Below are 288,358 nucleotides of genomic sequence, written 5' to 3' on the forward strand. Positions count from 1 at the left end.
ACCACAACTCCAACACAAGTTATCATCTTTAAGATTGAGCGAATGCAAGCGAGTAGGAGTCCAATGAAGGAGATTCATCGAGAAATATTTAGATTGCATTAGTGAAGGTGCGATTTTATTACGAAGAGATAGCTTACTAATAAGCTGCCAGGTGTCGGCAGATATATGAGCCGTAACGCCACGATCAAAATGATGCAACCATTTCCGTTGTGTAACAGTTGGGGTAGGTAATAAAGAAGATGATAAGAATTTATAAATTCTGGATGCTACATGTCCAGACCGTATCCATAAATGAAAAAGGGTGATCATGGGGGAAGAAGGATGAAGGCGCACCTTGGCAAGTGCCACTTTAATCTTAAGGAAGGTATAGAAATCCAAGTTCGTTAAAGAGAATTGACTTGCCAAGGAAGAAAAAGGTAACGGTTGGTCATCAGCATCATAAAGATGTTTAACAAGTGAAATCCCTTTGCTAGCCCAATAGGACACCAGAGAAGGATCAATATCGATTTTTAGTTTAGAATTTCGCCAAATAGACGACCATCTAGATTTATGCAATGGAACCGCAACCCGTCTATCAAGCTTACGGACCGCAGCAATAGTATCTAAAATAATGGAACGGGAGAAAAGGATAGAAAGGGTGTTCGTAGTCATAAAAGAAGCGAGCGGTAGAGGGGAGGCAAGAGTTTGTTCTATCAACAGCCAAGATGGAATATGAATAGAGGGGGAAGAAAACCATAAAGCACCTTGAGACGCCAAGAAGGCGACTTGGTACTTCTCCCAATCAGGAAGATTACAGCCACCCATGTCACAGGGTTGACGTAACGATTTATAGGCAATCCTAGCCCGTTTATCATTCCATAAGAATTTAGAAGTGAGAACATCGATTTCATGAAAGAAAGAAGCAGAAAGTTTAACTGGAAGCATAGAGGAAACAAAATTAATAATAGGGGTAATCATCATCTTAAGCGTTTGCAGTCGACCCCACCAAGTAATGTGCTTCGGAGACCAGGTTTCCAAAAGACGCCGTACTTTAAGAATGGTCTGGGATTCATTATAAGAGATTGTAGCAGCTAAGGAAGAACAAAAATAAATACCCAAATATTTCAATTGTTTAGTTTGCCACTTAAAGCCAGCAGAACCCATATGGTGAGAAAAAGAGTATGCATTCAAAGGGAACATCTCAGTTTTATCCCTATTCAAGGTGTAGCCAGAAACCTTTGAAAAGAGAGATATCGTATTAGAAATAGCAGGGATGGCCAATGCAATATCATCAGAGAAAATAAGGACATCATCTGCATAAGCAGCCGTTTTGAAACAATGAGAACCAAAAGAAAAGCCTTTAATATCTGGGTGGAGGTCAATCAATCGAAGAAGAGGGTCAATGGATAATAAAAACAAAAGAGGGGATAAAGGACAACCCTGTCTAGTACCTTGGCGAAGGTTAAAAAAGGATGATGTAGCACCATTAACTCTGATGTTAGCTCTAGGGCGAGAATAAAGAGACATAACCATCTGAATAAAGGAGTCCCCAAGATTATGAGCACATAAAATCGCACGCAGGAAGGGCCAGGAGACCTTATCAAAGGCCTTCTCAGCATCGAGTGCCAATGCAGCAGCTGGAAGTTGAGAACGTTTAGCTGATCCAAGAATGTGACAGAATGTTCGAATATTGTCACGTGCCAACCGACCTTTTACAAATCCTGTTTGCGAGGGATGGATCAGATGAGGAATAAAGGATTCTAATCGTTTAGCTAAAATTTTCGCAAAAATTTTAGCTTCCATATTAAGAAGAGATATGGGACGAAAATCTTTGAGGTCGGAATGATCCTTACCTTCTTTTGGAATCACTACAATTGTAGCATCAGCGGCAGAGCCAGAGACAGAGCCATCCTTAATAAAAGCATCAAAGACGGATTGTAATTTGGGAACAATTACAGGAAGAAAGGTTTTGTAAAATAGAATAGGGTAGCCATCAGGACCTGGGGCTTTCCCCGAACGAGTATCTTTAATTGCGGCAGCAATTTTATCAGAAGAAATAGGGCGATTCAAAGAGGAACTATCTTCCACTGAGATTGATTTTAATGGAATTGTTTTTAAAAAGGCTTGACACTGCTCAAAAGACGCCTGATTAGAGGGAGTATATAATTTATCATAAAAATCACGAAACACCCCAAGAATCTCCTCAGTCTGAAATTTCTTATTACCCAAGTGGTCATTAATAGAAGAGATCCTGGAAGATTTGCAAGAAGATTCCTGAAATTTTAATGTAGCTGCAAGGATCTTGCCAGCTCGATTTTTTAATAATAGTGTCTTAGATTTCTGAGCCTGAAGACCAATATGAGCCCTTCTGGTAACAATAGTATTGTTTGTGTATTTTAAATGTTTAATGGATTGTAGACAGGATTTATCCTTAGATTGACGAAAAAGAGATTCTTGTCTTTTAATCTCCTCAGCCAAATCAGTTAGTTCCTTTCTAAGAGCAGCATTCCTCCTTGACATACATTTAATGACTTGACCCCGGAAAGTACATTTAAAGGAATCCCAAAGCACCTCTGCAGAATCAACTGAGCCTTCATTTTCAAGGAAAAAAGTTTCAATCTCCTTAGAAAATTCACAAACCTGGGAGTCATCATGCAGAATTTCCGTATTTAGTCTCCATGACCTTGATTTTGCCGCGGGAGCAAAGGACAGCAGCGTAAAAGAAATCGCAGCATGATCCGAAATCAAAATAGGATGAATAAGAGGAGAGGAGGAAGCTTGAAGAAGGGAGGAGTGTACCAAAAGGTAGTCAATACGCGAGAAAGTAGAGTGAGGAGAGGAGAAAAAGGAAAAATCACTACGCCAGACATCCTGAAGATGAAGTAGAGAACACATATTAGTCATTTGTTTATGTGACTTCGGAGGACGAAAATGAAAGGCAGAATTTCTATCTAGGATGGGATCCATTGGCAAATTAAAATCTCCACCCACCAGCAAATTACCAGAATGAGGAGTGTCATGCAATTTCTTGGTGACTGTTGTCCAAAATAATGGATCATCCTTATTCGGAGCATAAATATTCATGACAAAAAGATCAATATTACCATCAGACAATTTAGATAACAACCAACGACCCTCCGTATCCTGTTCAGAAGAGACAATAGATAAACCAGACTTTTTAGAAACCAACGTAATGACCCCATTCCTCTTGCCACACGCATCTGAGCAAGCAACATCTGATACCCACTCCTTTTTCAGGAAAAAAGCTTCCTTGGTCGAAACCTTTGTTTCCTGCAACAATACAAGATCCGAGGCAAGAGATTTGCAATAGTCCAAAATTTTCGACCTTTTGACTGGGTGAGATAGACCCTTAACATTAAGGGATAATACATTTAAGCCAGGCATGGAACATGTAGGAGAGAAGACAGAGAAGACCTAGAAGATAATATATGAACAAACAGAAGAGAAGCAATCCTCCAAACACCAAGCAGATACGTTAAAAAGGGGAAGTTTACGAAAGAAGCCCAAGAGAAGAGAAAAAAGAAGATAAAGGAGAAAAAGAGAGGAGAAGATAGAGGAAACAAAGAAAGAAAGAGAAAGGAAAGGAAAAGGGGAAGAAGAGCAAAGAAGTGAGGTCTGAAAAAGACCAAATTCATACTAGGGGGAACGTGAAAAGGGGGATAAAGGAAGCCGTTATGAGGAGAGGTAGATTCAGCAATATCAGCCCCAATAAAAATTAAGGTTTGGAACAGCCAAGTTACAAAAAAAGAATATTGTGAAGAAGCATCAATATAACAACATAGTCAAGCAAAGTATAACAATAGACTATCAAGTGAGTGAAGAGAGAATAAATATATTAAAGAAGCATAAAAGAAAAATGAAAAAATACAATAGAAATATTTAAAAAAAATTAGGCATCTGGTAGAAAAAGTACGTGCTAAGCAGGCGAATTAACAGACAGTAAATCATAATTGACAATAAAAACATTAAGTAAGAACACAAGAAATAGGCAACAGCTAGTAGAAATCCATACAACATGAAAAAACCATAGCATGCAAAAGTTACTATCATTAAGTAGAAAAGAAAGAACCTCATGGAAAAAACAGTGTAATTCAGAACAAAACTATACGTAAGTATATCACCTTCAAAATGTAGAGACTAAAACTAATGTGTAAGGGTGATGAGCGAGAAAAAGAGACAATGGTATAACAGAAAAGAACATCCATTGCAATGAAACAAATATTCTAGAGAAATAGAGAAAGCAATAAGGAGAAGCAACCTAAAACAGTACCTAACCAACTACATATGGGTATATAAGTCTAACAATACGTGAGATAAAAGAGAAGAAACATCTGACAAAGAAGGCAAAACCAGGGATGGAAACAGAGATAATTGAGCACGGGAGAGAAGCAAACAACAATGAAAACATTTAGCAGTGGATTAGGAGCAATAGGAAAAGTATTACAGACTGAGATAAGAACACATGCAATAAAGTCTAGAAAGTCATGAAAAGAGAGTACCAAAGCATGATAAATAAGGAAAGACAAACAAGCCACTCCAGAGAAAGCGAAAACGAAAAAGAGAATACCCAAGGAACAAAAATAAGCTACCATGTGTAGAGCCACAAACAGACAGCACCACAATACTACTATATAGAGAAACAAACAAAACCACCAAACAGATTATAAAAGACAACTAAGTCAATAAATCTGAAAAAAGAGAGAACAAAGGAGGCACAGATAAACACTTCATGTGCCAGAAGCACCAGGATCAAGTGAAGTCGCCATTTGAAGTTCCATTTGCAGTTCCATCTGGTTGTCCAAGAAAGAAGCTAGATCTGCAGGTTCATCAAAAATTCTGGAACGACCTTTGAAGGTAATACGAAATTTCGATGGACCAGAAAAGGAAAAGGGAATGTTCATCTCAGAAAGACGTTTTCGAAGATTAAGAAAGCCCTTCCGCCTTATCACTGTATCTCTGGCGAAGTCTTGAGAGATTGAAATACGATGACCTTCCCAGGAAAGCACTTTAATTTTCCGCATATGGGCAAGAATCTGCTCCGTGTGTTGATGACGCAAAGGTTTAAAAATTACCGCTCTTGGCTGTGTGGCAGATTTAGACCGGAAGGTGGGAACACGATGTGCTCTTTCTAGTTCAAAGTCTCTCTGGAAAGAGATTTGTAGAGTAGAAGGAAGCCATTGGTATAAAAACTCAATCATTGAAGAGGATGTCTTCTCTGCATCTTCCGGCAGACCAAAAATGCGTAGATTAGATCTGCGATTACGATCCTCCTGTTCAGTGAGATCTCTGCGCAATGCCGCCATTGAGCGCTCTAAGTGGGTAAGAGACCGAGATTGCTTCTGCATGTGGTCCTCCGCCCCACTAATATGTGTCTCCGTAGTCGAAACACGAATAGAGAGGGCTTTGAAATCATTCCTGATAGCGGACATCTCCACTTGCAGTAAATCTGTGTTAGTCTTTGTTGACTGCGCAATGTCATGCACCTCATTGAGTCGCGTCAAAATTGCGTCAAGAGTGGTATTGGTGTCTGATTGGGAAAACTCAGGCGTAGGAGACACTTGTTTGAGTCTTTTAAGCGAGGCACCTGAGTCTTTTGAGTCTTTCACAGTTGATGAACGGCCCATATTGGCGGCCATGGAACAACAGACACAGAGAAGAAAAATATAAAACCACTCGAGGAATAGTAGAGGCAGGCAAAAAAGGTCAAAGGAAGTGGCTTCCCCACCAAAAAATAAAAGAGTAGAGCGCACTGAAAGCAGAGAAGTCAGAATAAGCTAAAAGGGCGGACTTATATGACAAGTCTTTGCAGGAATTAGTAGAAGCACCTTCCAGAGACTAGTAGGGTAAAGCAGAGAACCAAAGAGAAGATAAAACGCAGCGCAGTGCTCAAACTGCTGTACCAAGGCAAACCAACACGTAGGCAATCATAAAGAGCCACAAAATAATCAGCCAAGCAGCGCGAAGGAAAAAGTGAGGAAGAAAAAATGAAAAAAGTATCCAAATGTATTCACAAGCACCTGGTATTCCGCTGAACTGGCAAGAAAGTAACCATGACGTTGTTTCTGAGGAGATAAGCCGCCGTCCGTCACAATCAGCTAAGATGGCGGCGGCCCGTAGAGATAACGAGCTCCACCACCGCCTGTCAGAAATCACACCTCCTTATCGAAATTCCGACGGAAATGCTCGCAATCGGCTCTCGGCATGTTCCGATGGCCAGGAGAGCTGTTGCGCTGAACAGGGGCACCTGGAATCGGGTGAAAACCTCCAACGGCCCTCAGTCCCCATGGAGCTCAAGCGCAAGTTGCCATGTCGCAGCGGCGCGCAAGCCACGCCCCCTGACAGATAAGATAACTTCTAATTACAAGATGACTTCTGCTACTGCTAACCCATTGCTGCCAATTTACAACAGCTTGACCAATCTGGGAATCCATGTAGTTTCACTTTAGCAGCATTGCGTGAACTAGCGTATACAAAAGTCTCAAGCCTAGTGGAATTCCCACAAGCTAGAAATTGATCATGAATTTGCCATCATTATACAAATATTCAGTTTCAGACATTGGCATCTTTGTCAGCATGTTTTGGCCAGTATGCTCAGCGGTTTGTGCCAACAGGGTGTTATGTCGCAGAATAAGAGCTGGTAAATACAAACAAGACCGCGCCCGTCTTGCAACACAGTGCTCTCTAGGTATAACATGTCACAGCAACAGTCTTCACTTCTCTCTGTGGTCTAGGCAGACCTAGTGGGAGCAGCGAGGCTAGTGTTACTCCCTCAGTCTGGTCCCATTCAGGGATGAAATATGGAAAGTGGGTGTCTGCATTAAACCAATAGTTTACAAAGGGACACTGGAAATAAATCAGTCTTTTCTCAATTTATGGATATTTCTGAACATCGGCTGAATTTTACAATTTCTCTTATCAAAGATACCACATTGATCTCCAGGTTTTTCACAAACAGTAAAATACTGTCTGCATACATAGACAACAACAATACTCCACTCTTAAAGTATAACACTTTTTGTAAACGTTTTTCTTGAGGTTGGTGAGCTAAAGGGTCCATCGCCTATATAAACAGCAAGGGAGCTATAAACGGGGATCCTTGGCTGGTGCCCCGAGCAATTTGAACAGTGTCAAACGTCAGTCCGTTTGTAGATACTCGGGCTGAGAGTTTCATATATAACAGTCTTGTCAAGGACAACAGACAATTCAGGATAGTAACTAAACAGGTAAATACAGCTGTGAATATTACGGAATTACAATAACCATACAGTGTACTCCACAGGTAAGAGAGTGAACAGGTTCTTGTATATTATAGACTGTTGATGAATGCCAATCTAGTGTTTCGATTTGATCTATAAAGTGTCTCCTAGTCTCATTTCCAGGTCTCTCTTCACGCAGTACCCTCCCTAAAATCCCTTACCCTCGTCTGGCCACTCCAACCTTCTGTTGTTGTTTACATAACAGAATCGGTTCTGCATGAAGGTGACCATATTGAGGATACTACTTCTGAGGAACCTTCAGCTCTGACAACTTGCCATTGCTGATGTTGCTTTTTGGTTTTGTGGGCATGGTGAGGGAGCTTCTGGTATGTTCTTACTGCCATCTTTTCTTTCTGTCGGGATGCACTTGATTTTTCCTTAGTTCAACACACAGTTATGAAGTGATTCTCTTTCCCACAACCCTTGCAGATTTGTACTAGGGCTGGACATTTGCTTACATGGGGAAATGAAAATCCACACCGGAAGAATAGTTTTCTTTTCTTCGTCGACATCAACTTGTGGGCATCTGTATCGTGCTTGCTTTTTATAGTCAACGCTGATTCAGTTTGTGCTGTCCCTACTTCCATGTCAGCAGCTTGTCGTTCTGCTCGTTCCTCCGATCTCGCAGCCATCACCCTTTTCTCTAGACTAAGTGTCTGTCTCAACATATGCCTTCTAAAAGACCCTGAAAGGCAGCCATAGATGATTCTGAAGCACATGGCTTATTCATCTGTGAAGTACCAGAATTTGCAATGCTTGATAAGTGCATCAAGTCTTCCAACAAACTCATCCCTTGTTTCACCAGTCTGTTGTTGTGCTTTGTTGAAAATATGCCTTTCATAATCAACATTCAGCACTGATTTGAACTTGGCTTCCAGCGCATCCTTCACCTTTTGGTATGACGCTGGACCACTATGTGAAACTTTCTTTACAGCTTCTTTCACTCCATTACCTGCAAGGTTTTTAGGTCGAAGCCTAGCGTAAGACTGCGCACATGCGCAGTCTCGCTGGCGAGATTTAGTATCATCAGGAGGGTTCACTAGTGGGCTTTAAGCCCCGCCCCTCTTTCCCATTGGCCAGTGTCACTGTTTATGCTAAACGGTGGCCGGCCATTGGGCAAGAGCTCTGTATGACATACTCTTTTCTCTCTTTCTACTGTCCAACTTGGACTGGCTGCCCTGGCGTAAAAGGTTTGTTATCTTTATGGGGCAAAACAGATGGCCCCAAAAAGAAGATAATAAACTTTTTACGCCAGCAGTAAGTCTGGGCAGCCAGTCCAAATGGGACAGCAGAAAGAGAGAAAATGACGACGTCATGGGATTCACTTGCGGCTCCTTTACTCTTGCTTTTCACGGTTTTATGTTATCCCTTCAATAAAGAACTTGGTGTATGTTTCTCCCTAAAAGGAAATGTTGCAGCTCCCACAATAGACAGTGGTACCAAAACATTGGTCTTGCCGCTGCTGCCAACAGCTGAGAGAATTAGATCGCCTTTCAGAGTCGAATACACGGTTTTCAAGTCCCCAACAGCTTTTCCAAAAAGTTCCCCGAAAACGCTATTCAAACTTGGATTTCAAAATTCTTTGAAGAGTGGAAAACAGAAGGATCGTTCTGGAACCCTGCGCTTCCGCCCACCCGGAGCAGCAGGTAAGAAACACCCGGTGGAAGCGACAGACAGACAGCCATCCGCCAGCCTAGCCCCGCCTGCTGCTCCTCTTGCGCTATCTCGGCTGCTCTGAGCCGCCTGGCACAGACGTCCCGCCGCCTCTGTGCCCTGTGAGAGAAGCCAGGAGCCGTGGGTGAAAGCAACTTCCAGTGAAGCGAGTGAGCGGAGTTGCGCCCGTGGGTAAGTGGACCCTGTGACAGGCAATGTTGTAGGGTAACTGTGTAGGTGGGGGAGGGGCTGGAAAGCTACCTTCTAAGTATTTTGGTGAGACCAGCATTTGGGCCGCTGTGACATCAGCCGGGGAGAGGGTGAGGATGCGCAACATGCTAGGTACCAATTGTCACATTTATGCGGGAGGCGTTCTGAACACTCGCCACTTCACGCAGACTGGGCAGCCTTCTCTGATGTCTGAAGTTTGTGCGGTCTGGTAAGTGCTTTACCATCCCCTAGAGTGCCAGTGGTCATTGTGCGTTAGTGTTTTGTAGACTGTTTACTCTTGCAAAGCTGGGTGAATCACGCTCATGTGTCCGTAATAACATAGTCTGCGCGTTCTAGGCACCTTGCAGATGAACGTCAAAAGTTGGCAAGGACTTTGCCTGACCTGCTTGCAGCGATAGCACTACATTGGCGGAGCCCTGGCCCGGGTATTGGCGAATGTATTTTTTTTTACTTTATTCTAATCTTGAGGCTCCATGATTGTACCCTTGTGCACTTGTTCTGGGTTCGGCTTTGGGACCTTATTTTACACGGTGCCCGGTACGGGCTCGCCAGTTGCTGGGTATTGAGCCTTCTACTTTCCACATATGTCCGAAGTTGCCACTGTTGCTTGGAGATGTGCAGAGCTCAGTTTAGAAATGCACTTTCCGCCCCCCACATTAGGTATTTGCATTTTTAGCACTGCCGTTTTCAGAAACAACTCATCGTGTTTTCTAAAAGAGGGTTTTACTGCATTTGCAAATAATATTTTTCTGCCCCTCTGCGATAGTTATTTTGCCACGATGTTCTTTGTGTGTGCTAAATAAACCATTTACACTAAATAGATACATTTGACTTGTCACTTGTGCGTTACTTCCACTGTTGTTGTTGGGGATCGATGATCTTTCACGGATTGGAAGCTTCGAAGGCATATCTACAAATTAATTATTTTAAGTTTCGGCCACCAATAGATCCGATCTGTTTTTTTCAAGGCGCATGGGTATGTTTGCAAAAGTCAGGCTACGCTTCACATTAGCTGATCGTGGTGAAATCAAATGAGCAGGTTCCCACCCATCCCCAGCCTGTGAATCCTGCTGAAAGTATGCAGTGGCTGAGCTAGCAGAATTGCATACTAAATTTCACTCGCACAAAGAAAAGATCACTTGACGAACCTTGTCTTGTGCTGAGAGACAGGCAGTCAGAATGTAAAGGGTACTTTTGTCTTTGTGGTGGATCCTAATGTATGTTACAGCATTTACCCTCATTTCATTTACTCGTTCTGTGTTTAGGTTATTTCATTTTATCGCGTTACAGGCGTGTTTTTATTTTTGATTCCAACTGCCAGAAAAGTGTTTCCCATTATTACAATCATCTGCAGAGATTCCAACGATATCTCTTGTGTTTAATATTACCATTCCAAAAACGTGTTCAAAGGTGGCCCTATGCTATAAAAAGCTTGTAATTTCTTATCGACATGGGGTTTCCTCTACGCTTTTCCTTACTCCTCTGTTCCAGGGTTTCAAAATATACACTTGTGTACACGAATAAAAAATACTGATTGACTGAATTTAAGAGGCCGCAGACACCACACACATAGTTGTTATGGAAACTAAAATTTGACCCATAACAAAAAGGAAAATCATCAGGTTGCTGTGACTTTACCGTGGAGAAACTGGCTACTTCGGCAGTGTAATAAACATTTTCTCGCCTTTAGAGACGCTGATAGCCAGGAATGTTTTCACCTTTAGGGAAACTGACATAAACTAGAACCCTAAAGTATATTTAATGGATTAATGCCGCCTATCGCTATGGCAACAAGTGTGTCTCCCAGAAAGCAGGGAGGTGTAGATGGTCCCTGCAGACAGAGCAGCAAAGGCTCTGATCGAAAGTCGAGGCGCTCAGACTTATAAACTCTGACATGTTTTTTATATCACACTGCGTACTGCATCTTAGGCATTTCTATGTGCTGCAAATAACAAACAATAATTGCCCAAATGATGGTGCTTATTGTAACAACCTCGAAAGGAGGGAAGGTTGAGCCTTGCTGAGATTTGAACTTGTGACCTCCACAGTACTGCTCGCTGATCATCCTGCTGGCCTCACATCCACCTCTGCTAACGGCGCTCCTTGTTCCTATTTATTATGCACTTGGTTTCGTCCCTCCAATCTGACCTCATATCCATGTAATCCTCCCATTCTATTTCCGCTTGCCTCCCTCTAACTTTCTTTGCTTGGTATCTTTCTTCTTACCACCATTCCCTGCAGTTCCTTTTATTTCACAAAGTGAGTGTGCAGCAAGGATCACTGCAATATAAGGAGTTTAAAAGAAAGTCTGAAAGCCCCCTTGTATCATCCCTTTTTGATGCATTTCCAATAAGTTCCATATATTCTTGTTGAATTATGTAAGCATTTTCCATTTAGGATTAAACAAAATCACAATAATTATTCTTGATCTGCCCACGTAATCCATGACTTGAGCTAAATGAACAACTTGCTTTCCTTCATATCTCTTGGTGAGATATTACAGAGTCAACCCTCCTTTTACCTTGGTAATAATAAGTGTTGGACTTTAATTCCCCAGGCATAGTGAGAAAGCGCCCATATCTGGAACACTTGCAGCACATTTCAAATACAAATATTTCCAGTCGCACAGCACAACGTAATACACTTAAAACTAACTGTACGATAGGTGTTCCACTCTTCTACTTGGGTACTATGATCCCTCTTCTCAAAGAGTTGGCAATTAGATTATATTCAATAGTACTTTTAACAAGCATTTAAAATGCAATAGGTCTCGCCTTTTATTAAGTTAAAGCCATTTGCTTTGCTATACAATACCATTAGCAAAACAAATGGCTTTAACTTAACCAAAGGCGAGACCTGTTGCATTTTCAATGCTTGTTCAAGTATTTGATGATTTTCTTATCCCCTTCCTTCTCTAGTGCATCTATGAAGTAATCAAAAGTTTCAAGCCAAGCCATCCATCTAGCACCAATGTTCTATTTTTTTAACTTGTCAGACCGCGCTGGTGGCTTTAAGAACATGGCTGCATTGTATTTTGCACGCCTTTCTGCCGCAATGATGTGAGCATGTATCTTTCAGATGATCTTGCTGTGCTCAGCGACTCCAACAGCCTCTGCTAGCACCAGCCCTGTGGAAAAACATGTGCAGCAGTAGGTTTCAATTGCCCTTGAATGTGAGTATGCTCACTGGTTCTTGCATCTTGTTGATGTTATGGTTATTTTCTCACATCACAAAAAAACAAAAAAACAAAAAACACGAAGAGTGGAACAGGTCAGGATAGTGGTGTGTGACTACAACAGTAACTGGGGTCCAGCCGGTTGCATCTGCGAACCAGTGCTCCTTGGGAAACAAACAGAGCTAGTACCAATCCCATCAGACCACCCCTTCGGTGGAATATGCATCATGTGGAATTGCTGATCAATCCATATCTTGGCTGGCCATGTAGTGCCAGTTTTTGAAGTGGACATCAGAGGACTAGTCAAGATGTTTGCCATACTGTGGACTAGATAGTGCGCAGTGCTCAAGTGAAAGTGATAAATAAAATGACTACACTGGCTCTGGAAAGGCATGTGTATAACAGTCCGTGTGTCAGGGGATAAAAACGGCGCTAGGTAGTATGACTACCCTCTGGCGCTAGTGAAATACGGTCGACATGTTTCTGCCAAAGGGGAATTTCCCCGGCATTCTTCAGGACCTCGAAATTAAATAGGCTACTGTCGCTGTGACTGCAACAGTCACAAGGGATGATAACTAGCGCAACAGTCACTAGTAAAAGGATACATGTCTACCAGGAACATTCATGGTTAGACGTCCACTAAAGGGAGAGAAACAATTCTTCTTCCTATTAATAAAGACAAACAAAACAAAAAAATGTTAGCCAACAGCACTGAATAACATCCGCAACCCCCTTAATCCAGAAAGCCAGTATAGACCAAACACACCAGCAGAATAATTGACATTCTGCATATGTACAATAAGCATAATAGCTTCATCACTAAGAGGCATTTCCTCGCAGCGATACTCACCCAGCATTATGTGGGTGAAGACCTCACCTCACCCGGCAACCGCTCGGGAGCATGAGGCCCCGCTCTGTGGTGTAGAAAAAGGAACACAATGAGCTCACAGCCCTATAGTGCCCAAGCCAATCGCTCTACACCCAAACCCAACAGACGTGTGATAGGTACCCAGCTGATCTACCAAAGTACACATATAGCAACAAATCCCATGTGTTACATAGGGGATAGCACAGTATAGACATTCAAAAAATGGATATTCAAAAAATGCTTCCAAATCACCCACAGCTGGTGTTTAGACCTATCATGTAGATAGGTTCCCTTATTACAATCAATTAAGTGGCGCTAATTCGTAGTGCCTCAAAAAACGTCCTGTGAATGTGCCCGAACCTATCATTAAGATAAAAGTACTCAATTGGTAAGTATGGTAGCGCTGGTTAAAGAGGACTGATCAAGACTCACATACAAGCCTAAGTGGGCTGACCTGAATGTGGGATACCTCTGATATCAAGGCTCCGTATTGTATTACTATAACCATTCAGTCTCATAGCGCTATTGAGAGGGGTTTATTAAGGTTTCATGTTAAGATCTTAACCCTATGCTGAACTCAATGTAGACCCCTGAGCGATCAAGGCATCAGAGACCTCAGAAAAATAACTTCACCACATCTTTCACAAAGAAAGCCTGTCAGGACTGATCAACTAGTGAAGTATAGCTAGATTACAGCGAGTCCGTAAGGACACTCACCTGTCCGTCGGTGCCTCGGTTAATAAACCAAGCGGAAGTGGAGGCACCCGTAGGTACGCCCTCTGCTCTTAAATAACCGCCAGACGGAAGCGGCATACAGAGCCTTTACCGGAACATAGACTTTTCTATAATAGACGCGAGGTGAGCTGCTACTCCCTTGCGCATGCGCACACTGCGTGGCGCACCGACAGCGGTTATGTTCTTTAAAAACCCAATAAACTCCATTCATGAGGCAAAACAGACAATCGAACCTCCTCTGAAACAATATGGGGAAACGAATCGGTATTATCACAAGCTTAGCCCCAACAGACCTGTAAGTGCAGACGCCAGAGAGACGCTGTTCCCTCGCGCATGCGCACACAGTAAGGAGGCAAACAAAAATACATTGCATTTGTATTGCCGCAGGCAAAAGGCACTCAGGAAATGAGCGCATGAGCAACCTTGCCTTGCTTAGATATAAATAGAAAACGTCTTACGGACTATCTGCTGCTTAGCCAAAGGCACTCTTAGCTAAAATGGAAAACACTGTCACTCATCCTAGGCATTGGGTGAGTGGCAGGAAACCAAACTCACAGTGGACAAGATCAAAATCAGTCACAGACATGCTTAATACAATAAGAGGCAGTCACAGACATGCTTAATACAATAAGAGAACTACCATAGGACAGACAACAATCTCATTATAATTATAACAAGTGGAAAACGTACCGTGTGGTCTCCTCACTTAAGTGTTAAAAGAGGAGTAGATGCTAGTGACTAGGTGACCAGAAGGATCACACACACAAGCAAGTTGGGTGAGCTATTCATGGTGCAAACCAATTGTGTTTGCATCCTTTATACAAAGACCCGCAACTCAAAAGTTGCTCAAAATACTAACAGACAGCAGGATATGTGGAGGGTCAGAGGGAATGTTTAAAACATTCCCTCTGACCCTCCACATATCCTGCTGTCTGTTAGTATTTTCTCACATCGTCTGAATAGACGCTCTATGTTCGTTGCGCAGCATTACAGTCGACACACTCACCGGCAGGATTGGTGGGCGTTTTGAAATATACTCCTCTGCAGGGCCTCCGATTGTTTCCGCTGCAGTGTACGGGATGGAGCAGGGATTTGCCTCCACGTGCTGGTTGCAGACCACTTTCCATCGTTTCTGAACACACACGGTGTGTACAAGAAGTTTGTCGTATCATTGCATACTTTCAGGAGGAGTCGTTCTTACTTTCCACTGGCAATTAATCCCTAACTTGTCGCCAGTTTTAGCATCTTTTCAAGCACTGGCGCATCCAAGTAAATGATGCCACACATGGGAGCGGCAGGTCCAACATCCATTCATTCACACACTGCACATTACGTCATACTGCCCATAACCACACATAACACCTCTTCTCATATAACACAGTTCCCATTCAGAGTCTGCCCAGAACCACAAGGGTCCTGGTGCATACAGAATCAATATTAACCCTGGGCGTAGTTCGCGTAGTAGCGCTACGCGTAGCTATGCGAAGTGCACATCGCACTATGCGAGCTACACATATCTACGTGAACTGCGTAGTGCACTGTGCAAAATGCTGTTCGCACTGATTGCACAGTGCCGGATGCTTGTCCGCACTGTGCAATCAGTGCAAACCGCATCTTGCACAGTGCAAGCGGTCGTTTTCTGCCGCTCGAGTAGATTTCTACTCGAGCGGCAGCTTTCTCAACGCAGACTGGTAGTTTCTCATCGCGAGCATACGCGACCACTCGCAATGAGAAACCTGACCTCCCTGCGTTGAGAATCTCGCCGGGAGGTTTATTTTCCACGCTTGCGATCGGCAACTGCTGATCGCGATCGAGGAAAAAGTCTCGCCGAGATGTCATTTTGCCCGCTCGCGGTCGCCAACTTGACGTTGAGGACCGCGAGCAAGCAAAAAATTACTGCTACCCAATTTGTATAGTGCGAAGTAGCGCAAACTACGTGAGAGTAGCGTAGTGCTTCGCCAATATCAATTGGCTAAAATATGCTAAATTATCCTTCACAGAATTAAAACTCTTAGGCAAAGAAGCTAGGATCCCTCGTATTGCGGTAAATGCGGAAATAACCCTGTAGTGTCCTGGCTATGTGGCCTAGTGCTGACTAACAATGAGACACAGGAGACACTGTTATGGTAGTGGCCAGCTCTTAACTGCCATGCCCAGGGTCCCCCAGGCTATTTATTAACTCTTCTCATGTCGCGCTGGCGTACGCTCAGCCGACACACTTTTGTTACGTTGCTGGGGGTGGGGGTGGTCAACAGGACCACCCCTAACTTTAGAGGAGACGTGGACTCTTCCAGTCTCCCGAACACTACATTCCTCCTTTACCAGGAAAGACATGTCAAAAGAATATAAACATGAGTCCAACTACAGTACAAACAATGTATGGAAAAACAGTTCAGGAAAAACCACGACCTATGGGGCGGGGTGCCAACAGAACAGTCTTACTTGGTGTTTTCCGTCTTAACTGTCCATCGTGCTGCGACTCGATCCGGTGTCGCCGACTAGCCTCAGGATACGTAGTCCTTGAGTTTCTGGGAAGGCTTCGGACACGGTCTCAGGTTGTATCTGCTCTGGCTGTTCCGCAGCGACGGCGTTAGGGACTCTTCCACAGGGATACTGCAGGCAGACGGACTCTCGGCTCTGTTGGGATCTTGAACTTGTGCTGGTGCAGTCCATGGACTGGGGCTTTGACCTTCTGTGGCAGGTTGGCCGGGATTGGACTCTTCGTTGTTGGCATCGGATGGCTCACTGGGAGAGGTTCTCTGTGGCATCTCAGGCATTGTGCCATCACAGTTATCACCAAAAGGGACTCTTTTGAAGAAAGACACATTGCGTGTTACCTTCTCGTGTCCTCTCTGGGCTGTCACCATGGTGCCTTTTACCGCTGTGACCAGCCAGGGGTGAAGCTCGAAGGGTAAGCGGAACTTTCCACCAGGATGGCGGTCCCGTACCAACACTCCATCACCGACAACAATTGGACTCTCCTTAGCATGTCTCTTCACTGATGCCGCTTTGTTGTTCAGATCACGTTGGCGGTCGGACTGGTTCGGGGGGTTGGGTGTTTCCGCCCATGTTGGGTGATGTGGTATGGAGTCAGTCAAGGCCCGACCAAAGCACAGTCGACTCGGGGGAGATGCCGTGGTGCAATGAGGCGTGAGTCGGTACTCACAGAGAAACTGGTACACTGCCTGCTCCAGGGTAACTCCGTCTGCCAGGGCAATTTGTATTGTTTTATTCAAAGTGCGCATCAGCCGCTCTACTTCACCATTGGCTTGCGGCCATCTCGGTGTGATTCTTCGGTGCTTCACTTTATGGGATGCAAGGTAGTCCGTCAGCTCTGCACTGGTAAACAGTGGACCGTTATCTGTCCGGATCTCACCAAAAAGTCCATGAGTTGCCATTAGTTTCTCGAGTTTCGGGATTATTTCTGCTGCTGACGTTGACATGACAAACTCTACTTCGGGATATCAGGAGAAGTCGTCTACCACCACGAACATGTACTTTCCGCCAGGTAGGCTGCCAAAGTCGGCACTCACTCTCTCCAATGGGGAGCTCGGAGCGGGTTCTGTGATGACAGGCGCTGGTTTGTCGGGCAGGCTCGTTGCGAAGCTCACTGGACAGTGTCGAACGACTGCTTCTATCTGTTGATCTAGGCCTGGGAACCAGACTTTGCTGCGGAGTCTATTTTTTGACTTCACAAACCCCTGATGAGCGCCATGTGCAAGAAGAGCCGGTTGTCTAGCTAGGCTCTCCGGCAGGACAAGGCGAGGGCCTCGTAGCAGGCAGCCTTCGGTAGACACAGACAATTTGTGCCGGACTTGGTGGAGGGCTTTCAGGGTTGCTTGAGCTGTCTCCGTTCTCCGAGGTGACGGGTTCTGCAGGAGTCTCCAGTCGTTTGAGTTGACTGCTTGGATGGTGATTTGGAGGCAGTCATCGTCTTTTGTGGCTGCGATGACCTCTTGTAGGGACATCGGCAGGGGCCGGGATTGTTCCACCACTAGCCTCACGTAAGCCTCTGTGGCGGCCGCTTCAGCTGCTTCTGGGAGCGTGGCAGGTCGGGAGTGTCGCGATGAGAAGTCGGCAGGATTCCGGGTGCCAGGTGGGTACTCCACGGTGAGTTGCAACTCCTGAAGTTGCAGGATCCACTTTTCGATTTGTGGAGGAGGGCGAGACGATGAGCCTTGGAACAGTGGAATCAGTGGTTTGTGGTCTGTGATTACGGTGAATGGGTGGCCATACAGGTATATATGAAAGTGGCGGCACCCCCTGATGGAGCAAGGATTTGCACGTAAAGCGACTTGCTTGTAATCATGAACCTCGAATAACCTTAATGAACTAAATCAATCTGTTTGTCTTACTAATTTCCTCTTTATTCTTACATTTTGGGTATCCGAGTGTTGCTTGCTTATGTGTTTACTAATCTTAATACGCTGGCTACTAAGATTGCTGCTGCTACGCGGGAATTTCTTCTGCGCATGCGTCGGTCACACCCATGTCTGAAGCTTGCAGCGATGCTTTTGCTAAACTGTTCGTTCTGCATTAATTCTAATGCTATAGTTATTATAAAGTAATGGGAGTAATATAGGGATTCCTGGTATACAGTGCATTCATCTTTTCTGTGTTCTAAAACTGTTTCCTTTCCATTTCATGGTACTTTACGAAATATGGCCTGATGTTCCCTGCTGTACTCCATTTTGCTTGAAACTGAGTCTGCGCGAGATCCGCAAGCCTCCAGAAGCAGATGACCTTTGAATTTCTGCCACGGAGCTGACTGACTGAGAAGATACTCATGGGAACCTCACCTTGCGAACCCTAGTTGCATACATTGTATTTGTAAAAGGAACATGTATAGTTTTACACCCTCAGAATCTGAAGTTCGAGGGGCGGTCTTTGAAAATGCAAATTATGAGCTTGAGAAAGTCAAATCCTAGGAGGTGTGATGACCTGTCCTTTCTTTTGTCCAATCGAAATTGGGGATCCTTACACTTGCAACATTTGGGGGGTGTAACACTGACCCGAAAACAGTATAACTAGCCTAGGTTTAGCTAGAGAATTTGTCCGACTTGTCCGAATAGCTGACCTGTCACTGACCCAACACACTCAATAGCTGATCGAGAAACAGAGGTGCTGCGGAGCACTCTGTCAGACAGACTCACAGACCCATTCGGGGTTTTTTGAGAACCTTAAGTGCTGGCGAAGTACTTTGCTGGGAAATCGAGCACCCAATCGGGGTTTTGACTGATAGCTGCAAAGAGGGTGTAGCGCAGGCGTTGCAACTGAACTGCGGGTGCTGGTCTCAACTTTGGTGGTCCTAATCTGGTTTTCCTGTCCTGGGTTTCCATTCTGCACCTGCTGGCCTACTTTCGACTGCATTCTTTGGGGTTTCTCCTGTCCTTAACTGACCCGTGGCCAGGGTTGGTCTACACACCGTTCTAGGTAAATATACATCTGTGAGGGAAAACACACTTATGTCCTTTCATTTGCTTCCTGAAACTGCTAAAATCTTACTTGCGCATATTGTTCCTTTTCTTACCCTCCCTGTGCTGACCAATAATAAAGTTCTATATTCTGGTTTGTTTTACTAGCATGTTCCATTTTTCCCCATCCTTTAAGAAAATTCCTGACATATAGTTCTTGAAATATAAATGTTCCTTTTTTCCCTTTACCATCCTTTTTTTTTTTTTTTTAACTTTATTTTTTCAGCAGAATAAACAATACAGTTCCCCCCCAAAATTGGCATCAGAGTATATACAAAAAATACAGGTGTACGCAGTTCACACTCCCAGCACGGCTTCAACAGTTGCAGATAACAGGAGATGCAAGAATCAGATCCACGGGATACAGTGCAAGTATAGAAAATGACAATAGGTAACCTGTGCGCAGTCAACAGGGTAGTACCCCAGCCCCTACCTTCCCTCCCCATCCCCCGCCACCCCTTCCTCAGGTCCCGATTCCTCGGACGAGAACAATGCAGCACTAGTAGCATCGGAGTCGCTATCAGTCGACCCCACAGCACACATCATACGCCATGCAAGCAAGTCCTCCTGTAGCCGCTCATCCCTACGCGAATGTTGCATGTGCGTTTCTTCAGCTAATGTCCATTCCCCCACATCCCGAAGCCATAATGTCATATCTGGCGCCCTTTGTCCCATCCAGGTGATAGCCACCCGCCGTCTAGCTAGCACTAAGAGCAGCTGCAGCATCTTATATGACAGATTCCTCTTCTTAGGTTTGGGGACCAGGGCTAACAAGCAATGGATCGGGGTCAGGTCAAGACGCAGTCCCGTGACCCTCCGGATGTGGGCTACTACCACCCTCCAGAAGTCTCCGACCAGTGGGCACTCCCAAGCTAAATGGAGAAATCCGGCCCCTACTGAACCACACCTAGGACAGGCATCCGATTTATCCGCCGCAATGCGGCGCAGAGCAACCGGGGTCACATAAGTGCGGTGCATGAAATTAAAATGGATCTGTTTGAAACGTGCGTTACACGACACCTTCTTGGTGAGCGTCCCTATCCGCCCCCGCTGTCCCGGGTCCAACGCAACCCCTAAATCTGCCTCCCATGCCGCCCAGGACGGGGACACCGGAGGCGCCGAGTCGCATCTCATCGCTGTATATAAAAGCGTTATCAATCGCCGTCCCTCACCGCATGACAGCAGAATATTCAGAGTATGGGACACCTGGGGCGCCTCAGGGAACTGTGGCCACGTCGCTCTCGCCATGTCCCGCAGGCCTCCATAGTGAAGGTACTGGCCCCCAGTAAGACTAAAGGCCTCCACAGCTCTCTCCAGGGTCACAAAGGACTCGTCCGGATACAAGTCTGCCAATGTGTCGCAGCCGCCCTCACGCCATTCCCGAAACGACATGTGCTCTTCCATTAGTGTGACCGGCGCCAATATCCATATTGGTAGCTCCCTATGAAAAGGGGCCCGTCTCAGCACCTTTTCCACCACTCGCTGCCAGATTCCCGCAGTATGCCGAACAATATACGGAAGGCTGCCATCCGCTCCTCTGCCACGCATCAGAGCCAATTGCAATGCCATCTCATCTGCGCTACCAGCCAGGAGTCGCAATTCCCAATTGTCCGCGCCCGCGAACCAGCGCGCAGCCGGTATAAGTTGGGCCACGTAATAGTATAAATCAAAGCGCGGGTCTTCCAAGCCCCCCTCCTCCCAGCGTCTGACCATCGTACGTAGTGCAACTCTGCTGCGTTTGCCTGCCCAAAGCAGGGAGGTAAGCATCGTATTAAGCTTGTTGAAAATTCGAGGAGGAAGAGGACAGAGGGTATTCTGCAGTATATACAATATTCTAGGCAGCATCACCATCTTTGAGACAGCCAATCGTCCCATGAGATTGAGTGGAAGCGTATTCCAAAAGGATACAGATTGTTGTAGGGAACTAAGCACACGTTCGGCGTTTCGGGCCAGCAATTGTTCATCAGAAACAGCCACCTGGATACCCAAATAGCGGAAGGCCTCCATCTCCCACCGCAGTCCCAGGGGCGGGAAACCCACACTGGGGTCTTCACCGCATCCCGCAAGGGGAAAGATCAGGGATTTCTCAGGATTAAGACGCAGCCCAGAAGCTGCACCAAAGCGTTCCAAGTGGCGTAACAGGATCGGTAGCGACTCCCGTGGGGAGGTCAGGTAGAACACCGCATAAAGTGAAACCAGGTGTACCACATCCCCCACTCGTATACCCCAGGGTGCCATCTCCGCACGTAGCGTCACCGCAAGGGGCTCAATCGCCAGGGCGAAAAGGAGCGGTGACAGGGGAACCCCTGGCGGGGGCCCCTGCCCAACCGCCACTCCTCCGAGCGGGCCGCTCCGAGCCTGACCCTGGCCGTAGGCGCACTGTAAAGGATACGAATCCAAGTGCAGAAGAGGGGCCCCACCCCCGCCAATCGAAGCACCTCTAAGAGGTACCCCCAGCTAACTGTATCGAAGGCTTTAGCCAGGTCTATCGAGACCAGGACCTGAGGATCCTCCCTATCACGCACCTCATGTAGAACGTGGTTCAGGCACCGGAGATTCATGGCGGTGTTGCGGCCCGGAATGAACCCGCACTGATCATGATGAACCAAGCGCGTCATATGTGAAGCCAGCCGGGTGGCCAAGATCTTAGTAAGAATTTTGGCATCGGTATTGATTAAAGTGATCGGCCGGTAGGCCGCAGGATCACAGTCATCCCCACCCGGTTTCAGGAGCATGCAGACCTCACCCTGCTGCATGGTGGGCGGGAGCGCGGCTCTTCCCTTTACCATCCTTAGTCAAATTAAAGTAATTACTCAGAATTTTTAGCGTGTTCCATTTCTTCCCTACCCATTTAGCTGCATGGTGATTTCTAAAATCCTTTAGTACGATTTAAAGTTCTCTTGCCTTACCCACCTTCTAGGGGTACTCAAACTATGATGTTATAGCATGTTCCTTATTTTTTCCCCGTCCCCTAGACAATCCATACTAGGTCTAAAAAACTCTGAAATTTCTTACTAGCATGTTCCCAGTTTTACCTTCCCTTTACATTTCTAAATGGTTGGCATAATCTATTTCCTGCATGGTTACACGATTTTCATGATCTTGGTTATTGATAGTTTACTCACTGTGAATTTCATGCTTTCTGACATTGAAGAAAACTAGATAAAGGTTTTCTAAACTTCTCTAGTCTGTGGTTATTATAAAGAGTGCAAATGTAATGAATGTTATTATTGTATTTTTGGTGACTGCTTATCTTTTACAGCTAGCTCCCTGATCCATTGTGATCTTAGGTACCTGTGACGAGGATTGGTAAGTCAGGTACATTGGAAATAAATAGGAATGAACAAGGGTTGCTGGTAGTAGAGTGTAGGTTACCCGATTAATAAATATGGTAAATTAAATTTATGGGCCCAAGTGTGCATATGGTAAAATTGTTGGTCGGGTGGCCTGCGCGCTCTATCAGTAATTTTTCTGGTAGCAGAGCTATGGTTAGGGACTAGTTAAAGGTAGGTAGGACTAGTTAAGATAGGTAAACTGCTGCTAACTGTGAAAATTATTGCTGCTAAAAGTATTGATCGATCAAATGTAAAATTGTGTTTATTTTTTTAAATTGCTTTGAAATGTTATGAAATGTTTTAAGTTTTTCTCTGATATGCTGCTATATTGATTTATGTACTAATAAACTCGTTAGTAATTGTTACAAGTTTGTCTGGAATCCCCGGGGGCAGAATAGCGGGTGGTGAGGAGAATCCACCTCGCAGTGAGATCAGTGGCTCGAGGAAGTTAGTGCAGATTGGGCAGAACTGGAAGCACTAATTAGGGTTTTCTTTATAAGTGTATGGATAAATGATGGCAAAGAGTTCGCTGTCAAAACTTATATTGTGATATCGCCTAGTAAGGATCACACTGAAGGAGTAGCAGGTCCGTCTAAGCTTGATTGATAGCAAAGGGGTTCACTGGTGAAACTTTTGGCTTAGTATATATCCTGGAATGGATGAGTCGAAGGAGTAGCAGGTTCTCTAATGCTTGTGTGAAGAGTAGGCAGAAGGGATCTACTCGCAGTATATGAAAAGTAAACGGAAGAGATTTACTCGTAGTGAAACAAGTCTTTTCTTTCTAGACACTCGAGTACAGTGGCGAATGTGTTTGCGTTGTAAAATAAACAGAGCACTTGCACTTTAAAGGGTAGAAATCGAAGTCTTCTTTACCTTGTGAAGGAGGGAGTCAGTTGCGGAGCTGCGCTGACGTCACTCAGTGCCGCGCTGGTATTGGTCGAGACAGCGGGCGTGTAGCTGAAATAGCACTGTAAAGGAGGGGTGAGCACAGGAGCGTGGGAACTTGTTTACGAGAAACGGCGCGCACCCATTGGTTGAAATTGGTTGAAATCGCGCATTTGATTGGTTGCAGAAAAATAAAAGACGCATTTGTATTGGAAGTGATTTTGTAAACTAAAGTAATTTGCGAAAAAGTATATGTGGTATTCAACTAACCCAGAGACTAGACCTGATCCAAGATATCTAGGGTTTGCGAGAGATCCTTGGAAAAGCCGTAGATATAACATTATGTACGGAAACAAGAGAAAAATGACATTAGTAGACAAAGTAAAGAATTACTTCAAGAAAGACAAACCTATTAAAACTAGAGAAGGAGTTATCATTCCACCACCTAATACTCCCGCATCATTTATAATGTTCGATAGAGGCTACCATGCTTGCGTATGGTTGGAAAATTGGGTGGAATATACTAAGGATGACGGAATTTTGGCATTTCCGTTAGAAGGTACATTTAATGGCGGGATTCTGTTCACTTTGAGAACCCGAATGAATGATTTGCATCCCAGACCCAGACTGACACAATATGAGGCATTAGAGGAATGGCAAATAGAAGCTTTTGAGCGAGACAGACCCAGAATTGACAAAAGGTTAGCAAACTTTTATCCGAAAGTACAGAAAGAGACCCGAGAAAAAAGAATGAAAGAATGGAGACAGAATATGATGGTAGAAGGACTGTACCCTGTAATAACAGTAGAAGAACCAATGGGAGGGAAACGGACAGAGAAAACAAAGCATTTAATGACCAGTGGCAAACAAAAATTCAATCTTTGGTCGTAGATCGGGAGGGATGACGGTCCTCGCATCCATATCAACAATAGGCAAAATCGAGGCAATGGACTTTCACATTTCTCCACCAAGTGTCATCCAAGTGGTAAAGCTCTCACTTGGGCTAACAATGCAGCCCCAAGAAACAATCATAATCAACACCTATGTTCATCCCAAACAGAAAAATAAGGAGGTAGAAGAGCTGGAGAAAGTTTTAGAAAAAATAAGGGAAGCCAGTCTGACTGATCTATTCTTGACCCTCCAGTAGCCAGCTTCCACTCTAACTTGCACTCCTCGCACCTCGACTACATCTTCGTTTCTCTGAACATGTTTTGTTGGGTTTCTTCCTTCAAAATTGGAGCGAGCGACTTCAGCGACCACCTGCCCCTAGTGGCTAAAATAAGACCCAGCTCGAAACTGAAAATTGCGCCCTTTACTGGCCCAGTTCCAGATGTTAGTTCAAACTTAAAGCGGCTACGGTGTAACTCCGGCAACATTGACTCCATCAGCCTCACCGCGAAAACCCTTTTCTCTCAAATCTCTGGGTTCTCCACCAAGCTGACGGACGTCTGGCAAAACTTCTGCGACGCCATTATGGGGAAAATGATAGGTATGGCGTCCAAAAACCCAGGACAAATAAAGGGGTCTTCAATCGGGAAACACTTAACCATGGACATGAAAGTACAAAAACGAATAATAAATCAAACCTTGAGACTAATGAGAAAGGATCAGGCAAACTGTAGCTTGCAAACAGTTCTCCGGGAAGCTAAAAAACAGCTTAAACGGATGAAATGGGAAAGTCAAAAGCAAAGAAAGGACGATTTTTGGATAAAACTTGTCCACGAGGGGAAGCAGAAAAACAGCTCCAGGTTTTGGCAAATGGTAAAAAGATTGCAGAACCCCAACCATTTAGGGCAAAATTCTCATATATCTGAGGAAGTATGGACAAAATACCTATCATCACACTTCAATGATAATGACGCTATAGGTGTCACGGCAACAATGTCTCCTGGCTTAACACCTCTAAGGCCTGGAAACGAGGCACAACTCAATTACCACGAGATCGCGAGCATACAGGGAACATGGGAGGGTGATGGAATAAGGCCAACGAAATCTGACTATCCAAAAGAGGAAGAAAGTCTAGCACAGGACGCTGAGCAAGAGCGAATGAAAATTATCCCAGCATACATCAGTCGGCAAATAAAAAAAGGGAGACCTAATGGAGCGCCAGGGCCAAATGGAATACCATCTATGCTGTATAAATCAGATGCAGATTTTTGGAGTGCATCTCTGGCCCCAATATTCACCAACATAAGCTCCACTTTGACGCTTCCTGACTCATGGCATGGGTCCGTCATAAGTCCTATTTACAAACATGGGAACAAGAGCCATTCAAATAGTTATCGTCTCATTGCTTTGCTTGACGTTGAAGCAAAATACTTTGCAGGACTTATCCTGGAGGAATTATCATCATGGGCCTCCGAAAATGCCATCATTCCCTTCAATCAAACGGGTTTCTGCAAAGGTCAAGGGACCATCACCAACATCATGGCTCTGTCCCTTGTGATGAGTGCAGCAAAAGCCTTATTCCTTACATTTATTGATTATTCTGCAGCTTTCGATCACGTCGATCGCAACAAACTTTGGCTGCAACTTTACAACTGGGGCATTCCGAAGCGCCTCCTAGATGTTTTAATACTGCTCCACTCCAATACTTGGATTAAAATCAAGCTTGGGGCTGGCACACACGTCTCGAAGCCGATCAGGACGACAAAGGGATTAAAACAGGGTTGCCTTCTAGCGCCCATCCTATTTAATCTCTTTTTAGCGGATCTGCCTGCAGAATTAGAGAAATGCCGTAATCACGCACCCAAGTTAGGGAACATCACTCTCTCAAATCTGTTGTATGCCGACGACCTTGTGTTGATAAGCCACTCCCAAGTAGGCCTACAGCACCTCCTGAACGCAACCTATGCCTTCTCAGCAAAGAACGGCCTTCAAATAAATCTTCATAAGTCAAAATCCATGACGGTCAATTATAGGAAAAAACTGAATCCTTGCTGGTACCTGAATGGAGAAAAACTTGACAGGGTAGCCTCATATAAATATCTGGGTGTCCTCTTGGATTCAGACAACAACTCTAGATCTCAACTCCATTCCATCCGAGGCAAAGCCACAATGACCTACCTGGCATTAAAATCTTTAAAGGCAAAACTCCCTGATCTCACACTAAAACCCTTTCTTGAAATCTTGCGTGCGAAACTACAACCAACTCTCACGTATGGGAGTGAATCACTTCATGGGAAGGATGCCGAACTGCTGGACACGGTCATAGCCAACTCCTATAGGGCCATTTTCAACCTTCCTACATATGTCTCCCCTGCCCAGATTCGTTTGGAATTCGGCATCATCAAACAAACTCTAGAAAGGCGGAGTGCGTATGTAGCAACCTGGCGCAAAATCCGTAATGCCGACTCCCTAAATGCCAACATATGGTCTGAGCTACTACGGCACCGCACGTCGCCGCATAGAGTTTATCTTTTTGAATCAATTGAAGTCCTAGGTTTGTCTGACACCTGGGAAACGTCTACAGACCTCCAGTCCTTTAAAATACTGGCTAAAAAATCAGCATGCATCATCTCTGCGATTGAAGACAAGAAAGTCTTAGCAAACAGAGCGCACGGATGGACAACCCTGGGTGGCTATGGTAAAACACAGCCACAAGCATACCTTAACATCGGGATGAAAATACAAGTCAAAGAAAAGTTCTTAAAACTGCGCCTCGGTGTAATCCCGATATTGCCACACCTTCCCCCCTGGGTGAGACCTCCCGCTTTTCAACAATGTCGCCTGTGCAAGTCTGGCACGGAGGATATTGTCCACGTGATATGTATATGCCCTAGACTGAGGGACCTGAGGCGCAATCTCCTGCTTCCATCTTTTAAGTCACATGCTGTACGGACCTGTAGGCAGGCAGTTATACTATGCTTTACTTCTAGCAACACAAAATGTAACTGCCAGGTCGTGAAGTTCTTTGACTCATTAAAAAAAAGACTTGACATCGTTTGAAGTTCTTCACTAGCACCTGAGGACATCTTTGACCTGCTCACAGCAATGCAGTATTCTTTTTTATCCTAATTACAGTTTGGTTTTTAATGTTGCTACTGGTATTTTATATTTTTTTGTAAAGATTTTAATTAATCATGCACAAATAAAAATATTACCTTACCTTACCAGTGGTGATTCAGACGATGATTATCTAGAGGATTTATTAATGAAAAATCCACCACCTTATAATGAGGAACCAAGATCCCTAAGCACGAGAAACCCATTCCTGAAACCTAATTATGGTGAGGGACCGAGTATGACACATCCAACTGCCCCGAGTTTTAGCCCTCCATTAGTTCCACAAATAGTACATGAAACCTCCATGGACAAAGTACTTCAGGATAGAGAACTAGAGGCTTTAATTAAATAAAGAACAGAATTAATTCAGAAAATCTCCCAACTGAATACCAGTCCTGAAGCTTTGACGATCCCAGTAACTATTGGACCACTTGTTCCTCTGTACGGGGATAAGCAAAGTAGTCCAAAGACTCCAATTATAACCCCATCCGTAGTACAGCCAAGAAAAGAGCCCTTAATAGTAGATGATCAGGCAAGTGAATTTGAATCTGTGACTTCCTTGATGGATTTACCGATAAGGGAGCCAGAAGGGAGCTCACAGAGAAAGAACACTCCTTTTAGTTCAAGAGAAGTTCAGATTGAGTCATCTTCAGGTACTAGAAGTGCTACAGTAGTGACTCCTGAAGAAATTGACAGATGGACCACAGAATTAGAGAAACCGAATCCTCAGCCAAAACCATTAGATATATACAAACTTAGAATAGAATTGGAGGAACTGATGGCTGGGAATGTGGGTTTGGACAGACTGAACACCCTTAGTGAAGAGGAGTTGTTATTCATTTGTAAAAGCCTTACCCGTAATACCAGAGTGTACCATGAGAAATTAATGGACACTGCAGCTAGTATGGGAATAGACATTAGCAGATCTAAAGTGTTGCAAAACCCCTATAGAGCAGAATTCTCAGACAAAGATTTGGAAAACATGAACGTGTCAGGAAAAAAGGTGCAGATCAGAGAATTGTTAAACCTGTTACAAGAATGGGGAGATTTAGAAAAATGGAAAGCCAGGTGGGCCAAGAAAAAGGAAGACAGTAGGTCTAAACAAATGACTTCTGAGTATGTCTTAAAAGAAGCCGAAAAGGTGGAGAAATTATATCCTATGCGAGAAGTGCCAGGTGGAGGATATGTACATGTTCCATGGTCCCGACAGGATATTGTGTCCTTTACGAATGACTTCCCAAAATTACGAGAAAAACCTGTAGACTGGTACAGACAGGTTGAGAGATTTGTGAAAGTTCAAAAATGTCTCCTGAAAGATTTAGATGGTTTCTTTGACATTGTAGTTCCCGTAGATTTATGGACAGAATGTACAATTGCTGTTGATTGGCCCAGTGAAGAATTCCCTAGAGACCCAAAGACAAGGGCTCCTTCAGGGGATGTCATGAAGAAGTACAACCAGGTAATGTTGTATCTGAAAGGAAAAGTGCCTGCAAAAGAAACTGATTGGACCCGAATAGATAGAACTACCCAGAATCGAGATGAAACTGTGCATTCTTACTATGAATGACTGTTACAGGTATTCAAGACATACAGTGTTCTGGATAACATTGAAATGAAGGACATGACCCACTTCATTTATCGATTTGTGCTAGGGTTAAGGCCTGAGATCTCACAGTGGATCAAAGACAATAAAATCTGCTGGCAAGCTAAACCAATTGATGAAGTCCTGAAGTATGCTAAATACTGCGAAGATGAGCTGGCAGATAAACGAAAAGAGTTAAAGGAAAAGGTCATGTGGGTACTGTTATGAAAAAAAAAAAGGTCATGTGGGCACAGGTAAAATTAGCAGAGCACCAGGAACAGCAGTTAAATAAAATGACTAGTAATCAGAATCAGGGCCCTAGGGGTGGAGGAAAACCAAGAGTAAAAATGAGCCGAGAAGAGGCACGAAAGAAGTTTCCCTGTCACGGGTGCGGAAAGATAGGTCATTGGAGAGACGAGTGTAAGGCTGTGCAGAATGGTAATGTGCAAATTAATGATTTAAATCCACAGACGCAGAATGAGACACCGCAGAAGACCCAGCAGCAGGTAAAACAGAATCCGTTGCCTTGTGCACCTAGGCCAAATTAAAGGAGCAAAGCACAACAGAGTGAAGACACTGATGGTTGGGAAGGAAGGGAGGCTAGAAATGCAGCAACTTCGCAATTTCTGTTAAATGACACATTTCTCTGTGATGACACCTACTGACGGTGCCTGAGGGGGGAGGACGAGGAGTGCGTACTTGGCGTCTCCTTGCCGGTGGACCAGTCAGGGCCATACATTGAAGGAAAGGTAGAAGGAAATGACGTCACCTTTCTGTTGGACACTGGTGCTACCCGTTCTACTGTGAAAACAGCAGACGTCCCAAACCTACCCCTCTCGGGAGAAGCGATCCAAGTAGTTGGCGGCTAATTAGTACCCCAGTTACAGAACCTATGGAGATTAAAATTGGGAATTTTAAAGAAATGCATAGATTTGTTGTTTGTGATTCCAGTCCTGTAAACCTTCTAGGACGTAAAATGAACTGCACTATCTTTTGCACACCAAATGGCGTCAAAATCCAGACCCCAGATGAAGATGGAATTTACAAATTAATGTTAGCAGGACCCGACTCTGCAATTCTGTACCACATCAGTAAAATATCTGGGGTACCAGATAGAGAGAGGTATCAGGAAAGTTACCACAGAAAGAATCAGAATAATTCGTAACATGGAATTGCTCAATACCCAGAAAGAAATCAGAATGTTCCTTGGAGTTGTAGGATACTGTAGGCAGTGGATTGTGGGATTTGCAGTCCTAGCAAGACCATTGATAAAGATGACAAAGAAAGGAGCGAAGGATCCAGTGGAGTGGGATGACGAAAGCATGACTGCTTTTGTAAAACTGCGAGAGTGTCTATGTACAGCTCCTGCATTAGGAATGTCTGACTATTCAAAAGATTTTGCACTTTTCTGTGATACACGAGACAATTGTGCACTTTCAGTCCTGACCCAAATTCATGGTCTGACAAGACGTCCAGTGGCATACTTTTCTTCCACATTGGACCCAGTCGCAGCTAGATTACCTGGATGTTTGAAAGCTGTAACTGCAACATGCACGAGTCTTGAACAGAGTGAGTCCATTATACTATACGTATACAGGGAAAAACAGAGAGAGGAAGGAGGGTGGAGGGATAGCTATAATTTTTAACAGACTTTACTCCTGTAAATGGGAGGACCTTAACATACCTAACTGCGAAGCGGGGTATTTTAAACTGTTGTTATCTCCCATCTTCACCCTTTCTGGAATACTCATCTACCGTTCTCCTTGCCCAGCTAGCTCCTGGGCCACGGCCTTTCCTGAGTACATAGCTCCACTACTTCAAAACTCCACCAATTTCTCAATCATTGGTGACCTGAACATACATTTTAATGATCCATCTTGCTCTATTAGTACCAATCTTCTTCAGGACCTTGCAGCTCTCAACATCACTCTACACAACTCTGGCCCCACCCATCTTTTCAAACTTAGAAACCATTACGTGCAAACCGTCCCTACCCATTTTATGGTCAGACCATTATATGGTATCCTTCTCTGTTACTATCGGTTGTTCGTCCAAAATCCCCTCTACCTCTATCGAAGTTAGGCCAACCAGAAACTGGAAAAATCTGGACCCCATGAAACTCAATTCCTGTCTTGATAATACCAGGCCCTTCACTGAAGTCACCAGCATTAAAGTGGAGGCTGCTATTCATAGTTGGCTCACTCAAGCTGCCAACGTATGTTTACCCCAGCGAAAGCAAAAGCACAATCTACACCATCCTCCTGCGCCCTGGTTCACAGACGCGCTAAAAATAGAAAAAACTAAATGTAAAAACCTTGAGCGCAAGTGGCGCATACACTATGATTTAGGCTCCAAGCAAACTTATAAGACCGCCTTAACCAACTATCACCTACTTTGCAAAACTGACAAAAGGGAATATGTAAATATAACCATACTTGAGGCACAAAACCACCCAAAAGCATTCTTTAAGTTTGTACAAGAACTTTTGTGCGCATCTTGTCAGCCCAAAGCGCCCTGTTTAGACGCCTCACAATGTAACTCCCTAGCAGAATTCTTTATCTCCAAAATCGACGCCATCTATACTGACTTTGACAAATCTATTCCCCCTCTCCCCCCCAAAATCACTCGATCTTGCTACTCTCTGTGATCCCGAGGCTTTAGTGGATATACACCCCATACCATCACAACAGAATAGCCTCCCTAAAGCACCTGTTCCGGTGATTTCCCACGAATCTGAAGTCTCAGAGGAGACCTACTTTTCACCCGCACAGCAGATCTGTACTTGGGATCTCCTTAACGGCCCCACACTTCTTGATATCATCAGCAATATCAAATTGGTTCTCCACTGGATCCACTTCCCCCACTAATTCTAAAAACTCTGGACACCCCCTCCCTTAATCTTATCTTGGATTTACTTAACACCTCCCTCAGAGAAGCCAAGGTACCCTCTACATGGAAACATGCAATGATTGTGCCCTTACTAAAAAAGGCCAATGCTGACCCCGATAACCCATCCAATTTCCGCCCCATTTCTCTCCTCCCTGTGTTCTCAAAAATACACAACTCTCCCGGCTTGTTGAATCTAGTAATATTCTTCATCCATCTCAATCAGGCTTCAGGTCCGGCTTCTCGACAGAATCTACTCTGCTGGGGGTCTCAGAAACCATACGATGCCGACTTGAGTGCTGCATTTGACACGGTTTCCCACCCTATCCTTTTTAATGCTCTTAAATCTTCTGGCATCACCGGCTGAGCCCTCAACTGGCTTGTCAGCTTTCTTTCAGACCGTACTTTCCAAGTATTCTCCCCTTCCTCAGCCTCTCAAACCTATAAATCGGCGTATGGTGTCCCCCAGGGCTCCATTTTGAGCCCCTTACTTTTTAACTTGTATGTCAGATCCTTGGCTACGATTGCAGAACAAGCTCGGCTAACCATATACTCATATGCCGATACACAGATTATCTACTCCCTCTCAATGGGTTCTCACTCCACCCCTTCTTCCCTCTGCGTAGGGCTTAGCAACATCGCCACGTGGATGCACGAAAACAAACTAAAGCTGAACGGGGGAAAACAGAGCTCCTTTTGTTTGGCCAGAACACTACTCTGTGGGGGCCCCAACAATGGCCCATGCAAATGGGCACCCCTCCCGCTCCCTCTAAAACAGCACGTAATCTTGGCATCATTTTTGACGACCAACTTTCCATGCAGCACCACGTGGTAAAAACCTCTTCTACTTGCATCACCATCATCAAGTGGCTCAGAAAGATCATTTGGATGTTGCCTCAGGAGACACAGAAAACCGTAGTCCAGGCCTTAATCACCTCTAGACTGGACTACGGAAATATTCTTCTCCTGGGGGCTTGCAAAGAGGTGACCCGCAAACTACAGACAGTCCAGAACATGGCGGTTCGGCTGCTCTGTAAACTCCCCAATACATCCTCCACTTCTAATTCCCTACGTAACTTGCACTTGCTTCGCATCGAAAACCGCACGAAATTCAAGGCTCTCTGCTTCATGCATAGAATCAATGCAGGTCGGGCCCCACCCTACCTTAGTACTTTGGTTCATCAGTACTGTCCAGCCCGTACTCTTCGCTCATTCAATCAGCATAAGTTTCAGGTTCCCAGAGTTAAAAGAGCCAGAATGGGTGGTCGTTCCTTCTCCTGTCTTGCTCCCGTCCTCTGGAACTCCCTTCCCCTATCTCTGTGTACTGAATCTTGCTACCTCAAGTTCCGCAGAGAGGTTAAAACGTGGTTATTTAATCAATAACCCGCCTCCTTATCTTTCAGTTCCACTCCCCCTTAATCTGGTCCTTAGCGCCGGGAAACCTCCGGGTAACTGCGCGCTTTATAAATTTAAATATAATAATAATAATAATTGTGATGGGACATCCAGTAACTGTGTATGTTCCACATTCTGTTATAATTTTGCTGACAAGAACAAAGACTCAGTATCTCACACCAAGTCGGTTGACTAAGTATGAGAGAATCCTTGTAGGTGCAGGAAACGTGACAATTTTCCGATGTAATATTCTGAATCCAGCTACCTTACTGCCCAATTCATTCGCAGCAGAAGTGAGGAAAGAAACTGAATATGATTGCATTGATTTGACCGAGTTTAGTACAAAACCACGCCCAGATATAAAGGAAAATCCTTTAATTAATGAAGATTATGAGCTGTTTGTAGACGGCTCATGCATGAGACATGAGGAAGGTGGCCTAAGCGCTGCCTACTCAGTGTGTACACTAGGTCCAGTAGAAGCATCCTATTTACATTGGGTCAAGTCTGCACAAATAGCTGAATTGGTTGCATTGACAAAAGCCTGCAAATTTGGGAGGAACTCGAAGATAACCATATATACTGATAGCCAATATGGTTATGGGGTTGTGCATGACTTTGGCCAGTTATGGATGCAAAGGGAGTTCCTGACTTCTTCAGGCACCCCTATCAGAAATGGAAAATATGTACAGGATTTGCTGGAATCAATCCAGTTACCAAAAGAATTGGCTGTGGTCAAGTGTGCTGCTCACAAATCCGGCGATGATAAAGTGACAGCAGGTAATCGATATGCTGACCAGTTAGCCCAACATTGTGCAAGATACCGAATAGCAATCAATATAAAGGTTGGGGGAAACGGAAACAGCTGCCAACTTTTGATGCTGGAGGGAGTGAATACATGGGAGGAAGTGAGAGACTTACAGGAAGCAGCAGAGCCACAGGAAAAACATAGGTGGAAATACTTTGGTTGCCAGAGGAGGGTGGAAGATGGTGTCATTGTTTACTTAGATGGTATGCCTGTTTTGCCAGACTGTCTGCTTGCTCCTATGGCTAGGTTGATACATGGAGACACACATTTGGGAAGAGATGCGATGATTCACATGTTCCGCCAGACATGGTTCAATTCGAGATTCAGAAACATAGCAGAGGCACTCTGCCAGAGGTGCCTAGTTTGTCAGCAATTTGACCCAGGAAAGAAAACTGTAGTGTTACCAGGAAGGATTGGAAAGGCAGAAGGCCCTTTTATTAGACTACAACTTGACTTCATTCAGTTGCCCCCTTGTCGAGGAATGAAATACCTACTTGTCATTGTCTGCCTGTTTTCAAAATGGGTGGAAGCTTACCCTGCATGTAGAAATGACAGCATTACAGTAGCCAAATTATTACTTAGGGAACTTATACCTCGTTACGGTTTCCCAGTCACGATTGAATCTGACAGAGGAAGTCATTTCCAAAATGAAATAATAAAACAAATGTGTGAAGCATTCAAAATCACGCAAAAACTGCACTGTGCATATCGCCCAGAGGCTTCTGGAGTGGTAGAACAATTGAATGGCACAATTAAAGCAAGATTGGGAAAAATGTGTAAATACACTCAATTGGAATGGCCTGATGCTTTGCCACTTGTGTTGATGGGACTCAGAAGTATTCCAGACCGGAACACGGGCTTGAGCCCCCATGAGATACTAATGGGAAGAGCAATGCGGCAAGCATGGGTGCCAGGATACAAAGATTGGGAAAAATGTTTGAATACACTCAATTGGAATAGCGTGATGCTTTGCCACTTGTGTTGATGGGACTCAGAATTATTCCAGACCGGAACACGGGCTTGAGCCCCCATGAGATACTATAATGGGAAGAGCAATGCGGCAAGCATGGGTGCCAGGATACAAACTGATAAGCATATCTGACGATTTGGTACTAGAATACTGTAAAGAGCGGGCTGACCAAGTACGTTCTATCTCTCACCAGGTTGGGGGAGACGCTGTCGTCAGGCCAACGACTCCAGCACATGACCTGAATCCAGGTGACTAGGTCGTGATTAAGAAACATACTCGGAAAGGTTGCCTTGCACCAAGGTGGGGAAAGCCACGACAGGTGATCCTAGTAACCACCACAGCTGTGAAGTGTGCAGGAGTACCTCGCTGGATCCATGCCAGCCATACGAAGAAAGTGACTGAACCTGAAGAAACTGAGGCTGAAGGTTGTGCAGCTGAGGGGTCCCAAGATATCGGTCCTGAAGTAGCTGACGAAGAACAACCGAGCTCCAGTCAAGATGATTGGATCCCAATAGTCGATCTAAGTATAGATCCTGTGAGAACAAGAAGACAAATCTATTTAGATAGACAGTGGGACAGTGAGGACGAGACAGGTATAGAAGAAGGTACTCAGATCATCGAAATCCAAATCAAATCTGATTCTGAGGAGGACCAGATAGGGAAAGAACAGGTAATTGACACTCCACCAAGAACACCTGAGCCAGAAGAGGGACAGATAGAAATTAGGGCGGAAGTTCAGGCGGAAGAAAATCAAGAGTTCGAAGAGCTTGAACAGGAACAGATAGTACTAGACAATTGTGTTCAGGAAGAAGAAATCGAGACAGATCAAAGCCAAACTCAGCATACACCTGAACAAGGCCAGTTTAGGGACCAGGCAGAAGAAACCGATGAAAGACCTGGACCTAGTCAAATTCAAATTCAAATTCAAATATACTTTATTCGGCTTTTGAAAAACAAAACCATAAAAGTTCATGATAAAATACAATTTACAATAAAATACATTTTAAATGACCAGCGTACAGTAAGGAAGGGTCCATGACATAAAAAGTTATTTTCCGCTCTATGATTATGGCAGTATCAAAGGGGTTCGTGATTTAAGCACAGGAGTTCGTGATTAGCCTTTGTTATATATCCAGATATTCAGGGGGGAAAGCACGGGATTATGGGATAAAAGTCATGTAAGTCCCATATTGATATTGGGCCGTCTCTTACTCGAGGCGGGCAGGATTTCAAATAAGGTACTATGTTTCGATCCCTGAATCTCACAAGTACCAGGTCCCCCGCAACGTCTTTGGGAAGAGAGCCCAGCCAACCAACCCTTCTAACACTCCTTATTACTCCGTATAAATTGGAAGGCAAGGGTCTATTTTTTGAGAGCCAAAATTTGGTTTTATTGACTAAGTCATATTGTCTCTCAATTTTTCCCGGTGGCAGCGAAGGTACACCCGCAAGGATGCACACATATGGTGCCGCTTCCGGAGGTAAATTGATAGAATTAGCTTTATTTTGACCTACTCTCGATACAGTCAGCTGTGGGAGGGAAACTTTAGTGGGGACTTTAGGTGTTTGTTGCCCTGAAGCAGTAGGGCCAGTGGGTTTTATTTGATGCCTTTTATACTGCACAAGTGGTTTTGAGCCTGGATGTATAGGGGAAGTCTTAGGGCAATTGGTTGTAGGACTATGTTTGCCAACCAGCGGATTTAACATAATGGCTTTCTCTATCTCGGAAAGCCGTTCCCCTAACAGGTTCATTTTTTCTAATAGGGGTGCTATCATAGAAGTAAGCAGTTGTTCGATAATGGGTATTAGTTGGAGTTGGGACGGGGGTGCTATCTCTTCTGGGAAGTCCGCAGACAGAGGGATCGTTGGGGAGTTTGCAGTGGATGGAGATGGGATCAGAGGGGACTCATTGCTTTGTGTATTCGGACAGCAGAATTTATTATCCAAAATGGATGGATCTCGAGGTGTAGCCTTATGTGAGAGTAAACTAACATTTTTGGGCAGAAGGGGAGTATCCAATGAGGCATATGTGGTTTTACAGAGGAGATTCAGCTCGTCTAGCAGGGAGCACGTTTGCCCACTGCTATCTACATAGGTGAAATGGTTCATGGTGGTATAGGGATGTAGGGCCTTGATATGAGAAAGAGTCCACTAATAGGAACACAGGAATCTTACAGGGGGTCGTTACCTACTATATAGTATGCCTACAATGTGGCAACCAAGGGGGGTGGCCCGTCCCGACCTCTTCCGGCCTTTGAGGGCCGTGGAGGGCCCGCCCTTTGCCCGGGCTTCGCCCCGGGCTATGTCCCGCGCGCGTCCCGCGTCGCGGGAAAGGGATCGGAATTAAATCACTACTGGCGAGGGGGCGGGAACGCCGAGGGAAGAGGCAGCAGCTGGGTAGGCAGAAAGCCTGCTGGACCTCGCAGTCCCTCGGCGTCTGCTTCACACAAAGTCCTTTCCCCTTCGAGCACAAACACACAGGGAGAGTGAGCGCTGACAGAGCGCAGGGATCCCACGACGACCTGCCCTCAGTGCCTGGAAGCAGCAGCAGTCCGTGAGCGGCACCCGCGGAGCGGGGGCCGCGATAGGTATTTTAAATGTCCAAGGCGGGGGGCGGGAACGCCGAGGGAAGAGGCAGCAGCTGGGTAGGCAGAGAGCCTGCTGGACCTCGCAGTCCCTCGGCGTCTGCTTCACACAAAGTCCTTTCCCCTTCGAGCACAAACACACAGGGAGAGTGAGCGCTGACAGAGCGCAGGGATCCCACGACGACCTGCCCTCAGTGCCTGGAAGCAGCAGCAGTCCGTGAGCGGCACCCGCGGAGCGGGGGCCGCGATAGGTATTTTAAATGTCCAAGGCGGGGGGCGGGAACGCCGAGGGAAGAGGCAGCAGCTGGGTAGGCAGAGAGCCTGCTGGACCTCGCAGTCCCTCGGCGTCTGCTTCACACAAAGTCCTTTCCCCTTCGAGCACAAACACACAGGGAGAGTGAGCGCTGACAGAGCGCAGGGATCCCACGACGACCTGCCCTCAGTGCCTGGAAGCAGCAGCAGTCCGTGAGCGGCACCCGCGGAGCGGGGGCCGCGATAGGTATTTTAAATGTCCAAGGCGGGGGGCGGGAACGCCGAGGGAAGAGGCAGCAGCTGGGTAGGCAGAGAGCCTGCTGGACCTCGCAGTCCCTCGGCGTCTGCTTCACACAAAGTCCTTTCCCCTTCGAGCACAAACACACAGGGAGAGTGAGCGCTGACAGAGCGCAGGGATCCCACGACGACCTGCCCTCAGTGCCTGGAAGCAGCAGCAGTCCGTGAGCGGCACCCGCGGAGCGGGGGCCGCGATAGGTATTTTAAATGTCCAAGGCGGGGGGCGGGAACGCCGAGGGAAGAGGCAGCAGCTGGGTAGGCAGAGAGCCTGCTGGACCTCGCAGTCCCTCGGCGTCTGCTTCACACAAAGTCCTTTCCCCTTCGAGCACAAACACACAGGGAGAGTGAGCGCTGACAGAGCGCAGGGATCCCACGACGACCTGCCCTCAGTGCCTGGAAGCAGCAGCAGTCCGTGAGCGGCACCCCCCTGGACCTAGTCAGTTAGGGAGAAATACTGAAGACGAACTTGAACCAAATGTGCCAAAACTGAACGACAACAAAAGAACATTTGAAGAAGGCCAAGACACAGTGCCAGTTAAAAGACTCAGAAAAGGTGACTCAGTACCTAGATTTGTAAAAAGACTGAGACTGCGACTAAAGACAATAAACGAAGAACCTGAGCAAATAAATGAAGTGTCAAGTCAAACTGACCCAGTGGTAGTAAAACCTAAGAGAAGAAGTGCTCGTATAAAGAAACTGAATAACAAGTACCAGAGTCCTGAATGGACTTACTTTGTACTTGAAGAATTTGAAAATTTGGAAATAAGTGACGAAAGTGATGAAGAATTGATTACTGACCAGGCCGAAGAAGAAGCGGAACCAACCTGAAAAGTTGCTCGAGTAAGCAAGCTGTGCAGAGTTACAAAGAGGGGTTGAAGCTTCTTTTTAGCCAAAATGTCTGATTCTACTGTGAATGGGAGACCGAGACGAAGTTGTTTAAAAACATGCTGCCAAGTATGTTTATGTAGTGTAGCAATAGTACTGATACTTTGGATAGGACTAACAATAGCTTTTCCTTCTATGATGAGTAAAAACCCGAGTTTGTACCCAAATAATCACTTACCAGAGGATACTGTAGAATCACACACTAGAAATACACCACAAAGAGTAGATGCACTAGACAAGCCACTTAGCCTTAAGCAAACAAAGTTAGATTTAGAAGCACCAGATGAGGAAGGATTACATTACAACAAGATCAAGAACAAAACCCATTTAAATGTTTTCGCAAACCTGTTAGTACATTATGTAGAAGCTATGGAAATAGATGATTGCTATGTCTGCATGAAGCTGCCCACTTCAGTAGCTGAAGGCGTGACTTACCACCACTTGCCCTTAACCTATGGAATTTCCTGTAGTATTCTAAGAAGTTTATTTTATAGAAGAGGACCTTTACAGTATTATTATTCAAACGTTGATGTAACATTTTCTGAACTTCCTGTCCGAAGAAACCTGAACCCTGTACATACAACTAGAGATGTAGCAAAACACATAAGTGATTATTTTCTATATGTAGGTAAAATAAATATAGATGACGCACATAAAGATAACTTAACCTGTTCATTACACGAAAAGGAGAAAAAAAAATCTGAATATGGTAGAGAAAAGAAGAGAAAGTTTCCAAAGAAAAGCAAAAGACAAAAATCAGAAAGTTCCCAAATCGGCAGAAAGCATAGAGAGCACCTCAAATGGTGGAGCTAATGCTGCTATGTTGCTGGATTTTGAAAAGAAAGGGAAACTTTGTCTTCACAGAGAAAGAACCAGTTATTATAACAATATATTCATTGGTTCCAGTGAATGCGAACACAATTACAAGGTAATTGGGGGTTGGGGTTTCAAAGATGGGTCAGAGCCTGTGTTTCCTGGAATCTATTATATATGTGGGAACAAGGCTTATTTCAAATTGCCCGACCATTGGTACGGAAGCTGTTACTTTGGTATTGTCTTTCCAAAGATATACCATGTGGGGAAAATCACTGGAAGCACTGAAAAAACTAATGAGTTAGTACGTACTAAAAGAGAAAGTGTTGGTGAAATAGTAGGTGATATTTTTAGTGCAATGATACCTACAGTGGGAGTGGCTCTGAACACACACAGAATTTGCCAATTATCAACAGTAGTGGATCGGTTATCTACTGACACTGCTGGAGGTTTCCTGATGGTCAATACAGAAATGGTTGCGATCAGATCAATGGTTTTACAAAATCGTCTTGCTCTTGATACATTATTGGCAAAAGAGGGCGGAGTCTGCAGAATGCTGAAAGCGCAATATTGTTGCACTTACATACCTGACAAAAGTGTGGAGATCAAAGGGTATGTGAGGAACATTACAAATTTGGAAACAGAGCTTAAACTACTTGAGGTTGACAGTGCATGGAAGAGACTTATTGATGGTCTCTCTGCTGTAGGTCATTGGTTTTCTAACTTAGGTAAGAGTCTTTTGAGTAAAGTACTGATGCCAATTGCGGGAATATGTATAGCAGTATTCATCATAATAATCTGCTGCAAATGTCGAAAACATCAAAAGAAATACACTGTGAACAAGAGAGGAGTGAAACGAAATGTTGATGAACTTGAGCTAGAAGAATTAAAATAATCAGATTTATAAAAAGGTGAAACATTCTCACCCTAATAAAGAGACTGAGAAAAAGCTGAACCGAATGTTTGAAGAGAATGAACTTGGGAAAATGTGAAAAGTTGGCATCTGGTTCCATTAATTTGTGATGATATAAAATATCATCAAAGAGGGGATTGATGGAGCAAGGATTCGCACGTAAAGGGACTTGCTTGTAATCATGAACCTCGAATAACCTTAATGAACTAAATCAATCTGTTTGTTTTACTAATTTCCCTTTTATTCTTACATTTTGGATATCCGAGTGATGCTTGCTTATGTGTTTATTAATCCTAATACGCTTGCTACTAAGATGGCTGCTGCTACGCGGGAATTTTTTCTGCGCATGCGTCGGTCACACCCATGTGACGTGACGTACTCGCAGTTCTGGTGGGAAACCTTTTGCACTTGCGCAGTAGAGTTAAAATGGCTGCTTTATGTTCTCACATGTCTGAAGCTTGCAGCGATGCTTTTGCTAAACTGTTCGTTCTGCATTAATTCTAATGCTATCGTTTTTTAAAAAAAGAACTTTATTCACAGCTGTTATATCTGCATTTAAACGTACATCATATCCAACATTACAACAGCCGGTTTTTTCCGTTTTCACCCCCATGTATGCCTCCCCGGCATGTCCTAATATCATTCAAGGATTACAACCATGAGGTGCCTAGATCTTGTTATACAAATCTGTCATATCTACCTCGTGGGGAGGCAACATAGCAATTACTGAAACAACCCAACTCCCTCCCGCCTCCCCCCACCCTCTCCCAACCTTGAACTGGTCGTCTCCTGGCTGTCCAGATGTAATAATCTACTTAATGGGAAATTAATTATCAGGTCCCTCCGGTAATTCTAATGCTATAGGTATTATAAAGTAATGGGAGTAATATAGGGATTCCTGGTATACAATGCATTAATCTTTTCTGTGTTCTAAAACTGTTTCCTTTCCATTTCATGGTACTTTATGAAATATGGCCTGATGTTCCCTGCTGTACTCCATTTTGCTTGAAACTGAGTCTCCGCAAGCCTCCAGAAGCAGATGACCTTTGAATTTCTGCCAAGGAGCTGACTGACTGAGAAGATACTCATGGGAACCTCACCTTGCGAACCCTAGTTGCATACATTGTATTTGTAAAAGGAACATGTATAGTTTTACACCCTCAGAATCTGAAGTTCGAGGGGCGGTCTTTGAAAATGCAAATTATGAGCTTGAGAAAGTCAAATCCTAGGAGGTGTGATGACCTGTCCTTTCTTTTGTCCAATCGAAATTGGGGATCCTTACACTTGCAACATTTGGGGGGTGTAACACTGACCCGAAAACAGTATAACTAGCCTAGGTTTAGCTAGAGAATTTGTCCGACTTGTCCGAATAGCTGACCTGTCACTGACCCAACACACTCAATAGCTGATCGAGAAACAGAGGTGCTGCGGAGCACTCTGTCAGACAGACTCACAGACCCATTCGGGGTTTTTTGAGAACCTTAAGTGCTGGCGAAGCACTTTGCTGGGAAATCGAGCACCCAATCGGGGTTTTGACTGATAGCTGCAGAGAGGGTGTAGCGCAGGCGTTGCAACTGAACTGCGGGTGCTGGTCTCAACTTTGGTGATCCTAATCTGGTTTTCCTGTCCTGGGTTTCCATTCTGCACCTGCTGGCCTACTTTCAACTGCATTCTTTGGGGTTTCTCCTGTCCTTAACTGACCCGTGGCCAGGGTTGGTCTACACACCGTTCTAGGTAAATATACATCTGTGAGGGAAAACACACTTATGTCCTTTCATTTGCTTCCTGAAACTGCTAAAATCTTACTTGCGCATATTGTTCCTTTTCTTACCCTCCCTGTGCTGACCAATAATAAAGTTCTATATTTCATTTAAATTCTGTTTAACTTATCCCTTGTTTTTAGTCCTTGTCCTGCCCCTTACCTGCACCATAATTTCTTCTGGAAGACCCACCGCTGTTTAGCGGGTCCGGTTCCGGGGAGGTCGTGGGTGGTGAGTGCCATCTTGGTTTGGGAAGGGATTAGCGACCGCCATCTTGGAGCGTCCCTGTGATCGTTGACGCTGAGAGCAGGCTATTTAAAGCTCGCCTCCCGGCACGCAGCGGTGACGCACAGCGGAAGCGCCTTCCCTGCGCCTGAGTCGTGCCAGAGTCCTGCACGTCTGCGCTCGTCAGCGTCTCGGTGGCGGACGAGGTAGGACTTTGGGCACATCTCCTGCTGCCATCTCGGGGTAGTGCGTGCGCTTTGTCGGCATGCTGTCGTACACATTCTCTGAGCTGACTGCTCTACGCAGACAGTCTTCTATTTGCCACCGTTTCTTCCCGTGCGGTCGCTCCTTCAGGAAGGGTTGCTCTACATGTGGCTGGCGGGTCCCCGCTCCGAAGGACTCTGCCACTGAGCCCCTTCCCACGCGCCATCAATGCACTCTCCTTAACACTAGATCACTTAGCAGACATTCCGTTGACATCTGGAATCTGCTGTTTGGCTCAAAAACATCCTGCCTGTTTTTAACAGAGACCTGGTTGGGAGAGTGCTCCGGCCCGGACCTGGCGACTGCCATTCCTTCCAATTATAATATCTTTAGGAAGGACAGAGTGGGAGGTAGAGGTGGGGGTGTGGCACTGATCGTAGATAAGAGTGTCCCATGTTCTACTTTTGCCTTTGATAACATCACGGGCTGTGTGGCCTTAGGTTTTATCCTTGGGCTCTCTCCCTGTCAAACGTGCACTGGGATCCTTATCTACAGAGCCCCTGGGCCCCTCGGCTCTTTCTTTGACGATCTGCAGACGGCACTTGTAGTGCCGTGCCTCAGATCGGAGCACTGCATCCTGTTGGGAGATCTGAATGTTCATATGGACAATGCAGCGGATCCTGACACAATCAAATTGCTGGATACCGTTGCTCCTTTAGGGCTGATTTCTTATATCACCAGCCCTACTCATTCTAAAGGCCACACTATTGATCAGATTCTCTCGACCAGGATGATTGAGGTGTCCTTGCCGCGTCCTGTTTTATGGTCTGACCATTTTTTTATTGACTTCTGTATTTTTTCTTCTGCTCTGACGGGTTAGAGAATGCTGAAAGATGCGAATCGGCTGGGACGTCCTTTTCATCAAGTCACTGTGGAAATGTTGTCCGATGCTCTCCGTTGTCATCCCTGTCGGCTTTCGGGCAATCTGGAGGAAAAATTAGTTTTGGTCCAGAAGTGGCTGGTAGCCAGATTTGATGAGCTAGCCCCGGGGAAGTTAGCTAAATCTGTGGCCAGACATGCCTCGGCCCCTTGGTTTACTCCTGCTCTCGGGAAAATGCGGCAAGACTGCAAGAAAGCAGAAAGAATGTGGCGGCGCAAGTACGACTCGGAGGACAAAATTAAATATCGGGTTGCAATTAGGCTTTATCATAAGCACATCTCTGACGGAAAAAAAGTTTATCTGGAGCGTAGAATTGATGAGGCGGAAAACAGGAGCAAAGAACTCTTCAGGATTGTAAAGGAGTTCGTCTCCCCCTCCTCTAGTTCGCCCTCTCATTCTCATTCCGAAGTTTGGATTAGCCAGCTCGGGGATTTCTTTATCAATAAAATTAAGTCCATCCAGGACTCCTTTCCTGATGCTGGCCTTCGTGAAACTGTTAGTCAACGAACCACCCTCCTCTCGCCATTAGATGAGAAGAGCCCAGTCCTTGCGAACTTCCCCCCTCTATCCGCCGCTGCCTCCCTTGATTTTCTATCCCGGCTTCAATCTGGGTCGCCGTTGGATCCTTGCCCGGCGAAATGTCTGGGAAGAATAGCGCCTGCTATCAACAGCTTGCTTAATCCGCTGCTTAATCTCTCCCTGTCCATGGGCGAGGTCCCTTTGGCTTGGAAACATGCTCTGATCCTGCCACTACTCAAAAAGCCTACTTTGGATCCTTCTGTCCATGCTAACTATAGGCCGATCTCCCTTCTCCCTGCTCTGGCAAAGGTGATTGAGAAACATGTACAGCTCTCGATTTCCAACTTTATAGAGAGCAACAACATCTTACATGACTCTCAATCGGGCTTCCGTGCTAATTTTAGCATGGAAACAGCTTTGCTCGAGATCACCGATGCCATCAGAGAGTCGCTTGATCTGGGAGGGAAGGCTATTTTAGTTATGCTGGACTTGTCGGCGGCGTTTGACACCGTCCCCCACGTCGGTCTCCTTTCTAGACTCTGGGAGATCGGGTTTCGTGGGACGGTGTGGAACTGGTTTAAATCTTTTCTGACCGGCCGTCGACAAGTGGCCTGGGCACCTCCGTTCTCCGCTGAAATGCCGCCGCTAGAGGTGGGGGTTCCTCAGGGATCTATCCTGAGCCCCACCCTTTTCAATATCTATATGGCTCCGCTGGCGGCGGTCGCAGAGTCCTTTGGTGCCCGGATCATATCCTATGCTGATGACACCCAGCTCCTTTTTACATGTAAGAAGGGAGAGGCTTTTGATGGTGGCTTGATCCGGGAATGCCTGGGTGCAGTCTTTGACTGGTTTCGGCGGCACGGTTTGAAGTGCAACTCCGATAAGTCGGAGCTGCTTTTCTTTGGCTATCCGCCGGATCCCAGCTGGAAGTCCTGGTGGCCCCAGGACATGTTTCCGCCTGATGTGGCCTCAATGAAAGCCAAAAACCTTGGTGTGCAGTGTGATGACGGCCTCTCTTTCAGACCCCAAATTATCGGACTGACGGGGAAATGCTTTGGCATTTTGAAAATGCTACGGAAGTTTCTTCCGCTGCTGTCCCTACAACACAAAAAAATCATTGTGCAGTCTCTAATTGGCTCGCGATTAGACTACGCTAACGCCCTGTATCTCGGGCTGCCGAAATATTTGTTGGCCCGTCTGCAGAGTGTGCAGAATTCGGCCGCAAGAGCCATCTTCGGTCTTCCGCGCAGGGCAAAAGCCTCGGAACTGCTAACGAGATTGCATTGGCTGCCGATCGTAAAAAGAATCACTTTCAAGGTTTTGACCCTGGCTTTTAAGGCCCTTCATGAGATTGGCCCTAAATATATTGGGAAGCGACTGGCCTTCTATGTGCCGAGGAGGTCTCTACGGTCAGCCTTGTTGGCCAAAGCTGTGGTTCCCCCTGTCAAACTTGCTCGGATCGGAGGGCGCTCCTTCCGTCATCTGGCCCCGCGTTGTTGGAATGAGCTACCTGTCTCCTTAAGGAAGGCAAATAATCTCCTTTCTTTTAGAAAGGAGCTGAAAACTTGGCTCTTCTCGGCCTGATTTCTCTTTCGGCCTCCGCGAATAGCCATGTTGTGTTCTCCCCTGCAGTTCTCTTTGCTAAAGCGCCGGGACACCCTTTGGGGTAGCCGTGCGCTATAAGAGACTTAAACATAACATAACATAACATATATTCTGGTTTGTTTTACTAGCATGTTCAATTTTTCCCCATTGTTTAAGAAAATTCCTGACATATAGTTCTTGAAATATAAATGTTCCTTTTTTCTCTTTACCATCCTTAGTCGCATTAAAGTAATTACTCTGAATTATTAGTGTGTTCCATTTTTTCCCTACCCATTTAGCTACATGGTGATTTCTAAAATCCTTTAGTACGATTTAAAGTTCTCTTGCCATTACCCACCTTCTAGGGGTACTCAAACTATGACGTTATAGCATGTTCCTTATTTTTTCCCCGTCCTTTAGACAATCCATACTAGGTCTAAAAAACTCTGAAATTTCTTACTAGCATGTTCCCTGTTTTACCTTTCCTTTACATTTCTAAATGGTTGGCATAATCTATTTCCTGCATGGTTACACGATTTTCATGATCTTGGTTATTGATAGTTTACTCACTGTGAATTTCATGCTTTCTGACATTGAAGAAAACTAGATAAAGGTTTTCAAAACTTCTCGAGTCTGTGGTTATTATAAAGAATGCAAATGTAATAAATGTTATTGTTGTATTTTTGGTGACTGCTTATCTTTTACAGCTAGCTCCCTGATCCATTGTGATCTTAGGTACCTGTGACGAGGATTGGTAAGTCAGGTACATTGGAAATAAATAGGAATGAACAAGGGTTGCTGGTAGTAGAGTGTAGGTTACCCGATTAATAAATATGGTAAATTACATTTATGGGCCCAACTGTGCATATGGTAAAATTGTTGGTCGGGTGACCTGTGTGCTCTATCAGGATCGCAATGGCTTCCTTTTCAATTTGCGAATACCGCTGCTCGGTGGGTGAGGGTCCGGCTTGCTTAGGCGACAGGTGCCCACTCGCCACAGTCTTGTCGTTGCGCCAGAACCGCGCCGAGGCCTTTGGGGCTGGCGTCGACTACTAGCTAGGAGTTGTGTCGTGGGTCAAAGTAGACGAGTGTGGTGTCCGCGGACAGCGCTGCCTTCGTTTGCTTGAATACAGTCTCCTGCTCTAAACCCCAGGTCCAGGGGTGGTGGTCTTGGTGAGGTCACGCCGCAGGCCAGTCAGATCCGATAGGTTCCTGATGAAGCGTCCACAGTACGTGACCATGCCCAAGAAGCTGCGGACACCAGACACAGATGTAGGGGCTGGTGCATCCTGGACATCTTTTACTTTTGTCAGGTCTGGCACGATGCCTTGGTCCGAGAAACGGTATCGAAAGAAGCTGATGTCACGACGTAGGAACACGCACTTTTCTCTGTGCAGGGTCAGGCTACAATTGTGAAAGCGGGCGAATACTGATGTCAGGCGGACGATGTGCTCTTCCAGGGATGGAGCGTGAACCAGGATATCGTCGCTCACGTTGAGCACCCCTTCTAGCCCTTGCAGGACAGTCTTGATGATGTTCTGGAACACCACGGCTGCGCTCGAGATTCCGAAATTGAGGCGTGTGTAGCACCAGAGACCGGCGTGTGGAGAAGGTGGTGATTGAGCGAGATTCCGGGTGCAGAGGGATCTGGTGGTACCCAGAGCGGAGGTCCATCTTCGAGAACCATTTGGACCCTGACAGCTCGCCAATTATGTCATCCACCGTGGGTGTCAAATGGCGCTCTCGCTTGATGGCGAGGTTCGGGACCCGCATGTCCACACAGATGCGGACTGCACCAGGCTGCTTCGGTTTCCTCGCGACCACAATTGGGGACACCCACGGGGTGGGGCAGTGCACTCGCTCGATAAGTCTAGCCGCTTCCAGCAGACGGAGCTCCGCTTCGACCTTGGGGCGGAAGTGGAAGGCGATCCTCCTGTGCCTGAGGGCAATTGGGGATAGCAACTTGTCTATATGCAGCTTGTCGGCCGGTCCTTTGAGGCATCCAATCCCATCAAAGAGGGGCGTGAACTCAGACAGCAGGCGTTCTAGACCATGGGCGATCACGGTGAATGCAAAGTGGATGAGGCAAAGGTCCTGTGCTGTGCGGCAACTGAGTAAGAATCCAGCTCCCTCTTGCGAGACGTAGACTTTGGTCCGCTGATTGATCTGGTCATGAGATAGATTGGCCTGAAAAACACCAAAGATCGGGTGGTCTTGCTTTCTGATTGTGCACATGGGAGCAGCCTGCGGGGAGCTCGAAAGGGCAAGTAGCATGTGTACCACATGCACAGTGGCGGCCTCGTCTTCGTCCATATCGCCGCTTGAGGAGTCATCTGGGAGCGTCTTGAGAGCTCGCACGTGGCGAGGAGTGTCTTGTGGTTGTCGCTTCAGTTTCGAGCGGCAGACTTTGGAAAAATGATTGAGTTTTCCGTATGCACTGCAGGGTTTTCCTTGGGCTGGGCAGACGCCGTCATGTGGGAGGGGGCCGCCACACCATCCGCAGAGACGAGGCTTTGGGCTCTGTTTTGAGCCGTGGGCTGAAGGTCTTCTGGGCCGTTGACGGGAGTCACGGGTTTCGGTGCGGACAGCGCAGACCGGTTCCTCCTTGACGACCGCCGAGGCTTTGGTCTCCATGTGGGCCGCTCTGGCATTGGATTGTTCTTTGGACCCTCCTAAAGTAAGGCTATCCCTCATTGGCATGTTGTGCTCTTGTAGGACACGCTCGCGTAACTTAGTGGAGGCGCAGCCTTGAATGAATTGCGCTCGGATCTCGTCGTCTTCATTAGGATGGGTGCAGGTGCTGGCTAGGTCCTTAAGGCGGGCGTACAACACATCTACGGACTCATCCGGAAGCTGTTTCGTCTGGCGAAGGAGGCGTTCATAATCTGGACTAGCGTAAAGCTCAAAATGCGCGGTGATGGCGTCGCGCATGGAGGCGTAATTTCTCGGGGGCCCAGCCTCGCGGACAGTCTTCGCAATCTTGTAGATCTCTGCGCCACCTAGGTGGAGGAGCATGGGTCACCGTCGCGGGGCCGGGATGTCTGCAGCGTCAAAGAAGGTCTCTAACCTCTCTACCCATGCCTTCCATCGTGCAGCCTGAGAAGATGGTGGTCCGGTGATGGTGAAAGGCTCCAGAGGCGGGATGGATGACATGCCTGCAAGCTGTGGGGGTGGCGCCTTGAGATCACTGACGTGTGCGACCGCAGGGAGTTGTAATCACTCTGTGGCGCGGGGTGCAGCAGCGTGGTTCAGGTGGTGAGAGAGAACTGAAGGAGGCCAGGACAGGCTGCAGGGGTTAGGTGGTTGGGCCCAGCGCTGAGGAGGCGGGGCAGGCGGTGGGAGCAGGCAGCCTGGGAGGCACTCGTGGATCGGCAGGGCTGGGGGTGAGCAAAACCCCAGGAGTATGCAGCCACACTGGGGGCAGCGAGGTAGAGGCAGCAGAGCGTCCGGGCCGACAGAGCAGCACAGCAGGCAGTGGGGGCTCTAGCGTCTGCAGGCCACGTGGGCAGAGACCAGCGGCAGCGTCCTTGGTGGAGCGCGTGCTTGCGGCGCTTAGGCTGAGGCCCTGGAAGGCTCGGGGAGGGCCGGTAGGCGGGGGGCAGCAGGGCTCGAGCACACACCTTACCGGGTCTGCGGTTGTGACGTCAGGAGTCTGCCAATGCTGGGAGCGCTGCAGGCACACGGGGCGGGAGTCCAGGGCACTCTTGCGTGTGCGCGCGCTTGCGATGAACCGGCGGGCACTCCACACAGCAGGCGGGTCTGAGCTGCGGAGGCCCGAGGCAGATCTTCGGCCATCAGCAGGCCGCCAGGATGTTGACGTCTTGGGAGAAGTAGGCCGACATGGCAGGGGCACGGGCCAGGCCGCGGAGGCAGAGCGCCGCAGGGGCGCTCACACCGGGCGTCGCCGCTGGTCACAGTGAGTGAGAGGGGAGGCGGGCAGAAGGCAGCCGCGCCACCCTCGTCGCCAGTGTAGTGTCCTGGCTAGGGGGCCTAGTGCTGACTAACAATGAGACACAGGAGACACTGTTATGGTAGTTGCCAGCTCTTAACTGCCACGCCCAGGGTCCCCCAGGCTATTTATTAACTCTTCTCACATCGCGCTGGGGTAAGCTCAGCCGACACACTTTTGTTACATTGCTGGGGGGGGGGGGGGATGGTCAACAGGATCACCCCTAACTTTAGAGGAGACGTAGACTCTTCCAGTCTCCCGAACACTACAAACCCCTACCTCTTGTGTCGCGCTTGTTAAAGGAGCTACATTACTACCATTCTACACGTGACATTTTCTTTTAAGAATCAATGAAACCAGAAAATTCATATTTTAAAGCAGAACAATCCTAATAATTTCGATTCACACCAGTATTCCTTGAGTACACGCATTTAATTTACCTCCCAGATGTTAAAGAATTTCTCTTTATTTGTTGTAATAGATGTTATGTAGCACTTTCTCCATTCTCGCGATTCATCCTCAACCATTATGTAGTTAAAGCAATAAACAATATAGCATGTCCGCTATATATCTGTATATTAGCAGTGACGGCTGGACAGGAGTGCACCATAATCCTTCTTCTGTGTCTATGATGTAGATATCCCATGAAGTGTTAACGCTGGAGTACGCAGGAAGAAATCAGAAGACGACTAGGTCTCGGACACGTCTCCTTATTCCCGGATGACACAACATACGCGTGAGGTAATCTACTCCCTCGCCTCGACCGTCTCATAATCGTGACGCAACCTCGCATACATATGTTACGCTGCAGCATCTTATTGGCAGTTGAAGAGCCGGCCGGCGACACTGCTTGGGTGGCAGGCTTGTTGTGCCAGACACCATGGGGCGTGCTGGGGGTTGTAGTTCACAAGTCGGACGAATCTACTTTTCATTCCATGGGCGCACAGGCATGAGGAAGGTGAGGCTGAGACTGCAGCTCCCGGCATACCATTCGCCACGAGTCCTGGGAGCAGTGAGTAATAGAGCATGTTTTGCAGCCGGGCTCATGTGTAGTTGCAGCAGGGAGCGGTGTGCGACCGGGAGGAGTGTTTATGTACTTCGGTGTCTGCGTAGCAGGTGAGACGACTGCTCTGCGGGAGGGAGTATCACATTGAACTTCTACTTGTAAGTAAAAGGCAGCTAAAGTTACTTCTTTCGGAGGTTGGCGTAGGCTTTCGATGCCCGGACTGTCGCTTCTGCACATGACAGCCTGAGCCACATAGAAGAAGCGAGTGAGATGTCACGCTGTTTATTGGCAGTAAATTAAGTCATTAGCCAACCTGCTCTTTGTATCCTCCCAAACTGCTGCTAGTTCCCATTACTTCTGGGCAGTCACGTGAGCTCTACGGAGCCCTATTTTAATACTTTGAAGTGCTCACTACTGCGGTAATCCTCCTCGCTAGACTTTAAAGATGGTCGGTCCGAATTTGATTTCACTCTGGGCTCTAAGACGGACGTCTCGCTGCACTCGTCTCCTTGGAGGTCTGGTGATCTCCGTTAACTAGACGAGGGTTTTCCTCAACTCTAGGTGGGTTCACCCCAAATTCTTGTGCGACTTCTAACCTCTGGGGGGAGGTGGAGGAACATCCTGAAAACTGTGGGGGAGGGGGGGGGGTAATTCCTGCATTCTATAAGGTAAATGCTTCCTTAACTCAAGGATGTATGTATATGCTTTCTGAACTTCAAGGCGCACGCCCGGTTCTAGCGGGTTGGCCAGGCCCAACCAAACAACCTTTTATCATCCCAGCCGGCGGAAGAGGCCATGAGGACGGCCAACATATTGTTATGCTTTTTTTTCACTTTGTATACAGTAATTATCAATCTGGGGTAGCGTTGTCACCTTTTCAAAAGAAAATAAAATACCGGCTATTTGTTGTAGTTTTGGTATTGTGGTAAATAGAACTATGAATACAATTGTATGTATACATTTGTACCAGACTTTTCAGTCTGCTTTTTCTATATTTAATAGTCGGGAATATTTGCTGCTCTAGGATCCATGTAAAAGTGTTTTCCATTTTGATTTGCTGTTTGAATTGGGTACAGATAAGGGCTAAAAATTCTTGCTTTAAGCGGTTTCGCTCATTTTTGTACCAGCTGGGGCATTAAAATACAGGTGGTGCGAGTAAAAAATCAGCTACGTGGCAACCCTAGTTCGGTGTAATTAAGGAACCTCTTGAACACATTTTAAAGTGTATTTTTTTATGAATACTGTTCTAAATATTCACTGTAAAGGGGAAAAATACTGACTTTAGGTGATTTTCTCTATTTTTACACTGGCTGAGACATTAAAATATTCATGCCGGAAGAAAACGTCAGTGTAACAACCGTACCTTATGTTGGAGGCAAGCTGCAGCTAAGCGGTGTGGTTGGGGGAGTGGGGACAGGGTGTTACCTGCCAGTGATGCAGCAGATGCAGTGGCGCCGGAGGGCAGAGCTGTGAGCTTGCTTTTGCACCTCAATTATTTAACATAACATGTGGATTTGTAAAATTCACTTTAACCCAAGGGTACCTTGGTACTGAATAACAGATGTTTATTGTTACCCAACTCAATGGCACTAATGTTATTGACCTCCGAAAGATGAAAGGCTGAGTGTACCCACCAGTATTTGAACCTGTGACTATGAGGTCGAACACAGACCCCTACAGTGGACACATTAGTCCACCAGACCTGGCTGTTTGTGTGTGGATTCTGAAGGTGTTTATGTATTTTAGTCTGTGTATGATGCACTCAGTAATATATTGTAGGATGTGGCATACATTATAATATTCCCATAGTGGCAGTGCATGCCTCATTGCATAAGCAACCACAAGGAAATCATAAATATCCGACCATATCTAAGAATAAATGTGGAATTATCCTCTTCAGATGACCACATAATTTTTCATGTAAAACTAAGAAAAACGATTAGTGATCTCCTTTCATATGATGTCAGCACCCTAATACAAGAGGTGTCTAAAACAGACGTTTTTCAACGTTGTGTTATTGTATTACTCATGTTAAATTATGGCTTTTATTATAACTTCAGCTATGTCAATTATTGTGATATTCTAAGGGTTAAGGTCATGTGACATCACTTCATAGGAAGATTGAAGGTCAAAGGTCATATAATGTCACTTCTTGTGATGTCATTAAGGTCAAGGATGTGTGATGTCATTTCCACTACTACTGGCATTTGAGTGAATCGATGTCCATGTGTAACTCTAGGGCTTGTAGTCTACCTTCAGAATTGTTATAAATTGGGGCCGCATTGGCCCACCCAAATGCACCCTTGGCCCACCCAAATAAAAATTCCTAGAACCAGGCCTGTGAAAGGGTGTCTCTACGACTTCTGAAACCCCAGAGTATTTCCCCAAGCAGTTTTCTATTGTTTGGCCTGGGCTGTGGCTTTTTCTCACAATCTTATTTGGTTGCCTTTATTATTGTTACACATATAAGTAATGTTGCTTTACTTTTATCTCAGTTTTCCCCTCAGCAGTGGGATAGCTTTTGTTCAAACGTGAGCACAGTCCAAGTCTAGACCTATTTAGTATTAATCGAGCTTGACGATACATACTGTGGTGTTTTTTGTCTGTAGTCCCTCCCCACTTGGGCTAAGCAGCAAAAGTGGCGTTGGAGTGTTAAAGCTGCGCCGGGATACTAGTTTAAACCCTGCTTCCATTTTAAATGTCCTCTGTGCAGCGGCACTCTGCATGCTAGTCAATAATATAAAAGCTTGTGTGAGCTAGGAATATTTATTTTACACTCTTTTCGGTCTGCAAAAGAACTCCAGAGGCATCAGACTACCATGTAAGTACCGTTCTGAACTATATGACTTACTAAAATCACTTAGACGCTCCCAAAAGAAAACCGTTATTCATAAAAAGTTGACCAAATCTTTGGTGCACCGCTTTTAGTAATATGTTCTTATTAATGGCCTTACATAACTGTTGATGTGTAAAGGAAGGCACAATATTGGTGCTGACATATGGCTAATCTGAAATAACTTCATGTTGAAATACACTTTACTTTAAGTGAATTTCCTGCTACAGGGACAGCATAGGTACATAAAATTGATATCCATAGTTTACGAATAAAAATTGTGCGTTTTTACCTGTTTAAAAGCACTCCATGAATAAAATGACTCTATACACCATGAGTTAAAAAAAAAAAGAATTTCCAACTTCAAAAAGTACACATTTCAAAACTTTATCTGAAGTCCTGGTTACTGTACACTTAATATACCATATTGATGTAACAAAACGTACCAAGTCATTTCTTTGAATTCATACAGCACTGCTCCTCTTCTGTACCTCATTAACAGGCATTTGCAATTAAATAGGTCTCGCATTTGCAAGAGTTTTAGCTATTGGCATTTTAAATGACAATGCCTTTTATTGATCTGATTTGACAACTAACACATCAAAATAAGACATTGTCATTTACCATGCTAATAGCTCGAACTCTTGTAACTGCAAGACCTATTGCATTTCAAAGAAGCAGCATCCATTGCCCCGGGCTACTTGGAAAATGAAAGCCCACATAGCGCGCTGAATGTTGCAGGAAAGCATGTCGTGCCTGCAGTAGGAGAAACCCATGAAAGAAAATAATGCTTACAGACTAAATAAGACATACCATGTAACAACAGAAGTAAAGGGGCCAGTCCTCATGGGAGGTTACAAATTAAGACAAGGCAGTACTAAGGAGGGACTAACAAGCCTATTAATGAATCGGACGCCAGCATTTACGAAAAACAATGACACAAGCCTATAACAATTGTTGGCGGGGCTTCGAGTACATACTCGATTACAGGATGCCTCGCAGAGCAGCGCATGCGCTGCCCAGGCTCGACCTAAAAAAAAATGTATAGGTGGTAGGGCCTTCTCGTTATTAGCTCCAAGTGCAATAGTCTGCGAACACTCAAACACCTAAGGTTTAGAGTGTTCCTTTTTTTTTGTTAAATCGTCTTTATTGGTGTTTTCACAGGTTATACATAATACAATTTGCCAGCTTTATTCTGTAAAACAGTACAGTGACATTTACATGTTTGACATTTGGTGGTGAACTAGGCTGTTCTGCGTGTTGCTGACATAATAAAGAGAACCATATCTGATCTTTTGTACATGTCTACGTATATTGAACACATTTTAATCAGCAACAAAAAAAACACCTGACTGTACATTTCGTTTTACCTCCATGCTTTTACACAAGCAATTTACAATAAACACAAACTTTGCGATCCCAACTAATCCTTATATACTGTGTAATTTGGGTCTCATATGAGCTAGGGTGGTTGCTTGCTTTGTGGTGCTTTACAGGGGCAGCAGGAGCAGTGAAGAGTAGGGTGGGGGGGAAGAGAGAGTGAAGGGGGGGAGGATTGCGTGTCTCGCACTTTTCTCGTACTCGCGAGCCAGAGTAAGATCTCGATTGGTAACAATGGGTGCAAATGGTGATGCTAGGTTTTTAGGCTTCACGTTTCTTAGGCAGCTACGCCTGGCTGCCACCATTAGCAAGTTGCCTTGCTTTTTTTGTATTGGAGTAGTGGAGCCTGATAGCCATTCTATGATAGCTGTACGTCTTAAAGGCTTTGCCAAGCTGGACATCTGTCACCTGGGCGTTTGCCAGATATATATCTATTATATATATAATATATTTTGTTTTCTGTTTCTTCAACTATTGTACTGCTTTGTTGTAACCTTTGTAACTTTTTCCTTTCTTTTGTATTTGATGTCTGCCAGACCATCCTTAATTGTGAAGCGCTCTGATATCCTTCGGGATCATGTTCACGCTATATAAATAAATAAATAAATCTCATTGGCCATTGAAGCTGTGCAGCCCGGTAGTAGTACTCGTAATTAGAAGCCCCTAATCCCCCGTCCGTGAGTGGCAGATACAGTTTACCGAGTGCCACTTGAGACCCCATAAAAGCGCCACTGGAGCATTTCCAGTTCCTTAAATATACTCTGAGGCACCCCGTGTGGGAGAGCAGTAGAGAAGCCTTCGGAGAAGCAGCATTTAGGCAATGGCCACTCTTGCCATAGGGAACAAGGGGAGACCGGCCAGAACAGCAATGTTGCCCTGCTCTGGCTATTGCCTTACCCAAGTTCCCATCTATAATGTCTGCGCTAAAATGGTAAATCTGCATGCCCAGATACTTAAAGGTGTCGAATGCACAGGCCAGTGGGGTCATGGGCATGCCTTGCCTCGATTCGGATTGCTTTCATGGGCGAAAAACTATCGACTTATACCAGTTAACCCAGAGGCCTGCGTGTGGGCATCCAGAAGTGTCATCAGATCCTGCAATGCTGTGCCCTACTCCCCTGAGGTAGACCAGAGCATCATCCGCTTATAGCGAAATTATGTGCCACTACCTATCTGCGTGGAGACCCAGTCCAACACCCGTTGTCGCAGTGGGCATATCAAGGGCTCCATAGTAAATGCCAATAGGATAGGCGACAGAGTGCAGCCCTGTCTAGTGCCTCTCTCGATGACAAACTGTGGGGATATGTCACGACCTGTTCTAACTTGTGCCTGCAGGTTAGTGTAGCGCAAATATTTAAGCCCAATGCCAAATTTACTCAACACTTCTAGCAGATATTGCCATCTCAGGGTGTCAAAAACCTTTTCAATATCTAAGGCTGCCAACCAGGGGGTGTCGGCCTCCGCCTGGGCCCTGTCTAGTAGTCTGAACAGCTGGCACAAGTTTAATCTGGTACTTCTCCCCTGGATAAAGCTGTTTTGATGCTCATGTATCCGAAGGGATGCCATTTCTATTAACCTATTATGCAACACCATCCCTAGTATCTTATAGTCAGCATTAAAAAAGGCAGGGGTCAATATGATGCCATCTGTATCGGATCTCTACCAGGTTTAGGCAGCACTACTAACAGTGCTTCTCTCAGGGATGCTGGGAGCTTCCCTTTGTCATAAACATCTTTGTGAACGTTCAGAACCGGGGCATGATTTTTTCAGAGTAAGTAGAATAGAACTCCGATGGCCAGCCGTCAGTGCCCGGAGACCTACCCGTCGCTAACTGCTTAATGGCGTCTAATATTTCGTCCTCCTTAAAAGGTTCCTCTAGCGAATCGTATTGGGGCTTTGAGACCTGCGGAAGCTGCACTGGTGCTAAGAAGCACTGTACGCAGGGGAGATTGTCAGCTACTGGCACCCTGTATAAAGTTGTGTAATATTTATAGAATGAGTCGGTAATTGCCGCCTGTGTGTTTACTAGCACGCCTTCGCTAATAAATAGCGCTGTGATTGGGGGTTGAGAGGCATCGGTTTTCAAGAGCCATGCTAACATTCTGCCTGCTTTATCGCTTTCTATGTGTTGTCTAGCTAAATAATGTTTGTAGTCCAATGCACAGAGACTGTCTGAAGTTTCCCTATATGCTAGCCACGCCTTTGCCGTACAAAAGGGGGTGGTGATGGACGGAGCATCTGAACCAATCAAACACTCACACCCAGTCAAAAGATCTGGGTTTGATCCATCACCGTTCTTTAGCCCACTCTGCCACCCCAGTTCAGACATGGCTATATGCAAATCAGTCTGACCCTGTGCCTCATGGGAACAGTCCAGCCCGAACTGCCAAGCCATGCCTTCCCTGGACCGAAAACAAGCTTCCGAGTACCGGTTTCTGGCATTACAGCCGTCATCAGCCCGGCTTGCTTGAATCCAGTGGCAAAGTGAGCAAGGGACTCGAGTCTGAGCATACCCAGCCACGCCTTTGCCAGCAGTGGAGTCACCAGAGGGTCTGCGGGCGCCAGGCTTTCACATCTTTGGATTTCCGGCTCATGTCTACATAAGTCGTACGTCAATGCCATGCGTGAGCTGGATGTCGTCTTGATGGAATGTCCCCTAGTGACTATTTTAAAAGCATCCCACTCAAGGCCCCTGTTAGAGGCAGTGTCTGTATTCTCCTGGAAATATGTGGTGATTGTCTGTGATACGTAGTGTCCCTAAGCGCAGCGACAGATCGGCGCCAGGTCGGAATCCTAGCTCTGCAAGCGCCCCATTCGGGCTGCAGCTGCAATGGGTTGTGGTCTGAGTGTCTGTGCTAAATATTCCATTTGCGCTACCCTAGTCAGGGCTTCCATGGAACAGTATATTGCGTGGATCCCCGAATGCAAGTCATGCAGGTTTTGGAAAAGGCGGTCCAATTACAGCTCGCAGAGTACCTAGAGACCAATTCCCTTCTGCATGATTCCCAGTCCGGCTTCCGTACTGGATTCAGTACTGAGACCGCACTGCTAGAAGTTTCGGAGACTGTGCGAGAGTGTGTGGACAAGGGCGAGGAGGCCATGTTGGTCCTCCTCGACCTATCCGCCGCTTTCGATACGGTGTCCCATAAAATTCTTCTTGACCGTATGGAGCAGATTGGATTGAGCGGCGTTGCCCTATCGTGGATGGGTTCCTTCCTCCAAGGACGATCACAGAGGGTTCTTCTCAGACCTTTCAAATCAGAATGTAAACCTCTGGTACGCGGAGTCCCACAGGGCTCAGCGTTAAGTCCTTTGTTCTTTAACGTTTACCTGGCCCCGTTGGCCAAGGTAGTAGAGGCATGCGGAGTCAGAGTGATCTCTTATGCTGATGATACTCAGCTGATATTTTCCTTTAGCGATCACTCTGACTCCAGCCTCTCCAGTTTCCGCCATTGTCTTGGCGAAATCTGTTCTTGGATGTCCATGAACCACTTGCGACTTAACACCGATAAGACGGAGGTTCTGTTTTTTAATCAAAAAATGACCATCCCACCGTCATTATGGTGGCCAACGATTCTTAATCCCCCCCCTACCCCGGTGCATTCTGCTCGCAATCTGGGGTTTATATTTGATGATACGCTATCCTGCAGCTCTCAAATCAATAAGGTTACTTCGGCCTGCTTTGGTAAATTAAAAATGATGAGGAAGATCTTTCCATTTTTGCAAATTGAGGCACGCAGAACTGTCACTCAGGCCTTAATTACCTCCCACCTGGACTATGCCAACAGTTTATATGCGGGGGCCCCTCTATACCAAATTGAACGTCTCCAGGTGGTTCAGAACGCGGCAGCAAGATTGATTGGCAATATCCCTTACAGACACCCTATCTCAGCGTTTCGTAAAGAGCTTCATTGGCTTCCTATAGCCAACCGTATTAAGTTCAAAACGCTTATCCTCGCCTTTCGAGCTTTGAATGGAACTGGTCCAGATTATTTAAGAAAGAGACTGAGATTGTCCCACTCGGTTAGGGATCTTCGTTCCAACAATCTGCGTCTCATGGTTGTGCCAAGATTCCGTCGCACAAGAACGGGTGGCAGAGCTTTTGCTGTTCTTGCAGCCAAACATTGGAACAGTTTACCTATCGATCTTAGATTTGCCCCATCCGAAGCGCTGTTCCGCAGACGCCTGAAGACGTGGCTATTTTCATCTATCTAGATTATTTCTTTTCCCCCTGCTGTCAGTTTTTAGCGCCGGGACACCCCCGTTGGGGGTAGCCGTGCGCTTTATAAAATCCGTAAATAAATAAATAAATAAATAAATGCAACGAGGAGTACTGTGAGTATGTGAGTGATTCAGGGTGCTGACTACGCCATGCATCTTTCAGCTGCATATGATCTGCCATTTAGGGGTCCCCTGATGTCTCTCAGAATGCACCGAGTTTCAATACCTTGTCCAAATTTGCCCTTTTTAATGCCCAGTAGGGAGCAATGCATATCTCCGGGCCTCCACCCAAGGCTGTATTCCAGGCGTTTGGGGGGTGGGATGCACAATGTTGATAGCAGCGAGGCCTTGCTGTGGATGCGGTTGGGCCCTCCTATGTTAAGCCGCTTTCATTCGCTCGCTGCGGGCCACTCGACGCTCATCTGGGGCATGACCCGGCCCCCGGGGGGAGGAGAGTCTCTGGGTGTATGTGCCTCGATCCGGGCCGCTGCCTCCGTTCTCTGCAGGGCCCAAGACGGAGAGTGGGAAGCAAGGCCTCGTTGGGCCCAAGTCCAGCCACCTGCGGGCGCAACTGGGCATTGGCTGTTGAAATCGCCGCAGCAGCGCCTGCGGGTCCGGGTCGCTACTTGCTCACCTCCAATAAGAATGTGCTGCGTCTGCGCTCTCCTCCGATCAACGTTCCCAACCTCGGGGAAGGGGAGGTATCGGTGTCTTCCCCCAGCCGCAGCTGTTATTCGTCTCTGCCTTCCCCACCTTCCGATGGCGTCTGTGGCCCAGTCGCAGTCGAAGGGCTGGGGCCACTGGCAGTCAGAGCTTCCCACCTTGAGCGCCCCACAAGCATTGCCTCCGCTCTGATTCAGAGGGGGGGGGATTAGTATACATGTAGGGAATGTGCTCCCCACCTCTGGACCCCGGATGAGTGGTTCATTTCCCGTATTTTCAGGATGTTTTCATCTGGCCGCGCACAGAGTTCAGTAAAGTGCGTCTGCACTCACCGCCATCTTGGCCACACCCCCCAGGTTTAGAGTGTTACTTGAGACATTTTGTTTCACACAGCTACCTGTATTGCAGCATTATAACTTTTATCCTCTTTCTTCACTTCAAGTGCCAACTTAAAAAAGTCTTTCGGTTTCATGTGCAGCACAGAAAAGACCCAAATTGGTAGAGTAAATGCAGCGTTTTTCATATTCAGCAAATAACCTTTAGTGGCTTTCTGATTGACTAGCTCAAAGAAAATGATTCTGACTGGAAAATACTTTATGTAGTGTTGCGCAAAGCTGTAATTCAGAGCTAGAGTCCCAGGATTTCAACACTTAGTCTGATCTATAGGCTCGCACTACCCTCAAACACACAATGTTATGACATATTAAATGTTGGTTGCTTACAGGTGAACAGTTGCACAGCGGTATATTCTGCTTAAATGGCTGTCATTGTTCTTGGAAGATAGAACATTTCAAGTACAGGAGAATACTACGCTCTCTGAGGTGGTGAACGAATAGCAATTCCACAATTTTGGGGAAATGCATGTGCTCAGCTACTGAAATTAAGCTAGAAAGCTGAAAGCCAGAAAACGCAATCACGGAAATAGGATACCCGATCCACAATTATAGAAGACACTGGTCACTTGTGTATCCGCATCTGTCAAAAGCAAGTAAGACCAGACGATACTTTAGTTCCATCCTAAGAGGTCAAGGACGCTAGCGCGACCGTAGTCTCCCAATCAGAGTATGAAAACGGACCTCTGGAGTGTATAAGTAGCCTTCTAACACAACCGTGGTCACACAATCAGAGTACGCGATAAGATCTCTGGAAAATGTATGTCTCCTCCTATGTTGAAAAGATTACCTGGTCGAAACTAATGACCTCCCAGCATGATAACAGGGGTGAATGAATCCGGGCTTCATTGGGAGACTACGGTCGCGCTAGCGTCCTTGACCTCTTAGGACGGAACTAAAGTATCGTCTGGTCTTACTTGCTTTTGACAGATGCAGATATACAAGTGACCAGTGTCTTCTATAATTGTGGATCGGGTATCCCCTTTCCGTGATTGCGTTTTCTGGCTTTCAGCTTTCTGGCTTACTTTCAGTAGCTGAGCACATGTATTTCCCCAAATTGTGGAATTGCTAATTGTTCACCACGTCCGCGTTTACTACAACTGGCTCTCTGATTTAACTTTAAACAGCAGAGTATATGCCCTGACGAAGTTACGACGAGTAACGAAACGCGTTGGCTGTGTATGGTTATTGGGTAAAATTACCCTAATAAAGAAGAAAAAGTTTTTGGACTAAAAACATCACCTGTGTAATTCCTTAATGAGTGCACCTTCCGTCTTTTGTTGAAAACTTGCTGACCGGATTTGTGCCTAGGGCCAACAGGCACGGGAAGTGTGCTGCACCAAAATTACTTTGGACTATATTAATGTTTTGGTTGTGCTGAAACTCGGTCAGGTTGTCCTGTTCTTTCTATTCGCCTATGTGACCTTCTAGCCCTGGGAAGCCTTAGGGCAGCCATGCGCTTTATAAATCCCATAAATAAATCTTGTGCCCTGACTCTTGGGGAACAAACATGTTGATAGAGATTTTCAGTGAGTATAATTGGTACAGGATTAGTCATTGCCAGTGTTTAATATCCATACGCGCTACACAGGGCTTCGGCTTGATTACTTTTTACACAACACTTTTTTGGTGCTAGCTTCATTAATCTCACATGATAACTGGTGGATCTCATTGGCAAGTCCCAAACAAAACACGAAAGATAATTTACTGAGCCACAAAATATGAAACAAGCATTTGTAATGCAATAGGTCTTGCATTGACACGGGGTTGAGCTATTGGCATTGTCATTGATAATGCCTTTTATTTATCTTTTTTTTTTTTTTTGTGTTCAAAATCTTTTTGGTTTTTAAAACAAATAAAAGGCACTGTCATTTACAAACCCAATAGCTTAAACTTGTGTAAATGCGAGACCTATTGCATTGCAAATGCTTGTTTTTACTTGGCATAGCTGCCATAGAAGGTCCTTTTCCAGCGCCTGCTGCTTCCTTTTTATTATGCCAATAGTGAATTCAACACGGTTATTCGCAATGGGAGGGAGATGCAAATGGGAACACTTTTGTACAGCATTGATGTGGAGAATAAAAAGTAGTCGCCAATTTGCTTACTTCTTCTACAGAGGCTTCCTTTATTTCTTCAGCGCCTCAGATGTTTTTTAATAGAATAAAGAATATTGAACAATGACAATGAGGCTGTTATATACATAGTCATTGCATGGAACGCTGTAGATGAAAGAAGTCATGGTTACAGTCTAGAACATTTAAAACCAATCAATGAAACAGGGAATGAAGCTGTATAACATACATTTCAACAACTACTTTCTGTTCATGACTGCACAAGTTAGATGTGAGGCCACGGTACATTACTGAGGAAATCACCTAGTTGGTGATACCATGATGAGTAAGTCATCAATGCAGTCCAAGGGGCCAGTGGGTGAGGAATGCGTCAGAACCCACTGACATACCTAGCCAAAAGGTGAAGCAACGATCGGGACTCTATAGACTGCGAAGGCCGCAAGGTGTTATCCGTAAACCCTAACTGGGCCCTGTAGCTTCTGGAACCAACCAGTGTCAAAGATTGGGAACTGTACTGTGCTGGGTGCCTCCTAGTACAGCTGTAAGCTGTTCCGAGGCAGCCTTCTTGCACCCTTAGCAGGATGCCCAGACAGAGGTCTCTTCACAGCACTATATAGTGCTTGGATGTCAGTCTCCATGTAAGGCAACACTCTGAGATGTTTAGACGCCAGGCTCTCCATAAGGGTGGTGACCTGGTCAGACTGCAGTTTCCCAGTACTGCTGTGAGGTACTTCAAGGTGCTCGCAGGACAGCCCGCTGCCTACATTTACCAATGTAAACTGCTTGGATGGCAGCCTCCCCATCCAGCTGTTAAACACTTTCACAGAGCAAAGTCCGGGTACCATCAGGGGCGCTCAGAGGATAGCGTTTCAGTTGTGCTATAACTAGATGCTAATACTCGCTGTAAGCCTCTCAGAGGGCAGCCTCCAGTCGAGGCACAAGCTATAAGGTACCGGGAGGGACGGCAGCCCTCGTAGTCTGCCGAACAGATACCCTCAGAAAGCCGCCTGCCTGCCTGTGAGGTAGAGGGCCCATTCTGCAACCGTGCTGTCGGATTTGCACTCTGCTATGTCTTCAAAAAGGGTAAGCACTCGACAAAATTTACAGCATAATACGAGAGCAAAGCTAAATAATTTCAAAACAACCAGTCTCCGGATACCAGCGATGCAGCTTGGATGGAAGAGCAGAGGTCCCTTATGTGACAAATTGCAAGTTGGTGCAAATTCCCAGCTCAAAGCACCACCCTCACTGCTTCTCACAGGCCGATGTGCGATACCCAGTCCAGGGGGGACTCTTCCGAGATGCAGGCCAGGTTACATGAGTTAGCTCTTTATTCGGAAGGCGTGGGGCTTTGGGGGTGGGGGCTGGGAGTGACAGAGGAGGCTCAGGCAAGTGAGCTCATCTGTAGACATGCAACTGCGTCGCCTGTCGGGTCTGTGAAAAATGGGAGCATGACACTCCGAGAAGAAAGCTACCTCGAGGGACAGATGCGTGGCATCCACAACAGTGTTTTAGCATCAAGGGCGTGGGAAAAGAGAGGTGCTGTAAACTATCAAAGGCCGGTGGTACAGTGCATTCAGACCTAGTGCAGAACCTAACGAGCCACAAGGGCGGAGCCTAGAAAACAAAGAGCTGGTGCGTGTGTTCAAAGCCACCAGACTTTTTTGTGTTTACTTTAACTCTGAGCGCGGTGTGGAAGCGGACGCTGCGCTCAGTGTTAAAGCTAAAAAAATATATAAAGAAAGCAAGCGCGGTGTCCATGAAGCGGCGCCGAGCTCAACAGAAATGTAAAATATAAATAAATAAAGGGAGTGTGGTGTCCCTAGCGAGTGCCGTGGTCATTAAAGTAATACATCAAAAACATACAATTTAGAGCGCATATCGCTGCAGCCGCCATTGTTCTCATCAGCGTGTGTCCAGTTTCAAAATAGTGCTCACCCACCACATAAAGCCCACCATGTCAGGCCACAAGTACACCATCCAGTCCGGATGGGGCGGCCGAGAAGGAGACAGGGAGGGAACAAACAAGCCTCACTTCAAATAGAAAGCGAGCGTTTACCATAAAGGATGACGCGTGCCAATAAAAAGGATGGGCAGAGCTTCCTCTGCACTTCCAAAATTTCCTTGATTACGAGAGGCCTCGCAGAGCAAGCAGCGCATGCGCTGCAACGCTAGGCGAGACCTAAAAAGATGTACCCATACAAGTGGTAGATGGTGACCTTTCACACTTTCCTGCACTGAGGGCCTCATTTACAAAGATTTGGTGTAGTGCAGGACCGCAAGTCTTTTTGCTGCGCTGCCCTGTGCCAAATTGAAATGGCAGGAATGCATTGTAACTACAAGATACAGTGCATTCCTGTACTTTCAGCCGGTGCAGAATTTGGTGCTAGCGCCAACACAGACACCCTTGTTCTGCGTTGTTCGCAGGATTGTATTTCTGCAGGAAGGGGCACCTTCCTGCACAAAATCATTCAATGGCGGTGTTGTCCTCATTCTATGTGTGCTGCAGAATGTAGCACACATGAACAGAGGAAAAAACTAGGAGAAATGAAAATATTTCTCCTTGTTACGCCTGCTCTGGGGAGGCGTAATGGTTTGGTGCTGCCCCAGGTTTACGTGACTTTGTAAAGCTGGGGCTATGTCAAAATCCATAGGTGCTGCGTGGGAACACCCACCGCAAAACCCACAGAATGCCTCTTTGACACAGAGTAAAGCATACAATGCTTTGCGCTGCCTTGTCTTACTCCATATCTATGAGGCCATGCAAAACCACATAGGTTGGCTTTGCATTGCCTTATAGATATGACTGAGAGGCCTGCTCCGGTAGCGCAGGCATCTTGTAACTAACCCCCTAAGTTTTACTATCACACTTTGACTCACTCTGTCTCAGTCTGTCTCATTAATTCATGCAGTCTCATTTATTCTACTATTACCCACTCTGTCTCACTCCGTCCCACTCATTCTGAATTACTCAGGCTTTTTGTGGCTCACACACAGTAACACTCCTTTACACTCCGTCATTCTCCCTCACTCTAATTCTCACACACACTCATCCTTACTGTCACTTATTAGCACTAACTCTGACTTACTCCTTTACTGACTATTTCTCACTATAGCTCACACACACAGTCACACAGACATGCTCACAGTGCTGGAATGGCACAGGCACCTTCATGCACCTGCATTAGCAAACAAACAATGTCACTAGCTGCCTCAGTTTGTTGCTGGTCCCGATACGGGTCAGCATTTTATTTTTATTGTACCAAGAGTGAATAATTATTCACTCTTGATATTATAAAAAGGGACCACAAGACAAGTAGGGTGCAGTGTAGCTGTGAACCCATAAAGTAGAGCCGCCACTGGCCCAGGGTCACCCATCGACCAAACCATCTTTTCACTTATCCACCCCATTTCATCCATCCTTTCAATAATTCATTCATCCTTTTGCTTATCCAGCAACCCTTTCGCTCCATCTATACAGGACCTAATGGTATTGTAAGCCAAATACTTAACAACTTTTCAGTATTTACCATACATGTAAGTCAGAGGTAAAATTAGGAATGATAAATAGTTTGATATGGCCGTGCAAAGTAGACCTCACAGAGCGTGCCATTGCTGTAATGAGAAGAACCTGTGACTAGCTGTGGAAACATTTGGAGTTGTACAGTGTAGGCCCCGGTAGAATTGCCTCATTCCACCTTAAATTCAGTCTCCTTTTCTCCCTTCATCTTTTACTCTTATTCCTGTCTTTCTCCGATTTTATTGAAACGTTGATTCCCTCTTGGATCTGCTGGATCGCGCCACCTTTTTCCTTTTTTTCTTTCCTAGTGTACTACCAAGGATGCGTTACTTGTTTGAAGCAACCTTTTCAGAGCTATGTATGTGTAAGATGACTTTTCTCACGCAGTAGGAGTTTGATGGGCAGATGATCTATCTGCCATTCAGCCATGAAAGTAGACCCCTGTCTTCCATCTAGCCAAGGTTTCCAACGTGTCTCATGATCATGTCAACCCTGGGATTGTGTAGTAGTGTGGTGACGTTGGGATAGTATTTGTAAATGTAGCATTAGTACGATCAGGGCTCGACAAATCATAAAAATTTTACTAGACCTGCAAGTCTAGTAACTTGAAAAATCTACTTGACCTAACTGTAATGTACTTGACCTCTGTCTCTGAAAGCGGAGCAAATGTGACAAGATAGCAAGAATTAAAGGCATCTCTATTGAGCATTCATTTTGTGAGCTCTAAAGATGCCTTTAAATCTTGTCTCATTTGCTCCGCTTTCAGAAACAGAGGTAAAAAGTCAGTTTGTCCTACTCGCCAGGAAGGGCGAGTAGGCCCCAAAAGTAGCTCTTTCTGATCAAAACTGTCTTGCCCTAGCGAGCAGACGAGTGGATTTTTCGAGCCCTCATTATTAATTTGAGTCCCTTCACTAGTGGGGGCTGTCAGTTTTCTGTAATCACCAGGCTCCATCCCTGGAATATCGACCGGAAACCTCCATGTTCACTCATCATTCCACTGATAGATATATACACATATATTTGCTGTTCACCTGTTCAGCTGTTTACCTGTTCCAGTAAAAGAATTGTTCGGCCAGATCCTGTGTGGGGGGTGTGTGTGTGTGTGTGTGTGTGTGTGTGTGTGTGTAAAAACACAGTTGATGGACAGAATGTAGAACAATGTCATACATTCACCCCAGTACAAGGATCTGGGCCTAAATCCATCGTTGTTTTGCACTCGACACCACCCTGGGTTAGACACTGGCTATATGCAAATCAGCTCTGACCCTGTGCCTCATGGGAACAGTCCAGTCCGAACTACCAAGCCATGTCTTTCCCAGACCGGAATCAAGCATCCAAGGACCGGTTTCTGGCTATCAGCCTGGATAGCTTGACTCCAGTGGTGTGGAGAGCCTGGGACTCACGTCTGAGCATACCCAGCCCACTCGGGGTGAAAATTGCAAAAAACACAGTTGATGGACAGAATGTAGAACAATGTCATACATTCACCCCAGTACAAGGATCTGGGCCTAAATCCATCGTTGTTTTGCACTCCACACCACCCTGGGTTAGACACTGGCTATATGCAAATCAGCTCTGACTCTGTGCCTCATGGGAACAGTCCAGTCCGAACTACCAAGCCATGTCTTTCCCAGCCTTAGGGTGGTCTTTCCCAAACTTTGTGATTGCTTGCCTCCAATTTTGCTGATCTTGTTTTGCTGGCCTTAAGACTCTGTGAACTTTACCACTGCTAATTAATGCTGAAATGCATGTGCCCTCTCCACTCAACAGGGTTTGATTGGATTATCCACAATTGGCACATTACATTTACTTGTAAGTCCCTAGTAAAGTGCTCTACCTGTACCTAGGGCCTGTAAATTAAATGCTACTAGTGGGCCTACAGCACTAATTGCGCCACCCACTTAAGTAGCCCTTTAAACATGTCTCAGGCCTTCCACTGCATATCCTGTGTGTGCAGTTTGCCCTGCCATGTTGACATGGCATTTAAAACCCTTGCAAAGCTGTAACACTCCACTTTTATGACACGTTACCCCGAACTTAAGCTCTAGGTAGCCCATAGGGCAGAGCGCTGTGTAATTTAAAGATAGGGCATGTACTGATAGTGAAACCTCCCAAATTCATTTTTCACTACTGTAAGGCCTACTCCTCCAAAAAGTTAGCATTGGGGATTCCTTCTTACATCTAATAAGCTGTAATTCCCAATTGGAAGGAGGTAGATCTGTCATGTTTAGTACTTTTGGAATTGTTATGATAACTCTTCTTTAATTGCAAAGTCGAATTTATCATTACAATTAAAAAAATTCCACTTATAGAAAGATGGCATTTTCTTGCTTTTAGCCCTGTGTGCCTGCAGCCTGTCTCCAATACACATCCGGGGCGGATCACACCTGGATTTTGTACATTCCCTCTAGACAGCGACGCACAATGGGAGCTTAGCTGTGACTTGAAAAGCCATCCTGGGAGGATGGGAGGGAGGAGCTGGGAACATCCTCACACCTACGCCTGTATAGGCTGTGTCCTGTCCCCACACAAAGGGCTGCATGTCCCCCTCATTCGGGTCTGAAGCCAGGGCAGGAAGGGAGGACAACTGTGCACTTCAAACCCCTTCTTTGAACTCTCTTCCACTTCGAAGGCACCACTGGCTATAAGAACTGGACTTCTTAAAGTACCACTTCATTACATTTCTGGACCTGTGTAGAATCTGCCCGTCAGAGGGACTGCTCTGCTGGTGAAGGACTGCCACTCTGTTGAGCTGCTGCTCTGGAAGACCTGCTTTCTTGCTGTGCTGACCTGCTGCCCATGTGGCCTCACTGAGTAGGACGGGACCTGTATCGCTTGAACGCAGAATGACTCCAAGAGCTTGCTGGCTTTCCTCCTGATTGAAGTCTCAAGGACATAAAATATTCCAACTATCTTTCCTCTGCTATCTGAAAGTCTGCTATGCCAATTGGTGCCATTCCAGTTCTGGACCCTTGGAAGTGAGCCTAAGATGCTGTTCAAACCCTTCACTGCTGCGGAGAAAGAACCCGAGCAGCATCGCTTTTGCTTAGTTGGCACAGATGCATCTTCGACACTGCACGGATTGGAACCAGGGCATTGCCCCTGTTGCGAGGATCAGAACCAATGCATCATTGCCACTGCCCGGATTGGAGTCCCTGCAACCACCACTATGCGAGGCTCTTCATGTAAAGTTTTCGCATCTCCTTCGACGGCCACATCGATGTCTAAGCTGAAACTTCACATCAGAGCTGGCCCAGCATAGCTGTTGCACTGTCAGAAACACACATCACCCCTTAATGCATGTATTGACATTGCATCTCCCTCTGGCCTCCGCAACCCCTCAGTCGATAGGAGCTTCAACGTTAACGCATCCTAAACCAAGGTACTTTCGATCAGCGGGCCCAACCTGGTCCCTGTAGCCGGCATACATTCCATCTTGGACGGCCTGAATGTTTGGCTTTGGACCGGTCCAGGGTGACCAGATATTACTTGTTGCCGCTTTGTGCTTTTTTTGGCACAATGTTCACGTATTTTAAAAATAAATCTCTTCAGTTCTACTTATTGGATTTCTGTCATTTTAGTTTTGTTTTATTCACTAAATTAGGCTCTGATATCCTAACCAGTTGTGGTATATTTTTGTGTGGTGCTTTCACTGTTTAATGTGTCGCACAAATACTTTACACATTGTCTTCAAGTTAAGCCTCGACTTCTCTGTAACAAACTTCCAGGGGGTGAACACAGGTTAATTTGGGGATTGCTGGTGTATTACCCTGACTAGGATTGTGGTTTTACTGTCTGACTTGGGCTCATTCCCTACTTGACCAACAACCCAATTTCCAACAGTAAGTGTTTAGGTTCTTTCTATTGAGAGATGGTTGTCTGTGGTGCACAGCTTAAATTGAACCTCTTTCTATCGGCAAACTGCCCGGTAAGAAAAGGTTTGTTGTCCAGTTTAGTTTTTGTAAACTGAGGGATGTAAAGTGGTTCTTGATGAAGACTGTGAAGCATGATTCGGGCTATAGGCTTTGAATCTAGGGGAACATATTTGCTTGGAGGAGAGCATTTAGTTGAAAATTAAAACTGCACTTAGCCACAGCTTGTTTTTAAAAAAAAGTTTTGTTCGTATCAGTTTTCTTTCGGCATATGCTGCAGAATAAGTAACTGACAACTAAGGGTATTTTCTGAATTAACTAGTTTAGTTGTACTCATGATGACTTATATAATAACGGTATATAGAAAATACTTGCAGCACAAATCCCCCTCATTGATTTCTGATCTCCTGTTCCTGATCGTCTCATTGGAATTAGAACACCTCAAAAGCGTCTCTGTTTTTTGCAGACCTTGCATGATTGGTGAAGGAGCTGGACTTCCATGATGCAGGGAGAACCTCAGGAGGTATGTGTACACCCAGTACTTTTTTAAGGTACCGCACAGCTGTAATCTAAAGTTATTCACATATTTGTAACTTGTTATAACCTCTTGTGATCAAAATAAATGTTCCAAATATATGTAAGGAACACCCATTAATGCATGTATATTAATATTCATGTCTGCTATGACACTGTATCTTGATAGAGGTAATCAGGAGCACACTGCCTACAAAACCTGAAATTACACCCATCTGAAATTACACAGTGAATATATATAAGGATCCAACCTTTCTGGATATAACAGTTCCCATTTTTCTGTGGCTTATCTGATGCAGGGTTCCGAAGCTGTGAAGAAATTACTGGTATTTTCGATGTTTGTCATCCTATTTTCCACTAAAATGAGGCTGCATCGCTACTTAAGTTGTTGGGCTTTAAACACTATAAGTTGTATTGCAGACCACAGTCCGTTACCGACCTGCTTGCTTGTCTGGCTGTGGGGTTTGGTCACAAACGCAGTGCCTCAGTTTTCAACCCCAGCACACTCGTAAACCAGAAAGCTATTTGGGAGAAGAAATCTAAATTTTACGTGGAGTTTGCCAGTAGGTGGGTGCGGTCGTCCCCATAACATTCATCAAATCATGGTAAAAAATGAGGGAGTTGTAAGGAAATGTAATTTTTGTATTCTGGCTATATCTGTTTATTTGTCCAGAGATTTCCATCCCAGAGCGAAGTGTCAGATCTAGTTAGGAGGCTATGGGGCAAGCAAGGGTTACTGGGCTACAATTGAGGTGGTTAAGGTTGTTTATCACTCCTGACTCTGGTCCTGACCAGCTATGGCACTGCAGACTGAACACTAAATACACAATTTCAGCACTTGACCCTCAGCGGGGTAAGCAATCTAAGAGTTCTCCTGGGGATAGTGTGGGAGGTGGAGACTAAGACCTCTGCACTTACCAATAAGCTCACAATTATTGTCCAATTCAGTGCTTATCTTTTATAAAATAGAAGTACTTTAATGCACCAAAATGAAATCCCACTAAAAGGAATTTCTGAAAGAGGTACTTCAAGGGAAATAGGCAAGAAGTTACCAGTCTTATATTCATCTCCCAGGTAGAGGCTCAGTACATAAGCTGACCTCTGTATCTGTCGCCACTATTCAAGTCCTTCAATGTCGCTGTTGCTCTCAATCCCGCAGTAGACTTTTATAAAGCTAACATAGTTCTAATGTATGGTGAACACAAATTCAGTGATAAGAGTTATCTTGGTGTGTTCAGCAGCGATGTCCCCGGTTTAGGATCTCACTTTGGAGTGCATAAGTGACACCCCTGCCTTTCTCAGATGTTGTTCAGGAGCTCCAGGCAGACTGCAACTGGTCAGGAGTTGCACCTGTGGTCTCCTGTGGGGAAAGGTGGCCTAAAGGCAAAGATTCTTCCCAAACATATTAAGGGGAACCACCCTCCCAAGTTCTGGTAATTCAGAAATTCTTTTCCACTCACCAGCAAGGTTTACACAGGACATTGGGTGTCAAGTACAGTCTTTGGAGGCCAGAGATACAGTCTCTCCTTCTCCTTCATTGGTACAATGCAGCAGTTATGGTCTGTGAGGAACAGGGCCAAGACAGATTTGCATATGGCTGGTTTGCACTGGGTGCGCTAGGGGGAAGAAGAACGATGATGGATTTAACCCAGTTCTAACAGTGACTGGGGGTGAGTGTTTGAAATGTTTCAGCGCTCTGTCCATCATCTTCTAGTGTTTGCTTTGTTCCCCCTAAGTTGGCAGGGTATTCCCAGACGTGGGCCCCTTGCTCCCACTGGATTCAAGCTTGCTTGGCTGATGAGGGGGTGTTACCCCAAAGCCGGTCCCAGGATGCTTGTTTCCGGTCTATTGAGGAACTGGGATGGCAGTTCAGGCTGGACTGTTCCCATGAGGGTCAGGGTCAAGACTGATTTGCATATGGCTGGGTCTGTATTGGGGTTGCGAAGTGAGCAGAACAATGATAGATTTAACCCAGATCTGATAGTGCCCGGGGTGAATGTCTGAAAAGTTACAGTGCTCCGTCCATCATCTTATTGTGTTTTCCTTGTATTTAGGATAAAGGCATAAAGCTCCTCCTACTTTCCGCTCATCTTTTTAATTGGCTTCTGTCTCTGTCCTTTGTAAATGGTGACTTTTCATTGGTCAATAGGCTTAGTAGTCCCTCCTTAGTACTGCCTTTTCTCTGCTTGTAACCTCCTAAGAGGACGGCCCCTGTTACATGTGTTGTTACTCGGTAGGCTTTAATTACAACCTCGGAGCACTATTTTCTTAAATAGCAACACAGGCAGGACACGCTCTCTCTTAATACTTTTTTTAATTAAATTTTTTTATCCAGTGCGCTTTTCTTTTGTTATGTGCTGGTGGAATGCGGCCGCATGCTTTTCCTTATCTGTTTCAGTGCTTTAGCTTACGATTTTGTAAGCTAAAGCATGAGTGCCACGATTGCTTCAAAAGTAAAGAAATAGAAAAACGTTTTTGCTCTATTTTTTTACTTTTAAAGCAATTGCGGCACTCACGCTTTAGCTTTCAACACCCTAAGCTAAAGCTTGGGTGCCGCGATTGCTTACGGTCTCGCATATATGAGAGTTTGAGCTATTGGCATTGTAAATGACAATGCCTTTTATTTATGTGTTTACAAACAGTTATAACACTGACTGCACTAATTTTTCTGCCAGCCCTGCTTGTCGTAAGTAAGGACAATAAGTACAAAGTGCCTGTTTATGCACCGTTTGCAGGTTTTCAAAACACATAAATAAAATGCATTGTCATTTATAACGCTAGTAGCTAAAACTCTTGCAAATGCGAAACCTATTGCATTTCAAATGCTTGTTTTAGGTGTGGTTCAGATCTGTAGTTCTCTCTCCCTACAAACTACTATGCCTTGTTCTAATACAGAAATCTACAGATGACTCTCCTCATATGTAACATACACAATTTAAAAAAAATCATTTCGATCTGAATAAAACTGTTATATAGGTCCTTTTTTTAGGTCTCGTGGCGTTAACCACGCGAAAGCGCGGTCTCGCCAGAGACCTTTTGTCAGCGACACAGCTTCCCAGGAGACAGGAGCTGGCCACGCGCCCGAGAACGATCGTAGCGGGCCGCGCGCGCTCGCCGTGGCCATCTCCGGTCTCCTGGGAAGCGCAAACATACACAGGCACACTTCCCCCCCTGCACGCATGCGCACACACAGAGACACACACACACGAGCGCACATACACGCACGCACACATACAGAGACTCCCCCCCCCCCCCCCCCACCCACACAGAGACACACACAGGAGCGCACATATACGCACACATACAGACACCCCCGCCATCGCACACATACACACACACACACACACACACACACACACGCGCGCACACATACACACACGAGCGCCCCCCCAGCACTCCGGACTTCTGCAGCGTCTGCGGGGCTCTCCCTCGGGCATGGGAGCCCCGCGTCACCACTGCTCCTTTCGCCAGGCACTCTGTGGGCGCGGGCCTCACAAAACGGAAGTCCCGCCCCACGATAGGTTTCGTTTTGGACAGTACGCGCGCACGTCTTGTTTTTCCCCGTCACCACTGCCAGGAATGTACTTTCACTCTGCCTTACGATGCTGGTGCCTGCGACGGCTCGTAGCCACAGTCCATTATATTTTGAAAAATCCACACCCCACAGTGACTACGTGAGAACAAAGGAAGCAGTACATCAAATATGCACACTAGTTTATTGAGCAAGGACAACAACACTGAGGGTCGCTTAACTAGTTTCCCTTGCACAATAAACTGGTGGAACACTGAGCAGCAAATGTAAATGAACCACTGCTCCTCTATACACAGCACATGGGCACTGTTTTGTCCATTAGTGAAGGGTGCGGAGATAAGATAAAAGGCGCTATGTGCTTTTGTTAACAGCGCAGGGAGGAGTGGCCGTGTGCCTCGGTGAGTGCCACGGAAAAGACACTCATCCTCCTGAGTAAGCAACGCAGACAAAGAAGGCGCTGAATGCCTCAGTGAGCACCACAGTGATAAAGGCACCCCTTGCGTTCAGTGAGCATCTGAGCCAGAGAATGCAGCATTGCCCGCAATGAGCAGCACGGCGGACATCCTATGCACTCAGTGAGCTGCCTAGACAGACGTGAGTGTTTCAGTGAGCAGCACAGTGAGGGGAGGCATGCCATTGCGTGCGCCTCAGTGAGCAGCACAGTGAGGGGAGGCAGGCCATTGCGTGCGCCTCAGTGAGCAGCACAGCGAGGATAGGCATGCCATTGCGTGCGCCTCAGTGAGCAGCACAGTGAGGATAGGCATGCCGCCGCGTGGGCCTCAGTGAGCAGCACAGCAAGGGGAGGCTGCGTGCACCTCAGTGAGCAGCACAGTGAGCATAGGCATGCCGCCGCGTGCGCCTCAGTGAGCAGCAGAGCGAGGATAGGCATGGCGCTCCGTGCGCCTCAGTGAGCAGCACAGCGAGGGGAGGCTGCGTGCGCCTCAGTGAGCAGCACAGTGAGGGGAGGCCTCAGTGAGCAGCAGGAGGACCCTGAGAGGCCTTGTGCGCCGTCCCTCATTACTGGTTGCTATTGCGTCCCGTTGCTAAGTTAACAAGTTATTTTTTGGCCTGCACTGCTGGGCAAGCCTCAGGGCAGGACTCGTAACAGCACTTTTTGAAGCTCTTGTGTGATGACTGCATGCTAGACTGAATTTAAAGACAATACCTGACCCTGTCACCCTGCACCCCAGCGACCCCAGCCTGCCAGTGGGGTACCTTATCAATGTGGGATGTGCAACAAAAAGAGCAGGGGTATGAGGGCTGGGGTGGGAGACTGCCCAGAGTGAGATGGGCTGATTACAACAAGCTGTAGAATATACGCCTCCCTGTTCATCGGAAGTGAAATATTTTGATCCAAACATTACCAGCACAGCTATACAATTCAAAAGGCGCGTGCTTTAATTGAAATAAAAGAAAAATGAAAACAAATGAGAGTGATAGTCTGTGGGAGCAGAGGTGATCAAAAAACGTACAATTATTAAAACACATTCCTCTAGAGACAGGGAACAAGACAGATTCTTAGTGTCAACAAACCTTGTAGCATCGTTACTGTGTGAAAATGATGGGACAAGCACTGGTAACAGGCCAGCACCCGCTTTCATCAGAAGCGAGGACTCCAAGCTTTGAAGCAGACCAGCTCTACTTTTTCATTTTAAGTGTTGCCCATCCATGGGTAGGTAGTATGCCAGAACCCCCTGCCCCTTTTAAACCCGAGGCAGTGGCAGCAGGCCAGAGGGTTTTGTCAATATACCCCTGGGATCATTTTCGACATTCATAAACTGAACGCTCCACAGCAAAAATAGGTGCCCTCTACACACACAATCCCACATACACAATCACAACCCAAAACCGTACAACCCCCCACACGCACAACCACAACTCCCCCCACACACACAACCCCCCACACACACAACCCCCCACACACACAACCCCCCACACACACAACCCCCCCACACACACAACCCCCCCACACACACAACCCCACACACACACAACCCCACACACACACAACCCCACACACACACAACCCCCACACAACCCCCCCACACACAACAACCCCCCCACACACAACAACCCCCCCCACACAACCCCCCCACACACACAACACCCCCACACACACAACACCCCCCCACACACACACACACACAACACCCCCCACACACACACACAACCCCCCCCACGCAACCCCCACACACACACAACCCCCACACACACACAACCACCCACACACACAACCCCCCACACACAACGCCCAACACACACAACCCCCTTCACAGAACCCCCCCACACACACAGCTCCCCACACACACAACCCCCCCACACACAACCCCACACACACACACAACCCCACACACAAACCACCCCACACACACACAACCCCCCACACACAACCCCCCAAACACACAACCCCCCCACACACAACCCCCCCACACACACAACCCCCCCACACACACAACCCCCCCACACACACGAACCCCCCCCACACACACGAACCCCCCCCCACACACAGAACCCCCCCCACACACAGAACCCCCCCACACACAGAACCCCCCCCACACACAGAACCCCCCACACACACACACAACCCCCCACACACACACAACCCCCTAAAACACTCAACCCCACACACACACAACCCACACACACAACCCCACACACAACCCACACACACAACCCCCACACACACAACCCCCCCACACACACAAACCCACAATTACACAACCCCACACACACACACCCCCACACACACAAACCCACAACATAACAAAACAAAACATAGCATAACATAGAACATAGCATAACAAAATAAAGCAAAGCATAGCATAACACAACAAAAAATAGCATAAGAAAACATAGCATAGCATAGCATAGCATAACATAACATAACAAAACACAACTAAACATAGCATAACCAAATATAGAATAGCAAAACAAAACATGACATAGCATAACAAAGCACAGCATAACAAAACAAAACATAGCATAGCATAACAAAACACAACAAAACATAGCATAACAAAACATAGCATAACAAAGAATAGCATTTTGCAACAAAACAGAGCATAACATAGCATAACAAAGCATAGCATAGCATAACAAAACACAACAAAACCTAGCATAACAAAACAAAGCATAGCATGGCATATCACAACAAAACACAACAAAGCATAGCATAACAAAACATAGCTTAGCATAACAATACATAGCATAGCATAGCAAAACGTAGCATAGCATAACAAAACATAGCATAACAAAATAAAGCAAAGCATAGAATAACACAACAAAACATAGCATGGCATAACAAAGCATAGCATAGCATAACAAAACATAGCATAACAAAACATAGCATAGCAAAACATAGCATAGCATAACAAAGCACAGAATAACAAAACAAAACCTTGCATAACAATACATAGCATAGCATAACAAAACACAACAAAACATAGCATAGCATAACAAAACATAACAAAACATAGCATAACAAAATACAGCATAGCATAACAAAACATAGCATAGCATAGCAAAACATAGCATAACATAACAAAACACAACAAAACAAAACAGCATAACAAAGCATAGCACATCATAACATAGCATAGCATAACAAAACACAACTGAGCTTAGCATAACATAACAAAACAAAGCATAGCATAACAAAATACAATAAAATATAGCATAGCATAACAAAATACAACAAAACATAGCATAGCAGAACAAAACATAGCATAGTATAACAAAACATGACATAGCATAGCAAAACATAGCATACCATAGTATAACAAATCACACCAAAAAATATCATAGCATAGCATAACTACATATAGCATAACAAAGTATAGCATAGCATAGCAAAACAAAGCATAGCATAATAAAACACAACAAAACAGTATAGCATAATACATATCATAGTGTAGCAAAACACAACAAAGCATAACAAAACAGCATAGCATAGCATAACATAGCATTGCATAGCATAGCATAACAAAACATAGCATAAGAAAACATAACCTAGCAAAACAAAGCATAGCATAATAAAACACATCAAAACAGCATAGCATAACAAAACAAAGCAGAGCATAGCAAAACACAACAAAGCATAGCATAACAAAACACAGCATAGGATAGCATAGCAAAACACAGCATAGCATAACAAACAAAACATGGGATACCAAAACATAGCATAACAAAACAAAGCATAGCATAACAAACCATAGCAAAACAGAACAAAACATAGCATAGCATAGCATAACACAACAAAACATAGCATAACAAAACAGCATAACAAAACACAACACAACAAAACAAAACATAGCATAACAAAACATAGCATAGCATAACAAAACATAGCATAGCATAACAAAACATAGCATAGCATAGCAAAACATAGCATAACAAAACACAAAAAACACAGCGTAGCATAGCAAAACATAGCATAGCATACCAAACACAACAAAACATAGCATAACAACACATAGCGTAACAAAACATAGCATAGCAAAACAAAGCATAGCATAATAAAACACAACACAACAAAACAGCATAGCATAACAAAGCATAGCATAGCAAAACATAGCATAGCATAACAAAACATAGCATAGCAAAACAAACATAGCATAGCATACAGCATCACTCAGCACCACTAAAGCATCACTCGTTCGCCACCACAACATCACTCAGCGCCACCACAGCATCAATCTGTGCAACCATTTAACAACAACTGGTTCAAATATGTTCTCTCAATGTTTCAAGCGTTATTACAAATGTCACAAAAAGATGTTAATATTTCACTTCTGTTATTGGATTTTCGTCACAATAAAATACACACAAAATAATCTTCACAAAAGTTATTTACAAAAGTTAAAGCTATTGCCAATATAAATTACAATAACTTTTATTTAAGTATTAATTATTTAAAAAAATGAAAAGCCATTGTTATTTGTAATATCAATACATGTCACGTAAATACAACACATATTGCATTACAAATGCTATAGGTGTCGCATTTGCGAAAGTTATAACTATTGGCATTGTAAATGACAAAGCTATTTCGCTATTTTCAAAACCACCAAATAAATAACAAATTTGTCATTTACAATACCAATAGCTCAAACTTTCCTAATGCGAGACCTATTGCATTGCAAATGCTAGTGATTTTAGTAATATTGCACATATAGTATACATAAATATAGGGGCTGTCAATCAGCCCATCCATTCTTCTCCGATACACATTTTTGTTTTGGCCACTGCAGACACAACAATGGGGCACAAGATCAGGCCACTTAAGCCATTGGCTTACCTTATTCTGAGAGATAACCTTATTTTTGGGCACATTGTAAGCAAGCATTTGCAATGCAATAGGTCCCGCATTTACGTGAGTTTGAGCTATTGACATTGCACATAACAAAGCCTTTTATTTTTGTTTTTTAAATATAAATGAATGGCATTGTCATTTACAATGCCAATAGCTTAAACTCGTTCTGGAGCTGCTGGTGCCCTGTCTGAGAAGTACCACATAAGCCACAATTGTTCACCCGTGCATAAAAGGAGACACCTCACGGATTCAAGGGTGCAATGAACACGTCGTACAGTTCCCCGCGCTTTTCGTCATTGGAGTGTTCCTCTGTGTGAGGGTAAGCAGGCGAAAGGGGCAGGATATGTGCTAGTTAGGGAATGTTGTATATGAAGGAGTGTGAGTAAGTTGCTGTCGCCTAGTTTGTCAACTGTTGCATCAGTCAGTTTGCTGGATCTCACTACCTAAGATGGGATAAAGCTGCCCCTTTCGCTTGAGTACAGAAGGTAGGGCACCACCCACTACAATGAAATGAGCGGTGCATAAATGGGGCAAGTATTTATATACACTATGCGAGTGGAGGATGCCCTGTTTATATCTATCCTTAGATTCCTCTTTTTAATGCACACATGAATTCCATCCCCCCACTCCATCCACCTCACTCCATCCATCCCCCATCATCCTCCCCCCCACTCCATCCATCCAACCCCTCCACTCCATCCATCCATCCATCCATCCCCCACTCCATCGCTATCATCTTGCAAATCATCTTTATACACCAATACAGACTTTACTAAATATTTAATGCAACACATTGTCATATACAATGCCAATGACTCAAACTTTAATGCTGCAAGACCTATTGCATTGCAAATGCTTGTTTGTTTTTACTGGGGCTGGGCAACTCTGAACATTTTATACAACTTAAGCCATTTCGGGGTGTTGCACTTAAACTATATGTTACTCTTCTGCAGACTGGGTGTTTTCCAGCCACTTACTCTTGGCAGGGAAGTTAGTCCTTCCCATGAAAAGGTATTCATTCCCATCGTGGCAGAACTTATCACCATTTAAGTTTTGGAGTGTATGAGAACCACCATAGAGAGATTCTGTCAGATCGCTTATATTCTCTCCATAATGAGGGATAGGCATTTGCCAAAAGCATACTATTGGTATCAAAGGGCAGATACCTCTGAATGCAGGGGTGCTTCCACCACCTGAATCGCAGCCTCTTTCCTCCATCAAAGAGCCCTGATTTGGGTTCTCTACACCACCCTTATTTTCTCAGGATTTTTTTTGTAAACAAACTTTTATTGATTTTTCAATGTGACATCATAGAAAAAGCAGTCCGAAGGGCACAACAAATGATCGAGCTATTCAATTTAAGTCCAGTACAGCTGTCCCCCCCCCCTCACTCATTTTTAAAAGTCCTCCTTCACTTCTCGTTGTCGAGCCTCCCGGCGGCTTAGCAACAGGTATGTCTCCTCGCTGGACCGCCTCGCCTCCCCGTATCTGGTTGCGTATGATTGTCCCAGAATGCTTCCTATAGTGAACAACCCAGTGGCATTCCTTGTGCAAATGCCACCTGTAAAGAGGATTCAATATAAATGAAAGTGAATTTTAAAGACACATTCTTAGACAACTTATTTTCTCCATTCTTCACGCTCTTATATGGGCATCAGGTTGGTCCTTTCGAATGTTCTTTTGGTCTGCAACACTCTAATAACACATCACAATTGAGACCTATTGCAATATGCAAGTCATGCATTACAATTTGAGATACATTGTCCTCCAAAGGAACGGCAAATTATTCGTACAGTTTAGAATGCAAGTTAACTCTATGTAGTAGAGTCAGCAATGATAATTGTAGATATCTCGCTTTCCTTTGAAAAGGCGATTTTTGTTTATGATGTTGACTTAGATAAATCGGCATGTATCTTTCCAATAAAAAGGGTAATTGGTGAACGGAATTAATCAAACAGTGGCATGAAACAATAACTTTACTCAGTAGTATGCCTCTGCATGGTTTGTTGGAAATCTGTTTAGTAGTTTTAGATGTGTGTTACAAAAATGTCTTAAACAGGCTTCGAAGGGTTAAAAGATAGAACTCAAGGAGCGTTTATGAACCCTGGTGTGCAGACAGTCCGCAATCCCAGATTTCAAGAGTAAACAAAAAGCACTGGTATAGGGGACCATTCTTTTTCACAATCATCTACTTTGGTTTTGCAAATACAAACTGGGGTCTGTGAATACGCACATTCAGATTGGCTTGCTGTGACGGAAAAGTTCTTTGCTGCAATCTTTATTTGACATTTTTTGTGTCCATAAAGGGAGAACATAAAAGGGGACAGGTTGAGCTTTCCCTGGTGGGAAGGGGGGGGGGGGGGGGCAGAAGGGAAACACATTGTTAAATACAAATTTCGAGTCTGTGAATCCAGCTCCAAGGCCCACAAACAAAAATGAAAAATAAAAACAGCCAAACTCCACTACACACTCCCATATCATGTGCGTTGTGGTTGGGCATATAGTCAGCCAGACCATCCTTGCACTTCAAAAGGTTGTTCACAACAATGTTCATCACATGCTGTGGTTGTACCCATGGTCTGGCCGATGTCTGGGCAGTGTGTTCAGCATCTGTTGGGCAGGGCCAAAGGCTGTCTGCAGTACAGGGTTGCATGATACTATAGTAAGAAAATCAATATTGTAACTCGATAATATTGCCCAAAACATATTGACAACCTAATTATTGTGATCCTATGCGTAAACCTGAAAATCATATATATTGACATCAAAAACCTAATTGAAATAAGCCCTAACCAAAAACAAAAATAATGAAAACAACACCAAAGAAACCCCAGCTATTCTGGCTAGATTCAAACTTATAAAACCTGAACATAACTATGAACACTAAAATTCCAAACGCCAACAAATCAACACAACATACATTCAAATGTTCAAAATTACATAAAAGTGATATAATGTGCATAAAATCATTAATAAAATAAATATATATATTACATTTGAAATTAAAACTCTAATTAGGGTTTACCCTAAATGATTAATTAAAAAAGCTACTCTCCAAAGAACCTTAAAAAATGAAACTTAAAAAAGTTAGCAAATAGAAACTCTTTCCCAATTAAAGCACAGTATAAACAGGGCATGAAAATATACAACACAATGTCTCCTGAAAAGCAGCCACTACAAGACGGCGTCAATATGCTGGATTCAAACTCAATTTAAGGAGGTAACTGCACTTTAAAGGACTGCTACATTAAGCTGGCAAAGTAAGTTACGTAACTAATATAACCTTTTTAAAAACTACAAACCAATATAATGATGTAATTATAACAACTACAACTGTAGATTTACATCTTCAAAACACAGGTACCTCTACTGCAAGAAGGCAAAAGCAAGAAAAAGCTAATCTAGCCCTAGACATTTGAAAATCACAAGCAGAATAAAGAAAAACTCAACAGTATTTTAACTCTTGCACGACACTAATGTATAGACCTAATTAAAACTAAATTAAAAATAAGAAACTCAAAATAAAATAGAATAGTAGATAATTAACCAACACTACTAAAACCTCTCTGATTCTCACCAGTCTGCAATAGACACCATGTGTTACAAAAATCAAAAGCATACAGCCCTGCAAAATAGCCATCAGAAAACCCGAGTAAAATTGTCCAGCTGTAACCTAAAAATGAATAAGCTGATATTAAAGCACATTATATATTTTACAGTAATTAATGTATATTTTTTCTTTTCTAAAACACCCACTTTGATTTGAGAGTTGCAATTACAAATGCAGTAAATAATCTTGCAGCTGAGATTACATATTATATTATTATATTACCAATAACACTATGGAAGAGAACTCTATGAATGTAATTTTAATTATTAGTTGGAGTAAATGTTGTAATTTAATTACCTTAAAAAGCATTGCATCTCATGTGCAAAACCCTGTCTTTGTGCATTTTAGTCATTCTTTTTAAGAAGAAAGAACGCAGGTTGTAGACTAGAGGCACCCATGGCTAAACCACGCGTACCTCCACTATGCTGTCTAAACATCGAATGTGTATGAACAATGAATGCCTTTATCAGGCAATTTTGTGGCAAAGGCATGACTGGTAAAGGGATGTATGGTGAAGATCACACCAGAGGTTCAATGCCCTTAGTCCTAAAACACTACCAGAGGCTCCTCGAGTCCTAAAAACAACCCCTACCCCCCCCTGCGCCCTAGAAAACGTCCACGCCCCTGAGCCGAAAAAATTACCTGAGCCCTAAAAAGTACCTCGAACCCTTAAAAATGTACCCGACAACCCTGCCACCAGCTCTTAAAACAACCCTAACCCTTAAAAACGACACCAGCCCCCAAAACCCAGCCCCACTTGCCAGTCCTCTTCATCTCCTGATGCTTCCACTTCCTGTGCCTGCCCATCTAAGCATCTAGAATGTGCACTGCCTTAACCACGCATATGTGTGGTTACGGCATTTGCGTGGTTACTGCAAGCATGGTTCCGCTTGTAGGGATATAGCATGCGTGGCTCAAACTGCGTTGTTAAGGCTGTTTCCCAGGAACACAATTTTGTGGTAAATGTGGGAACTGGGTGAAGAGGAGCAAATCCGTTCATAGAATAAATTACTGGAACATCTCTTCTACAGCAACATTACGATTGCTCAGAGGAGTGAATAGACCCACCCACTGTCCAGGCTAAACAGTCCATTGAATGGAAATTTTCCATTTCCCTACCTGGTTCAAGAAAATAAATACTCAAAATGACTTACAACTTATGTAACCGATTTCTGAGCTGTGGAAATTCAGACAGGTGCTCATTTGGAACACCAAGTATGAAGAGACATTTGGATTCCAAATACAGCAATGAGTGTTCACAAAGCGTAACAAGAATGATGAAGAGTCGAAAACGCAGTATAAGTGAAAAAGCTGGAGATCAAGTAGATCTGATTCCAGAAGAGAGAATTCAATCTTGAGAGCATGATTCCAACCTACGCTTGCTGGATGTCACTGTATTCCAAGCAATAAAAAAGCTGTTAGTGGTGTGGAAAACAACTCTTTAAAATAGGCTCAGGTTTAATGTATAAGCAAATTGAGATACAAAAACAGTTTTTCTTTGTTATATGAGAAACGTGTTATTTTTAGGTCGAGCCTAGCACAGCGTGCATGCGCTGCTCTGCTCGACTTTTTGTAAGGGCTTTTGGAAATCACACCACACGTTCGCGCTTTTACTTTTGCCACATGCTATTGGCCTTTGCGTGCGTCTTTTTAACAAAGACAGCACGCAATTGGCCAAAGGCTTTTTTTTGTCCCACCCAGGTTCACGCCCACGGCCTAATGCTTGCGGTTAAGCGCAGCAGCAGCATATGTTTCATATTATCGTGCCCAGACGCGATAATTGGAAGAGTATGCTGCTGCTCTCACTTGCACACACCAGCAGCTCCCGCATCTCAGGGGCGCCATGTGTTTTAAATTAACGAGCCCAGGCACGTGGGCGATAATTGAAAACACATGGCCTGGTGCTCGCTCTCGTGGACACTACTCGCTGGCTTGTTTTTTTTGTTTTTTTTTGCAGTGCTGGTTTACTTTAATTCGAACGCGGCACCCGATTTAGGGTCACCGCGCTCCGTTTATTATTATTTTTTTTTATATTTAGCAGCACTTGCAGGACCCCAGGACTTGTTGCCAGCTGCCCTCCTTTCGAGCGGGAGGGCACAGCACAACTGATATGTAAGTGCGAGACTCGACTTAAGTATATATGACAATGGAGACCGTCGCGGTGTGTGACTCTATTTAAGTGCATGGTGCAACATAGGCTGCCAGGGTGTAAGATCACATTTCAGTGCAATGCAATAGACAACCGAGGACGTCTAAGTGCGAGACTCAACTAAGTGCATGGGGCAACGGAGTCTGTCCGGGTGTGACACTCTACTTAAGAGCATGCATGGGGCAACGGAGTCCGTCAGGGTGTGAGTTTCCACTCAAGCGTATTGGAATTAGACAACTGACGCAGCCTATGTGTGCGACTTTCTTGTAATCCACGCAGCCAGTTAGACTGTCAGGTTTGTAACTTTCGTCATTTAACACATTTCCTGCTCATTTGGTGAAGCCAGAACTGGAGCTCTAGTCTCTTGGTACTACATACTGCACGTTGATTAGTTAAAGCGATTCGACTGCCTATTCACTCACTCGCCACTTTCACGATTGTTTGGAACCGCTACGTGAGAGGGTTCTGCGGAAGTGCTGTTTGCTGTCTGCCATTCCAGTTTATAAAGCACGTAGGGTGGCCGTACTGTTCGCGTGCCGGGGTGCAGCAAGCGCTAGATGCATGCTCCACCTGGTGTACGTTCCCTGCTGCAGCTGCATGTAAGGACAAAAGCAGGTGATTATGCAGAGGAGGGCACACAAGTGCCAACGTGCCGCAGGTGTTGTTGGTGCCTGGGTGCACATATCCACGTGTGCGAGGGGCGGCCTGCGAGTGAAGAGTTTTCATGCTAGAGAGTTCGAGTGCTGTGATTGGTTGTTGCGTTAATTCCCTGCGCATGTCCTAGGATGTTGCACACCGTGGGGAGGATTTATCACTGTATAAACATAACATTGGAAGTACGCATTGTGTAGCAATGTACTTTGGCATTTGATGGCTGTTTCTGGGCATATAAGTGTTTATCTTACCAAATGAGGCTGCGCTTTGGCTTGTTACAGTAGTACCTGGATAAATGACGGCTGCCCCAGCATATGGTGCTTGTGCTTAAGCATATGATGACTCTACCTGTGCCTGTTGTGGCTGCACCAGGTATATAAATCTATACTACTATTATAAAGAGAGAACACGCACCTTTGAGCCAGGTAAACGCGGGAAACACAGCGCCAATCCACACACCCGATACATTGTAGAAATTGTCAGGGTGTGCAGATGGACATAGGCTATAAAAAAACGAAAAAAAAAACCTTACATTAAAAAATATAACTTTAAAAAAAAAGTAGTGCCCTGGAAGTAGCGCCGGCCGCGACGCTGCTCTGGCCGTGACGTAGCGATGGCTGCGACGTGCGTGATGAGGACGTGCGTGATGAGGACGTGCGTGATGATTAGGAGGAGAGACATGGAGCTGCGGTGTGAAGTGAGGAACGCGGGCATGTCATGGCGAAGAGGAGCGGCAGTGAAGTGAAGATCGCAGCTCAGGTAATTTATTGAAATCGAGGCGGGAGGCCCGGAGGCCCGGAGGCGGGGAGGCGGGCGGCGGGAGCGAGTGTGCACAGAGGGACAGGTGGGAGGGGGACGGGAGGGGGTCGGGGCGGGAGCGGGTGTACTGCCCCCAGCCCCTTTCTGCCCCAGGCAACGCTGGGGCGGGCTGCTAGTAATTAAATATAAACCATGTTACAGGTGTACCTGAGCGCAGGGGGCTTTACTTGGGTATATTACAATTGTATCTTTATGTATTAGCAGGATTGGTTTGGCGCCAACTTGGAGAATCAACTCAGTTATTTAGAATAGCATTTCTGAGCGTAAACTATTCCGTAGAATATTTGCAGCTGCTACTTTGGAGCTTCATCAGTACATTTTATAGAACTTTATAATGGAGCTAGTGATGTTCTTGGACATGTGTGGATATACCTGTGGATATGATGACTGTGGTTGCTATGTGAGAGTGCATGTGGTGTTCCATGTGAGAATCTGGGCATTTGATACTGTAATAAACATGTGAGGCTATGCACAGCACCTTTGTCTGCATCTCTGTGCCTGAGCATTTGAGGCTGGTCCTGTGGGCACGATGGCTGTACCTCAGCATACAAGACTATACCTGGCATATGCCGGTTGTAACTGACCGTGTAAGACTGGCTTACAGTGCAAACATGTGCATAAGCAGTAACACCCTCTGGTGCCATAGGATGGCTGTACCTTTGCATATGGAGCTCTATCTAGTTTTACAAAGTTGGGACTGGGCACATTTTGGTTACCTTTTTGGTGTCCAATCAATGAAGTTATTGAATATTTCGACCTGATATTTCAGGAGTGAAGCCAAATGTATGCATTTAATTTTTCCCGCCGATATGTTTCCTTCATGAGTCCATTTACCGAAAGCTGAAAGTCTAGATTATTTGGAAATTGATGCAGCGATTCAGATATGTAATTTTCTGACACAGGCAATATAATTGGATAGTATCTGCCAAGTGATTGTTACAGGGACACCCTATCTCCTGCTGTATCATTTATAGATGGTCTTATTTCTTATGGTACGGGATTTTCATTTGGAACATAACACTGATGCTCCTTTTCCGTGGTATAGACATTTTCTCTTAATTGCATCTTGTTTCTACCCGGTACACACACTATATTTCGATAGCAAAAAAGGTATGCATGCATCTATAAAAAAAAAATCTTGCTCTGTGCAAAAACTTGATGCACAGAAGGAAAATGTTTGTACCAGAGGAGAACTAGTGTCTACCTCATGCACTGTGTTCCCAGCGGAAAATTCTGCTTGAAAACATTATGCCCGGAAGTATTATACTATGTGGCAGAACAAAAGGCCAGTCGCTATTCCTCTACCAGTTGCTATTAAATCATCCTTATAGGCATTTGTCATGCTCTTTCACAAACTGTACTTCTCCGAGCTCCATATGTACAAATGCACTTCTACCATGAAAGGTGCCTCACATGTCCTGGAGGCCGGGCCCAGTGTTTAGGAGCAATGTGCCCTCCCTGCATCCCCCACCCTGCCCTACTCCCCATTCCTGCTTCCCATCTTGGTACACAAGCCACAGCATTGCCACATAAAATCTATATATAATGAATGGAATGTTAGTATTTCCTTCAATGGGTACATTGTACCCAGAATATTTACAATGATCTGTCCCCCCTCTCCGGCCACTTGGACTGCTAATGATAGGCTTCACCCTCTTTCTCTTGCTACTCTTCCCTCCATCCTTAACTCCAGCCTGGGCTCCTTTCTTCCATCTCTGCCTCCCACTCTGCAGCCCTCAGCCCCAACCACCCCTTATGTCTCACCCAGTCAGCCTTTTTACCTCACAGCCTTTATATTACTGCACATAAAGTATATGCTTGTTAACTACCCACTTACAAGATACCAAAAGCGAGACCTGTTGGCTCTGCCAACGCTTGTTTCACATGCGGAATACACAATTTTGTAGTGATTTTTTTATCATTCGAATTTTGTGGGAAGAAGTGTTAAATGTAGTTTATCAACACAATACCAAACATTCACCTAAAATACATTAAAGGTATGGTTATGGTAAGTTAAGACATGCACATGTTTACCAAGTCTTAGAAATTACTTCAAACCAGTAGAGATAGTGTCTTCAATGGTTACTAAACAAAACCTTAAAACATTGTGCAAACAAGAACTCTCACCACCCTCATGCACTTCTCATTATATGATGAGTGTTGTCATGACAAAGGGCATAATCATTGACCTCACTGGTCACAACACTTCACCTCATGTCATGATTGACAATTCTGCGCACTGTACGATAACGTTAACTAGTTTTATTGCACACGTTGATAGAGAGATTTTAATGTTAGTAAAAGCGTACTCTTTTGTGAAGCAGTGTCTCCTGTTGTTTTAAGCAGGTTTAAGCACTAGTGGGGGTCGAACTTTACCTTCGTAGTACCATTCGGTATTTCTTCCATTGTTGATTTCTTGATTTTTGGGGCAGTGGCTTGAACATTGAATATTGATGGCGCCAAAGAGCTTTCCTTGCAGTGTTTTAGAAAGCTATTCTGACAATGTAAAATAATTACAACCAGAGCATCAGACAGGCTGTTGAATTGAGGAACACACAGACCGACTAGAGAGCAGCTATTCACCAGCAAAAATAGACATGTAAGATCAGCCCTTGTTAAAAGGCGCTAAGTTTATGTATTGTAAATTACATCCATGACCGCTCAGTTTAGGGACAGGCAGACATGTCAATGCCATCGGTCTAACACGGGCTTTGGGAGAGCTCTGCAAAGCGGCTTCATGACCTCTTTCGCATGCCATTAGGCTATTGTTTCTATGAACCCAGTTGCCTCCGTTTTCAATACTTCCACATCTCAGCGCGGGAGTACAGTATTAGTCATTGGGGAATTTCTTGATACAGTATGCATACTGCACTTTGTCTCCTGGCTAAAGAAATCATTTTTTTCTCTGGAAAGCGAAACCATAGAAGTACAGTCGCCTGTGAAATTTGAGTGTGAGCAGAATTACCACAAGGTATCGTACAGCTTGGAAAAGTTAACAGGTGCTTATTTTTTTAGGTCTCGCCTAGGGCTGCAGCGCGACATTCAGTATATACTATAGTATGGAAGATTTCTGGAAGCTCCGCCCATCGTTGTCATTGGCTTGGGTCCTAAATCCTGCCTTCCAATTGGTTTAGGCTTATTAGCCCCTCCTTATGACGAGTATGTTGTCATTTATATCCTTCCACGGCTACTGGCCCCTTTACTCCTAACACTATTTTCTTTCCTGTCCTCCCCCCGCCACCCCGCAATCCGTGTTTTCTCGCCCTACCCCCGCCACCCCTCCTGTTCGTGCCTTTTTGGCCGCCTGTACTTCTGTTTTAAATGCAATAGGTCTCTCGTAAATATGAGTCCTATTGCATTACCAATGCTTGTTTATTTCTTCTTGTAAGCACTATTTTCTGTATACGTCACAACATGCTTACGTTTGCCATGCGCGCTTTCACTTTCTAAGCAGCCGACTCCATGCGGATGATTGTGCCCAGAACAGCTGATGCTTGTTTATTCCCTTTTTATGGTTTACATCTTTTTATTGAATGATATATGAACATACAGAAGTATAGAGCCCTCAGCTCCTCAGTGATCGCATAGTGGAGACAATGAAGTCACGTTGCATAACATTACCATAAGTAAGCAGCATGGAGCGGGCCAAAGTAATAAGCTAAGAGGAGAACAACATGAAACCCTCCCCTCCCGCCACCCCCTACCCACCCCTCCCTCGTCCACCTTAAACTAACAGGGAAAGAAGAAACAAGAGGAAAAGGAGAAAAAGGGAGGGAAAGGGGCAAGGGAAGAGGCTCGGTGTTTAGCGTTGCCGCTTGCGATTTTTCATGGAATCGCTATCTGGAATTTATGTGTCCGGTAGGCGAAGCAGTCTAAGGTACCGTGCACAACTCAACTCCCGGAACTCAGACACCAACAGCATGAGGATGGGCCGCCACAGTTCAGGAAATTCTGACCCTCTACCGGCCAACGCAAGAGTGAGTTTCTCCATACCCAACACCAACCACCATCTCTGGAGCCAGCCAGTATGTGTAGGAAGCTGAGTGGGGCGCCAGTGTATCAAGATATTCTGTAGAGCAGCCCCCTGGGCAATCGCAATCAGTCTACCCCTCTGGGATTTGAGTGGAGATGTCAGTGGATTGGGTAGTCCCAGGAGGATATATGAAGGGAACCGTGGGAGCTGCGTCTCGAGGTGTCGGTCAATCTCGTCAAGGACATGGGACCAGTAGGGCTGCAGACAGGGGCAGCTCCAAAGTATGTGTTCCAGTGTGCCCACCTCCCCCGCACTCCCGCCAACAAAGGCCGCTGTCCCGGGGGTCAAAGCGGTGCAGCTGCTCCGGTGTATAGTACCAATACGTGGCAATCTTTGTCAGAGTCTCCGTGAGTCCCATGTGGTAGGCCAAGTGTCTGGCCCTATGGTATATACCTTCCCATTCCTTGTGGCTTAAGGACCTTCCCAAGCCTCGCCCAACGCGCGCGGCCCGCATTATATGTATATGTGGCATTGGCAAGAAGCATTTTATAAAGATCGGAAATAATTTTCTTATTGGAAGTACGTGTCACTGGCCATTTCTCGTACGGGGTCAGTAGACTCTGTGCTTGCGGTTTGACCTGTGGATGTGAAGCCCAGTGCCGAATTCGAAGGTATGATATACAGTCGGTCTCCAAGAGACCATAGTGTTCCCTGAGTTGGGGGAAGGCAATGATGCCATCTAAATCAAAGAGGTGACCTAGGGACCTACAGGAGGAGGCGCGCCAGGCCTGAAAGGATCTAGTGTCAGTGCCTGGGTGAAAGTCTGGATTGTCGAATATCGGTGTAAGAGGCAACGGGAAAGTGGTCAGCTGGGTAGTGACATTGGTGCGATCCCAGGAATCCATGATGGTACTCGTGATGTATGAGGTGTACAGATTGGGCGGACGGTGTTGCCTACGAAGGAAGGGGATACCTTGTAGTGGTCTGCCCGCCACCGCTTAATCCTGAAACAGCCAGTGTTTCTCTGATTCTAACCGCTGCACTCCACAAGATATCTAAGCTGGGCGGCGTGAAAGTACAGCTGGAGGTCTGGCACTCCCACTCCTCTCTTTTCAGGTGGGAGAATCGCTATCTGGTGTTGGAAACGGGCTTTACGGCCTGCCAAATGAAGCGCTAAAAATCCCTCTAAGTCCATTGGATCTAGCCCAGCGGGGTCCTAAGGGGAAGAGTCTGAAAGAGGTGTAAGATCTGAGGGAGAATAGTCATCTTGGTAGCTGCTATTCTTCCCAGCCAGGACATCATGCAGTGTTTCCATCTGTTCAATTTCGAGTGGATGTGAGTGCGGAGTGTGGCATAGTTGACGGCAATGGTAGTGTGAATGGTAGGGGCTAATTGAATGCCTAAGTAGGGGATCGCGGTGGCGGCCCATTGAATTGGGTGTTCCTCCTGAATGGAAGTGAGAGTGTGCGGGGAAAGGGAGATGTTAAGAGCCATGGATGTGTCCATGTTGATTTTAAAGCCTGATCCACGTGCAAAGCTGTCTAGTTCCATGAAGAGGGAGCGCAAAGATGTGATCGGATCCGACAGGGAAAGGAGGAAGTCGTCGGCGTCTGGACTGATAGAATGCGTGCCCCCCCCCCCCCCCCGCCCCCTCCCAAATTTAATCCCGGTTATGAGTGGCTGCCGTCACACACTAAGCAGAGAAGAGAAGGGGTGATAGGGGGCACCCGCCGATGGGAAATCGAGAAGAGGTGTGACCGTTGACTCGGACCGTTGCCATGGGAGAGCGATAGCAGTTCAGAATCTGGTTACGGAATTTCTCACCGAGCCCGGCCGCCATCAGTACCATCTCCAGATACGGCCAGTGCACCCGGTCAAAGGCCTTTTCTGCATCGATGGCCAGAAGCATGTACTCTTCCTGAGTGCGGGAGGCTTTTCTATTGGATGTAAAATGTGTTTAGTGTTGTCACAGGTCTGCCTCTCTGGGATAAAACCGGCCTGATCTGGCTCAACCAGTCGGGCCATGTATGGCACCAAGCGGGCCGCTAGGATGCTGGTGTACAACTTAATGTCCACATTTAGGAGTAATATAGGCCTGTAGGCACTACACACGGTTTTATCTTTCCCCGGCTTTGGGATGGCGACTATCGCCGCCTCAAGCATTTCTCCTGGAATGGTACCTGCCTGTTCAAATGTGTTGAATAGGCTGTCAGGGCAGGGGCTATTTGGTTGCAAAATGTTTTGTAAAAAACAGCCATGTAACCGTCCGGTCCTGGTGACTTGCCTAATTTGAGACGGGAGAACGCCAAAATCACCTCTTCCTTCTGGATCTCTCTATCTAGGTATTCAGCCTGAGCTTGGTATAGGAAGGCCACCTGCGCTGCAGCACTATATACCGCACTGTGAAGATTTTCTAGCGAATCCCCCTTATATAGGTCTGCATAGAAATCGCAGAATGCTTCAGCCATCTCTGCGTCCTCGGTAATGACTTCACCTATGGCGACCGAATACTCTGAACTCTCTGGCGCTGCCTAACCTCCCGTAGCTTATTCGCCAGGAGACGGCCGCACCTGTCCCCTCCGGTGTAGTAGGAGTGCCGAAGCCGGAGTGTCGCATATTCTGCCCTGTCTTGATCAAAGGCTGCCAATTGCTTCCTTTCCACACATAGCTGCCGCCAGGCCCTGGAGGCGCCCGCTTTCTGATGCAGCTGTTGAAGCTCCTCCACTCTCTGGGTGATCTCCGCTTGCTTACGGCTCCGCTCCCTGTTCTGAGCTGAAGATATAGCTATGAATTCACCACAAACGACTGCCTTTAAAGCCATCCATTGAGTCGCTAAAGAGGTGTCAGGGTTAGCATTCTGGGCGGTGTAATCGGTGATGGCCTTTCGGATTTGATAGACTACTGTCTGGTTGTGCAGCAGAGTGTCGCACCAGCGTCTGAGAGTGCACGGGAAGCGTGGCAGCTGAAAGGTGGCTAGGACTGGGGAGTGATCGGAGTCAGAGGCCGTCAGGATCTCCGCATCTATCAGCAGTGAGGTGGAGCAGAGAAAGTAGTCTAGGCGTGCATATGTTTTGTGAGCACCCGAGTAGAAAGTGTAGCTGCAGGTGCAAGTGGCGCCATAAATCTGAGAGCCCCGGATCACGGAGGCGTGCCTGCCCTGCTGGTGTCAGTACCCCTACCTGTGTCGCTCTTTGACACGAGTGGTCCACCACGTTATCAAAGACAATGTTTAGATCCCCTCCCAGCAATGAGTGTCTATTTGGCGTTGCGGCCTCCTCACTGAGGGCATTGAGGAGAAACGTAATTTGCCCTTCATTAGGAGCGTATACGGAACCCACCACAAAGTACAAACTCCCCAGCGAAAACTGGTATGTGAGTAGGCGACCCTTAATCTCCGCCTCCTTCTGCAAGACCTTACCGGGAAAGGATCGAGAGACCACTATAGCCACCCCTGCCGACTTCGAAGTGTTAGAGGAGAATAATTGCATAGGGAAAGTCTTGGATCTCAATCTGTGGTGGTCCTTCGCGAGAAGGTGGGTCTCCTGGAGAAGGCAGATGTCTGCCTTGGAGTGCTCCAGAAGATGAAGGATGGCCCTGCTTCTAATGGGGTTGTTTAAGCCCCGTACGTTGAGCATGAGGACCTTAATGGGGTCAGTCTGCATCAGGGGACTGTAAGTGGGATGTAGCTTGGCATTAGCAATTAGCCAGTATGTGCAACAGGAAGGAGGGGTACGGGCTCTCAGGCCACAGGGAAGGGCATCCCCAAGGGGCAACTAGGGGAGGTGGACGAGGGAACCCAAACATAAAACCCCCAAAAAGAACTTGAACAAGTAGTAGTCCATAGAGAAAGTCCGTTGTCCCAGGACAACTGGTATCACCGTCAAACGAGGTCCGTGGTACCGTCATCATGGATATCTTCTCCTCCCACCACCCCTCAATGGACAGCAAGGATCCTTAAAGAGGAAGAAGATCAGAACCTCTGCGTGGAGTCCTCACGTGCCAACTGAGTCCTCCCCCGCCAGCGCCTCCGCCACCACAGTCCGAGCCCCCTGCTGGCCGCGGGCAATGTCCGAGGCCGGCGGCCTCCTCGAGCGCCTTCTCCTGCCCTGGCGCTGCCAGCCTGATGGTGAAATATCAGGCCCCGGGCCCGAACCTCCGGCGTGCTCCTCCTCGCTGGGTGGCGTCAGTTCCAACAGCCAGCAGGCCTCCTGCAATGAGCAGATTTGATGTAACCTGCCACCGTGTTGGAATAGCAATCGGAAAGGGTGACCCTACGAGTAGGAAATTCCCAGCCCTCGAAGGTGCTCAGTCACTGGGCGAAATTGCTGGCGTCTTTGCAGCGTGGTCAGAGCCAGATCCTGATAGAGCACGAGAGAGTGTCCCCGGAAGGAAATGGGGTGAGCCGCCCTTGCCTTTGATAGAATGGATTCTTTGGTCTTAAAGGCCTGGTCACACACCAGTATGTCCGCCGGTGGAGCGTTGGGGCCGCGGGGCAGGCCTACTCTGTGCGCCCTGTCTAATATGACGTCTGCCTCAGAGGAGTCACCCAATATGTGCTTGAAGAGACCGGTGGCAAAGGAAAACAGGTCGCGTGTGTCATTCATCACTTTAACTCCTCGGATCCTTATGTTGTGTCAGCGAGAGCGGTTTTCAATGTCCTCCAGGTGCAGCTGCATGTCTATGTGCTGGTCTTGTAACCTAATGTCCTCCTGTTGGAGAGTTGTCATGTCTGAGACAGCAGTGTCGCTCTTCTCCTCCAATGTGGCCATGCGCTCGCCAACATTATCAACATCTCTCAGGATTTCTTTGAGTTCAGTAGCGAATTCAGTTTTCCCTGACTGGATGTCCTCTCAGAGTGTGAGAGAGAGTGACTCCAGAAATTATTTTGTGATGGGTTCATCCCCGGTGTTCCCAGGGCGTCTCTCCGGTCCAGTGACTGGCGCTGCAGAGGCCATCTTGAGGGTAAGCTGCGACTAACTAAAGATGTCTTTGAGGGTTTTCAGCTTCGTACCTCTAGATCTGGACATGCTCCCCAGTACTCTTCAGACAGGTGAGAATGAGATGTGAGTCAGTCAGTGAGAGCCAGTTCCAGTGCTTGGGTGAGGGGGTCCCGACTTGAAGCGAAAGGGAGCAGTTAGCCCGGGGTCAGAGGGCGCTTCCTTTCTAGCTTGCCGTCTCGGTATGGTAAGGGTGCAGGTGCAGGTGGCCCCCAGCAGCTGCACAGCTCCGAGTGCTGGGGACGGATGCGGCCTCGGCTCTGAGGAGGTAAGACGGGCGCCAATTCTACCAAGCGCCGTTGTTGCTGAGCCTCGTCCCGGCTGTTTGGGCCCCCTATGCAGCGGAGCGCAGGGTGAGGTGCTGTCGCAAATCTCCACGGGGGCCTTTCGATGCCGGCACACCGCCCCCAATCCACCAGTCCGTGCAGCAATACAAGGTGCTCTGATCCTGGGCCAGGAGATATTTAAACGCGGCCCGTCAGCTGTAGGCCGCGGTGCTGCCCGCTACTTCTTTTTCTGCCTCCAGTGCAGTTGCCCCTCGCCACGCCACCCCCCTCCACGCAGCCCACCTCCGGCCACGACTCAGGGTCTCATCCAATCCTGGGGTCATGGTTCGCTGGGGACAGAGGTAGGTCCCGGTACAAGTCATATTGCGGCCCAACAGCGACTACATCATCCATGCCGCCTCGTTAGTTGCTAGTCTATGCGGCTCCCAACGAGGTGCGCCCGGGGCAGGGTGCAAGTCTGCGCCTCCCACACCCCCGGCGCGCAGACCCCCGCAGTACCTGCCACGTGGGACCGCATCCGACCCTCTCACGTGGTCTCCGGTCCCCAAGCTCCATCAGGCCCTGAGGCCGCGCAGGGGGTACTTCCACCAACGGCAGAGGGCAGCTTGAGTTAGTGGCGGCGGGTCCAGCAATGCAGCACGAAGAGGCAGCAGCAGGCCCTCGGCGCTTCCCTCCATGCCGCAGGCTCGCATAGAGCCCGGCGGCGTTGCCTGCCTCCGAGATGGACTCCTGAAGAACCGCTGGCCAGGGATCTGCACGGCCTAGTCCGATGGCACGGAGACCAGGCCGCAGGCAGCACTCAACCTGCGCCTAACGGCAGTGGCGTAGACGGTGAGTAGTCTCAGGTTAATTGGCGGCTCTCTGGGTGCCTCGGCAGCCACTGGTATGTCGTCGCCTCTGCAACTACACAAGGCTCCGCCGCCACTCCGGACCCCGCAACCCTTCGGGGTCAATCTCCCAGTCGGCCCCAGGAGCCGGCGAGTCTTCGGGATGCTGGCTGTGCAGCTGAGCCGGGAGAACAGTGGTTCGTGCCGCAAACCACTGTGTTGTCGAGGCCTCCCACACCAGGGACGCCGGGGCCGTCTCCCGGCCGAGTCAAGGGATCGCTCTTTGGTGCTCGCTCGATCCCAATATCGGGCCCAAACTGGGTCCGGGGAGGTCCAGGTGGGGTGCAGTCACTCCTCGAGCGATTTGGCGCCTCGAAAGGCCCGTGCTATGCTATCCTGGGAGGCGGCGGGCAAGAGCTGCAAGAAACATGTCCTATCCCGCCGCCATCTTGGCCACACACCCTGTTTATTCCTTTTTTTAACAACAGGTCGGCATTGCGTTTGCTCGTGGAGTCTTCAGAATGAACAACCAGCGACCAGCAGTCCTTCAGCGCGGCGATTGAGGCTGCAGGCGTGTCACGGCGCTGTAGTTCGCTTTTAAAATCCCTTCAACAGCTGATTACTAGCTGCTGTTTTAATCTTTGAAACTGTTACTTAGCGCTAACGCGCATTTGTATTTTTTGGCTTTTGTATTTTATAAACTATTGGGCTGGGGCTTGTCTTACCTGTTTCCTCTGCTCTGGACCCCGTTCCGCCCCCGGCATTGTGCCGTTTGTGCGGAGGGCCGCAACATCGAGCACCACTTCCTGCCCTACCCCACTTCCGCCCTGCCTCTCCCTCGCGCAGGTCAGCGGTCTAGTGGCTCACTCCCCTTTTTGGATATAATGGCGACCTGGTGGAAGCGCAGCGGACGAGCGCAGCGGGAGCGCAGACTTCGCGCCGAAGTTGCGCCAAAGTCGTGCCCGTCTGCGCCCGTCCGCGGCCGACCGGGGCTGGGGGCATCCCACTCTGCTCAACTGATCAGATATACTCCATCACAGCTCTGCTCCTACTGGACCCCTGGTGCCATTTCTCCCGCTGTATTTAATCGTGTGACTTCCCTTGGTTTGTCTGCCTTGCCCCTTCGTTCTCCTCCAGAGATTGTTACCCAGTTGACACCTTTGCCTTCTACCTTACCCCCGACCCCACCCCCTTCCTTTAACCCCCAAACACTGGTATTTAACATCACGGCTGCCTACTTAACACCCGGTCAGCTGTTCAACATCAGTACGAGCTCTTTAATTATATCGACACGCATGAACCTGATCTCTTGTTTCTAACCGAGACCTGGTTCAGAGCGGACTCCCTGCCCAATGTTCTAGCTGCGTTGCCCCCTTCACATTCTGCCATCCGAGTGAATCGGCCTGAGGGCAAGATGGGCGGAGGAGTAGCTTTGATAGCTCGTGCTGACTTGCACTTTCAGATCCTTCCCTTTCCTACAATCCCTGAAGTTGACTACTTGGTAGCGCGTTCGACCTCATACCAAACCCCCCCTGACCTGTGTCCTTGTCTACCGCCCCCCTCAATTCACTTCATCTTTCATCCCTAGTTTCCAAGATCTCCTGGCCACTCTGGCAATAAATAACTCGTCAGTCTTAGTCCTAGGGGACTTTAATTATTGGCCTAACGACCCTGCCGAATCTTCCTACTCTAAGGATTTCACTGACCTCATGATTAGCCTCAACTTCGTACCTCACATTCACAGCTCCACTCACACCCGTGGTCATGCACTCGACCAAATTCGCCCCCCACCATCCTTCCCTGCCCTTGGTCGGACCACTCTCTCATTTCCTTTTCCCTTGCACTATCCCCTGAGGTTAAGCCCCCGCTCCCCAAGAACATCTGGATCAGGAAATGGGGCAAAACCGACATGCCGTCCCTTTGCTCGTCCCTATCCGAGTCCAGCCCTGACCTCTCAGGCCTTGCAGCCTCAGTCCAATTGGAATCCATCAAAAATTGGCTGACTCAATCGGGCGACGAATTCGCTCCCTTTAGGCGGATTACGGTTAAGCGAGCCCATGCAGCTAATAGGTGGTTCCAATCTGACCTTAAGGTGAAAAAACTAGCTGCACGGAGAGCCGAGAGAGTTTGGAGGAGAACTTATAGCCCTTTACTGAAATCCACATACCATTCTGCCTTACAGACCTATAAAAAAGGCATTCTTGCGGCAAAGACAGAATACTACTCCGGAAAGATTCTAGCGGCAGAGTCCCAATCCAAAGAGATCTTTGCCACTGTCCATGAATTGTCAGCATCCAATAGAGTCACGACAACAGTCCCCCCCTCTCAACATCTCTGCGATTCTCTAAATGAATTTTTCATTGAGAAGATCGCACAGATCAAAATCAATATACCACCCCCTTCGTTAACCTTTGTTAACCCACCTCCTCCCCCTTCTATCTCAAAACTGGTTAGCATTCCCCCACTGACCAAGGACTCACTCCTTCCTCTGCTTCGGCGGGTGAAATCGGGCTACCCCTTGGACTTTGGTCCCGCCCATGTTCTAAGAGAGATCTTCTCGACCTGTCCTACCCCTCCCCTCACGTTCCTCAACGACTCACTAAGCAATGGTGTTGTTCCCTCCTCTCACAAATCAGCAGTCATCATTCCGATCATAAAAAAAACTGGCGCTGATCCCTTGTCCCCAGCTAATTACCGTCCCATCTCCCTCTTGCCCTATTTGGGAAAGGTCTTAGAAACCCACGTTACGAGTACTCTGAGCACTTATGTGGAGGCAAATCATTGCCTCTCCCCTTGCCAGGCGGGCTTCTGACCTCTACACTCCACAGAGAAGGTAGTGATCTCAGTGATGGATGGACTCCGTGAGGGTATTGACCACAACCTTCCGCAAGCCCTTGTTCTCTTGGACCTGTCCGCCGCTTTTGACACGGTGGATCATTCCATTCTTCTCACTCGTGTCAGGGCGGCGGGCATAGAGGGCTCTGCCCTCTCTTGGCTCAATTATTTCTTGTGTGACAGGGCACAGGCCGTTCATCTCGCTGGTTTTACTGCCTCCTCACGAAAGGTGGAGTGTGGTGTCCCTCAGGGCTCATCCTTATCCTCTCTTTTGTTTAATTTATACATTCATCCCCTTATTTTTTCATTGCAGCAGCTCGAGGTCACGGTGTTTAATTACGCCGATGACCTCCAGCTTATTTTTAACCTTTCTCACTCCCCCTCCTCTGTTCAGAATTTTCAAACCGTTATGTTATTCATCCAAGATTGGATGAACTGCAACCACCTTAAACTCAACCCTGACAAGACAGAGCTGGTCTTGACAGGAGGTGGTTGCAGTCCCTGGTCCCCCCTTGTTTTGGCCCCTTTCACTTGGTGCTCCTCCCCTCCCGGTTCCTAAAGTTAAAACCCTTGGGATCTTTCTTAATCCCCAACTATCTGTAAATCCCCAGGTCAGCTCGGTGGTTTCCTCGTGTTTTTTTTCCCTCCGGATAATCAGGAAAATATCCCGCTTCTTTTCCCTCCCGGCACTGAAAATAATTGTGATGGCAATGGTGCTCTCGCGCCTTGATTATGGGAACATAATCTATAACGGCGCACCGGCCTACGCCATACACCGATTGCAGCTAGTGCAAAATCAGGCCGCCCGCCTGATCCACGGGTTGCCCAAATTCCATCGAGCAACCCCACTGCTGAAATCATTGCACTGGCTACCTGTGCGGGAGCGGGCTTTATTTAAATTGGGCTGCCTCACCTTTCAGGCCAGGATGGGCACTGCCCCCGAGTTTATATGCTCAGCCATCAAACCCTACCTGCCGGGCAGAGAACTCCGCTCTACCCACATGGCACTCCTGGTCACACCTCGCTTTAAGAAAAAGAAAGCAGGTGGGGCGAAATTTGCAGTCCTTGCACCTGTCTTCTGGAACTCCCTCCCCATGACACTTAGATCCGCAACCTCCTACTTGGAGTTCTGGATAATGTAAAAACCTTCCTTTTCTCTAGAGCTTTTGTTGACTAAACCTGCCCCTCCTGCTGCTGTTGCTAGTAGTAGCTCCTATAGCGCCATGAAACCGCTGGGTATAAGTGCGCTCAATAAATGCTTTTAAATTCAAATTCAAAAATTCATTGATTTCATGGTACAGTAGATTCGCTCGTTCCACGATGATTTTACAGGCTAGATGCCCGACGGGAGCCCGGATAGTGAGCAGTACAGCATGTGAGATTCCAAGGATATTCCCCCATTTACGGATGGAACGTGTTGCAGTGTGTTCTCAGAAAACCTGCACACTGTAAATCACTGTAGCTTCGTAATTAGCGATTCATATTAGATATGAGGATATACGATACCTCAACATCACTGTTATCTACACTTACAAAGCTGAGAGGGTATGAGTGAGAGGTAAGAAAGAACAAATGCAATAGAATTTTTTATTTAGCTACGTACGGCACCGGGGAGAAATGGCAGGAGGAAGACAGAGCAAGCCGGGACTGGGCGAGTGACAAAATATGGCTGCAAATGGTAGGTGCGTAAAATTCTAAAGATAAAACCATTTATTAAAACAAAATGATATTAAAAATAACAGCGTAAATTAGAATTAACCCTAAATGTGGTAGGAGATTCCCTCCAAAACAGTCTGGCATCAAATAGCTGTAGTGCAGCAATTAACAGCTGCACGTCTGCCCCATCCTCCCCTTAAGTATGTGGAGGCAGAAGGACTCTGGGGAAGACTAGAATGGCTCCCTTCTAAAAATGGGTGCCGTGAAAAGGCAAACCGGAAGTGGAAAAGTCTGAAGCCAGTCCTCCCTCCACTCAGTCAGCCAGGTAGCTGCAGTGGACCAGGTAGAAATGGCCTTCACCTCCGCAACTCACCCTCTCTGCCGGACTTCAGGAAGAAACTCAAGACTTGGAGGTTCAACTGAACCTCCCCCTGGAGCAGTGCTCTCGGCACCTAGATATCCTCATGGGTGATTAGCTTCGTGCTACAAATCCAGATTGATTGATTGATTGATTGCTGATGATCCCTGTGGGATGCCGTAGGAAATGGTCATTTGATCAGACTGGATATCAGACGCAAGAGCTTCTCTTAAATGAAAAGACCGTCTGATTTAGATCTGTGAGTATGAGATGGCAATGTTAAAATATTTTTCAACCTACATGAACGTGGTGCAGGAAAATACGCTGCTGAATTGGTAAGTGTATAGATTTTGATATTTAGAATAATTGCATGAATAAAAATAAATTGCAGAATTCTCAGAGTGTACAGCCCTCATAATAATGGCAAGCTTTTGAAGGAAAACCATTTACTGACAATCTAGTTGGTGTGCTACTTGAAACAACTTCAGTTGTGTATTTGTTTTCTCAATAAATTACTGATCGGTACTGGTGCTTTCCTCACTAATTGAATTGTTTTTAATGAAGTTGTATAGATGTATTCGCTGAAGAGAAACATGGTTGTGTGGCTCGTTGATTACATATATATACAGGCAAGTAAAAAGAATGTGTGTTCTCAACATGGGATGAGCTAGCCCTGTCAGTTTTAACGCAGAAAGGGTAGGCATCCATGCCAGAGGTTTAGACAATACACTGGCTATGTAAATTATTTCACTGTGGATTAATTATATGTAGGTTTTATCATGTATAAATATCCTGAAAATCCAACAGGAATCCAGGGCACAAGTCCTAAAACAAGCATTGAAAATGCAATAGGTCGCGCCTTTGATTAAGTTAAAGCCATTTGCTTTGCTAATGGTATCGTATAGCTAAGCAAATGGCTTTAACTTAATGAAAGGCGAGCCCTATTGCATTTTTAATTCTGGTTTGTTATTGCTTGGGGTATGAAGATTGCGGCCGTAAATCCCGGCTCAACCGCTGTCACGATGTACGATCTTGCTACAGTACACTTTGATCTAAGAACACAGAAAGAAGTCTGTCACCCCGTTCCAATCTGACCTCCGTTTGGCCAGTGCAACCTCACTAATGCCACCTTTCTGGCCTTTTGTCATATGTGTGTAATGTTTGGCTTAGTCGTGTAATCGCGTGCCAGTGTTACACCAGTGTTGTCAAGTGACTGGGCTTGTGTTAAGAGAGTGATCCTCCAACAATCCTGGTTCTCGTTTAACTACTCTAGCACGCTGGACAGGACTTGAAAGTTTTACCTTTTCTGTTACAAACATTAGCCTACAACTCCCATCATGCTTAGTGCTACTGGATGAAAATCGAGGACGGGCTGAAAGTTACATCTGTGTTATGCATTGTTTTATGCCTCACTGGCTGCCTTTCATTTGGTTGGCTTGCTAATGTCTGTGACCTATTCTGGCTGGTAGGTCTCATGCATTTTTTGAGTCGATTACCCCAGGAAAGACATACAAGGTTAAATCTGCATATAAAATATGGCTTCAAAAGTGTATGTCCTTGGATTCCAGCAAAGGGAGCTTATTGAATGCTTTTTGTAACCTGCAAATAGGTACCTTAATTTAACAAGTATATGGATGAAGTAGAATCAGTGATGGCCAGAGTTCTGCATCTTTAGCTAAGGATTGGTACTCTACCTGCGAAATATTTCCTCATAATTCTGACGCTGCTCATGCTAACTCAAAAGATTATGTTAATGTTATTAGTTCCTGAAGTGGGTTGAGGACAAGCTACATTTCCCCCCAGCTGTTTAAGGTATGCTACTCTATGCTCTTTTATCTGAACTATGAATGTGAATTGGCGACTAAGCCATATTTGGCTGCATGCTTCCAATCTGAGACGGGGTCGTAATTACATGGAATTGTTACTAGTTTGGGGTAGTTGATCTTGTCATGTGATTGCCCTCTTATGCAATAAAGCACTTGTGCTTTAGAAGGTAAGTGTCATACAGCAGCCTCACAAATGCGCCACTTTGCTTGGTATGATGCATGACAAATCTATCTCACAGCTTGGTTCATCAGGATTTACAAATAAAATAAAGCAGAAAAAAAAACTATCAGTATATAATTAAAAAATATGTCACAATTGTTGAAAATACGGATTTCAACTTAAATAACCACGCCGAGACTGTAACACTAAACCTTGACTCACCACAAAGCTTTGCTGAAGCCACCCAAAATGATACTATGTGACAGCACCAATGATGGCGTCTCTAATACTAGCATACTGTGACGTTATCAATGAGGTCAGTGAGTGTTGCATTTGTATATTCAACAGTGATATGGTTTCAGTTCTTTGTGTTGTTGGGCTATTAAGCCTCATTGGTATTAGGGGAATGCCCATCGCAATACATGTGGAAGTCAACTCTTAAATGGATTCACACACTCTGGCCTCTCTCAGGCTTTTCACAAAGGTCACAAGGTTTGACTACACTTTTGGACGATGGACTATTGTGTCCAAAGTGATCCATCCAACAATTCCAATAGCCTAGTCTTCCGCTTTCTGAAACAATGTCCACACTGCTTTTTCCACTGCAGGACCCGCCGGAGTTACCGAGCAACTGTTGCTCAGAGTCATTAAGCTGAGTTATGGTTGTCTTTCCCAGATGGGCTGGGTCAGAAGCAGTCGTCTTGTACAGGCAGGCACAGTTCACTCCCAGCTAAAGCCTGCTTCTTCTCTTCAAGAAGGCCAGAGGGGCTGGGTTAGAAGCAGTCGCCTTGTGCCGGCACAGTTCTCTCACAGCTAAAGCCTGCGTCTTCCCTTCAGGAATGCCAGAGGGGCTGGGTCAGAAGCAGTCACCTTGTGCAGGCAGGCACAGTTCACTCCCAGCTAAAGCCTGCGTCTTCCCTTCAGGAAGGCCAGAGGGGCTGGGTCAGAAGCAGTCTCCTTGTGCAGGCAGGCACCGTTCACTCCCAGCTAAAGCCTACGTCTTCCCTTCAGGAAGGCCAGAGGGGCTAGGTTAGAAGTAGTCGCCTTGTGCAGGCACAGTTCACTCCCAGCTAAAGCCTGCATCTTCCCTTCAGGAAGGCCAGAGGGGCTGGGTCAGAAGCAGTCACCTTGTGCAGGCTGCTTCTGGTGAGGGTGTTCCTGGTCGAGCCCCCACAGCGAGTCACTCCTGCCCCCTGCACATCTGCCCAAGCATGGGATGGGGGCCCGGGGACCCTCTTTCCCAGGTGCACGGTGAGGCAGTGGTGCTGACACCCCAGTCTTCACTTCCTCTAGAGCGAACTCCTCTGAGTGATCAGCCCTAAGGGAGTTCCTTTGTCTCTCATTCCAAGCTCTTTATCAGTTTATTATCTGTAATAAGAAAGTAAAAGTGACTGCTCTTGTAATCGACAGTCACAGCTGAGCTGCCGTTTTCAAGCCCTGGCCAGGGCGGCCCCTTGCAAACTCGGGCACTTCCCAGGAGGCTGCAGGATAGGGGGCTTCTTTCAGAGCAGCCCCACCCCCCCAACACAAGACAGCCCCCTGGCTACATTCTAGTCAGAGCTGCCCTTTGTGGAGCTGCTTCGCACAGTGTGCCAGGGCTGAGTTTGGTTCCAGTCTATCCATGCCCCTGGCAGGGATGACTCCGACCTTCTTCTTCTGAAGCTGAATAAATCAACACCATGGACTTGATTCACACATCATTTAGCCATGAGTAAGTATTTCTCGCTTCTGGAAAATCTGTATTAATTCACACCTCAGTCGGAAACCGGACGAAATTACTCACAGAAAAGGTATATTGAGTTCAGCCCCAAGTATATTGCGTAATGCACGGCTCTCTAGAAGCGTCGGAAGGTGCTTCGAGGGAGCAGTGGGCGCTATGTGCACAGTTGGCAGCGGTACACAAACTGGCAATAAGTGAACTGCAAACCCCGCGTCTGTGAGTCGTTGCATGCACCTTACCTCCATATGAGTCATGTTAATGCTAGTGGTCTCATTGACCCGCCTCCCCCCGCGGGCTATCTCATGGTTTATGTCTGCAATACTAAAAATAAGCTCTCGCCAGGCAGCCGCGGTTGTGACGTAGACTTTTCTCTTTTTCTGCTTTCCTTCCGAAGTAAAAGGTTTCTTATCTTTTTACGTTTGAGGAGATATCTCCCTGCGCCTTTGACCCCCTTAAAACCTGCTTAAGAGACATCGCTAACTGGATGGACCTTAACGTCTTGAGACTAAATGCAGGTAAAACAGAAGTGCTTTTTTTTTTAATCGGCCATCTCCATTGAATTTGAACCTTTGGTGGCCGGAAGATCTGAGCCAGCCCCCTACTCCTAAGAACTCAGTCAGAAACCTAGGAGTCCGTTGGGATGATGAACTATCCTTTGAGAATCAGTTCAACACAGTCTTATCTGCTTGCTTTTCCAAGATTAAAACTTTAAAAAAATTCATCAATTATCTGCCATGTGCGAACAGGAAAACAATAGTCCATGCGCTTATTATCTCCCATCTGGACTCCGCCAACGGACTGTATCTAGGATTAACTAAAAGCCTCTGCCATAAACTTCAGACGGTACAAAATGCCGTAGCGCGGTTGATTGGTGGCCTTTCCCGCAGGCAGCACATGTCGCCTTACCTTCGGGAACTACACTGGCTCCCTATGAGCAAACGAATTGATTTCAAAGCCATGATATTAGCCTATCGAACCACCAAGGGCAATGGGTCTCCCCATCTACGAGCTATTCTACGGCCATATTGTAATTTGAGAGCTCTCCGTTCAAACGACAAATTTCTATTGGCTACCCCAAGATTTAAAAAAGCCAGGGCTGGAGGCAAAACCTTTGAGTTATGCGCTGCCCTAAAAATGGAACAAATTGCCTTTGGACCTACGAAGGAGTAATTCGGAACTTAAATTCCGTCGATCCCTGAAAACTTTTCTGTTCTGCCTCTAACCCCTTGCCTGAGAGACCGTCTCCTAATTCAATCAGCGCCGGGACACCCCGTTGGGGTAGCTGTTCGCTTTAAAAATGACACAATAATAACAATAATGGGGCCATGTGTTTGGCCCGATAAAGATAAGAAACCTTTTACTTCAGAGGGAAAGCAGGCGAGGCCATCCAAGTGGGACGGCTGAAAAAGAGAAAAGTCTACATCAGACAAAACTCTTTCCCAATGGGTGGCCACCGTTTAACATAAATGGTGACACCGGCCAATGGGAAAGAGGGGCGTGGCTTACAGCCTGATACACAAAGCTCCTCAAAAACATAAAATCTCACCAGCGAGACTGCGCATGTGCGCAGCCCACGCAGGCGAGACCTAAAAAAAAAAAAGAATAGGGTGGACTAATCAAGTCAGGCAGCATGCAGGTAACATCATAGCGTGTGCCATCATGGAGTGTAATGTCACACATGCCATCATAGGAAGTGGCATCACAACCAATGACCTCACAGGAAGTGACATATCTTAAGACCTCACACCTGTGTTTAGCTATCATGAGTACCTTCGAGTGCATTACAATATTTAACGAATTAGATTTTGCGCCGTATTTGCACCAAAAAAGTGAGACAACCCTGACACAAAATCTGGTCCCGAAATTATACATCTATTTTTTAAAACTCTTCCACAAAGAAAATAACAACAAGGAGAGACATGGCAGTAAATATCTTCTGGTTAATTGGTTGCAAAGCGTGCTATCTAAATAATTCCTTATTTTTACGGTACCGCCTGTAAGTTTTGTGGTTTAGCATTCTTGTATTTTTATTAGTTTAAGTCATTGTATTCTGGTATGTTGTTGAGGATTGTGTTTTTTTTGTACTTTATACATGTGCTTTTATGGTTTTAAAATGTGAACTTGAATAAAGATTGATTGATTGGTTGCAAAGTTTGAATTTTAAAATATCTAATGGTGTTAAGGCACCTGCTGCATAGATCTTTGTGTGCCCAGAAAATCTCTGGTAAATATGATAATGGTAAGATAACTCTGGAGGTGTACCGTATTTTCAATTTAAGAGAAACTTGTTAAATGTAACCATATATCTGATTCCAGAATAACTATACAAACTGTAACCATTTGTATTGATCTCACATAGGCTGCTGCTGAAGCAATGCCATCATCCGAAGATTCCGAAGAGGGACCCAATGATGTTTCAGATATACCACAGAACATATGTAGGTTTTACTGTGTTGTAGAAAAATATTAATAACACAAACTATGTCTAATAGAAATACCTGCATTAGAGTTTACTAGACTCCAAAGCTAATCCTTTCATTTCAGCGAAGACTGTAAAGACAGCCCTTTTAGAAAAGTATTTTATTTAATTTTCTCAAATTACCACAATGTATACTTTATTGTTGACTTACACTAGATACAGGATTACTTGTTTCCTGTTGTGTGCTCAACTCTGCATTTCTAATGATGCCATACATTGTTTTTTTTTACTCCATGTTAGTTTAAAAGCGAAATGCAAATCCACACCTACGCAAGCTTTCAAAATGATTTCAACACATATTTTGCTTTACTTTGTCAAGTACTTTGCTGACTTTGTGTGACAAAGACTATCTCAGAAGTTTACATTTTTATATATGATAGAAGCATGGGGTAACCAAATATCCTGTACTACTATTGGGCCTAACATTTATCTATCCTTATCACTGGGTGTGTACAGTCGAACCTGCTCTCGGAGTAGGAAATGGTCTGATAGACAAAATAGCTTGGCTCCTTATAATATTCAGGGAAATTCTAGAGCAGTGTGAAAAGTCATAAGGAGCTGGGAGAGCACTGCTATAACCTAAAGGTGGAAAGGCAGGCTTGCCACAATGACTTAATCTGGATAGGAACAATGAGGCTGAAGAGTAAATACTTATTATTTCCTGAAATAGGCTTTGATGTTAACATTGTCTGTTGAAGTTTTCTTTTCCATGCCCTGAGCTAACGTTTAGATGGAATGATGTATAATATTTTCTACCTACAGCTAGGGTCTTACAGAAAGAGATCAAAACTATGGAGGTGTTCCAGGTTTGCAGAACACTTACAGTACCCACATCACATTCTTTGAAAAAGCTTACAGAGAAATGGGAAGCAGATGTAGTGGATGGAAGTGGAAATAGGTGCTAGGTTCAGACTAGTTAAGTTCTGATGCCTCCTCAGAAATTACTATGCTCATGTGACATTGTGGACTGTGGAAAAGGATGGCGGGTAACCTACTGAAAGTAACTGTTACTAGGTTCTGTCTATAACTTACTCACAGTTATCAAGGGTTACAGGGTTAATCTCACTTTATAGTGTATCATTCTTATGGCAAAGTTTAATATCTGCTTTATTTCCTTTATGAGCTCCAATATGAGCCACTAGTACAGGCTGCTTGAACTTTAGGTCGGTGGCACTCTCTCTGGTGCCAATAATTGCACAGGAAAGAACTACAGTTTCAGGGTGCAGTAGAAGTCTGTTTGCAGCAGGGAAGAGCAGCATTATACAGGCTGAGGTGCACGGTTGACTACTTAACAGGGAGGTTTAGAGTGGAAAAACCTGTTCAGGCCTCAAATATGCATAACAATCCCCCATAAAAGCTACAGAGAGGACTCTCCTGGCAGAGCTGTGTTCTTTGACTGTGCTGGACCCTGTTTGTCTTCTGCCAAGTGAATGTCCTTGTAATCTGAGCCAAGTAGCGAGAAGCTAGAGCAGTGGTGTTTCTACTGGTATGAGCACAATGAGGAGCAGAGTTTTAGTCCTCTAAAGTCGTAACCAAAGAGACGACTGTGCTCTCCTCCTCTAACACTGTCAAAAAGGCAGCCATCCTGTCGGAGGTTAGAGGCTGATGGTTATGTGACATAAAAGCAGCAAGCGGGGAGAAGCATACAGGGGATGAGGCTATTGGCTAAAGTGGTATCCAAGAGTGATTAACAGCTTGGACTTGAACTGCAGTTTGTGGACCGGTGGGGTGATTTGTCATCTTCCAGAAACCCTGTCATACCAGCAGGGAAGGGTTAAAGGACCACACTCCTGGACATTGTCCAGGGTGTCAGGTGAGAGAAGATGGACTGGCCTGTCACAAGTGCTTTTAGGAGGGATAATGTGATCAGTATAAGCTAAACTTCTCCTTCTGGTGACATTTTAACATTGTTAAATACCCTAAGGAATTTAAGTTCCGGAACCTTGATGACACCTGGGTGGAAGACCACGGTTACTACTTTGCTAGAGGTCTACATTCACCCTAGCCTCCAACACCACAAAGGGACTAATGAAGGAGTTGCTTCTGACTGCGATCTGTAGATCGGCCGGTCTAGGCTTGAAATTGCCTTCCAGAATAGATTACACAAAAGGTGACTATGGTGTAGAATACATTTACTGTGCATGAGTGTAGACTAATTCTGTGAGGACAGTGGTCACAGACCCAGATAATGGAGTTTAGTCTCTTGACGGAAGAACCATCAAATCTGAGGACATTGCAACCCACAAGCAAGAAGCTAATGGGCATGCAACATATTTTTTAAATTGTGTATTAACCTCTATTTTCTTGTTGGAAGTCAGATTTGAGAGCATATCTGAAAAACTTTCAGTGTTAAGCCGATTGGCAGGTGTGTACCTAAAAATCGAACAGACTCTGTCTTGGAATTTCTTGGAAAGCAGAAAGACCCTGCGATTAAACACAAACGAATTCAGTTTATGAATGCCTCCGGACTGCTAGTGAGAGGAAAGCTTGAAGCGTTAGAGGTGGCTAACACTGATCTTGTAGCACCAAAAGATTGATCGTCATGAAATGGTATTGCAGTTGGTTTTTAAGAACAAACATTTACAATGCAATGGTCTCGGCATTATTAAAGGTAGAGCTATTGGCATTGCTCATGACATTTCTTTTTTTTTTTTTTAAATCATAAATAAATGGCATTGTCATTTACATTGCCAATAGCTTAATCGTTAAATAAATGGTATTGTAATTTACAATGCCAACAGCTACACCCCTACACAGAGCCACCCTCACACAGACAGAGCCACCCACACATAGAGCCACCTACAAAAAAAACTATACACACACACACACACACACACACACACTCTGTCTCTGTCTCTGTCTCTGTCTCTGTCTCTGTCTCTGTCTCTGTCTCCCTCTCCCTCTCTTTCTCCTCTCTCACGGATGCCGATGCCACAGGGATCAGCAGAGGTGGAACCCCGATCCTGAGCTGACAGCCGGTGGATGACCTGGCACCTGCTGACTGCGGGGGTAGTGATTAGAGTCCAACCCTGGCCCCGGGACAAGGCTGGGCTCTGTGTGACAGAATATGGGCGGAGTGAGGTAATGACGCCGGACAACCCATAGTGTCAATAAAAATAGAGGAAACATCCCGAACATGTATTTGTGGCAGGAAAAACGTGATTTAACATTTGAATGGCCATCACTACCTTTACGGCCAACCAACAATCTCTTTGTCTAGTCACCTGTGGCATATCTGGAAGGATCCTCTAGCCCAGAACACATAGGGCTTCTCTTAATTTAGATAGCACAATAAATCAGTACCCTAGCCAGCGATGGAATGAAACCATTCCAAAGATACATCCACGTTTTGACAGCACAACGTGCATGCCATAACTAAAAATGCTGGACAGATAAAATACAGCCTCAATCATAATCTCCGAATATTCGGATGCAGGTTTAAAAATCATATATGCGTCCTCAATCACGTAAAAGTTTGTAACAACGTGGAGGGGGCGTGGCTACGCAAGCCACGATGGCGACCGTGTCTTGCTGAGGCTCCGCGATTGGGCTGCCAATATATCAAGCCCTGAGGATCGCCGTGGGCCCCTCCACACAAAACCTGTGACCGGAGCACCCCTGTTCCCCGGAGCGCCGACCACAGTGGTTCTCCAGACACTAGGAGGGGCACATTTCCTCCGTGTTTGCTCCCGCCGGAGGCACACACCAAGACCCAAGATGGCGGCCACGGTCCGGTGACACTGCCTTCCCCGAGACCCCCCCAACACTGCAGTGGAGTGACCGCCGGCGGATTTTCCGGCTCAGACAGCGAGACCAGCGGGGATTAGGCGCTATTGTGTCCCATCGCTGCGACCAACCCCCGGCTTCAGGAACCATCTCGCCACCTCGGAGACTCACCCCTGCTACGTCCCGGTCCTCAGTGGCCGCACCGGGCAATCTGCGGAGCCGGCTAACGTCGCTGCACTCATCGGAGGTAGGCACAGAACGAAGACTGCCAGTGGGACTGAGGCGCCCTCCTCGGCCACCCGACGCCTGTTCCCCAGTGGTGCCTGACTCCAACATGGCGCCCATACTCGTCCGAGCGGGACGACATCCGAGGGGCTCCCAGCAGCACCTCTAGAAGCCCCGGATCACCGCGCGCCTCCCCCACGCTCCTTACACTTGGAGGGTCTGGACGGCCAGCGGGCGGGCCCCGCGACCTGCGCCCCTGCTCCACCACTCCAGTGCGGACGCTTCACCGACTGGGAGCTCGAGACCTGGTGGGCTAGCCCTTGGCCTCCCTACACCTGCTGTGTCCATGCATCCTCTCCTGGCGTGGGTCTGCTCCAGAGGCCCCTCCTCGAACAGCCCGCCGCTCTCTGCCCTCATTGACTCACAGCGCCCCACCTGCCGTCAGCATGGGGAAACCGAAGGGCACACAGGCGACCGCCGTCCCGGAAACGGCCCCCGAGAATATGCCTCACACCCGGACCTGGTCACAAACCCACGCGCCTCAAACGGACCCCACCTTATCGGCAAAGCTGGACCAGGTGCCAGCGGCCATAGAGATGTCCCGACTATCGATGGAGGAACGTTTGGGCACCCTCTCGACGGACATCAGCTTGGTCCGCGACGATCACTGCAAACTGACGGACAGAGTGGCGGAGGGAGAGAAGATACTGACCGACCTACAACCCGCCGTGAAGGCACAAGGGACAGATCTACAGGAGGTCCTACGCCGCGTGGCGGCCCTTGAAGAACGCACGGTCGATTTAGAGGGGCGGTCGAGGCGCTGTAATATCCGCGTCCTGGGCCTCCCGGAGGGAATTGAGAACTCAGACCCCCTGAACTATATGGAGTCATGGACCAGGTCTTTCACCCCCGAAGCAGAACGCTTGGCGTTCTTCTCCATTGAACAAGCCCACAGGGTCCCCGCCCGGGAGCCCCGACCAGGCTTCCCTCCCAGACCGATGTTGGCCAAGTTCCTACACTTCCGTGACCGCGACGCGGTGCTCCGCGCGGCCCGAGCGGCAGGCCCCTTGCAGGTGGAGGACCAACATGTCATGGTGTTCCCAGACTATGCTCGAGGAGTTCAGCAGCAGAGGTCCACATTTCTCGAGGTCAAGAGACGCCTCCGCGCAAACGATGTCCAATACTCCTTGCTGTTCCCAGCCCGCCTCAAGGTCCTACACAAGGGCAGGGCCATCTTTTTCACCACCGCCGAGGACGCGCAAGACTGGTCCGAGCTCCACTGCCCACTACTACCCAAGGCGGGAACCCAACGAGACCAGAACAATCGCTCACGGAGTTCGAAGCACCCCCAAACGAGCCCCTCCAAGAGCCACGGTTCATCCTCTTCGAGATCCCCTGATTTAACGCAGATCATGCAAGAGCGACGAGATGCCCTGAGAGCGGTGATTGAACTGCACTCGTCGCCCCTAGCTCCAGACTTGGAACGCCAGCCACACCTCTTCACCCCGGAGAAAGACAGTGACGGTGATGGCACGATGTCGGGGATAGGTCAGGCCTCCTCTCCCCTGGTCATCACGCAAACGATGGACGCTATTCTGGATGGACGACCAAACACCTCCGAGTGATATGGGACTGGATTGTATCCTCTTTATGTACACCTTACTTACCGAATATGCTCGAACTCTACTTCAGCGCTTTCCTCTGTAGGCTCACGCGCGACATACGTCACTTCTACAACAGCCCGATCAGCACCCAGCCTCGCATACACGTGTGCTGCCACCCCCGCAGTTTCTTGTTGTATTCTCCCCGTAGTGGGACACTAGTTTGGATATGCCGCCCCCAGTGACATATCCCCTGTATTGGGACTGTTTCCCGCCCCTTGTTACCGCAGTTTTCCCTCCTGTCAGTTCCTGTCCCTACCCCTCAACAGCAAGGCATACACTGGCATGCACACGGTTTATAACCTCACATTTCCCCGGGCCTCCTGGGTGCTCTCAGCAGCTTCCACGACCTCTGATTGATGGCAGTTCCACGATCGGACGTTAATGTCCTCACACTAAATGTACGGGGCATCCACACGCCTAGCAAGCGCTATTCTGTCTACTCATACATCAAGCGCAAGATGGCTGGGATTGCTCTCCTGCAGGAGACACACATTAACAGCACCGAACTGGGCAGACTGCAGGCTAAATGGCGCGGAACGTTCTGTGCCACGTCCTACTCTGCATTTGCGCGCGGCGCTTTAATCTGGGTTAGGCCAGACACCCCCTTCCGGGAACTTACGCGGGTGGTGGACAAGGAGGGCAGATATGCTTTACTGGAAGGGCTCTTAGACGGCCAGGGGATCCTCCTGGGTAGCATATACGCCCCTAATTCTGAGCAAGACAAGTTCTGGGATCACCTTACGGGAGTCCTGGCCCAATTCACTGCTATTCCCTGGATCTTAGGAGGCGATTACAACTGCACGCTTGACCCTTCCCTGGACCGATCACACCCTCCCCCTCCGCGCTCCCCAGCCCCCCGACAATCAGAGTTGTTCCGTGCTTGGGCCACACACTGGGCGCTCACCGATGCTTGGCGACACCTACATCCTCATGCCCGCCTTTATTCGTTCCACTCTATCCCTCACAACCTCCGGGTCCGCCTTGACAGGTTTCTATGCTCAGCGCAGATCCTCCCTACGGTCGTCTCTGCGGACTACTTGGGGCGGGTCATCTCAGATCATGACGCTCACTTACTACGACTCACCTGGCACCCCCGCACCCACCAGTCCTTACCTGGCGACTCCCTAGGGAATGTTTGACTGATCAGGTGTTCCGAGACTCGCACACGCGCAGCATACAGGACTACTTCACGCACAACACGAACACGGCTTCTTCGACACTGATAGAGTGGGATGCGTTCAAGGTGGTGGCACGGGGGGAATGCATTAAACAAATCACAGGGGTCCGGCGTACGTTGGAACAGGCACTCACATCCACGGAACAGCGCCTAGCTACACTCACAAAACATGTTGATCCCTCTGAGGAACACGCTGTGCTCACAGCTGAAGCAAAGTCAGCCTACCAGGCTGCCTGTGCCGATCTCAGGAAATATAATTTTAGGGCCTATGCCTCCAGAGTCCATAGAGACAGGGACAAAACGGGTGCGATGCTCGCATGGCTGGCGCGACAAGACACCGACACCAGGCCGATCACGGACATCGTCACCCCGGAGGGCGCGCTTGTGCGCTCCCAAGCGGAGATCCTCCTAGCGTTCCAACGCTATTACACCGTGGTGTACGGCGCTCCGAACTCGCTCTCTCCATCGTCTGTCACCCATTTCCTTGACCCATTGCCACTACCCACGATCTCGGATGCCGACAAACTCGCGCTCGACGCCAAAATAGCGGCTTCAGAAATTACTCAGGCGCTGCGGACCCTATCTCGCAATAAAGCCCTGGGTCTCGACGGCTTCCCGCTAGAATACTATTCGACGTTTTCCCCTCTAGTGATCTCACGCCTGGCGCAGGCCTGGCGCAGGTGTTCGCGACGGCCCTGGATCAGGGTGTGTTACCCCGCTCATTACGGGAATCAGTAATCGTGACCTTTTTAAAGCCACACCGGGACCCACATCTTATGGTCCCGTATCGCCCCATAACTTTACTGTCCGCAGACTGTAAACTTCTCGGGAAGGTCTTGGCAGATAGATACGCCCAGGTCATACGCCCACTGGTCCACCCGGACCAATGCGGCTTTGTCCCGGGGAGAAATACCTCACAGAACATCCGCCGCGTCTTCCATGTTCAGGACCAGGTGCGGGACAGATATCCTCGCTCCGCCTGCCTCATCCTGGACCCTAGAGAAGGCGTTCGACACTCTCCAATGGCCATACCTCTTTTCGGTCCTCCATCGCCTCAATATCGGCCCAGTACTTACGGCGTACGCGCGACTCCTCTATACCGACCTGTCCACACGAGTCCGGATTGGGAGACGCATCTCGGCGGCGTTCGAGGTCCGACGAGGTACGAGGCAGGGGTGCCCCCTCTCCTCTTCGCCCTGGCAGTCGAGCCACTGGAGATCAGGTTACGCCAAGGTGGGCTGGACTGGGGCATCCCACTTGCGGAAGTCACGCACAGCGTCTCTATGTACGTGGACAACCTCCTCATCTATGTCCGGGATATTACGGCCAACCTCACCCCCATATGGACTGTGCTCACCGAATTCGCGGACGCCTCGGGCCTCCGAGTGAATTGGGATAAATGCACGGTATATCCCTTTCACCCGAACCTACCACCCCGCGATACCTGGCTGGGGACGCAAAAGATCTCGTGGTCCACAGATGCCCCCCGATACCTAGGGGTCCGACTTTACCATTCTCCCGCTGACATCTTCGAGGGCAATCACTGCAGGGCGCTCGCGGGCCTCCGACCGACAGTTGCTTTCTGGACCAGGCTCCCACTGGCCCCGATAGGGCGCATTGCCCTGGCTAAAATGGTAATGCTTCCCCGGCTCCTTTATCACTTTACCAACTTGCCGGTGGTCCCGCCCAGGTCCTTCTTTCAGGACCTCAACTCCCTCCTAGGCACCCTAATTTGGGGATCGGGCCGGCACAGGGTAGCCTTGAAAACCCTTCAGCTTCCCACCACCCAGGGGGGCCTCGGAGCCCCATCCTTCGAGTCCTACTTTCTAGCGGCCCAGCTCCAATGGCTATCGTACTGGACAGCAGACCGGTACACACAAGAGGCCAACACCCCAACGGGTAGGATTACGACACCGGAGCTCACCCGTCTTCTCCTCCCGGGCACTAAACCGCGGCGCACTTATCCTCTACAGGTCTCAGTGGCGCGTAAATGTATGCTCCAGGTCCACCGGATATCTCCCAGGACAACCCCATATTCCCCGTTGCTCCCGCTGATCGGCTGGCGCAGGTCAGATTCATACTTCCCAGCCCCCATGCTCGCCGAGTGGACACAGTGCGGCATTACGGACATTGAATCGCTCTTTGAGGAGGGTCGGGTTAAATCTTTCGATCGACTCGTCGCCGAATTCGATCTCCCCCTCGGTCAATTCCTCCGATATCGCCAGCTCCTCGAATGTTTCCGTCCTTACCACAACCTCCAGACCTGGGAACCCGACACGCATCCAGTTGTACACGCAATCCTGCACATGGGTACAGGGCGCCATTTGGTCACCTGTTTATATAAAGCGATACGGGAGCTCTCAAATGCCCCCCTAGTGTCCTTGCGCACTACCTGGGAAGAGGACATTGGGCGCCCGTTACACGACTCGGAGTGGGTCAAGGAGCTCGAAGCCCCAAAACATACATCTAGGAACGCCCGTTTTAAAAACATCCAATATTACATATTACATAGGGCGTACCTGACACCGGCGCGGCTGCAGAAATTTTACCCCACCACTCAATTCCTCTGCCCCAGATGCCACTCCCCAGATGCAGATTTCCGTCACATGTTCTGGAGCTGCCCAGATATCCACCCCCTATGGCGGACGGTACACGACACACTGAAAGACCTCACGGGCCTCACAACCCTAGATACCTGGGAATCCAGCGCGTTGGGCATTTTCCACATTCCGAAACAGCTCCCGGCACACAAGCGCTTTGTATCCCTAGCGTTACTACTAGCGAAAAGATGTATAGCTATGCACTGGCGGTCATCAGAGGGCCCCCCTACAGCAGCATGGACAGGGGCGGTATGTAAATGGGCCACGGCGGAAGAAGACGCCCTGCGGGAGGAGGAAGCTAAAGGCGCCCGTAAACACCCCATCTCTATGGAATGGGCCATGCTAGTGCATCGTTTCCGACAGCTGCTGCGACCCTATGACCCGATCACGCCCACCCCTACAACTACACCCACCCCGGCAGACCCCCCCTCCCCGCGCACATACAGCCCCTGAGCAACGACTAGTGCCGGACGCTGGCGACCCGCAGTCCCACACTTCTACCCTGTTCCCGGGGCAACTGGCCCGATACCAGATCTGATACAACACTCCCGCCCTCTAGCAACCCGGCTCACTGTAAGCACGAGCCTGTGACCCCTCTAACGCCCTACCCCCATCTCTTCTCGATATGCCCGTGCAAACGCCCAGATGCTCCTTCTCCGAGTTCTGTCCCCCCAGATACTTGGCAACACCTCAGTACGGCCTCTGCAGACCCACTCCAATGCTCCCCATGATGTTGATTCACATGCTTGCGCTTTTTCCCTTTCTCCGTTTTCTAGCATATGTGATTACTTACATGGTCTGTACTGCTATGATAACGAAATGCCAATAAAAACGAGTTTAAAAAAAAAAAGTTTGTAACAACGTGTATCCATCTGTCACAAAAATATTGTTCTTTCATTAATGCAAAACGAGTTCAAGTTAAAATAAGACAGAAGGATCGGCAAGGGATAAATAGACATGATCGACTGAGATTTTAAACAGAGGCTTTGTTTTCTGTGTCTCATAAATCGCCTATGCCGCGCCCCCCCCCCCCCCCCAAAAAAAATGTATTTAACGCCCAGGAGTATGAGGTGGCTCTCCCTGCACATCACTGCGCTCCCACTCCCGGCCAATGGCGGGCCCGCCCCCTCCTTTCCTTCGCCCTGCTGACACGCGTTTTTCTTCTCTCTGGATGACACACACCTGCAGTGAGGTCCCGGGGGCACCGCGCAGACCCCTGTGCCTCACGCCTCCTCCTGGTAAGTACAAACTTTAATGTGTGTATTGATTAATAGTCTTTAGAGGGGCCCCCGGGGCGTGGCAGCAGCGTGAAGCCGCAGGGGCTTTTCCTGGTACATGCTTCTTGCATGGTCGGGAGCGTAGCAGTGCCTCGGTGCAGAGCGCATTGGGGGCTGTAAAGCTGTGCCTGGTCTGTGTGCAGCGCGCAGCGGCGCTGGAGAAGTGAATCTGTGGGAGCTTTTCTGGCACGGGGCGGTGTGTCGACCGAGCGGTGTGAATGCACCGACAGAGCGCACTGTACAGACCAGGACTGCCTGGCACTGTACAGACTCAGCTGGGGCAGAGTTAGCTGGCTACAGAGCTTTAGCAGTGTCCCTGGTAAAAAAGGAGCAGTTTGCGAGTGAAGGAGCCTTGCACTGCTCACGGGCACAGCTTACACACGAGCATTGTGAGGCTGCTGAAGTTCCATACACCCCTGTAAGCCTGGAAACGAGGTTAAAAATTAAAGATTCAGTTTAAACAACAAGGGGTGGCTGCATATTCATGGGCGCCGCGGCTCCAACACAAACAGAGTGCAGGAAATGCCAGCAGGCGGCTAATGACTGCACATACCTGAGGCCAGCAGTGGCCGACCTAATCAGCGGGAGGGGGCGGGAACAAACACACGGACAGCGGGAGGGGGGCGGAAAAAGACACGGCGGGGAATGAGACAGCAGCGGCCTACCTCATCGTAAGGAGCAGGAAAATGACGGACGCAAAGCTCCGAGCATTTTCGGATTCGGGGCGTGTTTTGGCGTTCTGAGTGACGGATGACCTCACAGGTGGAAAGATCGCCAAAAACACGCCCCCGAATCCGAAAGAGACGGGGCTTGTTTGGAGTGATGCCTCTCTCCTCCAATGGCTGGCCTCCATTTAGGAAGCCAGCCAATGGAGGAGAGATGGAGGAGAGAGGCGGGTTCAAGCCCCGTAACTCAAAGACATTAAATCTCCGACCGGAGACTGCGCAAGCGCAGCCTTTAGGTCCTCGACCTAAAAAGGGGGAAAATTGCACAGCGATAATGGATGCAGACACGGAGCCCTGGCGTAAACTTGAACTTTGCTTGAAAATAAACACCTCTTGGAGGGAAAGTGCACAGCAGTTCTAGATGCAGGATCACAGGCCTTGAATTTTTGTAACTGCTGCAAAGAGGAGCTGTAACTGTGGGAAGCACACTACTTCATAGGGCACTCATTAAAGTATGGAGTTTGAGCTGGGTAGCAGTTTTAGGCTCTGACTTTTTTTTACCTCCTCACAGCAAGGTTCTGGATGCTAAACTATTGCAGAGCAGGGCAGATTCTGTACTTGCAGGGAGTTCACCTCATGGATTCATCCAGCAGCAGCCAGGATTTGTTTGTGAGGATGTAATAATTTCTAAAAGTGAGATAGCCAATAATTCTGCCCCTGCTCCTCTCCTTCCTCTCTACTCACGTGTTCAGAGCTCCCCAATTAAAGGTGAACACTGTATTTGCTTCAGGAGATAGGTTATTTCCAGTCCTCTTGCAGTTAGACCTAGATACAAATTACCAGTTGGAACGTTGACTCCAAATGTTTGTATAGAATCAGTCCACTTGAAGTGCATTTTTAAGGTGTGACTTCCCAACTCCCACTGTGTATTGCTCTCAGACATTTCATCTTCAGCATTACAAAGCACAGAATGTGGGGCAGGGTCAATTTCTTTTGCCCCAGTTGTGCAATCTTGGCTTTGCCGTTAACATTCTTTTGTATGGATGTTATCCGGTTTAAGCTTAAACAAGTCTTGCACACTATGTTGAGCAACATATCAATGCAAAAAGTCCAAAATACTGATCTGTATGTTTTGCGTGCATGCCTTTCTTAAAAACTACCCAAAAAAGATGGATATACACGGCGATAAAGGCTAGTTACAACTATAGGGATTAGCGCAAAAATCAGGTCCTGAAGAAAGCCGACCGACCAACACAGGCGATTGTAACGGCTGAAACATGTCGACCTCGCATGTATAGGGTCACTACTCCCATATGACATTGCAATGATTTTAGCCTTGCCAATTGATCAACCATTTAAAAAGTAGCAATTTGAATTTCTTCTCACAATTTCTAAAACCACATAGCCAAAGAACTCCACTTACAACCGTGTTGAGCTCGTCCCCCCACACTAGGTGGGCAGGAGGAGGGTCCGATGATGAAGCAAGCCCTAGGTGGTATCGCTGGGTGAGGACCCTAAAATGTATCCCATAATGACGCAGTGATTTTCACCGATTTACCTGGGTCAACAATCCTACACCCGAGGGAGATAGTGGCAAGGCAACATTCTGCCTTGTGGATTGTAATCGGATCCAATAAAATAAGGTGACACTCCTTATGTATTGTTCTTAGTGATAGAACACAGCAGAGGAAATTGTAGAGATGAGATTCCGCCACTGCCCCCGAGCAAAGTGGGTTTTAGAGGTGACCAACATAGATTGCTGAATCTGAACAGACAGCACCTGTGTTTATAGGTTTAAAGCATTCAGAAGCGAAGTTCAGACAATGCACAGAAAAGATGATGCTCAAGGAAAAACTAATTGGCAGATTTAATGTAATGTGAAATGCACTGGTTTGAGTTAATTTGCAAGAAGATGATATTTGCGTCCACTAAGTGGTTAATGATACCCTTTGATAGAATGACAGCAAGTTTTGATCCCATGCCTATAGTTTACATTGGCTGCCATTCTGTGGTACTGAATTCCTTATCAGCATCAAGTGGCCATACTGCAAAGGGGCCTTCTAGATATTTTTTGGGCATAGACTAGACAATTATGAAGGCGGTGGAGTTTCAATCTGGTGGTACTTTGTATAATGAAGCCCAATTGATTCGGTTGTATCAAGTAAGGAAGGAAAATAGGGCAGTAGCTGGTTTGCTAGCAACTGCAAGACATTTTGCCTTCACATTAAGAAGTGAGATTGGGTGGTACAAGTGGCGTTACAATTTCAGTTGGCCTTCCTGTGTATTGGTACCACATTTGCATAGCACATATTAATTGACATGGATCCTTCCACTCTGGTGCCTTCGAATAGCTGTTATAATTGGGGGGCGTTTGACAAACGTTTAAAAGTTCTGTTTGAAGGCTGTTCGGGACATAGGGCCTCGTTACGATGTCGGGCAGAGCAGGTGGCGGTCCGTCCGACATCCAGACCATCGGTCCGACCGCTGCATTGCGATGCTGGCGGTCAGAGCACAGTAGTCGGTGAGAGTGGGGAGAGAAGACCCCGTCTCCGACAGAATTCATGATCCCCTCAGGTCGGCGGTCGTAATCCTATACCTTTAATGGAGGCAGTACCATAGGGATTAGGATGTCCCTTTCTGACGGATTTTTCGTGGCGGTCTGACCGCCATGAAAAGGATGTCTGAAACAAACTTTGGGGGCCCCAAGTAGGGCCCCCATGTACCACTGCTAAGTGGCCCTGGGGACACATGTAGGGCCCGCACAGATCTGTGAACCAGGCACCACATGGTTCCTTGCACACGGTGCATGTATGTGCACAAAGTGCTTTTTTTCTTCTGTGGCTTGTGCTCCTGCCCTATTCCTGGATTGCAGCTTAAGCTGCAGTAGAAAAGAGCAGTTTCTGACTGCCATGCTGTCGGCCTAATCATAATAGGGCGGGTGGGGCTGCCGACTCCTTGTAGGGCAGTGTTCCACCCAATGGCGGTCGGAGGCCTGACCGACTGCCATCATAGTGAGGGCCATAGACTTTCCCCAGTTGCAGCTGGCTCGTGGCTGTCGCTGTTTGTGCTCAGTGTTTATTCTAGTTTATGCCTACCTGCATATGTCACTTAGGTAACGTTCATTCATCCCAAAAAGGTGTCATTAGCTGCCTTGTTGATCTGGGATTTCAAGCTGTACTTTGGCTTATAGTACTTCTAAAATGCGCTTGCTTTCTACTCATCAGCTGTGAACCTGCAGTTTGCTGGATCTTTGTTTCTTGTATACTGAGGAGCTTCCTTACGTCTGATCAGTCATTCTAGCGTCCCACCTTTAAATCCGGATTTGTATACTGTTGTGACCACAAGATGAGACAGGGTGTAGGTTTGAACAGCAAGCTTTATTTGAGTAAACAGCAGGACATCAGCGCGCCCGCCGCCTGCAGTCAGCCGGTGACAACTGACAGCTGGCGTCCAGCGCTCGGCATAGAACCCTCGGCATACCAACATTCCACGCCAGGGAGTGGAATGACATCACAACATACCCCCCTTTCCTCTACACGCAGGTAGGGAATAAAAATGAAAACAATGGGAAGGGAAAGCATGTAAATGTCAGAAGCATAGAACGTAACAACAAATCATCCGACAATGAAGTCCTGTAAATGCTGAGCGGGTCTCCTAGCCCGTAAGGGTCTCTGATAGGGTTGAGCTCTATGAAGATCAGGTGAGTCATCATTTGTGTAAATTGGCCTTTGACCATTGCTCAGGTTATCCCCACCACGGCCTGGTGCCCTCACTCTTACACTTGTGCGAGCACTGTTGAGCAATTGGCGGTCATGAGCCAACATGTACCCAGAACATGAATTCTTGGTAACCCCTTTACTAACCAGGGTCTTAGGAGCGTGGTCTTGTGAGCAGTACTTTGCCACCCTACGTAGGTTCCACTTTTCACCATTTTCTAACACAACATAGAATGGGTGTGCTTCCTTTACCTGGAAGGGTCCTCGAAATTTGCATAAACCTCTTACCCAACGTCTGGAACGGACTTTGACCCAGTCACCAGCATTTATGCTGGACACAATTTTCCCCTTGTCGTGCACTCTACAGGAAGCATGCTCAGGAATGCTCACATCACATCCATCCTCTTTCTTTCCTTCAACCAATTCTCTGATCCACGGAGGCACCATTTTGGAAGCTGGTTTCCTACCTCGTATGGCGACAAAGGGAATAACTCCTGCGGTTGCACTTTCCGTTGTGCGATAGGCCCATACCAATTCGCTCCGAGTCTCCTCAATGTCAAGATTATTGGTTATTGCCAAACTTATCACGCCCTTGATCATACGATTGGCTCTCTCAACAATCCCATTGGATTGCGGGTTGTACAAAGTTGTGAACGTATGTTTAATACCACACTCACTCAGAAATTCTCTCATCTCACCAGAAGTCAGCTGAGTCCCGTTGTCCGTAATAAGGACAGTGGGATGACCCTCCTCTTTGAAAATCATGCACAAAACCTTAATGGTAGCTCGAGTGGTTATTTCGGGGAGTAGGTAGACAATGAGCCACCGAGTATGAACATCCATTACCACTAACCCAAACCTTTTGCTGGGGTGGACACCCGGCATTGGCCTGATAAAATCTAGGCATATGCTGTGCCACACTACACCTGGGTCATGGATGGAATTAGGGATGGATTGGGGTCCCACCTTGAGTCGCTTCTCACTTTCGCAGCACTCACTGCACCTCTCCACCCAATCGACTACCTCGCCATCCATACCAGGCCACCAAAATTCGTTTCTCAACCGTTTCCTTGTAATGGTTTGCCCCAGATGCCCTTCATGCGCCAAGTCAAAGAGTCTTTTGCGGATGTCAAATGGGGGAATTATTTTGTCTCCACGCATGATAACCTGATCAGCAAAAATAGACAATTCGTCAATTACTGCATTAAAAGGTCTAATGCTGATGGGCAAGGTGCTTTTCCTACGTCTACCCTTGGACACGAGATTCATAACATTCTTAAGAATTTCGTCCTTGGACCTAGCTTCCACCCACTCTTTTTCACTGACTGCGCCACTACTCCACTGGATTACATCCTCAACACTAGAGATGGCCCCTTCACTTTCTTTCTTTGATACACCTGTCCTGTCTACATCCTCCCAATTCAAGGAAAGTCGTGACATGCAGTCGGCCTGTACATTGCGCCAACCCGAAATAAACTCTACATCAAAATTTAACTCCTGTAGTCTAGAGGCCAATCTTGCTAGTCTGGCTGACCCCTTTCCTGTCCCACCTGGTGAAAGTATCTTCAACAATGGCTTATGGTCAGTGCGGAGTTTGAATCTACGCCCCCCACACATACATCCTGAAGTACTCCACTCCCCAAGCGGCTGCTAGAGTTTCCTTTTCTAACACTGAGTAACAGCGCTCAGTGGTAGTTAGAGTGCGAGATGCGAACGCCACTGTTTTCTCATTGGTGCCGTCATGCTGCGACAACACAGCTCCAACACCGGTATCGCTTGCATGTACAGTAATAACAGTTTTCCCATCTACATCAAATGGAACCAAAATGCCTGCATTGCATATTTCTTCCTTAATATCACCAAAGCACTTTTCCTGGTCGTCCCCCCCCAACAAAACTTGATCCCTTTTCTCATGAGCACTTTCAGGGGTTCTGTCTTACTTGCAAAGTTCTTCACGAACTTAGAATAGTACTCGATTAGCCCAATAAATGAGCATAGCTGGTCTCTGTTGGTGGGGACTGGTGACATTTTTATGGATGCTAGTAAGTCTCTCTTTGGTTTAACGCCATCTGACGAGATGGAATGCCCCAGATATTCCACCTTGTTTACCAAAAATGTAAATTTTTCCCTGCGCAGTATCAGGCCAGATTCAAGGATTTTTGCAAGGGCATCTTTCAATGCAGAGTTGTGGTCACTCACACTCTCACCAAATACCAAAATGTCATCCTGGAAGTAAATTACATTTTTTACACCTTTGAAAATCTCTGTGACCATTCTCTGGAACACGCTCGCAGCCGCACATAACCCAAAGGGCATCCTCGTGAATTGAAATATGCCCTCATTGGTGATGAAAGCTGTGAGGTGTTTTGATGACTCATGCAAGCGTATCTGATGGTAAGCATGACGAAGGTCAAGTTTAGAAAAGTATTTTGCCCTGTTAAGCATCACCATCAGTTCATTTATGTTGGGCAAGGGAACGGTGTCCGGGATTACATTCTGGTTCAAACTTCTGAGGTCAACACAAAAACGTAATTTACCATCAGCTCGATGTGAAATAACAACCGGGGAAATCCATGATGAGCACTCAATAGGTTCTATCACCCCATTGGCTAGCATCTCATTCAACATTTTCTTCACCTCCCCCCTTACCATGATGGGAACCTTTCTCAGTTTGTGTTGCACTGGGACCGCATTACTTTTCATCTTTATCTTGTGTACATATCCCTCCAGATTGCACAGCTGATCTCTAAAACACCCTTACCTCCTTCCAGGATATCTGCCACTGAGAGATCATCTACCACCATGACCTGTTCAACAGCATGTGGGTCAATTTTGATATGGAGGTCAAACTGGTGATACCATCCTAAGATTGGGGGTCCTGATTCTGCTACATATACCTTACCCCTCACAGATCTTCCTTTAAAAACAATCACAGTTGCCATGTAACCAAGTATGTCCATCTGTTCACCCTGATACCCCCCAGGATTTATATCTTTGGGCATCAGCTTTTTATTAGGCCACTCTTGTTTGAAGATCCTTTTAGGTATGATAGTATATAGTGACCCCGAGTCAACCATCAAGTCAACTTTTTTATCACTAATGACAAACCCTGCATTAGGCCTGTTTTTCCTCCTATCATCTAAGCTATGAGGTTCAGTGAGAAGAACTGCTCCATCCTCCCCATCGCTGCATGGCGAAGGTTCAACACACAAAATCCTATCACGCTTGTAAGAGCATTCATATGTAGTAGACTCATCTGTTAACATTGCCACCTTTCCCTTGTTGGTATCCCTGCACATTCTTTCAAAGTGACCCCTGCGGCCACACCTTCTGCATTCTTTCCCAATGGTCCAACACTGCTTCGAGTCGGATGTGTGGTAAGCACTGCCACACTTTCCACAAACCTTGTTCCCGACTCTACATGGATATGCTCTACCCCTGTAAGCATTCTTCACACTTTTAAACTTGGTAGAGGCAGCTACTTCCCCTTCACAACCCTCTACAACAGATGTTTCACCTTCACAAGACATGTTAAACTTGTTGTCCCTACGATCCATTTATTTCATGCAAGAGTCTGACTCCTCTATTATTTTTGCAATGTCAATTGCATCCTTAAGCGAGGGGTCCTTTGCGGCCCATAAGCGTTCCTGAGTCTTCCTGCTTCTACACTGAACGATAAGTTGGTCTCTGATCATTTCTTCAGTCATAGGGCCGAATTTGCACTTCAAAGAAAGTTCGCAAAGTCTTGTGACAAAGTCATCAATGGACTCTCCAACTCTCTGCGGCTGAGTATAAAATGTGTACCTTCTTAGCGCTACGTTTGTTTCCTTGACAAATCTCAATTTTAATCTTTTCCGTGCCTCCTCAAAGACATCCTGAATGGGTTGACCACGTTCATTATTAGCAACAGGCAACATTTAAATATATGTTGTCCTTCTTTCCCTAAGTTGGTAAGCAGGATTGCCTTTTTCCTGTTGCTAGTGTAGTCCTGTGCATCCAAGGCTTCCAAATAGTTGTCGAACACCTCAATCCACTCATCCCACTCTATGCTTGGATTCCCTGGCTGATTGAGAAAGTGAGGAGGCGCAGACACATCAAGGGCATTTATATCCATATTAACTCAATTGTATACTACCAGCCAATTCAATTGTCTTAATACTAAGCACTGTGATATACAAGGTTCTTTCTTTAGGTAGATGTGTTTCCACAAAATCGTATGACCAGTATATACCATCATGCATCATGAGGTGGCGCCGTTTCCTAATACATACTGTACTACTCTGTTGAAGTGTGCCAACCACACGTGAATGTAAATTCCAGACAGAGCGTGACTTTTCCACCTCACAATTTCTCTCTTCTTTGTGTCCGATATTTAGAATTTGTGGCTCTCCCTCATACCACTCGTATTCTACTAGCGTATTGCTTCCTCGCGCTGTCTTGACACAAATCACGAATTTCTCCTCACATAACAGCTCAGGCCGTTCACGTGTCTGAACAGGCTCAATAAACATTTAATTCCAAGTGTGCGATAGAAGCCTCCTTTATACTTCACAGGACAAGCTATTTCTGTTTATTTTTAATCATTTATGTGCGCGATGACAAGCTTTGAGCATGGCAATCCACAACAACCTCCTGCTCGCCTCACCAGTCGAGCTCTTTGTAATTAATTTACTCAACGCGCGGCAAGTTCACTCACGCTTGGTTGCTCTGTTTATTTTCAATAATCACCAGCGCGAAGCAATGCCTTCTCATAAAGAAATGAGTGCTTCCACAGGCTTGTTTATTTTCGTCATATTAAGCTAAGCCTTATACTGCTCATCACATCAATTATGGAGCTGTAGCGTTCTTTGTTACGATGATGAGAAGACGATTACATTTGCTTCCAAGCCCTCAGCTGCTCGCAGTCACTTTCACACAGTTTGAGACGATGCGCAAATTTCTCCGCAGCACTCCGCTTATCAGCTGTCACTCCGATTGTCAGAGACGTGATCTCACACGGTCTCTTCGCACTTCTACACAACTACCAACGCAGAGGCAATCTCTTACTGTTTTCCTGTTGCGCTTGACTTTCCCTCTTTTGTGTGAAGGCACACTCCCGTTCGCTAGTGAAGGTTTTGTTCCCTTGCCTCTCACGCCTCAATATTTGCTGTATGTCCTGCTGCTTGCTGATTACAGGCTGACCTCGTCGCCAAGAACATGTTGTGACCACAACATGAGACAGGGTGTAGGTTTGAACAGCAAGCTTTATTTGAGTAAACAGCAGGACATCAGCGCGCCTGCAGTCAGCCGGTGACAACTGACAGCTGGCGCTCGGCATAGAACCCTCGGCATACCAACATTCCACGGAAGCGCGTGGAGTGGAATGACGTCACAACATAAACGTTTCCCTATTACCTATGTAATAGTATATCTGCTTCAAAGACTAGCTTTTTATCGTTTTGGAGTTGTTCCAGTTTTCTGGTGTCTGCTGCATTCAGAAGTGACAATTCCTCCCTCTCTGCCAGAATGATTTTCACCTCCAAGTCATCTTGACGTAGCTTCACCTTATTATGTTTTTATTTGCTTCTCTCGCAACTCTGGAATTCTAAAACACTAAAAAGGAAAACCTTTTCAGTTTCCAGGCATCTCACCTCGGTCTCTACATCAGATACTCTTGTGCCTTTAATAATGAGTCTGAAGTATCTCCGGCAATAAGCTCTAGAATGTTAATATAGTAATTCACACTCTTCTGACATGATTAAATAGTCTATCCTGGATAGGATGTGATGTATGCTTGTTTTGTTGCTCAGTCCCGTGGTGTATCTGTCAGACCTCTCGAAGCCCCAGTGCATCAGCAAATTGTGCAATATTCATGGGAGGTATCTCCAACTGACCACTTGAGTAATGAACAACTGTGAATTGTACCCACATATCCCCCCCATACTTCATATTTTCGCAAAGCAGGGTTAAAACAGCCTGCTACACCTGTGCATGTAGTTCCTATCCTCAGATTGAAAAAAAATCAGTGTGAATTACACCATATGTTTTAAAGAAGGAAAATATTTAGCCTCAAGTACCAGTTTTTTATGGGGGGGGCTACGAGGGAGGAGTATTTGGTTTAGTGTTAAATTACTGTCCGTGGTTAGTCAGAGTAGCAAGGATATTTTCTGTCATCCCATATGTGGGCCCTATGTGATTTACGTGCCCTACACATATGTGGAGACGTTGTTGTCTCATTTTACTCAGTGTCCTCTCTTTGCGTATCAGGAGCATGTTTTTCTCCTGTGCCCTTTTTGACTCTCTCAGGCAAGTCAGTTATTTTATCCAGGACCAACCAGTGATCCCTTATTGTCCGCTGATCCAAGCATCTCCGTGTCATGGCGCACATAAAGATGAACTGATATTCCACTCTTTTCCCTGATTGAACATGTGTTTTTCATCGTTGCAGCCAGTGCCATACCTAATGAGGTGTCTTATATCCATCTTTTCCTCCCGTGAGGACTTAGTTCTGTTGGGAACATTATCATGTATTTCAATCCCATGCCACTCAACGTTCTCTTTGTAGCATCAAAATTCTCCTTTTTATGTTGCTGCACAGCTTGGGATGAGTTAGCAAAGAAGAATACCATAGCCTTTTAATTAAAGGTTTGGTCCCGTTTGTTGGGCAAATTGGAGAATGGCATGTCCTTCAGGTTAGAAATTTAGCTGTTAAAGCTCTCCGAGAAACTCTGGATGACGGTGGGTGGCCAGTGATTTAGTGGGCTCTAATGAAGAAAAGGCAGATGGGTCTTTTGGTTTCAGGACTGATTGAATCCAGTGCTCTGAATCCAGTGCTCTGTTAACAATTCTGTGTAGGTTCCATCCTCCTGCTACAAAATGTCTACAAATTGAATGCTGTTCTTTGGCTTCTTTCCCCAGCATTTTCGACTGTAAGTTGAGCTATTGTAACTCTGCAGAAAGAGATTTGGCCATTTCCTGAATTTGTTTTCATCCCAGACACAATTTCCTTTAACCCCTGATTCATTGCCCCTACTCCAAGATTTTTGTGAAGTTTGTATGCAGCAAAATAAGGGTCACATTTATTGAGTCTATATTGTGCTCCAGTTCAGCTCTCCATTTATGAGCCTCTTTTATGACCTCTGTCAGGGTGGACTGTGGTTCTGCAAGGGCCAGGGACCTTGGGCCAGATATTTTTAAGGGAGCGGTATGGTTACTTCTGTGTTTATCGGATAAATGCAAATTTATACAGACTAATGGGTGTCTTTTGTTCCCCTGTCACTTCCTGTTGTGGTGGGTAGATCCAGTCTGGGACTGAAGTATTCACCTAATATTTGTCTTGGGCCTTTAGGGTAAAGAAGTGCATCCATACTGGGAGAGACTGGAGTCTCTTTAACGTTGTATAGCATGTTGCAAGGCCACTGGTTTCTTTGATCCTGCCAGCGGGGGCCCCCATTTTAATACCCACCTTCATGGCATGTAAGTCTTAATGAGTACAGCCGTATCAATGGATCAAATGAAGGTTTGGGTTTAAGAGATACAACATGAGGCTTTCCTAGAGAATGCTACCTATCATCTCTCAGCACACTGCAGTGTTTGGATTACCACACTAGTACTGCACGTCTGTAAACAGCATCTTGAATATACTGTGGCCAGGTTCACCCACCTCATGCCAGGGTGTCTCTTTGCAAGGTTCATTACTCAATGCATTATGGGAGGCCCAAATGACACCAACCTGGCCGGAATCAGTTGGACCCTGTTGCTGCTTCTTCAGTCATTTCCAATATCTTCCGGTTCACCCGTGTGTTGCTGTGCTTCAGCTTTTTATTACTGCTCTCCTCTCCTCTTCTCTTCCTGATCTAGGCCCATGTAGCGAAGCAGCTTATTTCTTACATTGTCCTATTTTTCAGCTTTGAACTTTTGCACATATTTGCATGCAGAACAAGGTTGGATTAGTTTCTCCAAAAATACCTTGTTTACACATCTCGCTTCGCACAAAATTATCACAATGCCTCGAACATCATGTCCTAGGCCACTTTGTACAAATGCCTTCCTATCTTCATCCACGGGGCGACTGGGCTATCTACATATCCGTAACATTGCTAATCCACACGTAGATCGCAAAGCTGCTTTCTATTATAAATAATGAGCATCCCGATAGATTTTTTTTTTTATTAACACTTTATTGAGGCAGGTGTGCAAACCATAGTATCATAGGCAGAAAAACAGAGTAATGGTACAAATTCTGCACTTACGGCAGGTAAGTAGCTCAATTAACAGGTGGATGGGTACAGCAAGCCAATCATCTGGTTTGCACCTTACAGCATGAAAACTGTTACAGTAGAAACATTTTCCAATAAAGCAACTGAAATACAAAGTAAATCATACCCATAAGACAGAAAGCAAAGAAAGAATAAAAAGGGACGACAATAATTATAATCAGACTGCAAGACTAGTACAGTAAATATATCAGAATCACATTTAGCAGCATTTTTGCCAATGCCCTCCGCACTGGGAACGTATACCAGGAGCCATTCCACCCAGGAATGCGTTGGGCCAGCGGCAGTAGTTCATACAGCACCGATGCGTCTGAAAGCGCTGAAAAGTTGGTGTTGTTAGCATGGCGAGAACCATCACCCGCGTCGGCCCGAAGACCCCCACCACCTGGAACCACATCGGGCCCCGGTCTAACAGGACCCAACTCCACATCAAAAAGGCTGTGGTCAACAGTCGCAGAGGCACAGCCAGTGTGGAAACGTGGAAAGTGGGATCCAAGGGCTAGCCCACCCCGGTCGGTGTGTTGGGATGCAAGGATTGGGAGGGAGCCTCTAGTGTCTTCCGTGAAAGGTACTGGCGGTACGGACCCCAAATGTCTGTAGGGCGGGAGGAGGCCGGGAGTTGGTCAGAATACTCCACACTATTTACATTGCAGAATGCCACACTCCTTAGCCAAGCGGCAACTGATGGAGCACGTCTCGAGCACCATAGCAGCGCAATCTCCCTCTTGGCCAGAAGGAAGCAGATCGATGCCAGTTTGCGGAGCGTGCGGGGAAACTTTGACATATATCCCATCAGGGCAATCTCCGGAAATACCGACAGGGACAGACCCAAGATCGCACCCAGTGTGTCGTGTATTTCAACCCAATAAGAATGCAGCTTCGGGCAAGTCCAGGCAAGATGGGCAAAGTCAGCCTGAGGGGCATTGCATTTAGGACAAGTATGGGGACGAGTCGGGTCTATCCTGTGGGCCAACGCGGGGTGTGATAAAGCCGACGAAGGAATTTAAAATGTATAAGTTTGTGCCTGCTGTTCATTGAAACTTCCCTGGTCATGGCACAGCATGCTCCCCACTGGTCGTCAGTTATCTGAATGCCCAGATCTAGCTCCCATGCGGCTCTCACCGCCTCGTCAGACACCGGAAGTGAGGACAGGCAGAGCTTGTAGAGTTTGGACACGACATGTGCCCCTGAAGAGTTTAGGATAATGGACGTGAGTGCCAGAGTGTCATCAGGCGGCAACGGGAAAGTGGGGAATGTAGCCCGCTGCAGTGCCCTTAGTCTTGCAAACACAAAGCATCCCGATAGATTAGTGGAGGAGGCACTTCAGCTGACACCAAGGGTTCCTGCATGCTGAGACGTCACCACGCAGTGGGTCTGACATCTCCGTGAGGGGGTGTCCAGTTGTGACCAAGACAGGCTCCTACATTCCCTCTCAATAGGAAATGGGGTTGGCTCTTCCCTTGGGGGCACTCTTGGCTACACACTTACACACACTCTAGGCACACGCAGAGTAGGGTTTTCATAGTAGGAGAACACCCAATTACTGCATTGTTTAAATGCCTTCATATATACACTGTCTTGGCACCATGATAGAACTGTATCTACCGTTTGCGCTTTTGGTGCTTGTAAATTACTTATCTGCTTCTCTCTACTGATTATCGCAGCACATGTATTCTATGCCAGAATAACGTTGGTTCAATAAATATATTGAAAACGTCCCACTGTGCATTCTGTATTTTTCTCTGAGCACAGGTAAGTACGAATGACTGAGCGAAAGGTTCCGCTCTGTTTCCACGATGCCTGAGGGGTTAGCGTTGTCATGTTCAGTGGTTACCAGAAATAATCCGCTCCCTGGTAAGGTTAGGGGGTCTTACTGTGTCATTGTGAGCTAGCTGGTCTCTAGGCCAACATATCCTGCGAGGGAGTCCGGAATCGGTCTAGGCACCAAGCTCCTAGAGTATGTTGTCCAAACAAACGCACAGATCCTACGGATTAGTAGGAACTACACAACACGCCTACACTCTGCCCCTGGCAAACAAGTTCCAGGCTGTGCAACAGGCACCTTTCGAAGGTGACGAACTGAAAATCCAGGCCATGTCCCTCTTTCGATTATCACTGGTGTTCCGTGATGGCACAGACCCCAGAAATGCATGTCCTCTCTGCCAAGCTCTTTTTGTGTGGTTCTCCCAATCTTATTGCTTGTCAGGTATCTTGAATATACAGCTGGAGGGTGCCCACAAATTTTTCAGCCACAGCCCTCTCCCGGCCCCAGTGACAGTTTCTGCTCATCACTGACCAGAATTTCTAGAGATCAATTGCCAAGCAGGCTGGAGCTCAGAACCATGCTGCCATCATGCTAAACGTTCGTCCAACTCAGCAACCACCCTTCATTGTCCACCCGCCCCCAGTGAATCAGTTTATAGCAGCGCTGACTTTGATCACAGGTCCTTCAGTGACTCTGACTGGTGGTCCGGTGATGACGGGTGGTGCCCAGAGGTGATAGCAACTAACTCACGGCTATCTCATTGAACCATAATCAAGTAACCTCAAGATTTGGTTTAATTTTTACCAGTACTAAACCGCCAAATAAACATCCCTAGAAACAATGCTCATCAGTTCCCTGACTATTGGTCGCTCTCTGGCTTCTTCACTGGAAGGAAACTACTGTCTGGTCACCACCTGCTCAATCTTGATCTCATGTGGCCACAGACTGAGCTTCACCTTGCGAGACACCAGACGCATTCTTGTTGGCATTAACCTTTATAATAATTGTTGTAATACAAGCAAATAATGACAATTGGCTTCTTTCATCCAGGCGTATCCACCAATGTAGCTTTCAGAGGCACTCTGTGCACTTAGTTCGGTGCTGCTCCAAAGAAGGATATTTTCTGATTCTTTTGGTGCTCCGTCGCCTCAACATAATGACCAGTGATCACTAAGCAAAACCCCGTTACCTTGCTATATACAGCCTGTGTTGAAGGACATTTTCAATCTGAGCTCCAAACCTAAAACCAGCTCTTTCCATTTCATCCTCACACTGCTTCTTTTTTACGACCTGTTAGCATCACATTTCAAGAAATGACTGACGAGTAGGTCTTCTAGTCAGCTCCTTTTCCATGATGCTCAGAAATAGCTCCCATATCATGCTACCTTTCTTTAGTGTTTCCTTGTAGTGCATAGGTTGCCTGCTCTATGGCTATGTTCTTCCACAATATGGCTAGCCACATCTCTTTATTGGTTGTCAATAGCTGTGAGCTCAAGCTGCTTTTAGGCAATTTCAATTGCTATGTGTTGTTGTCTACCCCGCTGAGTGCTATGTTAATGCAAATCCGTGTTGAGATTAGTTGCATTTGAGCTTACAATGCCCACTCACCTCCAGAAAATCCCATAATTAAGTGCAACACCCATGTTTATGTAGCATATTGCCTAATTGACCACAGTTATTCTATTTGTTTTGATCTGTTGCTTTCACACTCAGAAAGGTAAAATAACATGTACTTATAATTTTGAATCAAGCGTCTCCATGTTGGATTTACACCATCCAGTCAACCTCATTTCTTCTTTAGTTTTCTAGCCACAGTATTCTCCCATTTGATCTGGAAAGGTTGTCTCTCTTCCCATTATAAATGACTGTGATCGACCCTTTTGTTGCCTGAGGATTTCTGAACCAGGTGCTTTAAGACAAAGAGACTTGTTGGCCTTTGCTTCATGTCTGGGTTAAAATACCAATGCTTATATTACACTCATTCAGATTTAAGTATCCTTAACCCCTTCGACGCTCATGACGAGCTGGGCTCGTCATGAGGTAGCCTCCTCGCACGCTCATGACGAGCCCAGCTCGTCATGTAAAGTGCGCTTTCGCAAAATCCAGCGTACGGGGGGGAATCATGCCGCACGCATGCGGTTAAGTCACTTGCATTCTTGAAAATATTTAATATGACCCTTATTAATAAATATTTAGCAATATATGTCCACTACATCCCTAAAATGCGTTCCCTTTAAGTATAACATTGTTTTTGTGATGGGATATTCATGAAGTTGCATTTTGGTCCTGGAAAATTCAAGAAGGCTTAACCATTTACCTTATTAGCCTTTTAATGTCACAAAGATGAAGCATTGTAGTTTGGCCATAAAGATGTTAATAAACTCCCAAGGGTGCATCATTTTTCAGATCCATTTGAAACTTATTTTCCTATGGTTACACAACGCACTCTAGGGAGTCCAAACAGTTTTAGACTTTTTATATCCACCAGGAATCCTTTTCCCCTCAGGCTTGAGATTTCTTTATTTTGAAGTTTGTTCTTTAGCTAGAGCCTCCATTTCCTGTTTTGTCTGAAACCCATCACAGGTGAAACAAACTAAAAAATGCTGCTCACTTAGTATAGAATAACTATGTGACTTAACAGAGAATCCAGTGGCTTAACATTTACAAACCTATGGGCAATTGTTGTCTTTATCTGTTTCTTTCCCTCGCTTTGAGTTCTCCATTATGCCTGTCTTTCAAGGTACTCTTTATATATTGTGTTGAATTCTAACCAAGCGTTGACATGCATTGAAAGATCTCTCTACCTTCGCTTTTTCTATTGGTTCTCATGCTTTTTTCCACATTGTTAGCTCCTTCTCAGTGTTCCATTTCCATTGAGGTATCTGCAGAGGCATATTCAAAGAATAAGATGAACAAGATTACTACACCTATTTATAAGATTTCAACCATTTTCCTTCCGATTGTCAATAACCAGCGTGATTGATAAATGTGTGGCTTTGTTTGGGATAAGTTGAACTTCATAATATCACACTATTCTAGATTCGCTGCCAATAAAGAGTGCTTCTGATCGGTGCAATGCATAGAGACTACAAAAAGGCTGAAATGTGGGGCTTTGGTTATAATTATTTCTTGTAACAATGGAATGGAACCTGCTATATTGAGAGAATCTTATTTTTTCAATTCTTTCTCTTTTTTTTTTTTTAGCGGATGCAGATGCTTTTAAACTTCTCTGGGGGATGAAAATGAAAAGGAGACAAAAAAAGCCAAACCTTCCAGAAACTGTGACGGAACTAGTCACTGAGGATGGGGGCAAAGTGTACATAGTTGGCACGGCTCACTTTAGTGACAGCAGCAAGAGAGATGTAGTGAAGGTATTGACAGAGCTACACAACCGCATTTTATGTTTAATGTTTCTTTTTTTAGGTGGCAGAAAGTAATATTAAACCAAACCTGAGTTGACTGCTAATTCATTTTTTGAAAAGAAAATAGTAGAATACCTTTTTGTAACTAATGGAAAAGGTGATTAATTACTCCATTCTCCTGCTGGGGAACATTCCATAGATCCACATGCTTTGGCTACTCCTTGTTACCAGAAAAGTATGCATTTTTAAGCATGTATTTTTTGAGATTGTATCTTTAGTAAAACATGTCATTACAGATTCACCGTCCTTGCCCCCTCCATTTAATTCCTCGTCCATTTTCCACAATATAACACAAACAATGTATAAAGTTACAGGGACAAAATAGATAAAATATTGAGAAATGAGCCTTAAATAAATAATGTTCCAGCTTTAGATTGAAAAGGAAAAACAGGGGAGATACCCTACATTCAAGTCCTGGACAGGGTAGGTACATTAAAAAAACACAAACGAGTCCCTATTCAAAATTGATTTTGTACCTAGGGTACTACACAGTGCTGGTGCTCAGAGTGAAATCAGAAATCCATATAATCTTATACTATACAATACTAATAACTCAGTGCAACATAGAATGCTAAAACCAAAGGATATATACAATCAAGGTTAAAAACATTTCATAATAAAAATCACAAGAAAACAGAGTTGTGGACGCTGCGTTTCGGTGCATAGAACATTGTACACCTTCTTCAGAACAGTTTTCTAGAAGCTCTTTAAAAACGTTGCTAGTATTCAATTGTACTAGACTTTTTGACGAAACAAATTTGTGTGGAATTGAACATATTCTACTCATCAAGAACCTTTTGAGGTAAAAATCTTATGGATTTAATAGTGTTCGTTGGAGCCACCGTTATATCAATGATTCAGAAAAGGGGGTGGTGATGAACAGAGTGCCTGAATTAAGCAGACCACTCTTACCCAGTCCAAAGATCATGGCTTGATCCATCACCGTTTTTTAGCTCACTGCACCATCCCAGCTCAGAACTTGGCTATATGCAAATTAGTCTGTTCCTGTCCCAGTGCATGATGGGAACAGGGCAAACCAAACTACCAAGCCAATTCTTATACTGGGAAGGAAACAAGCTTCCGGGGACCGGTTTCTGCCATTTCAGGCGTCGTCGGCCCGGCTTGCTTGAATCCTGATGGTGCAATGAGCAAGTCGACAAAATGATTCGGAAAAGGGGGTGGTGATGAACAGAGTGCCTGAATTAAGCAGACCACTCTTACCCAGTCCAAAGATCAGGGCTTGATCCATCACATATGGTGGCCAAAATGATTCAGAAAATCATTTTGTCCACCATAAGCGTGGAAGGGAGAAGGGTATACTCAGACATGAGTCCCTTGCTCACTGCTCCATCAGGATTCAAGCAAGCCGGGCCGACGACGCCTGGAATGGCAGAAACCGGTCCCCGGAAGCTTGTCTCCTTTCTGGTGAAGAATTGGCTTGGTAGTTTGGTCTGCCCTGTTCCCATGATGCACTGGGCCAGGGACATACTAATTTGCATATAGCCAGGTTCTGAGCTGGGATGGGGCAGTGAGCTAAATAACGGTGATGGATCAAGCCCTGATCTTTAGACTGGGTAAGAGTGGTCTGCTTAATTCAGACACTCTGTTCATCACCACCCCCTTTTCTGAATCATTTTGTCCACCATAAGCGTGGAAGGGTATACTCAGACATGAGTCCCTTGCTCACTGCTCCATCAGGATTCAAGCAAGCCGGGCCGACGACGCCTGGAATGGCAGAAACCGGTCCCCGGAAGCTTGTCTCCTTTCTGGTGAAGAATTGGCTTGGTAGTTTGGTCTGCCCTGTTCCCATGATGCACTGGGCCAGGGACAGACTAATTTGCATATAGCCAGGTTCTGAGCTGGGATGGGGCAGTGAGCTAAATAACGGTGATGGATCAAGCCCTGATCTTTGGACTGGGTAAGAGTGGTCTGCTTAATTCAGACACTCTGTTCATCACCACCCCCTTTTCTGAATCATTTTGTCCACCATAAGCGTGGAAGGGTATACTCAGACATGAGTCCCTTGCTCACTTCTCCATCAGGATTCAAGCAAGCCGGGCCGACGACGCCTGGAATGGCAGAAACCGGTCCCCGGAAGCTTGTCTCCTTTCTGGTGAAGAATTGGCTTGGTAGTTTGGTCTGCCCTGTTCCCATGATGCACTGGGCCAGGGACAGACTAATTTGCATATAGCCAGGTTCTGAGCTGGGATGGGGCAGTGAGCTAAATAACGGTGATGGATCAAGCCCTTATCTTTGGACTGGGTAAGAGTGGTCTGCTTAATTCAGACACTCTGTTGATCACCACCCCCTTTTCTGAATCACCGTTATATCAATGTTCATTAATTGTGCCCAAGCTCAGTAATAAAAATAAACTGTAACAACGAAACAGCCAGATGATGCGGCATGATCGGAAATATAAAATCTGGTCTTTGCCGTTGTTTTGATGAATATATAGCGAATGATCTGTTATGTTTGTTCTGGCACGTCTACAGCCGATAGTTTAAAAACCTTGTGAAATTAGTCCGACCTCCTTGCATCCAGCGAACAGCTTCCGGGTCAACAGCCCAAACAAATGTATTTCTTTTTGGCCGTGTCCTGTAAGGCACATCCCACCAGTGCCTCTTCTATTAAAAAATGCCTTGTGTTTAAATCTGAAAATGTTTGAATAAGTTATTTTCTTTACTCCAAACTGCTTCATTATCTTTTATAGTACATACCACAATTTATTCAGTAAAATCGTAGGCTGTAGTCTAAGTGCTTTTTTGTTTAATAACAGCTTGCATCTTGAAAAAGTTTTACATTGTTGGTAGCCCAAAAAGACTCCCACCTAGTAATTTTCTGTGTTTACATCAATGCATTTAGAGTGTTTACAAAACATTTGCAGAGATATGAATTTTTGTTTTCTATTTGTGATTACATCTTTGTCTGTTTTCCTGTAGACAATCCAGGAGGTACAACCTGATGTTGTGGTGGTCGAGCTTTGCCAGTACAGAGTATCCATGTTAAAGATGGACGAAAAGACTTTACTCAAGGAAGCCAAAGAAATTAACTTTGAAAAACTTCAGCAAGCCATAAAACAGGTATGACATGTTCAAAACCACACTCTCTGGACTTGTTGTTATGTGAGGCCCACCGTGAACATGCTGTGTTTAATAACCAGTGCATCACATGGTATGCTGTGGGAGTTACTGCTACAATATGACTGTGAAACAGATTTGACAGGGTTTTTTTTTAATTTAATTTTTGATTGGGGGGCAAGTTACAAATGAACCCTTCAGATATCTTCATTAGAATATTATTAATACATCATTAGTACAGAAAAAATAAAATAAAAAACTTTCTTTTTTTCCCCTGCCGCTAAGTGAATTTTTATTGTGTCAGTAGTTCTTCATTGTATAATGCTATCATGCTCTTTGTTGGTTTGCTAACAAGAGATTTACCTGTTTCAGACACATTCCCATTTAGATTTTAAAAGTGGACCAATTTTTGCTGAATTTGCCACCTGCACCTATATGAACTACAGACTCGCTTGTCATTTTCATATGGGTGCAATGTTAAATTTGCATGATCTGATAGAGACTTCTAACCACAGGTTTCTTACCTTCGAATATTGTCCTGTTGGCGGACTGGATCTGGAAACTTTGACTAGCAGTACAGCTGCATTCCCCATAGTTGGTGTTGTATGGCTCCATGTTGCTTTGTTGGTGTCATTTGCACCAGAAGTGACGTTTATGGTGCCTATATAAGTGCCACCTCATTCGGCTCCTATGGCATTGTCTACATGCACGATGTCTACATAGACGCTCACCCCAGTGCACTGATGTCAGTTCTTTCTTTCCTCTCAATCAGTACAGGTCTAAAGAGCTATCCCCAGTCACTTTTTGACCTTTTGTCAAAGACTGTTTCAAGACTTTTGTCAAAGATTGTTTCAAGACTTTGTCTCCTGGTGTTAGGATGCCCACCAAAAAGGCATATTTCAAACTGTGTGGTAACTATCACCATCCGATGTCGGTGACGGACCTCCATTTAGTTTGCCTCTGGTGCAATCACGACTCGAGGATTGCTGTGACATGCATCCAAAGGAGCTGAGGTAGTGGTCCCTCAAACTCCTCGCCGACCGACAACCCCCCGCAGCATTCCAGATCTTGGTTGCAAGGAAGGTCCAGAGATTGTTCGTAGAGCCACACCCACTGATTGTCGTACCATTCAAAGTAATCAGGAAACTCAGTAAGTCCTACCAAATGAAGTCCTAGTCTAAGGTCTTCGACTTGACTGCGCAAGTCATAGGAAGAGTCGCTGGGCCGTCTGCACTTGGGGCCTAGCTCTGTGGTGGAGCCTGCTTTGTCTCTGCTCCTTCCTGAGTTTCCATGAGCCGGAATGACCCCGTCCAGCTTAAAGAATTTTGTGGCCATTCACCTTATATTTGGGTGCCCACGGTTCAGGGAGGGTCCCATAATGTTTTCCCCCGTTGGACTTGCCCTCAGTGCCATTTGGGCTTCAGGGATGCACTAACTGATGAAAAAACGTTGCTGAACCCTCTACCTTCCCTGACTCGCGCTCTAATGTTGACACCCATTGGTTGTGTCACCCCATCATCATTCCAGACTCTGACACAGAGGGGACTGGCGTCATCTGGCACCAACTAGGGTCAAACTCCTCATGTTTGAGCCAGTACCTTATTCTTATGACAAGCTGGGATTGAATGGGAACGGTCTGAGGACCCTTATGGTTACTAACCCTTAAAAGGCTCTGAGGAAACTTAGGAGTCTATTAGGATGGCGGGCGGACTGGAGTTCGACGCCACCCTAGCGGTGCTGGGACCGGCCGCCATTGGTGCGGCGGTCCCGCACCTCCAATTAGGATGCGACCGCCACCATGGCGGTCGCATCCTGTATATTTCACATTGTTGCGGGCGGAGCTGTATTTAGCACCCGCCACAATGAAAAAGGGCATGTTGTGCATTTGCATGCATAACGTGACAGGCACCGCATGGAGTCTGCCACTTTGTGCATGCAATTGTCGTGGGGTACCATGGGTAACCCCCAAGTGCAGCCACCCACTCCCCACCCCCCTGGGGGCCTGCAACGGGCCCCAAAGGCATTCTCCGAATGCCTTTCCATGGCGGAGTCTCCGCCATGGAAATGTTATACAAGGGGGGTTGTACCCATATAGTCAGTGGGACCTGGGGGATCAATAGCGTTATATATAGGGGGTCCCAGACCAAGAACACAATTCCTATTTTGAAACACACACTATTTAAATGAATTTAGAAAACACATTAAATGAAGGTGACCAGTGTTTTTAATATTCACTGTACCAATCAAACAGTCAATGTTAAGAAATCAGACGTAAAATATACAAAATTCAATGCGCCCACAATGAGGGAGGGGGGGAGGTGCAGGGAGGGGGATGTATTTCACTGGATTATACATCACTAGTTAACATTCAAAAACAACATAATGCATAGTTCAAAACGTAATTCCACATACATGAAAGGCCGTGGAAAGTGACATATATCATAACAAAAAATTCACTAAGAAGATACTCCTATAATGATTAATATATCAAACTAGGGTTAGGAGTTCCTGGTTGTAGGGTGTAGATGTCTACGTTTCGACCCGGATGGTGTAGGATGGTGGATCCTTACTGCGTGGGTCTTCGTCAGGACGTGGTGGGTGAAGGGGGGGTTGGGGCGTTTAACTCTGCGCAAAAAAATATATATTATTTTCATTAAAACAGACCCCCAGATTGCGCACCGTGTTCACTGGTGTCAACGTGCCATCTGATGTTAGAGGCCAGAAGTCTGCTGGCAGACTTTGGGTGATTTCCCCCCCCCCCACCTTGCACTGTAGAATCTCCATTTTCCCAATGTTAAACTGGAGCTAATTTTCCTTCAACCATTTTGCCATTTCTCGCATACAAGCATGAAAGCTTTCCAGTGAGTCCGCCTGAGCACCATCCAGGGATATCAAAAGCTGCGTGTCGTCGGTGTAGTTCATCACGCTGATGTTATGAGCTATGATAATTCCCAGCAAGGGTTGCATATAAGCATTAAACAAAATGGGACTAATAGACAATCCCTGTGGTACCCCATGTAAAACTTTCATGAATTCAGATTGGTACGGAGGATGGCGATCCGCCCGCCATCCTAATAGACTCCTTAGTGTATGGATATGGCAGATGCCCCAGCCCAATGGACTGGACACCACAAAAAACACTTGCCTGATCTCTCCCCCTACCTTGGTTACGTAAAAGGGTCACTTATTCGCTATGGTGATGAGGAGGGCAGCTGAGGTCTTGAACGTTCAGTTGCCCTCAGTGGCAGTTGAGATGAATGTCTTGACAGAGGTGCTTCAACTGGGAGTTACCCCATCCAAACTACTTCTCCCTTTCATTAAAGCGATCACCGGTGTCCTGCTCGGGGCATGGTCCAATTCCTATACAAGGGCTCCTGTGTACAGGACTATTGCCTGCCTCAATCGCCCCACCCGAATGAACCTCAGTATCTTCAACCAGCACTCTAACCCAGAGAGCTTGGTGGTTCAGGCTTCCACCTCCAAAATAAACCCCAGTACACCCCCTTTGCCCTAGTCAGCAGCTGCAGCCTCCAAACTTTTTTAGTTTGCCCTCCATCTGTCATGGGCATCCAATGGGGTCTGGATATGCCATCACCTGCACCACTGGAGATCAATAACAGTCGTTTCGGTTTTGCAGCTCGTCCAAAGGGGCTACTCCCTCCCCATTGTGACCTCTCCTCCACCCATGCCACACGCCTAAAACTCGCAGGTCGCCATTCCTTCTAGTAGGGAATCATGACACAGCCCACAACTTCAAGGAATGCATAAGAGGTGTAAGTGACTGGATGGCAGAAAATTGCCTTAAACGGAACTAAAATAAAACGGAGGTTCTACTCTTCGCCAGAGACACATCGTTCTGGTCTTCAGAATGGTGGCCCATGGAGCTGTGAGCCCTCCTTCTCCAGTCACCAAGACAATAAATCTGGGAGTCATTAATGACACCTCCTTATCCTTTTCACATCATGCAAAGATGCTCTCCTCGTCAGTCTCTTTCACCTTGAAAATCTTGAGGAAAATTCTTCAATTTATCCCACTGGTATTACAGAAAACAGTGATTACTGTAACGGGATATTGGTTGGAGCAAACAAATCAGTAGTGGCAAAATTGCTTTTACTCCAAAACTCCGCAGCTCGGCTGCTCTTCGGCCTGGCCAAATTTTCATCAGCCTGACAGGCTCTCGATACCTTGCACTGGCTGCCTGTGGTGCAGCAAATTAGGTTTAAGGCGCTTTGCATCGCCTACAAGGCTCTCCATAACGTTGGTCCTGTTTACTTAACAGATCGCTTCCAATGGCATATTCAAGAAAGTACACTCTGGTCTGCCTCTCTGAAGCTCGTGAAAGAACCTAAGCTCTGCCTTCTCAGATGGGGTGGTAAAAGCTTCTCATGTGTCACATCTAGATGTGAAATGAGATGCCAATAGAGTAAAAAAAAAAAAAACTCCCCATATTTACTCACCTTTAATAACTAACTTAAAACCTGGCTTTATACCCAATAACCTCTTGTAAACAACCGGGTGGTTGGTTGGTCTGTGTGTAGAGCTGCAAGAGCCTAGACGTCCTTGGGTAGTAGAGCGCAATATAAATAAATAAATCTATCTATACAGAGTTTGTCGTATCTAAAATAGAATTATTTTCCACTACCTGTTTTGTAACAAAATCCATTTAAATGGTTACTTGCCAGTACCTCAAAAATTGTAAAATGGCCACCAATGTATGGCACCAAACATAATAAAGTACTTAGCAATTAATTTGATCCTAGCTAACATTCTTATGCAAAGAATAATTGGGTTTTTGAAAGACTAGAAACTAAGTAAAACATGAAAAGAAGGCATAATCGGTATTTAATCATGCTCTTTGTTTTTCTTTTCTCCACATACCACAGGATCAGTGAAAGCAATCAAAACACATAATAAAAATGATGGGTGAGAAGAATTATAAGTAGTGTCTTACGAGCCTACAAAGTTATTACAAGGGATCGGTCAATCTCAATAGTTGGTCCTGACGAAGGCTTGAATCCTTTGTGGCAATAAGGGCGAAACATGTTGACCGCATTCGTGTGATGTTGTGGATAATTTACACATCCTAAGAACATCACCACTGTACCTTTTAATCTTTCCCCTATATACTACACCCACATTAAAGTCACTTTCTGAGATACAGGAGGTAATTTTAACCTTTCTTTCCACACAGATCCCACCAGTACTTTCCCTCAAAAGGAGACCGTACTCACCTAGGGAAGCAAGTACCTAGGTGCAAAACCCAGCATCATGGTTTACTGTATATGATTAATTAAAATCTTTACAAATTTCGAAAAAATGAGAATAAAAAATATATCTTTACATACACAAGTAAAAGCATCCCATAATGTTACCACCTTAAGGCTTTTTTTTTTTTTAAATAAAATCCAAACAACATTGATGGTATCCCTAGGTTATTAGCTGAAGTCAGGTGCTGAACCATCGGCATGTAATGTTATATTTGCGTTATAATCCATTTTCTAAATACATCTTTTCCATTACAAATACCATGATGTTGCTTTCAACCTTACAATCAGTGTTTTAAAGACAACAAGCTGGAAAATTAGCCAAACCCAATGATGACACGCCCGATACAACACCATAGATGTGGTCACTTAATATCACCAGTGGCAAATATTGGTTGAGGGTTTTGGGTTGATAACCAATACCTAATGATGCCAGACAGCCCATACGATCACTCCCTTTTAATTTAGACATATAAGACTAGTGAGGGCCAAGTGATCATTCCACATGCTTCCCTCCCCCCCCCATATTGGTTGCTTAGTGTTACTTTGGCAGGCCAGGAGTCCTGCCACCCAGTCGATATATGCCTGTTGTTGGAACAAGTAAATGACATGGTGTATAGATCAACATGTTGGTTCTCTGTCTGCACCCCTTTCTCAAATGTTTCTGTTCATTTTCTCCTTAGCCCAGCAGGACTGTGCTTTGGACATGTTAAAGATTCTCTTTCACCCATTTCTGCAGTTGCCAGATCAGTCATCCCTTTTCAGTTCCCTTATTGCACTTAGGTTCCTGAAAGGTCTCTAACATACGTTCTCACAAGCGCCTTTTATTATACCCCGGTGGGAACTTAGCCTGGTTCTTACATTACTGATGAGCCTGATGAGTGCTCCCTTTGAGCTGCTGCACAATTGCCCTCTCAGACTTCTAACCATCAAAACGGCCTTCCTAGTGGCAATAACATCTGCCTGGAGGTTCAGTGTGTTACAGACACAGTCTGCAAATCCTCCTTACCTTCTACCCAGAAAAACTTGTCTTTCGAACTTGAGCATCCTTCTTACCAAAGGTAGTAACTATTGTCCATGTTGTTCAGTATATCACTCTGCCTACCTTTTACACTCCGCCTCACTCCTCTAAAGTAGAGGAGAGACTATACCTGCTGGAGCCAAAAAGAGGTTTGTTGTGCTACCTTGATCGCCCTTGTGAGTTCCAGGTGAACGATGAACTCTTAGTGGTAGATGTCTGAAAGAAAAAAAGAAAGACGTTAAAGAGGCTAACCGTCTTGTGATGAATAGTGCTCTGCATTAACTTCTGCTACGCATTTGCCAAAAAACAACCCCCTGAGGGTTCGCGTGCTCGCTCTACCAAAAGCAGGGCTGCGACCAGTGCGTTAGACCGTGGAATTCCTGTGCTGGATATTTTTCCGCTAGCAATGTGGGCTTCCTTTGACATGTTTACCAAACACTCCTGTCTGGACAGTCAGGCCACTTTGCCCATTTATTCCTACAGGACTTTTTTGTCTTATCCGTATCGCAGCCCCATATCTTTGGAGGTAGTGCTTGGGTATGTATTCTAAGGTAGGGAATCTACGGCTAGAAGTCTCTATCAGATGAACAAGTTACTTACCTTCGGTAACACCTTCTCTGGTAGAGACTATCGAGGAGCAGATTCCTTACCCACCATCCCATCCTCCCCATTCTGCGAAAGGATTATAGTGTAAAGGATTTATTATTTTAAGGATGCTAGCTTCACACACCAATGGTTGGTGTTTGTCGGGGCTCTGCACTTCTGGCGTGGAAAGTTGCGAAAAGAAACTATCGCCTGCGAGCTGGGTGGTTCCTATATAGGCACCACTCATGTCCCTTCTGACGTAGATGGGGCCAATTGGTGCCTAATGTCGCCCATTCTGGCGTGCAGGAGTACTGCTGGTCAAAAGCTTATTCTAAGGCAACGATAGACTCCGGCTTTACAGAAGGTAAGTAACTTGTTCATTAAGTGATTGGTATTTCAACTAACGTGCAAATAAAAAGTAACTTTGCTGGGTTATTCAGTAAACCTGTGAAATGCCCAGTATAGCCTAGAAGTGCAATTTTGTGGGGCAGTAATCCCCATTTATTGACTTAAATAACCAAAGGTTTCTGACCAGTAAGTATTTAGACTGCCAGGGACATGAAACCACTCACCTTTGTCTTCTCTTTTACTCCTGGGGCAATGGCATGAAGCATCAGCACATACTGTATGGAGCACAACAAAGAAATATAGCATATTTACTTGGAGTGAAACTGCATACAGTTGAAATTTGGCTCCTCAATTTGTTGTAAATTATTGTATTGGTAATTGGACATTGCCAAATGTGTTCATTTATAATCATTAGGGTTCCTTTGACCCATTTCTCTATTATTTACTGAGGATGCTCTGGTAATAACGCTTTGTATTAAAAGAAAAAAATCTACCACATTCCCATGCCTGTTCAGTACTGATTCTGCTCTGTAACCAAGCAATCTAAGATTTCAAGATTTCCCAAAACAAACCCTCCTCTGTGCTGATGGGGCTGAACAGAGGGAGGTTGCACTTCAAGCAGGAAAGGTGATTTTACTTCTTCTCTTGCTTGATATGTGGGGGAATGACTCCACCATGCCCTGAGAGTACTTCTTCATGCCCACCATCTGGAAGCCTCCAGCATGCCACATGCTGTCGGCACCACACCAGCCTCATCTTCCCTGAGAAAAAAAACAAACTCAGTATAATATAAAAGAACATCTTCCAACACCGCTTTAAATATACTGTGTAAGCAGTGCTCATTGGTAGTACTCTCTCTTGGCCATCATAATTTGGGAACTCTTTCTTTATTGTATTACAGTGCTGCATTTGTTTTGTTCATAGCTGTGCTTTTATTTAATTTATTTGTAGTTTATCGTTACAGAAGAAAGTTTCAAACATTGTAGTCAAAATGCTATCATATTTCATTTGTTTTTTTTCTAATCTGTCTCTTTCGTGGTTGTATCAATTTAATTGGCCAAGAAATGTGGTTATGATAATCCCAGATAACAAAATAGAGAGAAAGAGGAGGAAGCCAGAGTGCTTGTTTGTCTCCCTGGTCATAGATGCATATCGGCAAAGAGCATGATCTAACAGCTGCCCTCTAGGAAATCCAATCAGCAGGGTAATTGACATTAAGCCTCCTTGACAGGGAACCCAGTTGTTTTTTTTAGAAAAACCCTCCCCCACCTACCTCGTTGGTGGCATGCTTCATCATGGATTCCCACCCAGGAGAAACCAAGTGCCTCCTCGGTGTGCTTCGACGCCTGATTACAGCGGAGCTGTTTTTTGTTTGTATTTTGTGAATAGTGGATACTGTGAGTGGAAGGTTAAAACTACCTTCAGGGTACCCAATACTTTATTATATGGTCCCTGGGGTACAGTTAAAATAGTTAATTGGATGTGAGTGAGACAATGGTCGCGCACGTCTCCTCCGAATATGTGAAGAGTGAATTTATGTGAGGTGGTCTACGTCTTTCAGCTATAAGTGTAAGATTGAATGGCTATCTTCAGGTCCCGTGGCTCATAGTAATTCCTTGAGGTCACGTTAACTATGCACACATGCTAAGGAGTGCATAGGATTGTAAGGTGTGTGACTTACGGTTTACACAGTCAGAATTTCTGTACTTTGATCATGAGCACTTCTCGTGACCTAGATCCTGGCGGGAGGCAGCGCCTATTGTCACACTTGCATCAAGGTTGGTCGCCTGTGTACGAACAAGTTAGTTCCTCTCTCCTGGGATCTTGGTGAACGATATGATAATCCCAGCACAGATTTTATATTATTAAACTATTTCTGCCCTATAGTTGATGGCGTTATTGCCGAAAATAAAGTAGTTTGAAGTGAGATAAGAAATCTCAACTCTGTGGCCATAACTGAAAATATTTGCCACAAGCAAAATTGGAAGCAAACTGGTCTTTTATTATCTTTTGTAACTTAGTAGAGCAGGAAATGAAGAAACTCCTTCCCTGTTGTTCATTGAATAGTGTTAATACATGTTAAATATTGCTGTTTAAAATCTTGCACTGTTAGATACCAATTTCACAAACTGTCAAAAAGCTCCCAAGAGTCTTATGGCTTCATTTAATCAGGTCAGAACTGATTTCTGCTCTACTCTCTTTAAAACATTTGTGGTGACACAGTTTGGCTCAGTGTGGTTTTTGTGCAGCCCATATCTTAAATCAAACAACAGTTGTGAAATGCTGCACCGTCACCCCTTGGGGTATCTGTGCTCTGAGGATGTGTGTCTCAGTCGAAAAGCCAGGTCTTGAATCTCTTTCTGAAGTCTGCCAGGGATGGTGCTGTTCGGGCGTGGATGGGCAGATCGTTCCAGGTCTTTTGGCGGTGATGTAGAAGAAGGAGCAGCCCCTACTATGGATGTGGGGGGTGTGAGCGAGGGCGAGTAGAGAGGAGCGCAGGTGTCATTCGGTGGTTGCAGTATGATGGTCCTTGATCATTTAGTTTTTTGTAGGTGTTAGTGAGTATTTTGAATTGGCATCTCTTCTGGATGTTTGGGAAGGTCCAGTATGAGTCTGGCTGCTGTGCTTCGTATGGTCTGGAGTATTCCGAGGAGCTGGGTGGAGATGTAGGTGTAGAGAGCGTGGCATAGTTGAGGCGGCTGGTGACGAGGGCCTGGTTTAGGATCTTTCTGGTATTGATTGCGATCCATCTGTAGATTCTGTGGAGCATGGAAGTGAGGACGCAGCAGAAGGAGACTACGCTGACCTGTTTCATGGTCGGTTGACTATCTAGTATGTTCCCTGGTTTGTGTGTATGGTCTGTTGGTGTTGGAGTAGGTCCAAAGTCAGCTGGCCACCAGCTGTGGTCCCAGGAGGAGGTGTTGTTTCCAGAGATCAGTACTTCTGTATTGTCAGAGTTCAGTCTGAGGCAGTTGTGTCTCATCCAGTTAGCTACGTTGGTCATGACGTTGGGGAAGTTGGTTTTGGCATTGGTGGGGTCCTCAGTGAGCAAGATAAGTTGAGTGTCGTCTGCATAGGAGATTATGTTGAGGCCATGAGATCTAACAACATCTGCAAGGGAGGGGTCATGTAGGTATTGTATAAGGTGGGGGTGAGTGATGATCCTTGGGGTACGCCACAGATGATGTTCATTGTTGCGGAGGTGAAGGGAGGCAGCCGGATATTCCTTGTGCGTCCTGTATGGAAGGAGGGTATCTTGCTGCATGCCGATGTTGTAGAATCAATTAATGAGGGTGTGTGGGAGACTGTGTTGAATGCCGTAGAGAGGTCGAGGAGGATCAGGGCCACAGTTTCTCTGCAGTCGAGGAGAGTTCTACGTCGTCTCTTGTAGCAGTCAGCGTGGTCTCAGTGCTGTGGTCGGCATGAAATCCTGATTGTAAGGCATCCAGTAGGTGGTTTTGTTCCAGGTATTCAGTGAGTGTGATGGCTTTCTTGAGTACTTTGGCCGGGTAGGGGAGCAGGGAGATCGGTCGACAATTTTTTAGATTGCTGGGGTCGGCTGAGGGGTCTGAGTTCTGCATGTTTCCGTCTGTCTATGGTGATGGAGATGTTGAGGATGCTGGTGAGTTCCGTGCTGATTGGGTTTGTTTCAAGGTTGAAGACTTGTTGGGGGCAGGGTTCGGTGGGCGCCGCTTAGAGGGATGGAAGACATGATAGCTGTGGTGGTGTGGGTGACGAGTAGAGACCAGGTAGTGATTGTGTGGCTGGTGTTTGCTGGTTGGTTGAGGGCGGGTGAGTTGGAGGTCACAATTGTTGTAGATGGTAACAATCTTGTAGTGGAAGTAGTCTGAGAGGGCGTTACAGGGTTCTTGGGAGGGGTGAATGGTGTTCTCTGTGGCTGACGGGTTGGTAGAGTTCCTTGACTTTTTTGAAGAATACCTTAGTGTGGTTGTCTGCGGTATCGATCTGGACCGCCATGGCAGCTTTCTTGACTTCCTTGATGTATCTGTGGTAGTTTTAAGGGCGGTCTTGTCAGTGGGTCTGTTGGCAGGGTTTTTTGTGACGTGCCATCACTTCTCCAGTTGATAGCAATTACGCTTGGTGGTCCTGAACTCTGGGGTGCACTAGCTGGCTTGTTTTAGGTTTTGTCGGCTTTTGTTAGTTTCAGTAGGGCAACTCTGTCGGCTGTGTCTTCTAAGTTTGGGTGGCCTTGCTCCAGCTGCTGTGGTAAGAGGCGTGACGCTTAGTGATGGTGTGCTGGGTGTCGGAGATTGCGAAGTGTACAGTGGCATGATCAGTCGAGGTGAAAATGGGTCGACTGTGTTTCCGGCCTTGTGCATGAGTTCGGTGACCAGTTGGGTGAAGCTAATGTTGTTTAGGTTCTCCAGGAGGGCGACGGGGTTTGCCTCGTTGGGGTCGTCAATGTGGAACTTGAGGTCACAGAGTAGGACTTAGTGGTAGGATTCGATGACCAGGGAGCGATTATGTTGCAGAAAGTTGGTCGGGTCCTTGTGGTCAGTAGACGAGTGTTTCTTATTGTTGTCTTCGGGTCTGTCTGTAGTTCGAAATTGATGTGTTCCATGAGAGCTGTGGGGGTCGTCATTGATGATTGCGCACCTGATGGTTACCTTGAAGATGATGGTGATGCCTCCCCCTTATTTGTTGGTGCGGTCTTAGTGTATCATCTTGTAGCCATCTGGAGTGGTGATATCCGGGTTCGAGGAGGGGTTGAGCAACATTTCCGTGATGAAGGCAAAGTCAGTAGAGAGGGTGGTGATGGTGTCCCAGATTTCAATGGCATGCTTGCAGAGGGAGTGGGCGTTGAGCCGGATACATTGGAGTAGTTTGTGGTCTTCTGCGCAGGAGTGGTGCAAGATCCTTCGTAGGTTGTGTTACAGGAGAAGTGGAAGTGTCAGCAGGTGAAGGGTCCTTTGGCTGATTGTGGCGATGAAGTGATGCAGATGTTATGGTGCCTAGTGTTCAGCTCCAGGAGTTCCTTGGCATTGTATCGGCAGTAGGGCCAGGGGTCCTGTCACTGGGCGTTGTCAAAGTGCAGACGGGGACAGATAGGCTTGCCTTTGGTGCACTGGTGGGACACCCGCTGTGCGCAGTCGTGCAGTGGCCTCCATCTGTAGTTCTGGTAGGTGTGAGGGACTAGTAGGGAGGCGAAAGAGCAGGGATCGGGAATAGTATGGGAAATTGCGGGAAACCCCTAATTGCGCTGCACAGAGATAAAACTGAATCATATAAAAATGAACCCAACCCAATAAGGTTAAATCTTTCTCAAAGTGCGCTGCACTAATACAAAGATTACAATAAGGGGTTAGAATAGGAGGAGAGGTCAGGCGACGTCGGCAGGTAGCGGTCAACTGGGACCGAACAGACGTCCTTTAGGCAGGGCGCTAGGTGTCAAGTCCATGAGGCTGGATGGCAGGAGTGGCAGGAGAGCGGTGCACAGGAACAGGAGGTCTGAGGCTTGACTTCAGTAACTCCAGAAGAAAATATACACTAAGAAATTGCCGTTTTGTGGGGCAAAAGATACATTCTACTGTCCTTACTTTTTTTTATAATTATTTTTATTTCGTTTTTAAAATAAAACAAAACATCAAACAAAGCATGAATACACATTGCATAGCATTCCACATTGGCCGTGTAGTGCAATTATAAAAACAGAATGTCGTTCACAATTGAATCTGCAAATGGGTTTGAGCGGCCAGGGCGCAGAGCAAAAACGGAAGCATGGTTACAATTCTCATGGTTACACACGGTAGGAACCAACATCACATCTTTCAAAGCTCTTCCCCTGGTCCTTCGAGCAACAGACTCCCACCCTCCGCTTCTCCCTCCACCTCCAGACCATAATATTTTATCCATGGGGCCCATATTTTCCGGATCTTCCTTGGACAGCCCTGGGCTTTGTATGTCACGAATTCCGCAACCATATACAAGTCAAGACTTGCCCTCCATTCGTTAAGAGTAGATATTTGCAGGGCCCCCCCAGTATTTAACTATATTCCATTTGGCTACCACCAACCCCAGGTTGGCTAGAACAAGTTTACGCCGTGGGATATCTACCTCTGTCGGAATACCCAAAAGGAGAAACTTTGGCTCCAGTTATATTTAGACTTCCCCAATAGGCCTGTATCTTGGTACATTCCTATAGGGTATGTATGAACGTCCCATGGACTGTGTGGCAACGAAGACACTCCGGGCTCTCAGCCCTCCCTATTGTATGCAATTTGGCCCCATCAAAATAAGCGCAGTGTAGTATTTTGTACTGGATGAGACTTAACCTTAATTTAATTGCCACTTCAGGTGGATGCATGAGTGGCCTCACAATCTATAACCTCCATTACACTAGTGGCCTGTTCCCATTTTGCTTGGAATGGACCCAGTTTATCGGGCATATTGTTAAGTAATGTTTTGTAGGTGAATGAAATGGCTTTGGCCGGGATTTCCTCCTGGAGCAGACGACCCTCTAATGGGGCGTGTTTGGTAGTGCCGCCCCTTCCAACCCCTCCACGACCCATGCATGTTGCAAACGGAGGTACGCATATGTCTGAGTGTCGTGAGGTTGGCATCTAGTTTGGAGCGTGCTGGAAGAGGCCAACACTCCATGTTCCCGGACATCTCCTATTTTAGAAATACCTATGAGGTCCCATTGCCTAAAACCACTCAATTTTCCAATCTCTTAACCTGGTCCCCTCCCACAGTGGAGTTTCTCTGGTGCATTTTTGGTCCCACTTCATTTGTTGTTCAGCGCTTTACCTTGCCTCCAGCGTCCTCTGGGTCGCTTGGAGCAATTTACTACATCCCTTACCGCCATAAATATAATGAAGATGGGTATGGTCTCTAAACTGCAATCTTTCAAGCCTATATGTCTGGTGATCCCAGATGTGTGGAGCCATTTAATAAGGTGGGCCGCTCTATAGTACGACCTGATATCTGGTAAGGCCAAACCCCCATTATATGGATTCCTCTGTACTTTTGAAAGTGAAATACGTGGATGGGGCCCATCCCATAGGAGTAAGCGCAATTAGCTGTAAATGCCCTTAAACATCGTGTCCGGAATCGTAATGTAGGTCTTTTGCAGTACATAGAGCAACTGCGGGAGCGTTACCATTTTAAACATCATTTTAAACATGGCAGCCCTCCCCATAATGGTTAAGGGAAGCTAAATTGAGTATGCAACAATATTTTTGGGTTATCATACACAAATTAGGTGTGCTGGTTGATAATTTTTTTTGTAATGTAAGGGAAGCCTCCTTCATCTCTTAACGGCCTCTTGAAAATTTAAGAAGACCCACCTAATGTTGCAAAATAGGCTAGTGGCCGCTTCCATAGTGATGTAGAGACCAAGATAAGTAAATCCTTCCATGGACCAACACACGCAGCCAGGGAAACTCCGGTGCTCTACCACCCCTCCTCCCCCCACTGGGTCTAGGGTAGATTTAGTCCAATTGATCCTATATCCCACATGGCGCCTATAGTCCTCAATGATTCGTAGGATTTGAGGGAGCGTCTGTCGGTTTTGTCACAATAAAATGAAATCCGCATATAAAGATATGCCTTCTTCATCTATCAGTCGGGAATTATCTACGCAACCACCCAGCCCAGGGAAAGCTCTGATGACACAGGCCAGGGGTTCCAGGATAAGAGCAAACAACGGGGGGAGAGCGGGCAACCCTGCCTAGTCCCCCGTTGGATCGGCCAGGTCTCGGAAAGAGTTCCATTGACCCTAACCCTGGCCTCTGATGCATTGTATAACCAGGCCACCCATTCCCGGAACCCCGGGCCAAATCCAAATTTCTCTAGAGCGTGTCTCATAAAGGGCCAACATCCATCCAGTTGGCCAGTCATCGTAGATTGTAACGTGTGGCTCGTTTCGGCATGAAGCCAGTCTGGTCTCCTTGTATCAAGGAGGTAATAACGGATAGGAGACGTGTCGCCAGGATAGTGGCCAGGATCTTAGTTTCTTTATTTAATAGCGAGATGGGACGTCTGCTGTCCTTTCTATTCATTTTCCTTTTTATCCGCAAGGGTCACATGTGTATTGTCTGCTTCCAAGATTATTTTTTCAAATACACAGGATGACACTGAAAAGTTAGAATTACTTTATCCTTCTACATCTTCTTTCTTTGGAACAGATTGTTCCATCCTCAGGTGAGAGGAACAAGCAGTGCTGGCTCTTACGTTGAACCAACTTGCAGTAGCCACAGATGTATATGGTGAAGAGCTTGAAGTAGGCTTTCCTGTGAGGCCAAGTTGTATTGGGTGTGCTGGCACCTGGATGAATGGGGTTGGTGTAGTATGTCTTTGGGAGGAATATCATTGCTACCATCCATCTCCTGAGGGTGCCACTCTGCCTACACACAGGAGACAGTAGGCAATAACGAACACTTCATTACATCCTAATGCTCTCTGTAGAGTCTTTTTTTTTCTTGAGCTGTTCCTCCTTTAGGACTGGTTTAGTTAGGCACTTCTTAGCCCTGTTTCTGCTGGTGGCTTCTCTGCTGTAGCTAACATTCCAGTTTTCAATTTTGTATGTGCTATGTAACTGCTAAACTGTGTTCGTACCGAATCGTATTGCCTTTTCTGTCAAAGGTATTTACAGTGGTTGTAGACCACAAAGCTTATTTTTGACTATTATGGGACTGGAATGTTTCATCTAGGATACTACACAGGATCATGATTATTTTTGCATCAGTAGATCAGAAATTAACACGTTTTGCCGATGGAATATAGGCAAGTCTTCCCTCCCTCATTCTAAGATGGGAGCAATGAAATGCCTGTGAGCCACTGAGAGTGCTCTAGGCAGCGGTGATCTTATAACCTGTGCCTTGTTCTCCGGCTTCTACTCTCCACTCGTCACCAGGGATAGCTAGGTCTCTACAAAAAAGGGTGATTCACAACAGCCTTTAAATGGCGACAGGTAACCTTTGTCACAGAGTAGCACCAAACTAATTTACAAGCATCCAGTGGCTGATAACGCAAGTGCTTTCGATAAGGGATGAGAAGAATCAGGTGTCCTTCAGAACCTGTGTAAGAGGTTATGCACAAGAGGACATCGTAGGAGCAGAAAGCTTCTCCAGATAGGTCAATGGCGGTTGAAAGACTACATGCATATTGAGTAACTTGGTTGCAGGCTACCAACAGAAATATTGATCCAACCTCTATGACCGAGCCTGCTTTAAAAAGTGAAGATTCGGAGCACTAACTATCTTCCATCAGCACTAATTCCAAAGTTGAGTTCAGTCCGGTAGCTATCCTGGAGGAATATGTGGTGTTTTGACGCATGCATTTACAACGCATGCCATAACAACGCGGTGCTTACAACGACCGCGTTATTTCGCATAACGTTACAACGCAAGTTGTAACAATGACTTGGTGTTTGGAGGCGCTGGATGTTTGAACAGTATAATTTACTATTCCAACTCCAATCTGTGCGGACACTAGGGAAGGTGTTGGATTTTGAATCCAACACCTTCTGCCCCCCCACGCAAGCAGTTGTTCTGACTTGCGTTGTAACAGTATGCGAAATAACAACGCAGTCGTTTTAAGGACCTTATTGTTATAGCATGCGTTGTAAACGCTGTTTACCATCCTAGAGGCATGAGTAAATGCTAATTATGTCACAGCCTGGTTCGGTTATCCCAGTGCCAAGTTACTCTGGTCTAATACAGTGGCGATTGAGCAGAGTTGAGCCTTTTTAGAACTCTTGCTGGGCTATCCTTTTTTTTTTTTTTTTTTTTTTTAAATGATTTTTATTGATTTTTGTATAAAATCATAGAATACATAAATTTACACTGAGAAAGTTCATCATAACCCCCTAACCCTCCCCCACCCCTTAGTCTGGCAGACTTCTATAAGAAAAGAGAAGATAAAGAAAGAAAAATGTACAATTTGAATACCACATTATGCATCGTTTGGCCCCGTATAATAACTGTGTACTGTGCCCTGAAATCAATCACAAAACTGGCATTTGAAAATAATAAACCAAGCTTCATCAAACTAGACACATGTATAATAATAGCACAGCATAAAAATCTTCAAATAAGAATACAGAGGCCTTTGCCAATTCAAATTCAAATACAAGAGCAGTTACCAATTCCTCTGTCCAGTTACTACTTGGTTTAATAGTTAAACCCCATATATAGACTTCACTAAGAGTGACACCAATAGATCTAGGTTAGGTTTGAAGGAGTTGCCTATTATTATTATTATTATTATTATTGCCTTGATTGTCACACCATTCCTGTAGCGGAGCCCAGATTTTCAGGCCAGCAGTGCGTTTCCTTCTACCTTTCCCTTTATAGATTGCTATTTCAAACTGAAATGCGGCTAGTAATCTGGCGAGCCATTGCTGAAATGAGGGTGCCAGTTCATCTAACCAGACCGATGCAATACACATCCTAAAAACAGCCATTGACATAAATATAAATTCCGCCCCTTGTCGATTCCAGTTTGGGTCAGTCGCTCCTAGAAGCATCATTTCAATAGTCAAAGTGATGGGACTTTTCACAACCGCTGATATAAACCTCTCAATATCGAGTTTCAGTTGGGATAGGCCGTCGCAGGTAGCAAAAATATGTATACAGTCTGCATTCGGAAAGTGGCACCGGGGACAGTATGTTCCTTTACCCGAGCCCCATTTTGCAATTTTGTCAGGAGTATAATATAACATAAAGAGGGTTTTATAAAATTGCGTTTGTAGTTTAGTTGATAGCAAATAAGTTTGTGACATTGCCATTGTACTTTCAATTTCAGCCGGAGGTATACCAATTTTGTTTTCCCATTTCAAGGCTATCTTTCCTATATCATCAGGTGCCGAGTTACTTAATAGGATATATATTTCACTAATGGTGTTAACTTTACTGGACGACAGTGTCTCACATATCTCACATTTAATGCTGATGATTTCACAAAGATTTCTTTTTGTTATGTAGTCCCGTATTTGTAGGTATTGGAAGAAGTCTCTGTTGTTAATTTGATATTTCATTCTTAGTTCCCCAAATGTGTGAAGCCCCGTAGAAGAACAGAGATTGCCGAAGTGTGTAATTCCGGCTGCTTCCCATTTCTTCATACAGCTATGCCTAAAGATAGCGGGCAGATCTAGATTATCTTTAAAAAGTGTATAGTATGAGACTCGCCCAATATCCATTAGTTTTCTTATTTTTTGCAATATTTTAAAAGAATGTATAAGCGGCTTAAATTTTACTTTTTTGTGATAGCTATCGTGTAGATGACGCCATAGGTATCCAGAGTTTTTTTCACCTAACAATAGGTTATAAATAGATGGTTGCACACCCCGTAATGCTACATTCGCTAATTCAATTTGAAGAAGTTCTTGACTGTTAATCAGGGTTGCTGCCCAATAATAGAACCGCAAATTTGGTAAGCCTAAGCCCCCCCGTTCCTTTGGTAAAGTAAGGAATTTTAATGCACGTCTTGGTTGGGAATATGACCAAATACATTTTGAGAAAGTGTGTTCCATTGATTTTAAACAGGAGTCCGGGAATTCTAGGCATATTGCTCTAAATAAATACAGCAATTTAGGGAAAAACGCCATTTTAATGGCGTTTACTCTACCAATCGGGGAAAGGTGCAGGTTATCTAGTCGGTGGAGATCCTTTTGCATTGTCCTTAAAACAGGTTTTACAATGATATCTACCAGATCTTCTAGTTTCGCGGTGATAGAAATCCCCAGATATGTTGCGTTTGGAGTAACTCTGGGGTCAGCAAAAGCCAAATTATCATTAATCACAATTTGGGTTTTACCTTGATTAAGGGCGTATCCGGAAACAGCTCCAAATTTGGTGGCCTCATCAACGATAGCAAGCATAGTTGGTGCTGGATTCTTAGTGACGATTGCTATGTCATCAGCATAGGCTAAAATTTTAGTGGAGAGATCGCGTGATATAATAGGCTCTATCACCAAATTCTTTTCCAATCTTTGTAAAAAGGGATCTAAATAGAGGGCAAATAGCAGTGGCGAGCAGGGGCAGCCTTGTCTCGTTCCTCTAGATATCTTGAACGGTTTGGTAAGATTACCATTGACAGAGACCATAGCGGTCGGGTTGACATATAATTGTTGTATTGCCATATTAAAGCTTGGGGGAATTCCAACTCTTTTCAAAGCTGCCCAAAGGTTTTTCCAGGAGACCATATCAAATGCCTTTTCTGCATCTAAAAGTATGAGGGCCATAGGGTCTCCTGTAATTCGTGACTGATCAAAAAGTGTACTAACTCTATGGACGTGATCAGTGGTAGATCTTCCTGGGACAAAGCCATGTTGGTAATTGGCTATAACTAAATGAATAATTGGGGCCAAGCGATTTGCTAGTAGTTTGGAGTATATTTTAGAATCCGCATTAATCAAGGTAATTGGTCTATATGAGCCTAATTGATCAGGGTTTTTTTTTCCGGAAATATTATAATTTTTGCACTGGACCAAGATTTAGGAGGAGTTCCCCCTCTGAAAATATAACCAAATAGAGTCACCATTATATGTTGCAGTTCGGTTAGGAAAGTTACAAAAAATTCCGACGGTAGACTATCTAAGCCTGTCGCCTTTCCCTTTGGTAAGTTCTTGATTATTAGTTGAATTTCCTCTAAGTTTGGATCATCCGTTAATACCGATTGGTCTGCTTCACCAAAACTTGAGATATTTAGTAGGTCAAGAAACTCATTTATCATATTTTCTATATTATCCTCACTTCCCTCAGTATATAATGAGCTATAAAACTGAAAAAAGGCTTCCTTAATGTCTTCGGGATCAGTAACTACACCTTTTATTGGGTCTGATATCTCCTGAATAGTATTGGTCGTCTCTAGTTGACGCATACGAGCCGCTAGTTGATGACCAACAAGTTCGTTTACCTCATATACCATCTCCCGATTAGCTGTTGCTCTTTTTACCGCTTTAGCTGTAATATCGTCAATAATTACTGCTCTAGCTATTGCGACTTGAGTTTGATTTCTTTCAATTATTTCTGTCCCAGCATGCGCTTTGCTAGCCTCAATTAGACCCTCTTCCGTCTGTTGTTGAGTCTGAGATTTAATGTGAGATAAACGGTTTGATCTTACGGAGTATTGTAAGGTTTCCCCCCGAATCCCTGCCTTTTATGCATCCCAGACCACATCTATTCCTGTACTACCCAGATTCTCCTGTATAAAATTCGGGATCCACTCTCGCATATGTGAGCAGTAGTTAGGGTCATGTAACAGAGTTTTTTTCAAAGGTCCATATTCTTATTCCTTTTTCAGTTGTGCCTATATTCACCATACACATTAAAGGATTGTGATCGGAGAGTATTTTTGTAAGTTTATTAATTTTACTTATAGTTTTTAAAGAGTTAGAAAGGAGAAAAAAAATCTATTCTAGCATACGTGTGATGTGGATATGAGTAGAATGTATATCCAGTGTCGTGAGGAAGTTGTGTGGTGGATTGCCATCCATCTACCAATCCATGCATACAGCAAAGATCTTTTACTGCCCTAAAGACCTTTGGTCTGCGGCCCTTATATACCCAGCGGTCTTTAGACGACCAATCATAAGGCAAATTTAAATTAAAGTCACCACACAGTATAACCGGTAATGGCCAGTGTGCTAGTTCATTAGAGATTTCGTTGATGCTTGAGGGACCATCTTCATTGCTACCATAAAGAGTGCAGATCGTCATTTTCCTCCCTTCAGTATCTTGTCGCACTGTGATTGCCCACCGCCCATTTTTGTCAACTTTGCTTTTCGGGAATGTATGTCCCTGGCCCTTGAACAAAATAGCAACCCCCTTAGTCCTAACACCTTGAGTGGTAGCGCATACAAGCCTAAACCCGAGTGATTTTAAAAGGTGGGTTTGAGCAGCCTCAATATGGGTTTCTTGTAGAGATATTATGTTTGCCCCTATTGATTGAAGCCAGATGGCTACATTTTGACGTTTGTTTGTCGTTCAAGCCACAAATATTAATAGATAACATTTTTAATGAAGACATAGTAAAGTCTTAGGTATCGTTTTCCAGGTTTGTTCAATCATTTTAGCCAGCAGAGAACTTATCTTCTGTAAGTAGCATTTCGCCATGTGGTATCCTTTTTTTAACCCCACCAAAATAATTAATATTAGCCAGACTGCCCCTACTGTCCCTCCCCTTTGAACCCCACCCCTCCCCAATCCCACCCTGTCTAAAGTATTGCCCCCCCTACCACTCATAGAGGCGTCCTGGATCCGAGGGGATCCAGGTGTGGGCGTCTGGGTGGTCAGATCGCCAAAGACCACTCTCACAGCCTCCTATCCTGCCTGTTTGCAAAGAACAAGAATCAAAAAATAACTATCGAGAGCTATATTTCCATACCTATAAGAAAGCATAAATACAAATCTACAGTAACTAAATTGACCCCAAGTCTGGTGTATGCAACAAAAAATATGCTATCGCACATGTTAAGTGGACATAGACAGGTGTGCTATAAAACATAAAGCCGAGTAGCGACCATTAGTATATATTCAGTTAGTAGTATATAGTCTATCAGTTTGTCTTCCTAGCGGCATCTTTTAATTCTTGCAGGTAGCTTTCAGCTTGGATTTCACTGTTGAAGATACGCGTTGTTCCTCTAAAGATTACTTTCAGTCGAGAAGGATTCTGGAGGTAGACTGTCGCACCAATTTTTTCAAAGGGGGTGTAGAGTTGCCGCATTCTCCACCTTCTTTCCACAGTGGGATGTGCGAAGTCTGGTCTGACAAAGAATAGAAATCCGTTATTCTCCCGTTTGCTAGTAGGCCGTGCCAGGTCATAGATGGCCTCACGAAGCAGAAAGTTCCCAAAATAGACCAGGATAGCCCTTGGGTATTTAGAGGATTTCTCTGTGTATTTCCGTTGTGTAAGGGGAAAGCGATGTGCTCGCTGAATTTCCTTGTCCATATCCCAATTTGTTAGTTCCGGTAAGGATTTTTTCAGGAGATTACTTATGTATCCCCTGACGTCATTATTCTCCACAGATTCTGGGATACCCAGAAAGCAGAGATTGTTTCTTCTTGATCGGTTCTCCTGATCCTCAACTTTAAACATTAAGTCTCTAATGATTTTGTCTTGGATTTTATCCTGCTTTTGTAGAGAAGCTACCTCTTTCTCTAAATAATCAGTATGAGTTTCTAGTGAGGCCATCCTTTCTGAAATCTCGGTGCAGGTATTGCCAACTTTTTTGACCGCTCCCTCTAATTTCTGAATAGCTACATGATTGCGTTGACTGTGCTTTTTTATGTCTTTATGAAAAGCTGATATGGTGGTTAAAATATCTCTCAGGGATGGTTCTGCCGTTGTACCTTTTCTAGTAATTTCTCCTTGAGTTAGATTAGTGTCAATCTCATTTGAGTCTTCCCCCATGTGTTGATCTGCATCTTCCTCTTCTGAATTTGAGTGGTCGAAGTTTTTTTCCTTCCCATTAGTTTTACTACTTTGTCCATAACTACTTCCTGGGTCTGAGCTTTCCACAGCAGTTGATTTATTAAGCCGTCTATTCCTTGATCTTCTTTTCACATTTTATTCCCCTTTGGAGTGATGCTTAATCACATTCCTGAGATTTCCTGGGTTCCTCACAGTCAGAGTCTTCATGGGATGATAGAGGGTCATTGTCGTTCATCACATCACTTAACCCACTTGATGTTGAGACACCAGTCTCGTAGATATCTGCATCTGATTCCTCAGTAGGATTTTCGGTTTCAGATTGTAGCAGTTGTTTTCCCCCTTTGTAAGTGTTTTGTACATGGCCTGGAGTTCCAGTTAGGCCAAGATATAGATTATTAGTTTCCAATTTGTTGGCGTAGGTTGCCTTAACACAGGGGGAGTTAGAATTGAATCCTCCCATGTTGCCATTGAGGGCCCCAGGAGCGGACACATTGATTTGTGATGTAGTTGCCTCAAGCCCAGTGTTCTCTAGTGTGTCACAAACAAGATATAGATCTCTTGTGCCATTATCCTCATACCTATGGGTTTGAGCAGAAATCGGATCTTTGTGGATTTTATCACCTCTTTCCTTGGGGATTGGGCTGAAGATAGTAGAGATACTGGGCTGCAGTGCAATTGCATGCTCGCTAGCTTTAGAATTGGCTTTCAGATTTTTGATCGTTTGTAATCTTTTGGCCTTTTTTGCCATCAACTCCACATCATCATTTGAATCGATATCTTTCTCTTTCTCCTTCTCCTTGCGTTTACCTTTCTCTTTATCCCCCGTGACTTTCTTATTCTGATTTTTTTCTTTGTCCCTTTCGTTGGTTTTGTCTTTGTCTCTATTTTTGTCCTTTTCTTTCTCTTTCGCTTTATCTTTTTCCTTATCTAAACCTTTACCTTTGGTTTATCTTTGTCCTTCACGGTTTCTTCATCTCGTGCTTTGTTTTTAGATTCCTTCGCTTTCGCTCCCCGGGTTTCAGGCCCCTTTATTTCAGGTCGTCGATGAGTGTGTTTGTCCATTACATGCATGATTGGGTCCCTTGAAGCTTTGGTTGCATAGTCGTGAAGAGTATCCTCTGCACCCTCTAGTTTTGGCTGATGATGGTTGCTTACAAGGATCCTTTGATCGATCTAGTGAAACATCTGCACCGGTTACATTCTGCTTTTCAGGTTCATTCAGCTCATTCAGTGCCTTGTGAATTTTAGGCTCCCTGGCCTCCTTATGCTCCTTGGGTCCCTTGAGTTCAGTATGTGCGCTCACCAGAGGAAGACCAGCTCTTGTCTCTGTCTTCCATAAACTTCAATTCTGGCTTACCTAAGCGTGAGTCGCCTTGTCCACAAGACTTATGCAGAGCTCTGCACGGTCGTATAGTCGTAGTACTAATGATCGTGTTAGTAATCTTCTTAGTTAGGCCTGTCTTCTGCTCACTCTTCTGCACACTCAGTTGGGTGGATGTTTTATGCCCACGAGGTTTGCCAGTTGAGCAGGTAGTGCCAGCTATAAAGGTTAGATTACCAACCCAACTATTTTCCAAAATAAAAACCTGAATTTTTACTGTAGGTATTTTCATCGGTGCTTCATCCGTGCATCCCCCCCTTAATCCGGCGATAGGGGCACTGTTCACTCTGTATACACTCCTGTATATAGCTAATGTTCTGGATACATCACCCTCAGCAGTTGAAGCATTGGCAAGAGTTTGGCAAGAGTTGTCAGCGCAATACAGAGTAAGCACAGAGTAAGCAGCCCACAGAAACGTAAGTAATCCACAGAGGTTCACCAACTCGCGCTGTAATAATCACAGAGTAAGCACAGAGTAAGCAGTCCAAAGCAGCCCAAAATAAACTTTAGAACACTGTAAGTAGCCCCCATAGGTCTTGCTGTGCGCTGTTCACTGTCTCGCGCTGTTTCACATAGAGTACCACAAAGAGTGTCAAAGAATAGCTGGGCTATCCTGATGTTGTTGTGATTCTAAGGCGGTGTGTCTGATGCATATTCTACCACAGGTTTTCAGCAGCAGTCACAAAAATAATGAATTTAAGGCTCGTCTTGTGAGTAGGGAACTTCAAAAGAAGAGTAAAGCCTTTGAACTTGTAGGTACTGTGCTAAAGTGTTGTGTGGCACCCCTAATGATGGCAGAGGTCATTAGCATTGTATTCCTGCTAAAGGGAACCACAGGTTTAACATTGCCCTTTAACTACCCATGATGATAAACCAGGGGCAATTTATACATACTGTACCAGAGATGCAGCGGAAGTTTGTATACAAGGGCCTTACAGAAGAGGCAGGTTCAGAGATTCTTTTGTGGCCTCATTTGTAATACTGATTGTGCTAGTTCAAACTGAGTGCTGGTGCAGTTCCAAGAAGGCATACCTTAATCTGCATGAGTAATGTGGCCCTAAACAAATGAGGGTTTACCTTTGCACACCTTGCATTATAGACACAGATACATGGGCAAAGAAGCCTTTTTGAGGCGCACTTATTGTCATTACACATAAGGTGGCGCACCTCCAAGGGCGTTCCTTGAAAGGGGGCTTGAGGACAAAGAGACCCACCAAGCATGACCCCTCAGGCTTGTGCAGTTACACTCTGCAGGAAAGCCACTTCATCAACAGTAACTGAATCTGAATGGGTATCATTTATAGATATGCATCTGAATAAAACTCCTAACATGGTTATGAATTCTACTGATTGGGCTATAAACGGAATAGGAGGAGAAAAGAATAATAATTCAATAGAGATAACAGAAAACCAAGTATGTAAATTATTAAAGAATCAAGAGATCCAATGGTGCCCCAGGCCAAAATGGGATTGCCGCTGAGCTGTATAAGGAGAAAGCATCATATGGTCAAGCTAACTAACACCAGTATTTAATTACACTCTCCAATCAAGAACAGTTCCCCAGTCATGGAAGGGATCTATAATTTCTCCTATATATTAAAGTGGGAATTGGTCCCTCCCATCAAATTACCGATTAATTACGCTCCAAGATATTGAAGCCAAACTATTTGCATCGGTTCTACTTAAGGAGTTAACTGATTGGGCCAATGAAAACCATTTAATTCCACCAAACAAATCAGGTTTTATACAATGGCAAGGTACAACAAGAAATGTGTTAACACTGGGAATTTTAATGGAAAGATATAAAACAAAAAAAACAGCCATTATATTTATGTTTTGTTGATTTTAAAGCAGCCTTTGACTGCGTGAATAGGGAGATTTTATGGCGGGAACTAGATTGTTATGGCATTAGCCCAGCCTTTTAAAAGCAATACAACTGTTATATACCGATACTTGGACAAGAGTCCGGCTGGGGAATGGTTCAAAGCTGTCGAGGAAAATGGGAATTTGCCTAGCCTTCGTGCTGGTAAGTTCCAATTCTATTAAGGACTCGGTGGCGAGGATTATGCCTTCTTCCTTTGCTTTATTTGTACAAACAGCAGCAAGAAAAACACAAAACAACTACATTTCCCATGAACACTTGGGAAACAAGAGTCTCAACAATAGTCCTTTGTCACTCTCCGCACTCCGGCAGCTCCCATCATGCACCGCAGCTGCTTCCTCTTCCTTCGCGCGAAGCCCATGCTCCAGCAATTTTACTCGTCCTGTTTGGTACCGTCGTTCCCTGCAAAAAACGCAGTGTCAGATACCGACCATCTACTCCGTTTAACGTAAGGCGCATGGCAAGAGAACAGTGCAAACCAACAGCATACATAGCCAGCATGAAAACTTCATGAATGAGTTACTTACATTCCATACGGGGAGGGTCCACTTCTTCGAAGTCATTGGGGGGGATAATCCTCGCCTCTGAATCCTTAATAGAATTGGAGCTTACCAGCACGAAGGCTAGGCAAATTCTCATTCTATGGCAGGACCGGAGGCTTCGGATTATGCCAGTTCAAAGCTTGAAATAGTACCTCTTGAAAGTGGAATCTGAGGACCAATCGGCCACTCGCATCAGATCCTCCAACCTAGTCCCAAGGGCAAAAGCTTTAGAGGCCATCGCTCCTCTTGCTGAATGAGCGCCAAATTGCTTGGTATCAATCCCCGCCTCCTGCATCACCCAACGCACCCACCTGGCTATTGTTGGGGAAGAAACAGCCTTGTACGGTTTACGTAGGGCAAGGAGAAGTTGTCTTTCGCCCGGAGGGCGAGTGTCTTCAGTCAAATTTTCATACGCACGGAGGCACTGCACTACACAGTTTAGGGGAATCCGGAAAAACTGGGTAGGAAATAACCCTCGAGAGAGACTTCGTCCGCCTACTCACTGTGAATGACACCCCATCTGGGGGAAAAACTCTAGCAGTGATGTCAAGTGCTCGAACGTCTGAAACCCACCTGCAGGATACCAGGCACAACGGCATTGCCAACTTAGCCGTGAGTTCTTTACGAGAAAGAAACCTATTTGGCTGCCAGGGCAAAATCAGAACCCTGTTTACGTCCCAAAGGATGGATTAACGCGGTTCATGAGGCAGCGATAGGCGAATCCCTCTCAGAAGTCTGCACACCAAGGGGTGCTGCCCAATCGGGGAACCTTGCACAAGGTCGTGTCCGGTCGAGATAGCGGAGCGGAAAGTGTTGATTGACCGGTAGGCAAGGCCATCTTCCGCCAAAACCGGTCAAGAAGTTAGGAACGTGAACTACATCTGCCCCCACGAGTTTAAAACTCCGTCGCACACACCAGCGACGCCATCTATGCCAGGCTGATCGGTATCTCCTGGTCGTGCCATCAGCCCATGCTTTGGAGAGCAGGTCTTCTGCCTTTCCCGAAAGCCCTGGGAGCGTCCAGCGACGCCGGATATCCGCCAAGCCATCAGCCTCAGTGATCCCTCCTGGACCAACCGGTGGGTAGTCCCGTCTGGACTGAGCAGAATGTGAGGAGAGTGGAAGAGTAGGATTGGAGAATCCCAAGAAAGTTCCAGTAGAACCGGAAACCAAACTTGAGACCTCCACCACGGAGTGATCAAGACCACCTCCGCCAACTGACGGCGAATTAACGCCGACACTCTCGCTATCATCGAAAACGGAGGAAACGCATACCCCTGTTCGCCCGACCAATCCTGGAGGAAAGCGGCCGTCGCCTCCGCCAACGGATCTGGGCGCCAACTGAAGAACCTCGGGCGCTGATGATCCAGGCGTGACGCAAACAGGTCCACCGAGAAGGGACCCCATGTGCCTGCCAGCCAGGAGAACACCTGAGGTTCCAGCTTCCACATGCTGGCATCCAGCAGGTGCCGGGAGGGCCAATCGGCCACTTCGTTCTGTCGACCCGGCAGGTACTCTGCCGTGACCGACACCTGCCGATCCAGGCAAAAATGCCAAAACTCCCTGGCAAGGTCCGCTAGCATCTTGGATCTGGTCCCCCCCAGATGATTGATATAGCGGACCGCCAACACGTTGTCCATCCGGAGGAGGACACATGACTGAACTCTGTCCTTCGTCCAACATTGGACCGCAAAGGATACGGCCAGCAACTCCAAGCAGTTGATATGTAATGACTGCTCGTGGGCCGACCAGGCGCCCCCCTGTGGAAAACTCTCTGCACCTGGCCCGCCCAGCCAGAACGACTGGCGTCTAACTCGATAACTAAATCGCACGGCCATTCCAGGCCTCCATGTGCGTCAGCCACCACCGCATCTTGTGTCTCACTTCCTCCGACAATGGGATCAGTTGAGAATATGTCAGGCCCTTCCTGAGATGGTACATCTTCAGACGCTGCATGGCTCGGTAGTGAAGAGGGCCTGGGAATATGGGCTGAATCGAAGAGGAAAGAAGACCCACCAAACGCGCCAAGTGGCGCAAAGACGTGAGTGGCTTCGCCAGAGTCTGACGTAACTCGTGTCGGATCTTCGCCATCTTCCTGGCGGGAAGACTCAAAGTGGAAGACACTGAGTCTATGTTGAACCCCAAAAAGGTTGCACACTGTGTGGGGACTAGAAGGGACTTCTTCTCGTTGATAACGAAGCCCAGACCCTGAAGCAGGTTGACCGCCACCTGGAGCTGGGCTGCTAGCCACTTCGGACTCCGGTCCATGAAGAGCATGTCGTCCAGGTACACAATCATTCTGATACCTTGAGCCTGCAAAGCCTCCACCGCCGGGCGCAGCACCTTTGTGAAACACCACGGCGCCGAGGAGATCCCGGAAGGTAGAGTGGTGAACTCGTAAACCTGACCAACCCACTTGAACTGGAGGAAACGACGGTGGGGAGGGAAAATCGGCACCGCCATGTAGGCGTCTTTTAAGTCGAGCCTGACCATTCAATCGGACGGGCGCAAACCATCCCTCAGGAGGTGGATCCCCTCCATTTTGAAATGGCGGTACACCAGCCATTCGTTGATTTCCTTCAAGCTGATGACCGGACTCTGGCCCCCGTCGACCGTGTCGACCAAGAAGAGATTGCTGAGGAAACCCCCGGGGTGTTTTTGCGCGTAACGAATCGCCCCTTTGTGGAGGAGGGCGGACACCTATTCGCACACCAAGCCTGCACCGCGCTGTGAGAAAGTAATGGGACGGGGGTGATGAAGCTGACACGGATGGCCATGAAACCCCAGCTGGAAGCCCTGGACCGTCTGCAGCACCCAAGCATCGCTTATTAGGGAAACCCACGCTGGGAAAAACTGCGCCAAGCGCCCCCCTACCCGCAAACTCTCTGAGGGAAGCACACTCACCTCTTCCAGCACCTTGTTGCTGGCCTCTTTGGCCTCCGCGGCCCCGGAATCGCTGTGCCCGAGTAGGGTAGAAATTGTTGAAGCGGGTGATCTTGAACCAGCCCGCAGCCTGAGCCTTGCCCCCGAAAGGAGCTGTTGCCACGACCGAACGAGCGGCCCCTGCCACGTCCGGCCCTCTCAAAAACCCGAGGGGCAAAAACCTTCTTGATATTGGACTGCGCTCTGTCCAGGGAAGTGAATGTGGTGACAAACTTTCCCGAGTTCTTTGAAGAAGGGGTCCCCGAACAGGCGCCACTGCGCCAACCTCTGAAGAAGCGAGGTCACCCACCTTAGGGTCAATTTTAATCAACAGCGACATCCTCCTCTCAGTAGAGAGGGCTCAATTCGCGTTACCGAGAAAGACAATGTCCCGCTGCGCCCAATTGGACAGGACCTCCGGGGATACGAGATCCCCCGAGACCTTGGCCTCCTCTGCCATGTCCAGAATTTTGGTCATGGGACCCACCGCGTCTAACAGCTTGTCCTGGCAGGTACGCCAGGACCTGTCAATCCCCTTTCTAGGGTCCTTCACTAATTTCGCCAAGAACGTCGCCATCTTCGGGTCGATGTCAGGCGTCATCGCCACCTTACCATCTAAGGTGGGGCGTGGGCACTCCGCCCTGAGGCGGTTGCGGGCGTCCTTGTCCACAGGTTTGCGCAAACGGTTTGCTACATACTGGGCCACCTTATCTCCTGGGACGCAGTCCGAAGACCGGGGGTGAACGATGTCGTCTGGGTCCAACATGTCCGAAGGACCTGCGGAGGAGGTGGCCTGGGACGGGAGCCACGACCTCGAGGAGCAGCTCGCCTCATCCATGTCCGGGGAATCCCTATCATCCTGGGGCTCCGGGGACATAGTGCACGGGGTCGGGGGGAACCTCCACCACGGGTACAGGAATGGGTTGGGACCCCCCATGCGCCATGAAGGCACTTTTAACTCGGGCGAAAGCCTCCGAGTCAATCCCCTCTGCACAAGGCTTCTTAGCTGGAGGGGGTGAGAGTGAAGGCGCAGGGGCCTGGGCCGGGGCCGGCGCAGGAATGAGGGCTGCAAATTTTGCATACGCCTCGTCCAACCGTGCTGTGAGGCGCTGCTCAATTGGTATCATGGCTTGATCCACTGCCCTATAAATCGAATCCTCAACCGCTTGGTAAAAGTCCTCATCCCAAGAGGCGTAACTGAGAGGGTCCTCCTCTGCGTACTGGCCATGTTCCCCCTGCATCATGAGGTAAGTTAGGCTCTGCTAGGGAAAGAGAACTGTGGCACAGCCAATTAACAAGGGCCCTAACGGGCACCAAATTCAAAACTGGGAGGGAGCCCAAACGATATGGGGGCACCAAGTCACACAATTTAAGGGACTAGCCCTGGAAACGCTGCAGCCCTTAATGTCACAGGGCACCACCCGGCAAAGCGTCACCCTGCATAAGCGGACTGGCGCCAATTACAACCCCTCAGGGTGTCAACAGAGATCATAATACAACCCACACAGGGCGTTCAATAAACGGGGGAAACCTATAACTTGCAACCCCACAGGGTGTCAGACTGGGTGGCAAGGGTCAAGACAAACTGCCTGAGGCAAAACACGCTTAAAAAACGCTGCAAAAGCGTCCCCCAGTCGCGCTAGCCAGAGAGAGGAAGCTCGCCCCCTAGTGGTGGAAGGCGCACACCGCGCTTGCACTGGGCACAGGGTCGCGTGAGGAGCGCCGAAAAGCGTCCCGCGATCACCAGGGGACTCTGGAATAAGAAAAATATCAGAGCTTGTCAATATCCAAAACGCTACCCCCACAGTCCCCAAACAAGAGAGAGAGAAAGCCAAAAATCACTTAACTTGCTGCTGAGCAGCGAAGAAAGAGGAAGCAGCTGCGGTGCATGATGGGAGCTGCCGGAGTGCGGAGAGTGACAAAGTACTATTGTTGAGACTCTTTTGTTTCCCAAGTGTTCATGGGAAATGTAGTTGTTTTGTGTTTTTCTTGCTGCTGTTTGTACAAATAGAGCGAAGGAAGAAGTCATAATCTGAAGCCTCCAGTCCTGCCATAGAACTAAAACAACCCAAGGCATAAAGCAAGGGTGTGTTTTAGCCCCATATTTATTCAATCTATTTTTATCAGACTTTACCCTTGCAATGAACAATGAGTTAGCAGACTCACCAAAGCTGACTGAGAAACAAATATCGAATTTATTATATGCTGATGACGTCGTTCTGCTAAGCCAAACAAGGATAGAGCTGCAGCGATTAATTACTAAGGCATCATTGTACTCAATTGAGAACAAAATTACTATAAGCGAAACAAAATCAAAAGTAATGGAAGTCAGTACCAAGAAACAGAAGGACAGTCAGTACAAATGGTACCATCAAAAGCGGGAGATAGAAAAAGTTCAATATTCTAAATATATGCGGATATTGTTTGATGAGAAAGGATCTTTTTCATACCATAAAACGGAGATGAAGAAAAGAGCCAAAAGTCTGCAAGGGGCCTTTCGCCTACTTTATAGCTCCTCGGGAGGTCCAACCTATACCCCATTAATAAAAGCGAAATTGCTCCCGAGCCTTACATATGGAAGTGAAAAACTCAGTGGTTTGGATTCTGCATTATTAAACAATGCTATTACAAATACATTTAAACAACCGTTTCAGTTGCCACTTAATGCATCTCCTACTCAGATGAGGTTGGAATTTGGTTTTTGTAATCAACAATATGCAAGAATGGGTCAGTACGTTAAGACCTGGAGGCTAATTAAAACTAATATCAATAACCCAATGTGTACACTTTTGTGGAAAGAAATGCAACAAAATGAAAAATTGTCCTTCTATAAATATCTGCAAAACGCTCTCCAAGAATTGCAATTGCTGAGATTTCGGAGATGTCTTTAACAGTACAAATTTTTAAGAAATAATTAACAAATCAGTTAAACACTTGTCCCTTTTAAAAGATAATTAACTTTTTATTAAGAGATCCCATGCATGAATGTTAGTCCAGGAATATACAAGTCTTAAGGTTCAACCATACCTAGAAATACCATGGTCTGTACAAACCAAAAACACTTTTATGAAAGCACAATTTGGCAATTTACCAGGCTTGAAGCATGTAGTGCCCTGGTTGAGACCATCTAAGTTGACCACGTGCAGACTATGCAACCTGTGGGACGAAAGTATTTTACATTTTGTTTGTATATGTGCAGTAATGATGGAGGAAAGAAAACGATACTTGAAAAACTGCTTCATTGACAGAGCGGTTCGAACCTGTAGACATGCCGTGGTAGTTTGTTTTAGACCAACGGATATTAAATTGAACGCCAACCTTACAAAATTTGTAATACTTGTAAAAAAGAAGTTGGGTACTTGTGAGTTGCGCACAGGAAATCTAGAAGTCTGAAAAAAATTAAGGACAAAAATGTAGGACTATTGTATGATATTATACATAATGTAAAAAGAAATATCAAGATCTACTTCACCTAAGTAACCGCAACTATTTTTTTTTTGCAGGTAAATACCATTTATTTCTATAACTCAAGACCGAGTTAAGAAAAATGTCCTGTGACTGATGAGTAAATGAATTTGGAGTCTTCCAAACAAATAGGTTTTTTCAGGACTGTTCTTGGCAAATGTAGTCTGCTCTCATTTGTAATATCTGTGACTTAATGGTTTACATCTTATAGTTTTTTTCTATCTCTCTAGAATGGGGTTATGTCTGGATTGATGCAAATGCTGTTGTTGAAGGTCTCAGCCCATATCACAGAGCAACTGGGAATGGCCCCTGGAGGAGAGTTCAGAGAAGCTTTCAAGGAGGTAAGAGACAGTTTCATGGTGTCAGCCTTCCACCTGTATTTTAGGAAAGCTGACTTGGTTGCACAGCTGGTTCTGCTCAGTGAGCCTATGTCTAGCAGGCAGTTTAACATGGGAAGAGACCAGCATAAACTGCAAGTTTAACAAGCATTTGCAATGCAATAGGTCTCGCATTTGTTAAAGTTACAGCTGTTGGTGTTGAAAATTACGTTTTTTACTTTTTAATCTTTTTAGTTGCAGTTCAGTAATTATATTTGCATAGTGCTATTGCCATCGGTATAAAAAAAAAACATAAGTAAAAAACATTGTCATATTTAACTCCAATAGCTCTAACTTTAACCTCTTGGATGCTATGGGAATTCCCCTGCTGTGCTGGGATTTCGTGATCCTCATTGGTTCATGACGAGCTGGGCTCGTCATGAGCGTGCGAGGAGGCTACTGCATGACGAGCCCAGCTCGTCATGAGCGTGGAAGGGGTTAACAAGTTAGAGGGGTTGGCCTAACGGCTAAGGCGCTCGACCTCGGACCTGGGGATCTGGGTTCGAGTCTTGGTAACGACGCCAAAAACCTCCTGTGATTCTGGGCAAATCACTTAATCTCCCCGTGCCTAAAATGAAAGTGTGTCCTCATGTAACATAACTGGTGCTATGTAAAGCGCTCTGATACCTGATTCGGTTCGGGTCTAGTTTGCGCTATATAAAACTCTGCTAAAAAAAAACAAAAAAAAAACAAATGCGAGACCAGACCTATTGCATTGCAAATGCCTCTTTTCCTAGCCTTGCTGCATGGTGCAGTACCATATGTGGCTAAAAGATTCATATAGATTTGCAACCTAAATATCTTATAGGTATTAAAGTGTAAATATAATGTAACTGTATATTTATAAAACACTGCAAAGAAAAGCAATATATAGTGTAACCTAAATGTTTAGTATAATACAGATGATTTTTAGTACTGGGTGTAATAAAGGACAAACCGCCCAAAACCAACATTACTTAGAAGAAAAATAATTATATAGCTAAACTAGAGTAGAAATACATTTTATTTCAGCAAAGAAACAGTATATTGCAGAACGAGGACGAAAAAACGTTGGCAAAAATAAAGGGAGAAAGGTGAAGCTGGGTATTAGTTCGAGGATTGCCTTGGTCTCAACTTCCTGTGATCCTGGGCAAATAAATGAGTTTCCTTATCTGTAAAAAACATATGTTATGGCCTTAACTGCTGCTATTTGAATTCAGTTCACTATGTTTGGGTGAATTTTTGGCTATTAAAGCAGAATAAAAGCAGGTGTTAATTAATTGCTGTGGTGTGCACCAGAAAACCCCGGCTCAAATTGAGCACTAATTTAAAGGCTAAAATTGGTTAAAACAAACGGCATGTTACACAGCTCGAAATATAAAATAAATACCTACTCTGCAGTGTCACGGGTTGCACAAGCAGAACACATGTTGTGCCGCCTAAAACAACAAATGTGGTGTGGCTTAACAGCATGTGTCTTTGGAAAAATCCTGTAATGTATTAGCCTGTATGAAAATGTATTATGTCCTTAAGTGATGTTTAAAAAAAGTGTAATATCTTTGGGTTAAATAAACATTTGCAGCATGGATGGTACAAACATTTTGCAGAAACCTATAGTAAAGTGCAGTTCTGTTTTGAAAGCAGGATGTTAATGTACCTAGCAAGGAAATAAACTAGCCCATTGGCTGAAAGTTCACAACAGACTGAGACCAAACAGCATGTGGTAAAGTACATGTTCTGTTTACTGTCTGGGTGCAAATTAACCTTATAGTAAATATGGCAATGCTGATCATTATTAAAAGGCCTTCCGATGCAAGTGGGAAAGAGGATGCTTAATGGCTCGGGTTTCAAAAACAAAAGAAAGAATGCCATGTGTGCACTGTTGACTTAAAAGGCCATCCAAGCCAACAAAAATAGTGTTGTACATTAAATATGAAAGACAACATTATGTAACCAAAGAGACACAATATTTATTTATTTTGTATGTAAAAATGTATTATAGTATTAAGTAATCTTATTTAAAATTACTTTCAATACTTTTGGGTGATTTTTTCGTTATGAAGTGCTGCGGTGCGCACTGGAAAACCCAGGCTAAAATTAAGGACTTATTTAAATACAGTTAATTTCACTGTGAAATGTGTCCTAGGGAGAGGAGTGTAAAAGAGGGTGGGGGTAGCACAGATGAGAAGGGAAGAGAAGGAGAATGGGAGAAGGAACGTGTGGGGAGAGTGGCTAAGAAGCAGACGAAATAGGAGTAAGCGAGGGCAAGAGTGGGGAGAAATTAGGAAGGCGTGGTAGAGAGAAGGAGAAAATGTTAAAAGGATAAAAGTGTGAAGGGGTAAGAGCAGAAAAGGAGGAAGGCATCAGGTGAGATAGGTAAATGAATGTGTTGTAAAGAAGGTACAGATGTGTGAGTGAAAGGTCATTGTGGAGTGAATGTGGCGAGAGGGAGAAAGGTGACAATTCTATGGTTGGGGATTAAAGTTTAAGTGGACCCAAACATTTTGATTGCTTTGTATGAACATAAATGTATTATGTAATTAAGTGGTGTTATTTAAAATCACTTCAATACCTTTTTTATGATAAGAGTATGTGGTAATTATTAAGGGGGGTTGTGTGCACTGGAAAACTCTGGCTTAAATTAAGCACTAATTTACAGGCTAATATTGTTTACATAAATAACTGTACATACATTTACCCCCAATACACACTAAAGAATTAATTTAAAAAAACTTGGAGTAAAGCAGAGAGGCATTGAGTGGGGTTAAGTAGAGAGTAGAATGGAGTAAAATAGAGTGGAGTGGAGTGGAGTAAAGCAGAGTGGTGTGAAGTAAAATAGAGTGGTATTGAGCGAAGTGGCGTGGAGTAAAGTAAAGCGGAGTGGAGTGGAATAAAGCAGAGTGGCTTGAAGTAGAGCGGAGTGGTATTGGGGTGAGTGGAGTAAGCAGAGTGGTATTGAGTGGCGTGGAGTACAGCAGAGTGGCGTGGAGTAAAGCAGAGTGACGTAAAGCAGAGTGGCGTGGATCATTAGTAGAGTGCAGTAAAGCAGAGTTAAGTAACGCAGAGTAGTGCTCAGTGTAGTGGAGTAAAGCTGAGTGGCGCGGAGTAAAGCAGAGTGGCATAAAGACGCAGTGGCGTGGAGCAAAACACAGTGGCCTAGAGCAGAGTGGCATTGAACGGAGTGGAGTGGAGTAAAGTATTATATTGTAATTGCATTTATATCGCGCATATTACCTCTGACGACACGTTGAAGCGCTTTTTCCGCGAGTAGCACGCTACTCCAGAAGCCATAAACGATAAGTGGTGAATTAGTATAGTGAAATATGAAAGTAGTTTGAGTGGTGGATATGTTAGTCACTTATTTGGATTGAGAAAGGATAGTGGGAGCGATAGAAGAGGAAAAAGGTTTGCATTTATATAGCGCTTGCTACCCATGATGAGGTGTTGAAGCATTTTTTTTCTGTGAGTAGCGCGCTACTGCTGAATTTATAAAGCAGAGTGGCTTGGAGTAAAGCAAAATGGAGTGAAATAAAGTGGAGTGAGTAAAGCAAAGTGGAGTGAAATAGAGTGGAGTGGAGTAAAGTAGAGTTGATTGAAGCAGAGCAGAATGCCTTTGATAGGAGTGGAGTAAATTAGAGTGGCGTGGAGTAAAGTCAAGTGGATTGGAGTAAAGCAGATTTGCTTTGAGCGAAGTGGAGTAAAGCAGGGTAGTGTTGAGAAGAGTGGAGTAAAACGGGGATTGAGCAGAGAGGAGTAAAGGAGAGTAGAGTAAAGGAGAGTGGAGTGCAGTAAAGGAGAGTGGTGTGGAGTAAAGTAGATTGGTGTTGAGTGGAGTTGTGTAAAGCAGAGTGGCGTTGCACAGAGTGTTGAATGAAATGGAGTGGAGTTAAGTAGAGTGGAGTTCGTGGAGTAAAGAAGAGTGCTGTCCATTGTAGAGGAGTAAATTGGCGTGGAGTAAAGCGGAGTGGAGTGTAGTAATAAAGGGGAGTGTAGTGTAGTAAGGCTGAGTGGAGTAAGTAGAGTGGAGTTGAGTGGGTTGAAGTAAGCAGAGTGGAGTTGAGAGGATTGTAGGTAGTGGAGTTGATTGGATTGGAGTAAAGCAGAGTGGTGTGGAGTAGGGGGGGCGTGGCTAGCAGCTGAGCATGCCAGACGCGGGCTAAGTGAGCTCCGTCCGAGAAAACCCCTAAAATACTGACAATTATCCTGATTCTGGCTTAAAATCCCACCTTCGGTACCTCTGAGACACAACGAGGCTGGTGGCGGAGCGGGAGGTCCGTGAGAGCACCCGGGGTCCTACTGCAGAGCGGTTTACCCCCGGAGACGCGGTGAGGCCTAGGACGCGAGGGAAAGCCGCTACCCACGGTACTACTGCATCGGACCGGAAGCGTCTGCCTGACGGCGCGACTGATCGAGTGCAGCCGTGTGTTGTGGGGTAGACGCCGGAGGCCGCCACCGGACCACTACCCACATCCTAACGCTCCTCCTGCTGAGTGGACGGGGCCGCCGGCGGAGGCACCTGCGACCGGCTCCCAGAAAGGCGGAGGAGGGGCCGCGGCGCACGAACGGCCATTGCGAAAGGCGCGAACAGGGCCGCTGAAGGAGAACGGTGGCGCTGGCCGCCCCGGTGCCTTCGCGAGACCTGAGATTGGCGGACGCTACACCGGAGGCCTGCGGAGTCAGCTACAAGACACCAATACAAGGTTAGCTGGAAGTCCGAGGGAGCGGCCCGCTGAACATATCCTGAACACGGCGAATTAGCGGGGGGGACCGGCTCACCCCGTGGACAGGGGCGGAAGGAGGACTCGCGTGGCTGATAAGTAACGCTATGCATATGACCAAACAGAGGGAGGCCCCGTGACAGTCCATACCGGCCCAGTGACCCGGGGAATGCACCGCCGCCGACACCCCAGGTCAGAGTGGACACAGATAGTGGATCCGGGTGGTGAGTGGGGCCCCTAACGGAAGAAGGTGCGCCAGGAAACAGACTGCGGAGGCACGGTACGGCCCGGAGACACACTGATTGCCGCGATATACGGGGGACTATACTGTGTCACGGACCACTAGTGCACACCGCCTGTGCGACGCGGGCGACACTGTGAAGGTGGGTCTAGGGCACATTGTACTGGAACCTCGGGATATTATACTGACAGGGAAGGCAGCGGGGAACAGCAACTGGGACTCGCTATAGATAACATTCAGGTACTACAGTAGCAGCCACGGTCTCGTATTCTCAGGTCCGCAGCAGATCGGGATTGGATCGGGCGAACACATAGTGGATCCCGCTGGTGACGGGCACGCCATTTGAACACACCCACAGCGTGACAGGCCCCTCGTAGAAATAAGACTGCCCTCCACAATAGTCAATTGCCCCCGGAAAGGTCAGTGGTTGACGCCCGGAGGTAGCCCGTGAGGGGAAAAACTGAAGGTCGCAATGGGCCGAAACATACTTCGACAACCGGACCTGGTCACCAATGGAGCGGCGTGATCCACTGGCTCGGACAACCATATAGCATCCACAAACAAGGATATAATCCCTCCGACCGGGTTAAGTGCGCAGGATGCGAAGCTGGACCTTATCCTGACAGAAATAAGAGCCTCTAGGGAGGCACTAGAAGCCAGAATCGACACAATGTAGACGAGCCTCTCCCTACTGAAAGACGACCATAAGAAATTGTCGGAAAAAGTTGCGGAGAATAAAATTGCCCTGACCGAACTCATTCCGCAACAGACGGAACATTCCACACGCCTGGAGGTCTTGGAGAAGCAGCTCAAGGGATTGAGAGACAGAATGGATGATGCGGAGGGACGCTCGCGCCGCAATAACATCCGCATCTTCGGCGTACCGGAGCGAAGCGAAGGGGCCAACCCGACCAAGTTCGTAGAGGACTGGCTGAAGACAATAGTGGACCCTGCGGACCTCACTCAGATGTATAGTGTCGAGAGAGCGCACAGAGTGCCATCGAGACCGCAGAGACTGGGAGCGCCGCCAGGCCCTTAATAGCACGCCTCCTACACTTCAAAGACAGGGACACGATCTTGAAAACAGCGAGAGAGACCGGGGTGATAAAATACGACAACCAAATGATCTCGATCTACCCGGACTTTACACAAGCAGTACAGAAAGCCAGGGCGTCATTCTGGGGAGTGAAACGTACTCTGAGAGAGCGTAACGTGAAATATGCACTATTTTTCCCAGCAAGACTAAAAATTATCCATGGTGGCAAGTCTCATTTTTTCGATGACCCAGAAGAAGCGTCTGAATGGATTGAGGTGGCACTACCAACGCCCAGGTCGAGAAATAATTCCGCGGACACGCGGCAACGAAAGCAGTCCACACATGGGGGCAACACCTCGGCCGAGGATGGGGAGCCGGAGGCGGGATCAGCACAGAATGGGCACACCCCGGCGGATAGAGGTGGGAACTTGGCGGACTTGATGCTGCTTACGACCACTGCACTGGCAGAACACGACATGAACATTGATACGGTGTCGAACAGCCAAGACAGTTCAAGCACGGTAGCATCGGACACGGACGCTAGTCTGCACCGGTCTCCGCGCAAAACAGCGCAGATGGCAGAGGACATGTGAAGGACGGCGGAGCGGAGGCGGAGTGGTGATGTATATGTGACATTGTGAACTGGTATGGAGGGTGGGGAAAAGGAACCAGGGAAAATGTTGCTGATGGGGAAATTCAACGGAGGACCTTGACTGTTAACCGCAGAGAAAAGAGCGGTCGAGCACACGCCCCCTTAGGCGAAGGCATGACTGCATTCAGTTCATACCCCTGTTGGGTAGTATTATTTGGTCCCGACCAGTTGTGGGGTGGGGACCTCAAGGTTGGGGAGTTGCGCACAAGTATGGCACATAACATATACAATTTGCTGACACACGAGAGGCATGGGCAATGTCTGAGGAAAAGGAGATTACAAGTAATGTCATTACCTAACAATTACCAGTTCTGCACCTGGAATGTGAGAGGTTTGGGGTCGATCCACAAAAGGCACAGAGTGAGGGCACAGCTGAACAGGAGACAAACACAGATAGCATATCTACAAGAAACACACCTGAATAGGGCTGAGGGAGACTAGCCCGCAAAGGGAAAGGCCAGCTGTATGCCACAGAATACTCCGCATTCTCGAGGGGGGCGGCGATCTGGATAAGGAATACTGTACCGTTTGCACCAGTGTAAAAACGGGTAGACAGGAATGGGCGTTATGTGTTCGTACGGGGAACGCTGGATGGTACAAGTGTAGTGTTGGGGCAGTATATACGCCCCCAATACAGAACAATCGAGGTTCTTCGAGGCAATTAGCGGTGTACTGTCGGACTGGGTGGGACAACACTGGGTGATAGGAGGGGACTGCAACGCGGTTCTAGACACTGCGCTGGACAGGTCACACCCACCACTGCATGCAACGGATAGTAAGAAGCAAGCAGTAGCGCTGACACAGTGGGCAAGCGGGTGGGAACTGGATGGTGCATGGAGGACCCTACACACAAACAACAGGGAATACACATTTTACTCCCCACCGCACAAGTTACACACCAGGATAGACCGCATATTTTGCTCCAGGTCACTACGAGGGGCGATCACCTCAGTATCACACATGGGAAAGACATTGTCGGACCATAACCCGGTAGAATTGTCTTTACAATGGGGGAGGATACCCACTCCCATCCCGACATGGCGCCTATTGCCGGGTCTTCTGGAAGACGTAGTGTTCAAATCCTCACTGCTAGACGCATGCACAACATACTTCACAGAGAACGAAAACACTGCCAGCAGCAGGCAAATAGAATGGGACGCCTTCAAGGCAACTTTGCGCGGAGTAGCAATAGGCACTAAAGTGGGAATGAAGCGCCTAGTACAGGAGAAGCTGAGAGCAGTGGAGGGAAGCTTAGCGGTACTGGAGGGCGAAGCGGCAGGCACTGACGGTAACCTCACACAGTTGCAGGAGGCTCATATCCAACACGCTGAATTGTTGGAAGAGCTAAGGTTAATAGATTATAGAGAATACACAAATAGGTTACACACGCAGGCTGACAAAGCTGGGGCGCTGCTGGCGCGCATGACACGCAACGCTCCGGACAGTGTCCCTATAACCAAGGTGTATGGCCAGGATGGAGATATAGTGCAGACCCAATTAGATATAAATGAGACGTTCCGGAAATACTATGCAGACCTGTACGGTCCGCACGCGTCACTCTCGGAACCGGAGCTTGAATCCTTCCTGGCTGACATTTGTATTCCCCAACTGACAGATGCACAACAACAGGTTCTCGCTAAACCCATCACCCTGGCGGAAGTTAGGCAGTCCATAAAAGCACTACCGAGGAACAAAGCACCGGGCTCGGATGGGCTACCAGTGGAATTTTATTTAACTTACATTGAGGTCCTGGCCCGCCGCCTTCTTGCGCTCTACAGAGAGGCGATGGAAAGTGGCGAACTACCTGCATCGACGCTCCAGGCACTGATAGTATCATTGTTGAAGCCAGGTAGAGAGGCGCTGTACTTAGAGAATTACAGACCCCTATCGCTCCTAAACACGGATTATAAAATACTAAGCAAAATCTTGGCAACTCGACTGTCACAATATATTCCTGACCTAATACATCCGGACCAGTGCGGATTTGTACCAGGCAGAAGCTCTGCGCTGAACCTGAGGAGACTGAGCCAACTAATGGCCAGAGGGGAGGAAGGGGAGAAAAATGAAGGATGTATATCACTAGACCTTAAGCAGGCCTTCGACTCCCTCAGATGGGATTATATGCTGGCTGTATTGGGCAAATTCTGCGTTCCGCAGGCATACACAAAATGGATCGCTTTACTATATCACAAACCCACAGCACGCGTTAGGACTAATAGATGCATCTCAGCCCAACTTGACATTGCAAAGGGAACGCGACAAGGATGTCCATTATCACCCTTATTATTTATAATAGCCCTGGAACCCCTGATGATAAAAGTCCGCACCATGGTGGATACCATGGGGATAGTCCGACTTAATACCCACCATATCATTTCTGCATATGCAGACGATATCTTGTTATTCCTGCGCAACATGACAGGCCCACTAGAGCCGATATCGGAGGTGTTTGAGGTGTTCAGAGAGATATCCGGCCTCACGATTAACGTGTCCAAGTCCTACGGGTATAATTTTCGCAGGCCCATGATAGCTACATACATACAATTCGCACCCTGCCAATTCCAAATAGCGCCAGTAACATTCAAATACTTAGGTATACAAATTTACAGAGATGCCCAAGATCTATTCGAGGGTATCCTGGGTAGAGCCCTTAATGCGCTAAAACAACAAATACGTTTTTGGAACACTTTACCATTGTCGGTCGCAGGCAGAGTGGCGATCTCAAAAATGGTGGTCCTGCCCAGAATGATATACTACTTCACGAATGTACCTGTGCTAGTGCCCAAGGCCTTCTTTAAGCAACTGAATACACTGATGGCGGAATTGATCTGGGGTACGGGCAGGAGACGTATAAGTTTAGCTAAACTGCAACTGCCAACGTACGGTGGAGGGCTGGGAGTGCCTGATATGATAGCATATGGATACGTTTGCCAACTCCAGTGGCTGGCTTACTGGCTGGCAGGTCGTAACCTGCATGAATTGAACATGTCAGAGGCAGATAGGAGCAGGGGTCACAGACACCGATTGTTGCTCCCCAAGGCGAAAATACCACCGTCGCCCCCCCTGCTTAAGCTTGCAATACAGCAGTGGAGGGCAGCGTTAAGGTACACTGGCAATCGTCAGGCTTATGCACCCACAATACCTCTTCTGGGCATCCCCTTAGGAACCGGAACACTCACAGAACGTAAGCTGAGTTCATGGCACGAGGCTGGGGTGACACAGGTGGGGAACTTCTTCTCGGAGGGTAGACTTCTCGCACATGCAGACTTTATGCAAATACACCAGGCACCGCGGTCGATGTTTCTATTACATGCACAAGTCGTGCACTACATTTCCACACACTGGGCGAGAGATGGCATAGAACCGGAAGCGACGGCCCTACTCACTATGCAATACCTCATGGGATCAGGCAGCCACTTGACGAAGTGGATCGCTAAGGGTATTAGAACAAGCAAAAATATTCCACTGCACTCACTTCGTACACGTTGGGAGGGGGATACAGGCGGGGACATTAGTGATAAGGACTGGACAAGGATACTACAGCTCCCCAAGAAAGTGTCACGAAACCCTAAGTTCAAATTCATTCAACTCATGATCGTACATAGAGCGTACCTAACGCCACACAGAATACAAGCGATGTTCCCCGAGGCGTCCAATCAATGCCCCAGATGTCACCGTGATGACGCGGGTATGCTACACATGTTCTGGGACTGCCCTAGGTTGGGATATTACTGGGCCACAATCCACCACATCCTAGCGGAGGTTGCCCCAGGAAGACCCTATGAGTCTGTACTATACATCATTCTGGGACTGGGACACAAAGAGAAGAAAAGGAGTGTGGCCACTAGATTTGTAGACTAGCACTGTTACTAGCAAAGAGGATGATAGCAATGAAATGGAAGTCGGTGAAACCGCCGAGTGTGGAGTCTTGGAGTAGTGAGGTGGTGAGGTGGGGAAAGGCGGAGGGCCAGGAGCTACAAAGGGAGGAGCGAAGAGGTCTACGCAAACTACCGATTTCCTTAGACTGGAATTCGATGATGTTGGAGTTTGAAAGGAGTGCGGAGATGCACATCCAGTGAATGCCTGTATGGTTGGTGAATGAGCTGGAGAATGGAGGGTACGCGAGGGGATCCACACGTGGGAGGTAGATCGAAAGACGCAGGAGATCAAATACATGTAGTGCAGATTGCAGGCTTGGAACATATAGTATCTTACAGTACCATTGTGCAGAGGAAGTGACCAGACGAATGGACATTATGTCACGGAACATTAAAGAATGGAAATTGCTCGCAAGTAAAACGCCCTATATCACATGGAAGTGCCGGGGGGGGAGGGGGAGTTTAGTTAACGCAAGTTAGAAAAAGAAATACATCAATAGTAATTTTGAGGACACGGAGAGGAGCAACGCTAACGATGAAAAGGGAAAATGGTAATGTTGTTGGTCAGACTGTAATGGCGCCATAAAATATTATGTACCTAAATGGAGAAGACATTTATATATGCATAAATGTGCCCTTGAAATGACAATAAAAATATTTTCAAAAAAAAAGAGTGGTGTGGAGTAAAGCTAAGTGGCGTGTAGTGGAGCAAAGTTGAGGTGCGTGGCGCTGTATATAATGGAGTTGCGCTGTGTAGAATGGAGTGGCATTACATAAAATGGAGTGGCGTTGCATAGTGGTTTGGTGTTGCATTTGGTGTTTCGTTTGGTGTGGTGTTGTGTGAGAGAGGGTGGGTGTAAAACAGATGCGAAGAGGAGGAGAATGGGAGAAGGAGAGCAAGTGTGAAGTGAGAGGCTAAGAGCCAGAATAGGAGTAAGTGAGGATGAGTGTGGGGAGAAATTAGGACAGGAGTGGTAGAGAGAAGGAAAAAATGTTAAAAGGAAAAAAGTGTGTAGGGGTAAGAGCAGAAAAGGAGGAAGGGATCAGGTGAGCTAGGTAAATGATTGTGCTGTAAAGAAGGAACAGAATGTGTAAGAGAGAGGTCATTGTGGAGCGGATGTGGTGTAAGGGAGAAAGGTGTCAAATATGAGGTTCGGGATTAAAGTCCAAGTTTTGCTGTGGCCCCAATATCCTGTGATTCTGGGCAAATATTTTATTTGCTTTGTGTGTACATGAATGTATTATGGATTTAAGTGGTGTTATTTAAAAGCAATTCAATCAGTACTTTTGGATGATTTTTGCATTATAAGACCATGTGTTACTTATTAAGTGCTGTGGTGTGTACAGGAAAACCCCAGCTGAAATTAAGCAGTAGTTTTAAGTCTAAAATTGTTTATATAAATAAGTGATCACACATTTCCACCCAGTACGTAGTTAAAAAAAACAAAAAAACTTGAGGCAGATATACAGTGTGGATGGCAAAAAATACATGCTATACAAAATTTGTTTTAGGTATTAAAGTATAAAAATAATGTAACTGCATATTTATGACCCCATGAAGAACAGCGATATAGTGTAACCTAAATAGTAAATATAACACAGATGACTTTTAGTACTGGGTGTTATAAAAGACAAACCGCATAATCCAGAACACGTACCTTATACAGCACGCTCAAAACCAACATTGCGCAGAGGAAGAAAAAAAAATATATATATATGGCTAAACTAGAGTAGAAATACTTTTTTTTAGCAAAGAAACAGTATATGATAGAACTAGGATAAAAAAACATTGGAGAAATAAAGGGAGAAAGTTGCGGACTTTGAAGCTAGGGATCAAAGTTCAAGTGCCTAGAACTGTACATAGTTAAAAAAAAAAATGCACACCGTCAAATGTCAATTTTTGCCACAATACATTGACACCCAGTACACTGAAAATATCAATTTACAGCATATTTATTACCTATCGCGAACAAAAGCAATATTGTGGAAAATAAAAAATATAACACAGATAACTTTCACTTCTGCATGGTATAGAAGACAAACAGCATATTACATAACACACTTTTCAAAGCACAGTCTAAAATAACTGCGCAAAATAAAGAAAATGTATGAAAACTACAACAGAAATAAGTTTTAATTTAGCAAACAAACAGCATGTTAGCAACAGAAATACATAATTGTGAATAAAATCCTAATTGAGATTTCCTAGAAAAGGAGTCTTTTGAAGAAAAAGAAATAGGAGGGAAATTATGTATATTAAGTATGGTTGCATCATGTTGACTCCAAAGCAGGGAAAGCATAGTATGTACTTTCCATACCTACTTTCTATTCTTGTCTCAGTATAATTGTCAAAGTGCATTGGTGCCTCTAATTGGTGCCACAGAATATTTAAAATGTGAAAGAAAGGTGCCAACGCTTGACAGAAACCAGGCCTTGTTTATGATGCTCATCTGGCAGCACAGTCCTCAATCTCCTCCACCAGGCTCCTATGTGAGGTAGGCCCCATGACCGACTGGAAGGGAGGGGGAGGGGGAGCAGAGAGAGTTGGTAGAGGCGCAGGGTTTGGGGGGAGGGGGGGACAGGAGAGTGAAAGCTAACCAGCGTGGTGCTGTGAAAGGGCGCTGCGCTGATAGAAACTAAGAGCTCATAGAAAGAGCGCATGTTCTTCTTGGATACCAGAGCCAGTCCACAGCTGGGGCAGCTGCGAGGAGCAGGGCAAGCACAGACCGCAGTCGCCCTGCTCTGAGGCCTGGCACTGCTGTGAGGCAGGTTGGAACCTGCTGACTGATTGGGTGGGGGAGAGAGAGCACAGAAAGTGGGACAGAAGAGCTGGGAAATGCACAACCATAGAAGTGAACCCAGCGCAGCGCTGATAAAGTATGTCAACAATTATTAAATCATTGCAGGGTGGGGGGGGGCAGGAGTTGTTAAGTGCGGGGAACAGAGCAGGCGCCCTCCAGACGCTCTGATGAACAGGATACAAATGTTGCGTGTTAATTAGGAAGCAAAAAGTGTGCCTGGAAATGCAGGTAGTAGAATCTTGTTTAAGAAAATAGTGCAGACAGACCGTAAATGAAACTTCCTGATTAACAACACATGTAAAATTGCCTGTCCTCGTAGGAGGTGACAATAGGAGGCAGGGAGGTACTAAGGAGGGACTAAGAAGCCTGTTAACAAATGAAAAGCCAACATTAACATAGGACTGTGACAGCAGCCAATTTAAAAGAAGGGTGGAGAGTGTGTGGAGCTTCAAGTACATACCTCAATACAGCATGTCTCAAAGAGACAGCGCACGTGCTGTCTATCCGAGAACTAAAAATGAGGATTATTATAGCGTAAATTGTATTCCAGGTTTTTGCAGTTGTTGCATACAAGTGGGCACACCACATTGCATTTTATTCTGCCGCTGTCGATAGTAACACTAATTGTCTGTGACATCTTGTGTTCCTAGTCGTATATCACAACCAGCTTCTTTTTAGTATTATAAAATGTGAATGGTTGCTAGCCCTTTTGCAGTGCGTTTCACCCCCTTCTATATTTTTACTCAAACAAGGGAAACCCTGAAATCACTAGGTACCTGCGGTATGTCATAATAAAGGAATAGCGGTCTCTACTAAAGAGTTAAATTGAAAGCTTAAGTCAATACAACAGTGTTCCATAACAAATCATAACCTGCCAAAATCAAAAGAAAAAAAAAATGAATGCCAGTGAGATCAAGCTTGCTCCGTGCTCATATAATGTGATACTCTAATATTAGTATTGCATCAGTTGTGTGTATCATTAAAATCATTGCTAATATGACCTACATGTACATAAACAATCAATAACTCGGTCCATAATAGTGGTCAATAGTGTTTGAGTTTGTTAAGGGTAGGGGACCATTATCAAAACTCTAATAGAAAGGAGCCTGGAAGCTTAATGAAACGGCTTGGGAGCAGGATGTGGATAAAGCACTGTAAAAGTGGTGCTGCATGGTAATTGGATACCAATGCGAGGCGCAAGAAAGCCCGAAAGGAACTATAAGGTGGGTCTGGCTGCTAATGGCACACTTGAAAATATTGTTTCACAATCTCCTAATGGTACCAGTCTCTCTTTATTTTTAGTATACATACTTCTTGATTGTTTTATCTAATGCTGATGGCAGAAAAATCATCCCCAATTATCTGCTATCGTGTATGGTCCTCTACATCATACTGGTCAGAAATTTTAAAGGGCAGTGCTGACCCTCCTTTAAAATTGCTTTGTCTGGAACCTTTCTACATCTAAAACTTTTTAAATGTAAGCCCTTTCCTATATCTGACAGCCAACAAAAATTTGCTGACACCGAATACAGTAAGTTGGTGACTATCAGACTTTAGTATTCTAAACGACTCTAAATAGCTCCTGATGTTCAAACTTCTGCACAGTGGCTTAATCCACTTGCGTCTGGGGGTAGTATATGCTGCGCAGAAGAATAGCAACAGCTCCTGTGGATAAATATATCTCTTTTCTGATAAATGTAAGGCACAATGGCAATGTGGGTGATATCTGGGATGTCAAAGAAAGAAGCTGTATAAACAGTGAATCTGATCATCAATTCGCGTAGTTTATGTAAATATATGCAAACAATTTTTACAAAGCATCTACAATATTACATACAAGAACGAACCTATACTACTGAAGTGAGAAGTAATGGTGTGTATAAAAAACAGGAGGTTTCTAGTTTACATTTGGTTTCATTGCAAAGAGGCGACCTAGTAACATATAAATAATCAATATACAATAGTTGAGAGAGTGTAAGCAACTATTGTGCATGGTCTGTCTCTTTTGACAGCTAAAAAGAGACAGACCATGCACATTAATTGATTCATATATAGAGCCCAAACATCTGGGGCATGTTTCAAAAGGCCCCCGGGAGTTTATCTGGGCCAGGCACCTTTGCTGACTTTAAGCTATCTATAGCTATCTTAGTGTCCTCCAAACTGAATTCAAGGCGTATAATGTGTACTTCTGGCAAGGGCACCTCAGCGAGGACTCGTGGGTCTGGGGCTAATACATCTGGTGCAGCATACAGTGTGGAAAAATGTCTGCACCATGTGCCAGGATCCAAAAAATGATCAGTGGTCACCTTACTCGCTGTTCCCCTGTGCTAATACTTTCCAAAATTTGGATTGGTCTCTGGTTTTTGCGGCTACAATGAGATCACTCCAGCTGGCATCCTCCCAGTCCCTCAGTGCATTCATTCTTACCTTTTTGTAGTTAGATCTTTCAAATCTGATCTGGATTACATCTTTAGATTTTAAAGCCGCAAGGAGTCTGCGTTTGGCGTTGGCACATTCCTTACTAAACCATGGATTTAAGGATTCTAGTCACAATCTTGGTTTATTGGTACTCCTCTGGGTTTTGGTTAACTGTGTTGTTATGATCTCAGACATTTTTGGATGAATTTGGGTGAACTGTATCGTTCCTAGGCGGGACTCTGCGTAGCCCGTTAGTAGCTCGCAGAAGTTGTAATATATGTTAGTGAGAGGCTCAACCTGATCTAATATTGTTGGCCATTTGACAGATCTCCGGTTAATGCTTACTGATGGAAGCCGAATCTTATCTCCAGTTTGTTGGGTATAGTGAATGTTTAGCAAACCAGCTCCCCTCTAGATCTAAACATAATGGGAAATGATCACTTTCACATCTTTTGTCAACCCTACAATCTTGGATTTGGTTCCAATATGCTATGCTTACCATCACAAAATCAATACGGGAGGTGGCATTTCCTCTAGTAAAAGTATTCGAGCACTCCTTACCGGAAGGGAACCGCCCATTACATGCCCTTAACCCTCTTCCAATGGAAAAGTGCAATATTTTAGTGTAAATTTGAGTAGCTGTTAGGAAACTCCGATAACAATTTTACACTCCACACCAAGAAAGTGTTTGATTAGATCTGCAAGGCCTGGTTATATGATATGCCTCAAATTGGTGTTAAGACAGAGTTTATATATTAGAACAATATATCCTAGAGCAAAGGACGCATGCATATTAATTAAAAGGAAACATTTATTTGACAACTTCTTTTTCTTGTTGTCCTGTTTTGGAAAACTCTGTTAATAATTACACCAGTACCTCAAAAGAGCACAGCCCTCGTACTCAATGGTGCAGGTTGTAGTCTGAAATGTTGAGTAGCCCACACCGAGATGCCTTACATTGTAGCCAAAATATTGAGAAAGTAAGTGCATGTAGGGAAGTATAGATTTACTATTCTAAACTCCAGAGCTGCTTACTTTTACATCTATATGTGTATCATCAAAGCACGTGTGGAGCGAAGTACAAGACTTATTTACTTAACTGTCTCTATTTTGGTCCTCAATATTAAGGTATCTTGATATTGCCTACTCGGTATTCCATCCCTACACCTAGACGCATAGGTATATCTATGTCTGGCACACACCTTCTATGTGGAACCCCACACTAATATCAGTGTAGCGTAATATTACAAAGATACATTGTATATAGAGGATTGACTTCCTCATGTCTCTCACCATGAAGTACTCTAACAATCTGTTTGCATCTTCACATCATGAGTAAAGTATATTATTGGACATAGGCAAGATGCACCACATTCAAAACTGAGAAAGCCATGAGGTTGCACTGTTTTCAAACCTGTATACAGTTTATTTATTTAGGACATTTATTTAGGGGATTTATAATGCGCTTGCATCACCCCCGGAGGGGTATCTCAGTTTGAGAGAAACCAACATCAAAGCAGACGAGGTATTTCTTTAAAAAACAAAATACCCACTAATCACTCAAACATATCAAAGAGGTAGAAAAGATATGATAAATGCATATAAGCATTAATTGAGAAGTCAAATTGAAAAATTGAGTCATAAAATATTTCCATACTTGGTATGAATCCAAATGTGAGAGGTATATGCCTTCTTACACAACGGAAGGTTGTTGTATGCTGTATAGTTAGGGGATAAGAGTTCTAACTTGAGCTCCCTTCCTCTCTCCCCCACCCTACCCCCATATCCCATTTTGCATGACCCTTAGCCAGTGAATGTATATGCCTGTGCCCTTATCAACAATGGTGAGCTCTTCGGAACGCTTAAATCTTCTCAACAGTTGGGAAAATTAAGTGCTGCGTCCTCTAAGGGTAGATGTAAAGTCTTCTGGAAGACTAGGCATAGCAACACAGCAAATACTGAGGCGGCTCACCCTGTATAGCTTTGTAGACCATAAGATCTTTCTTGATCTGGAGCATGCAGGATCCGGTGCAGTTCTTGAAGGGCATGGCTAGTGTACGCAAAGGAACAAACTAATCTCAGCTTCTGGGTAACCACTTTCTTCACAAGCTTGAGCCTTGAATCTGAACCATAGCCCACCAAAGAGCCTTTTGTATAGGGCTTTCAGATATCTTCAGTGCTCAGATGGAAGTGACCTATGAACTATTCAGAGCCTGCTGCCATTGTGCTTCAGTCTTAAGATCCAGAACCTACTCTCATCAATTGTCTTGTCTTGGTGAAGCTTTAGACAGATGGAAGTGTGTTTGGTATCCCTGTTTCTGGTTGATATTGTGAGGCGATGGGTTCTGACCGTCAATTCCACCCTGATTTTTTGCTTTTTAACAACCTGGTTTTTAAACTTTTCACTGTGGGTGACCCTCACAATCGGTGTCTCATCCATGCTAAACTCGCTGTAAATGAATTGTGTGTGTTTACCGCTTGTGTCCGCCTTTTAAGTTAAGGCTGCTGCGACTCAACAAGCATAAGGGGCACTTGGCTGGTTACATGTGAACATGTGTGCAAATGTGTGTGCACACGTGTGGGAGACTCAAGTCTTGCCAGCCCGGTAACTGCACACAGGTAGCCTGGCACAGAGGAGAATATGCAGGATTGGATGTTGACCTGGGGTAGGCCTCATAATATTAGTGAATACTCCCAGGGAAAGTCAGTGTGGTTTACGGTCTTGCAGCTAGGGTCTAAGTCTATGCCATGTGGTTTGTTGATCTTGAACCTTTGTCCAAGTAAATAGATTTACCTGATGTGTTTATACGACCCGTTAGAGGCAATTACTCAATGTCATCAAAGGAATTTCCCCCAGCCTTATGTATATGTGTGAATTACTACTTAGTAGTATGTGTGTAATAAATGAAGACTGGACAATTATTTATTGAGCCTTATTGGTGCGTACCAGCGAATGGTCTCACATCACCTCCTTTGAGTAGGCTTTGGACAGATAACTTGAGAGATTCGAGCACTACAATGGGGTGTATGGTTTCAAGTTGAGGTTGAATTTGGACCCAATTCTTGTGCAGGCCACACAACGAATTGCCTGTTTCCTTACAGATACTTTAAAACTGCAGATTCCGTACTTTAGAATATTCCCTAAACCAGACTAGACCCAGAAACTTTTTGCAGCAGTGCTCCTGCATACCACTTGGCTCCATACCACCCCGAAGGTGACTGGCAGAGTCCCATATAATTGCCACCCCTGCATGCATACATCCGTTTCTTACTTTCCACAACTTTCAGCTCCGCACCCATAGGTGTCAGTTTTCCATAGTCTTCTTAAATTGAACGATTTACCCCCCTCCCCCCACCCTCCTCCTAAAACTACAGTGTTCAAACCATGCTACGACTGCAGGAAATTAATGTCTGTAATGGACATTCACGAGGTGTGTCGCTTAGCTTAGGCCACAACTCAGTCGTGCTATAAGTGTGGCCTTGTGCGTCGGAAGGGGATCCAGGACTTGGAGGCAAAACTTTATCGGTGAACACAAGAAGTAGTTGGGATTTTCACTTGTATAACACACTCCAAGTTGCTGGTGTGGACTGTCTCTCTCCTGAGACTTCATCAGAGAGCAGTCAGTTTTGCACTCGGTTCAAATCAAAATCTACACAAAAGCAAAGCAGGATTCAACGGCATCACACTCCTCTGAACCTAGGGAGAGGGCTTGGGGGCATAATGATGTGAGTCGTTCACCCTCAAGGCCTCTAGTCACGGAGCGATCTCTCAACTGGTCCTGATACTTCCTGAGTTTCATGGGCCATCAGCAACACTGGAGAAGTTAGAGGCGCCTTCTGAGGCTGCAGATGTTGGTGTATTTACAGCTCCCTCTGTTTCGCCTTTTGGCCCCAACAATCTACCGGGGCCCCTCTAGTCAGATTATTAATAATAATATTATTTTTAAATCTTTAGAGAGCTGTGTATGCCACCTCCTTTATTTAATATATACATGTAATGATATTGCTCTTTTCAGTTTTCCAAAAAACGTATATCTGTGGTATTACCGTGGAAGGTTATTGTTTAGTTAGTGACCGTAGCGTAAATAAGCACTTCAGTCATTTAAACAAGAGCCTCCAGGAAGAGTTTTCAAACCTTGATGGAAGGGAGGTCGCAACAGTCCACATGTCTTAAGGACGCTCTTTGTACTTTTGAGCTATTTGAGTTTATTTACCCAATGAAATCTCTCGAAGATACATCTCATTTTTCCTTGTTTACCATTTTTTGATCTAGGTGACTTTGAGGTTAAAAAAAAAAATAACCAAAGAAAACATCGACATTGTTTTCCCAGCAAAAGTACTTTGTTAGTCTTTTGCTGAATGCAAATTCGCATTCCGCCGTGAAAAGGCCTACAAGGAAAGATGCGTGGAGGCAGAGATTTATATTTATATATAATTACCATCATCATCATCAAAGACCTTTATTTCGGTCGCTAGGACCATAAAAGTATCCAAAAGACAAGCAATCAGTATAAAAATTTGAACAGGTCATACAGTACAAAAACATCAAATTCTAAAAGTGTTTAGTTTCCAATGTATAAGGAAGGAAGAAAAAAAAGGGGGGGCACATAAGATGAACATAACTGCCAAGGCATATCAATTCAATTAGTGTAGGTATACTCAGTGGACAAGGGATAACAGGAATATTTCAATAAATAATTAAAATTACCAAGTTATGTTAAAAACACATTCAACGTAAAAGCTTTTATAAAAATAGCAAATTATAAGGGCTGTATCCCTGTGTAATAACCACTTGCTACACACTTATGTTGATGATACATGCTAATTGGCAATTTGTGAATGTTTTTCCTTTTCGATAAAGTCCCATCTCCTTCGCCACATTGTATTTAAAAAGGGAGAGACAGCAAAAACAATGGGTTTGGAGGTGTCATACTTTAAAACTCGGAAAGCCTCCCTACAATGCTCAAACCCCAAATTCCGGCAAAGTTGTACTAACCAAAAACGCCTTGCTTTTTGGTATCCTGGGCAAAAGAATAGAACATGCAGTTCTATTTCCTCTTAGCTATTGCATGCAGGGCACCCGTGTTCAGATTGTCCAACCCATTTTGCAGTGAAAGCACGTAGTGGTAAGGTACTGTGTCTGAACTGCACATAAAGTTTCCTTACTATTTGTGGTAAAATATCATCCAGGAAGGTTTCGGGTTTATAATTATCCTTCGCAGTAAAAAAATGGATTGTAAGAGGACCTAGTTTTGGGTTTGACTGAATGGCCTCAAGCTTTTGGGTTCGATAAATCCTTGGTAGCATAGCTCGGGGAACCAAGGGGCTAGTCTCCCCTGGTCTGCTCCACAGAGTTGGTTTGCCTAGCTTTTCACATTTGTGCTTTACATGTGCGAACCAAGGAACCTTTTTCAATAGCCCAGGGTAGCATAGTAGCTCATTAGTTTCTGCCTGGAATGTTGCTAATTCAGGGGTCGCCCCCAATCTTCGCCAGAAGGTTAAGGGTCTAAAAGCAACCTCATCTTGAATCTAGGAGATGCCAAGATCTAGACGCAAGGGGATTAGCGGGGTACTAGCTGGGAGGCCCACAATTTGTCTAAGGAAACTGTTCTCCTTCGCTATTAAGGGAGCGGGAGAACAGTGACCCCAGAGTTCCGCCCCATACAATGTGGCTCCCCTCGCCTGCGCCCTATACGTCTCAATCGCGGGGGCCAATGGGTTTAGTTGATGATTCCCTTGCCATTTTGGCTATGCCACCAGCGATCTGGGCTAGCTAGAGCTTCCCTTTAACTATCTGGGCCACCCACTCCATATCTTCTGTAAGGGTGACGCCCAGATACTCGAACACAGACACCCTTTCTAATGCTATCCCATTTAATTGTGGGTTGGGCCGTGTTTTCTTGGGCGGGTTGACAATCATAAACTTTGTTTTGGTGGTATTGATCACCAAACCCCTATAATTGCAGAATGCGGCAAACCTGTCCAATAGCCTCTGGATACCAATCGTAGTCTTAGACGACAAAAGGGTATCGTCAGCAAACATCAATGCTGCCACCTTGACTTTTGCTAACTATGGGGCATCATTGTCTACGACCTCTGCAAGTAGTGGGATGAGTGCGTTGACAAAGAGGCAGAACAGGGTCGGTGCAAGCACACAGCCCTGTCTCACACCTCTGTCAACTGGGAGCCTGTTGGTGGCATCATGCAGCTTGATAAGCAGGTCAAGTAGGTAAGTTGGAATCCCCATATCTCTTAGGACCCTCCAAAGTTTGGATCTGGGCACCAAATCAAAAGCCGTTTTCAGGTCCACGAATATCAAATAGAGGCTGCCACCTTCTATTGATACCATACCGTCTTCCAAGTAATTAGTTGAAATGTAAACACTTGGTCCACGGTGGAGGTATTTTTCCTGAATCCAGCTTGATAAGGGCTAATGATGTCATTTTCTTCCAGCCAGCCCTGAATCCGTTTTTTGCGTGACATTGATCAAACTGATCGGTCTATAGTTTGCAGGGAGTAATGGTGAGCCCTTTTTAAAGATTGGGACTATTTCTGCCCCAGCCCAGGTGTCGGGAATGGGCATACCGTTCATAATAGCGCTAAATAGCACCCACAAGTAGGGGCCCCAGATAGTTGGTTCCTCCCGAAACAAATCCCCAGGCAATTTGTCTAGACCGGGTGCTTTTACAGCTGGTAGCTTTTTTATGGTTGAAGTAGCCTCACGTAGTGTTATCCCATTGGACACCTCAAATGCCTGTCTGGGAGCTAATACTGGTGGATCCTCTGCACAGCTAATCTCACTACAAAGTGTACCGATGGGTTCTCTTTGTGCGTCCTGTTCCAAGTCAATTGCATACAGTACCTGGAAATGCTCAGTCCACAATTCTGTTGGTAGATTTGGTTCACCCACAAGGTTACCCTCCTTACTACCCATTCTGACTATAGCCCAGAATGTTTTCATGTCTCGGGTCAGCAGGGCGGTTTTAATATCCGTCCATTTGTTTTCTTCCCAGGGCAGTTTAACGCTAGAGACAACTTCTTTATATTCAGCCTTCCTAAGTTTGGTTAGGGACTTATTTTTCCCTTTGATAGCCGCTAGTAGCGCTTGTTTAGCCTTGCGGCAGCTATCATTGAACCACATATGGGCTGACGTTTTATTTTTTTTGGGCGGGTAGTAGGATTTAAAATATCAGCTAAGTTGTCTGTCAGCTGCGTATGAAGTATTGCAACCAAGTGGTTGTCGGTAATTACAGATTTAGTCTACCTGATGCTCACCAGTTGCTCAATTCAGAAACAAACTTTTTTTTAAGGTGTCACTTAAATATATATATATATATATTAGCCCATGTTAGGAATGTTAATATGTGAAAGGTGTCAAGCCAGGTGAACCATTTAGCGTGACAAAACGCAACTCGCTGTATCCGATTTTGCCATGTAAGACGGCAATTTCTGTCTTTTTCGTGGTCAGCCTGGGATCCACTCCAGTGCAGCTGTAAGGATTGTCGTGGGGGGTTATGAGTCTTGAGAAGGAGGTACAGCCAAAACAAACTTGCTGTGCAGTCCTTTGGGTTTATTAGGATAAGTTCGAGGTCAACCAAACAACAAAACAAAAGTCTCGTAGCTCCGACAACAACTGAAAGTCTGCCTGCTTCTCGTCTTTCACTCTGCAGAACTCCCCGGGTCGGGTCCAACGGAAGGTCTTCAGACGTCGTAGACACTCAAGAAAAAAAGGAAAAGAAAGAATACGCCGGGTTACTGGCGTGACCGGTACCAAGTAATGGCAGGAGGGGGGGAAAAGGACGTGAAGGGGATCACCAGGGTCCACAACCGTGCTCTTTCGACCCGTGAAGGTGATGGCGCTTGCACACAGTTACTCCCGTGCCGTGACCACCCCGCCGCCCTCTACCCGTTCCTTCCCTGCGTGAAAAACACTCCCCGTATTTTCGCCCGTACCTTGCGGAGCCACACTTCTCCTGTTGAAGTGTGGCTGGGCGGAGCGTGGTTCCGTTGGCCTCCCGGCTTCTCCTGCGGCGAGCTGGTCTCTGGACCTACTCCTGCCTCTGAGGACGGCAAACCAGCTTCGGTGTCCTCCCGTCTTATGGCGACCTCCTGAGACGCTTCTTCCTCTCTTGCCTCGTTTGCGCCATTCTCCTCCAGACGTCACGTTATCTGCGTCTTCGTCGTCTCCGATTGGATAGATGGGGATGACGTCACTGACGGAGCTCTGTCTTCCGGGTAAGCCCAGGCTGCCTTAAAGGGAGCGTGGGCGTCCTGCACTCGCCGAGGCGGAAAGGAAGAGGGACATTGATCAGTATCCAACTCGTGGCAGGTAGGGACCCCCTGACAGCAGCCCACTCCGGTCATCTTACATAGTGGTGTTTATTTCAATTTCGTTTTCAAACGTGCTTGAAAATGCACTGTGAGAATTAAAGCTCTCAATATGACTATATTTGTGCATCTTGGGGTGTATGGCATTTCAATAAGCCTTGTGTTTCACATTAATGCTTCGGTCTACTATCCTCAGAGGAGAACATAGACCGACATGTCTAAGCCAATCTTCGTTAGGTCTGGCATGACAGCACAACTGTGGCAGTGGCCTATTGTTGCTATTTTTAGGGTTTGATTGCACTGTGCTTGCGAAATCTCTGTAAATAAAACAAGCATTTGCAATGCAATAGATCTCGCATTTACGCAAGTTTAAGCTATTGGCATTGTAAATGACAATGGTAGTGACAAACTCCTAGGCAATGTCAATAAAGCAAATATACACAGTATCTATAACATTAAGAAAACCAAGGAAGACAGAAAAGATATATTCAAACTTGTTACCATTTTAATAATTTCTTCTCATTATCTAAACAATTGATATTTATACAAAGCATTTAAAAAATGAAACACAATATGTAACATCACATTTAATCAATATGTATAAATAAAGGGTTAAAAAGTGGCAATATCTTTATTAACTCAACGTGCGTTTCGGCGTATACAACGCCTTCTTCAGGAAAGCCACACAATTATAGATCCTGTTTCAATGTGATTAGCTCCTAGTGATTAAAACCTGCAACTCCATAGTTGGTGCATGTTCTTGATTCTAATAAATGGCTGATAAAAATGCGGTGCACCAAATGTGCAGCGATGTCTTATTAATTTTAAAATAAACAATATCACAAAAAGGTCGTCTGTCTGGTTATCAAACAAGCCTCGTGTAGGTATATTTGAAAAGCGACCTGGTCCCGCTAAATTTTAAAATCAGTAATATGATATTCTGGAAAGCCTCTTGCGATGGAAGAGATTCAACGAAGAAACTGGAACAAGCGCTAGATAAGCGATAGTGTTCCATAGGAACACTGTCGCAGTCCAGGAGCCCCAGCAGAATTGCAAGAAGTCTATTGTATCCCTGAGGCATCAGAAATCAGGAGGGAAGCGTTCAAGCCCTTGGAGATCACTTTGAGGAAAAGCAGAGTCTAACTCTTCTTCAGCAGAGTCAGAGAACAGCAGGCAGCAGGGCAACACAAGAGAAAAGCAGGCCTTCCAAGTCTGCAGTCTAAAGTGGAGTCCTTTAAGCAGGACAAGAGCATCATGGTTTATGGGAGAAGCACATGCACTTTAGTACTGGTTAGCTGTGGTAAAGTGCTTAGAGTCCTAAGACCCACAAAGTGAATCATCAAAAATAGGCGGTAAAGGGCAAATAATCTGGGGAAAGACCACCCTAAGGATGACCAGTCTACAATCCCTTTGATTCAGCCTTGGTCCTGGGTCATATTGAAAGCAGCTCTGATGCTTCTTGTCCTCCTATTCCGCTGCAACCGTCTCAAGATTTGCAATGGTGGTTGCTCGTTTGAAATTGGTCCATCGGCCGGCTCCTTCTATTCCCTTTCCTACAGCTGATAACAGTGATGGAGTGCCCCTACTTCGCTTGGGAGATGGAGATCAGAGGACTTTGGTCTCCAATGGAAGCGCAGTCATTTTGCCTGCTTGGTCCTGCAAGATTTTTTGTTGATATTTCACTCCACTGACCTGCCACCTTTCGGAGGTACTGCTTTGGTATCTGCGGAATCTGCAGTTGGAAGTATCCACCAGAAGAACAAGTTATTTTCCGTTTGGTAACCTTCTTTCTTGTGGCTAATCTAACTGCAGATCCCTCCCTGTCTTCCCTCCTCCCCATTCTGTGGAGTGCCCTCTCTTTAGCAGCTAAAACGTTCTGAAGTTAGAGATTACCAACAGCTGTTCACACACTGCGTCTTTTGGTGCAGAAGGGAAAATAAGTATCTGACGCCAGTGTGCAGGTCCCTTGTATGAGCTTCCACTCTGTCACTTTGCAGGTGGTATGTAGGTGTTATGGAGCCAATGCGAACTCACACAGCACCACCTAGAAGTGCATAGGAACACTGCTGAAAAATGTTTTCAACTCCAGTCTGGCACATGGAGAACATTCCAAGGTGAAGAATCTGCAGTTATATAGAGATTCCACCCAAAAGAGTGTTACTGAAGGTAAGTAACTTGTATATTAAGTTCATATTAACAGATTTCTATACAATAAAATGGGTGCTTTTCCAGGAAAAGAGATGCACAGAGCCTGTCTTTTCATTTTGTTGCAGAATATTGACAAAGCTGCATCTTATACTGAGGCTTGTGTTCTATAGGGGGAATGTGGCCCTTTTGTGGTGTCTGAGGGTTGAAATAGGCTTTGTGGTTATTTCTATTCACCGTTTGATTATTGATCTGAGATAGAGCCTGAATAGCGTGGACAGTCCAGCGTCTATAAACCCTGCCCCCGTCCGTCCTGGCCCTTGGTGAAGAGGACAAAAGGTGTCCCTGAGTCACCCGAGCATCGCAACGTATCTCTACAACTGTTAGTTTCCTTTGACCAACCTCCTGTCCTGAGCCTGCAGTCCTATTCAGATTTGGCCTCACTCCATTGCTTTTCATTAAGCACCCAATGTTGTGTTGAAACCCTGCACTCGTCCTCCCCTGTGCTGCTGGTGGTGTAGTGTTGGTGCTGCCTTGGGACCTGTCCAGTGTTGGCCTCAACCCCCGGAGACTGGTCCCCCAAGCCACTGCTACTTGTAAGCAGCCCCTGTCCGATTGCCCTAGTTCCAATTGGTCTGTATTGGGCACTCGGCCACCCCTGTGCCGCTGGTGATGTACTGTTGGTGCTGAACTGAGCCATAGTCAGTACTGACCTTACTTAACTTTAGAAGACTGGTCTTGTAAGTCGATGTTGCCTATAAGTAGGTTGAATGTTTTCTTCATCTCATAGGTTAACATTGCTAAGTCAGAAAATTGCACTAAATGTCCATTTTTTACATTAAAAAGTATTTCTATTTCAAAACTTTTTACATAAGACGAAGTTCTGTGGTTCTACAGAATAAATATAGCCACACCGTGTGTACAACAAATGCTTAACAGTAACCTCTGACAAGCCTAACTGCTCGCCCACATTACCACAAAAGAGAGCATTAGTATTATCTACTTTATGCTCTGTAAAGCCTCTGGGATCCACTGGACTGTCTGCACACTATACCTCCTTTTTGGTATAGTATATAGAGAGCCAGCTTCCCACAACCGGCATCAAGTGCCAACAGAATTGAAATTCAGAAGCCTGGAGGGGTGAAGGCAAAAAGTTTTGTGGAAGACCGTACCAAGGACGACCGGTACAACATACCTAATGCCCAAAAATCATTGAGTCCTTTAAGGAACTGGGAGGTCATAAAGGGCACTTCTCTTGCTATTGGTCTATTTAACACTATTCTTCGTGTCAGAATCTTCGTTTATTGTCATTGTTTAATAACAATCACTTTACAAGTTGCATCAGTATGAGTTGCATCCTAGCCTCTAGCATTGGTGGGGTGGAGCCTTTCTTTAGCAATAGCTGTATTGTATACATCCAGAAGTCTAGGCGCCAGTACGTCTTTTGGTACTGTTTGACTGGCGAATGTGGGGCAGCTGTTTTGGCATACCCCATTAGTGAAATTTACCATATAATCCACTCTTGTTTATCATCACGAGGGCTTGAATTAGCTGAAAATGGATATTAAATTCAAAGTTGTTTTGGACAGTGAGTCCCAGTATGTTTTCCCCATTGTACAAAACAGTTTTAAGATGGTGTTGACTGGTTCTGAAAACTAAAGCAGCTCACCTGCCTTAGCTAGTTACTCTGTTCCATATGGGGCTCTTCAGCTTTCCATTACACTTCTCATTTTTCCCTTCCCCTACGATCCACCCACTACCACTCTCATCTCACCTAAGAGGAGGGGAAGTTACGTAGGCTGGACCATCGCAGGGCAGTCCACTTCTACATCCATTGTATGAAGGAATTTAGATCCGAAAATCAACTCTTCGTTGGATATGTGGGTAACAAGAAGGGCAAGGAGATGCAAAAGATGACTGTGATGGTGGATTGTCTTCTGCATTAAGGAAATAACCAGAATTCCAGGCTCATTCCTCCAGAACAAAGGCCTCTACCTTGGCACTGGCCATGGGAGTGCCCAAAGCAGAGATGTGTTGCACGGCGGCATGGGCTTTCCTTTACACATTCGCCAAGCTCTTATTTCATGAATTTGAAATGAGAGTGAATGACCATTTCACTTGTTACATTGCCTAGCATTTACTGGTTTTACCACTCCTTCAGGCTCACCACCTGGAGGGAGTAACTGTTGTGGTATTATTCAAGAGGTGAGGAATCTGCATGAAGAACTATTCATCAGAAGAAAAAGTTACTTATATTTCGTAGCAATATTTCTAACCACTGACTCCACACAAATACCGCCCGTCTCCTTGTTATGAAAGATCATCACAGACCTCTGAAAATTTATAAGGTTCCAATTTCATTTTGCTGCACTGCATATTCATTTTTGAAACGATACCATCCTAATTTCTTCTTCTGAGGACTTGTAAAAAATGTACGAAGAACTACCATCAGGATGCTGTGATGCCACTGATGCCAGATGGAGCTATTGTGAAGTGTTCACAGCAAATCTGGCACCAGGGAATATTTAGAAGTCGAGGAACCTACTGGTAGATGGAGTATCCACCAAAAAGATTTTGACCAAAGGTAAATAACTTTTTTCATTGGAATATGCATATATTAGTGCCCTTTTTGACTCCCTCAACCATAATGGGCTTTTAAGGGTAGGACTTCGCATAGTAGCATATGAGCGTGGTCAAAAGCTATTCATAAGTACATACTGTATATGTGCGAAATGCAACTTGTTGATTCCAGTACACACATACTGTTATCTGTCCAAATTGTAAAAATTTAAATTGTCTCATTTGTAAAAGTAAAAGGATTGAAAGCATATGTCGTGTTTGTTAGAACTCAATTGTGTAAAGAGTAATGGAAATCACTTCTTTAATGTGCATGGAAGTTTTTAATTTATGATCAGATATGTAATTTGTTGTGATTGGTATTGCACTGTATATATGGATCTATCTTAATACATTTGCTTTATTATTATTTTTTGTCGCAGGCTAGTAGAGTGCCTTTCTGTAAATTTCATCTTGGAGATAGACCCATACCCGTCACTTTCAAGAGAGCTATTGCTGCACTTTCTCTATGGCAGAAAGCCAAACTTGCATGGGGTCTCTGCTTCTTATCTGATCCAATCAGGTAAGAAAATCATTTGGCTAGTTTTTTCATGTAAAATATGTTTAATGACATCTATCGTAAGAAGTCAGGAAATTGTGATGCAAAACATTTAGTATTTTTAATTATACGTCACTATTCTAAAATAAAGTACTTAATTTCAGCATTGATACTCTGAAACATATTATTTAGAATGACAGTTCAAGAATATTCTGAAATGTGGGTCGCTGTCCACAGCTAGCAAGAAAAATATGCAAGGAACGAAGAGGACTCTATCTCCCTCTCATTCTAAAAATAGGTAGATATGCATAAAGATCACCATGGAGAGTTCCACGCTCCCCACACATTCCTGAAATGCTCTGTTTTTAGGTCTCGCGACCTATCGATGCGCGCAAGCGCATCGTGCGGAGCGAGAATTCAAGTAGCCAAAATCCTCGTGAAACTAAGGGCTTCTTGCCCTGCGGTTTCCTTTAAGTTCACGTGAACCACGTGACAGCAGCAAGCACGCGCATCAGGCACTCCTCCCACACCTCACGGACATCTGTTCATTTCTCCTGCACAAGGCTCGCAAAAGGCTCTCCTCCCTCCCCACATCAAAGGCATCAATCACCCTCCCACAGGCTTCCCCAGCGCTGCCCCGCCCCCTGCTTCACGGCCAGGCCATCTGTACCCTGCCAGACCTCTCACACCTCCGTCACAGCATGCCTGTGCTCCTTGATTTATTTAGTAACAGTGCCGCTTCCAGACACCTCCCACCTCTGACACAACATGCCCTTAGGCCTTTATTAAATAACAGCGCCGTTTGTTTACAATTTCTCGAAGGTGCACTCTGTTTCAGCGTGCTTGAAGAATATTGGTTCGAAGCGCTCTGAACAAGTAGATAAAGCGCAGCGCTCCTGAAACGGGCAAAGCGCTGAAGGAAAATATGTTAACGTTTCTTCAAATTTAAGTAAAAGCTACAAACTGAAAAACATTTCATAAAGAAACGTAACCCTGAGATCTGCTGCTGTGTTTCTTCATATAACCTTATTTTCAAAAGACGGGCAAAGGAGATGCGATAAACAAATCTCGATACCAAGTATTATGTCATATTCTTAAGCAGACGGGAGAGAGCGCTCTCTTGATTGCTATTATTTTATTGTCCAGGCACGCTATCTCGCTTTTCTGTGTCTCTTTCACTACCATTCAGAAATAACAGCACTGTAACTTTTGTTTCCTCAATACGTCTGATTTGAGCACGTCACTACGAAAGAGGATGTAGCTCAGTGGTAGAACGCATGCTTTGCAAGTATGAGGCCCCGGGTACAATCCCCAGCATCTCCACGTTTTGTTATTTATTTTTAAATATCTGTATTTCCCGAAAATTGATTTCTGTTAAACCACTGTGCCGCTTAATATAAATTAATTCAGTAAACTGTGTTAAAAGCGTCAGTTAGCTCTCATGGAGTGTGAAAGATCACAGCCGCTTTTGTTTCCTCAATACGTCTGATTTGAGCACGTCACTACGGAAGGGGATGTAGCTCAGTGGTAGAACGCATGCTTTACATGTATGAGGCCCCGGGTTCAATCACCAGCATCTCCAACGGATTAAAATTAATGAATTCAGTAAACAGTGTTGTTTGAAATAAATCAATTCAATAAACAGTTTTGAAAACGTGAGTTAGCTCGCAAGCTTACCAATGAAACATGCACGTTGCCAATTCCTCATAACATGTCAAGTACAACATGATGGACTTGTCACGGGATTTAAGGACAGTGAAGACCAGCATTGGCATAGCCAATAGGTCTCGCCTTTGGGACCTTATAAGTGTTTAGCCATGCAACAGCTGATGTTGTTGCACCAATGATAATGTGCTGCATAACTAAATACTTATAAGGTCCCAAAAGCGAGACCTATTGGCTATGCCAATGCTTGTTGAATCTGCGTCCACACAGGGTAGCCTCCAGTTGTTTCATGTCAGACTGGCTGCAAGAACCACATGCGTCCACAGCTTACTTTCTACATTTCAACTCTTCATAGGTTTCAGTCAGGTAGCTTTCTCTATCCTCCAGGTCTATCTTCACGTCACCAATTTAAGTGTAATTGTATATTGTATATATCTGTGTGTGCATATATTTGTTGTTTTCTCATTTTTCAGCACACAATTTCTAGCAATTGGCTATAAAATCATATACTGAGTCTGAAGTATAAGAGTTTCTTTTCTTTGGACTTAATTTTGATATTTCTCATTGAATGTTAGTCTCATCTTGATAGAGGGACGAATTGCACAAATAATTGATACCCTTTCTAAACCTGGCAGAACCACTGTTCATTACCAGGACAGCAGCAGACAAGTGGTCATGTGCAAGGGAAGGAACAATGCAACCCGCGAAGGGATCTACCATCTCGTGCAGCATTAACTTCTGTCTTTTGCTAACCATTTACTGAGTATACTTCCTCAGCCACACTACACTTGCAACATCTCACACATTATCACACAGACAAAAACTGTGGGGATTTCAAGGACCCTGGGTAAGGGAAATTGCAAATATTGTGCAGAGGAGTGCTGGAAGGTACACTTTAGAGGCACCCCTTGGCCACCAGAGCCTCGCGCAATGGACAGGCAGTCAACTTTACAACAGTTACAGCGTGGCACGCCTTGTTGAGCCATGTGAGGACCTCAATCCTATCTCCATGCATTCTTGCATTTATGTTTCATTATTACAAAGGGCCGTCAAAGATCAGCATGCTTGTTTCATCCTCATTTTTTCGCTGCCAACGTTTTGAAAAATTGACCCACTGTATGTAAAGTAAAGTAAAGTCCACATTTGTAAAGCGCACAATCACCCGTAAGGGTCTCTAGGCGCTGGGGGCCGTCGGGAAGATTAAGCGAGCTATTGCCCAGAGTCACATGGTGCTGGGCTAACCTGCCGCCGGAGCCGGGGATCGAACCGTGGTCCCCAGATTCCAGCGTCAGTCGCCCTGGCCGCGGCGCCCTGTAGAGGCCAACTATCCTTCGTCCATCCTCCCTCAACGGAAGAACTGCAAGTCAGAAAGTTACACTTTCTGTGATGAGTCACTGGCAGTGGTACTGAGGTGCAGAGTAGTTCTTTTTAACAGTACAGTCTCTTAGCTGCGATTAGGTTAGTCTACCCTTGTTCCTAAGATGCCCCTTGGGAGTTTCGACAATTGTGCACTGAGAGGATGGTGCAGTTTATTCCATTTGAGGCACTGGCCCCACAAGCCTAGGTTGGTGCATGTAGAGCCAGAGAGATGTCACTTGTCCTGGTGCCTTTCCAGTAGGTGAAAGTACTGACTGAATATTTAAATTCTGATTGATGATAACACTTTTAGCAGAATTTACCTTGATATTTGTGTATTTGAATTATGAACTGTAACTGTGTATGATAAGGAGATAATATTGTCCCTAGTGGGGCTAAGGCCTGGTTGTGAAATGGTAGAATGACGAAGCTAGGAGGATGGTTAATATACAGACTTGATTGCATTTCTTTTGCTAAAGGGTTAATAAATCTACACCATGACTACTGGAGGACTGACTTGATCTCACTTCATTGAACCCTCTTCTGATCTTTCGCTACAAGGTTTTGCTTTCAGTGAGCTAAACCGCTTTTCAGGTAAACATGGGAAAGGTATTCTAATCATGGTATTTTTCCACTAGCTATCATACATATTGGAGGTTCCCTTGTAAATATTTGTAAATATAAAGTCATGATATGAAATAAACTTAGCCCAATTTTAAATCTGAAAGTAGATATGTGCTTACCTTTCTTTCAGTAAAGATGACGTAGAGAAATGCAAACAAAAGGACTTGCTGGAACAGATGATGGCAGAAATGATTGGGGAATTTCCCGACCTCCATCGAACAATCGTTTCTGAGAGAGATGTCTATTTAACCTACATGCTAAGGCAGGCCGCAAAGAAAACAGAACTACCTCGTACTTCAGAAAGTAATAGCAAGTATTGTGATATAAACTTGTTTTCTCTTTTCGATTGCTCAGTACTGTGTAAATAGTTTACGATTTTGTTTTGGTATAGAAATATTTTCTCAATATTTTATCGTAAGGTGACTCGGGTAATACGCGCTGTGATTTTCAGATGATCTACCCCTTGTGGAGTTTGTAAAACATTTTTATAGAAATCATTTCAAAGACAGAAAGAGAGAAAGGCAGTTTCTACACTTGGGGCGATAGCTCTGATCTCTACCATACTTAGAATGATGCAAGTTCTTAAAATGAAAACCTATTGATGATCACCAGGAGTGATAAGAGACGTTATTCACCTTTTGGCACTTGTACAATGTCGATGTTGATGCTAGTGCAAGCAGGTGATCCAAGAAGAATACATTTTCTTTTTGTAGGAGTGTGAGGATCGCTACTTAAAGGCCCAGAGCAGACCAGTCTAGTTGACATAAAATATCATATTCAAATATTTTATAAACTTCTATCCTTACCCATTTTGCCAAAAAGGGGCAATCAGCACACATTCGTACATCAGATGTAGAATGATACCAGAATTATTATTATTATGCCAACATTTGTCTGATTACAAAAGACCTCGTCTTTGAAACATGTAAGGTTTAGGTTTACAGTTGTCATAAGATCTGCTCAAAAATCATATACAGATTCACTTCTTTACAACAGTTAATGGTTACGAGACAATACAAAGTAAATCAACAGCTAAAACATTTTAAAACATGCACCAAGCTTATGAAGTATTTAAACAAGACCTTTCCAAAATGCAATTCTCCAAACATTTCCTTCTGAAGGCTGATGTGTTATTTCTTTTCATTTGACCTAGGCTGCTTCTACGTTTAAGAGAATGAACATCAAGGCTTGTGGTTCCTCTCTCTGGATAAGGATATTTCATGATTTCAATGTCTAGAGAGAGCCCTGCTACGGCTGCGAGAAAAGCTCATTCGTCGTGGCGACGAGGGGGCAGGCTTCTTCAGCCTCTAGTCATCTCTTTGAAGTCAGCCCCCATCTCACGATGGAGGCGGACCATAGTTTCTTCTACTTTTTTCGCCATTCGACAGCTCAACTCTTACACAGCGACCACACAGTGTTCTTCCATCTAATTCTCTCACAGCATCTGCAGCATTTCGTGGATCTTCAAATTCAATAAAAGGAAATCCAGGTGGGTTTTGTGCTACCCACACACTCCGCAGTGGTCCGTAATACCCGAAAGCACGCTCCAACTCAGTCTTGTTTCTGTTGTTCCCAAGGTTCCCAAAATATACTTTACAGTCCAGAGGACAAGAGTCGCCAACCATGACCTCTCTGGAATGCATTCTGCACTCTAGCGACCTTCAACTTCAGCTCTCGTGACCTCTTCTCTTCTGCCTTGTCCCGAAGCCAAAATGGCCTAAGGAGTCCAAACGGTCCTCTGTATTTGCATGAGTCTCGAATGCACAACTGAAGTGAAAACCTTGGACTGAGAAGAAATTCCATTGGAGGACCTTTATCAAAATCAACTGCCAAAGTTCTAGACCATATTCTAGAAACAAGCATTTGCAATGCAATAGGTCTCGCTTCTGCGAGAGTTTGAGCTATTCGCATTGTAAATGACAATGCCTTTTATTTATGTGTTTTGAAAACTTGCAAGAGGTGCGTACACATGCACTCTGTACATATAGCCTTTGCTTACGAGAAGCAAGGCTGGCAATAACTGTGCCTCTTTAACTGCCAGCCTTGCTTCTCGTAAGCAAGGACTATTTGTACAAAGCGCGTGTTTACGCACCGCTTGCAGGTTTTCATAACACATAAATAAAAGGCATAGTCATTTACAATGCCAACCCAGGAAGAGGCCAGTAGGAGCAACGCGGGAGGCAGCGTCAGGTAAGTTTTTAAATGTTTTTATTTATTAATAATAACATGCCTTCCCGCCTCCCCATTGCCCTCTCTGCGCGCTCTCCCACTGCGCTCACCCCACCCGCCCACCACCCTTTTTTAATGGCAGCCGACGCTGGGCAAATCCCTGCACAAATCTACCCTCCCAGCAACCTTCCACACTCCCTCTAGATGCCCTTTCACACCTGCAGCCCAAGGAAATCTACCACCCCACTGTCTCATCTCCACCAGAGCCCTTACCACTCTCAATCAATCAATCAATCAATCAGATCATTTGTATAGCGCACTACTCACCCGGAGGGTCTCATGGCGCTGGGGGGGGAGGGGATCCGCTACTGCTCGAACAGCCAGGTCTTGAGCTGCTTCCTGAAGGCGAGGTGGTCCTGGGTCAGGCGGAGGTGGATCGGAAGGGAGTTCCAAGTCTTGGCGGCCAGGTAGGAGAAGGACCTTCCTCCAGTGGTGGCTCTTCGGATGCGGGGGACGGCGGCGAGGGCGTGGCTGGTCGATCGAAGCTGACGTTTGGGAGCGTAGAAGTTGAGGCGGCTGTTGAGGTATCCTGGTCCTTGGTTGTGTAGGGCTTTGTGTGCGTGGGTGAGGAGCCGGAAGGTGATTCTCTTGTTGACCGGGAGCCAGTGCAGGTCTCTCAGGTGTCCGGAGATGTGGCTGCGGCGGGGGATGTCCAGGATGAGTCGTGCTGAGGTGTTCTGGATCCGCTGGAGTCTTTTCTGGAGTTTGGCGGTGGTTCCGGCGTAGAGGGAGTTGCCGTAGTCCAGACGGCTGGTGACGAGGGCCTGGGTGACCGTCTTCCTGGTCTCGGTGGGGATCCATCGGAAGATCTTGCGTAGCATGCGCAGGATGTTGAAGCACGACGAGGAGACGGCGTTGACTTGTCTGGTCATGGAGAGGGAGGAGTCCAGGATGAAGCCCAGGTTGCGTGCGTGGTCAGTTGGTTTGGGTGCGCTGCCCAGGGTGGGGGGCCACCAGGAGTCGTCCCAGGCGGAGGGTGAGGATCCCAGGATTAGGACTTCCGTCTTGTCTCAGTTCAGTTTCAGGCGGCTGTTCGACATCCATTTGGCTACGTCTGTCATCCCTTCGTGCAGGTTGGCTCTGGCGGTGGCGGGGTCGTTGGTGAGGGAGAGGATCAGCTGGGTGTCGTCGGCGTAGGAGATGATGTTCAGGTTGTGCTGGCGTGCGATGGCTGCGAGGGGGCTCATGTAGACGTTGAAGAGTGTTGGACTGAGCGAGGAGCCTTGAGGGACGCAGCAGATGACTTCGGTGGCTTCCGATCTGAACGGAGGGAGGCGGACTCTCTGTGTCCTTCCGGCGAGGAAGGAGGTGATCCACTCCAGTGCCTTCTCCTGGATTCCGACGTTGCTGAGGCGCTGTACTAGGGTACGGTGGCAGACAGTGTCGAAGGCCGCGGAGAGGTCCAGGAGGATGAGGGCCGCTGTTTCTCCGTTGTCAAGCAGGGCTCGGATGTCATCTGTAGCTGCGATCAAGGCGGTCTCGGTGCTGTGGTTGGCCCGGAAGCCAGACTGCGAGAGGTCGAGGGAGCCGTTCGTCTCGAGGAAGGCGGCCAGTTGCTTGTTGACGGTCTTCTCGATGACTTTAGCCGGGAACGGGAGCAGCGAGATGGGGCGGTAGTTCTTGAGGTCGGTGGGGTCGGCTGATGGTTTCTTGAGTAGAGCGCTCATCTTACCTTCATCCCGACCTCTTACACCAAAAAACAAGCTCATCCTGATGTCCAGCCCAACACTAACACCCAAACCCACCCCAGAACTACCACACCCATCCTTTACAGTCACCTCAACACAAGGTCTCAAACACAATCCTTCGATGTGACCACCTTTCATTCAAACACCCAAACTATCTCGCCAACCCCAAGCTCACACAACCCTTCATTGTGACCACCTTTGAGTCAAACACCCAAACTATCTCAGAAACCCCAAGCTCACACAATCCTTCCATGTGACCACCTTTGAGTCAAGCACCCAAACTATCTCACGAATCCCAAGCTCACACAACCCTTCCATGTGACCACCTTTGAGTCAAACACCCGAACTATCTCACGAACCCCACGCTCACACAACCCTGCCATGTGACCACCTTTGAGTCAAACACCCAAACTGGGTTACTCCCCCACGCCACCACACAGCCCTCCTGAGTCACTGCTGCCGCTAATACTGGTTTGTGCCTGCTTGTTTTTCTTTCTGTGCTCTCTATATTTGCGCCCTTCTGTGCCTCACTTTGCCCGGGTACCCCCGCTCAGTGCCCCCTCCTGCTCAGTTAGCATTGTTGTTTTGTGCCCCTTTGTGCCCACCTTTACCTTCTGTATCCCGCTGTGTGCCCGCTCGTCCCCGTCCACTTTCTTTACCTCTGCGCCCATTTGCCGGCCCGCTCCCGCCTCCCAGCTGCTCCTCCCTCCCTCACATGGCGCCAAAGGTGCACCTAAGGCAAGCCTGTCTGCGCCCGTCTGCACGTGGACCGCGCCCAGCGCCTGGACCCCGCATTCACCACGACGCACACCACCAATACGACTCCAGCACCCTCCACGCACTCAAAGCCGGACGGTCACGCACCTGCTACCTGGCCACCCCGAAGCACACACAAGGACCCTTCTCCTGCCGGAGCTGCAGCTTCACCAGTATCCGGCCCGCTAACCCACCCACCGAAGAACCCAACTTCCTCACATGCATACTGCTCAACACCCGCTCCGCCCGCAAGCACGCCGTCGAACTCTCGGACTTATTCGACACCAACGCCACAGACGTCGCCTTCCTGACGGAGACCTGGCTGACCCCCACCTCGGCACCAGACATTGCCATAGCCATCCCAGAAGGCTACAAGATTACCCGCAAGCTTCACAAGTTGACCTCGCACACCAAAGACTGTATAATCAACACGATGTTAGTGCTTTATAAACATTTGTTTTTTAACACAGATGGAATCCAACTGTTCTCCCAAGAAAATTTCAAGTCAGTTTTCTTCGTTTTATTCTTTCTTTTATTATTCAAAAACTCGCAGATAAAAATAGCCAACGCGTTTCGTCCGAAACCGGACTTCTTCAGGGCTACATTTAAAAAGATACAAAAGTATATATCAGTGTGTGTATAGATACAGGAGTACGTGCACAGATAAATAAATCATACAGTTTAAACTCAAAAAACAATTTACAAAACACCAGACCATTTAAATATGTACAGCATACGAAAAAAAGGACTTGAAAAAATGCATTTAAATTCCAGGGAGAACATACGTTGTTAGCAAAACATTTTGTTGTCCTAAATATAAACCAGTATACTATATACAGAGTGTTATTGGCCTAACCATGTAAGAAAGAATCATAAAAAAGCAGTAACTACTGAATTTTGACTGGAGTACACATTATAATATTTACATAACAGCTCTATAAACATAAATGGTTTTAAATACCTTAACGCAGTGTATTTTTATGCTACACGTCCCATCCGTCTTAGTAGGTGTCTGAACAATAGGTTTCTATAAATAAATATATCCATGTTTTAGAAAGAGTGGTCATATTTAACAACCTATATGTACAGCCAGATATTGATATCTATACGGATTCAAAATAGTTTGAGCGAAAGCATGGTCAATCTCTAAATAATGTGTCTAGTCTGTAGGACTTCATGAGATTGTATTTTTATTTAAAACCAAAAGCCAGTTACATGGAATGCCTAACTAACTAGGGGTTAGAGAGCGTTTATCAGTCATGGTGATACGAAAGTATGCACTTACTATAATTTGTGTAGTTGGCAGATCTAATAATCATCCATTCATTGAGATCCAGTCGAGAAAAAGAAGAATAAAGTATATGCCTAAAAAGAAGAACAGGCAGAATGTTTATACAGAGAAGAGTGAAATATATGGTATAGAACCATAAATAACAAGTATCCATTCGTAAATGGTAATCAGCCGAGTGAAACCTATTTGCATATATCAATATGGATAAAAGAAGAATATTCAACAAATGTCCAAATAGCCCATAATCACTATAGTTAATATTTGAACATTAGAGATTTTGAGCATTTCGCGATAGTATAGAAGTCCAACTAATTTAAAAAAAAGGCATGATAATACTAGTATCTCCAAGATTTGAAAACCAACATCATCGTGTAGAAAGTCAAGAAATACGTGTTAGTTGTAAAACTAACACGCAGTAAAGCTAAATGGGTTTATAAAAACTTATCTCATAGTGCATAGGGCAGATAAATAAATCGATAATGCAAGTCAACAATAAGGACGAAAAGCCCCAACCTGTTACACAGTACGTCACATATTGGATGAAAAAACGACACTAAAACGTGCCCGCCATCTTAGCACGTTTAACCTGTATGGTCAGTCAGCCGGAGTCCTTACACAATAAGTTTTGTAATAGGATTAAGCCCAATTAGAGTGCAAGTTGTCAGATAGTTATAAAGAGTATGTCAAAACAGACAATCTAAGAGCCCCTATAGCATTGTCCTTTGGGACTTACCATATGTTCGGCGTCGTCGTAGCGTATGTATGCGGTCGTCTGGTCTTCCAATGAATAATGAAGGCACATTTTGGAGGGTATATATATCCTCCAAAAGTGTGTAATCAATCAAGAATGCTAATTAGTCAATCGCAAAAGGCGCGCATTCCCTGATGACATAAGGAACAGTGTTAACATAGCCGCCATCTTGGACTGGTCAAAAAGAAGACGAAAAAAGTAATGAAAACCGAATAAGGAAATGTTTTTATAATCTTTTCTCCATAGGGCAAGATTGTTTAGTGGCCGATAGTATGGCTCAAGATTGTTATAATTAAAAAACGAACCAACAAGCTTAAAATGAGGTCTATTTGACGTGAGGACATAAAGAACAGTGCTAAACTGGCCACCATCTTAGACTGGTCAGAAAGAAGACGGAAAAAGTAACGGAAACCGGCTAAAGAAATGTTTTTATACTCTTTTGTCCAAAGGGCAAGATTGTTTAGTGGCCCATAGGATGGCTCAAGATTATTATGATTTAAAAACGAAACAACAAGCTAAAAATAAAGCCTATTAAACAGATATTGCCGAAAATTTTCGCCATTACAAGATGTCTGCTCGTATTCATGTCCTTTCGGACCGCAATGTATTCGCCTTACTGATCGGCAATATCTGTTTAATAGGCTTTATTTTTAGCTTGTTGTTTCGTTTTTAAATCATAATAATCTTGAGCCATCCTATGGGCCACTAAACAATCTTGCCCTTTGGACAAAAGAGTATAAAAACATTTCTTTAGCCGGTTTCCGTTACTTTTTCCGTCTTCTTTCTGACCAGTCTAAGATGGTGGCCAGTTTAGCACTGTTCTTTATGTCCTCACGTCAAATAGACCTCATTTTAAGCTTGTTGGTTCGTTTTTTAATTATAACAATCTTGAGCCATACTATCGGCCACTAAACAATCTTGCCCTATGGAGAAAAGATTATAAAAACATTTCCTTATTCGGTTTTCAGTACTTTTTCGTCTTCTTTTTGACCAGTCCAAGATGGCGGCTATGTTAACACTGTTCCTTATGTCATCAGGGAATGCGCGCCTTTTGCGATTGACTAATTAGCATTCTTGATTGATTAATTACACACTTTTGGAGGATATATATACCCTCCAAAATGTGCCTTCATTATTCATCGGAAGACCAGACGACCGCATACATACGCTACGACGACGCCGAACATATGGTAAGTCCCAAAGGACAATGCTATAGGGGCTCTTAGATTGTCTGTTTTGACATACTCTTTATAACTATCTGACAACTTGCACTCTAATTGGGCTTAATCCTATTACAAAACTTATTGTGTAAGGACTCCGGCTGACTGACCATACAGGTTAAACGTGCTAAGATGGCGGGCACGTTTTAGTGTCGTTTTTTCATCCAATATGTGACGTACTGTGTAACAGGTTGGGGCTTTTCGTCCTTATTGTTGACTTGCATTATCGATTTATTTATCTGCCCTATGCACTATGAGATAAGTTTTTATAAACCCATTTAGCTTTACTGCGTGTTAGTTTTACAACTAACACGTATTTCTTGACTTTCTACACGATGATGTTGGTTTTCAAATCTTGGAGATACTAGTATTATCATGCCTTTTTTTTAAATTAGTTGGACTTTTATACTATCGCGAAATGCTCAAAATCTCTAATGTTCAAATATTAACTATAGTGATTATGGGCTATTTGGACATTTGTTGAATATTCTTCTTTTATCCATATTGATATATGCAAATAGGTTTCACTCGGCTGATTACCATTTACGAATGGATACTTGTTATTGATGGTTCTATACCATATATTTCACTCTTCTCTGTATAAACATTCTGCCTGTTCTTCTTTTTAGGCATATACTTTATTCTTCTTTTTCTCGACTTGATCTCAATGAATGGATGATTATTAGATCTGCCAACTACACAAATTATAGTAAGTGCATACTTTCGTATCACCATGACTGATAAACGCTCTCTAACCCCTAGTTAGTTAGGCATTCCATGTAACTGGCTTTTGGTTTTAAATAAAAATACAATCTCATGAAGTCCTACAGACTAGACACATTATTTAGAGATTGACCATGCTTTCGCTCAAACTATTTTGAATCCGTATAGATATCAATATCTGGCTGTACATATAGGTTCTTAAATATGACCACTCTTTCTAAAACATGGATATATTTATTTATAGAAACCTATTGTTCAGACACCTACTAAGACGGATGGGACGTGTAGCATAAAAATACACTGCGTTAAGGTATTTAAAACCATTTATGTCTATAGAGCTGTTATGTAAATATTATAATGTGTACTCCAGTCAAAATTCAGTAGTTACTGCTTTTTTATGATTCTTTCTTACATGGTTAGGCCAATAACACTCTGTATATAGTATACTGGTTTATATTTAGGACAACAAAATGTTTTGCTAACAACGTATGTTCTCCCTGGAATTTAAATGCATTTTTTCAAGTCCTTTTTTTCGTATGCTGTACATATTTAAATGGTCTGGTGTTTTGTAAATTGTTTTTTGAGTTTAAACTGTATGATTTATTTATCTGTGCACGTACTCCTGTATCTATACACACACTGATATATACTTTTGTATCTTTTTAAATGTAGCCCTGAAGAAGTCCGGTTTCGGACGAAACGCGTTGGCTATTTTTATCTGCGAGTTTTTGAATAATAAAAGAAAGAATAAACGAAGAAAACTGACTTGAAATTTTCTTGGGAGAACAGTTGGATTCCATCTGTGTTAAAAAACAAATGTTTATAAAGCACTAACATCGTGTTGATTATACAGTCTTTGGTGTGCGAGGTCAACTTGTGAAGTTTGATGTACAGAACAAATTCTCATTTGTTCTATGTTGGGATCTAGGGGGTTGTATCCCAGACCATTTGCACCCATATTATAACAACATTAGGAACTTGACCCTCGGTGCGGCCCTTAAAGCCTCAATCCCCTTTTTTCTGCTTTGACAAGATTACCCGCAAGGACTGCACCAAAGGAGCAGGTGGAGGAATTGCCATCGTCCACAGAAACACCCTCAAAATCTCGACAGACGCTGACGACACCCTCAGCACCGCCGAACACCTGCACTTCAAGATCCACACCGACCCCAACACCGCCCTCCGGGGCACCCTCGCCTCCCCCCCCCCCCCCCCCCCCCCCCCCCCCCCTCGGACCCTGACCTCAGTTCAGTGACTCCATCGCCGACTTAATCAGCACACACGCCTTCGCCTACACGGACTACATCCTCCTCGGGGACCTGAACTTCCACCTCGAGAACAACGACTCCAACACTTCCACCCTGATCGACAACCTCTGCCTCAGACAACTCGTCACAACACCCACTCACTCCGCCTCGTCACAACACCCACTCACTCCGCCGGCCACACGCTTGACCCCATCTCTTCAGCATGCTCCCACGTCTCCTTTGACCGCACCACCGAACTCCACTGGACCAACCACCACTGCATCCATTTCACCTTCCGGAAACACACCACCACACCCAGCCGATACCTCGCCACAGCTGGGGCAAGATCATAGAGGACCAGCTAAACACCGCCCTCGCCCAGAGCCCACCCTTAGATTCCACAGGCCCCGACACCACTGCCTGCCACCTCAGACAGTGGATCGACGACTGTGCCAACACCCTTGCCCCGCTCAAGAAACCCCCCAATACCCAGACCAGCAAGAGAGCCAGCTGGTTCACCGAAGACCTCCAGGCCTCCAGGCGAACTTGCCGAAAACTGGAAAGAAACTGGACCCGCGAAAGAACACCAGAAAGCTACACAGCCCACAGGAACGACACCCACCAACACCACCAACTCATCAGATCTGCTAAAAGGACCACCTTCAGAGATCGCATAGACAACAACGCACACAACAGCAAAGAGCTCTTCAGCATTGTGACGGAACTCTCCAACCCCAGTTCCAACACCAACGACATCCCACTGTCACAAGACCTGTGCGACTCACTGTCGACCTTCTATCGCAAGATCGCAGACATCCACGACAGCTTCGACCCCGTCATCACCTCGGCAACCACCGGCACCCCCGCCCCCACGGCCACCACCCGCACCAACCGCGTGCTCGCATGGATCAACGACGACGACATTATCAAGATCATGAACACCGTCCACTCCGGATCCCCAGAAGACCCCTGCCCACACCACATCTTCAACAAAGCCAGCAGCACCATCGCAACCCATCTCCGGAAAACCATCAACATCTCCTTTGAGACAGCGACCTTCCCGGAGAGCTGGAAACACGCAGAGATCAACGCCTTACTCAAGAAACCCAAGGCGGATCCCAAGGACCTAAAGAACTTCCGACCCATCTCCCTGCTCCCTTTCCCGGCGAAGGTAATCGAAAAGGCCGCCAACAAACAACTGACCAGCTTCCTTGAAGAGAACAGCACCCTGGACCCGTCCCAATCCGGATTCCCTAGCATCCACAGCACCGAACCTGCCCTCATCGCCGCCACCGACGACATCAGAATCCTGCTCGACAACGAAGAAAACGCAGCCCTCATTCTCCTGGACCTATCGGCTGCTTTCGACACAGTCTGCCATGACGCCGGAATCCATAGAAAAGGCCCTGGACTGGACCACCTCCTTCCTCACCGGGAGAACCCAGAGCGTCCGCCTTCCCCCCCCCTTCCGCTCCAAAGCCACCAAGATCATCTGCGGCGTACCCCAAGGATCATCCCCCAGCCCAACGTTGTTCAATGTATACATGGCACCACTCGCACACGTCGCCCGACGGCACGACCTAAACATCATCTCCTACACTGACGACACCCAGCTGATCCTCCTGCTCACCAAGGACTCCCAAACTGCCAAAACCAACCTCCGCGAAGGAATGAAGGCCGTCGCCGAATGGATTAGGAACAGCCCTCTGAAGCTGAACTCGGACAAGATGGAGGTCCTCATCCTCGGTTCCACCCCCTCAGCCTGGAAGGACTCCTGGTGGGCAACGGCACTAGGAGCACACCCACCGACCACGCACGAAACCTGGGGGTCATCTTCGACTCCACACTCCATGACAAAGCAGGTCAACGCCGTCTCCTCCTCCTGCTTCAACACCCTCCGCATGCTTCGCAGGAACTTCAAGTGGATCCCCACCACAAATAGAAGGACGGTCACCCAGGCCCTCGTCAGCAGTAGTCTAGACTACGGCAATCCACTCTACGCAGGAGCCCCGGCCAAACTACTGAAACGTCTCCAACACATCCAGAACGCCTCCGTACGCCTGATCCTCAACATCCCGCGCCGCAGCCACATCACGCCTCACCTGAGAGACCTGCATTGACTATTCCCACTACTTTCTGGTTCCCAAGAAGGGCAAAGGGGGCCTACGCCCTATCTTGGACCTGCGGAACGTCAACGGCTTCCTCCAGAAGGAGAAGTTAAAGATGCTGATTTTGGCTCAGGTCTTAGCTGCCCTGGACCCCGGAGACTGGATGGTAGTGTTGGACTTGCAGGACGCTTATTTCCAAATCCCCGTCCTGCCGGCCCACCGGCGTTACCTGCGGTTCACGGTAGGCCACGAGCACTTTCAGTTCACCGTGCTCCCCGTTGGCCTTACCAGCGCCCCACGGGTGTTCACGAAAGTGATGGCGGTGGTCGCAGCTCATCTGCGCAGATTAGGGGTGTCAGTCTTCCCCTATCTCGACGACTGGTTGTTGAAGGCGGGCTCGCCCAGACAGTCGTCAGCCACCTCCAGACTACGGCCGACCTCCTGCACTTGCTGGGGTTTTCCATCAATGTGCCAAAGTCACACCTGTGTCCCTCTCAAAAGCTCCTCTTCATCGGAGCGGTTTTGGATTCGGCGCAGTTTCGGGTTTATCCTCCCGAACAGCGGGTTCGAGATATTCGGGCTCTGATTCCGATCTTTCAGCCTTTATCCCGGGTCTCGGTCAGGTTGACGCTGCGGCTTCTGGGGCTGATGGCCTCCCCTGCATCCTTCTGGTGCATCACGCCAGGTGGCGGATGCGGGCTCTGCAGTGCGACCTGAAGTTTCAGTGGGCGCCCGGCATCAGGGCAACCTGTCCGACCATGTCCTAATCTCGGAGGGCACTGCGAGACAGTTGCAGTGGTGGCTCACGGACCTCGATTGGGTCAGCGGCAGATCCCTCTCCCTACCCCAACCAGAGCACGTAGTTGTGATGGTGCATCCCTCCTGGACCGGGGAGGGCCACATGGGAGAGGCGGAGATCACAGGCCTCTGGTCTCCGGCGGAGTCCCGGTTCCACGTCAATCTTCTGGAACTGCGGGCGATCTGGCTTGCACTGAAGGCATTCCTTCCCTCTGTCCGGGGAAGTGTGGTGCAGGTGTTCACGGACAACACCACCGCCATGTGGTACTGCAACAAACAGGGTGGGGTGGGGTCGTGGACCCTTTGCCAGGAGGCTCTGTGCCTCTGGCAATGGCTGGAACACCAGGGCGTCACCCTGGTTGTTCAACACCTGGCAGGTTCCCTGAACGCCAGGGCGGACGAACTCAGCCGTCGGTGCATGATGGATCACGAATGGCGTCTGTACTTGGACATGGCGCAAGGTCTCTTTCGGCAGTGGGGAGAGCCTTGGTTAGATCTATTCGCCACAGAAGAGAACGCACAATGTCATCAGTTCTGCGCGTTGGCATTTCCAAGGCGGCACTTGCTCGGCGACGCTTTTCGTCGCGAGTGGAGTTGCGGTCTGTAGTACGCCTTTCCGCCTATACCACTTCTGCCCAGAGTGTTGAGAAGATCAGGTGCGACCAGGCCCAAGTCATCCTTGTGGCCCCGGACTGGGCACGAAGATACTGGTATCCCGAGCTACTCAGCATGTCAGTCGATCCCCCGATTCATCTGCCTCTTCAGGAGGACCTTCTGTCGCAGCAGCAGGGGACGGTCCTCCACCCGAACCTGTCCAGTCTCCACCTCCATGCTTGGAGATTGAGCGGCGGCAGTTGAGGCCATTTGACTTGCCTCCTGAAGTCTGTGATGTCCTTCTGGCAGCCAGTTGTCCCTCCACAAAAGCGGTATACGCCTGCAGGTGGGACAGATTTGTGGCATGGTGCACAGCAAAGGCTGTGGATCCCCTTTCTGCCCCTCTTTCAGAGGTTCTCCTCTTTCTTCTTTCACTTGCCCAGCAGGGCTCTGCTCTGGGCAGTATCAAAGGCTACCTCTCTGTCATTTCAGCCTTCTTAAGGCTTCCTGATCAGCCTTCTCTTTTCAAGTCCCCTGTTGTAAATAGATTCTTGAATGGCATCACTCACATGTTTCCTCCTGTTCCTTTTGTGATGCTTCAGTGGGATTTGAACCTTGTTCTAACTTATTTGATGTGCGCTCCCTTTGAGCCACTTCATAATTGTCCTCCCCGTCTTCTTACTCTTGAGACTGCATTCCTGGTACCATCACCTCTGCCTGGAGGGTGAGCGATCTCCAGGCTCTTTCTTCTAAGCCTCCTTTCCTTTCTGTCCATCCGGACAAAGTTGTCTTAAAAACACGTCCCTCTTTCCTGCCCAAAGTTGTTACAGCCTTCCACATCGGGCAGTCCATCACCTTGCCCACCTTCTTTCCGCCTCCGCATTCCTCAAAAGAGGAAGAGAGGCTCCACCGTCTGGACCCAAAACGTGCGCTCTCATTTTATTTGGACCGCACACACCAGTTCCGGGTGGACGACCAGCTCTCTGTTGGTTATGTGGGCGCTAAGAAGGGACGGGCAATGCACAAACACACCATTGCTCGATGGGTCATTAAGGCCTGTTATTCTTTGGCTAAGAAGGAGCCTCCAGTGGGACTGCGTGCCCACTCCGCTCGGGCTACGGCGGCTAGTACTGCCCTGGGTCGGGGAGTCCCCTTGCAGGACATCAGTCAGGCAGCTACGTGGGCCTCGTTGCACACGTTCGCTAGACACTACTGCCTGGACAGCCAAGTCCGGAGAGATGGCTTCTTTGGCCATTCCGTGCTCCAGGACTTTCTGGTGTGATCTTGGTTCGCGGACCCACCACCGGGGTTGGTATTGCTGGGGTATCTATTCTAAGATATGGAATCTAACACTAACCTGTTTATTTCAGATGCACAAGTTACTTACCTTCGGTAACGATATATCTGTAAGAAACAGTAGTTAATGTTAGATTCCTTACTGCCCCACCCATCCTCCCCGTTCTGCGAACCGATATCTAGGGTTAGGGTTCTTCCCTTTGAGGGCCCTAGTTTCATGGCACCAGTGTCGGTTTTTATCATGGCTCTGCGTTTCTGGCGCGGAAAAGCTGTGTATAAGAACTGACGTCAGCGCGCGAAGGCAACGTCTAAGTACTCTGACGACGTCATCACGACGCCGGCGACTGACGCGGAGCCGCGGACGACGCCTACCGACGTGCAAGGGTACTGCTACGCAAAACTTTCCGGATCCAGTCTGATGCCTGGGGATATTCTAAGGTAAGGAATCTAACACTAGCTACTGTTTCTTACAGATATATCGTTCCCGAAGGTAAGTAACTTGTGCTTCAAGGGCAAAACACTCTTTCTTGAGATTGGGGCTCTGGTGGTTGTCAGGCAAAACTGTTTCCATCCCTTTTTGTGTAATGTGTTTGGGGTTATTCCCCATTCATTGGTGGCACCAACCAGGCAATGCACACTTTTAGGCCGTACCCAAGCGCTCCCATTTAACTATTCAGGATTTTAGTCGCAAGTGTCTATGGTGCTGTAGCACCTTTAGCAGCAAGTTCCCCGGGACTCCACAGTTTACGTCTTACCCGCTCTCGTAGGACAGAGGAGTTTGGCAGAGCCGCAGGTGCCCTCTGAGTGAGCACCTGTGATCCTGCTCAGTTCGGGGAAGTCGTGCTGCTCCTGGCCCATGTGGCAGCACCGGCGGTGCAGGCTCTTTCATTTGAGTGGTGCTGCTGGAATCCTCAGTTCGCGGAGCAGCTCCCAGCTTGTGAAGACTTGGTAAGCTGGCTTTACCTACCGGAGGGGGGTGGGGTGGGGTGGAGAATTTCTTTTTTTCGCTCCCTACTGGAGCCAGTCAGGGTGAAACATTGTCCTCTGCAACTTTCAGGTCAGTCAGGTGCAGTTCCCTCCTGGCATGCAGGGTTGCTGCAGTACTTGGACAACATGGATGTAGACTTTCTTGGTGCAGAGACCCATGCCGAGGTGGTCTTGGATCTCAGAGATTCATCATTGACCACTTTACTGGTGCCCCCCTCTAGCATATGGGGTCACTGCAGTGTTGCGGTACGGGTTCCTCCACTGGACCTTGTTCACTCCAGTTCTCTCCTCTTCCTCACAGGGCACACTTGTCTTGTTCACACCTGGATGTCAGCTACAGTGATATGTACATGAAAGGTTAATTCCAGGCCTACAACCCTACTCTTTAAGGTTCTCTTATCAGCCCCATCTCCCTTCCTGAGATGTGTCCAGGCCCCTTACTTGTGATCTATCACTGAATCAAAGAGCAGTTTTTTGAGGTGTAAGAGGTGTCTCTTCCTGTTTTTCTTCCATTGTGTGTCCCACTCAGCTCACAGGAATGCAACAATACACATCTGCTTTGGCTTCCCAAAATGGAAGCTTGGGTACTCTGTGCAATATACCATTGCAGGCACTCTTACTCAGTGTACCATCACAGCACACTTAACTGTTCGGTACAGGTACTTCCATGCATTTCACCCTTACATGTACAAATGGATTCAGCACACACACTCAGTCTGAGTGCACTGCTCGGCACTGGAGCTTTTCTATATTTACACAGGATGTGCTCTTTACAAACAAGCTGCCAGCTCACACACTTACCATGTGCGCGCTGCACAACACTTCATTCTTCTTGTATTGTACTGCACACAAGCAAGCACACATACACCAACACATGCTCTCATTGCGCACAAATACACCAAGCACATGTACTAACCACACACATAGTGCACAGTATTGCTCTATCCCTGTACTGTACCCTTCTCAGGCACACATAGAACCAACGCAAAGTCACTATCCATGCACTTTCAGCACTCCACATCTACAGTATGTAGGACATGGGTGAACTAAGCACACATAGTGGAATTTTAAAGTCAGCCTGTAGGCCTCACTCCAGTGACACATGGTAGAAATGTCCTGTTCACTAGTACTTATCAATACCTGGTTTGCTGCCTTCACTTCTGTTGAAGACGGTAGCTTTCCTCCACTGTGAATGTAATGCTTTCGGCCCCCCTCTCGGTCAAACAAGGCCGCAGTCTGAGACAGGCCTATGCCATGGCGCACACGCATGATTCGTGTTCACCTTTGACAAAAAAATCTGCTGTAATGATCCAGACACAGTATGGTTGGACACTCAGGGCTGGGGTACACGTCTCCAATCATGCAGAGGGCTTTTCCGTCCGTCACATCACTTTATTGTTACAAAAGAAAAGAAAGTAAATGGAAAAAGGACTTGGCCCAAAGTTAATTCTGCTGCAACTGTTACTAGAGATGCACTTTTGTTTATGGCCTTGCCACTGGTTTCAGCATAAGTGGATCGACTAAGAAGGGGCATATCCATCAATTTACCATTTTGCTTTGTAATTATTTCCTTGGAGCTCTAATAAGCATTTAAAAGAACATTGAGAATTCGTCGGTCCAGGTTTTAAGCCAAGACACTTGTGTGTCCCTGGGTGTACTTCGACCACTGCCAGGTCGTAGGACAAATTGTCACAGGTAGTGTTGTGACCAGTTGCACATCCTGTAGTAAATAGAAAATGTTGTAAAACGTGGGCTGCGCTGCAGATATATATGAATTGCCCCCCAAGGTCTAATCTACCGGGATGTTTTGTAAATTCTAGCGCTGTCTTTAATGCATGTAATATTCCCTTAACCATGGTATTACAAATTGTAACTATTTACTGAAACTGAGGCAGAATTTAGTTTTTATCATCTAATTTGATACGGAACGTATACATTCTTCCTTAAAGCACTGTCTCCTTGTTTTTGACAGAAGACCTCTTATCTTGCTTTCGATGTAACATGTATGTGTGTTTTTTTGTAGCTGAACCCCGAAAAAGCATCCCATCCGTTGTTGTGGGTGTGGTTGGAATGGGTCATGTGCCAGGAATTGAAAAGCACTGGAGTGAAGAATTAAACATCCAAGAGATCATGAGGTAATAAGCTCTCGTAAGCATTTGATGCAAACATTTTAATTATCATTGGCATTAGCGCTGGGATGCCCCTGGGTAACCACGCGCTCTACAAATGTTTATTCATTCAATCAATATATGTTTTCCAATTTTGTGCTAAATTGGAAAGGTAAGGCAGTTAAGCATTATTGTCTGCTTGTCTGTGCATTAGCGAACATTAATTGCCCACCTTGAATAAACGGTCAAGCTGAAGATGTGTCTGCATGACCATGACTTTAAATAAGATTACAAACATTTAAACATTAAAAAGGGTAAATCAGAGGCAAGTTATCCCTAAGTCCTGTTTTAGTAGTAGTGATGTTAATAGGTTACTTGTCAATTGCTTTATTACCTTGCTGCTGCCAGGGTGGTTTTATACATTTTATCACTTTATCTCCTTTTAGATATCCTTTATTGCCTGGACATTGTATCAATGCATGATTACTTCAGCTGACTGATTTTATTCGTTTTTTATGTACTGTGCACTTTAATCTTTCTTGTATACTTTTATGACTTGTGCCGAGATAGTTATTTTGTATTGAATTGAAATCCGAGGCGAATCTTACAAAAAATTATATCTCTAAATTTAAAAATAAAAAAGTGAACGAAAGCAATCAGGCTACACAGCTTCAAACAGTGAAAAATACTGCACATATTCCAACAGTAGAATATTGCACTGCCCCTTTTAAGCCAATCAGGCTGACTTTCTAGCCCAAAAGCACAGCTCACACAGCTGAATGTGTGACTCTTTGCAGTTAGGATCCTTGAACACAAGACAGACTTGATGGGTTTCTCCGTGGAAACAGTATGCCTTCACTCTTTATGAAGTGCCCTACGCTCATTTGCGGGGAAAAGAAATCTGAGAAGCATGTACATCTATTGTGTATCCCCAGTCTACTAGACATTTACACGAGAGAGAATTCATTTTGCTGAACAAATTTCAAAGAGGCCATTAAGACTGAAGAAATCTAGATTAGATTAGGGTACTTTCTAGAACCACTCTAGAATCTGCTGATAGTACTCAATCTACTAGAGTCTCCGCCATAGCTCGTTGAGTGCACTTTGGAACACTCCAGCGCCCCTCTCCAAATGCTTGAGGAAAATATCTTATTCCTAACTTTTCTGATTGACGTTGTGGGGCATGAAATGTTACACTGTTACAGACTATATAAAGTCAACAGAGACAGTACAGTCCTTCCTCTTACACTTGGAAAACTCCTCTTGTAATTGCTTTAAAGAGTTCACTTGTGAGTCTAACTACCTTCACTACCATAGTGATTAAGGAGTTTTGGTAATCAAACCAAATGGTTCCTCTAGCCATGTAGCTGGTTCCTTCTTTGGAATTAAGCATGGTCTCATCAAAGCTGATTGATCCATCACATGAACCCATGCACAAGTTCAGTTTAGAGCAGTTTTTGTCAAAGGTTACTGTCATTAATGCACTTCAAATAAATGAGATTCAAGCCCTGTGCTCTAATAAGCCTTACACAAAATTTGAGAGGGGTAATTAATTCTCAATGACACATTCCTCATTAAAGTGATAAAGAATTTACATTTACAACAGAGCATGTATATATCTAAATTTTTCTACCCCATGCCCATCCTCTCCAGCACGCAGGTACTTTGACATGATTGATGTGAAATGGCTGTCTGGTATTATAATAGGAATTCTAAACAATAGTTTAACTGTGGTACGTACTTCATAGGACTAGCAGTTGCCAATCAGCTCGCTGGATTGTATCCTTTAAAATACCTTGTTGCTAAAATGTCAACAAAACAATTTAAGGAAAATCATCCTGCAAGGAGAAAAGCAGCCACCATGGCCCATCTTGGGACATCATTCGTTATATTAGGAGAGGCGAGGCTTCATGGTCATTGTACATATTTCATGGCACTACTGCCTGTACTCTGAATCAACAAAAGTGTCACATATACACCCAGGCGAGTCTAGCTCTTCTGTGAAACTTGTTTTGCTTAGCTGGCTGTTCCACCTTTTACCACTCTTACGTTAGGGTAACTGCCACCAGATATCCAATGTCCAACGATAACTGCAGTTCACACGGAGGGCAAACCCAGAACCAGCTGCAACTTGTATATGGTCAATGAAAAGTCGCATATAAAAGTAGGGGTTGTCCACATACATTTTGTAAAGTTTGGCTCCCTGGCCAAGCTATTATGGCTTGAGGCAGGCGTGAATGGCAATTTGGATCTGAGAGATACAGATACTGTGTCCAGGGTACCTGGTTAGAGATATACCTCATGTTGACTGTCCTCTGGTCCTTTTTTTTTTTGTTGTTTTTTTTTGTTTGTTTTTCTGTTTTTGTTTTTGCAGAGTTTTATATAGCGCAAACTAGACCCGAACCGAATCGGGTATCAGAGCGCTTTACATAGCACCAGTAACGTTACATGAGAACACACATTCATTTTTTGTTAGGCACGGGGAGATTAAGTGATTTGCCCAGAATCACAGGATGTTTGGCGTCGTTACCGAGACTCGAACCCAGTTCCTCCAGGTCCGAGGTCGAACGCCCTAGCCGTTAGGCCAACTCCTCTCCTCTTGTTGTCGGATGCGCTGTCCTGATAGCTGCCATGTAGCTGCCCAGGAGGCTTCCCTCCCTCCTTTTTCTGATTTATTATATTTGATGTCATGGATACTGCAAGTTCGCTGGTGGGGTTTATGTAACTTTTTAGATCCACTGCTCTAAATGGTTTATGACCATCTATTATTTTGTTTATGAAAATCTAATAAAATTATACTTTTTTTAACAAATTAACGTGCTCAAATTCCCTTTAAATGGGTGTATGTCTATGAAAAGAGAGCTGTCAAACGACCTAAAGGAAGTCTGCCACGACTTGGATTCACTGGGTGACAGAGTGAATACCTTGGAGGACCATGAAACAATTAGGGACGAGGAGATATAGTGTCTCTAGCAGGAAGTACTCAGACTTCGAAATCTGGATCTCTAGACTCATATGGAGGACTTGGAAAACTGCTCCCATCGTACTAACATACACATTAGTGGCATTGCGACTGGGGCAGAGGACACGGACATAGAGGCCTTTGTTTCTAATCTCGTTTGCACAATTCTTGGGGAGCCCTCAGACTTTGATATCAAACTGGATTGCACCCATCGGGTGGGCTCCAGCAGTCCAGCACCATCGGCCGATATCCTGACATGTGTCCACGACTTTCCACTGAAGGAGTGCATTCTCCGAATGGCCAGGGACAATCACTCACTACAGTTTAGAGGCCAAAAACCCACCCTGTACCAGGACCTGGCGACGCCCACCCTTAAACGCAAGGCCTTTCGCCCAGTCACCCCCAATCTCTGGGCCTCCGGCATATCCTACTCCTGGGGACACCCATTCAGTCTGATCGTCCAGTTCCAGGGAGAGCCTCGCCAAATACGATCAGTGGATGAAGCTTGCAAGCTCCTGGGGATTGGGACTGTCTCCCCGGATTGGTTGCTGCTAGCTAAGCCGGGCAGGGGTTGCCGGAACGGCCGCATGACAATCAAGCCTTCGTCTCCGGGACTTCATCCAGACCCTGATACTATGGCCAAGGCATGACTGGCGGTTCTGGCGTCACTCACAGAGGAACTTTCAGGCCCCTCGTCGCCATGAGCTGGTCGAAAATGAAAACTCTGACCTGTTTTTCTCTCTTTTCCTCCCTCTTGCTGTGGGTAGGAGGGGCAGGCCCGGGCAGGAGCTGAGGGAACACCAATCACTGGTACCCTCTTTCTGTAGTAGGGGATCTCTGTGTATAGTCATAATCTAGTGAATAGTCCCGCCCATGTGCGTGGACCCCGGAGAAATTAAAAATAATCTCTTAAGGTGTCGAAAAATGCAGAACTGCACAGACACTTAGGAGAGAATTAAAGACAGATAATGCAGCCTATATCCACAGGCTACACTGTCCAGTACTTCAACTAGAAATTCCACCAAAAATCCACAAACAGCAAAGCCTGTCCAGATTTCCCTTGCTTTAACAGCAAAAACCCTCTGGAATGATAGAGAGGAAGACATGGACAGACAAGCCCCATAGGCTGCCATTATGTGGCTCAGAACAGGATACTGTGCCTTTAAGAGAACTTTCCAGAACTTCACAGTATCCCAGAATGCACTGCAGGTCCCTTTTACTTTCAGTTCTGTTTTCCGGCTCCTGCAAGCAGGACCCTGGAGCATTGAGCTCTCCCTTTTCAAGGGTTTATTGGTGATTTTTTCACTTTTTTCAGATTACTTGAGTGCTTTTCTTGAAGTACTTTGCTGTTTCTTCCTGTTTGTCTTTGGATGCACTCTTTAATTGTCAAATATGCCTGCATTATTCGACAAATGCCCGGAGTGCTCCAGGAAGAAGGCCAAGTCTGACCCACACGAGGTGTGTATCATCTGCCGTCCTTCATCCCATGTCCCAGAGGAGTGTGACATCTGCCGGGGTTTCTCTAGCAGGACCCTGAGGGATAGGATGAAGATCAGGCTTCAGGGCCTTGAAGACAGAAGACTGAAGGCACAAGGTGGGTCTGGAGGGGCTTCATCTGCCCATGCTGAGGCCTCTGGGGGGCTCCCCAGGGGCAGGAAGACCAGCAAACGTCCCCATTCTCCGTCGATTGCACCGACCACGACGTCGAGAGGGATGACTGCAGTCTGTTCCCCGTCTCCCCAGGGCTCTGGGTCGAGGCGACATCGACGCTCGGCGTCGAGGGAACTGAACAGACCGCTGTCGAAGTCTCCGGTGACTATTTCGTCGGCGATGTCGTCGAGTATTCGACGTCGAGAGGCCCGGAGTCGGTGCTCGCCGTCGAGGCGACACTGCCGTTCGCCGTCGGCGAAGAGGAGAAGGTCGCCATCGAGGGGATCCTTGATGTCGAGGAGAAGATCGCCGTCGAGGCGTAGAAGGTCGCTGTCGAGACGTAGGAGGTCGCCGTCGAGGCGAAGGCATTGGCCTTCTAGGGATCGGCGTTCGCCGTCGAGGAGACGAAGCTTGCCGTCGAGGGGCCGACGCTCGCCGTCGAGGGGCCAGCGCTCGCCGTCTGGTCGCCGTTCTTCGACGCCGGGAAGACGCAAAAGGAGTTCTGGCGCCAGGAGCCAGTCTGGCAGGCGTCAAGGGCCTATGGAAGGCTCTCCAAAGTCCCAGCCTAGTAAGGAGGGCGGGTCACCGGGCTCGGTGTACTCTGTTGTGTATACCCCTGCTAGGCCGAAGACAGTTACGCCTCCTCCTCCGTTACCGAGAGGTCTTCCTCCGCGGGCTCCCACCCCGCCTCCACTTCCGCCTCCTCCTCAGCCTCAACCGCAACCCCAGTTGCCGGCTGACAAGCCTCCTCCGAGGACAGGTTTGTTACCACGATTTCCGACTCCTCCTAAGGAGACCCCTCGGCCGAGGGCCCCATCCAAGCCAAAGTCTCCCGTCCCGGTGGAACCGGCAGGGCGACCGAAGCCAAGGAAGTCGTGATCCCGCTCCGGACGGAGAGGGAGGTTGCGCAGTCGTCACAGATCCTCTACGAGGTCAAGACTGCGCCACAGAAGGCGCGGATCACGGTCCCGCACGGACTCTTCCAGAACCAGGTCCTACTCCCGACCTTGTCAGACTCCCCGGGGACGAGGGTGTCTCCCGTGGATGACATCAGCACGTTCCTGGATGTTCTCCTGAGGGGTGCAGCAAAATTGGGAATCACGGTGACGGCTCCAACACCTACGACGTCCGTGATTTTTGAGACACTTCACAAGAAGCATTTGTCTCGCCCTCTAATACCGCTCGTGCCAGGATTGGTAGAGCCAGCGGAGGAGCTGTTCCTCACGCCTGCAGTGCCGAAAGCCGCTCCGTTCCGTCTTCTTAAGAAGTACAGGGCTCCGGATTCCGACCCGGCTTTTCTGAGGATTGACCCTGTTCCGGACTCCGTTATAGTGACGGCAGCCAGAAAACAACATTCTACCTCTCCGTCTTCTACCGTGCCTCGGGATAAGGAGAGCCGATGATCGACTCAAATGGCAGGAAGGCCTGTGGTACGGCAGCTACGGCCATGAAGACCGCTAGCGATACGGCTTTGCTGGGGCGGTATGATCGTGCCCTGTGGGAATCCCTCCAGCAGTTCACGGAACTCCTGCCACGAGATAAGAGGGAGGATTTCCTCGAAATCCAGAAGGAAGGGATTCTGGTTTCGAACCAGGTCATCAGAGATTATTTTTGATCGCTCCCGGGTCCACGCACATGGGTGGGACTATTCACTAGATTATGACTATAACAGAGATACCCCTACTACAGAACTGGAGTTACAGGACAGAAACTACTACTTCTTTCTTCTTGGAGCATGACGCTTTGGACATTGACCAACTCCATAATGCTTGTTCAATTGTTTGAGGATCATATTGTTGGGGATTGTTTATGCTCACCTCCTGGGACCCCCACACATTCGTCCCCCTTCATACACAGCTTGACCTCAGCATGACCTCAAACTTAGCCCTGTTGACAAACATAACAACCGCAACACCGAGGGGCTGGTATGAGTCTATGGCTAGCTCTCTTTTCACCACCCTACTTGCAGGACAATGGACCTCCAGATTCCTACCCTGAATGTTAAGGACTTGTACAATTCCCACTAAGAGAAGTACCATTCTGTCCTACTTGGAACACTCTGTAGCTCATATCTGCCTTCTACAGGACACCCACCTCCTTGCCGTGGATGTCTACAGGCTCCGTTCGAGGGCCTTCTCACACCAGTATTTCTCATCTCACACGTCTAAAACAGCAGGAGTGACTATACTCTTTAACTTTTTCAAGGGGATGGTTGGGCCTAGGCAGGCTGAAATTAGAGGTAGGCTTTTGCCTTACTCTGTCACTGTGGGTTCCTGCACCTTTACTCTGGGCTCAGTTTACGCACCTAATGAAGGACAGAAGGCCTTTCTGCGTCGAGCGGTATCTGGGATGGCCGGATCACCGGACCGATGTGTGCTGATGGGAGGGGACTTTAATTTGGTCTTCGACAACCAGCTAGGGCGCTCGGCCCAACGCCATGGGCAATCTGGGGCCCTGTCCTCTGACGGGGCCCGGTGGCTCCAGGATATTGGGCTGGCAGACATCTGGCAAAAACTACACCCTCACACTATAGACTATCCATTTTGTTCTCACGCCCATAAGACATATGCCAGGTTCGACTAATTTGTTGCTTCATGGGGCTTAGCTTCTCTTGCTGCGACTTCGAAGAGCGAGCCCCGCTCGCTCTCCAATCAATGCCGCAGCGACTCTCTGCTTTGTATCCCTCCAACCGACAGTCCCCAACACTCATGGCGGCTGCACAATATTCTACTCCATCGCCCTGCCGTGGTACAGCAAATTACCAAGACACTCTAGGAGTTCTTGGCTTTCAACAACACCCCTGATACAGCCATCACCGCTCTCTGGGAAACGCTAAAGACCGTGGCCGGAGGGGCATCCGTAGCGCATTTCCTCTGCAGACAATAAGATGCGCAGGGACAAGAGGGTTGACCTCATCAGACAGTTTCTTGAACTGGAGCGCATTCACAAGAGAACTGGGGAGCCACGGGTCTGGTGCCAACTTGAAATTGCGCATTTTCAGCTCGTGGGCCAATACCTGGACAGGGTGGAAGACGCTGCTTTGCAATTGCGACATTCTTTTTATGTGGGGGGGTCAAATGTGGACGCCTTCTGGCTAACAGATTGTGAGTACAGCACCAGGCGGCTACTGTCAGTTGGTGATGAACGCGGCCGGATAGGAGTGCAAAGACGACCCACAGATTGTAGAAGCGTTCCGCAAGTCTTTTACGCTGACCTCTACTCAGCACAACAACTTCCTATGGAAGCATTGACGCAATTATCTCCAAATTGTGGGCCACTCTACACTAACTCTGGACCAGGCGGTTGCCCAAGATGGCCCTATTCGCATTGAGGAAGTTATTTCCTCCATAGCCAGTCTTAAACTTCTTAAATTCCACGGCCTGAACAAGTTTTCAGCTATTTTCTTTTACAAAACTACCTGCACTATCATAGCGCCTATACTAAGTAGGCTATTCAAGGTAATAGGGGACTCCTCAGCTATCCCCCTTTTTGATGTTTCTAGCTTCCATTGTGGTGCTTCTGAGGCCCGGCAGGGACAAACGGCATTGTACGTCTTACCAACCAATATCTCTTTTAAATGTGGACCTAAAGCTCTTTACAGGGATACTGGCGTCTAGCCTGGGGTCTCTGCTGCCCAGGTTGGTGGGCCTGGATTAGGCAGATTTTGTTGTGACCTGACAGTGTAGTGACAATGCTAAGAGATCATTGCACCTAATCGATAAAGCCCAACACTAGGATGCAGAACGCACACTGCTGTCTGTCGGCGCTGAAAAAGTATTCAATAGAGTGCACTGGCCATACCTGGCAGCCACCCTCAAACATTTATGGAACAGGGGACTATTTCTACAATTGAATCCTTAGTGGCTACACACAACCAACAGCAGTGGTCCGGTGAATGGGCATTCCTCTGCTCCATTCCTGAGCACGAGGCAGGGATGCCCACTCTCTCCCCTCCTATTTGCTCTGTACATGGAGCTCATGGCGCAGAGAGTGCGGCAAAGCCCCTTGATTATGGGCATCAAGTTCGGTGGGGAGAGACTGTCAGTCTCTACGCAGACGACGTTATCGCAACTTTGGAAGACCCCCAGACCTCAATGCCAGCTTTTCTCTCTGAACTAGTCATTCTCCCGAGCTGCGGCTTCAAAGTTAATGTACATAAATCACAGACCCTAGGAATTTCTCTCCGCACTCACACATGGGATGCCTTACAGCGCTGTTGCCCAGTCCAATGGGCGGCGGACTCGATCTCCTATTTGGGGCTCTGACTCTCAGCCTCGCGTCAAGCCACATTCTCCCTAAATTATAAACACATGCTTCATCAAGTCTGCCAAGACTTACACCGATGGAAGGCCTATGGCCTTTCCCTGGCTGAGCTGCATAGCAGCCCTAAAAATGAATACGCTACCAAAGATGATATACCTATTCCAAATGTTCCCTGTGGAGCCCCCTTCAACAAGAATTTCATTCCTCTGTCTGGGCAGATAAGATGCCTTGAGTCCACATATTTCTGAGCTATAGACCTCCGGGGGGAGGGAAGCCTTGGTGCACCAAATCTCCAATGCTATTATCAAGCCACACAGCATGGACCCCTTTTGGAATGGTCCCTCAGCTAATCAAAAAAACACCAATTTTTCATGGATCGGGCTATAGCCGGGCAGCCTCCATGGAGGATCCCCTTCCACCATTGAACCAAACGCCCCAAAAATCTATACTGACCCCTCATTACGAAATCCACCTTGAAAGCTTGGGACTCGGACTCGACCGAGGAGAGATGTGGACTTACTTCTTTCCCATTACCTTTTACACCCGTAGTAAATACGGCAGGCTTCACCCCGGGTCTCGACACCTATAGGGCTGAGAGGGATGCAGGTCGATCGACAAGCTCTTTGACGGGGTGAGCCCTCTGCCCGTCGAGAGCCTCTGCTCAGATCTATCCCTGCCGGATCTGAACTATACCACTACAACAAAGTGTTACATTAGGTTCTGCACCCCTCAATTTGCCCTAACGCCCAAAGGCACCTTATCCCCTACACAAAATGGCTGCTCTCTAAAACCTCTAACGCCAGACTCATTAACGAGCTGTATTACTTCCTGCGCCCACCGGAGCTGACGTCTAAATCTCCCAGGCAGAAGCGCTGGGAATCAGAACTGGGTGGCATGCTGACTCAGCGGGAATGGGGTGACCTTTTCCACCGCACGCGACACACAGCTCGCAATGTCTCTAGTATTGAAACGGCAACCAAAATCGCCACTTATTGGTACCCCACACCTCCCAGACTGCATAGAGGAAACTTAAAGCCTGACTGCTGGCAAGGTTGTGGCTCTCTAGGCACACTAACTCACTTGTTGAGGGACTGTCCCAAGCTCACGTCCTATTGGGCAAGGGTCCTCGATGACATTGACACCCTCTTCGATACACAGCTGCCTCGCTTCCCGGCATATGTCATTCTTGGCTTACCAAATGCACTTACATTACCACTTAAGTAACGAAGAGGCAGACCGATATGTTCTGCAAGGCTGCGCCTGCAGGAAGACCTATTACCCCACTGGGGTTCGGAACAGGGCCCCATCTATCAAGGATGGCTACACAGATGATGGCATTTGTTAGGCATGGACCGTATGTCCCTCTCATTACTAAACAAGGGGCTCACTTTCCGGATCTTTGGTGCCCGTTTCTTTCCCTGTTGAGCTCGGAGTATCGCAAGCTTACTTGCCCCAAATACCTACACCTTCTACAACTTACGGAGCTTCTTGCCAACCTTGTTTAACGCCACACTGGTGGTCTGATGCTTTTCAGGGGACCAGTAATTTTTTTACTTAGCACGGGTTCTGGCGGGGGATGGGCTAGGGTTTCAGCATGACCATAACAATGCTTCTCTCTATATGCCTTTGACGTCTGCTGATGTTGTTTTGTATACTCAACAAAAAGATTTAAACCTAAATGGGTGAATGGTAAAAAAAAAATGCAAAGGAGTGTTTTTGAAATTTTGCATACACAGCGCCATTCAGCATTTACGCATTGAGTGGAAATTCTGGTGAGAGCTAGGATTCCAAAGGAAGCTACTGTGTTCCTTCTGTACAAAGTTCGTTGCTGAAATGGTAATTACAACATATGATTAATCACCAGTTATTGCTTTTAGCAGGAATATACAGATATCATGAAATTGATGAATTAAGCCACCACCAGCCTCATCTGATTGGATATCTTTCCCACTTAGTAGAGCATCTGAAGACTATTTTATTATACTTGTGGGCACATTTTACTGCCCTAAATGAGCTTATCACTTTCGTAAATATTCTACTGCTCCTTTTACAGATATTGAATTTGCCATTTAATGTCTGAATTTCACACTCGTTGCCAAGGTAAAGGTAGTTCTGAGAAGGGATTCTCAAGTTAAGTCTTTTCACCATTGAAACACAAGCTTCTCTTTTAGTAGAGATGGTACTTTGTAAATATGAGAGTGGGGACAAAGCCTAATGCCATTACCGTATGACCAGAATGCTACTATGATCAACCCTCTACTTGATCAAAAAGGGGCACCTCTCATCTTTCCCCGTCATCCTTGAATCCTAAATATATTTGTTCACAAAATGAATGTTTTCATACTTAAGATGCTTAGCATGCTATTTGGGACTATAGTACAATGAAGATGTAAATACGAAATGTAGGCAGAAAGAAACTGCATCACCTGTAAGCATTTGGGGCTAAAGTCTTGGGTGGAGGAGGATGTGTCCTAATAAACCAGTTGTTTCTTCCTAGGCAGTGATGGTGTTGTATTTTAATTTCTTTCAGTGTGCCACCTCCATCGCTTTCAAGCAAGATTCTTCGATCTGTTGTAAAAGCCACCTTTTTTGGACTTGTGGGATACGGCTGCTACCGTGTCGGTAAAAGGACAGTGCAGTTAGTTCTGTCATTACCAACAACAACACGCTGTCTTCAAAGAATTTCAGAATTCAGACTTTGAAATCTCAACTGAAAGACATCCTGTGTCAGGAAGCAAAAACAGATGAAAGTGACAAAATATAAAGACACCGGACATCTACATTGCCTTTTGCCTAATTGCATTTTGACCCTACATAGAGAACTGATACAAACATTGCCACATGTCCTTTAAGTGAAAATGAGTGCGGCATAACTTCTTTGTCTGCTCTCGGATGTGTTTCTCTTAAGTTTATCTATTTTCGATTTCAGGAGGAATGTGGTCCTATTTGGTCAGTCATACAGAAGGGATCAGACATTTTTATTAACCTTGTGAATTTGTTGACTTTTTTCTGAAGACTATACTACAGAAATACCAAGCTGTGTTATCTGCATAAAAGTGCAGTCACACCCCTGGAAGTGTACAGATATAGTTACACCTAAATAACTTTCATGGTGCCAGGCACCACAAAACCATTTGAAATGTTGTTACCACTTACGTTTTATACCTGAGATGTCGAGTGTAGGATTATATAGGCTAGAAAAATGTTGATTATAATTCCTTGAACAACGTATTTACAGACCTATTGATATAAATGTTTTTCTTTATACAAAGGAAAAATGAAGCCAAATATTTGCTGATACACTGTAATAAATTATCAGTATTTAAAAGGTATTGCAACGTTCGGTAGCAATGTTATGCAATTCCTGTTAAAATGATGGTTTTGTGAGCCTTATATTTAAAGTGTTAATATTTCCAAACCTAAATTAATTCATGCATTTTTAAAGTTTATCATTTTATTTTTTGGCTTTTGTTCTAAAGTATCTATTTAATATAATTGTACATTACACAAAGTTGGGAGTATGAGTCATTAGTAAAAAGCCTGAATAATATTTAGAGCAGCATTTATTTTAAATCTCTCTACTGTGCTTTTCACCTTATTTTTAGTTGTGCAAAATTAGCCTACTTAAGCTGGTGACATTTTAAATGGTTCCAGTCTGGATGAGGATTGTAATATTGAGAACAGTTTACTTGAGTTTTATATGCTAGGATCTTCTATGAAACTACCATTTTATTGGCCTTAACTTCTGTTACAATTATGTCTTGACGTTGTCCATTTTGTGAAGTGCTGGGATTAGTAAATATGATTTGGCAATATCATAAACATGTGATATTATTCTCACCATACTGTACAGAAATTATTATGTGCATACTGCTAGCTTCTGGGATAAATACTTTGCATTCTAAAGTATTTTTTTAACCCAGTTAACAAGTTCATCTCTTAAAGAATATCGGGTTTGCATGATTCTGGGGATTTCCAAGAAACAGTGTGGGTTATTTTCCACGAAAGAAAAGCTTTACATTTTTCTATAATGTAGAAATGTATTTTAGCAACATTTATGGCATTGATGATTTTGGTTCAGACGAGTTTAATACTGCACATACATTGCTTGTAGTTAGACTGCTTTTTGTATATTGGGTTGCATTTTTATTTCCTCAAAGGTATTCAGTCATTCTTTAATACAAACCAAATGTTTTAATGTCTTGTCAGAGATATTTTTACCTTGTACAGTGAAATATTTGCAATTTATATACTGTGCTCCTCAGGTAATTTTGAATCTGCTAGAGCAAAAAATAGAAAGATGCCTTAATTTCACACGTGCGACTAGCAATAAAAAAATATTTTATTTGTTCGATGTATTCAGCTCAGCTGCAGAAGTCTGTTTTTTTTCCGTTTTTTTTTAAATGATAGAGCAAGCAAGTCCTAAAATGTAAATAAAGCTGATATCACTTTCTGTATGTTTGTTTAGGTAGATTTTCTTCAAACCTTTTATTTCTGAATTCAAGACATTGCTTTTGTAGAGTTCTGCATTGTGAGAGACCGTACTAAGATGTAAAACAGTAAACATTCAAATGTTAAACATTGATATTACTCATTTACAACTGCAGTTATAAATTGGATGTGAGTCACACATTTTACAATATCCTCGCCAGCCCTAACTAAAATGATCAGTTCCTCCACAGAGACCGTTATTTCACATTTGAGATTTATATTTTACAGCTTTAGTTTAATGCTTTCATCTTTGCCACCTCAACAGGAATGTTTTTATCAGAGTGACGATCCTGCTTGATGGTACGACCCCCGAGTGGGCAGCACAGGGCACGAGTTGTAAAGTTAATGATTAAATTAATAGTTTAACAAAGTATACCTCCCAGTAATCATTGTCAAAGGATAAAGGGGAATAGAATACATTTCCCCTTGACAGCTGGTAAAGCCTCCAGCTGAGATTACTGTTCAGTAAAATACGGTGTTGCTTTTTCTACAATTTCCCATGCTCTTGTGTATGGTGCCTAACGGGTTAACTGGTACCACCACTCTAATGCCGGTCCAGCAGGACGGTCTTAGTAGCGAGATCTGCTGATCCGTCATTATGTTTCATGGAACTTTGGCAATAGAGATATAACTCTTAACAACATGTATATTCATGTTTCATGACTCAATATTAACTCCTAAATCATTGATTGTTGCAGCACAAAGGAATTTGCTTAACAGCAGGTATCTCCTGATTTCCCTACTAACTTAGGGATGACATCCTGGCACCACCGAGGGCCTCCTTATGTAATCTGCTAACAAGTCTTTCAAAAAGGTGTGTATTATCAGGAATGTTTAAGGACTGCACTGCTGCTCTCTTCCAGTCTTTGCTAGCGGTGTTACAGATGTTTTTCATTATCTTTTAAATGTTGAATGAATGGGTAACTATCTCCACCCAGACTGAATCCTGTGAAGCCTTACTTTACTGTTTTTTCCTGAATCATGTACCTTGGTATTACTTAGTGGTAATTGTTGTCTTCTTTTGAATAATTTTTGGTGAATGTGCCTCTCAAAGATCTTGTTAAACTGTACCTTTGATTTCTTATAAATACTTTATTGTAGCCATTCTCTTTTGAAGCACTTTCATATATTTTGAATTTCTGTAATCAGTATTTATCGTACCATTTCAGACTCTGCTTTAACCAAGTGAACTGGACTATTAAAATGTATTGTTTAGTTTCTTTTTTGGTCACTAATATCCTTCTTATTTAGTGTCTTTCTACATCAACTGACTGGTTGTGTAATAGTGAATTGCTTTAATTACACCAAACGTAGAACCGCAATCCTGTGTCCTTGACTCAATTGCACTAAAAGTTGAAGAGCTAGATTAATGTTCTTGATGATGTCAACATAGGAAATAATCTGTATTTTATATTTACCTTTTATTTGGGCCATTTGTACCAGGAAATTCATGTGTTTGTGCCGAAATATTCCATTGTTTTGTCCTAAGGCAGCATTTCCCCATGACTCATTGGCTTGTCTATAGAATATTACCAGTATCAAAATTGTCATTCTGCTGCTTGTGTCCTTTTGTCCTGCTGCCGGTTGCCTCTCTAATATTCCAATATTGGACCACACTTGTTTTCAAAATTGTGTCTAAATTTTATGTGCATGACACGTAACCAATATTGCCTAATGTACACTGTTCACATACATTCAAGAACATTAGCCAAGGATTGGGGGTTTTGATTTTTCAAAATGAGAGAATTCGTGTTTCCCTTTTTTTATTGAGCAGTGTGAAAGGCTTTGATTTCCAGATCTTAATTATTGGAACCAGAATGAAGGTCTATCGTTAGAATGATCTCTTGATGCTTATAATCATAATTTAGTATTGGAAAAGAAAACATTTAAGTAGTGTTCAATCTACTAATTACATTATCAAAGATGTCACATAATTGCTGTGTCCTTTCAAATTCTCGTAATACCCAACACTTAGAACAACAGAAAAAGCATAAATAACTGGTGCTTAAAAGAGTATTGTTAATTAGTACTTGTGTAGCGGTCTTCTGCAGAAGATTAATATTTACACTGAATCTTCTGAAGCATTGCTTTCTTTCAAAAAGACTTAATGCAGTATGTTTATTCACTTGGCAGCCATTTAACTAATTCCTTGAAGATCCATAGGCCACATTTGCTGCTGAATGTACTGCATCTATGTTGGCAGAATCAAATTGCGTATGTAAAAGGGCACGCTGGTTATTTGCTAAACGGACTCTTGTAAATCGGAAATCTTCATTTGGAAAGTGCTGTAGAATATCTTTTTTTTTTAATTTTATGAATGTTGATTTTAGAAATTACGTGTTACGGAGTTGTTGATGTAATGTTTCATGCAAAATTGAAAAAATTGCTTTTTAAAGAATAATAAACTATGCAACATATTATTCTGGAAAACAAATCTACTGTTCTTTTCAGGCCACATTAGTTCACACTGTGTGCAGATGTGGTGCGAAATATATGAAAGAATGTACCAAACCTATTCATGTGCCTTTGCCACACACTTCGAAGTTCCTCAAGGCTTGATTATCTTTAGACTCTAGTTCAATCACTTATGAAAAGCCCTGCAAAGTTGATCAGTTCCTTCAACTTCATCTTTAGCAACTATGTAGACATCACAGATGACACTAAAACATTAAAATTAACTGTTCCAAAGCATAGCTTCTCACATGCAGTCAATCGAGAAACTATAATCCCACAGATATCTGGCCCATTCTGACCTCCGATTGATCCCTCAAGTCACAAGAAATGCCTTCTGCACTGTATGATTCTCTCCTCACCTAAGGTATTCCATTAAACTACAGATACCATCTCCCTTGTCATAGTACTTAAAAAAAAATATTTATTAGAGTTTGCATACCATACCTTGGGATAAGGACTCCTAGGTATAAGAATGCCAGCCTGGAGGCAGTGTAAAAGTGTCAACGCATTGTAACATAGCATAAGTGCCTGGGGCTGGACGTCAACAGAGATTCACCTTGTTTATTGCGTAACTGATCGCAAGGATATAACATTGTAACCTGTCCTATTATATTATCCCTCCTCCATGTATCTGGCAAACAACACAGAGGTCCACGTGTTCAAGAGAGTGTCTGATGTGTTTGTGACTTCCCCGCTACGTCAGGCCTGTTCGTACTGGTAGGATTCAGAGTTAATGGACTTGGGGATCCCGCTCCCCCCCCCCCCATCTGAAAGGGTTTCTGCCCTTCTGCAGCTGAGTGATGTGTACCCTCTTCCCAATCTCTCTCAGTGATGGTGGCAAGGAGGGATGCCCAATCAGCAGCAATAGGATAGCGGAGTCCTTCTTTTGTTCCACTCTCCACACAGTCTCCTCCACCCGGCCAAACTTTCAACCTCAGTTCTCCATGTGCAGTGCGGGGACCATCTGGGGACTTCAGTGCATGGCCAAGGCTCTCCTGGACTGCACCGGGGCCAATTGTAGGGAATTTGCATCAAATTTGGGTAGCATCGGAGATGGCAGCAGACCCAGGAGGCAGACCTCCAGACCCTACTGATCTGCCCAGTCCAGGGCATGTCCCAGGTCCGACCACCTATCCCCCGCCAGAACCGTTCTGCTCCTGGGCAGGGCCAGGTCATATCATTGTCTTACTCATTAGAAATGCAGGTATCTCTGACTATCAGCACCAGTTATAACATTGAGGCAGTGTTGCGCCAGGTATGTCATGTGTAGGAAGTTGAACTGTGAGTAGCGAATTCAGGTGTTCTGTGACATAGTGTGTACCCTCTACAGAGCTCCGGTACATTCACCATCTCGAAACTCCTGGCCTGCCGCCGCCTCCCACCTGGCCCACAGCCTTGTCATAGCCTGCTGCGACTGAAGTCGAGCACATCTATATAGCCAGAATACTATCTGAAGGCCCTACCCATATACTAGGAGAATATGTAGCACCTTGTGCATCGTCGGTTCACCCTGACCCTGCTGCCATAAAGTGTGAATCGTCTCCACTATTTTGCCATATATAAGGAACTGTGTGGTGGGAAGCCCAGTGTCTTCCACTAGTTCCCCTAGGGCGCGTAATCTACACTTTGCAAAGCAGTCCCCGAACATGTGTATGCCTACAGCAGTCCAGTCACACATTATACGGGTCATGAGTAGGCCCCAGGACAGAGTTGGTAGGCCTACTAGCTGCAGGGCTGGGGAGTAGGGGCACAATTGGCCCGTTATCTTAGTGCGCTTCACCCAACAATATAGTGCAATTCACTGCAGTTTGGGGGTCCAACATCTGGTGGGGTGCACCCCCATGACGAATGGCACTAGCCATCCGCTGTCTTGCTCCGCTCCATAGGTCCCAGGTCTGCTCTGTGACTGTCCGCTAACTAGTGGGCTAGTCACTGTATTTGCACCACTATGTGGTGTAGTTCAAGATTGGGGTCGTCCCTCCCCCACCCTTCCCTGTTGGGCGCTAGACAGTCCCTAGAGGCGCCCTACTGTGACCCCCGTACCTGATCAATTCCCGCATCAGGGGGTCCGGGGAGCAAAACGAACATTGGGGTATCCAGAGGGGGAGGTTACCAAAATAATACAGCAGTTTGGGTAGGATCATTCGAGGTTCCCACGTCAGCCCAGTATTGCGAATCACCAGGGGTGGGGCATCAGTGGTCTGGCTACCTGGGATGACAGGATTTCTGCCAACTGGTACACAAACCTGTTGCCTTTCCCAGGTGTCTCAGCATGGAAACCGCCCCAGGCACCCTAATGCTGGCATCGCGGAAAAACAGGAGCATATCGTCTGCGTATAGCGAGATGTTATGTTCCCTGTTGTGGAGTCGTAAACCCAAGCCCATGCTTGTAGCTGAACAGTGCCAACAAACTGTTCTATAGCCAGTGCAAACAGCAGGGGAGAGAGGGCATTCCTGTCTCGTGCTTGTGTTAATCGCAATGGGATCCAAAATGTTTTGGCCAGTTTTTACCCAAGCTCAATCCCCATTGTGTAGCAGTCTTATCCATTTGGCCTATTTTGGGCTCATGTGGGTCATGACCTCTTGCATGTATCGACATTGTATGGTATTGAAGGCCTTGCGCACATCCACCGATAGTACCACTGCCTTCAGAGGTACCATAATGGAACTGCCAACCTCGGGGGTGCCTGGGTGCCAGCCCATGTTATCTCATGGCCCCCTGATCACTTATAGTAGCCACGATGGAAAGTGGCATGTATAGGGACATGTAAGCATGCAAATGTCCACACTTTAATATAATGCACCATGCCTCCTGGGTCTACACTGGCATCTAATAGAAATAGTGCTTTGACCTTGCCCCACATGATGAGGGCAAGGTAGAATTTGAGCAGTTTGCACTGCTCGTGCAGTCTGCAATGGTAGGACTGCTGCCATCCGTTTTCTTAAGGGTGGCACAATCAGTGATTCAGGCCCTGGTGACTGCTTTAACTACCCGGCCCTGAGTAGCACTTACCCTGGGACTTATAAGGAGTTAAAGTCCTTGCCAATTTGGGTTACCAATCCACAGATATACATTTTAAGGAGAGAGCACTGGCACGGGGGGCTGGTTAGTACACTCCAATGCACTTTCAGAGTCGAAAACCAGCCTCTTGTAGTGTAACGGGCAAAAAAATGGGGGTGACCTACATAAAGCATTTTTTCTTACAGCAAATAATCTAGAACACAGCAGCAAGAGAGCTTCTTCACCACCACCCATGGAAAGGCATCATGTCAGTGCTCCAAGCACTTCATTGGCTCCCTATTGCCAGGCATTTTATCTTCAAGGTACCCTGTATTTTGCTCCGGATTATCCATGCTAGAGGTCCCCTTTCCATTCAAAGGAAATTCAGAAGAGACACACAAGACATGTGGAGCTTGCTGCTATAGTCTAGCACCCCCATTATACATCCCTTTTAAAAAGAGCATTGGTGAAACCTTGTTCACTGTACAAGAACATCTTTGGACCTCACGCCCAGCAAAGACCAGAATTGTGATACCATCTGAAATTCAATAAGGAAGCCAAGACCTGGCTCATTGCACAAAAGCGAAGCTCCAAGATGAACTATACAAGACACTTATTTCAGCAGCCACTGTTGAAAGGCCAACTTCTCCCTGCTGCCCTGGAAAGACCAATTGCATGCTTAGCAGAAAGGTTGGTAACAACAGCCTTGGAGTGGAATTTAAAAGTGTGACAGGATTTTTGGGAACACTGGTAGGATAATGATCTAGATAGGATGGGTCTCCTGTCAGTCATAATGCCTACACTGCGCAGGCAGCCTACCATTTGATCCCTCGCCCGCCGCTCTCAGCATAAAGATGGCCAGACCTACAGAACCTTGTAAGATACTCTTCTGGCAGATTCCAACTAGTGCAAGCTGAGAGTTGCTCTCTGTCCCTCTTGTAGTGCCATATCACTTCCATACCCTTTACTTGCTTCTTTGTAACATGAAGATGAAGAATGTTGGACTTTGCCCTTTCTGCTGGGTTATCACCAGACTTTTTCCTTCACTCCTCCATTTTTGCTGAATTCATTTTTGTTGGCCTTAAGACTGTGCACTTTACCACTGCTGACCAGTGCTAAAGTGCTTGTGCTCTCTCCTAAAAACATGCTAGACATGGCTAATACCCAAGGAGCGCATTTAATTTACCTGTAAGCCTCTAGTTAAGTGGCACTACATGTGCCTACGGCCTGTAAATTAAATCCTCCAAGTAGCCATGCAGCACTGATTGGGCTGCCCATTTAAGAAGCCCTGTAAATATCTCGTGCCGGCCATTGAGGCCTGTGTATGTGTGTGCAGTTTTAAACTACCATTTTGACCTAGCAAAATAAACCTTTTGCCAGGCCCAAACCTTCCTTTTTTAATTCATGTGTCACCTCTAGGGTAGGACTTTGGTAGCCCAAAGGGCAGGGTACAGTGTATTTAAAAGGTAGGACATGTACTTTAAGTTTTACCTGTCTTGGTATTGAAAAACTCTTACATTGTTTTTTTTTTACTCCTGCAAGGTCTATCTCCCCGTAGTATAACATTGGAGTTACTTTATTACTCTTCATAAATGTGATTCCCAAATGGGAATAGGTAACCAGTTCATGTTTGGTGGATCTGGAATCCTAATTTATAATTTTAATTTACAGTGAAGTCGGATTTTAACTTACAATTATGAAAATGCCACTTTTAGAAAGTTTGGATTTTCCTGCCTTAGCAATTTGGTGCCTGCAGCCTTCATGTGGATCACATGTCTGGGAGTAGCTGACAGTTGGGCTTTGTGTATTCCTCCTAGACAGTCGCACACAATGGGGAGCTTAGGTTTTCTGGATAGGCCATCGCTGGCAGGATGGAAGGGAGGAGCTAGGGCCAGCCCAACCTAATCTTGAATAGGCTGTGTTCTGTCTCCACTCAATGAGCTGTAGTTAGTCTGGGGCCAGGAAGCCTGTGCTCTTCAAAGGCATGCCTCTTGCAGCCTCTCCCACTTCAAAGGCGCAACTATTTATAAATACTGGACCTCGTGTGGTAAATAAATAAATAATACCTCTCTTTTTGAATGCATAAATGATTGACAGATAGCTCAATAAATAAGAGTCAAGATTCGAGGTAGTAGGAGTTTTGCAGGTTTAATACAGCATAAAGGACAGGAACAGGACAACCTGCACGGGAACAGAATGGTAAGCCCTGGCAGCGCTGCCGGGGTCAGGATCGGAATCGGCGGAAGGATAACTTTTTAATAACAGTACATGAGCATATATACATAACGCAAACACATAGCATTACATCGCAATAGGCGTAGCAGTGGGTGGAGCAATAGGCGTGACGCGTAGCAGTCGCGAAAGATAAGGGTGAAAGTAGGTGTAACAGAGGCGTATACATAGACATGTGATGCAAACGTAACAGAATATGTCATGAATGGGGCGAAAACATGGAGGGGGCTACCTAAGGAGCCGGGACCTCTGACCTGATGGTGCGCGCAAACTGGCAATGACGTGTTACTAGGAGAAGCTGGGGGCTATGAACTCTGTGCTAGGAGCAGAGACTGAAGTCTGGAGAGTCAGGGCGACATGTACCTAAACAGTATCTAGTATCTGATGTTTAGAGAACATGTTGATATAAACTATAAGTCAGGAGGGGAAAGGCTAATTTGATTCCAAGACTGGAGCATGCATTATTCTACATGTAGTGCGTGATGAAGAATATTAAATGACCATTAAATGCAGTATTTCTCTTACATGGAGACGTAAAGGCTAGACAATGACGGAAACTATTGATGCGATTCAGTAGCTTTAGGAATGCAGAGGAGGAGGGCTGAACTGATAACTGGAATCATAACATACTCTTGGCAGACTCAGAGGCAGAGCAAGGCTGAACCGGGCACTGCGAGGCAGGAAGTAAGTGAAGGGTCGAGGATACAGGTGGGGGCTGTATCGCTCCTCAACGAGGCTTCAGGAGACAGGAGCTGAATCTGGTGTCCGGGCCCTTTTGAGGCCTAGAAACGGGGACTTTACAATGGAATAACGTGCACACTGAGAAACGTGGCAACGTAGCTTTACATAGGCCTGATATTCGTAGTATTCACGAGAACCGGAAACTGGCATACTAGAGGTGGACACAACTATAATTGCGTCTTTAATCGAACATGGGGAATAACATATGCATATTAATCATGCACAGATAACATATGATGGAGGACGCGTAGGGACACAGAACATGGCAAAATTTACTTTTCCACACTCGGACAACAACTCTTCAGTACACTTCTGGATACTGTACTAGGAAGGAAGACGACTGTGCTCCTAAAAGAACTGCCATTCTGCTGAAATGCTGCTCTAAAGGTACTGCTGCCCTACTGTCTGCTGCCCTTTTTCCTGGGGAAGGCGAACTGGACCTGCAACGACATCTTGAAAACAGGACCATAGAGTGAGTCCAAGGGCTAGTCTGCTCATCTCCGATCTGAGCCTCAGGGACATAAAGGGCTCCTCAAACAGCTCCTGGACCCAGCTGCAGCGAGTTCCTGACCCCCCAATGCTGCTCCTCAGGTTCTGGATCCTTGGTGTGGCTCAGTGTGTTTAAATCAAGCGTTTGGGGTCTTCTTGACTGCAAATGGGCCCATTCATACTGAGGATGCCCCACTCGCACCATAAATCAGCTTGAAGCACCGCCAGGCCATCTCTCTGCACTGCACTGCACTATCGACTGCTTGTGTGGGACCACCAAAATAAAGCTCCAGCCTGCTCTCCTGCCACCCCAACAGCCTCCTGTGATGCTCTCCTTGTGGCCCTTTCATAGGCAGACCGGACTCTTGGCACAAAACTTGACCATGTAAACCTTCCGCTGGAATAATCTGGGACTGTACCCGACCTGCTCTCCATCACGGTTGTCCTGAACTTTTGACTTCTACCCAGGCTAGAGCGACTAGATAACCACAGTTGCCGCTTGTGCTTTTAGGTGTTATTTTACACTTTATTCTTTAAAAATGTATGATTTACTGATTGGAGTTTTATTGTTTTGGTCTGGTATTATTTATTACATTTAACTCTGTTTTTCTAACCTGGTGTGGGATCCTTTGTGTGTTTTCACTGTTGTATTGTTTGAAGAGTTGCACAAATACTTTACGCATTGCTTCTAAGTTAAGCATAACTGCTCCGTGCCAAGCTACCAGGAGGTTAAGCACAGGTTCATTTGGAGTTTGCTGATGCCTTACCCTGACCAGGATTATAGTTGCTGCTTGACCAGGGCTCACACCTCACACAACTAGTAACCCAATTTTTTACAAAGACATCCACTACCTTAACTGAATTATAGTGCACTCTTCTTAGATGGTGCATTATAATAATTGGGGGGGGGGGGGGAATAGAGGCTGCTAGACTTTCTAACAACAATCAGTCGTAACATCAACATTTAAGAAAAGACTTGACGAGATCAGTAAAGAAATTACAGAACTAAAGGACATTTATCCAATCAAAAAGAAAAACACTACACAACTTTGGGCAAAAAGTGGAGATAAAACTCCGTATCAGTCCAGGGACCATGCATCATCTAATTCTGAGTGTTGGAGTAGCAATGAAGAACAATGGGGTAGGCGTAGAGGAAGACACGGCAGGTCCTGAGGACAGCCATGGAATGCTAATAGAAACTTCCCTCCACCCCATTTCTACCAACCAACTTTACCACAACTATAGTACTATGAATGGATTAAACCATACACCCTACATCCCCCACCCACCAGCTTCCCATACAATAACAGGCTGCTTTTTTAGGGAGAGGCCAGGGACAACCAAGGGGGAGAAGAAAAACTAATCAGATACAGTGGGAGAACACCCCGCAGAGAGCACACACACACACACACACACACACACACACACACTATGACTAGGAACAATAGCAGGCCCAGCCACAACCACAATCTAGTGATAAACCGTCAGTATGATGGATTAACTACCACTTGAACAACTACTCCTTAACCACTACTTAGTCTAAACAATAACTATGCCTTTACCCAATTAATGTATCTATTTTACAGGTAAGTATAACCCATATAAATATATATATATTACCTACTGGCTGTCGGCAGTAGGTAGTTATAGTTAGGACCTAGTTTCCATAGGAAATCCACAACATTCTATTTGGAATAACTTTTGCGTCGGTGGACGAATCTTCGCGAATTTCTCTAAGAAAATGGCCTGCTCGGTTCCGCTCCTTCCCTGAAAGTTTGGGGGTGATTCGTCAAGTGGGGGCCGAGAAAAAAGGGGTGTCCCAAAACGTGTTTTCCCCATGCAATTTTCCATAGGGACCTTTAGCCAGGGCTACAGCCCGAATGGCTGAACGGAATTACACGAAATTTGGCAGAGAGGTAGAGTTCTGGTCGCAGATTGTGCCTTTTGTTAAATGGTGTAAATCCATTCAGTAGTTCGTGAGAATATTGCAAGTAAAATCATAGCGATATCTAGAGTTGGAGTTCAGTACGCGTACTGAAATCTTCAATTACGAGCGCGAGCTGCATGCTGATTGGCTGTGAACTGTCTGTCAACACTGGAAACCAGGAAGTGTTGGCGGCCATCTTGTGCCTCGCTAGAACCGAGTCACAAGAAAACAGTAAAACAAAGTTGAGAAATAAGGGAAGGGGGTAGGGTAGAGATATTCTGACCCTCTAGGCTTGCTCAGGGGGTCGTACATGGATGTTTAGGCTCTATTTCTTTTTTATTATTTTTTTAAAGAAAAATCGCGGTGTACGCGTACGTAAATACCTACAATTATGAGAAGGAACTGCATGCTGATTGGCTATCAATACTCCAAACCAGGAAGTGTTGGCAGCCATGGTGTTTGTCGGGAGTGCAGAGTCACAAGAAAACAGTAAAACAAAGTTGAGAAATGAGGAAAGGGGGCAGGGTAGAAACATTCTGAGCCTATAGTCTTGGTCAGGGGGTGGTACATGGATCTTTAGGGTCAATTTTTATTTTTTTTAAATAAAAAATGGTGGGGTACTCGTGCAGTACTTGTACGCGGTGGAAAAGGTGAAAAAAAAGTAGAAGTCCGTTTTATTCATTAGGTCCCGAGGGGGTAAATTACGGGGGCAATTTTTCTGCATAATGGGGGCTTGTAAGGTGCCCCGAGCACTGCGGAACGGCACTCATCTGGTTTTATTTTGAAGTATGCGGGGGGGGTTACGGTCCTACTCCCCGCAGTCTCGGGGAGCGGCACCCCTCGGGTCTTTTAAAAAATATATATATATATGTTTTGAGCTCTCTCTCTGTCCCCGTACACGTCGCGGGGAACGCCACCTTTCTGGGGCAGTGATATATAAAATGACCTTCCAGCTCCGGGTATCTGCATTGTCTGGAGTTTTTTTATTAATGTTGGGAGGGTGGGCTTGATAATACGTCCTTGTTAATTCCCATAGAAGCCTATGTTCTGTTGCTAACATGGGGTTCTATGGGAAATGAGGCCGTATTATCAAGTTCATTATCGCCGATTTATCGGCAGTTTCTTGCCAATAAAACGGCGAAAATTTTAACACTGGTCCTTGATAATATGCACCTAAGTTTACTGGTAAAAAAAAGTGCAATGGGCCATATTATCAACAAAAGGAGATACATTATTGACGCTTTTATTGGCAGGAAACTGCAGATAAAGCGGAGATAATGGGCTTGATAATATGTACTTGTGAATAACCATAGCAGCCTAGGTTAGGATCAGAACCTGGGCTGCTATGGGAAGTTACAAGGGCCTGTTATCAAGCACATTATCGCCGCTTTATCGGCAGTATCCTGTCGATAAAAGCGGCGATAATGTATCACCTTTTGTATGTAAAGCTTTCCTTTTTTTTGGTGGAGCAGTTGTACTCTCTGCGCATGCTCAGTGTCGTTTCGAAGTTCACGTTTCTTTCTTCAAGTTCAACAAGCAAACCTTTCTTTATATCAGTTAGTAAATCTGTTGCTTTCTTTTCCCGGTTCGTGTGATTCATCCGGTGCTGTACTTTTGTACAGTATTAATAGTCATATTCTTTATATATTTATTTGAAAGGTAGTGCCGAGGTGCCAAACGTTGATTACGTACTCCGTCCACCGCCATTTTAGTAGTTTCTCACGGTTGTATTTATTATATCAGTTAGTTAGAACTCAGTAGTTTTCAATCCTAGTCTTGAATATCTTACTATAGTATTGCAACATTATTTTTATTGTGGACCGTCATACCCCTCCCCCACAAGATAAAAGAAGTATTTTTTTTTTTTTATTAACTTTTATTAAACAATAAATATAAACGAAACACAATTATAACTATATTAGAACTGGCAAAATATTTTAAACAATGTTATAAAGAAATTGTGAAATGGATTCCAAAAGGTGTCCGATTGGTAATCTGCAAAAGAAAATTGGAGTTTAGAATTATGTAGATGTGAGTAAATGAGCTGAAGCATTACAAGTTGTGGTAACTCTACAGTTTTACGTGTGCAGTGTGACTCGTATATTCCTGTTCTGTTATAGTGCAGTGTTCAAGTGGTGTCTATATGGAAGTGCCTATTGCGTTACTGACGCCCGTTATGGCGACTTATTTCTAATGCATTCCTATGAAGGATTTGTAGATCCAGGCCTCTGTGCTTACCGTTGTATAAACCTTGCGGCCAAACACTGCGGCCATTGGGATGGACAACTTCAGGTGGGCTGATCTTCTACACATCAAAGTAGACAGCAGTGTCTAAGTTTAAGAGAGATAGAGAAATGATGTCACAGAGAGTGAGAGAAAACATTAAAACTGTGTCGCAGAGTCTGAAGTTAAGATTTTTTGTTGAACCAGACGTAGATTTACTAGCTCCTTGCATCACTTTACCCATGTTAAAAGTGACTCAAAAGTGGCGTAATAAGGTTGATGATCTGTTTGACAGACTGTTGTAACCTATCTGTTGTCACTGCTCAGAGGTAATTATAGACTTTACAGAGAAGCTGCTGTACACTACGCACTCTGGGCCATAATATCAAGCCTGGGCGACAAACATTATTGCCACTTTGTCGGCAGGAAAGTGTCGCTAAAGTGGCGATAATGGGTTTGATAATATGCTCTATGGAATTCCAATCGAAGCACATGTCAGATGTCCTTCACATCTAACATGAGCTTTGATTGGAATTCCATAGAGCATATTATCAAACCTATTATTGTCACTTTAGCAGCAGTTTGCTGCCGATAAAGTGGCGATAATTTTGTCGCCAAGGGTTGATGATATGGCCCTCTCTCGTTAAACAAATAAAGCGAACACTACAGTTTTACGAGTGCAGTGTACCTGGTACATTTTACTTGTTATAGTGCCGCGTTCAAGTGGTGTCTATATGGAAGTGCCTACTGCGTTATTGACGCCTGTTATGTCGAATTATTTCTAATGCATTCCTATAAAGGATTTGTAGATCTAGGCCTCTGTGCTTACCGTTGTGTAAACTTTGTGCCAAACACATTAGGAAGTGGAGTTCACAACTTAAGTTGAGCAGATCTTCTACACGTCCAAGCAGACAGCAGTGTCTAAGTTTAAGAGAAATGATGTCACAGAGAGTGAGAGAGAGAGAGAGAGAGAGAGAGAAAACAACATTAAAACTGTGTCACAGAGTCTGGAGTTGAGATTTTTTGTTGAACCATACGTAGATTTACTAGCTCCTTGCATCACTTTACCCATGTTAAAAGTGACTCAAAAGTGGCGTAATAAGGTTGATGATCTGTTTGTCAGACTGTTGTAACCTATCTGTTGTCACTGCTCGGAGGTAATTCTAGATTTTACAGAGAAGCTGCTGTACACTAAGCACTCTGGGCCATAATATCAAGCCTGGGCGACAAAAATTATTGCCAATTTATCGGCAGGAAAGTGTCGCTAAAGTGGCCATAATGGGTTTGATAATATGCTCTATGGAATTCCAATCGAAGCTCATGTCAGATGTCCTTCACATCTAACATGAGCTTTGATTGGAATTCCATAGAGCATATTATCAAACCTATTATGGCCACTTTAGCGGCAGTTTGCTGCCGATAAATTGGCGATAATTTTGTCGCCAAGGGTTGATAATATGGCCCTCTCTCGTTTCACAAATAAAGCTAACACCATAGTTTTACGAGTGCAGTGTACCTGGTACATTTTACTTGTTATAGTGCCGCGTTCAAGTGGTGTCTATATGGAAGTGCCTACTGCGTTACTGACGCCCGTTATGGCGACATATTTCTAATGCATTGCTATGAAGGCTTTGTAGATCGAGGGTGCTGTGCTTACCTTGTATAAAGAGTTCAGCCACCGGAGTTCACCATTCGATTTGAAGTCTGCTTATATGTCAAAGTATATTCAATAAGTTGCAGAGAATTCCATTGCTCTTGCTCGATAGGCCGTGGTTGCTTCTGAACGATGTTTGGTGAAGGAAACAAAAGGACATTTTGATTAGTCATCGTAAACTGAGTTGCGTAACTACTATCAAAAGTGAATTTTAATGTGGGTTCTTAATATTCCGTAGTTAAGACTGTTGCTGCTCCAGCAAACAAAGGAAGATCAATAAGTTAATACAGGCCTGGGACGGCCTCGTGACGCAGAAAACAAAATACTATCATGGACGCACAATTAATAATAATAGAGGCTTAAGCACGTGGCGTAGTACAGAAATACGACACAGAAATGTATGCACGCACAATTTTTAAGATAAGATGTGTATAGGACCTCGTGACTTATAAAGAAATATTTCAATTATGTAAGTACAATTCAAAACCATTGAGGGGTAGGAAAGCCATATGAAGGATAAAAAAATAGCATTATGTATATACAATTTACAGTGGAGGCTGATGTGACGACTTCTCTTACCTTTGCTTCTGTCGTCTTTTGTCGTGTCTTGAAAGGCTGCGGTTTCGCTGAGTCTGGGGTGTTTTCGACAGTCTGTCATCGCAGCGCAGGCAAAAGAGCGCGTGCTCACGTCAGTGACCGCATTATATGGGAACCGCGGGGGCTGCCCACACCAAGGCCAGGGCTGTCATTGGTAGCATTTGTGCGGTCTGCAAGAATGATGGCCCTGGGGGACATGCCATTGAGTAATGTATTGGTTTCCAGGCTAAATGATCGCAAGCATGCTAGGTGGTGGCATGTGGGTAGTATGGGTGGGCGTGCACCGCGCATGTGCAAGTGTGAGTGTGTGCACTAACCATTAACAACAGAGAGAGATGGGGGCGGTGTTATAATGTAGGCAGAGGCAGGCCCAGAACCGGATCTGCAATGAGTCACCACTTCTAATCATTCTCCTTAGCGCGACCTGAGGTCTGATTTGTCACTGAGAGGGTGATCGCACCATAGTTTGTACTGCTTATCATACTCCGCGTGTACCCGCGCATACGGTACGAATATGCTTTGATGTTACGCGTCGCATTAAAGCTTCGGTGTGGCGCCATGTACGGCGTTCTGTACGCAAAAGGGGGCAATGTTTCTACTTGGTTTAAAACATGTATGTATTTAATGTAGATACTAAGGGCAGATATTTGGGGTAACTATGATTTTTTAAAAATACTTTTAATAATCCTATATTACTTTTAAAAAGAATTACACAAATCGCGGTAGAACATCGTGCGTACTCGTATTGACAGAGCTGCGCAAGCGCATCATAAGCGTGCGCAAAGCCATGTGACTTTAAAAGTAGAGATTTGATTGGTTCATCATTTTTCCTATTGCGACTGTTGAAAGTTCCGTCCCATTATAATTATTCAACTTTGACTTTCTAAGAAGAAGCATTTGTTGTGAGAATCTTCTCAAATAGAAGGAAGATCACCATAATAAGAGCAATGGAGTCATCTTCCAGCAGTTCTTCTGAGGGAAATTTCATTCCTGAAGAACGTCCAAAGAAGAGGAAAAAAGCTCTAATTTGGAAGTTTTTCACTTTTCCAGAAGGTCAAAAAAAAGGTTAATGCTGCAAAAGTAACGGGTAAAATTTACCAAACAGCTCTTTCAAGGGGTGATCCATGTAAAAAATACTCCTTTGGCACAGCAAATATGGTGCGACACGTGAAGAACATGCACCCCAAGAACTTTGCTCGAGCTGAAAGACAGAGGTTGCACGAGAACCCACCTGCTGCTACACCAAGCACACCAATTGAGGCAGCATTTTCAGCAAGCAGTCCACACCCACATATTGATTCTGACTTTGCTAAAGTTAAAATTCTTTGCATTTATTGCGATAAACTTTTGTGTTATGGGGTACAGTCTATAGACCTGATGAAACGCAGGATCATTGCTGTCCTCGACATTAGTTCTTTTTTTTTTCCATTCTTTTGTTCCGCTTGGAATTTGTTGAGAAAACACAAAAAAAATACAAAACAAGAAAAACTGTTCTTTTTAGAACTAACTTCACTGGTCAAAGAAAGAACTATTATTTCTATGTTAGTGTGTAAAGGTTTGTCTGAATGAATGTGTAGTTCATAAATGAATGAATGAATATATTACTAGTGTATGGAGAATGTGAAAGTGCAGAGCTATAAGGAAGTGCTACAGCATAAATGTATAAGGTGTTTACCTATAGTATACTGTGGTATGAGCGAAGCACTTGAATGTAACATATGTACATAAATATGTTAGAAGTCTATGCTTCAATTTGTGCTGCTGGTGAAACTGCCTGGGTGAATTTGTATGTGTTAGGGGCGAATTTACAATCCCCTTGTGCCTCTTTTACACAGCCGATGCGTTACTTTTGTGACACAGCGGTAGTGTAAAAGATGTGCCATTGTGTGTGCTATTAACAATGTGACGCATGTGGAGGGTGCATTACATTGTAAATCCCTGCGCCAGAAGAGGCTTTCCTGTGCAGAAGGGGGTGCAGCAACGCCTCCTAAAAGTGACTGAGTAAAATGTATAACATTTCATTCAGTCACTTTTGAGCTTATGCGGTGTCAAAACCTTGCACTTGCTTGAAGCAGGTGTAGGGATTGATACAGCTTTGTGTGCATAGGGCCCCAGAGCATTGCTGGAGTTGTGTTATACTTGCAACCGAAGTCAAGCAATAATTAATCCAAAAATTACTTTGCAATTAAGTTTTGTTATTATTTTATAAAAATATACTCTAAAAAATTAAATACATATAAATATTTATATTAAAAATATAAGAAATTAGTATGAAAAGAAAGACATAATAATTAATACATGTTTAACTTATCATTTACAAAACCTTTGAAATTCACTGAAAAAAACCATAGGTTTCACAAACGTTATAGTTAGGAATTAGCATTTAAAAAAACCTTGCAAATTCATTGAAAAAAACCATAGGTTTCACACACGTTATAGTTGGGAATTAGCATTTAAAAAACCTTGCAAATTCATTGAAAAAACCCTAGTTTTCACACGTTATAGTTAGCTGAACATTTCTCTCATACAAAACCCTTTGAAATTCCTCCGTTATAGTTAGCTCAGCTAACAATAACTTGCGCGACCGCAATGCACTGCTGATGATGTCACATATAACATCACTCATGACATCACTCATGACATCACTCATGACATCACTCATGACATCTCAAATGACATCACTGATGATATCAGCCTTGTGAAAAAATGGCAGACCTCCTTTTGACGTAATATAACCTTTGATACACACCTTCAGAAATAGAAAGTAAAAATTAAAAAAAAATGGAGATACTAATACCACTTACCAACAACCTATTCAGTAATTCCGCTATCTAAATACCCATGCACTCATTCACCAACAGTGCTATATAGTCACTTATACATGTACTCACTCATCATATGTACTCATATACTTATAAATACCGTTACACACCGACACTCATCCATACAGCTACTCATACACATACTCACACATGCAAATAAACGTTCAAACATTCATTTGTTTGCATATACAGCTATACACACACCACTACACTTACTTTTACAGAAACATACACATACTTACTCTCTTAAACAATCGGTGATAGAAACACAATCTTATTTATACTCTTCTGGCAGATTCCAACTAGTGCAAGCTGAGAGTTGCTCTCTGTCCCTCTTGTAGTGCCATATCACTTCCATACCCTTTACTTGCTTCTTTGTAACATGAAGATGAAGAATGTTGGACTTTGCCCTTTCTGCTGGGTTATCACCAGACTTTTTCCTTCACTCCTCCATTTTTGCTGAATTCATTTTTGTTGGCCTTAAGACTGTGCACTTTACCACTGCTGACCAGTGCTAAAGTGCTTGTGCTCTCTCCTAAAAACATGCTAGACATGGCTAATACCCAAGGAGCGCATTTAATTTACCTGTAAGCCTCTAGTTAAGTGGCACTACATGTGCCTACGGCCTGTAAATTAAATCCTCCAAGTAGCCCTGCAGCACTGATTGGGCTGCCCATTTAAGAAGCCCTGTAAATATCTCGGGCCGGCCATTGAGGCCTGTGTATGTGTGTGCAGTTTTAAACTACCATTTTGACCTAGCAAAATAAACCTTTTGCCAGGCCCAAACCTTCCTTTTTTAATTCATGTGTCACCTCTAGGGTAGGACTTTGGTAGCCCAAAGGGCAGGGTACAGTGTATTTAAAAGGTAGGACATGTACTTTAAGTTTTACCTGTCTTGGTATTGAAAAACTCTTACATTGTTTTTTTTACTCCTGCAAGGTCTATCTCCCCGTAGTATAACATTGGAGTTACTTTATTACTTTTCATAAATGTGATTCCCAAATGGGAATAGGTAACCAGTTCATGTTTGGTGGATCTGGAATCCTAATTTATAATTTTAATTTACAGTGAAGTCGGATTTTAACTTACAATTATGAAAATGCCACTTTTAGAAAGTTTGGATTTTCCTGCCTTAGCAATTTGGTGCCTGCAGACTTCATGTGGATCACATGTCTGGGAGTAGCTGACAGTTGGGCTTTGTGTATTCCTCCTAGACAGTCGCACACAATGGGGAGCTTAGGTTTTCTGGATAGGCCATCGCTGGCAGGATGGAAGGGAGGAGCTAGGGCCAGCCCAACCTAATCTTGAATAGGCTGTGTCCTGTCTCCACTCAATGAGCTGTAGTTAGTCTGGGGCCAGGAAGCCTGTGCTCTTCAAAGGCATGCCTCTTGCAGCCTCTCCCACTTCAAAGGCGCAACTGTTTATAAATACTGGACCTCGGACAACAACTCTTCAGTACACTTCTGGATACTGTACTAGGAAGGAAGACGACTGTGCTCCTAAAAGAACTGCCATTCTGCTGAAATGCTGCTCTAAAGGTACTGCTGCCCTACTGTCTGCTGCCCTTTTTCCTGGGGAAGGCGAACTGGACCTGCAACGACATCTTGAAAACAGGACCATAGAGTGAGTCCAAGGGCTAGTCTGCTCATCACCGATCTGAGCCTCAGGGACATAAAGGGCTCCTCAAACAGCTTCTGGACCCAGCTGCAGCGAGTTCCTGACCCCCCAATGGTGCTCCTCAGGTTCTGGATCCTTAGTGTGGCTCAGTGTGTTTAAATCAAGCGTTTGGGGTCTTCTTGACTGCAAATGGGCCCATTCATACTGAGGATGCCCCACTCGCACCATAAATCAGCTTGAAGCACCGCCAGGCCATCTCTCTGCACTGCACTATCGACTGCTTGTGTGGGACCACCAAAATAAAGCTCCAGCCTGCTCTCCTGCCACCCCAACAGCCTCCTGTGATGCTCTCCTTGTGGCCCTTTCATAGGCAGACCGGACTCTTGGCACAAAACTTGACCATGTAAACCTTCCGCTGGAATAATCTGGGACTGTACCCGACCTGCTCTCCATCACGGTTGTCCTGAACTTTTGACTTCTACCCAGGCTAGAGCGACTAGATAACCACAGTTGCCGCTTGTGCTTTTAGGTGTTATTTTACACTTTATTCTTTAAAAATGTACGATTTACTGATTGGAGTTTTATTGTTTTGGTCTGGTATTATTTATTACATTTAACTCTGTTTTTCTAACCTGGTGTGGGATCCTTTGTGTGTTTTCACTGTTGTATTGTTTGAAGAGTTGCACAAATACTTTACGCATTGCTTCTAAGTTAAGCATAACTGCTCCGTGCCAAGCTACCAGGAGGTTAAGCACAGGTTCATTTGGAGTTTGCTGATGCCTTACCCTGACCAGGATTATAGTTGCTGCTTGACCAGGGCTCACACCTCACACAACTAGTAACCCAATTTTTTACAAAGACATCCACTACCTTAACTGAATTATAGTGCACTCTTCTTAGATGGTGCATTATAATAATTGGGGGGGTGGAAATAGAGGCTGCTAGACTTTCTAACAACAATCAGTCGTAACATCAACATTTAAGAAAAGACTTGAAGAGATCAGTAAAGAAATTACAGAACTAAAGGACATTTATCCAATCAAAAAGAAAAACACTACACAACTTTGGGCAAAAAGTGGAGATAAGACTCCGTATCAGTCCAGGGACCATGCATCATCTAATTCTGAGTGTTGGAGTAGCAATGAAGAACAATGGGGTAGGCGTAGAGGGAGACACGGCAGGTCCTGAGGACAGCCATGGAATGCTAATAGAAACTTCCCTCCACCCCATTTCTACCAACCAACTTTACCACAACTATAGTACTATGAATGGATTAAACCATACACCCTACATCCCCCACCCACCAGCTTCCCATACAATAACAGGCTGCTTTTTTAGGGAGAGGCCAGGGACAACCAAGGGGGAGAAGAAAAACTACTCAGATACAGTGGGAGAACACCCCGCAGAGAGTACACACACACACACACACACACACACAGTATGACTAGGAACAATAGCAGGCCCAGCCACAACCACAATCTAGTGATAAACTGTCAGTATGATGGATTAACTACCACTTGAACAACTACTCCTTAACCACTACTTAGTCTAAACAATAACTATGCCTTTACCCAATTAATGTATCTATTTTACAGGTAAGTATAACCCATATAAATATATATATATATTACCTACTGGCTGTCGGCAGTAGGTAGTTATAGTTAGGACCTAGTTTCCATAGGAAATCCACAACATTCTATTTGGAATAACTTTTGCGTCGGTGAACGAATCTTCGCGAATTTCTCTAAGAAAAGGGCCTGCTCGGTTCCACTCCTTCCCTGAAAGTTTGGGGGTGATTCGTCAAGTGGGGGCCGAGAAAAAAGGGGTGTCCCAAAACGTGTTTTCCCCATGCAATTTTCCATAGGGACCTTTAGCCAGGGCTACAGCCCGAATGGCTGAACGGAATTACACGAAATTTGGCAGAGAGGTAGAGTTCTGGTCGCAGATTGTGCTTTTTGTTAAATGGTGTAAATCCATTCAGTAGTTCGGGAGAATATTGCAAGTAAAATCATAGCGATATCTAGAGTTGGAGTTCAGTACGCGTACTGAAATCTTCAATTACGAGCGCGAGCTGCATGCTGATTGGCTGTGAACTGTCTGTCAACACTGGAAACCAGGAAGTGTTGGCGGCCATCTTGTGCCTCGCTAGAACCGAGTCACAAGAAAACAGTAAAACAAAGTTGAGAAATAAGGGAAGGGGGTAGGGTAGAGATATTCTGACCCTCTAGGCTTGCTCAGGGGGTCGTACATGGATGTTTAGGCTCTATTTCTTTTTTATTATTTTTTTAAAGAAAAATCGCGGTGTACGCGTACGTAAATACCTACAATTATGAGAAGGAACTGCATGCTGATTGGCTATCAATACTCCAAACCAGGAAGTGTTGGCAGCCATGGTGTTTGTCGGGAGTGCAGAGTCACAAGAAAATAGTAAAACAAAGTTGAGAAATGAGGAAAGGGGGCAGGGTAGAAACATTCTGAGCCTATATTCTTGGTCAGGGGGTGGTACATGGATCTTTAGGGTCAATTTTTATTTTTTTTAAAATAAAAAATGGTGGGGTACTCGTGCAGTACAATTTTTCTGCATAATGGGGGCTTGTAAGGTGCCCCGAGCACTGCGGTACGGCACTCCTCTGGTTTTATTTTGAAGTATGCGGGGGGGGTTACGGTCCTACTCCCTGCAGTCTCGGGGAGCGGCACCCCTCGGGTCTTTTAAAAAAAATATATATATATGTTTTGAGCTCTCTCTCTGTCCCCGTACACGTCGCGGGGAACGCCACCTTTCTGGGGCAGTGATATGTAAAATGACCTTCCAGCTCCGGGTATCTGCATTGTCTGGAGTTTTTTTATTAATGTTGGGAGGGTGGGCTTGATAATACGTCCTTGTTAATTCCCATAGAAGCCTATGTTCTGTTGCTAACATGGGGTTCTATGGGAAATAACAAGGCCGTATTATCAAGTTCATTATCGCCGATTTATCGGCAGTTTCTTGCCAATAAAACGGCGAAAATTTTAACACTGGTCCTTGATAATATGCACCTAAGTTTACTGGTAAAAAAAAAGTGCAATGGGCCATATTATCAACAAAAGGAGATACATTATTGACGCTTTTATTGGCAGGAAACTGCCGATAAAGCGGAGATAATGGGCTTGATAATATGTACTTGTGAATAACCATAGTAGCCTAGGTTAGGATCAGAACCTGGGCTGCTATGGGAAGTTACAAGGGCCTATTATCAAGCACATTATCGCCGCTTTATCGGCAGTATCCTGTCGATAAAAGCGGCGATAATGTATCACCTTTTGTATGTTAAGCTTTCCTTTTTTTTGGTGGAGCAGTTGTACTCTCTGCGCATGCTCAGTGTCGTTTCGAAGTTCACGTTTCTTTCTTCAAGTTCAACAAGCAAACCTTTCTTTATATCAGTTAGTAAATCTGTTGCTTTCTTTTCCCGGTTCGTGTGATTCATCTGGTGCTGTACTTTTGTACAGTATTAATAGTCATATTCTTTATATATTTATTTGAAAGGTAGTGCCGAGGTGCCAAACGTTGATTACGTACTCCGTCCACCGCCATTTTAGTAGTTTCTCACGGTTGTATTTATTATATCAGTTAGTTAGAACTCAGTAGTTTTCAATCCTAGTCTTGAATATCTTACTATAGTATTGCAACATTATTTTTATTGTGGACCGTCATACCCCTCCCCCACAAGATAAAAGAAGTATTTAGTTTTTTTAATTAACTTTTATTAAACAATAAATATAAACGAAACACAATTATAACTATATTAGAACTGGCAAAATATTTTAAACAATGTTATAAAGAAATTGTGAAATGGATTCCAAAAGGTGTCCGATTGGTAATCTGCAAAAGAAAATTGGAGTTTAGAATTATGTAGATGTGAGTAAATGAGCTGAAGCATTACAAGTTGTGGTAACTCTACAGTTTTACGTGTGCAGTGTGACTCGTATATTCCTGTTCTGTTATAGTGCAGTGGTCAAGTGGTGTCTATATGGAAGTGCCTATTGCGTTACTGACGCCCGTTATGGCGACTTATTTCTAATGCATTCCTATGAAGGATTTGTAGATCCAGGCCTCTGTGCTTACCGTTGTATAAACCTTGCGGCCAAACACTGCGGCCATTGGGATGGACAACTTCAGGTGGGCTGATCTTCTACACATCAAAGTAGACAGCAGTGTCTAAGTTTAAGAGAGATAGAGAAATTATGTCACAGAGAGTGAGAGAAAACATTAAAACTGTGTCGCAGAGTCTGAAGTTAAGATTTTTTGTTGAACCAGACGTAGATTTACTAGCTCCTTGCATCACTTTACCCATGTTAAAAGTGACTCAAAAGTGGCGTAATAAGGTTGATGATCTGTTTGACAGAGTGTTGTAACCTATCTGTTGTCACTGCTCAGAGGTAATTATAGACTTTACAGAGAAGCTGCTGTACACTACGCACTCGGGGCCATAATATCAAGCCTGGGCGACAAACATTATTGCCACTTTGTCGGCAGGAAAGTGTCGCTAAAGTGGCGATAATGGGTTTGATAATATGCTCTATGGAATTCCAATCGAAGCACATGTCAGATGTCCTTCACATCTAACATGAGCTTTGATTGGAATTCCATAGAGCATATTATCAAACCTATTATTGTCACTTTAGCAGCAGTTTGCTGCCGATAAAGTGGCGATCATTTTGTCGCCAAGGGTTGATGATATGGCCCTCTCTCGTTAAACAAATAAAGCGAACACTACAGTTTTACGAGTGCAGTGTACCTGGTACATTTTACTTGTTATAGTGCCGCGTTCAAGTGGTGTCTATATGGAAGTGCCTACTGCGTTATTGACGCCTGTTATGTCGAATTATTTCTAATGCATTCATATAAAGGATTTGTAGATCTAGGCCTCTGTGCTTACCGTTGTGTAAACTTTGTGCCAAACACATTAGGAAGTGGAGTTCACAACTTAAGTTGAGCAGATCTTCTACACGTCCAAGCAGACAGCAGTGTCTAAGTTTAAGAGAGAAAGAGAAATGATGTCACAGAGAGTGAGAGAGAGAGAGAAAACAACATTAAAACTGTGTCACAGAGTCTGGAGTTGAGATTTTTTGTTGAACCATACGTAGATTTACTAGCTCCTTGCATCACTTTACCCATGTTAAAAGTGACTCAAAAGTGGCGTAATAAGGTTGATGATCTGTTTGTCAGACTGTTGTAACCTATCTGTTGTCACTGCTCGGAGGTAATTCTAGATTTTACAGAGAAGCTGCTGTACACTAAGCACTCTGGGCCATAATACCAAGCCTGGGCGACAAAAATTATTGCCAATTTATCGGCAGGAAAGTGTCGCTAAAGTGGCCATAATCGGTTTGATAATATGCTCTATGGAATTCCAATCGAAGCTCATGTCAGATGTCCTTCACATCTAACATGAGCTTTGATTGGAATTCCATAGAGCATATTATCAAACCTATTATGGCCACTTTAGCAGCAGTTTGCTGCCGATAAAGTGGCGATAATTTTGTCGCCAAGGGTTGATAATATGGCCCTCTCTCGTTTCACAAATAAAGCTAACACTATAGTTTTACGAGTGCAGTGTACCTGGTACATTTTACTTGTTATAGTGCCGCGTTCAAGTGGTGTCTATATGGAAGTGCCTACTGCGTTACTGACGCCCGTTATGGCGACATATTTCTAATGCATTGCTATGAAGGCTTTGTAGATCGAGGGTGCTGTGCTTACCTTGTATAAAGAGTGCAGCCACCGGAGTTCACCATTCGATTTGAAGTCTGCTTATATGTCAAAGTATATTCAATAAGTTGCAGAGAATTCCATTGCTCTTGCTCGATAGGCCGTGGTTGCTTCTGAACGATGTTTGGTGAAGGAAACAAAAGGACATTTTGATTAGTCATCGTAAACTGAGTTGCGTAACTACTATCAAAAGTGAATTTTAATGTGGGTTCTTAATATTCCGTAGTTAAGACTGTTGCTGCTCCAGCAAACAAAGGAAGATCAATAAGTTAATACAGGCCTGGGACGGCCTCGTGACGCAGAAAACAAAATACTATCATGGACGCACAATTAATAATAATAGAGGCTTAAGCACGTGGCGTAGTACAGAAATACGACACAGAAATGTATGCACGCACAATTTTTAAGATAAGATGTGTATAGGACCTCGTGACTTATAAAGAAATATTTCAATTATGTAAGTACAATTCAAAACCATTGAGGGGTAGGAAAGCCATATGAAGGATAAAAAAATAGCATTATGTATATACAATTTACAGTGGAGGCTGATGTGACGACTTCTCTTACCTTTGCTTCTGTCGTCTTTTGTCGTGTCTTGAAAGGCTGCGGTTTCGCTGAGTCTGGGGTGTTTTCGACAGTCTGTCATCGCAGCACAGGCAGGCAAAAGAGCGCGTGCTCACGTCAGTGACCGCATTATATGGGAACCGCGGGGGCTGCCCACACCAAGGCCAGGGCTGTCATTGGTAGCATTTGTGCGGTCTGCAAGAATGATGGCCCTGGGGGACATGCCATTGAGTAATGTATTGGTTTCCAGGCTAAATGATCGCAAGCATGCTAGGTGGTGGCATGTGGGTAGTATGGGTGGGCGTGCACCGCGCATGTGCAAGTGTGAGTGTGTGCACTAACCATTAACAACAGAGAGAGATGGGGGCGGTGTTATAATGTAGGCAGAGGCAGGCCCAGAACCGGATCTGCAATGAGTCACCACTTCTAATCATTCTCCTTAGCGCGACCTGAGGTCTGATTTGTCACTGAGAGGGTGATCGCACCATAGTTTGTACTGCTTATCATACTCCGCGTGTACTCGCGCATACGGTACGAATATGCTTTGATGTTACGCGTCGCATTAAAGCTTCGGTGTGGCGCCATGTACGGCGTTCTGTACGCAAAAGGGGGCAATGTTTCTACTTGGTTTAAAACATGTATGTATTTAATGTAGATACTAAGGGCAGACATTTGGGGTAACTATGATTTTTTTTAAATACTTTTAATAATCCTATATTACTTTAAAAAAGAATTACACAAATCGCGGTAGAACATCGTGCGTACTCGTATTGACAGAGCTGCGCAAGCGCATCATAAGCGTGCGCAAAGCCATGTGACTTTAAAAGTAGAGATTTGATTGGTTCATCATTTTTCCTATTGCGACTGTTGAAAGTTCCGTCCAATTATAATTATTCGACTTTGACTTTCTAAGAAGAAGCATTTGTTGTGAGAATCTTCTCAAATAGAAGGAAGATCACCATAATAAGAGCAATGGAGTCATCTTCCAGCAGTTCTTCTGAGGGAAATTTCATTCCTGAAGAACGTCCAAAGAAGAGGAAAAAAGCTCTAATTTGGAAGTTTTTCACTTTTCCAGAAGGTCAAAAAAAAGGTTAATGCTGCAAAAGTAACGGGTAAAATTTACCAAACAGCTCTTTCAAGGGGTGATCCATGTAAAAAATACTCCTTTGGCACAGCAAATATGGTGCGACACGTGAAGAACATGCACCCCAAGAACTTTGCTCGAGCTGAAAGACAGAGGTTGCACGAGAACCCACCTGCTGCTACACCAAGCACACCAATTGAGGCAGCATTTTCAGCAAGCAGTCCACACCCACATATTGATTCTGACTTTGCTAAAGTTAAAATTCTTTGCATTTATTGCGATAAACTTTTGTGTTATGGGGAACAGTCTATAGACCTGATGAAACGCAGGATCATTGCTGTCCTCGACATTAGTTGTTCTTTTTTTTTTCATTCTTTTGTTCCGCTTGGAATTTGTTGAGAAAACACAAAAAAAAATACAAAACAAGAAAAACTGTTCTTTTTAGAACTAACTTCACTGGTCAAAGAAAGAACTATTATTTCTATGTTAGTGTGTAAAGGTTTGTCTGAATGAATGTGTAGTTCATAAATGAATGAATGAATATATTACTAGTGTATGGAGAATGTGAAAGTGCAGAGCTATAAGGAAGTGCTACAGCATAAATGTATAAGGTGTTTACCTATAGTATACTGTGGTATGAGCGAAGCACTTGAATGTAACATATGTACATAAATATGTTAGAAGTCTATGCTTCAATTTGTGCTGCTGGTGAAACTGCCTGGGTGAATTTGTATGTGTTAGGGGCGAATTTACAATCCCCTTGTGCCTCTTTTACACAGCCGATGCGTTACTTTTGTGACACAGCGGTAGTGTAAAAGATGTGCCATTGTGTGTGCTATTAACAATGTGACGCATGTGGAGGGTGCATTACATTGTAAATCCCTGCGCCAGAAGAGGCTTTCCTGTGCAGAAGGGGGTGCAGCAACGCCTCCTAAAAGTGACTGAGTAAAATGTATAACATTTCATTCAGTCACTTTTGAGCTTATGAGGTGTCAAAACCTTGCACTTGCTTGAAGCAGGTGTAGGGATTGATACAGCTTTGTGTGCATAGGGCCCCAGAGCATTGCTGGAGTTGTGTTATACTTGCAACCGAAGTCAAGCAATAATTAATCCAAAAATTACTTTGCAAATAAGTTTTGTTATTATTTTATAAGAATATACTCTAAAAAATTAAATACATATAAATATTTATATTTAAAATATAAGAAATTAGTATGAAAAGAAAGACATAATAATTAATACATGTATAACTTATCATTTACAAAACCTTTGAAATTCACTGCAAAAAACCATAGGTTTCACAAACGTTATAGTTAGGAATTAGCATTTAAAAAAACCTTGCAAATTCATTGAAAAAACCATAGGTTTCACACACGTTATAGTTAGGAATTAGCATTTAAAAAATCTTGCAAATTCATTGAAAAAACCCTAGTTTTCACACGTTATAGTTAGCTGAACATTTCTCTCATACAAAACCTTTGAAATTCCTCCGTTATAGTTAGCTCAGCTAACTATAACTTGCGCGACCGCAATGCACTGCTGATGATGTCACATATAACATCACTCATGACATCACTCATGACATCTCAAATGACATCACTGATGATATCAGCCTTGTGAAAAAATGGCAGACCTCCTTTTGATGTAATATAACCTTTGATACACACCTTCAGAAATAGAAAGTAAACATTTTTTAAAAAATGGAGATACTAATACCACTTACCAACAACCTATTCAGTAATTCCGCTATCTACATACCCATGCACTCATTCACCAACAGTGCTATATAGTCACTTATACATGTACTCACTCATCATATGTACTCATATACTTATAAATACCGTTACACACCGACACTCATCCATACAGCTACTCATACACATACTCACACATGCAAATAAACTTTCAAACATTCATTTGTTTGCATATACAGCTATACACACACCACTACACTTACTTTTACAGAAACATACACATACTTACTCTCTTAAACAATCGGTGATAGAAACACAATCTTATTTATACAAGAACTTTTTGAATCTGTCACTGTCATATATCCTTACTTATATACATCGATACTCACACATACTTGTTTAAAACATATGTACTTGCTCATAAAGACACTATTGAAGCAGTCATTCACTCACTAGCGCACCCATACACACATTTATCCACCCGTGCAGTCCTGCACACATGCTGTCTTCAAAACACATACAGTGAGTCAGTCATTCATGCATCTGTGCCCTAAGTAATACCCGCCACCAAACCCTACAGACACTCATTCTGATACTCAAAAAAACAACGAATAACTCATATAGACACTCGTGTAGCTACTCACCAACCCATGCAGCCTCTTATACACAAAGTGAGACACTGATACAGATATTTACATATTTAAACATTACTCGCTATTACATGTATTCACTAAGATACACTTAATAAGTCAGTTATACAATGAAATTTACAAAAAAAATCCATTTAGACACTTATTTACCCATTTATTCTTCCATCGACCTTTAGATATACATATATAAAAATATTTGTTTTTCAGAAATGCACACATTCAGTGGATGATGTCATCAGTGATGTCATTTGAGATGTCATCAGTGATGTTACTGACCATGGCATGAGTGATGTTATATGTGACGTCATCAGCAGTGCATTGCGGGCGCGCAAGTTATAGTTAGCTGAGCTAACTATAACGGAGGAATTTCAAAGGTTTTGTATGAGAGAAATGTTCAGCTAACTAGAACGTGTGAAAACTAGAGTTTTTTCAATGAATTTGCATGTTTTTTTAAATGCTAATTCCTAACTACAACGTGTGTGAAACCTATGGTTTTTCCAATTAATATATATATATATATATATATATATATATATATATATATATATCCATCCAAACAGGGCTTGCTTTGGCTGGCAGTGTGGCGCTTGCTTTTTAGATGGTGCGTTATCTCCTCGACTGAGCCACGCCGCAATAAATCCTTCAGGAATTTCCCCACTGGAGAACAAATGGAGCGCACTCAGTGGAAGGCTTTTCACAAGTATTGTAATCCAAAATGAAACAGGCTAATTTCTCCATTTCACAGCAATCTAAACCAACATGTTTCGAGCTCCATGAGCCCTTGGTCTCGGTTTTTATATATATATATATATATATATATATATTAGGTCTAACTTATTGCCCACCTAGCACCTTCAACTATGCCCGTACCAGGATGGACATATTTAAAGTTGTAAGAAAGCTAAAATTGAGAAAACTATACCTGGTAAACAAGAGCAAGACCCGCAAAACCTCTGCTACAAGTGACATTGGGGGTGTTGAAACTATGACGGTCACAGCGGGTGAATATGATCTTTATTGTGACTTGCAAGAGTTGAACAGGGAAGGCGGGACGGAGGGGGCTGTGGACGAAGAGAGACCTTTGAGAACTAATACCCCAGGGGCAACTCCTTTTAGACCTAAATCAACGTTCAATCCAATATTGGCCCATGACAACATTGATGTATTTAATGAACTTGTAACAGCAGAGATAAAAAAGCTCCAAAAATCATCATTGAGTGAGGATAAGAAAAATCAAAAACATAACAATGCCTATGGTAGCTTAATGAAGAAACTACAGAGCAGGAGCAATATAATCATCAGACAATCGGACAAAGGGGGAAATATTGTCCTCTGGCCCCTGCATCTGTATATAGAGGAAGCTTTAAAACAGCTCAATGATAGGCAATGTTATTGTAGGAGCGATTTACAAAAGGCGAAATTAGCTTGGGACAAGTTCAATTCCAAGTTATATGGTTGGAAGAGCAAAGGACTCTTGAGTGGTGATGAACTTAAGTTCCTCAAGATGAATTACCCAGTAATGCTGGTGTTTTACATGATCCCAAAGGTTCATAAGGATCTGTTAAAGCCACCAGGTAGGCCGATTATTTCGGCCAGACAGGGAGCCTTTGAAAATACATCACGCTATATTGACCATTTTCTCCAGGAGCATGTTAAGACTTTACCATCCTACTTGAGAGACACTATGGATTTTCTGGAGAAAGTAAAAACAGTAGTTTGGCAGGAGGATTATTTATTAATCACACTTGACGTGACTGCATTATATACGAGCATTAATCATCTGGATGGTCTGAAGTCAGTGGCTCATTTTTTGAACAATAGACCAGCTTGTATGTTAGAACACAATGCCATGTATAATGAAATGATTGAGGTGTGCCTCACCAATAACTATTTTTTGTTCCAGAATCAAGTCTTTCAGCAGTTAAGAGGAGTAGCGATGGGGGCCTGCTTCTCCCCCAGCTACGCGTGTTTGCACATGGGGCTGTGGGAGAAGCAGGTCCTGGGAGTCGCTTTTGCTGATGTAATGAAAAACAACATAGTGTCATGGTACAGATTCATTGATGACCTCTTTCTAGTATGGAGGGGGTCAAAGAGTGAGACTGAGCAGTTCATCTCTGATGTCAATACAAATAATTTGAATTTGAGGTTCACTGGGGTGATTAGTGAAAGCAGTGTCAACTTTCTTGATGTGGAGGTGCGCATTGAGGAGGGTAAACTACAGACAAAGCTGCATCGTAAAATGACCGCGGGCAACACGGTCTTGCATGCATCAAGCCACCACCCTGCTCACCTGATCCGAAGCATCCCCTATGGGGAGATGCTAAGGATCAGGAGAATATGCAGCACAGAGGAGTCGTGTTCAGCAGCGCAGGCGAGCAGCAAAAAAAGATTTTTGGCAAGGGGCTATTTGTTGACTACAGTTGAAAAACCCATGAAGAGGGCCAACAAGCTAGGTATCACCACTGATTTGGAGGGTGGACCGGATGGAACCCGCAAGGTCATGAGTAGCAAGGGTGGCCAACCAAGACTGATTACAGCTTACAGTCGTCAACACAGGCAGCTACAAAAAATCATTGGCAGAAATTGGCCCATCATCAAGGGGGATCCCGTGATAGGTGGAACTCTGGCAGAACGTCCAGCGATTACTTATAGTAGAGCCAGGTCAATGAGCGATATGCTTGTGAAAAGTAGCCCAGAAATAGCCAACAAGGACAATTGGTTGCATAAAAGCAAGGGGTTCATTAAATGCGCCATATGCAAAGCATGCACGATGGGGAAGAACGAAACTTCGTACATGACCCGATTCACTGAGGTGCCAACCAAGAAAATAACATGCAAAACTGACTTTGTCGTGTATGTGCTGGAGTGTGCGTGTGGCCTGCGGTATGTTGGTAGTACCAAGCTGCAGGTTCACAAACGCATACTCCAGCACATGCGGGCGGTCAGCAATAGGGATGAGTCTTACCCTGTGGCGCGACACATCAATTCTTGCCACAAGGGAGACTTAGGCTGACTCAGTTACTATGCAATAGATACAGTACTGCCACTCCGGAGGGGAGGGGAGGGGACAGGGAGGCTCGCCTGAGATTACTGGAAACTAGGTACATCCTAGAACTGAATACCAAGACTCCAAATGGCCTTAACGCGACAGAGGATCTATACACCTGCCTATAAAAACATCAACTGGAGGAGAGCATCTATTTAAGAACCATGAAATATTCATGAGGGTATGAGTATGAATAGTGAGAGTCGTCAAAGCATCAGACTGATTTTTTATGAAATTGAGAAGAATCGTTTTTAGATCTTTTCACAGGGTGAAAGGGAAAAACACATAAATTGTTGTTTTTTTATTCACTTTTCTTACATTTTTGACTCCTAGTAACGTGCGACAGGAACTGAACCACTATGTAAGGGCAGTATAGAGGCAGTTATCCTGAACATCGATTTAGCCCACTTGGGCATTTTCATAATTTGCTCCCCACCCACCACCCTTTCTATATCCCCTCCAAAAAAACATCGTTTTTTTGCGCAAATCTCGATGCGAATTTTGCACATATCGTGCTTATTTGCACAAATAGGTCATTTATTTACTGTGTAAACATTACCAGAACATGATTTGTTTACAATTATTGTATTATAAAAAAATGCTGGTTTTATTCGACATTTATTTATTTATTTATTTGCGAGATTTGCACATCAGGAGATATTTTGCACTGAAAATTATAATGCTGTATGTTATAACCGCATTTTAATGTTAGGGTGTCAATGGGTGAGAAAAAATGGAGATAATGTTTATTGAAAACTTCATATTGTATAAAAAAAATCATGTAATCGGTGTGATACAGGATTAGGCTGAAGTCTGTTGTTTATCTCTACAGGCCCAGTGGTCAGATGACCTGTATGCACGTTAAATACACAAGGATTGGCTGACCATGTCATGTGATCAAGGGCTTCAGGGCCCGAAATGCTTCATGGCGGATGGAGTGATGCACTTAACCAAATAAAGCAAGCAAATTTACCTGACTGGGTCCGGTTCGTTATTTTGCAGCAAGCTGACAGAAAAACGAAGTTCCTGTAATATATATATATATATATATATATATATATATATATATATTACACAAGAAGAATCATGCTTCCTTCCAGCATGAAATTCAAGCCCATCCAATCGAGAGGTAAGTTACGTAGATTTTATTTAACAGGCAGCTCAAAAGGTAAAAGCATAACGCGTTTCAACACAACGGTGTCTTAATCATATGCAGCTGTGGGGAACGAATGACTTCGAGTTTAAATACACTCCGTTGGTAAACAGTGAAGAGGGATGCTAGTATGCACACATCTAAAAGCACCAGTCAACTTATTTTCGTTTTTTGTTTTCACTTTGGGACGGCACAATTCATTTCTACACAATATTCTTATTGATTTCATTGTCAAGTACATTGTTTTAGGACAGTGTTCGAATTTTGCATGGTTTCAGTCCCAGTACTGCTTGTTTTTAAACTACAGTGACCAGCATGCAACATTACTGATTCACGAAAATACAGCATTGCATCCTTCTTATTTGTCTGTTTAATTCAAAGGTTATAACTTGCCCACCTCAGTGCTTTAAAGGAATCAATTCCGTATTGTGCAGGGGGCAGCCATAATTATTTTTCCTCCATTTGACTCAAGGGCATTATTCCTCGTGGTGAAAGATAAAGGTTCCACTCTTTTCCTGGCTGCCCGTATTCGTTTATTTTTCTTGCTCTCGAAGTGCAGGGGAAAACCCCCCACAAACCCTGGCTGCATGCAATGTTCTGAAAGTCTTCAGCCAGCAGGCCTCCCATAGCGATAGTGGCAGAGCCTCCTATTTCAACGATGGCGCCACAGAAATCCATCCTTCATTGCAGTGACTGCAGCCAGAGGGCATCCTCTACATAAATCCACATGAACCTTGATCAATTGGATACACTTCCTAGCGTGTTGGGGCTTGCTGGCGACGTCACCGCCCAAATATTCCACAAGAAGAATCATGTTTCCTTCCAGCATGAAAATGGGCTTGAATTTCATGCTGGAAGGAAGCATGATTCTATGGCAGGACCGGAGGCTCAGATTATGCTTTTCTTTCTCTGCAATTTATTACAACAGAAAAAACACAGCAGCCTCAGAAAAGCTTACAATGAAAAAATGCTTATATCTCAACAAAAGTAAAGCATTATCCATAAACACAATCCAAGAAAAAGTCTCTGGGACTACAACTCCCATCATTCCAACATAGTCAGTCTTCACGGAGTCCTTCCATTATGTCCATTATCCTTAGATAGGGAGTCCCTTCTCCATGTTCCTCCTCTTTCTTCGCTGCTCACGCAGCCAGATAAGTGTTTTCCTTTTTTCTCCCGGAGTTGTGATACGGCTTGGGGGAGGAATACTGTTATTTGCAAATGTTTTGGGGGCTGCGGGGTCTCTGATGTCATTTTGCCTTTACATAGCCGCAAGCGAGTCACGGAAGCGCCGTTTCGCTTCCTTCGCGACTTGTGTTTCCGTGTATGTTGCGGTGCGCTGTCAACCGCTAGAGGGCACTGCCGCGTCTCGTTGGTCTCTGGCGCGGTTTTTTCCTCACGGAGGAGCCGCGCTGAGGAGACCAACTGCCGCGGAGCCGTGCCCTCGAGCCGCCTCTTGAATGCCCGGTTTTCCGGGTCTGTAGCCCCCATTGCCCCTGTTAAATGCCCCTGTGGGGTCTGTACTGCGGTTTGTACCGCGATTGACGCCTTGTGGCAAGACTTGCACTCATTTTAGCTACGGTGTGGTAGCGCGCTGAGAGGTGGCTGACCTGGTCCCTGTGAGGTGAGTCTGCGCGCTGTGGGGGTGAGTGCTCCCTATCCCTGCCAGTCCCTGGCGTGGAAACTTTATTGCAGTCCTCCGGTCTGCCCAAATTACTATAACGCCCACGCTAGTTGGGTTGTGTGTGAGTCCTTGGTGGTGGTTTAGCAGCATGGAGGGCGAGTACTATGAGGATGACTCGCAGTCCTATCTGCAGGGTGAGGAGTTCTATCAAGCAGTAGATAGCTCCATTTACCGTTGCGTGACGGAGGTAGTGTCTCCTATGGAGGAGCGTCTCTCTGCGCGCATTGTAGAGGAATGCACCAAGCTAGCCCAGGCGCAGGGAGGGCTTCCATGTTCCCTCCCGGGTCCATCGGGAGAAGGCCCCCCCGCTCCTAAGAAGCCCTGCAGGGAGGGGTTGTCGGAGGGTGCCCAGGAGGTGGACAAGGGAGCCTTTGAACGTCTGCGTGACGCTTTTCTAGCAAAGGAGCCCCCGCCTGACCGGCCTGCGACCCCCGCCTCTGTAGTGGCTCCTGAAACTGCCTTCCTATCGCAGAGCCATTGTATAACAAAAATTCACACGACAGCTTCGTCGTGGGGAGAGCACCACCTTTGGAAAGGAGGAGGGAGCCGCTGGAGGAAGGGGCTGACTGACTCGAGACTGCTCAGAGCCGGAAAACAGCACAGCAGCTTCAGACACTAAGCGGAGGTGATTACATGTATCGGGGCACATTGAAGTGCTTGAAATATTGCAGTGGGTCTGTACTTTCCACTGTGATCTTGAACAATTCATCTGACATTGCAGGACCCACTGTGGGTGTGATAAGTGATATTCAAGACTACAGATCCCAGAAATCAGTGCGCTACTAAAGCGATCACACCTGAGACTGTTACTACTAAAGGCAGCATAGGACTGGGATTCTTGAGCCACAAACCGCGATGCCAGATTGCCCATGAGGAAGGAGCGGACAGCTCAGAAACGCGTCGGGCAGACAAGCGAAATAACGGACGTTTGATCATCATCGCCATGAATTAAGGGAAGGTTTTTCACCTTACTGCTGTCGTGTGCTTTCCTATCGCAGAGCCATTGTATAACAAAAATTCACACGACAGCTTCGTCGTGGGGAGAGCACCACCTTTGGAAAGGAGGAGGGAGCCGCTGGAGGAAGGGGCTGACTGACTCGAGACTGCTCAGAGCCGGAAAACAGCACAGCAGATTCAGACACTAAGCGGAGGTGATTACATGTATCGGGGCACATTGAAGTGCTTGAAATATTGCAGTGGGTCTGTACTTTCCACTGTGATCTTGAACAATTAATCTGACATTGCAGGACCCACTGTGGGTGTCATAAGTGATATTCAAGACTACAGATCCCAGAAATCAGTGCGCTACTAAAGCGATCACACCTGAGACTGTTACTACTAAAGGCAGCATAGGACTGGGATTCTTGAGCCACAAACCGCGTTGCCAGATTGCCCATGAGGAAGGAGCGGACAGCTCAGAAACGCGTCGGGCAGACAAGCGAAATAACGGACGTTTGATCATCATCGCCATGAATTAAAGGAAGGTTTTTCACCTTACTGCTGTCGTGTGCTTTCCTATCGCAGAGCCATTGTATAACAAAAATTCACACGACAGCTTCGTCGTGGGGAGAGCACCACCTTTGGAAAGGAGGAGGGAGCCGCTGGAGGAAGGGGCTGACTGACTCGAGACTGCTCAGAGCCGGAAAACAGCACAGCAGATTCAGACACTAAGCGGAGGTGATTACATGTATCGGGGCACATTGAAGTGCTTGAAATATTGCAGTGGGTCTGTACTTTCCACTGTGATCTTGAACAATTCATCTGACATTGCAGGACCCACTGTGGGTGTGATAAGTGATATTCAAGACTACAGATCCCAGAAATCAGTGCGCTACTAAAGCGATCACACCTGAGACTGTTACTACTAAAGGCAGCATAGGACTGGGATTCTTGAGCCACAAACCGCGATGCCAGATTGCCCATGAGGAAGGAGCGGACAGCTCAGAAACGCGTCGGGCAGACAAGCGAAATAACGGACGTTTGATCATCATCGCCATGAATTAAAGGAAGGTTTTTCACCTTACTGCTGTCGTGTGCTTTCCTATCGCAGAGCCATTGTATAACATATATATATATATATATATATATATATCCATCCAAACAGGGCTTGCTTTGGCTGGCAGTGTGGCGCTTGCTTTTTAGATGGTGCGTTATCTCCTCGACTGAGCCACGCCGCAATAAATCCTTCAGGAATTTCCCCACTGGAGAACAAATGGAGCGCACTCAGTGGAAGGCTTTTCACAAGTATTGTAATCCAAAATGAAACAGGCTAATTTCTCCATTTCACAGCAATCTAAACCAACATGTTTCGAGCTCCATGAGCCCTTGGTCTCGGTTTTTATATATATATATATATATATATATATATATATATATATATATATATATATATTAGGTCTAACTTATTGCCCACCTAGCACCTTCAACTATGCCCGTACCAGGATGGACATATTTAAAGTTGTAAGAAAGCTAAAATTGAGAAAACTATACCTGGTAAACAAGAGCAAGACCCGCAAAACCTCTGCTACAAGTGACATTGGGGGTGTTGAAACTATGACGGTCACAGCGGGTGAATATGATCTTTATTGTGACTTGCAAGAGTTGAACAGGGAAGGCGGGACGGAGGGGGCTGTGGACGAAGAGAGACCTTTGAGAACTAATACCCCAGGGGAAACTCCTTTTAGACCTAAATCAACGTTCAATCCAATATTGGCCCATGACAACATTGATGTATTTAATGAACTTGTAACAGCAGAGATAAAAAACGCTCCAAAAATCATCATTGAGTGAGGATAAGAAAAATCAAAAACATAACAATGCCTATGGTAGCTTAATGAAGAAACTACAGAGCAGGAGCAATATAATCATCAGACAATCGGACAAAGGGGGAAATATTGTCCTCTGGCCCCTGCATCTGTATATAGAGGAAGCTTTAAAACAGCTCAATGATAGGCAATGTTATTGTAGGAGCGATTTACAAAAGGCGAAATTAGCTTGGGACAAGTTCAATTCCAAGGTATATGGTTGGAAGAGCAAAGGACTCTTGAGTGGTGATGAACTTAAGTTCCTCAAGATGAATTACCCAGTAATGCTGGTGTTTTACATGATCCCAAAGGTTCATAAGGATCTGTTAAAGCCACCAGGTAGGCCGATTATTTCGGCCAGACAGGGAGCCTTTGAAAATACATCACGCTATATTGACCATTTTCTCCAGGAGCATGTTAAGACTTTACCATCCTACTTGAGAGACACTATGGATTTTCTGGAGAAAGTAAAAACAGTAGTTTGGCAGGAGGATTATTTATTAATCACACTTGACGTGACTGCATTATATACGAGCATTAATCATCTGGATGGTCTGAAGGCAGTGGCTAATTTTTTGAACAATAGACCAGCTTGTATGTTAGAACACAATGCCATGTATAATGAAATGATTGAGGTGTGCCTCACCAATAACTATTTTTTGTTCCAGAATCAAGTCTTTCAGCAGTTAAGAGGAGTAGCGATGGGGGCCTGCTTCTCCCCCAGCTACGCGTGTTTGCACATGGGGCTGTGGGAGAAGCAGGTCCTGGGAGTCGCTTTTGCTGATGTAATGAAAAACAACATAGTGTCATGGTACAGATTCATTGATGACCTCTTTCTAGTATGGAGGGGGTCAAAGAGTGAGACTGAGCAGTTCATCTCTGATGTCAATACAAATAATTTGAATTTGAGGTTCACTGGGGTGATTAGTGAAAGCAGTGTCAACTTTCTTGATGTGGAGGTGCACATTGAGGAGGGTAAACTACAGACAAAGCTGCATCGTAAAATGACCGCGGGCAACACGGTCTTGCATGCATCAAGCCACCACCCTGCTCACCTGATCCGAAGCATCCCCTATGGGGAGATGCTAAGGATCAGGAGAATATGCAGCACAGAGGAGTCGTGTTCAGCAGCGCAGGCGAGCAGCAAAAAAAGATTTTTGGCAAGGGGCTATTTGTTGACTACAGTTGAAAAACCCATGAAGAGGGCCAACAAGCTAGGTATCACCACTGATTTGGAGGGTGGACCGGATGGAACCCGCAAGGTCATGAGTAGCAAGGGTGGCCAACCAAGACTGATTACAGCTTACAGTCGTCAACACAGGCAGCTACAAAAAATCATTGGCAGAAATTGGCCCATCATCAAGGGGGATCCCGTGATAGGTGGAACTCTGGCAGAACGTCCAGCGATTACTTATAGTAGAGCCAGGTCAATGAGCGATATGCTTGTGAAAAGTAGCCCAGAAATAGCCAACAAGGACAATTGGTTGCATAAAAGCAAGGGGTTCATTAAATGCGCCATATGCAAAGCATGCACGATGGGGAAGAACGAAACTTCGTACATGACCCGATTCACTGAGGTGCCAACCAAGAAAATAACATGCAAAACTGACTTTGTCGTGTATGTGCTGGAGTGTGCGTGTGGCCTGCGGTATGTTGGTAGTACCAAGCTGCAGGTTCACAAACGCATACTCCAGCACATGCGGGCGGTCAGCAATAGGGATGAGTCTTACCCTGTGGCGCGACACATCAATTCTTGCCACAAGGGAGACTTAGGCTGACTCAGTTACTATGCAATAGATACAGTACTGCCACTCCGGAGGGGAGGGGAGGGGACAGGGAGGCTCGCCTGAGATTACTGGAAACTAGGTACATCCTAGAACTGAATACCAAGACTCCAAATGGCCTTAACGCGACAGAGGATCTATACACCTGCCTATAAAAACATCAATTGGAGGAGAGCATCTATTTAAGAACCATAAAATATTCATGAGGGTATGAGTATGAATAGTGAGAGTCGTCAAAGCATCAGACTGATTTTGTATGAAATTGAGAAGAATCGTTTTTAGATCTTTTCACAGGGTGAAAGGGAAAAACACATAAATTGTTGTTTTTTTATTCACTTTTCTTACATTTTTGACTCCTAGTAACGTGCGACAGGAACTGAACCACTATGTAAGGGCAGTATAGAGGCAGTTATCCTGAACATCGATTTAGCCCACTTGGGCATTTTCATAATTTGCTCCCCACCCACCACCCTTTCTATATCCCCTCCAAAAAAACATCGTTTTTTTGCGCAAATCTCGATGCGAATTTTGCACATATCGTGCTTATTTGCACAAATAGGTCATTTATTTACTGTGTAAACATTACCAGAACATGATTTGTTTACAATTATTGTATTATAAAAAAATGCTGGTTTTATTCGACATTTATTTATTTATTTATTTGCGAGATTTGCACATCAGGAGATATTTTGCACTGAAAATTATAATGCTGTATGTTATAACCGCATTTTAATGTTAGGGTGTCAATGGGTGAGAAAAAATGGAGATAATGTTTATTGAAAACTTCATATTGTATAAAAAAAATCATGTAATCGGTGTGATACAGGATTAGGCTGAAGTCTGTTGTTTATCTCTACAGGCCCAGTGGTCAGATGACCTGTATGCACGTTAAATACACAAGGATTGGCTGACCATGTCATGTGATCAAGGGCTTCAGGGCCCGAAATGCTTCATGGCGGATGGAGTGATGCACTTAACCAAATAAAGCAAGCAAATTTACCTGACTGGGTCCGGTTCGTTATTTTGCAGCAAGCTGACAGAAAAACGAAGTTCCTGTAATATATATATATATATATATATATATATTCACTGAAAAAACCATAGGTTATAGACCATATATAGTTAGGAATTAGCATTTAAAAAACCTTATTTTACTCACACAAAACCATTGAAATTCCATATATAGTTAGTTGCACTAACTATATATTGCGCACCCGCAATCCACTGCTGATCATGTCACATATTACATCATTCATGACATGGTCAGTGACATCACTGATGACATCACTGATGACATCTCAAATGACATCACTGATGACATCACTGATGACAACATCCAGTGACTATGTTTCTGTAAAGTTAAAATATGTCTTACATATTGAAGAATGAGTGGATGTATAAGTGTCTGGACGAAGGATTTAGTAGGTGCATGACTGAATGTATGAGTGAGTGATTAAATGTGTCTCACTGAGTGCATGGGTTAGTGACTAAACTGTCTTAATTTGTGCATCATTATGTCTGTTGTTCTGTAAACTGCTGCATGTGTTGATCAGTAGCTATATGAGTAACTATATGGGTTATTGATTGATTGCCCAAGTATTTGCATGGGAGACTGAGTGTGTGTGTGGCTGGATGGGAGGTGTGTGACTCTGTACAGATCAATGTGTACTTGTATCAATGATTGTATAAGAGAGTAAGTATGTGTTAGTATATGGTTGAAAACGTAAGGTGCTCTATGTTTAACTGTATAGAGTAGAAAATGGAAGTGTGATTGATTCTTTACAGGACTGACTAGGTGTGTGAGTAACTCCATGGATGAGTGGCAGAGTGTGAGTGTCTGTATAGGTGTATGAGTGCATATGATTGTGTTGTAAACATGAGTGATTGTATGTATGAATGATTGTATGGGTGAATGAGTGAATGTGTGTGTAGACGTAGGAATCAGTGAGTACGTATGTAGTAACTAGTATTGGTGTGTCAATGGTTTCAAAAATTATACTCTGTTTTTAACACTGGGTGAAACAGAGGTTATATTAAAATGTGAAGAGATGCATTGTATTGTCACATGAATAATATCATCAGTGATGTGGTCATTGATGTCAAATGAGATGTCATCAGTGATGTCATCAGTGATGTCATTTGAGATGTCATCAGTGATGTCATCAGTGATGTCACTGACCATGTCATGAATGATGTAATATGTGACATGATCAGCAGTGGATTGCGGGTGCGCAATATATAGTTAGTGCAACTAACTATATATGGAATTTCAATGGTTTTGTGTGAGTAAAATAAGGTTTTTTAAATGCTAATTCCTAACTATATATGGTCTATAACCTATGGTTTTTTCAGTGAATTTTCAAGGTTTTGTAAATGCTAATTCCTAACTATATATGGTCTATAACCTATGGTTTTTTCAGTGAATTTCAATGGTTTTTTAATAGCAAATATCATAAGCTGTCGAATGTCAAGTACGTGGTAAGTGAAAACATTTTCGTGTTTATGCACACTGATCTGCTTTGAATGGTGCCCCCCCCCCTCATTTCTATTAGGAGTACTCTCTCTTTGCAGATAGTGAAAGGTAGTTAACGCAGGCCTTTGCCCCCGTTGTAATCCGTCGTGCCTGCTTCTCTCTCCATTTGATTGATTGTTATCCAAGTATTTACTGTTTTAGAATTAGTTCTCTTTGGTTCATTCTCTATTTACAAACAAACACAGAGTCGCAATACTCTGTTTAGTCTTTGCAGATAACGAAAAATCGTGTAAAAAAAAGAAAAGGAATCGAGCAAAATCAGTAGGCCACTAATGGGATCTCTTTTTGACCTCGCTAAAATAGAAACATTAGGAACAACCCCTCATGACAAATACAAAACTAGTGAGATGAACTGAACTCCACACAATGATGGCTGCAAAACAGCTCGGCTCCGCCACCCACCCCGCCCAAAATAACGATAAAGAGCGGCTGCCATGATTGGTTGCGGAATGGCCACGACGGAGCTACGAAATGATGCTGCTCTCATGCTAACCCCAGCTTCAGTCTGAAACATCCAGAAACACTGTAGACTACCAATTCGATCAGTTCCGGTAGCGCCCCAATGTAACCCGGTAGAGAAGAACTAGCCCTCCCCTCTTTGACTGATGGTTCTTGTTGCCTGTCCCTTCTGTTGTCATTTAACAGAACTATTTAGCCTGCTGAAAGGGGTTGTGTTCCGACCGCTGGTTGGTGGAGACATTTTGACTATATTCTGGACCTGCGTTGTCGCGTAATGCGTCATATGACGCGCCGCGTTAGCGCATCCGGAAGTCATCCGGGGCGCGCAGCGCGTAACGTAAGCATAACAAGTCATGTGACTTGTTAATAAAACTTTTCATTGGTTCATTTTACTTTTCTTATTGTAATGATGAAAGGCTTGGTCATATGACCTAAAAATTACGCTTTTCATTACTTCCGAACATTATTTTTTCTTAAATATATGTTATAATGTTCCAGACTAATGTACTTTCCCGGAAATTTTACAACTGTCCTGCAAGTAAAATATATTCTTTTTTCGAGAAAAAGAGCGTTTCTTCGTCCCATGATGGAGCCGTTGAGCAAAAGAGGGTCGACCTGCTGTCTTAGTCGCCGATACGCCTGAATATGAGATTCTTATCGATCACTTTATGTTGCAGGAATAGAAAACACAACAGCCCTTGACCATTTATCTTTACTGCGTTCCTTCGTATTATACCTTTTACCCTTCATGTAATTGGTCTGCTTTATTTCACTTGCCTTTTAATGATTCTAAAACAGTGACTATTATTACAAACTTTACCAATGTATATACTACTACCATGTTTTCTTTTAAAAACCTTTATTGTGAAAATTTCATTATACAAATACGAGCCTATAACCACGTGGGCCGGCCACGGAGCAAACTGTAATCGTATGTGATGAGTAGACATTTACACTGTAGAGGAACGTAACGGGCGGGCCATTAGGTTGCAAGAACTAAGGTGTCTAACAGTTACGGAATCGGTGGACGTACATTTTATAATTAAAATACGACAGGGCCAGTTACAATAAAATTATCTAGATATACATTTGCGGGCAAGTACCATGGGTGACGTTAATTCGAACTTTCAACAGTACAGTAATCAATAACACATCAGAACTTAATATCAATAGGGATGTCGAAATATTCAATCAATTCTCGTCCCCGCCCGCCATGTGCTTCAAAACTGCATACGTATCTCGTGATTTCAAGGTTCTGCAACCAGTACACAACAAGGAGTTACGAGTCCCATTTATTCCGGCGCCATTTTGGGCGAGGACGGGCAGGTCCAGGATATAGTCAAAATGTCTCTACCAACCATCGACTATGATGATGTTCATATGCTGTATTTATTAGAGTAACACTCATCTGTCCACATGAAATTAATTTGCCACAATCTAAACATGTCATTTTAATCTTTCCAAAGTTCTTCTAAAAATTTGGGACCGTTTCCCTTGCCTCTGAAGCTCTCAGTGCCACTTCTTTGATGAATGTACTAGCAGGTCAGGGGTTCTCCTCCAAATCTCTCTTTTATGCAGCACTATAATTAATTGGTGCCACCTCTCCATATGACGATGCATGGTATAGTTACCACAACTATATTTTTTTTCGGTTCCTCTGGAGAGTTCATCGTGGCAGATGAAGCGTGTAACGTACCGGGCATTTACCTTTTTTTGCATGTACAGGAAAGGAAAAAAAAATCGAGCGTCCGAGTTCTAAGGTGTCCCAGGGCCATTTTAGTGGAGGACATGATACAGCGATAATGCCCTGGATAAGGACACTTCCTTCGGGCACCCCACGCCGTCTTTCGGCGCAGCATTGTAGGATGGCCACACCAGTGCGGCAACTTGCTAGACACCACCTCGGTGCCATCCGGATCTCGGCGCCCCACTGCAGATGAACTACCTCCACATGGAGAAGCGGGAGAGGCTCGTTTGCGCCGCCTCCCCCCCCCCCTTCGGGCACCCCACGCCGACTTTCGGCGCAGCATTGTAGGATGGCCACACCAGTGCGGCAACTTGCTGGACACCACCTCGGTGCCAACCGAATCTCAGCGCCTTGTGTTGTCTTCCATTCCGAAAATATTGTTGGCAGCATTTTGAAAGGAAAGACAAACAGCCGTTTGTGGCCCTCACTACACCGTTCTCCTAGTGAGTCTCACATTGTTACATTTAGGAAGAATGTTGAAGAGTAGTATGTTGAAAATCTGAAGCCATTGTTATACAAACTCTCAACCAGCCTTGGATGGAAAAATCCTGAAGAATGTACAAACTGAAAACCAGTTTTTCTCTGTATAGCATCAGCAGCAACGCTTGAGTCAGCTTTGTGTGAAGCCGCCATTTTGATTCAATCAATAGCGTCCCCCTGCACACATTCAGGGACCTGGTCGTGTCTTCAGGTCAAACGGATTGTGGGACAAGATGCACAAAGGAAAAGGAAAAAAGTTCCGCCGGACCCCGGGAGGTGGCCGCCTATGTCATGGGCGATCTTAGGCCACACCAGGGCAATAGTGAAGCTGCAGCAGGTGCAAATAAGCTTCAGACAGTGTTACAAGCGCTGCTCAGAACTCTCAACTATGACACCACCTCGGTGCCATCCGGATCTTGGCGCCTTGTGCTGGTTCCGGCCTATTCACACATCGGTCCGCTACTGACGCCACCTCACAGGCCAACGGGGCACCCCACGCCGACTTTCGGCGCAGCATTGTAGGATGGCCACACCAGTGCGGCAAATTGCTGGACACCACCTCGGTGCCATCCAGATCTCGGCGCGTTGTGCTGCCTTCGGCCTATTCGCCACAAGTGCGCACGCAACTCAGCTGCATAGCGAGTGAAACACCAAGGGGCGCCCCACTGCAGCCGAGGAACCTCCATCTTGGGGGCGACGCACAGCATCACATTGCTTTCCAATGCAGTCAGATCCTCAAACAGCCCCCACTGACTGACGCGAACTCACAGGCCAACGGGGCGCCCCACGCCGACTTTCGGCGCAGCATTGTAGGATGGCCACACCAGTGCGGCAAGTTGCTGGACACCACCTCGGTGCCATCCGGATCTTGGCGCGTTGTGCTGCCTTTGGCCCCATTCGCACATCAGTCCGCTACTGACGCCATCTCACAGGCTAATGGGGCGCCCCACGCCGACTTTCAGCATTGTAGGATGACCACACCAGTACAGCAACTTGCTAGACATCACCTCGGTGCCATCCGGATCTCGGCGCCCCACTGCAGATGAAGTGCCTCTCAACTATGAAACCACCACTGTGACATCCGGATCTTGGCGCGTTGTGCTGCCTTCGGCCTATTCGCACATCGGTCCGCTACTGACGCCATCTCACAGGCTAATGGGGCGACCCACGCCGAGTTTCAGCATTGTAGGATGACCACACCAGTGCAGCAACTTGCTAGACATCACCTCGGTGCCATCCGAATCTTGGCATCTCAACGCCTAGTGGTATCTTCCATACAGAAAATATTGTTACGCTACCTTTGGCCCCATTCGCACATCAGTCCGCAACTTAGACATCACCTCGGTGCCATCCGGATCTTGGCATCTCAGCGCCTTGTGGTGTCAGTCAGAAAATATTGTTGCGCTGCCTTTGGCCCCATTCGCACATCAGTCCGCTACTGACACCATCTCACAGGCCAACAGGGCGCCCCACGCCGACTTTCAGCATTGTAGGATGGCCACACCAGTGCGGCAACTTACTAGACACCACCTCGGTGCCATCCGGATCTTGGCGCGTTGTGCTGCCTTCGGCCTATTCGCACATCGGTCCGCTACTGACGCAAACTCACAGGCCAACGGGGCGCCCCACGCCGACTTTCAACATTGTAGGATGGCCACACCAGTGCTGCAACTTGCTGGACACCACCTCGGTGCCATCCGGATCTTGGCGCGCTGTGTTGCCTTCGGCCTATTCGCACATCGGTCCGCTACTGACGCCGCCTCACGTGCCAACGTATTTTCTCCGCATTTTATACCCTATGCCGCATAACAGGTCATGTGACTTGTTTATAAAACTTTTCATTGGTTCATTTTACTTTTGGTTTCCTAATGATGGAAGGCTTGATCATATGACCTAAAAACAACACTTTTCATTTGGATGAAAACTTTTTTTTTTTCCAAACGATGAAAGCCCCACCTTGTTTCTGGATGTTTCAGACTGAAGCTGGCGTCAGCATGAGAGCACCACCATCTCGTAGCTCCGTCGTAGTCATTCCGCGAGCAATCATGGCAGCCGCTCCCCACCAGAAGCCTGCAGGAGTCGGGGCCCCCAAAACTTTTGATGAATTCTCAAGGCGGAGGGGACGCTTTCGAGAATGGGGTCCAAGACCTAGCAGACAAGCGTCCGATTTCCAAGGTGTCCCAGGGCCATTTCAGTGGACCAGGCCCAAAAAGGAAAGAGCCTGCCGCCATTTTGAGAGTCCTGTGACAGCCGCCTATCGCTGCACCGCAAGAGTGGGCGCAACTCAGCTGAATTGCGGCTTTTGACACAGTGGACCAAAAACGGACGGAATGGCAACTGAAACGGTAAAGGGGCGCCCCACTACAACAGATGACACTCCACCTGGAGAGGCCCGTTCACGCCGCCTCCCCCGGGGCGCCCCACGCCGTTATTCGGAGCAGCATTGTAGGATACCAAAACCAGTGCGGCAACTTACTGGACATCACCTTGGTGCCATCGTTCTGCTGCCTTGGAACTATTCGCACAACAGTTTGCTACTGAAGACCCACCCCCCGCGACGCCCCACGCCGTTATTTGCTGGGTGGCAACTTACTAGACATCACTTTCGTGTCATCTAGATTTCAGCGCGTTCTGCTGCCTTGGAACTATTCGCACAACAGTTTGCTACTGATGACCCGCCCCACGCCGGAAATCTGGACGTTGTGCTGCGTTGGGACTATTCGCACAGCCGACCGCTACTTCGTTGTTTTTCCCTAAAAATGTTTATATGTTATTACTATTTTTGTTTTCTTGTATATATTTATAAATTATTAAAGTTTTATAATCTTACTACTTTGTCGGAGTGCTATATATTTTTAATGTGACACATAATTGTAAAAACTTTCATGTACAAAGAGTCATCCCTGGAATCTTCCGCTTCACGCTCGGTCCCCTCCCCAATCACAATACAGGATGGTTTTCAGATAATAGCAACGCTTCTGCTGTGACGGATCTCATCGAGTGTGGGCCTTGATCTACTATAACTCCTTTGAAGAGGGGTGAATCTTTACAGCTGTGGCCATAAACTACATCTGCAGGGCTAGCTGATACCCTAGGACCAGCCTGGACAATCGGACACAGAGGAAAAGGAGTGTCAGAGGGTGCAGTAGTGAATAGGGCGAAAGGGAGGTGTCGGGCGGGCACAGGGTGTGATTCTCAGGAAAGAGCAGCGCAGATGGGTGGAGGTTTATTACCCATGCATAAGACAGAGAGCGGGGGTGACCACTGCCTGGGGGAGATGCTTGCGAGGGTGGGGAGCCATGCTAAGGATCGACAGCGTGCACAGAGTGGGTCTGGTCAAGGCATCTAAAATGGCTGCCGTGCACGACAAAAGTGTGGCATTTGAAAAAAGACAAGATGGCGCAGACAATGTTTTTCAACACTTCCTGATTTCCTTCGAATCGAACGTTAACAGACGTTGGGGCATATTACCAAAGTTAAGCGATATTTATCCCTAACGATGCATTGCAAAGATTTTTTTACCGTCAGAAATTATCGCAGATAAACCTTGCTATTATCAAAGTTTATCGCAAATACGATAAAAACCGACCGCAATGCATTAATATCGCTGAAAACTCAGCGATATTCATGCATTACCGAGCTAATCCTCTTAGCCATGTTATCCACCTCCCATAGGATAACATGGCTAAGAACTGCTCAGGGCAGCTGTTACTTTTTGGAGATATTCGCGCTTATCTCGAATATTTCCAAAAGTTGATAATAGGAGATAGCGATGTTAGCGACTGTTTCCAGTCGCTAACATCTTGGCATGCCCACTTTGCATGTCATTAGTGATAAATATCACTCACATGCAAAGTGGGGCCCAAGATGGTCGCTATCTCCTACTAGCCGTCGCTAACTGGTGTTAGCAACAGCTAGGTAATACAGATATAATTTTATCTCCGCGAAGCGGAGCGCTGTTACAGATATATATCTTGTTTTTGAACGTTAATTTCTCAAAATGCACTGAAGCACATATATTGAGACCTAGCAAAGGCACATCGGGCTACCAGTCCCTAATATTTTACCAAGTTTCGTGCAAATCCATTCAGCCGTTCGATTATTATTATTATTTATTTTTTTTGCCCCGCGGGGCCCTTTTAAAACCTCCACATCAAACCTAGGGGATCAGCGAGGATCTACTATGCCCCCTTATGGTCATTTGCCCCTTCGCTTTGGCCTCCTCTTGTCTCTCGATCCTACCGAGAGACAAGATGGCGGCCGCTACGGACTGTTTGGAATGTTTACAGACACCGGAGAGCCAATCAGCTTCGCTTCGCAAAGCTCCGTAACGCGAAAAGTACGCGAAGCGGTGCGCTGTTACAGATATATATCTTTTTTTGAACGTTAATTTCTCAAAATCCACTGAAGCACATATATTGAGACCTAGCAAAGGCACATCGGGCTACCAGTCCCTACAATTTTGCCAAGTTTCGTGCAAATCCATTCAGCCGTAAGATTATTATTATAATTTTTTTTTTTTGCCCCGCGGGGCCCTTTTAAAACCTCCACATCAAACCTAGGGGGTCAGCGAGGATCTACTATTCCCCCTTATGGTCATTTGCCCCTTCGCTTTGGCCTCCTCTTGTCTCTCGATCCTACCGAGAGACAAGATGGCGGCCACTACGGACTGTTTGCGGCCACTACGGACTGTTTGGAATGTTGACAGACGCCGGAGAACCAATCAGCTTCGCTTCACAAAGCTCCGTTGCGCGAAAAGTACGCGTCCTAGGCCGCTGCCCGGTCCGCGCTTACAGATATATATCTTTTTTTAAACGTTAATTTCTCAAAATCCACTGGAGCACATATATTGAGACCTACAAAAGGCACATCGGGCTACCAGTCCCTACAATTTTGCCAAGTTTCGTGCAAATCCATTCAGCCGTTCGGGCTAAAAGTGAGGCCAACCGCCCTATGGAAATTAACATGGGAAAAACGCGTTTTGGGACCCCCCTTTTTTCTCGGCCCCCCCTTGACGAACCCCCCCCAAATTTTCAAAGGCTGCTCAGAAACAAAATGTGCCATTTTCCTGAAAATTTCAGCCAATTCCGTCCACAAACGGCAAAGTTATTAGACATAGAATTTTCAAAAATCCCATAGAGAAAAAATCCTAACTATATATACCTACTGGCGACCGCCAGTAGGTAATATATATATATATATATATATTACACAAGAAGAATCATGCTTCCTTCCAGCATGAAATTCAAGCCCATCCAATCGAGAGGTAAGTTACGTAGATTTTATTTAACAGGCAGCTCAAAAGGTAAAAGCATAACGCGTTTCAACACAACGGTGTCTTAATCATATGCAGCTGTGGGGAACGAATGACTTCGAGTTTAAATACACTCCGTTGGTAAACAGTGAAGAGGGATGCTAGTATGCACACATCTAAAAGCACCAGTCAACTTATTTTCGTTTTTTGTTTTCACTTTGGGACGGCACAATTCATTTCTACACAATATTCTTATTGATTTCATTGTCAAGTACATTGTTTTAGGACAGTGTTCGAATTTTGCATGGTTTCAGTCCCAGTACTGCTTGTTTTTAAACTACAGTGACCAGCATGCAACATTACTGATTCACGAAAATACAGCATTGCATCCTTCTTATTTGTCTGTTTAATTCAAAGGTTATAACTTGCCCACCTCAGTGCTTTAAAGGAATCAATTCCGTATTGTGCAGGGGGCAGCCATAATTATTTTTCCTCCATTTGACTCAAGGGCATTATTCCTCATGGTGAAAGATAAAGGTTCCACTCTTTTCCTGGCTGCCCGTATTCGTTTATTTTTCTTGCTCTCGAAGTGCAGGGGAAAACCCCCCACAAACCCTGGCTGCATGCAATGTTCTGAAAGTCTTCAGCCAGCAGGCCTCCCATAGCGATAGTGGCAGAGCCTCCTATTTCAACGATGGCGCCACAGAAATCCATCCTTCATTGCAGTGACTGCAGCCAGAGGGCATCCTCTACATAAATCCACATGAACCTTGATCAATTGGATACACTTCCTAGCGTGTTGGGGCTTGCTGGCGACGTCACCGCCCAAATATTCCACAAGAAGAATCATGTTTCCTTCCAGCATGAAAATGGGCTTGAATTTCATGCTGGAAGGAAGCATGATTCTATGGCAGGACCGGAGGCTCAGATTATGCTTTTCTTTCTCTGCAATTTATTACAACAGAAAAAACACAGCAGCCTCAGAAAAGCTTACAATGAAAAAATGCTTATATCTCAACAAAAGTAAAGCATTATCCATAAACACAATCCAAGAAAAAGTCTCTGGGACTACAACTCCCATCATTCCAACATAGTCAGTCTTCACGGAGTCCTTCCATTATGTCCATTATCCTTAGATAGGGAGTCCCTTCTCCATGTTCCTCCTCTTTCTTCGCTGCT

The 288,358-nt window shown here is 45.4% G+C and overlaps 1 protein-coding gene and 1 pseudogene across 6 annotated transcripts; one reads left to right on the forward strand and one right to left on the reverse strand.

Moving 5' to 3' along the window:
• The first annotated feature begins 50,856 nt into the window (after nucleotides 1–50,856).
• Nucleotides 50,857–239,171, forward strand: TRABD (TraB domain containing). Of its 6 annotated transcripts, none has more exons than XM_078678972.1 (10): nucleotides 50,857–50,922; nucleotides 70,607–70,663; nucleotides 107,748–107,826; nucleotides 136,142–136,308; nucleotides 139,299–139,439; nucleotides 172,473–172,583; nucleotides 201,815–201,954; nucleotides 205,706–205,884; nucleotides 223,287–223,398; nucleotides 234,777–236,438. In XM_078678972.1, exons 2-10 carry the CDS (start codon nucleotides 70,640–70,642, stop codon nucleotides 234,946–234,948), a joined length of 1,125 nt encoding a protein of 374 aa, XP_078535098.1. In that variant the 5' UTR covers nucleotides 50,857–50,922; nucleotides 70,607–70,639; the 3' UTR covers nucleotides 234,949–236,438. The 6 variants fall into 6 exon arrangements, with proteins under 6 accessions (XP_078535098.1, XP_078535096.1, XP_078535103.1 ...); XM_078678970.1 differs by lacking the exon at nucleotides 50,857–50,922 and adding an exon at nucleotides 51,010–51,139; XM_078678977.1 differs by lacking the exon at nucleotides 50,857–50,922 and adding an exon at nucleotides 51,166–51,297 and having other exon boundaries at nucleotides 205,706–205,878; nucleotides 234,777–239,171.
• LOC144772387 (serine/arginine-rich splicing factor 3 pseudogene) lies at nucleotides 206,706–207,200 on the reverse strand (annotated as a pseudogene).
• Nucleotides 239,172–288,358: the final 49,187 nt, after the last annotated feature.

This window comes from Lissotriton helveticus, chromosome 1_1 (assembly GCF_964261635.1).
Source record: "Lissotriton helveticus chromosome 1_1, aLisHel1.1, whole genome shotgun sequence".
In the NCBI taxonomy this organism is placed as follows: domain Eukaryota; kingdom Metazoa; phylum Chordata; class Amphibia; order Caudata; family Salamandridae; genus Lissotriton; species Lissotriton helveticus.

Excerpts from the sequence above, each read along its gene's own strand:
- TRABD (XM_078678972.1), top strand. The coding sequence starts at position 70,640 with ATGATGCAGGGAGAACCTCAGGAG. Across the intron at positions 172,584-201,814 it reads TCAGAGAAGCTTTCAAGGAG|GCTAGTAGAGTGCCTTTCTG; the intron begins GTAAGAGACAGT and ends TTTTTGTCGCAG. Across the intron at positions 223,399-234,776 it reads AACATCCAAGAGATCATGAG|TGTGCCACCTCCATCGCTTT; the intron begins GTAATAAGCTCT and ends AATTTCTTTCAG.